This window comes from Ascaphus truei, chromosome 3, assembly GCF_040206685.1.
Source record: "Ascaphus truei isolate aAscTru1 chromosome 3, aAscTru1.hap1, whole genome shotgun sequence".
NCBI classification, from domain to species: domain Eukaryota; kingdom Metazoa; phylum Chordata; class Amphibia; order Anura; family Ascaphidae; genus Ascaphus; species Ascaphus truei.
This window is the reverse complement of record NC_134485.1, coordinates 245,082,887-245,325,306: the sequence shown is the minus strand read 5'-3', so window position 1 is coordinate 245,325,306 and position 242,420 is coordinate 245,082,887. Positions and strand designations below refer to the sequence as shown.

General features: G+C 42.8%; 4 protein-coding genes across 7 annotated transcripts in view; 2 read left to right on the top strand and 2 right to left on the bottom strand.

Moving 5' to 3' along the window:
- Window positions 1-22,240: 22,240 nt before the first annotated feature.
- On the bottom strand, window positions 22,241-183,564 carry VWA3B (von Willebrand factor A domain containing 3B). Of its 3 annotated transcripts, none has more exons than XM_075590547.1 (36): window positions 183,396-183,564; window positions 170,854-170,913; window positions 167,869-168,071; window positions 165,627-165,715; window positions 164,485-164,735; window positions 163,270-163,429; window positions 161,865-162,034; window positions 159,587-159,690; window positions 157,110-157,220; window positions 156,458-156,654; window positions 154,977-155,131; window positions 134,703-134,841; window positions 133,526-133,657; window positions 124,874-124,972; window positions 116,006-116,188; window positions 115,218-115,348; window positions 113,409-113,524; window positions 111,564-111,701; window positions 108,918-108,975; window positions 108,660-108,816; window positions 101,363-101,481; window positions 88,180-88,230; window positions 86,886-87,096; window positions 82,830-82,950; window positions 79,617-79,741; window positions 75,154-75,288; window positions 74,869-74,966; window positions 65,219-65,418; window positions 50,540-50,787; window positions 49,322-49,481; window positions 38,808-38,927; window positions 38,364-38,485; window positions 37,681-37,773; window positions 31,188-31,353; window positions 29,495-29,729; window positions 22,241-24,293 (listed from the first exon to the last, which is right to left on the bottom strand). In XM_075590547.1, exons 3-36 carry the CDS (start codon window positions 168,008-168,010, stop codon window positions 24,089-24,091), a joined length of 4,941 nt encoding a protein of 1,646 aa, XP_075446662.1. In that variant the 5' UTR covers window positions 168,011-168,071; window positions 170,854-170,913; window positions 183,396-183,564; the 3' UTR covers window positions 22,241-24,088. The 3 variants fall into 3 exon arrangements, with proteins under 3 accessions (XP_075446662.1, XP_075446664.1, XP_075446663.1); XM_075590549.1 differs by having other exon boundaries at window positions 163,273-163,429; window positions 183,396-183,563; XM_075590548.1 differs by lacking the exon at window positions 170,854-170,913.
- Window positions 144,492-147,913, bottom strand: LOC142491042 (uncharacterized). Its single transcript, XM_075593378.1, has 3 exons — window positions 147,378-147,913; window positions 145,905-145,982; window positions 144,492-145,539 (listed from the first exon to the last, which is right to left on the bottom strand). The coding sequence occupies exons 1-3, from the start codon at window positions 147,652-147,654 to the stop codon at window positions 144,500-144,502; spliced, it is 1,395 nt and encodes a 464-aa protein (XP_075449493.1). The 5' UTR covers window positions 147,655-147,913; the 3' UTR covers window positions 144,492-144,499.
- On the top strand, window positions 178,268-208,004 carry LOC142490713 (uncharacterized). Its single transcript, XM_075593128.1, has 4 exons — window positions 178,268-178,322; window positions 196,076-196,156; window positions 196,528-197,083; window positions 207,974-208,004. Exons 1-4 carry the CDS (start codon window positions 178,268-178,270, stop codon window positions 208,002-208,004), a joined length of 723 nt encoding a protein of 240 aa, XP_075449243.1.
- Window positions 208,005-233,502: 25,498 nt separating this feature from the next.
- Window positions 233,503-242,420, top strand: part of TMEM131 (transmembrane protein 131) — a 185,572-nt gene continuing 176,654 nt past the window's right edge. The window contains exon 1 of one of the 2 annotated variants that reach the window (XM_075590544.1): window positions 233,503-234,058. In XM_075590544.1, coding sequence (XP_075446659.1) covers window positions 233,893-234,058 — 166 coding nt within the window. In that variant the 5' untranslated portion in view covers window positions 233,503-233,892. The remainder of the gene's footprint in view (window positions 234,059-242,420) is intronic. The other variant, XM_075590546.1, reaches the window with a different exon arrangement.

The window sequence follows — 242,420 nt, the reverse complement described above, 5'->3', positions numbered from 1 at the left end:
AGTTATCCGCATTGAATGTGGAGCTAAGAAATTGAGAAAAATAGAGTACATTAATATATTGATGCATGTTAAAAATGTCTTCCTTAGTATCAATTAACGACAAAAAAATAGTGTTTCATTTTGGGGTAAGATGATGGTAATATGACTTTTTGTTTTTGAGCCAATCGTGAGCAAGCAAAAAAGGTTTTATAATAGCCACCCAGTTTACTTTTTTTTTTATCATTGCCACCAACAATGAAAACAAATTCAAGCGTTTCATAACACTATGACCCTGTTTGTATGCCTTTACACCCATTCAAATGAATCTAAGTGTGTGTTAAAACTTGCACTTAACAGTGGAAATGTAAGAAATGTAATAAGGAATAATTATTGAGAGCACATGTGAACCCATTTAAACTATGAGCAAAGGGATTAAATAAAAACACAACCTGAACACAAAGAGCTATATTTCCTACTCTATAAGACCTTTCAATGGGCCATAGGGTGTTTTTTGGATGCTTAAAGGTGTCTTTCTCTCACTGTCCCACCCCTCGCCCTCACTGTTCCCTCCTCTCCCGCTCCCACTTCCTCCCTCTCTATGCTCACACTCTCTCTCTCTCTCTCAAACCCTCCTATCTCTTCCCTCTCTCTCCCACTCTAACTCCATCCTCTCACCTCACTCTCTCTTTCTCTCATTCACCCTCCCCTCTCCCCTCCCTTTCTCTCTTCTCTCTCACTTCCCCCTTCTCTTTCACTTCCCCCTCTCCCACCCCATATCTGACTCCTCACTCTCCCTCTATCTCTTATTCTCCCTCTCACTCCTGCACTTCAATCACATTACCCCTCTCTATCACTTCCTCTCTCTCCCATGCCCCCTAATTTCCCTCTCTCTTTCACTCCCCCTCTCTCACTCATTCCCCCTCTGCCACTTCTCCCTCACACCCAAATGAGCAGATAAAAGAGGTTAAGTCAAATAGCCAACCACAAATGACATTAATCAATGTTAATTTATCTTTATCTCCCTGTGCAACAAGTTGTTAAAAATAGACTTTAAGCTCCTTGGCCAGTTATGTATTGTGGTCTATTACATACAATGAAGTGTACACTGGTAATGATATGTAAAAATAAAGTATTGTAATTTGATTATATACGGTTGCTTCCTCAGGCAATAAAAAGTCTTCCAGTTTCATGAAATCCTTGGTTTAGAAAAAGATACTGTGGTTCCTTTAGTCTGTTAGGGAGATCTGAACTCACATTTCTACTTAATAAATGTTAATTGGTCTAATGTATTTATTATTCAGCAACGCTGTGCTGTATACTATGGCAGGGATGATTAAATAATAACATATTACACAAAAAAAGGGTTTCTAGCTTTTGCTCCAGAAGCTTTATTCTAAAAGAAAGTACTTTAAAGAAGGAAATTCCCCCCCTCCCCCCCCCCTCCCCCCCCCCCCCCCCACCCCCATTAATTTAATTTTCCTTTTCTTATATTACCTGGAACAATATTCCAAGCTCCACATGTTCCCCTGATAACATTGCAGCTTCCCATTGGCTCTTGAGCATGGCTGAACATGTTGTCCATTTTGTGTCCATGGGACAGTCATTTTTTGTCCTGGACATACAGCCGCAGATATTACGGTGCACTTTGGGCGACATCACAGCTTATGTAATGAGAAATAAGAGATGTTTGGCTTCCACTTTCTCTCGTCACCTTTTCTTTCCACCACAATGTTTACTTCTTGTCACTCTCTGTTCTGCTCAAACAAAAACAAAATCCCACCTACATCTGATAACTTTCTCAAGCCCCTTGCAAGTCCAGTTATGAGCTAATTATATGTGTCACTTCTTAATACCAGATACTTTCTATTCTCAGCTGCAAGTCCTCTCTTACATGGTCCATTCTGAATCACTTCATTCTTTAGCTTTAACTGTAATATTGCAGGATGTCATTTCAGTCAAGGATGTTATCTTACTATATATTTCTGAAAGCATTGTATGTATGTTTTCCTGGTGTGTTCCCTGTCCCTAGCGGCAATCTCATTGGTCCCTTGGCCCGCCCACCGCCGCACACCTCTCATTGGCCTCACACACTCACACCACTGCTTCAGGCCCTCTTGGCCCGCCCCCGCACACCTCTCATTGGCCTCACACACTCACACCACTTCTTCAGGCCCCCTTGCAGCTCACCTTCCCCCCTCCTGGTGGCCGTCACTCTCCCCCATCACCCGGACCACGAGCTCAACTTCCCCCCCCCCGGACAGGCCCCGCACCTTCCCCCTTCCCGGTGGCCGTCACTCTCCCCCGTCACACGGACAGGCCCTGCACCTTCCTGCTGCACGTTTCCCGGCGGCTCGCACTCACAGGTGCAGAGAGGGGGCGCGTGCGCAGCGCTCCCCGGACGGGAGGAGGGAGAACAGAGAAGGGCCAGGCGCGCGACAATCGGAGGAGCGCGGGAGAGAGGAGCGGTGCTGTGAGTCCTGGCAGAGGTGAGGGGGCTTTGTGTGTGCGTGGGGGAGGAGGGGACAGTGTGTGTGGGACACCGTGTGTGTGTGGGGGAGGGACAGTGTGTGTGTGGGGGAGGGGGGGACAGTGTGTGTGTGGGGGAGGGGGGACAGTGTGTGTGTGGGGGAGGGTGGGGACAGTGTGTGTGTGTGTGTGTGTGAGGGGGGGACAGTGTGTGGGGGAGGGGGACAGTGTGTGTGTGTGTGAGGGGGGGAACAGTGTGTGTGTGTGGGGGGGGACAGTGTGTGTGGGGGGGGGGACAGTGTGTGTGTGTGTGGGGGGGGACAGTGTGTGTGTGTGAGGGGGGGACAGTGTGTGTGTGTGTGAGGGGGGAACAGTGTGTGTGTGTGGGGGGGACACAGTGTGTGGGGGGGAGGGGAGAGGGGCGACAGTGTGTGTGGGACACGTGTGTGTGTGTGTGTGGGGGGGGGAGAGACGGTTGTGTGGGGGGAGGGACAGTGTGTGTGTGGGGGGGGGACAGTGTGTGTGTGGGGGAGGAGGGACAGTGTGTGGGGGGGGCAGTGTGTGTGTGGGGGGAGGGGGGGCAGTGTGTGTGTGTGGGGAGGGGGGGGACAGTGTGTGTGTGTGTGTGTGTGTGTGTGTGTGTGTGTGGTGTGGGGGGGGGGGGGGACAGTGTGGTGTGTGTGTGTGTGTGTGTGTGTGTGTGTGTGTGTGTGTGTGTGTGTGTGTGGTGTGTGTGTGTGTGTGTGTGGGGGGGGAGGGACAGTGTGTGTGTGGGGGGGGACAGTGTGTGTGTGGGGGAGGGGGGACAGTGTGTGTGGGGGGGCAGTGTGTGTGTGGGGGAGGGGGGGACAGTGTGTGTATGTATGTGTGTGTGTGTGTGTGTGTGTGTGTGTGTGGGGGGGGGGGGGGGGGCAGTGTGTGTGTGGGGGGGGGGGGCAGTGTGTGTGTGTGTGTGTGTGTGTGTGTGTGTGTGTGTGTGTGTGTGTGTGTGTGTGTGTGTGTGTGTGTGTGTGTGTGTGTGTGTGTGTGTGTGTGTGTGTGTGTGGACAGTGTGTGTGGGGGGGGGACAGTGTGACTCCCGGGCAACGGTGTGTGTGTGTGTGAGGGGGGGAGGGACAGGTTGTGTGAGGGGAGGGACAGTGTGTGTGTGGGGGGGGGGCAGTGTGTGTGTGTGTGTGTGTGAGGGGGGGAGGGACAGGTTGTGTGGGGGGAGGGGCAGTGTGTGTGGGGGGGGGGACAGTGTGTGTGTGGGGGAGGGGGGGCAGTGTGTGTGTGGGGGAGGGGGGGACAGTGTGTGTGTGTGTGTGTGTGTGTGTGTGTGTGTGTGTGTGTGTGTGGACAGTGTGTGTGTGGGGGAGGGGGGGACAGTGTGTGTATGTATGTGTGTGTGTGTGTGTGTGTGTGTGTGTGTGTGTGGGGGGGGGGGGGGGGGGCAGTGTGTGTGTGTGTGTGTGTGTGTGTGTGTGTGTGTGTGTGTGTGTGTGTGTGTGTGTGTGTGTGTGTGTGTGTGTGTGGACAGTGTGTGTGTGGGGGGGACAGTGTGACTCCCGGGCAACGGTGTGTGTGTGTGTGAGGGGGGGAGGGACAGGTTGTGTGAGGGGAGGGACAGTGTGTGTTGTGGGGGGGGGCAGTGTGTGTGTGTGTGTGTGTGAGGGGGGGAGGGACAGGTTGTGTGGGGGGAGGGACAGTGTGTGTGGGGGGGGGGACAGTGTGTGTGTGGGGGAGGGGGGGCAGTGTGTGTGTGGGGGAGGGGGGGACAGTGTGTGTGTGTGTGTGTGTGTGTGTGTGTGTGTGTGTGTGTGTGTGTGTGTGTGTGTGTGTGTGTGTGTGTGTGTGGGAGGGGGGGGCAGTGTGTGTGTGTGTGTGTGTGTGTGTGTGTGTGTGTGTGTGTGTGTGTGTGTGTGTGTGTGTGTGTGTGTGTGTGTGTGTGTGTGTGTGTGTGTGGACAGTGTGTGTGTGTGGGGGGACACAGTGTGTGGGGGGGAGAGGGGGCGACAGTGTGTGTGGGACACCGTGTGTGTGTGTGTGTGTGGGGGGGAGAGACAGGTTGTGTGGGGGGAGGGACAGTGTGTGTGTGGGGGGGGACAGTGTGTGTGTGGGGGAGGAGGGACAGTGTGTGGGGGGGGGCAGTGTGTGTGTGGGGGAGGGGGGCAGTGTGTGTGTGGGGGAGGGGGGGACAGTGTGTGTGTGTGTGTGTGTGTGTGTGTGTGGGGGGGGGGGGGGGGGGGAGACAGTGTGTGTGTGTGTGTGTGTGTGTGTGTGTGTGTGTGTGTGTGTGTGTGTGTGTGTGTGTGTGTGTGTGTGTGTGTGTGTGTGTGGGAGGGACAGTGTGTGTGTGGGGGGGGACAGTGTGTGTGTGGGGGAGGGGGGACAGTGTGTGTGGGGGGGCAGTGTGTGTGTGGGGGAGGGGGGGACAGTGTGTGTATGTATGTGTGTGTGTGTGTGTGTGTGTGTGTGTGTGGGGGGGGGGGGGGGGGGGCAGTGTGTGTGTGTGTGTGTGTGTGTGTGTGTGTGTGTGTGTGTGGACAGTGTGTGTGGGGGGGGGACAGTGTGACTCCCGGGCAACGGTGTGTGTGTGTGTGAGGGGGGGAGGGACAGGTTGTGTGAGGGGAGGGACAGTGTGTGTGTGGGGGGGGGCAGTGTGTGTGTGTGTGTGAGGGGGGGAGGGACAGGTTGTGTGGGGGGAGGGACAGTGTGTGTGGGGGGGGGGACAGTGTGTGTGTGGGGGAGGGGGGGCAGTGTGTGTGTGGGGGAGGGGGGGACAGTGTGTGTATGTGTGTGTGTGTGTGTGTGTGTGTGTGTGTGTGTGTGTGTGTGTGTGTGTGTGTGTGTGTGTGGCAGTGTGTGTGTGTGTGTGTGTGTGTGTGTGTGTGTGTGTGTGTGTGTGTGTGTGTGTGTGTGTGTGTGTGTGTGTGTGTGTGTGTGTGTGTGTGTGTGTGTGTGGACAGTGTGTGTGTGGGGGGGACAGTGTGACTCCCGGGCAACGGTGTGTGTGTGTGTGAGGGGGGGAGGGACAGGTTGTGTGAGGGGAGGGACAGTGTGTGTGGGGGGGGGGGCAGTGTGTGTGTGTGTGTGTGTGAGGGGGGGAGGGACAGGTTGTGTGGGGGGAGGGACAGTGTGTGTGGGGGGGGGGACAGTGTGTGTGTGGGGGAGGGGGGGCAGTGTGTGTGTGGGGGAGGGGGGGACAGTGTGTGTGTGTGTGTGTGTGTGTGTGTGTGTGTGTGTGGGAGGGGGGGGCAGTGTGTGTGTGTGTGTGTGTGTGTGTGTGTGTGTGTGTGTGTGTGTGTGTGTGTGTGTGTGTGTGTGTGTGTGTGTGTGTGGACAGTGTGTGTGTGTGTGGACAGTGTGTGGGGGGGGGGGGGGGGGGGACAGTGTGACTCCCGGGCAACGCCGGCTCTCTCAGCTAGTCAACAATAAAGTGTTGGTTTAGGTCTTTGATATACCAGGGCACCCCATGGGCACAGCAGGGCTTGAATTTAATAGAGCTATTTTGTCATCTCTTAAATACATTTAAAAACAATTACAAACAAAGAGATTGATTGCCCACCAAATTATGTCTTGTTACACTGTCCTCTCTTATGTGTCGTGCTGTTACCGAAGTGTTATTTTCTCTTCCTCTGTTTGATGGGTAGTATTACTGTATAATACCCCCTGTGCCACTATTTTTTACTGGTACACTGCTCCTTTTTGTTTTATGTTCGTGTTGTGTCGTCCTCACTGTCATCTTCTTGTCTGTCAAATTATCCCGTATGTTACTTTCTATTCAGCTACAAGTCTCAGTGTGTCGTGCTACTGTACTGTTACACTTTACTGACAGATCACTTCCCGGTGTTGCTAAACTGTCCCATGTAGTACTGCACATTCACTCTCTCTGTCACAGTGTTCCTTCTGTGTCACTTTCTGTATCACGTTGTATTCCTGTTAATGTGTCCCCTGTGACATGTATTAGTTTTCTATTAAACCTCTGTTATATCTCCTCTGTATCACTTAAGTTTTTCATTGTCCTTGTTATACTACCCTTTTAGTCACTCACTGGCTATTCTTTTTCATACTCAGTATCCCAGTCCATTGTCTTTTGTTTTTTATTTTTTTTTCTCAACTTTTTATTTAACAGGGTTTCATATATAAACATATTTCTATTATTTCAGTGTATATAATGTTATTATATATACAAACATATATTATTATATAAAATAATAATTTTATTTTTTAACTATCATCTCTATTTCCCTAATTTTATTAAGCCTCAACTTTTACTGTAGGCTCTTACCTGTGTTTAGTGAAGGGGTCATCACAAGATTGTTGTACCACATTAGTTTTGCTAGACCATATCCCCTTTCTAAGGATCATTTAGAAACACATTTCTGCCAATCTATAGCCTATGTGTTCATGTCACTGTGCCATGTCAGAAGACACTGGGTATTTGAAAATAAATAGAAGGGGAAAAGACATCAGTCAAAGTTTTGCCTTTTCTATTTCATTCACATGGGAAATGTCCTCAACAGCCTGCTTGCAAACCAGTTCTACACAAAGGCCACAAGCCGTGCAATATATATTTTGCTTAACCACCATGCACCAAGTATCAAGTTATGTAACCCTTTCACTACTAGAAAAGGCTAAAATACCCTGTAGATGAGTAATATTGTCATTTTAATTTTCAGAGCAGTGTTATGTTTGTGCTGTGAATGTTAATATAGTATGGTCAGAGAAAATAATGACAGTATCATGTTACACTACACTATAATATATTATTATACAATCTACCTGGGTCTTCTGGAAAAAGAGCTGCACCGCCTGCAGCTGGTGCAGAATGCTGCCGCCAGGTTGTTAACTCACCAGACCCGTTATTACCACATGACACCTGTTCTCCATTCTCTGCACTGGCTGCCTGTAAAATTGTGAATTTATTTCAAGGTTGGCGAGTTGACATTCAAAGCCCTACATGACCAGGGTCCCAGCTATGTGAAAGAGCTTCTAGTTCCCTACACTCCCATTTGCTCACTTTGATCTGCATATGAAGGACTCCTAACAGTTCCCAGAATATCCTTAACTTCTTCTCAGGTCTGAACTTTTAGCCACTCATCTCCCACTCTGTGGAACAAGTTGCCTCATACAGTTCGAGAGGCCCCCTCTCTGGAAATCTATACAAACAGGATCAAGACCTACCTGTTTACCCAGGCATTTAATGAATGAACTGCAAACTGTCCGGCATTTAATAGCTACAATACAATCCCGGTCTTGGTACACGTTGGCACCAATGACAAAGTTAGAGAAAGATGGAGGGTCCTAAAAAATAATAACAGGGATCTAGGCCAAAGCTTAATGCAAGGACCTCCAAGGTAGTATTTTCTGAAATACTACCAGTGCCATGCGCTACCGCAGGGAGACAGTCAGAGATCAGGGAGGTTAATGCATGGCTAAGAAAGTGGTGCAGGAAGGAGGGGTTTGGGCTTTTTAGAGCACTGGGACTCCTATTCTGAGAGGTGCCATCTATATTCTAGGGACGGATTGCACCTCAATGAAGAGGGATCTTCTGTGCTAGGGGGCAGAATGCTAAAAAGGTTGGAGGAGATTTTAAACTAGGATGGAGGGGGAAGGGGAATGAAACAGATAATGAACTAAATGGAATAGATGAGGATACAAGGTGGTATGGAGGTAGAATGGGGGCAAGTGCAAGTTTGACAAGCAGTGAGACACCCATATTAAATACAGATAATACTAGAAAACTTCTAAAGACTAAACAAAGTGGGCGCAGAAAGGAAGGAGCAGATAAGATAATAGTACAGGCTGAAAAAAAACTGAAATGCATGCTTGCTAATGCAAGAAGCCTGACAGATAAAATGGGGGAGCTTGAATTAATAGCTGCAAGGGAGAAGTATGATATCATAGGCATTACTGAAACATGGTGGGATGAAACTCATGACTGGACGGTTATTCTCTTTTTCGGAAGGATCGGCCAAATAGGAAGGGAGGTGGAGTATGTTTATATGTTAAACCGGATCTAAAACCTATTAGAAGGGATGATGTCTATGAAGGGAATGATGAAAATGTAGAGACTTTGTGGATAGAAATTAGCAGTGGAGGTAAAAGTATAAAGAAAATATTTGTGGGAATATGCTATAAACCACCATATATCTGTGAGATTGAGGAAGCTAAAATACTTTTGCAAATAGAGAAGGCATCAAATCTGGGCCATGTTTGCATAATGGGGGATTTTAATTATCCAGACATAGACTGGGGCAATGAGATTAGCGTTACGACAAAAGGGAACAGGTTTTTGGGGGTGCTTAATGACAATTATATGACCCAAATTATTGAGGAACCAACCAGGAGAGGGGCAGTTCTGGATTTGGTCATATCAAACAATGTAGAAGTAATAACAAATATTCAAGTCCTGGAACATTTGGGTAACAGTGATCATAACATGGTCTCATTTGAAATAAATTATCAAAAAACAAAATACTTGGGTTCAATAAAGACTTTAAACTTTAGAAAGGCAGATTTTAATAAACTGAGGTCTAATCTAGTAGTAATACAATGGGATGATATTTTTGCAGGGAAAAATGTAGAAGATAAATGGGCAGTCTTTAAAACATTGTTAGAAAAGCACATTTATCCGTGTATACCCTTGGGTAATAAGTATAAAAGAAATAAGTCAAAACCAATGTGGCTAAATAAACAGGTAAGGGAGGAAATGGACAAGAAGAGGAAGGCGTTTAGATTCTTTAAGTCAGAAGGGACAGAGACATCGTATCAGAATTAAAAGGAATGTAACAAAAAATCCAAAAAGGGCAATCAAATTAGCAAAAATGGATAATGAAAAAAGGATTGCAATAGAAAGTAAGGTCAACCCTAAAAAATTCTTTAAGTACCTTAATAACAAAAAAATGAGAAAAGAAAATATAGGACCCTTTCAGTGTGAGATGGGTAGGCAGATTATTGGAGATAAGGAAAAAGCTGAGGTATCAAACAAATTCTTTGCCTCTGTGTTTACCAGGGAAGAATCAAGTTCAATAGTAGTGCCGCAGGAGGAAGCCACAACCACCATATTAATGGTTAACTGAGGAAGAAGTTCATAAGCGACTTGAAAAAATTAAAGTTAATAAGGCACCTGGCCCCGATGGCATACATCCAAGAGTTCTCGAAGGAGTTAAGCTTAGTAATAGCAAAACCATTATATTTAATATTCAAGGACTCCATTTCCACAGGCTCAGTACCACAAGATTGGCGTAAAGCAGATGTGGTGCCTATATTTAAAAAGGGAGCTAGATCACAACCGGGAAATTACAGACCTGTAAGCCTGACTTCAATAGTAGGGAAACTACTTGAAGGTTTAATACAGGATAATATTCAGGAATACCTAATGGAAAATAAAATTATTAGTAATAGACAGCATGGATTTATGAATGATAGATCTTGCCAAACTAACTTTATTTGTTTCTTTGAGGAGGTAAGTAGGAATCTAGGGGTAATGCTGTTGATGTGGTCTACTTAGATTTTGCAAAGGCTTTTGATACGGTTTCACACAACAAGAGGTTGGTGTACAAAATAAAGAAAGTTGGACTCAGTAATAATATATGCACCTGGATTGAAAACTGGTTAAAGGACAGACAACAGAGGGTTGTCATAAATGGAACTTTTTCAGGTTGGGCTAAAGTCGTGAGTGGAGTACCTCAGGGATCGGTACTGGGACCCCTGCTTTTTAACTTGTTTATTAATGACCTTGAGGTTGGGATCGAGAGCAAAGTCTCCATCTTTGCTGATGATACTAAATTGTGTAAGGTAATAGAATCAGAGCAGGATGTAATTTCTCTTCAGAAGGACTTGGAGAGACTGGAAACGTGGGCAGGTAAATAGCAGATGAGGTTTAATACAGATAAATGTAAGGTTATGCATTTGGGATACAAGAATAAAAAGGCGACTTACAAATTAAATGGAGATATATTGGGGGAATCCCTGATGGAGAAGGATTTAGGAGTGCTTGTAGACAGCAGGCTTAGCAATAGTGCCCAATGTCATGCAGTAGCTGCAAAGGCAAACAAGATCTTTTCTTGCATCAAACGAGCAATGGATGGAAGGGAAGTAAACATAATTATGCCCCTTTACAAAGCATTAGTAAGACCACACCTTGAATATGGAGTACAATTTTGGGCACCAATCCTAAGAAAAGACATTATGGAACTAGAGAGAGTGATGAGAAGAGCCACCAAATTAATAAAGGGGATGGACATTCTAACTTATGAGGAGAGGCTAGCTAAATTAGATTTATTTACATTAGAAAAGAGGCGTCTAAGAGGGGATATGATAACTATATACAAATATATTCAGGGACAATACAAGGAGCTTTCAAAAGAACTATTCATCCCACGGGCAGTACAAAGGACTCGGGGCCATCCATTAAGGTTGGAGGAAAGATCATTTCACCAGCAACAAAGGAAAGGGTTCTTTACAGTAAGGGCAGTTAAAATGTGGAATTCATTACCCACGGAGACTGTGATGGCAGATACAATAGATTTGTTCAAAAAAAGGTTGGACATCTTTTTAGATGGGAAAGGTATACAGGGATATACCAAATAAGTATACATGGGAAGGATGTTGATCCAGGGATTAATCCGATTGCCAATTCTTGGAGTCAGGAAGGAATTCATTTTTCCCCTTAATGGGTTTTTTTGTTTGCCTTCCTCTGGATCAATAAGTAAGTATAGATATAGGATAAAGTATCTGTTCCTAAATTTAGCATAGGTTGAACTTGATGGACGGAAGTCTTTTTTCAACCTCATCTACTATGTAACTATGTATCCCATCCTGTATTGTATCCTTCCTTGTGTTTGGTCTCTTATCTCTTTTATAACTTTAAATGTTTTCCTCTTTTTCCCTTTTTGTAACTGTGAAGCGCTTTGAGTCCCATTGGGACTATATAAATACAGTTATTATTATTACACAGTTCATATCTAACAGACGGAAAAATGGGAGATGTATTTTACATAAAACAAATTAGTGAAGCAGAACCCTGCAATGCACCAGTGACCTGTTTTTAGTTGTAAAACAAATATATTTGGTTACCGTTTGTCTTAAAATACAATATTTTGGGTTTATGATAGGCCAAGACTCTTCCTGGGTCTGTGCACATCTTTAAAGAGTGCTTAGTGGGAGGGATGGAGGGTGTTATCACTGATGGCTTACTAAAACTGACGTGTTATTTAGAAGGCTGTAAACAATAGCAAAATACTAAGCTGTCAGCTTCAAAGAAAACTATACATTCTTGAATAGTCACTTGAGAGAGGTCAGAAACAAGTCACCGCTTAGTTGGAGGACTTTATTAAAAATGATGGCATCTATTCTGCATAATAACAGGTACATATGTGGCATTGTGTCAATAAGACAAATCAAAGCATACCACACACTACATTGGTAAGAGGTGCTAAGGTCAGATAACTGTTTCTTCTGCAAAAATAGATGTAGGGCTGTCGAATGTTATACGCAGGCGTGCATGTGGAGAGCACGGACGCAGCCGTGAAGATGGCATCTGTCTAAGTATTGGGGAAATTAAGTTAAGAGTGCTTATATATTGTGAAGATTGGATGTGAGGAAGGTGGGGGGTCACCCAGGGACGTGTGTCATATTAGTGAGTGGCTATATAGGGGTTAGCCCTAAGGATTGAATACTTCCTAGCCCTCAATTGGTCATAGAGAGTGCACATAGGTTCTTTCTGGTTGCCTTGTCAATCCTCCCTTTTCCAAGCGTGTGTCAAGTAACAAGGATCATGTCAGGCACAGGAACCATAGCAGCCATTTTGTCTTTTCTAACATTTTGAGTGAATGGAGTATGTAAGCTGCGTGCAAGAATGGTGTTTGTGCAGTCGCTCCTAGCAGAAATCAGCCCCCACTAATTCTCAGGAATAGAATTTTGTTCTGACCCTCAAAATATGAGACAGTTGAGATAGTTGCCACTTCTCTTATCTAGCAGCTGGCATACCCAAGGCTGCAAAATGTTTACTATTCAAGCAAAAAATCACAACCCCCAGACATAGGCAGAAATATATAGAGTAAAGGTCGCTCGCATAAAATAAGTTTTTTTTAGTTTGTATAAGTGTTTTTAGCATTATTTTGTATAAGATTCTATATTTTTCCATTTTCTAAGCCAGCTCCTTCTGAAGGGGCGTATTACTCATTGGTAATGTATAAAATGTATTGTCAGTTATAATTTTGGCAGAGAGCTTTTTTTGAAAGCTGTCTCCCTGTGTACGCTTGTATACAATAAAAACTCATTTGATTATTCTGAACCCTAATATCTTATTGTATTATTTTTACCACTTTCACAATATGGAGTCAGGATTTTAAACGTCTTTTTAAAGCAGGGTTTTTCTAAGCCTTAAAACTGTCAACCTAGCAACTGATTTATGACTGGGTGGGCGTATGTGGTTTTCAATGGAAGAAAAATGGCATATAGGTCTTGCCCTGGAGTTATGAAATCAGAATTCAACAGAGGTGTGTTTGGGATAAATCATGTGAATTTTCATATTTCTACGCCAGTGACCTCTCTGGGGGAAAACCTATGAGATATGGTAATGTACTGTATAGGGATTTCTGTTTGATGTTTTATCCTGATATTTTAAGAAACTGTTCTGCATTAATTATAACTGTATGTTCTTGTAATACTGTGTCTGTAATCTAAGTCAGGGGTGTGCAAACGTTTCCATGTGCGCACCTCTGCCTGCTCTCCTCGGCGCCCTTCCCCCCCCCCCCCTCGACTCCGGCATCATTTCGCCATGGTAACCGTGACACGGCAGCGTCATTGACTCATCGCTGGAAGGGAAGGCGAGTGTATAAAAGAAGCCTCGCGTGGTCCCTAGGCATTTAATTTAAATGCCTGGAGGGAGAACGCGGGACCTCTATAACTGCAGAGCCCCCCTCCCAGAAAATCTAGTGCCCCCCAGTTTGCGCACTACTGATGTAAGTACTATATTTATATATATATATATATCTATATATATAAAACGGAAATAGCCGTGTTAGTCCAGTTGCAATAGTGCCAAATAAATTAGTTCAGTATTAGGTAATACCTTTTTTATTTGGACTAACAATTTAACATAGGACAAGCTTTTGAGAGTTCTCCTCTCTTCCTCAGGTCAGCAATACTGGTTTACAAAGGAATCTATGGCTAAAACAGACGTTTGGAAAGAAGAAAAAACAGAGATTTTGATAAGGTGAGGTGACAAAGGGATGTTTGAAGAAATTGGAAGGGTAACTTCCACTGCAGCAAGGAATTCTGCAATTTGCTTTAAATGGCTGGGATTTCTGGTGTGAAATAAAGGCCACTTGGGTTTAAACCCTTTTGCTACAATGTTTTATTTGGCCCGAATCACCTAAAGAGCTTTGGAAATATGTACAGCACATGCCCCATGTTTACACTGTTTTGGTCGTTGTGGCCAAAAAAACCCAGATAGAAACTATTAGAAAGCTATAATAAGAGAGAGGTTTGTATGCACAGTTTCTAGTACATTGGCAGCTTTCCATCAAAGGTGTTGGAAATTGTAATTGGTATGTGTGGCGGGGAAAGGGTTAACCAGTCTTATAATAAAAGTCAAGCCCACTTGGTAACTCCTGACCCATGTTTTGGGGTCCTAGAGTGTCAGCTCTTGGGCCCGGGCATTGTGTATGCATTACTGTGACTGTGTGTAAAATATGAGAAAACTGCAATTTTTGTGTTTTACCATTTTCCAGAGGTGCTGGGACCGGGAGATTTTCAGGAAGTAGGGTTAAGGGTGGGTTTGCCAGAGTAAGTTGTTACAGATTGTGGCTAGGTATTGGGGTTCTCAAGTTATGAGTTACCCCAGAAATATATCTGGGAATCAAGAGAGATTCTCGGATACATAAGAGCGCAGGGCTCCGGGCAGACCCCATCCTGAAAACATTCTTGCGACTCACCACTAGGACGTCCTGCTTCAGCACAGAGCAGGACAAGGTAAAAATGAGGCACAGAGTTTCCTGGTATAGAGGAAGTTTGTTTAAATTAACATGGGGACAGAAGAGGTTAATGAATTCCCAAACTCTGAATCCAGGGTAGGAGTTCCGGGGGGAAATCATATGTGTTCAATTTATGAATTATGGTAGCTCACACTCAGGATAAAGCAGAGAGTTTATTGGGGTGTAAGGAAATGTTTAATTCATGTTAGAATAAAACTGTGTAAGTTAGGTTTTAAAGTATAGCTAACTTTAGTTAGGAGCATCCTAGAAAGATATTTGGAGTGGGCATTACTGAGGTATGAACCCATAAAGGGGTTATGTTTCTGAGCATTAATGTTGTATCGTCTGTATACCTCACACATTATACTATGGATGAGGTATATAGACGATATTTTTGTTCTGTGGAGGGGCACCAAACAGCTCCTTGATGAGTTTATTGGTGAGCTGAATATTAATCCCATTAACCTCAGACTTACATCTTAGATTAACCACACAAGCATTACGTTCCTCGACCTCACTGTCACCAGGTCTCCCCAGGGAGCTTTGGTTACGTCCTTACATCGTAAATCTACTGCCACCAACAGCCTCCTCAGAGCTGACAGCCACCACCCCAAACACCAAATTAGGGGAATTCCTATAGGTCAGTTTTTACGCCTGAGGAGGAACTGTTCATCTCACGAGGACTTTGAGACACAAGCTGCCGCTATGAAGTTTAGATTTCAAGCCAGGGGGTATAGCAATAGATTCATCAAAAGGGCTTATCAAAGAGCTAGATCCACTGACAGGAACACACTTCTGGCTGATAAGGCTATTCCAGCCAATGAGAAACAGGTTATACGCTTTATTGGCACGTTTAATAACCAATGGCCAGAGATTACAAACATTCTGAACAAATACTGGTATGTTCTTCGTGAGGACACTGACCTGTGAGAAATACTCCACGAAAGAGCCACATTGGTCAGCAGAAGAGTAACCAGTATTCGTGATATGTTGGTTCACAGCCACTACCAGAAACCCACTGTGGGTACATGGCTGGCCAACAGGTCCATTGGCTTTTATAAATGCCATAACTGCAGAGCCTGTTCATCGTGTACACCAACAAAGACGTTCAAGAATTGGAATGACACACACAGTTTCACCATTAAACAATTTATTAACTGTAGAACCATGGGTGTGGTATATCAGATTGTTTGCGTTTGTAACAAGAAGTATATTGGAAAAACTAAACGCCAGCTACGCCATAGAATATTAGAACACCTAGGCGATATTCGTAATCATCGTGATACCCCCATTGCCAATCAAGTCCATAATCACCATCAGGGCCAAACCACGGTTCTACAGTTTATGGGTATTGAAGCTGTTTCCAATCATAGCAGAGGAGGAGTTTGGGACAACGGGATCCTCAAACGAGAATCTCGTTGGATTTACACCTTAGGAACCCTTACACCTAGGGGATTAAATGAGGAATTTGGGTTCTCTCCCTTCATTTGATATCTCCCTCCCCCCCCCCCCCCCCCATGTTTTGGGTGTGAGTGTGTCTTCTGTTCTGGGCTGCTACCGAATATCTTTTTTGGAATTCCTGTCAGCTCTAGTTCACCCATGTTTCCGGTCATCATGCATTTTATTGCCCCCTTGGTGTTGCTTCATTACATTATAGTGGCTAGCATGTGTCCCTTTAAATATTTGCCTTCATGTATTCATGCTGTGTTTACAAATTCCTATACCTACTGGTTTCGTATTCACCCCATAGCCTTGGGTTCATATGACCCACTTTAGTGAGGTGTATGGGGTCTCTCGTCTTCCGCAGTATGGAGTTTCTAAGTGTATACATCGTATGGAGACTTCATATGAGTTTTAAACTATGCAGGTAATTTATTCTGACTCTGCAGAGCCCTCTAGTCATTGCTGAGCCAATAGCCAATCTGCTGTTTGTAACCATCAATTCAATGACAGTGGTATCTATGAGTTAGTCACTTTGCTGATATGTAATCAGTTTACTGTTGTTAATATAGCAGGTATGTTCCTTACCTATAGTGTATACAACTAATATGCACAGCTTCTGGCATTTTTGACAGGCTTCCATCAGGCAGGACAGGGTTAATTCCACTATGCCTGCCAATGACTACCATCAGCTATAAAATGCGCATACTTACACACGTGCACTCACCTTTGAGAAAGCGCGAACCCGCGCAAAACGTGCGTCAGGTGATCACAAGGCGTGACGTCACCATACAGACCAGATGCTACTGATATGCGCTCCAGCGTTCCGGCGATCCAAGCTGCCTGAGTTACACCTCTGCTGTCCTGCTGCCGGAGTCTCCTGTTCTCCCCACTTCTTTGGGCTACACTATGTATCAGTGGATACATTTGATACTGAGCTAAGTACATTGTTTCATAGCTTATGGTGCAGACACTATGCTGCGCAGCCCCAAGAGGGGGTTTCTATGTACTTAAGTGTCTCCATGTTGGCAAATGTTATACTAAGCGATTGCTACATGTAGAGACCTCTGTATGAATGTATATATGTGCAGTGCGGTATATATGTGCAGTGCGGTAGCATGTTGACTGATACTGCTGCACTACAGGTGGACATTAATGACTTTATGTATCTCTATGTTTGCTAGTGCTTCATTATGCAGTTGCTACACATTGAGACCCTGTTCATAACACATATGTGCAGTGAACCAGTACTTGTTGATTTTAACCCTTGCACCATGATTGTACACCACCTATATATACATTTTCCATGAGACTCATATTCAGTGGTCAAGTTGTATGTAAGACTTCAGCTAAAGTTTTGACATAAGTCACTATTTTTGTACATTCTTTTTATACAAAAGTTTATGTTTATGTAGAGTTTATATAGGTTTCTGCTAACGAGGCTATAACTGGATACGGTCTGTGAACCGTGCCTCAGGGCGTTACGAATGCACACTTTGTGCTAGCCCTTTTTACATATATTCCCATGCTAGGTGTCTTTACTCCATTGTAGCATGTCAACCATGGACTAATTTGATTGCATCTGTAGTGTGATGATCACGCTGTTCTCTTTTTGATCTGCATCGTCATATTAGGTTTGGCATACTTATTATTTGAGTCAGCCTGATTCGGCACCTTACGTTAGTGCCTGGGTATTTATGGGTATTTATGTCCTCCAGATTTAGTATCAGCAGCGATAATTATAGAGACTGGTGATTTTTAGGTATAAGTGCATCCTGATTTAGGGACTAGCACTTAGTTCTGCAGGACCTGTATTAGGTATACCCTGGCATCCATGCTGATGTGATTTGATGCTGTGATCTCTTCAGCTATCTTCCATTTTTATACTAATTGGAAGTTTTTGTTTGGTATGTCATTAGGGGGTGGCCTTGGATTTTTGTACCACACCCCTCTATACAATTACTATTTTATTATTAATTAAAAGGATTTTAAACTTATCATTACTCATTGACCTACCCGAGTGCATTCAAGGGGGAATCTTTTGTATGTTTGTTTGCATTAATGTTCACCCCCAATATTAAATGAATGTCCCCTATAATTTTGGTATTTTAAAGTTATAAGAGTAAGGAAATTATCATTATAGATAGGAGATCCTGGGCTTTGAAATGCTTAGCAGAAAACCTCTGAGCTTCAAAGAGATAGAGGTGTGAGAGCATTTGTTTAGAGGGGGGCTTATGGCTAATAGATGAAAGGGACATTTGTTCTAGAGGTGTTAAACCTTTTGTTCACAGGCAGGTGTGAGGTAGACTCAGTGGCATTCATTAAGGAAGCAGGATGGCATATGCTAAGTAGCAAGTGGCCAGGTGGGGGAAGATGACATTTTTGTTGCACATGCTCTGTCACTTTTGTGAAGCCAGGGTTGTCAGGAGTTATCCACCTGGCAAAGCGTGTGAGTGGCCAGGGATAAAATTCCAACGCAGTGAATCGCTGCAGACTGACAGGATGGACTTTTGGGAGTTTTGAAAAGGTCATGCAGTCCGTCAGAAAGTTAGTTCCATCTAAGAGTTCCATCTAAGTTTTTCATGAGTTCCATCAGTTTCATCATCAGTTCCATCTTGTGTGATTCACCTGAGATTCAGTCCCATTTGAGACGTTCCAGCTCTGAGTAAATCGCCTAAATTTCTCAGAGGCTAAGTGACCAGAATCCAACAGCAAGAGGCCACAGGAAGGAAAAGTGGCCGGGAGTTATTTTGCTGAGTGTTTGCAACTAGAAAAGATTAGTTTTGTTATCCCAGTTTCCAAAGTAAGTGTGTCTTTTTCCTGTAATTTGTGTAACATAGTTGTGTACGTTCGTTATGTGAATAAATGCAATTTATTTTTATCTCTCTGCTTTTCTTAATCAATTATCCCGGTAATGAAAAGTCTTAATAAGCTTGGTCTACCATGACAATATGTACATGTGTATATTCAGTGCTTTTTTCTGGGGGTACGCAGGGATACACCGTATCCCCACCTTTTTTATATGGCTACTGTATAAGCCAGAGGTGCGCAAACTGGAGGGCACAAGATTTTTTAGGGGCAGTGTTGATTTGTGGGAGCAGAGTGGCAACAGCAGAGGTGGATGGAGGCCTCCAGAGCAGGGCAGCAGAGGACGACGGCTAGGGAATTGTGACCTGGAAGTCCACACTGACTTCCGGTGTCTGCCGCTGCTACAGTGCGCTCCTCACCTACTGTCTTCCTCTGTTGCCGTCCAACTCCTCTACTGCCCTGCTCCACTCTGGTGGGCCACCGGCATCTTCTCCTGTCACCCGACTATGCTACCGCCCTGCTCCACTCCTGAGGTCTTCCACCGAAGCCAGGTATTAAGGGGGTGAGAGCAGGAAGAGGTGAGAGCAGGAAGAGGTGAGAGCAGGAGGGGGTGAGAGCAGGAGGGGGTGAGAGCAGGAGGGGGTGAGAGCAGGAGGGGGAGAGAGCAGGAGGGGGAAAGAGCAGGAGGGCAGAGAGCAGGAGGGGGAGAGAGCTGGAGGGGGTGAGAGCAGGAGGGGGTGAGAGCAGGAAGAGGTGAGAGCAGGAAAAGGTGAGGAGCGGGGATGAGAGATGAGAGGGGTTATGAGATGATGAAAAAAATGAGGCCATGATGAGGGGATGAGTAGGAAATGTGGGGATGAGAAAATGAGGGGATGAGGAGGAGATGAGATGAGGAGGGTGAGGGGATGAGAGATGATGAGGAGGGTGGGAGATGAGAGATGAGTATGGGGGGATCGGAGATAAGGGGAGTGTGTGAGAGAGAGATGATGAGTGGGTTAGAGATGATGAGGAGGGTGAGAGAGAAGAGGAGGGGCAAGTAAGAGGAGGAGGAAGGGGGTGATACAGGAGGAGGTGGGGCGAGAGAAAAAAATTGCAGTCAGTATTATCTGCGCATGTGTGAGCCCACAAAAAGATTGCTGGAGGACCACTATATCCCCACCTTCTTTCACAGAAAAAAAGCACTGTGTACATTATTTCTGGACTTAGATCTAAATCATTTTTGCCTCTGACAGCTTTGTTGCAGGCAGTGATACTTTATCATGGACCAGCCAAAGATTACTTCGTAGGAGAAATTATAGTTTGTGAAAAACACTTGTTGGTTAATTGAAATGCATCAACAACTCACAGCAAATCTGTACTTCTCCAGGACAATACTGCAACTACAACTTTACTTTGGGTGCATATAATTTAGAAGTAGACCTGACAGACTTAATTGACAAAAAGACAAAAGAAAACTGAATAGGGTATATGACCAAATTTGATACAGTACACTCATACACTGATGCAAAGTGACACAGTGTCAGAGCAATGACATTTGCACCTGATTTTAGAGCACTGCACTAAAGTTTGTGACTCTTGATGCATACCCACTATGTTTTATTTGATGCTCTGTGCTGGGGATTGTTGCAGCTGTTTCCCTACTGTAGCTACTGTACTGTATATGGTTCATGCATTTAAATTGTAGCATTATATATAAACATTTTTCTATTTATTTTTTTAAGTTGGTGTTTTTAAATCTTTTGATTGAATGTTCTAAATTATGATTGGAGCCATTTTAACCTTAATATTACATGATATAATATCAAACATTTTACCATACACTACAATGTAATTACATGTATTACATTATTAGTCACAACATACTACAGTCTTGACTTATCTTGGGTTTGGTCATATCCACCAATGTATCTGGAGTGCCCTCTTGACATAATATCCACATTCCAGCTCATAACCTAAACAGACTCAAATCATACAGGAGCTTTCTAATAATGCATCATGAATCATATTTTTAATGAATTCGCGTTTCATAAAAAAAAACACATTGTTAAATATTTTCGTTATGCTTTTCATTGTGTGCAATTATCGATACCAATAAAAGGAACTGAATATCCAGTAGCTATATCGTAAATGTAAACAAAATGCATAGGTGTGATTAAGTAATAGTGTCGTTTGTCGGTCAAATGATTAAATAGTTATTAGACTGTTTCTCAAAATATCTGTAAATAACATAAAGAGGTATACTACTGAGTATTTTCAATTAGGGATTATGTTTAAAGCAAACAAATTAAACACAAATTAACATTAAACAGAAGGATAAAGAGAAGTTCCCTATATGCCGCACAAGAAAACACCTGTACCTCTATTAAAACTTACTATTTATTAATAAACACTTAAAATATATTTATTGCAGCAGTAGTGTAAACCAAAAAATTAAAAAGTAAATTAAAAACGGAGAGGTTAGCTGTATGCCTAATTCAGACTAACAATGTAGATAGAAACCACTATTATAAGTATGAGTGTCCCACAACTATATAATTATACTAGAAGTGGTAGTGGTTCTGTAACAATTTTAATGTCCTTAGAACACTACTCCTAAATGTTAAGGGATGTAACCTAAAATGATGTATAGATTCAAAATGAGTGTGGTTAAGCCTGGTAGAATGTAGATCAAATATACATACACATTTGTGCCAGGCCGTCAGGTTCAAGATTGAATGAGCCTGTGGGTCTGTTATGATAAGCTTCAGCAGCTGTCGCAAGATCACAAAGTATGTGTCTTGTACTTAGAACCATACACCAGATAGGAGTAGTCAGAGTGTTGTGCTTCCTATTGAAGTCTCCGAAACACTCTGAAAGGAGGTTAGGCAGCAGACCTCTCCGATATAGCCAGCGAACTAGGTGGTAACGCTTAGCTTGCCCTACATATGTTTCACCTGTAGTGGCTTCATCGGGGTGAAACATATGTAGGGCAAGCTAAGCGTTACCACCTAGTTCGCTGGCTATATCGGAGAGGTCTGCTGCCTAACCTCCTTTCAGAGTGTTTCGGAGACTTCAATAGGAAGCACAACACTCTGACTACTCCTTATCTGGTGTATGGTTCTAAGTACAAGACACATACTTTGTGATCTTGCGACAGCTGCTGAAGCTTATCATAACAGACCCACAGGCTCATTCAATCTTGAACCTGACGGCCTGGCACAAATGTGTATGTATATTTGATCTACATTCTACCAGGCTTAACCACACTCATTTTGAATCTATACATTATTTTAGGTACATCCCTTAACATTTAGGAGTAGTGTTCTAAGGACATTAAAATTGTTACAGAACCACTACCACTTCTAGTATAATTATATAGTTGTGGGACACTCATACTTATAATAGTGGTTTCTATCTACATTGTTAGTCTGAATTAGGCATACAGCTAACCTCTCCGTTTTTAATTTACTTTTTAATTTTTTGGTTTACACTACTGCTGCAATAAATATATTTTAAGTGTTTATTAATAAATAGTAAGTTTTAATACAGGTACAGGTGTTTTCTTGTGCGGCATATAGGGAACTTCTCTTTATCCTTCTGTTCAATATTAACCCCTTCCCTGCCAGCACCACCTCCACACTTTATTGCAGTTTTTGTTCCTACACTACACAGGTTATACCATTTAGTTTTCCCTCCTTTCACAATCGGTATAGTGCAAGGTGCACACCCTATGACCCCTCTGGGCCATTCCATCCCCCTCTGTACAAATTAACATTAAACAGAATTAATGTAAAAATAATAAAGTTTAAAACAAGGAGTTTAAATAAGTAAGTAACATACTTCTAAACTGACAAAAGTTGAAAAGGAAAACAAGTAAGAGTTGAAAAGGTACATTTCACACATATAATTTAATGTTACATTATATTATAGCTAAAGCAGTCAAATTCCAGGCATTATTGAAATTCCTGCCTCTGATTGGTTAAAATTCCAGGCATTATCCAATCAGTAATGCCCAGAATTTTAGCTGCTTGCAAAGTGTTGATTTCAATGTGATTATTTCCAGCCAATCAGCTTCCAGAACAGCTGAGACAGGGCAGGGGATTGGTCTAAAAGTAGAAACAACTCTGAGACAGGGTAGGGGATTGGTTAAGAAATATCAGCCACGGGTTGACTCCTCCCTCTTGCTCTGTGAACTGAGCAGATTCAGTTGAATTGGTGGGGTGGGCAGAGAGAGTCTGCAAAGCAAGTGAGTGTCTGTCTGCACTTTGTTTCTGGCTGTAGTTTCTGTGTGTGTGTGTGTGTGGGTGTGTGTCAGCAGCAGCAGCATTTATGAGTGTAGCAGCACTCATGGGTGGGTGTGTGTGCTGTGCTGTTGTGTTGTATGTGTGTGTAGCAGCAGTTTGTTTGTGTAGAGGTGCTGTGTTGTGTGTAGAGGTGTTGTGTGTAGAGGTTCTGTGTTGTGTGTAGAGGTGCTGTGTTGTGAGTGTAGAGGTGCTGTGTTGTGTGTGAAGAGCTCCAGTGTGTGTGGTGTGCTTGTGTGTGTAGAGTTGCTGTGTGTAGAGGTGCTGTGTTGTGTGTGTGTGTGTGGTGTGCTTGTGTGTGTAGAGTTGCTGTGTGTGTAGAGGTGCTGTGTGTGTGTGTGTGTGTGTGTGTTTGTGTGTGTGTGTGTGTGTGTGTGTGTGTGTGTGTGTGTGTGTGTGTGTGTGTGTGTGTAGCAGTGTGTGTGTGTGTGTGTGTGTGTGTGTATAGATCTGCTGTGTTGTGTGTGTGTGTGTGTGTACACAGAGGGGGCGGCAGTATGTGGATATAGATATCTGCAGTGTAAGTGTATATAGAGGTGGATTCATGTATTTACTATTTTATTTTAATAAAAAAATCTATATAACTATACAAAAGTGTCTATTATTTATGAAAAAAGTCTACATTTAGCCTATAATAGTAATAATCCCCTCAGAACAGGCCATTACTGGCCAATAATGCTTTGGCTGGGTTTAAGTCCCTCGGCTTCGCCTCGGGCCTTCAACTCTTCCAGCCAGGACATTATTGGCCAGTAATGCCCTGTTCTTTGGCGATTATTACTTAAATATTGTGGATGCACATGAGGTCTTTGTAACAAGTTCCAAAATTGTACATTTAGCTATGGAAGCTAAGAGAGCCTTTCTGATCATGCGTGCTTTGGGAGTTAGGGAGAAGCACACCACACAAAAGAAAAAGAGGTGCAACTTGGACAACCATTTTCTTTATTCTGCTATATTTTTGTAACATATGAATCTAATAATGAATCAGCTGTTGTTGTGAACACGTACATTCAATGTACTAAAAACACTGCCATTCAAAAATAATAATATTGAAACTGGTAGAAATCACTCATCAACACTTTAGCAGAAGTATTACCAGAATGTTGTATGCTTGTGTGCTCTAATATTTTTATATTCACATAGCGTACAAGTCTAATCACCAATTTGACTCAACTTTTCTGAATCAATTGATGTTATTGTAACAGAGGAGATGTCTGACAATGAATCTTCATTGTCAGAGGTTGCGTCATCTTCATATACTTCTCTGCTTTGTTTCTGCTGGGAGTAGAAATGCACGGCCATGTTAAACTTGTCCTCAGAGAGACCAAAGCAATGATGTGGTTCCACTCTCTGACAGCTGAAAGATACAACCCAGAAACAACATTATTCAGAATATGTCAATCAGGGCAGATGTTACTCACTGAGCCTAAGCGATCGGCATGTGACAGGAACTCATGGTCAGCACAGCCTCAAATTAGAACCTAAAAGATAAAACTGCTGATTTGATCAATTCATCTGAAAATTCAATTGAGCATATGTCACACTTTTCAAAATAATTAGACATGGTGTCATTTGAGTTCTGCTGATGAGATTCAGAATACATCATTTTTTTATAGGAAGGCACTATGATCAACACATCAAGAGACCCCATAAACAGTGAAGGATAAAACAGAATATAAATAGCCTTTTGGTTACAATTCTAAAAGTTGAATGCAACCGATCTTTTGTCAATAATGGTTAACTAGGAAGCTCGCTCCTTAGACATGCCCGGACTCTGATTTTTCACGTTGGTTTGGAAGATTTATCTTGATTGTGATTTTAGAAAAATATTAACAGACCTGAGAAAAACTTGAAAAGTAGTCTCCATTTGCCTCAACTAATGCAGTCCACCTCCCTCTACTAAACGTCAAATTTCTAAATAGTAGTCTTGTTTGTTTCTACATTCTATATACTAAACTTATTACTGTTAGTAGTGATATTATCTCATCACCAAGACTCGCTCAACAAGGCATCAGGTGTGATGCTTTCACCCTTCTGAAAGAACCATGCATCTTTTGATGTATACTGGGGCTTTGAAAAACTAAAACTGAATTTCTAACAAATACACTGTGAGAGAAATGTTTATATATCACTACTGCCATGTATGGCACACCTGTGAGCATGTGACCTAAATATGGGACAAGGGTTAATTGTCCCTCAAAATGGACAATACCTCCCCATATACCATCTGTCACGAACAGCACACAAGTGAGCACGTGACTTAGAAATGCAACCAGGGTTAATACAAACCGGCTACTCTCGCCAACTCACCTTTCTCTTTCTGCAAAGTACTTTCAATGAGTTAATATTAACCCCTTAGTCAATTGCAATCATAACTATCCACTGCCACCACCCAAGAAATATGCAAAAAAATATGTAATTAATATCTGCCAGTGTCTCAGGCAGACATTCATTACATATTTTTGTATATTTCTGGGGTGGTGGCAGTGGATAGATATGAGTGTCTCAGGCCCCTGTTTATATTGGAAAAACTATGCATTTAACACAAAATCTGTTGTAGCAAAATGTTTCCAAAAAGTAAATACTCTCTCCAGAGCGTGCAACAGTTAATTCGGAGAGCAAAGCATCACTTATTATTATATATATATATATATATATATATATATAAATATATATATATATATATATATATATATATATATATATAGTTACATAGTCCAAAGATGTTAGGTAGCTTTCTGCCCCATTTTAGGTCAGAAAGTGCAGGAATAGTTAAAAATGATCCATTCCACAGCTTCCCATTAACTCAGGCAGCTGGATGGAAAATCCAGACCACAGATTACAATGGCTCTAGTTCTCCCTCACCTGCTCTTCTAATCACATGCACAGGTATTTAGAGCAGAGAGGTTTTGCATTTCACTCTCTCTCCTTAGAGCCTAGAGGCTGGGGGTATCGCTGCTCCCCGGAATCCAGTTCGGGGTGGACGGCCCCTCCAAGTATCACAGTACCAGAGGATTTGCCTGGACACTTGGGACCGAGTTCCCACCACGAACAGATAAGACAAAACAAATGTTTATTGCTGTTGCTAAAAGACTGTACTGTATCTAGTGACCCTAAATAAGAGAGCATTGTTTTAAGCTGGGGAACCAGGTTAGTTGGCCAGCAGCTGTTAGAGAGACTGATTCTGATGTATAGTTAGATCCCTGAAAGGGATAGGATTTTGTTTATATGATTTTGGTTTTATTTCTTAAAAATAACAGTGTGGGAAATACTGTAACACTGAAATGAGTGAACTGCTGAAGGTGAAAGTATCTGAGTACCTCTAATCTACACTTGTTAAAGCTGCAGTACCTTACTTGGATGAAAATAAAGCAGGCAGAAGCCTGAGTTAAGCAGCATAATACTTTGCATGATCCTGTTTTGTGTATAAATAACCCTAGAAGACTGTGTCAGGAAGAACCCAGACAGACGTCAGCGCTACAAAAGAGGGGCGTTTGTCACAATATATATATATATATATATATATATATATATATATATATATATATATATATATATATATATATATATATATATATATATATATATATATATATACAGTGCTTAGATTACACAAAAGGGATTACAAGAACACACAATTACAGTAAATGCAGGACAGTTTCTTAAAATAACAGGATAAAACATAAAACAGAAATTCGTATATGTTACGTTACCATATATCGTTGGTATATATATATACTAATATATACTAATATATACTAATATACTATATAGATTTTCTTCCAGAGAGGTCACTTGACAGAAATGAGACTTCACATATTTGGTCCAAAACACAACTCTGTTGTAATCTGATTTTCATAATACCTTGCTAACTCTTATGTACTATTTTTCCCCATTGAAACAATATAATCTCACCTCTGTTGTAAATCAGCTGCGAGATTGACAGTTTTATGATAGTGTAGAACAATTTCTCCCAAACGATGTTTAAGTTTTGCCTCAATATATAAACACACTCATAACTTCCCTTCTCTAATTCCTAGACAAGTGTCACATCAATAGATTCAAGCGGTCATGACGGACTGACTAAGTATGACCTTCGTGCCCCTAAATTTGAGTGACAAATGGATATCTGTCCCTTACTACCTACTAGACCTCACATATCATTGTATGCGACTGTGTGACTAGTACACACATGTAACTCTTAATATGTACAGTAGATGACGTCACATGCAATTCTCATTTTTAATAAAGCCCTCAAACGAAGGCATACCTGGTGTTTCAGAAAAAGGGGGCGAAGGAGAGCACAAAATGAATGTGCCTCCTAAAAGAATTCACTATACTGCACTCCTACATTGTGTAAAATTTAACTTTTAATACATTTCCTTAAAACATATGTTACCAAAACGTCGTGTAATGTGAATTAAAAATAAATTAAATTAACAATACTGAGCATCCGTGTCAATGAATGTATGTTGGAATAATCCCAAGCAACTTATTGTGGTTGAGATTGGAAGACAGAGGATGCTAATAGTCAGGTTATACACCCCTCTGAAGCACCTATGAGACCAAAATAAATGTATATAAATGTAAACACTCAGTGAGTAATTACATAATAAGCATTCAGCAGACCTGCTTGAACATATGAACCACAGGGCACTTAGGATTGATAGTTAATGGTATGTTACCATCCAATAATTATGGTAGTGCAGCTGGTAATGTGGTAATAGAGAAAAATAATTCACAACATAGTGAAGCTAGTACTCACAGCATTATTACCAGTGAGTTACTCAGCAACAAGCTGCAAGTGGACACGTCATATAAAGCAGGAAAGCTAACTCACTGACTGTTGGTAAATAACCAATATTAGGTCTACATAGATAGAGCCAGGAGACTACAGAGCACTACATAAAAACAGCTCCAAGTAGGAGACTGACAACATTGCGCATCCATACCTTGTGTTTCACCAATCTCTGGAATACACCAGTAATTATTCACAAACGTTTAGTTTTCTTTGAGGCTGACAGAATAGTCTGCGTATCATTTATGACCTTCTAAACAACACGTCACTTTTAGTTTGCCATCTGTGATAGGCCATCGCACCTCCCCCCCCTCCCCACCAATTAAGTCCTCTTTAAAGACCAGCACGGGCCCAGGAAAAGTCTTGACCTGTAATAAGCCCAGTATATTGTATTTTTAAACCCAAACTGCTGCCATATTAACCCCTGAAGCACCAGATGGATTAAAATACATAATATCTCATGATATTATCATGACAATTAGTTATTCTCATTTGAAAATGACCAGCAATTGGCTTTACAATTTAAATATGAGATTCTCACATAAGTTTCTCCTTTGACTGGAAAACATGCATTCTACTTGCTCCTGGCTGTTCCATGCTTCTTCCATCATTACCCATTGATCTCACGTCCCACACAATGATATCATTAGATATCACTTCCCTATCAAAGGCCCATGCTGGAGAAGGTGAAAAGGAAAGACCGTGTATGACCCTAATTTACTTCAAACACATACAACAAGGAAAGCCTAAATGGAAGCAAAAAGCGTTTCACATTTCAGTGATCCCCAAAAAGTTTAAAATGTTTCAAAAATGTCTGATTTATCACCAAGTTAAAACAAATTCAATATAGAATTGCCATTAGTTCAGCGTTACTGCTAGTAGTCACTGCACTTTCAGACATGTAAACTGATTTTCTCTGAATCTCACGGATTCTTATCATCAAATATCTTATACACATCAATGGAATGTCACTGAAAGAAGTCCGCATTTCTCCATCTAAATATATTCTGTTTGGTACAGAATCCTGATTTGGGTCCATGGAGGATGATGACCCTGCACTTTTGAGGCAGTGGACAGTTAAGTCCTTTAAATCCTACATCATTTCCAAGTGATCTTCGGCAAGTAAAATTAAAAATGATAATTTTAGACCCATAAAGAAACAAGGCCCATATTTACTTAGCAGTGCTATTCTAGTGCTGGAAGACAATGTATGGCCCATTCAAGTGGATGAGCAGTAAGGTGGCTTCTGGCACCGGGAGAATAAGTCTTATGGAATATAACTGCTTAGAAAATGTAGCCGTAAAATGTTAAAGATCTATTCAATATAGAACTACATATCTTTGACACAATACTACTATAACAAATGCAATTTAATGTTTTGATTTTAATATTCCTTGCATAATAATGGAAGAAAACAGTTATTACCGATGCATGATTAGTTAATTTCCCCTTATGCAAAGCTTTATGTTGTAAGTGTGGTTGTGACATGCACTTGCCATAACAAATTCACCTCATTAATAAGGGTAAAATGTAAAACACTACAAAGGTCATTTTACAAACAGTGACACTGCACATATGAATTGTAGCACTGTGCTACGATGTTGGGAATATTTAAGGGTTTGTTCGATATTTCTCAAAAGAATAAATTAATTCCATCTTCCATCCCTACAACTTTACTAAAAAAAATACAGTTCTAAATAGTCAAGTTCAAAAAAAAGATAATAGTCCTAGTAAAAAATACAGTAAATTAGTCAACCAACCTTTTGCTATTGCAAAACCTAATCTGTAATGTTGTTCCGTTTTGACCAGTTATAACTCCGGGTAGAAATGTGAGTGAAGATGGATGAGCTAGTGTCAGGATGTGGTCGCCAACTTTAAGAACATGAGCCTGGCTGAACTTTCCAAAGATCCAAGCAATGTCTTGTACGATTGTTCTTCCATCTGCCCAGCACACGACAAATAGTTTTCCATTACCAACACGCTTCTGTACTTCAGCTGCAAAAAGAAGACATACTTACAAGTATGTGACAGTCTGAGATAGAACACAGTCTAACCTCTTAAACTGTAGAAACTTTACTTATCACTCGGAAATGATGGAATTCAGTATTTCACATGGAAAGGAATGGGCAAATTCATATAAATTCTGCAAAAAATGGTAAATTCACTCAGGAAAAAATCAGCACACCTCCAAGAAATAAAGACAGAAAAAAGCAAAAAATAGTGAAGTACGTTCTAATGAATCAGAAGAAAAGAAAAATGGTGAGATATGCTACTTCTAAGTGCCTGGTCATCAGGCACGTAAAGTTTTCTTTCCACAGCTTCACCGGAATACAGATGAGCTGGAGCCTTTCTGCTAAGTGTAAAACCAATTTTATAAAAGATGTACAGGTATACACCACAAATGGAGCAGAGGTACTATAGTTACACCCACGAGTCCCTTCCGCAGATAGCAATCCTCGCCGCTTCTGTCGGCGTCTTGCGTCACTACCGGTTTGGTCTACGGGTTCCTGCAACTCAGTCCCACGGCAACCCGACTCGTTTTGAAGGAAACTCATTCTTCCTCAAGGGTATTCATTGAGGAAGAAGGAGTTTCCTTCTAAACTAGTCGGGTTGCCGTGGGACTGAGTTGCAGGAACCCGGAGACCAAACCGGAAGCGACGCAAGACGCCGACAGAAGCGGCGAGGATTGCTATCTGGGGAAAGGACTCGTGGGTGTAACTACAGTACCTCTGCTCCATTTGTGGTGTATACCTGTACATCTTTTATAAAATTGATTTTACACTTAGCAGAAAGGCTCCAGCTCATCTGTATTCCGGTGAAGCTGTGGAAAGAAACCTTTACGTGCCTGATGACCAGGCACTTAGAAGTAAGTGCATATCTCACCATTTTTCTTTTTTTCTGATTCATTAGAACGTACTTCACTATTTTTTGCTTTTTTCTGTCTTTATTTCTTGGAGGTGCGCTGATTTTTTCCTGAGTGAATCTTCAATCAAAAGAACTGGGAACAGCTCTTTTTTCTTCATGCAGCACCACACCAATTGCGTTTTTGTTTAGACACTATTTTGAACTTTAGAGCGCTTCCTTTTTGTATGAAAAAAAAAATGGAAAATGCCTAGTCCCTTCTGGATTGAACTTCGGCAACTTCATGGACCCCTTTAAGAACCAGAAAATATGGTCTTTCGAGGTAATAAGGTCACAATTCATGTTTATGATATGCAGTAGTTCCCTGTAATATTATTGTTATCAAAATGTCACAAAATAAACTCATGTTAGTAAAAAATATATCAAATTATTTTTTTAAAACCACCCTAAAAGGCTGCTAAATCAATACAAATGCCGATGTTTTATCAAAGGGGAAATCACAAAAGCAAATATAAAGTTGTTTAGCTCTGGAGCAGAAATATTTAAAACATTCCATATGTTTCTCCATTAAAAAAAAAAGATAGGACTTACCTAGATGAAATGTTCCAGTCTCATCATTTCTAGCAACAACTGGTTGTCCGACCCATCTCTCTTCACATTTCCTGATATATGCAATGTCTCGCTCAAACTTTTCAGGGCTAGTTGAGTAAACCTGTTCCCGTGGAACCAAAGCTTCAACGTGATCATAATATTGTATCTGATATGGAAATGAAAGCATTTCATTCAGAATACCTTCTGCATTCTAATTGTAAGAAACAAATCTGTAATGGTTTAAATATTTGTACAACATATTGAACATATTGGCAACATCAGGAATGCGGTAGATACCCCAATAGCCAGACATGTTATTGAATTTCACCAAGGTAATCCCAATGTTATGAGTTTCATTGCCATTGAACATATTCAGCGTAATCCACGAGGAGGAGATTGGGACAAAACACTTCTCCAAAGAGAAAGTCGTTGGATATTTTTGTTACAGTCCCAGTCACCCTCTGGACTCAATGAGGGATTTCAATATTCCGCATACCTTCATTAAATTAAACAAATATTAAGGACCACAGATATGTTAAACCTTTCCCCCCCACCCTTCCCCCCCCCTCTTTGTAGGGAGAATTTCACCATATTTAACAAGTGGGGATCCAGGGTATACAGGAGTAATACAACCATGATCCGTATTGACCTTAGGGGCGGATTACCTTAAAGTTCATACATTCCTACATTTTAACATCCTTTATTAGTGATCCGTTATATACCTACTTTATCCCTCTGTGTGACCTCCCACTAAATACAGTCACTCAAATGCCTTATATACAATAGGGATACTATTCAAGAAAGATAGGTCTGTGACAATCTGTCACTTATGTCAGACCTGACACGATAGGGTCAATCCCACAGTCTCCTACCAATAGGAGCTAAGTGCTGCCAATAAAAAGCCCAGTCAGGCATTGAAGAGCAGACTCCTCCCCCTGATGAAGCGCGTGCATCGCGTGAAACATATGTCGGGTTAGTCGGACGTCACCACGGTGACGTCACTGAGGAGCGGCGGGTCCTGCGGCTCATGTGGTTGATGCTAAGACACACGACTTGTATAATCTTTTTCCTTCTCTGCTGTAGGGGGTTCGCCGCAACCCATATTTATACAAACCACTGTTGGTGATGTACAATTGTTCTCTTGAATGTGCAAACGCACGAGTATCTCCTGCATAGCATATGTGTTGCAGGACTCACTGCTACATAACAGCAGGTTCGCACCAGTGGTTACACAGCAGTTACTTTTCTGGATAAAGACGAGCTGGTTACATTGTGGCACTTTGCACTGCCTAGTATATCCCCATATAGGCATTTGCAGGGTATGCTCACTACATTATGTCTATAGAATATACATGTGTGATATTTAAGTTTCAGCAGGCTACTGGCTATTATGCTCCATGTATTGCATGTTTGATATTTAAATGCCTATATATTCCAACAGGATAGCCAAAGTGAAATAGGTGTTGTCCATACAGTTTATTTAATTGTGACAATATATATGCCTATCACATGTGTGGACCCTAACCTACAATATATCACATAGTGCAACTCTAGTTTGCACAGCAACACACTGGTTGTTGCATACATATACCGCAGAGTTTTTGAGACCGCAGGAGGGGGAAGATAATTTTCTGTCTGTAGAAACCTTGCAGTAATTTATCAGAACTTCCATTATTTCCCTATTCCACCGCTCCCACATGGGGATTTTAAACAACATTTTTAAAAACCTTTTTTATTATTGAATGTGATAATTAGATGTATTAAAGAATTTTTTGTTTTTTCGTTGGTTCCATACCCTGACAGGAAACAGTGCTTAGCCTCTTGGTTATTAGGAGCAATGTATTTTACTATAGGGTAAGAGTGCAAACTACTAGGGTGCTTTACTCAATTCTTTTTGAGTTCTCTTGGTTATACAACATAGATTAGTAATACCACTTTGATGGAAAAGTACATTTGAAATCCAAATCACAAACCTGTAATGTTAATTTATTTGTTTGTTTGCTTTTGACAGAGGCAGGGGTAAAATAATACTGGATGTAATTTTGTTACTATTCTATTGCTATCAAATTGGTCAAATCTATGTAAAAAAAACAAAAAAAACAATACATTATATAAAAAAAAAAAACCAATACATTATCAAAGCATAATAGACATCAAAAGAATGACTTGTCTAACGACAAAAATAAAAAAATCTCTGAACACTACATGCTTCTTACATAATTCCTGCTGTACTTCCAATTTTTATGAGCTTGTTCTTTTGAGAGGAGTACTACTTATTACTGTCTAAGACCTTCCTAATAACTTAGAGTGACCGAGTATACCTGTTTGTGAAATGTTTTTGTGATTGCTTGGTCCGCAGATTATACCTGTCATGACATTTAAATCGATGCCTTTTCACTGCAGATAGGCTATGCCATTCCCTGTATGCAGCAAGTACTGTATTCCTGGGTATGTTTGCATCTTGGAACACTTACTCAGGTGCACTTAAACAGATTCACTGTAGTGTACTTTGAAACTCTTTCTGTTCTTACGGTGCCCAATGCGCAACATAACATCTCCATAAATATTAAACAAAAAAAGCTTCTCCTACTTGATTTTAAAATACATATTTCTTCTTGACATGGCCTTTTTTTTTTTTTTTGCAAAACCTTTTAGGCTATGTATTTTTATTCTATCCTTTAATTCGTATGCTGCATCACTCTGTATATTTCTGCTTGTAAATAAGCTTTTGACCACTATTAAAATTGATGTTTCCTCTCAGAGGGATGATTTGAATGTAATGATCAGTGTAATTTATTATTGCAAATGTCAATTAGAAAGAGGGGTTTTAACAGTGCATTGATTTTCTGGTTTTCCAAAGGGGCTGCACCTTTAAGTAATGAAAAAGCACCGCCAATGTGATAATTCTGCATTAGTTAAATCTAAGTGTGCTACAGAGTGTGACCTATTACTGTGAATCCATGCCGACAGATGTGGTCACTATTTTGTGTTTTCTCTAAATGACCTGTAGAACTGTTCAACATCATTGACATGTATTATGTATGTAGCCAGTTTCCCCCACCCTATGGGAAATATGGCGGCTCCTGAGTGTGTGTGGTGCTTTACCTGTGGCTCACAGGAGGCCTGAACCTCCGCTGCTGAGAGCCTGGGGTGTACCTGATCTGTCTGGTGACAGCGCCTCCACCTATGAGGGATCCTAGCTATACTGGATAACCCCGTCACAGGACAATATACCCAGTAACACACACCAGAATATGGTGTAACGGTATTTACTAGGCACAGACTTAAAACACACATATAATATGCAACAACACCTTACAAGACGTATATTGGTATACCCATGCAGTATTCCCACAGTACTTGGGTGGAGGGGCACTAGTGTCTCAGTGTCCAGGCCACAATAGGCACTTCCACCCCAAGTGTGTGTGACAGCGCTGCCCATAATAGTGTTAAAGGTGGTGGCCTTGTAGATTGGGTATACCTGCTGGGTGCTCCAACACCCGGTAGCGCCAACAGAAGACAAGGGGCTGTCCGGTCCCACACTGTCGCCATCAGCAATGAGTCCGCCTCCAAGTGGGGTGGTATCCAGCTAGAGGGTCCCACCTTAACAGTCTCTTTAATGCGTTGGTGGTCTGGTCCTAGACCACAGACCGCATCTGCTGCCCGGCGTCCATGCTGTGTCCCAGACACTAATCAGACAAAAGGGGCAGTGTCCCTGTCTAAGGTCCTGTCCCTGTAGCAGCCACAAGCTTTCAGGGGAGTCGGGGCTTAGCTAGGGCCCCCAAAAAGGGGTATCTGGCCTAGTGTAGGTATACCACAGACACCCTGCACACACACTCTACCCTCTCCTTGTTCCAGCTCCGACTGGCATGGCTCGCCACGCACCAAATATATCAACTGTGTGGAGAGGGAAAATCTGCAGCCCTATTGGCTGTACTGGGTCATGTGGTGTAGCAGCCCCGGGGGCTGCTGTGAATTTTAGTCCCCGGAGAGTCTATTTGTGTAATAGCCGCCACTCTATTCTATTGGACCACGCATGTGCGAAATGTACTGCGCATGCGCGAGCACATACAACATGGCGGAACCCTGCAATGGGAGCCGCCATGGACCTCGGGTGACTTGCCCGCCTCACCGGTGCAACTGCTACCCGCCTTCAGCTCCCACACATCTCCCCCCCCCAGCCTCCATTGCTGTTTGCAGCTGCAGCAGGAGGTACGGGGACAACCGGGGAACCCAACAAGGGGGAAGGGCAGGGGGAAACCCACAGGGAGACCTGGCCACATGTATGTCAATTCTTAGTTTGCTTCACAAGCTTACAGCACACTGTCCTTAAATACATATATACTGTGATCTACTTTTCACTAAAGGCCATGAAAGTTATTAATTCACACTGTACCATATTTTACATGCAGAAGACATTTACTGTGAAACGCATGTTGAATTGTTTCCATGGACTTTCTAATCTGAATATACTACCTCGATAAAACCAGAGTATTTTTCTAATTTTAACAGCGTAAATAAATAGTTCTAAATATCTATGGATTTATGCAAATATATTTTTCCCAGTATGTCACGTCTTCAGTTACACGTGGGTCACTTTATAATAGTTCTGTAAAGTGGCATGCTAACAAATACCACACATCCACAAGCAAAACGATTCTCCTGCCAGTTGTGCCAATTGTGGTCAAGTTCAACCAGGGTTGCCACCTTCTGTTCAATTTTTTTTTAAAGGTTTTTATTTATACAGCTGAACCCCATTATAACACGGTGCTCTGGGTCCCCAGAATGAGACTGCGTTATAACCGGGATAGCGTTAAACAAAAAAATAACCGTCGCAATCAGGGGTTCCACGGCCGCCGGAGGGGGAGAGCTGGGATCACTCTCCCAGCTCTCCTTGAACCCGGCATCGCAGCGGCACCCCACGCAGGACCCGGAGCAGCTTTGCAGGGGATCCGACAAAGGCAAATACAGCCAGTCCTGTAACTTGTTGCACAAACAGACAGCCTGTTACTGGAGCAGCCCGGGACCCACCCCCTGTCCAGAACCACCAGGCGCTGCTGTAACATTGCACACTGCTCACTCACAGCTTGGAAGCGCGCCGCAACTGCTGAAAATAACATTGATCGGGATCATTCTTGCCTTTATAGCAGACAGGGTAGTGCATTTAAGGTACGTTTCGTTCTATTTAATTCTCACAATAAAATGTCGATCCATGGAAAATATCATGTATTTTGGCAAGTGTGGGCCAATGAATTAGCGCTGTGTAGATGTGATGAGAGCTTCTTGCATGACATTGTACACTTAATCACACCTGGTTTGGATTAGGGTTGCGTTGGCAGTTTTTGTAAAGCTGTGCATTTTCCCCTATGACCTTCACTTTGTGCATGTGAACCTCTGTAGATATGCCCTAGTCACTCTTCGCTTTCCCCTCTCCTGCCAGACCCTGGACTTCACCGTGAGAAGTGAGGACATCTCTTGAGATCCCTAATTGCTGATTACATTAAAGCTTGCTTAAAAATGGCAGCCATGGAAAACCATTGCAAGTCAATTGTTTGTTTTTATCCAGTTGGAGAAAAGGAGAGCAGGAATGGGGGGCTTAATCTTTACCACCACCCCCCCCCCCTCCCTATATGCAGCTCCTATACCCCAGCCCCAATATCTCTCATAATGTGGCATGAAAAGTTAATTAACTGCTTCTTTCTTCATACACTTAAAGTAAATGCTGCGACTTTTTACTCCTGTGAAAAGTACTGAAAAAGGAATGTATATTAATTACACAATCAAATACAAAAAAGTGTGTGTGTCACTTATTAAAGTTTGCCCAAAAAAAGTTTGTTTTTTTTTAAACGGGAGCCACGCTCACACCGCGTTATAAGCGTTTCTGCGTTGTAGCGGATTTTGCTATAACGGGGTTGAGCTGTATATTTAACTGTCTTACCTTCTCCGACGGCAGCCTCTCCCCCTGCATGGTCCCGTCAAGATGACTCCACAACATCAAATGGCGTAGTTTTGCCATAACCACGGTCTGTAGCGGCTCCACGTTGCCATGACAATGGGACACCCTGCGGTGCCGCATTATCATGACAATGTGACGCCTGAAGGCGCCGCAACATCACGTGATGTCCCAAAGAAGGTAAGAGCCGAGGCCCCCGCACATGTCCCTGCTTCAAACATCCCAGCCGGCCCTGCAGTAACCCGGAGATTTCAAATCTCAACCCGTAGCCCGGAAATACGGAGCCAAAACCCATAGTCTTCGGGTCAAACCTGGAGTGGTGGCAACCCTGAGTGCAACTCATATTTAACAACCGGGAGGAGCATGTGTACAGTTCTGGGAAGTCAAAAATCCCAGTCCATTTTAAGAATTTAGATTTTGCTGCTGTCTAACTGAATACTGTAAGTAGAGGAGCTTGAAATACAGCCTCCCACTCTCGATATGCAGATGCCCACAACATTATATTAAAGTTGCAAATAAAAATGAACTATCACATCTTACCACCAAATTCAAACCAGGCATAACTTTCAGTACGACACCCGGACAATAACACCCACAATGCAGTGGATGAGGTCCAATTACTGGATCTTCTTCCTGCAGAAACATGCATTTAATCTTCAAATTACAGGTTTGCAGGTACATATCCACTTGCACTACTAAAATAATCCTACATTTCTATGGACTCTCTCACTGTACAGTATGTCTCTCTTTAATCAAATATCCCTGCAAATGTATTCTGTGGAGTTTTTATCTTTGCATTCTGCAAAGCTAATTATTTTAAAGAAGATTCTCTTCAATAGGCTGTGCGTCCATCAATGACAGGGTAAAACTCAGTGCTTGTTATAGGAAAATCATTTGCAGAGACATTTTGAAGATTGAGCAATTGGGACGTGAGTAATCTCTCATGTGAGATCTTCCAGAGGACAACAATCACACGGTGTTCTGAGAAATGTGTGAAACAGCAGGCCACGATGGCACCAATTTTAATAAAATTCAATTTATTTCTGCACACAAACTCTTAAAAGTTATTGTTCCCTGGAGGATTTTTTCAAAGCTTTTGTGATACAGCTTTTTTTTTTTCTCTATGCCTCCGGTCTGTAGTGCTTGATATGAAGAGTGAAATCCTATTATTTTTATTTTGACATTTTTAGCCTACTTCAACTGTTTATGCTGTACTATATTACCGTTATCTCCTTCCCGGAGTCATCTGCATCACTAAATATATCCTCTCTCCAGATCCTTGCCGTCTCACCAGTGGCATTCTGGACAAAATATGTGAAGTCCCCACAATCATGGACAATGGATCCTGGGGTGGATTCATAAATAAAAGAGTTGATACCGAAATAAAACAAAACAAAGCTTCAGAAAGCATTACTAACACTACGAACATGCACAAACAAAGTGAATAGTGGATACATTTGAACTGTTTATATCCTTGACTTAACACTTTCTGTAAATATAGTGTTTACATAATTGAAACAAGGCAAATCTGTAAGAATCAACATGCAGACAATAAAGGATGGGGTGATGGAGCGCAAATGTAAAATGCTTGTTGGATTTTATGGGCAGTGTTATTAGTCGCAGGCTCACAGCTAATACATTACAGCTGCGTGCATACAATACTGTACCTTCTGCATACCATCCACTGTGGGAGCAGCGAGACAACACCTTTTGTCCAGGAACGAGCTGGCATCCATATGCTTTCCTCTTCTTTGATTTGTTTGCAGGGCCTAGGTCTTTATGGAGGTCTGAAAACAATTAAACATATTTTACCATAAAATAAACGGGGTGCTCCTCTTGTACAATTGTTAAGACTTTTTAATTATGAGTAAATTATTTATATTTAATCATATTTGCGATGATTGTCCTAAACACTGTTTTTCAAGCATTCTGCTTCTAACCAGCGTGCTGATACTGTGTAATCATAAGTCTAATTTACTGTTGGTTATAGTACACGGTGGTAAAACATAGAATAGGATTCCTGTAGTGGTTCTACTTGGAATTTTCATGGCTGATCTCTTTCTACAATTGTGCTGTCTGATTACAAGTGAAAGCTGTTTTTAACAAAGCAATAAATCATAATTTTGTATTAATTTCTTTGCAACCAAAAATGTGTATTATAGTACGTTTAGAAATTATTAATTGAACTATTACAGATCTCCTCTATCAAACATGTTCATCATATTTATAAGAGGCAGTAGTTTATCCATTTAGAAACGTCTGAGTAGCATACCCTAAAGAGCAATATGTTTGGTTTTATCGATGTAAAATACTCTTCACCTTGTGCTAGCAGTTCTGCAAATAAACCAGAGAGGAATAGGAAGGGGTAGGGAGAGAAGCTCTTGCGTCATCCTTTAACAGAATGTACAGTATGGGTGCATGAAGCGATAAGTGGTGATACATAAACAATGGAGAAAACAGATCCCTTCTTCCATGCACTGAATACTGGGGTGAGTAGGATAAATTAATTACATTAAAACTTAACCTTTAGTCAAGATTGGTAGATCAAAAACCCATCAGACATGAAGAAGAACGGACATAGACAAAATTAAAAAAAGATGCACAATAGGTCACTAAACCTATGTGTCCGTGTATCTAGGGTTAAAGCAAAACCTATGTCTGTAATATAATAATATTGCACAATGCGTAACAGAGTGTGAATTAAGAGTGGCAGTCAAATAACCCTCTTACTCATCAGGGTTAATGTCCCATTACGGTATCATGGTCAGTGTAAACAGGTCAGCAGATCCGAAGGTGTAACATGTCTATAATGTAGTGATGGAACAATTAAGAGGCATATGTACAGTGTTGCCAGCAGGGCCATCTTAACAACATTAGGGGGCCCCGGGCAAAGCAGTGCACGGGGCCCTGCCTACACTGTCGCTCCCAGCCTCTCTTTTTTGCAAGCTGCGAAAAGGTAGCTTGGATGTGTGTGCAATAGAAGCAGAGCATGTGGAGCTTGGACCAACCCCCCAGGCTTCGTCCCACACAACGGACGTCAGGATGCTGTGATGCAGTGACGCGGCGACGCACCACACGTGCACACGTGGTGCGGAAGCACTGGAGAAGTGCTTCCTGACAGCCCAGACTGGCGGACACAACGAGGAGACAGACAGAGGATCCCTGTATACAGTGCCTATGCTACTGAGACCCCCCCAACTGTGCTGTGTTTGCTTTTAATGCACGAACGTTTGTAAGTGCATTTTTATTCTATGTGTCATGTAACCTATTACACTATGAGGTGTACGCTCTTCTCTCTTTTTGTTTTTATCTAGTATCACATTGGAACGCTTGGGTTGCATCCTTTTTGAAGAGAGAAGCACCCTCTGGACTGGACTTAACATTCTGTGGCTTTCATTGAAGATATGTATACGTTTATGCATGTTGTATGAGGTATTAACAGTTAATGCTGCTATTTTTTGAGCCTACCACAGATGTTTTGAGCGCCCTTATCTGAGGCTTGCCTATTTATATTGGGGATTCGTTAATGTATGGTATTCATCTTTAAGGTGTTTTTTCATCTGCCCCCTAGTTCCTCCAACTCAAGCCTCGGAGATTTGTTTATTTTATAGGACTAATTATTTAACTAGCAGTCAGCTCTATAGTAGACTGAGAGGAGGTTTCATATCTGGCTGATCAAGCCAGTAAAGAAATTAAGGAGAAGCAACAACTCCAACGAAGAAAGTTGAAAGTACAGTCAGCACAGGAAGAAGCTGAGGGAGCTCTTCACCACGAACATAGTAAGTCCCTGTGTCTGCAATTGGAACTCTCTCAGATCAGAGCAGACTCTGAAAGAAAGAAGAGAAGCGTGTTAACACTTCAAAAACATGGCTAAGCTCTCTCTCATCCAAGGAAGATTGGAGAGAGATAGGTACCTGCGAAAATGCTCTGCGATGCTTGTCATACAGGCTGCTTATTGAGGAATGAAAACTCGCCAGCTTTATCACGAAAATAAAGCAGCCTGCTTTCTCCAGTAAATGTGGAGAATGCAACTACAAAGAAAGATGTATGAACATTTGAAACAATCAGTAATTGTGGTCCAGTCACACGAGGAAGTGTCTGCAGAAAAGATACTACAGACAAATGAAAGAAGCTGCTTGTGTGATTCAGTCCAGATATAGGTCCGATGTTACAACCAAGCAAGCTGTGTGTTGCTATTAGCGCATCCACAATACCGTCACACTACTACAACCGGCGGTCCATAAAATCCAGGGCAAAATAACCTAATTCAGAGTGAGACGGACAATACCAATTAATTCCTGTTACCGTACTCACTGGGCCCAAACCAGTTTCCTCACAATGAAAATAGCCACTATAAAGATTCAGTCTATGTCTAGATTAAGACAGAACGGGGTTAGTGATCGAGCCCCTAAAAATGCAACCGTAGTTGTCAACTCGTCTGCAAGGGGAAAAGGCACAAGACTACCGGCTTGCGAACTGCAAAAGGGAGAATGACAAAAAGACTGATGTATTGAACTAACCAGCCACAAATAAACCCTCTACGGATAAGAGTGTCATACTTTTTGTGGGTAAGACTGTGAGGGATAAGGAAGCTGTAGGTCCCACGATCATTGTCACGGTAACTTATGACAAGGTTATAATATACACACCAAAAATATCTCTGGGTTGAATTGAACACGACTTAGATATGATAAATGAAAGTTTATTCCTTAAAGAAGGTGAACACACAAGGTATACAAATAACAGGCAAAATATAGACACTTACTTAGGAATGGAATGGTGAAGTAATCAGGAACCAGGATTAGCAATTCATCAGGCATCAAATAGTTGGTACACTTGAAGTCACGAAAACACGAACAACTGAAGATAGGCTGGAGTAGTTTATATGCAATTTCCAGTCTATACCTTATTATTGAGTGTAGGCCATTGGAGAACAATTACCTGCACCCAATCTCTCCTTGCCACCTCACCTGAGGGGCACCGTAATACCTGCCCACTGGGTGGGTAATATTCTAAACAGGGGGCTTATTTTCTCAGTCCCCCTCCCACAAGCCTGGCGTCTTCAAGTCTAGCTTGGCCAGGACACCCTTTGTCCAAGGTGTAAATTACAACACTTAATCTCAAGTACCCATGTCCTGCATACTGTTATGCTTGCATACACAAGCAGGGTGGGGGAGTCTTTGATCAGGAGTTTTATGATTGGCCATTTGTCTGCCATCTGGATCATTAACATAGCAGATGGGCTCTGAGTTTTCATACCAGACCCAAAATACAATTCATAGTTTAATACTTTCACATATTAAAATAATCCGTTCTGCGGGGCCCCAGTGGGCTGATACTTGCCAATCCCTCATGCCGGAGGTGGTTCTCCATAGTGGCCAAGTTTCAGCTCTCTGCGACCCCCAGAACCGGAGATACACAAATGCAGGTTAAAACACTTTTTTAATACAGGATTCTTCCCTTTAAAAATGAATCTCTGCTTTTCACTCTTTCCCCATTGAAATCAACGGGCTCCGCCGCCATAGGCTTTCAATGGAGCAACTCCGCCGTTGAAGTCAATGGATTCCGCCGCCATAAACTTTCAATGGGGCAACACTGCCATTGACGTCTATGGGACTTCTCCGCCATAGCCTTTCAATGGGGAAACGCCGCCATTGACGGCTATGGGGAAACTCACCAAACTTTACATTTGCTTCACTCTGTCTGGTTGTTCGGAGAGGGCTGGAAATGGTCATGCAGTCGTGCCGGAATGGTGACTACATGTGACCCAAATCCCAACCCTCTGGTCCTCACAGAACCGGAGATATGGACTCACACTTTTTACAGTTTCGGACTTGGCCGTTTTCACGCCACGCGGTTTTCTCCCATTGGAATCAATGGCCGGCGCCGCCATAGGAAATGCATGGGCGAGCGCCGCCATTAGATTCAATGGGACCTCCGCTCCACCATTAGAGTTAATGGCGCGACCCTCTTATTGAGCTCGACCCTTTACGGGGGTCCTGGATTCTTGGACCCGGTGGTGGTCGAGTGTGGGGAGGCCTAGGAGCTAGGGGCAAAAATAATTTTATTCCTAGCTGCCCTAGATCCTAAGGTTCCCAGGCCAATTGTCGGTGAACTTGAACTCAGTGATAAAGCTCTTTTCAAAGACATTGTGTCCGCTCTTGCGGTCTGCGGTTTGGATGGCTGCCAACCTGTTCCTGGAGGTTGGCGCAGAGGAATCCCCATTGAAGTCAATGGCCCCATTGACTTACAATGGGAAACTGCCGCTCCTCCTCTCGGACGCCACCTGCTGGTCTTCACTGGAAACAGGCCCAAAACCGCCAGATCTGCCACTGGAATGCATGGAGCTGCAATGGCGACCTATGGAAGGCTGCAAAATGGAGCCTGAAAAGGCGGGAACCTGGAACAAAGAGCTATAAACACTAAGTTAACCTTAACCCTTTCCCTCCCGCATCAATCCCAGTGTATGTGTTGGTGCAAACACTGGAACAGAAACAATACATTTTTACAGGGGAATATACATTTGGATTCTGAAGCAGGGTAAAACACATTACTGGACCGCAGTCCAGTTAACCCCTTGCTTCCCAAGTGAGAGCAGGGGGTGGCCAAATGGGGTGTAACCCCTTTAATACCGGGCCAAACCCCCTCTCCCATGACAATCATTGATACTGAACCAGATGCAGGTGGTCACCCAGGTAGTCTCAGGGAAGAAAAGATCGCCCAATGAAAAAAAATTGTGGTCAAGTGCTTAAAAGGGGAAAACGATTCCAGGACAGCCCACAACTCTGCAGATTAACTCACACTATTTGTTTGGCTTTAATTATTACTCCTTTTAACCAGTTTACAGTGTCTGCATATGCTTTCTCTAATCCTTCCTATTATGTATTAAAGCACCAATACTACCTTCCCCATTTTGTCTTTCCTATTTTCTTCTCTTTATATGTAAAGCATGGGACGATGTATAATTCTACGTTTACACCTTAGATGGCAATCGCTTGGTGCTCCTGTTATAAATCTGTCAAAATCCTGATTGTGTGCCTAATGAAATGGCTAACTTCTAGCTTTGTGCTGCAGTCTGTGAAATGCTGCAGCTGATATGTAACATTATATTACTAAGTGTAACACATTATTGTTACAGATTTAACAGTAATAGTCAGTCTGCTGTTAGGAACACAACAATAGATCTGTTTGTGATACTTTGTTGCCAAAAGGCAGAGCTCAAAAAGTTGTGTCAGAGCTGTTTCAAAAAAGAGGAAATGGATACAACTTTATAAATGGTTTCTGTAGCAACCAAAGGATGATCTGCACATTCAAAAATCATTTAAAATGACATTAGGAGTTAAAACAAAAATGCAGACAGTATTATCTAATACTACAAAACTGATTTATTAAAAAAATAAACATATAGGATTTTCACGTTTTGCTGCTTTAATAAAAGACAAAACAAAGCATACATTCGATAGGATTTATAGAATGCCCTTTACATTAGCTGTGGTTTGAATAGAAATTGCAAGCCATATTTACCTGGGAAGCTTTTTTGTAAAAATGTATCCTTTTGTTTAACCTTACTGGACCATATTACATGATCTATTCATCATATAGAATAGAAGTAGAAAAATTGGGCTATTTTTTGGAGCATAGCTTTGATGTCTTTATTAGAGATACTATTACTAAAGGTAATAAGGGAAAGTGAGCCCATTTTCAGTTAATACAAAGGCCTGGATTCACCAAGCTCTGGTAGAGAGGTCTAAGGCATTTGGTCACGGACGTTTCACCAGCAAATGGCCACCGGCGTTTCCATAAAACCCCCTACCCTAAGCCCTTATCCTAAAACCTCCTACCCTAAGCCCTTATCCTAAAACCTCCTACCTTAAGGCCTTATCCTAAAAAAAACCTACACTAAGTCCTTCTCCTAAAACACCCTACCCTAAGCCTTATCCTAAAACACCCTACCCTAAGCCCTTATCCTAAAACACCCCACCCTAAGCCCTTATCCTAAAACACCCTACCCTAAGCCCTTATCTTAAAAAACCCTACCCTAAGCCTTTACCCTAACCCCCCTACCCTAAACCCTTAGTCTAAACCCCCTACCCTATACCCTTAGTCTAAATCCTCCTTCCCGAAGCCCTTACCTTAAAACCCCCTACTGTATGCATTTACCCTAAAATCCCCTACTCTATGCACTTACCCTAAAACACCCTACCCCAAACCCTTATCCTAAAACCTTTTAAATGAGCCCCATACCCCAAGTGCTAAACCCTCTTAAAATTAAACCCCCTACCCAATGCGTTAAAATCCCTTACATTAACCTCCTACCCTAAACAGTAATCAAACTTACCTTAGAAGCGGCCAGCAGTGGGGTTTCCAGTGGCGGATCGGCTGCGGGATGAGTAACGGCGAAACGGCCACGACCAAATCTCCCATGTCACCGATAAAGGGTATCTCAGCTCAATGCTGCATTAACTGCCATTCAAGTCAATGGCAGTCAATGTGGCATTGAGCTGCAATAACCCTTATCGTGAGTCTCCCAGTAAAATTCAATGATCAGTTGGTAAAAAATCTGCAACTAGGAAAATGGAGATTATTCTATTTAAGATTTAGGTGCAGTAAGTAGTGCAATTTAGAGATAAAAAGTGGAACAACAGGGTTATGAAACACTGAAACCTAGTGACATGATTACCCTAATAGCAACTTCCATTGAAATATGTCACTGTCTTTAATGTAAAAGTACTACGTCACATCCTTGGGTATATGCCCAGGGGGTTTTAAGAAAAGTGAATGTTATCCAGGGAAAGAGAACTACAATAATGCAGCACGGATTACAAGGTACTGGAAGAAGATAAATAACTATTTACAAGAGTTGGGTTTGGTAGATAAGAATACCAAAGACATTCAAGGTACTGTACAAACAGATTAGATAAGGGAATATTGTTCTTAGAGGAAAATCGATTATTGATCAAGCTGGAGCATGTAGAAACGGGGAAATAGCATCTTTCATGAAAGGATTATTGATGTATTGAAAAAATATCAAAGGTAATTCAAGCTTTCATTTACAGTTTATAAGCAGAGGAAGCATTAGAACTGGAGTATTACACTAAACAAAAAGTCTGGAGTTGGTGAAGCAAACAGCCTTTTTCAGTCTTCAGTTTCTATGTTTTTGTGCCAAGATCATTGAAGATCAATGTGGCAATCTAGTAAAATAAATTGACAGGTGTGCTTTGTTTTTTCCACTGCCAACGAAGAGAATACTTTTCAATTTCCAGGTGTTTACTCTCCTGCTGTCTGCAAATCACTCGACTTATACTTCTACATCAGCCACCCTGAGAATGCACAAACCCCTAAACAACAGGGTCTGTTATCCACTTTCTTATCATCAGACAGTGATTTAGCAGAGTGCAGGGGAGAGTAGTTATTCATTTACTTGTCCTGCCTTAGCATGAGAGAAATCCAAAAAGGGAGTGTCCAACACCTCAATTTTCTATAACATGTGGTTACAAATATAAATGTGGGACATTGGGAAGTTTAAAAATAGGACAATATTTCCAAGACAGCTTGTTCCTATCCGTGACTGAAATCAAAAAGCTAAAGAAAAAGAATTACACAATGAAATCCCAGAGAGAATCCTAAAAAACATTAAATTATTGAAGGCAATGGAAAATGTTTGTCTGTCTTAAGTGTAATTTCTATGGACCAATAGGATATAATGTGCATGCAAACAAGTTTGAATGCTTGTAAGAGTATGTACTATAGTTAATGTCTGAGGGTAATACACAGAATCATCAAGATTTTACGTTTATTATACATTGCAGTCATTGCAAGGCATAAACTGTGCTTTTGCTTAGACTGTTCTATGCTCAATCACATGGACAGTAAATAGAATAGACTGGATGCTGATCTCTTGCACATTTCTTCCTCCGCACAACATTTAGAAACCTCCTACTGCACAAACAGATGTTAACGTGCGACCCCGAGACCCTGCTTTTTATGATTGCCTTGTGTACAGGAGTCAACTTCTGTTGTTGATGAGTTGACTTCAGGCAGGCAAAGTATATTTGCAACTTAACAATGTTACCAGTGACATCAAATGTTCTATTTTAAAACCGTATGCTCTCCTCTTCCATGCCTGGAGCCCATAAAAATAAATAACCATGTTGTTTTATGTCTCTGTGTAGCAATCAGGAGGCAGAAGACCGCATACACAGTGCAGGAAATTGTTGTCATCGTGGTATTAATATAAATAAGTACCAAATCCTTCTTTTCGGAGACATAAAAACATATACTTTTACTTTTCTGCCTAATAAAAAACCCCGGTGCGTGTGCTGAGCAAGCACATTTTAAGTAAAACTTCTTTGTGTTTTGTCACCGAAATTGTATTTGTGATGGTGATGTTTTTAATTCAATGAAAGAGATTTGAGAGTATAATTTATTTATTTTTGTGTCGAAATTTCGATACTATCACTTGAAATACTTGATATAATTGACTTATGATAACTAATGTAAGATACATATATTTTGGATTGTATAGTATCTAAATGCCGTTACTCTCAAAAGTCTTTAATTCAATGTAAATCAAAAAATAAAAACACAGTTTCAGTAACAAAACGCAAAGAAGTTTGGCTTACAATGAGCGTCATTGCAAGCATCACCCCTCCCTGTTTTTTAATAATAATTACAGTTACTATTATATTAATGTATTAATGTGTTATATGTTTAAACACCTTGCATGTTTTCCACTTCTGGGCTTTCTATGATGCATGATAGATTTCTAAGATTGTTGCTATTATTACTTCTATTTTTAATCCTTTTGTTTGTGTTTGTGTACACAGATCATGGTGTGTGTGTTTGTTTTAATGCCTCTGCGCATGCACCGGCGGTGTTATCCGCCTCTGCACATGGAGGAGATGGCTGCCTCTGCGCATGCGCGATCTCTGCGCATGCACTGCGGGTATTGTCCGCCTCGGCGCATGTGCTGTAGGGGTCGGCCGTCGATGTGCATGCGCTGGCGGAGCCAGCCACCTCTGCGCATATGCTGGTGGAGCCAGATGCCTCTGTGCATGCGCTGGAGGTGCCAGCCACCTCTGCACATTCACAAAGAAGATATTTGTTAGTGGCTTCCATGCATGTACATAGAGGAAGGTGCTAGCGGTTTCTGCACATGCATGGGGAGGAAGACGTCACTTCCGTTACACACTTCCGTTTCACACTTCCGTTTCACACTTCCGTTACACACTTCCGTCACCATGAAGCATATTTGGCCAAACAACATTTTTGTAGGTGGCAGCAAAGAAGTTTCAATTTAAAAAAACACAGTAAAAGGAGAAATGAACCTGGGAGATCTTTGGAGACAATCTATCTCATTGCCATGATATCTGTGGGATGTACCAACTGAGAACGTGTCTCTGTCTGAGTTATAAGTAGAGGAAAAAAAGGTAAAAGTTCACACTGTGTTTACTCACAAATAGTTTGAACTAAGTTAAGATATTTGGAAATATACTACTGTAGTATCAGAGAATTCCAATGTTTCTTCAAGGAAGGAAGTCAGTTTAGTCATGCCTGCACATTTGTTCTCACCGTAAATCCTAATTAGGAAGATCCTTCGATGAGCCTACAGTGCTTAGATTATTTGAAATAGATGGAGTATGTGAATCTTGTTAGAAAGAGCTCAAATCCATTAGTTTTATTATGTTGCTAAGGCCATTAAGATTTTTAAATATCCCAGTTGAATTAACAAGGACAGCGTTGATTAAACGATGTGTTCAAACATTAAATGCGCCTATTTTAAGTAGCTTTAAGCAGATGATTGTAACAGTATTGACAGTTGGGATATTAAGCATGAAATGATCTATAAGTGGGTTAAACATAAAAATAAATAAACTAAAATGTAAACAATTACGTTTCCGTTTGGAAAAACATCACAGTTTTAAAATATCTTAACACTGTTCCAAAAGTGTAATTTGTACACAGACAACTGGAAACATACTGTACTCAATTACTGTGCTCAAATTCAAAGTGCTCTGTGATTTAGCACATACAATGTAATTTCAGGGTACATTGTGTCCTAGGTGTGATCAATATAAACTGGAACAAAGAAAAGAAATAGCAAGGTCTATACCAAGGACAGCATTCACTTAGAAAGCAACACATCACCCAGCTACTGTGCATAAAAAGAGTGTGTGCTCACCATCCATCTCATCCAGAATATTGTGAATAGGCGTCAGCATTTTTAGCTGCTGAAGGAGATCAACCTGTTGCTTTTCAAGTTCTTTCCGTTTCTCTTCCAGCCCACAATTATCTTGATGAGACTTTAACAGTGCTAGTTTTTGTAGGTAGCCTTGAACTGTCTGTTTTTTAAAGAATAAAAAAAAAAACAGTGTTCTCGATTGAAATATAATTAAGTTATTTATAGTGAAACAAGAAGCTTAACACACAAATAGGGTAATAAATAACCATAATAATGAGATACAGCTGCAACTGCTAGTTGTAGACGGGGTGCCTTGAGAATTCTGCACTTAAACCCCATCCCAAGCTGCAAGATTCCTGCAGCCAGACTAATGGCCCATCGGATTAACACAGCAGGGTCCCTGCATTTGAATGGGACTCACGCTGTGTGAATCCTACCGGGCTGCGAATCCCATTCAAATGCAGGGACCCCCGCTGTGTTAATCCAATGGGCCATTACAGCCTGCTGTGGACCATCTCACGAGTTACTGCGAGATGGTCACAGATTTTCCTTGGCAAGCAGTCTAAAACTGGCAGTTGCATCTGTAGTTTGCAATAGGTAAAAATACATCACATTCAGTGGGATTCATAGGTTTTGGCGCTTGATTGTTGTTAACTGCCTTTCAAGTAATGGGAGTTAACACCGATCCAGTTCTGATACTCGTTATCAGAGTTAGTGAATCCCCCCATTGATTCTACAACTAATGTAACTAATTTATTAATTGGTTGAGCAGTCTACCATTACCTACAAAATATCTGCCAATGAGAATGGTGTTACCACGTCAGCAAAAGCAGAGTGATGAATGTGAATTCCACCCTCCCAGATCCACCAATACACACTGGTATAGATGTATCAATGTGAAGAAAGGGGGAATGTTTGTTATGATGCGCTATTCCATGTTTTGTTTGTGTCAAATGTAAGAAAAGATTTCCTACATTTGATGCAAATTGTTAGCCAGAAAAATGTACGCCTTCTCAGACCTGGTTTGATACATCTCATTATATTCTAAGCATCCTGTAACTCCTCCTTTTGACACTCCCAAAATCACAAGCTGATAAACACGAAACTTGGAGCAAAGACCTTGATACAGCAACGCAAAGAGACAAGAGATTAAATGAATGCAATTTGCGTCAATTTTCTCCAAATTTGCCCTGATGCAATGAGTTTGGTGACACTGACCTGCTGCTGCTCCTTATATTCCATCTGATACTGAGTGAGCTGCAGTGCTAAGCTCTCCAGTTTCTCACTCATATTGGTGCCAGATAACTTTCTGTCAGCAGCTGAAGATCTGGGGGCAGAGGTTTTGGGAAGCGTTGGCATTGCTGACATGGATGAATGCGGAACTGCTGAGACTGAGCCATCAGGTATGGGTGAGCAAGAGGCTCGTGGAGATACGGTCTCCACCTCATCATAGTAAGGCACTTTCTCTGCAAAACAAAGAAAAAATATGTTGTTAAAACACATTACAGATGTTTGCAAAAATGAACTAAAGGAAAGACAAGTACAGTGTTTTAGTCCACACTATAGGCAGACAGTATGCACCACCACTGTTCCCAATTTTACATAAAAGAAAAGTTGACAACACTACTTATCATGGAACAAAAAGATGATTTATATGTGGTATTAGAATATTAGATATATATTTAACTAATCCTGCATTCAGTAGATGAGCCTGATTTAAGTAAGCCGTGTTTTTCATTAGAGTACACTTCACCATTAAACTTTGCAGCTTAAAGTATGAGACCATAATTCTGATGTCATGACAAAGTACAGTAGTTTTCTTACGTTAAAAACTCCAGTGGTTCATATAGACGATAGTATTTGTTTTAGTTATAGTCCAGAGTCCTAATAGACTTGGCCCTGAAATTGAAAGACCAAGCAATGCCACTCCTGACATACAGTATAGGTCCATATTTATGAAGCACTTCTGCTATAAGATACCTTCAAGCGCTGGAAGACACCATAACAGCCCATTCTATTGAGCCTCCAAAAGTCTATGTACAGTTCTGCGTACATGGTCAGCGCTATACAATATTTATATTATATATCTTATTAGTATAAACTAATAAACACAAATTGATCTGTCCAAGGTCCCATTGATCTGGCCTCCTAACATTGCTTAAAGAATGTTCAAGATCCCCATCCATGCCATGGAGACTCTCACAGCTGCCACCAGTCTAAGTTCTTTCAAAACTAAAGCTGTCTCACATTTTATGTAAGGTGGAGATTGGAAAGCAGAATCACTGAAGTCCAAAGAAGTGCACCAACAGCTCACCAAGTTGAGGGCTAAAAAAACATTTATTAAGACTACATAAAATGAAAATAAGGAAACAAACAAAAACTAATACATGACAAACCTATGCGTTTCAGGCACCTTAGTGCCCACGTTATTACCACTTATTATTAACTTTTTTTGTACTCTCTGTTTAGAGCTGTGAGTAGCCAGATGTCTCACATTTTAATCTGGTCTGTAACTGCTACATATGCCGGTAATATATATTATCTCTAACTATGCATGCTATGTCTTGTATATAATTTATTCCCTGCTCACTTATGTAACTATGTATTTGTAACCATATATGTAACCATACTTGAAAACGAGAGGTAACTCTCAATGTATTACTTCCTGGTAAAACATGTTATAAATAAATAAATACTATGGATCCTCATTGTTTATATGATTTATTAGTGAGACACTCGTTAAACTGTGGCAGTGCCCCTGGTCGGCAGTATTGCTGTTTTAGGAAACCCTCATTGTGTTATGCTCTCAAAGCTACTCAGCACTGGTGAAAAATGAAGCGGCTCAATAAGGACTGCCTGATACAGGAATTTTATATTGGTCATGTCAATTAGTCAAACTCTCTTGTTCTGAAAGCACCAAAGGCTGTAACTCAATTGCTTTGCATCGCCAGGGATGTTCTATTCAGTCAGCACACCCTCACTCCTGCATTTGATCCTATTGTATGCTTTGCCAAACCTTTCTGTTAATGAAACAGGCTTTTGAGAAGATATTTTTATTTTATTCAAAAGATAAAATCTGGCTGTGGAATTGAATGAATGAGATTCATCTGAGACATTAATGAGTACTTTGAAAATGGGAAATGTCTGCTGAAGATAATGTCCTATTACAATCTGTTCAATTTAAATGAAATGAATGATGCAGGAGACAGAAATGACACAGTGAGAATTAAATACATCAAGAGAATCAGAGATGGAAGCTGGAAGAATGAAGTGTAGTAATCATGTGTAAATATCACTCAAGCATATAAAGTGCTTTTAACTATAGATACAGTATGTTTTTATATACTATGGTCTGAATGATTATTTCTGACTACACCGTATAACTCATGATAGGCACATTTCATGAGTCATTACAGATATTGCTCTATCCAACTCATTCAATAATAACTGATACAAGAATTAAAAAGTATCTGCAAGTATGCACATGGACATTTCAAAATCAGGTTACTTATATGTAAAGTCGTATGCTGCTAATATGGATATGAAAATGAGAAGGAACTGTAGCTAAAAAAATATCTATTAAAAAAAAAAAAAAAAAGCTTTTCCCGTAAGATTATATTTTAATCACATAATTAAGTTCTCGTGAATCATATGGTGCCAATTCCACACCTCAATGTTGTAGTACTAAATGTTAACCGTATACATGTCTGAACGAATACAGAAGTTACCCTACAGTATGTTTATTTGATGCAGATGTAAATACATGACATTTAATTTAGAACGCAGCCAATAATTTAATAAAAACACAATCTTTAAATTAAAAACATTTAATTTGTTACGTAATATAAATATGCACACACATATTTTCCATTTATACAGTAGTAGTAGATATCAAGAAACCACAAGTATAAATGAGGGCTGTGAAAGATAGAATAAAGAAAATATAACATTGATTGATTATTAATATTTTCTGTATGTTCAAAATAAAACAATTATTGTAAGTTTAACTTAGCAATATCTATAAAAGGCATATGCACCAAATTACAAACTACTATAGCTAAACTATGCATTATTAAAAGATCTTGTGCAATATTTTATTGTCTATTGTGATCCACACAGGTGCACCAAAAGGTAAAGGGTGAATTAGAAAAAAAAAAAAATATATTAAAAGAATATATATATATATATATATATATATATACACACACACACACACATTTATTTAAAAAATGATTCATATATTAAAAGTAGCACATAATTATATTTCTACATTTTTCTTGAGATCCTATGGGTTTATATTTAGCAATGATTTATATGTTGGATATTTAGTAAGCTATGCACAATTATTATTATGGGATGTTTTATTATTATATTTTTTGTTTACACATATCCAAAAAAAATATATATATATATATATATGTATTTCTTGGGATGTGTATATATATTTTTCATAACAAACATTTTACACCATATACTGTTTCCCTATAAGCAGATAGAACATCAAGTATATGTATATCTCCATAGCTAACAACTGTTTTAGCATACATTACATTATATATAAAATTATACAAAATTAAATTATACACGTACAGAAACAGAAAAAGCAGTGTTCATATTGGTGTCCGTTATAGAAAAGAAAAAGTAGCGCCAACCAACTACCAATTAGTATTAGTCGTTTGTAAGAGACCCCATGTGAAATTATTTGGAAAACGTGTTGAAAATTAGTTCAAATTGATATGTAAGGACAAACATTACTGTAAGGTTCAGGAAAATCTAAGTCACCAGGAGAGATGTGCTCTTAAAGAACTCAATCAAAATGGTGATTTGATTATACGCCAAGCTGATAAGGGCAGGGGCACTGTCCTGCAAAATTGGGAAGACTACCTAGAAGAAGCTTTTTTTCGTCTTCTTGAGGATGGGGTCACTTACAAACGACTAATAGGAGACCCTACTTTAAAATACCAAGTTATTCTTAAAGATCTTCTCACCCAAGCTCTTACATCAGGTATCCTATCGGGTAAAGAATGCCATTATATCTTTAAGACATTCCCACGAGTTCTCATTTTATATCTTATCTCCAAGATACATAAGACCTTACAAGATCCCCCTGGCCATCCCATTGGGTCTGGGATAGAATCTATCACTTCTAATTTATCACAATATGTAGATTTTTTTTCTTGCACCTCTCACTGCTTCATTTCCATCATTTTTACGGGATAGCACTGATGTACTTAATTCATTAGAACAAATCACGTGGGAAGAGCACCTTATTTGGGTTACTCTTGACGTTTCATCACTCTATACTTGTATACATTACTCACAGGGGGTACAAACTATTACACATTTTTTGCACATTGAGAATTCTTTATCGTTGAAGCAACAACAATTTATAGCGGATAGTATTAATTTTACACTTCCCCACAACTATTTTTTGTTTGAAGGGCACTTCTATCTCCAGAACACTGGGATTGCCATGGGGAAACGCTTCGCTCCCAATTATGCGGGATTGTTTATGGGGAAATGGGAACTGGACTACATTTGGAATGATAATGAATTTAACAAACATCTTAAATACTACCGAAGGTACATTGATGATATTCTGATTATTTGGGCAGGGACATTGGATGATCTTGATAGTTTTATGAGGTACCTAAAAGATAACGATAGGAACTTCACATTGAGTGGTGAAAGCAGTAACAAGGAGATAAGATTCTTGGATCTCAATTTAACTATTGAAAACATCATTCCGAAAAAAAATTTTTAAACGGTTGCTGTTAATTCTTACTTAGACCATAAAAGTAATCATTCAGGCCAATGGCTTGACAACATCCCTTACGGTCAGATGTTGCATGTCCGGAGAAACTGTTCCCAAAAAAAAAGACTTGGAAGTACAAACAAAAAGTCTAGCTAAGAGATTCACTGACAAGGGATATGATAAACAACTTGTTAATACATCTATTAAAAGAAGTAGAGACTGTCCCAGAGAGCAGTTGTTGATTCCCAAGAAAAACAAAATCCATGTTAAAAGAGAATACATGTAATAATACACCTATATTCATTACAGGATTTTGTAAGCAAGAAAATAAGATAAGAAAAATCCTTAAAAAAACATTGGAGTATCCTCCAGATGGACCCCATGATACGGGATATAATTACATCAATCCCTAAGATAGCATTTAGGAAGGCCAAAAACATTAAAACTTGTTTGGCTCCTAGTGCTTTGAAAAAGGATTAAAGTAATAAACCGACTAATGGTAATTTTCGTGTCAAACTAGTGGGGAACTACACGTGGCAGATGTGTATTTTCCAAGTACATGAAGCGAGACACAAATGTATGTAATGTAAATACTGGTAAAAATGTATGAGATTGGTCAGTTCATTAATTGTCTCACTACTTTCGCTGTATACATTATTGATTGTCCCTGCAAATTGATGTATATAGGGAAAACCATTAGACCACTGAAGGTCAGGATGTGTGAACATATTAATGGGATTAGGGGCAAAAAGATTCACAACCTGGCACAACATTTTTTAATTTATCATGAAGGTAAGGCTGATGAACTACACTTCAGAGGGATGGAAGTTGTTCTGAGAGATCCTAGGAGAGGAGATAGGGAAAATCTCCTTCTCCAAAGGGAACAATTCCGGATCTATACCCTCGGACGTAAAGCACCTGGGGGTCTCAATGAATTAATTGAATTGGTCCCTTTTCTGAAATGATACATTTCAATTAATTATATTCCAGCGGTCATAAATTCCCTTATAGGATTATTATATTATAAATACATTGGACCAATGATACTCACTTATTTATGTATTAATGCATCTAACTTTGAAATATTAAGACATTCTCCTTTTCGTAGTAGGACACATTTTTTGCTCTATGTGCCATACGAAGAAAGATATTGGGATGCCTGAGTATATGCAGTATGTATTTATTTACTTTTCATGTATTTTGGTGTCTGGTTCTCTTACAATAAGATGTTCACTATATTTACATTAAGACATTCATTTCTAATATTAAGACATTCACTTCTTTACATGCAAGACATTCTTTGATACAAGAATCTATTGGCTCTATGGATCATGTATTTTGGTATCTGGTTTTCTTACATTAAGATGTTCAGTATATTTACATTAAGACATTAATTTCTAATATTAAGACATTCACTTCTTTGCATATAGAACATTCTTTGATACAAGTATCTATTTGCTCTATGGATTAGGTGGGAACGCAATCTACTAAAGACATCCTCTAGATTTATTAACAATAATTGATAGATGTTTTAATATGATATTCATTATTATTCGAATTGATCCTTTTAAAAGGATGCTTGTATATTTACATGCATCCAAATAATACTGTTGGATCCAATTTAAGATCTAAGGAAAGAATGGGACTACTGTCCATTTTTTGGATCCATTGCAGATTTTTAAATCTATTAAAGATATTTTATCAATAATTGATAGTATTTCCAATGCTATTTTTTCTTTCTTTATTGTTTGCTCAGTGTTTGATGCACAATTTGTGTGCTGTTGTCATGTGTTTTTTGTATTATTTTTGAGTATGTTTCCTTTTTTCATTTGTATATATTTTTGCTTAGTATGGTCGAGTTTGTGCAATGTACTGTCATATTGTTTATGGTTTTATGATCAGTTCGTTTAGTCTATTTGTTAGGTAGTGTTGATATTTGGTAAGCTAATTGGAAAGCTTATAGTAAAGTATGCGGTATGATCCCTATTGGTTAAGATCCGATCGAGCCTTAGTACTTAAATTGTGCCTAGGAATCACAAGGCCAAGCCCCTGATGAAGTGTCAATCCGACACAAAACACGTTGTGGTGAGGTCATATGCAGCGACGTTACGCCCGTGACGACGGACATCCGGAAGCTGCCATCAGAGTACACCACGAGGACACCGACTGAAAGTTAGATATGGTTGCAGAATACCATCTTTTGTAGCTGGACTATTTCCTGTAAACATCTGAGGACTTTTTTGGATCGCGGGGTCTCTGGGTACAGAGCCTGACCCTCTGATTGTATGCAGATGATTAGATCAATCTGATCTACCTCTTTTAATGTGAGTGTTATATGTTCTATATTTAACATATAAATTATATTTTGTTACTAATTTCGTTTTTGTTTTCTCTCTTTTTGTGTTTTTAAATGGCAGGGACAGGGATGGGATACAAAAAGTACAAATACTTACACGTAATACCTAGCTCCCAGTGACACTAAGGTCCCTATTAACTTCAATGGAAGTTAATGTATCTTTAATTATGCAGTGCTCTGCATCTCAGCATATTGAGTAAAGTAGTAACAATCTTTAGCTTGGGAATGTCACAATTACAGAACTGACATTGACATTATTTTGACTTTCATTGAAATAAGTAAATAGACACTTTATTGATATATACTGTAGTAGTAAAGGGAAAGGGAGGAGGATGGGGAAGTGGGCTCTCGCTACAGCTTGGTTAACAATAGAAATACATAGTGGCAGAGGTGCATAGGGGGAATGAATAGACGATAGAAAATGAGGGAAAGGAAACACCCTTTAACTTGCACTCAGTGTCTCAATAGATATGATTGTTGAAGTTAATACTTATTATTTTATTATATACATTAAAAGAGGGGGGGGAAATAGCATGAACATCTAATTTTGATCATGTGCATACATTAGAACAACAAACACAAACATATATACAAACATAAACTGGAAGGGGACCTAATGAGCAGCCCGTAGGTAGGTATTCACTCAATGAAATCAAGGCTCACATGGGTATAATACATGGAACCCCCGTTCCAGCACTAATTAAAAAACCTGTATTCAATCAGACAGGTATCCAAGGCTAACAGTCATAGGGGCCTATGCAGAGAGCAGCGCTATTTCGAAATTCGCCATTTTTTGGAGAAAATCGCGCAGAAAACAGCAGAAAATGGCGAGTTCCGAAAAACGCGCCAATTTTTCTTTTCTATTTGTAAAACTCGCCTCGCGGCTGGCGAGAACCTCAATCTCGCCAGTTTTAAAAATATCCTAATGCAGAGAGCCGCGAACGGCATCTAGCGGCTGTTCGCGCCAATAAAATGGCGCGATTGTCTCCTTTTTGCCTCGCCAGAAAAAATTGGCAAGAAGCTGCCGCTCGCGGCCATTGCAATGGGAAAAAAAAGGCGCGAATTTGTTTTTACACGTTTCTGAAGCGCACATCTCGCCAATTTAAACTCGCCACACACATCCATGTTAAACATAGCAGGATGCTTGTATATTTACAAGCAGAATTCGCACTTTTCTGCATATGGAGAATAAAACTCTCCAAAAAAGCTACTTTTTACTAAATTCGCCATTTTTAAAATTCGCTGCTCTCTGCATAGGCCCCATAATGTTGTAGTGGAAATGGGAGGCGGGACTAACAAGGCCAAACGTCATGACGTCACGACGTAGCTTCGACCGGGTGGTGAGTGGTGAGCGTCTCTGAACGCTGAGTTTAGCAGACAGGCTGGCAATATGCTACATAGTGTGATCATTTGAATCACACTACCTGCTAATCTGTAGCTATAGCCAATATACTGCTGGATCTTTTTGATACTATTGATGTATATCTTAACCATGACGATTGGACAGCAAGTATAGCAAGCGGTATTGTGCCACTAATTCATGATCAGCTATTAAGCTGACCAACTAAGACTGCTATAATGTAATATGGTCTTTCAGCTATAAGAAATATTAGTAGCTGACTGCAGCGTTTACACTCGCAGATACTCTCACCCCACCCCGCGCTTCTTTACTATCATTATCATTGTGTGCTCGTGTGTTATTTCACTATTGCTCACCTTGTGCAGTTCATTTAGCTTAGTGTAGGAGGCTATAAATTGATACGGGCTTTGACCCGTGCCTCAGGGCCAACCGAATCACATTTTGTGGGCCGTTCTTCACTGCTGCACTATAGATTAGATTTAAGCTATTATTATGAAACTTTAAATATATACAAATAAGTCTATTTTTCTCGTGGTGAGAAGCAGATGTATTTCTCAAATTGATTACACTTACAGGTTACACTGAGCACTACAACATTATGACTGTTAGCCTTGGATACCTGTCTGATTGAATACAGGTTTTTTAATTAGTGCTGGAACGGGGGTTCCATGTATTATACCCATGTGAGCCTTGATTTCATTGAGTGAATACCTACCTACGGGCTGCTCATTAGATCCCCTTCCAGTTTATGTTTGTATATATGTTTGTGTTTGTTGTTCTAATGTATGCACATGATCAAAATTAGATGTTCATGCTATTTCCCCCCCCTCTTTTAATGTATATAATAAAATAATAAGTATTAACTTCAACAATCATATCTATTGAGACACTGAGTGCAAGTTAAAGGGTGTTTCCTTTCCCTCATTTTCTATTGATATATACTGTTACAGCAGATTCGAATGCATGCAATCAAGCCAATAACTTCCCTGGTCTGTAGACACTAGCAGGAACATTTTCCTTTATGCTTCTTCTGCTGCATGAAATGAGACAAGACTAGAGAGAATGTAATGAATGAATAGCAGAGTATGAATAAAACAATATTTGTTAACTGCACATACACTAGGATAAATAAAGTCACTGTGCTTTGTAGCTTTTCAGAGTCTCAGGAGGTTATTTATTACACAATATAAATATTAATGTTTCAAAAGTGTAAGTAGCAGCTACAGTACCTGTTAGTTCTATTTTTTTATTACTTTGGGCTATTAAAATACTTGTACACAGTGGATCATTCATGAAGACCAAAACGTTGCAGAAATACAATTCGTGTTTGCAGTGCAGAACTTTGCATTGTTTGTGAAACAAAATTGCATCATTGTTCAGTAATTCAAAAGGAACTCATCTGAAATGTTCTCTGTTCTTATGCTGTCACGAAGCCGGTATCGGCTTACTGTATTGCACATCTTTCTAATGACCAATGTAAAAGTTCCTGTAATCGATGTATTTATTGTAAACTAGTAGTCTATACTCCAGTAACCCTTCACAAAAAAAAAAAAAAAAACTGATGTAAACGTATTCCTAGCAAATCGATGTGCTAATGTTTCAGGACTGTAGGACTGTCACGGCAATAGAAATAATGGCAATAGCAGGAAAGAGCACAGTAAGTGTTGACCAATGCAGTTATCTGGAAACAGAACATGATGGCTCGGCAAGGAACTGATAATGATGAAGCCGAGATGTGTTCAGCAAGCTACTGGCAACAGGGCAGGTTAATATAGAGGTAATTGTCAATTCTACAACACCACAACAAAGTCAGTGAAAAAAAAACCTCACATTTTATTTTGTAGCATGGCTAACGGTTCATTCTACGGATGAAGGTCTCTGCCAAGAGTGAAACGTTGACCATGCTACAAAATAAAATGTGATATTTTTTTCCCACTTATGGTGTGCTTTGGCAATTACAGTACCTCTCTATCGATGCATCTGTGTGCACATGCCTCAGCACCTCATATTTACATAGCACTATATTGACTCCTCTGTGTATTTTTGGCGTATAGAGTTACTTTGTTTTTGTAGCATGGAAGGTGAAACCAAGTAAGGTACGGGACAGGGGCTGAAGCAGAGACCTAGTCAGGTAGGTAGAGATAAAAGCAGGCAGCTAACAGGACACGTCATGAGACAGAAACAAGATCAGAGACAGCAACAGCAACCAAGTCAAACCCTTTGTGTTCTGGTAACTGGTCTGTGCTCAGCGCTGCTTAAATATAGTGTTCACTAAGGGTGTGTAAGTAATAGGGATTAGCTGTGTGCTAGCCAAGGCTGTGGTTCAGGCTAAAACTTGGACCAGCCTTAGAGCACCCCTTTACTTTCTTCGTCCAGGTTTTAAATGGATAAACGCTACAGAAGACTTAAAAAGAAGTCAGGGAGCATCAGCATAGACAGAAGGTTCCCAACAATGCTCTTCAGGGCCATAGCCTTTCCAGTCAGAGATATTGTAATTGACCTCTAAACCTCCTGGAATCTAAGATTCTGTCCACCAAACATCCCTGCCAATACTGAACCCTACTAGGAGCTGTAGGGGATTGGGTACATATGGGAAAGGGGATTTTCCTTGTATAATTTCAAAAGACTAAACTGAAAAACAGGAATACTTCTGTAAATTTAAGACAACAAGTCACTTAGTTCACCTGATTCTCAGCAACAAATGGTGCCAAAAGGCTCTGACCGAGTATGGCTGCTAGATGTACTTGTTTCAGTTGTGTGGAAAGCCATACCTTGTCTTTTAATTGATATGTTGGTTCTGTTAGTGGTTTTTAGCTTGTCACTTAAGGCCTGTGGTGACTAGATGTTGTCGGAGCTGCTTTTTCAGTTGCTGAAGTGCTCAAGTCCTAATTTACACAACTGCTGGGATTGAACAGGAAGATGGATGATATCTATAGTTAGCATATAATAGACTGATCTAAATGAATCGGTGTATGGAATTACAGGTGAATCCTGCCATTGGTAGTAGAAAAATCCTGATAATTCAGGAAGCAGCGTAGCTATGGCTCCAGGATCTGATTAGACTTCTGTCTGCCCACTGGATTGTGGGTGGTATTTTTTTTTTTTTTTTTTTAATTACCAGAAAGTAATACATTGAGAGTTACCTCTTGTTTTCAAGTATGTCCTGGGCACAGAGTTATAAAAATACATGGTTACAGTAAAAGAACAGGGTTATACATTCAATTCACAGATAACCAATTCACTGATATTTAATGAACAGATAGAGTTGGAACATTGGATACAAGTGATAAAGGGCTTGTGAATTTCAGATTGAAATAGAGCAGCTTTAACTTCACCAAACATCAGCGAACGGCAGCAAATGACTCACACCCTTTGGCTGTGCCAAAGGCTATCCGCCTTTGGGGCAACGCAGATATACACTGGGGTGGTTGAGATTCAACGCAGCTGTGAATACAAAGTTCTTTTTTTTCTTGGCTCATTAACATTCCAGTGGGTGGGGTTGATGTTCTACAAAGTACAAGCAAATGTTAACCCTTAGCACGGTGGTCCTGTTCAGAGGGGAGAATCTCTTGGGGAACCCCATCAGGCTTTCCGCCTTTGGGGCAATGGAGATGTACACTGGGGAGGTTGAGATTCAATGCAGCTGAGAATATAAAGTTCTTTGTATTATTGGCTCATTAGCATTCCAGTGGGTGGGGTTGACTTCCCCAAAGAACAAGCAAATGTTAACCTTTAGCTATGGAGAGGAGAGCTATGACTGAAGTACCAAAGATTTACAGAATTTTTGCCAGAACGGTGAGGTAAATTGTGCACCTCATATCGGATGGGCAGTCAAATTAAAATGGACCACCTCACTTTCCCTCACCTGAGCTGGACGTAACTGTTTCCCAAAAATTCACCGTACCTACATTGTGCTGTTATCGCTGGTTATTTTCTGCAGATGTCAGAGAGCAAACGATACCTCCAAGTTGCATAGATTCAGCCTCAGGGGAACTAAGAACTTGGACTGGAGCCAACCTAAACCGAGCTAGTTCATTCCTCTGTTACTGGTCTCCTAGAAGAGCAGTGCTCCAGATGTAGTTACGAGGGTCGGAAGTCAGTTTTAATACACAGCTCAGAAGGAGTCTCCTCTCTAGCCAACTCATCCTTTTGAACTTTAGAGAGAACTCTGCAAAAGTGGAAACTCTGACCTGCTGCATTCTTGTTTGTATCAGACACCTAACATCTGGCAGTGAAGGGGAGAATCCGGTGCGACAGCAAGCAGCCCAATGACATCAGATCCCGGGTTTGAACACAGTAGCTTTATTGAACACACACAGGTAAAACAGCAGGCTGCAGCACAGCCTCCTCCACTACGCGTTTCACGCTCTACTGGCGCTTCGTCTATCACCTGGCCACTGAACATGAGCCCTGACCAAGGGATAGCAGTGCCATTTATGGTTTGAGACCTGTTTGTACCATCACACAGAACAGGCATGGATTGAAATAAACTCTCAGAATTGTCAAACCGAAGACTGTCAAGCTCCAAAAGGGGTGACAGGACAAGGCCAGTGCATCCCCTTTGCACAGTCTTATGATTAGGCCCAACTTCATATTATCTGTCATGTACATTGAGGGTTGGGGTGGAAAAAATAGCAGACATTGGTTCATAAATCCTCCATTAAATGTGTGATTCCCGAAAATGTAGCAACTGGAGCGGCTGGGACAGAGATAGTGGAGTTAAAACTGATGGGAAATCCAACAAACCTTGCAGTGTATTCACCTGAACTTGGTGTGCCTGGATGGCGTTTACTAAAGTGCCCGATTGCTCTCTCGGGTAGAATCCATGTGGAGTGCCAGAACCAACTCTTAGGACTGTTAGGGATAGGCAACTAGACTCTGATTGCCACAGCAAAGAAGGGTCTCAATAGTAGAAGAGTGCAGTAAGACAAGTGGTGAGCGATGCAGTTGTCTGGCAACAAAGCAGGGTAGCTCAGCGAGGAACTGAAGCCAGCAGAGAGGTCTGGAAGCTGGAAGCAGGACCTGTCAACCCAAGTAATCAGGTATGGTAGCAACAAGGGCTGAAGTAGAGACGTGATCAGGCAGGCAGATATCAGGGCAGGCAGCAGGTCACAGCAGGGCACAAACAGGATCCTTATTGTTTTGGAAATTGGTCTGTGCTTTGAGCTGCTTAAATTAGTGTTCACGATGGGTGTGTCAGCAACAGGGACGTACACAATGCTTGGAATGCACATATGTTCCCACCAGCACATTCTAATGAAATTGTCCTTAATGAGTGACCAGCAAGGAAGATGCCAGTGACCATGTTTTTCTAAGCGGGGGACATCCTGCAGAGGGCACATATATCAGAATTTCTCTAGGTTCAGGAACTTTTTGGATTCATTCTGGAGAAATGATACTTTATGCATTACATGAATTGTGTGTTAGCAATTACATTTCAGAAACTCATCACAAAGGCTCTTTTATACAGAACACAAGCACCATTGTGTTTTTTTTAATTTTTTAATGACTTTAAACGCTTTGGAGCAGGGTCTTCTTTTGTCTTATGATGTCATATACCTGTCACACTTATCCCCCATTGTTTGTAATTTAGTTACCTTGTATTGTAAGTGCTGCCTAATTTGTTGGTTCGATATAAATAAAAGATTCCATAATAAAGAGTTAAATAATATTGAGTAACAGGAGCCAGAGCTGAAGCAAGCTCAGTACAAGCAGTGGGGGATGAGAGGGGGAAGGCTTTTATGTGATGTAAAGGTTCAATTGATATTGAATGTGCGCTCACTTTGTTTGTCACTAAGTGCACAAATATTAAGTCGAAGATCGGACAAGAGCTCTAACAAGTTCACTGACATCTGCAAAACAAATGGTTAATAAGATTTGAGTGTAATATTCAAGACATACAGTATAGTGCTACTTTTATGGGATGGAGACAGATGACACAGAACCACAAAGAATCACCAGTTCCAAAGAATCAAGGTGAGAAATCAAGATTGTACGCTTTTTGGTCTGCGGTCAGATCTTACAGCTATTTTTAATTATGCCCACTATAATTACAAGGCATAACAGGAAAAATAATACCTTTGCCCTTACATGCACATTTCCCCCAAAAATGAGATCAGTAGCAACAATTCAATAAAAAATGTAAAAAGACAGGAATTTAAATTCCCTCTAACTTTTTGTTATATTCTGTGGAAAACGATCTTTGAAAAAGTAGAATAGATTTAAGTAACATTGCCAATCTCAAACTGACAGTCAGGCGTAGTGTTATGTAAACATTTTAGTTAACATATATTAGATTTTGTTATGAGGCTGTAATATTGCTGCATATATAAAGAAATATGAGCTAGGTGGTCTACTTTACATCTATGCCTACACCTATTTATTGGTGTTTCGAATACAGAAGAGAACCCGTTAAGTATACATTACCTTCCTCTTTGCTCTCTCTGTCACCAGATGAATGTCTGTCCTTGGGTCTCCTGAATATCACACATTGATTTTCTATGTTGGTTTTCTCTTTAATTAGCTTTTCCTCAGACCTGGTGCTTTTTCCTTTCTCTTTTCTCCTCTTCTTTTCTTTCAGTGGAGGTGTGGGCTTCGTGATGGGTTTAACCATTTGGACATTTGGTCTAATTTTCAAATAGAAAACACAGATTACAATTGTTTAAAAATATTATGAAGAAAGCCTTTTTCATAACAAATCTGATTGGAGTTACAAGCCACACTACTGTCATAACAACCTTTTAAATATTAATAATAATAGCATGCTCTTGTGTAGCGCTTTACAGAGACATTTTGCAGGCACAGTTCCTGCCCCATGAAGCTTACAATCTATTTTTTGGTGCCTGAGGCACAGGGAGATAGTGACTTGCCCAAGGTCACAAGGAGCCGACACCAGGAATTGAACCTGGTTCCCCCAAACTCAGTGCCAGTCAGTGTCTTTACTCACTGAGTCACTCCTTCTCCCAAGATGAACTATTGTATTCAAATGGTACAAATAATATACAAGACGTATGGATGCAAAATAATTGATGCTTGCTTAAATATCAATGTTTCGGTCCTAGATCATACCTTGTTTAATGCTCCATGTTAAGTTTGAATCATTTGCATCTTCTCTATTTAAAGCAATGGTCACAGAAATTTTTTTTTATTATTATTTTTTTTTAAAGGAGCAGAATTGTCCCGTATGTATGTATGATATGCACAGAGATAGAGAGAGATGGACTGAAGGGGGTCATCACAGCTGAACTGCATTTATTTTAGCTCCAAGAACCTCCTGCTTCCCAATATACATACAGGGAAGGTGCTGCTGGTTACTTCCTGGTTGTTTAAATGCCCGCAGTATGTGGGTCAACAGGGAGCTTTCTATTGGCCCACATAACGCAGGAGATTTAAATGTCATTTTGGTTTCCCTGGAGAACTCTCGGGTACCAGTCAGTCCCCAGAGCTGAAATTAAAACAGTTCAGCTCCGCGGATCCCCTGCATGTAAAAAAAACGGGGAGCAAAAAAAGCCTGCTCTTTTAACTACAACATTACAATGAATTATTTTTTTGAGGGGAATTTAGTTTTTTTTTCCCCCTTTAAACAGTTACAATGAGCATGGCACTTCCCATGCACCTGTCTTTCTTTTTATTATTGTGTGAATGCCACACCATTGTATTCTAGACCACATTAATAGTAAGTATAAGTACAAGCTGTGCTCTTTTCTGCGAAAAAAGGTGGGGATACTGTAATAGCTTACACAGTAGCCGTCTGCGCATGTGTGAGCTCTTGCCGACGGCTGCTGTGTTAATTGCTTACACAGGAGCGGGTGCGCACTCAGCAATTATCTCTGTTTTGATACCCAATAAAAACTTACGTTGAAAAAAAAAAAGTTGGGATACCCACAGAAAAAAAACCCTAAGTATAAGGCCTTGGCCAGGGTGGCGCTGAGCGGGCGGGCGCGCTCACGCTGACGCGATGAAACACATTGCGGCAATGTGTGTGGCTAGCGTGAGCAAGCGCTTGAGCATGTGCGGCGCTTAGCTGCTTGCCAAGCAAGCAAATTTGAATTTGCTGTTGCTTGCTTGCGCCGCCGCTCATGAGCGCCTGCACGCTCAGTGCCACCCTGGCCGCAGCCTAAGTATCCGTCATCTAAATTTAGCATAGGTTGAACTTGATGGGCATATGTCTTTTTTCAACCTCATCTACTATGTAACTAAGATCTCTTTTTGTCTAATACCATGTTGACAAAGGGACGGTAGTTGTACAAAATGTAGGAACATTTTGACCTAATGATATGAAGAATATCTTCCCGCTTTCAAAGTTAAATCTCCACATTTGTTTATTGTGGGGGGAGCTCACAGGAAGCTAATAGTGGCCCCTGCATTTATAGATCAACAAAAAAAATCTAAATAGTAAGTATGAAAATATTAGAAATAGTTATGGAATACTGTCCCAGAGGGGTTGCATGTTATCCTAGCCAAGATATAAAAAACGTTTTCTTTGCTTTCAATTTTTGCACATTTCTCACACAAAGAGATTTTTGATAGTTGAGACAAATGATTTTTGAGACAAATGATAGTTGCATCAATTACTAATTAATCTGTTAAGACTTCTGCAAGCATTCCTAGAATGCACCCAGGTCTTGATCAAAAATGGGCCTGTTTAGAATTTTTTTCCAAGCATTATTTTTTTATTTTTAATGGCTAAGCCCATTATGAGGAGAGTCACAGATCTCATCACACATTTTATTTACCAAACATAAAACAAGGTTTTAATAGAATTTTCAAATGTTAAAAAAGCAAACATCCTTTCTTACTAAATGACATTCTAAGTTTGCTCAAATTGATTATTTGTCATCTCTTTCTAACAAGCTAAAGAACTTATATTGCTGTTAACTTTATTTTGATTATATGCACTAGGTTAGCAACAGAAATGTATAGAATTACATTTCTATTCATCATACTTTTCAACATAAAATATATGTATATCTAGGATGCTTTCAAAAAAGGTTTACTGTACTTTCATTGACAATAGTTCCACCTATTTATATACATTTATATGTAAACATATAGATATGCTTTAATATATATGGCATTTTTAATGTCAGGGAAGTAAAGATTTCTCCATATAGAAACTATTATAATTTTTTTAATATATATTTTTTTAAAGCCTATAGTCATCACCCTAAATGCTCTTGCTCTGTTGCCTCAGCATATTCCTAAGGAGGTTGTGAGCCAATAAATACTGAACACCGACTCCTGCCAGAGTCATGTAACGTGCACTGTCCTTCCGCTGGGGCCTTTATGTAAAGCGTAGAATCTGAAAGAACATGCGTTATATTTGAACAAAAGTATATTCAATGCAACTGCTTTCTATTCTCTCAGTCAATTTATTAGTAGTGTAGAAGAAACATCAAGGTATGGAGGACAAAAGAACTGATAAGATGCGTCACTGAATGATGTCTGAAGTGCCATCCAAAGTCCCTAAGCACTTGCTATTTAATAGATACTATTCGTGCGTAGACGTGGTTTGATGGTAATTCTAACGTATTTATCATTCACCTTTAATGTGTTTCAGTTTGTGAGAAGGCTGAATTTATGGTCAATAAGAGTTTTGTTTGGAGCACAATGAATGAAACAAGAGATATTCTAGAAATGTACAAATTAAGCCTATTGATACAAAACAGCAGTAGTTAAGTGATCAGTGTGGTGGCTTTGTGATAGATTTATTTTTATTTAGCAAGAAGCTTATTTTTAAAATATTGACACGCGCATATGGGTTTGTTTCCCATTACATATTTATATGCAAACATGAGTGCGAGATTTATTTGGGGGGGGGGAGAGGGTACACCGCACTTACAGAGGCCCCGTATTCTTCCCCAAAGCATTTCAATTAAATGTCAGGGAGTGCGTGTGAGGCCTCTGTAAGGTCCTTTACCTTGTCTCCGGTGGCTTTTGGCGATGTGACACCGCTTGCCATGGCAAAGTGACGTCACTTGACATTGTGACATCAGAACGCCGGAGACAAGGTAAGGAGGGGGGGGGGGGGCGCGAGCCGGTGGGGAGAGCAGGCAGGGGGGCGCAGGGGAAAAAGTTTGCACACCCTTGCATTATGTTAAGAAAACATAGTCTGGTCAAAAAAATCTGACATACAAACGTGTAAAGCTTTTAAAAGGTGCAGTCTCACAAAGCCGACCAGAACACAACCTTTTGTAATGAATTTTATCAGGCTTCCCCCCAAAAAAATTGTGAAATGTAATTACTAGTTGAATTTCTTAGGAGCCTTTCCATAGGGAAGTGTTTGTCAATCACCCTATTCTTATCAGAGACCAATAAAGGTAAGAGGAGGGGGAGAGACAGGGAATCTAGCTGTACAAGCACTTGTACACACAGTGACATGAGACAAAAGGGAGTAGCCTGAGGAAATCAGGTTCCCAAGTCTCCGCTCCCCATGTTACTTGTTACATTAATTATTATTTACTAATACTTTTAGATGTCCAATTTGGGTAAAAGCAAAACATCAATCACCCACGTGTAACACCTCCAACATGTCACTGCCATTAGTACACTTTGGTCCGAGGAGTGATTACCTGTATAAAAGCAGTGAAAGTACAGTAGCTCATCTAAAATGTTAGTTATACATACTGTAACATACTGTGTACTTAATATTGATCCTACATTACTTATTTAAAAAAGAGAAAACACAGCGCACGACTCTCATAGTGTAGTAAAGTAATTATATTGTGACAATATTAAAATGTAAATGATTGCACGTACAACATAAATTAATCATAAAAGCAGGACATGTTTAGGGTACATGTTACCACTCTGGAGATTGATGACTTGCTTCGTGAGGTTCCCTCAACATACGCTCCTTCTGGTCCGGGCAGGAAACTTAACCCCAGTTGCAGCAAGAGTATCCAATCACCGTTACATAGTACCCACAGGGTTACAATGAAGACAGCAATGGAGCAAACCTCTCCTACACCGCTAGACCCACTTCAGCTTGGACCCCTAACGTAATTGGATACTCTTGCTGTAACTGGGGTTAAGTTTCCTGCCCGGACCAGAAGGAGCATATGCTGAGGGATCCTCACGAAGCAAGTCATCAATCTCCAGAGTGGTAACATGTACCCTAAACAGGTCCTGCTTTTATGATTAATTTATGTTGTACGTGCAATCATTTACATTTTAATATAGTCACAATATAATTACTTTACTACACTATGAGAGTCGTGCGCTGTGTTTTCTCTTTTTTGTATGTTCCTTGTGTGATGTTGAGCCATCCACTCGGACAGGCTGCAGACTCTCCACAGATGTTAAAGTGTTTTTGTATCTTATTTTCATCTTAATTTATTTCACATTTAGGAACACAAGATTGTGTTCCCTTAAACCTTTAAAGTGCACTTTTAATTCACAACTTTATTTGGGTTGTAAATTGTCCACAATAATTATTGTATTTATTATTATTATTATTTATATATATATATATATATATATATATATATATATATATATATATATATATATATATATATATATATATATATATATATATATATATATATATATATATATATATATATATATACACACTGTATTAAGCTGCATCCGGTGTGCAGTTGATTGTTTTTTCATATAACTCATCTAACTACTTTCAAATATGTCATTCTTGAAACAGAGCATTAGAGAACATTGATCCAGTAGTCCTTTCAATTGTGTAAGTTGGTACGAAGTTCAGCATCAGAGTAAAACATGCATTCATTTTAATTAAATATATTTCTTTCTATGAGTTAAAAATATTATTGCATAGTCTCCCGTGTTCTCCTGCTCTAACCAGTGACATACACAGACAATATCACTGGCGCACACAGATTGTCACTTACAGAGATCTCACATAGGCGGCAGTTGAGTTTCTTAGCGGCCTCTGAATGGGGAAGTGCTTGTCATTCAAGTGCTTTCATTACCCAGCCGGTCTATTTCAGAAAACCAATCCAGATAAGAGGAGGAGGGGGGGAGAGGACTTTGGCTGTACAAGCGCTTGCTGAACACAGAAACATCACACAAAAGGGATAAGACAGAGGAAATGAAACCCCTCCCAAGTCTTACTTAAAAACCTTTTTTTTTTAAATACTTAAAGGTGTTAGATTTGGGTAAAAAAAAAAAGTATCAATGAACCAGATGAGACGTGATAACACAGTGAAATATAGATCACGTCCTTGTCTGCCTGTACCTGAGGGACAGTATTCTGCCCCTCCCCCAGAGAAGACGTTACTTCTTTAGACCCTCATCCAGTTCAGAATAAAGTGTGGAGCTACTGGGTCGGCCAGAGCATTCCCCAGTATTTCCACATTACATCGTTCAACAGGATATGTCAAAAAGCAGCTCTGTTATGGAAGAAATATATGAGTGGTACTAGCTGCTGCCCACATCCCTGCTTTCTCAGGGCCAGATTTGCTTCGGGATCTTAACCTAAGTTAAGAGCTCTTCATCATAACGCAGTATTACTTACAGAAAATAACATGACGTTAACCAGTATATACTTCCATAAAAAGGCATGGCATTATTTTTACGAGCCGTTTTTGTAAATATGTAAATGAGCTTATTACAGCCTAAATCATTTTCACCTCAGATTCACTAGATAGCGGGTTTGAGATGTTGATGAGATTGTAGTATTATTGACAGTGAGGGAGAGTTTGTGTGTAGGAGTAGCAGTGAAAGGGGAAAAGGGTATTAGTTTTTTGGACATGTTAGGCTTCAGGCAATGGTGGGATATGTAGAAGGTGGAATTGGACGTTTGGCCAAACTGCCGCAGGCGCTCCGCCACCATGACACCTCGCCACTTCACATTTTTCTACGTACGCTCCCGCGTACCTGAAATGTCCTGCCGCTCACATGCGCTATCTTTAAATGTCCCATGCACCTGTTGGAGTGGCAGGCGCGTGGGACATTTTTGGCACACGGGACATTTGTGGCGCATCAGGCACGTGGAAAATTTAGGGACATTTTGCGGAGCGACATGTCAAGTGGCAAGGTGCAGTTAGGTGTCATGACGGCAGAGTGCAGGCAGTGGTTTGGTCACGGCTAAATGTCGTAGACCGCCAAGGAGACGTTTGCAGAGAGACAGTTGGTGACATGGGGCAGGCGAGAGCAGGAGGGATAAGGGGAGGAGAGGTAAATTTGTGTGTCATCTGCATAGGAATGATACTGAAAGCCAAGATATTGTATTAGTTCACCAAAAGAGGAGGTAGTGAGTGAGTAGAGCAGAGGGCCACAAGAGAGAGGGAGTGAAGAGGAGACACCCGAGAAGGAAATACTGAATGAGTGGCTGGATGGGTAGGACATGAACCAGGAGAAGGCTGTGTCATGGAGGCCAATGGAGAGTGTTAAGGAGAACGGGGTGATCAACAGTGTCCAAGGCAGCTATGAATAGGCCACTTTTGTTAGTGCTGTCTCAGTGGAGTGTAGATTATGAAAACCACATTGCAAATAGTAAAGAAGGGAGTTGAAGGAGAAAAGGTGAGCCAGGTGGTTATATACAGGTCATTCAAGTAGCTTGGAGGCACAGGGGAGAAGAGAGAGGGCAGTAACTAGAGAGGGAGGGTGGGTCAAGAGAAGGTCTAAAAATGGTTTCTTTAGAATGGGTGTGATGAGTGCATGTGAAACCCACACATGTACAAATGATAATATCCACAATTTAATGTTTTGCATCTCTTTCTTACTAAAACCCAATAAACATGCGTGTTAAAAAGATGAGACTGTTCAACGAGAGAGAGAGAGAGAGAGAGAGAGAGATTAAACAGTGAGTTAGGGTGGGGGAGAGAGGTAGCAGAGGAGATGTGAGGGAATAGGATCAAGGGGGCAGGTTGTTGGGAGACATGATGAGAAAAGCAGAGACCTCATCCTCAGTCACAGGGTAAAATGAGCTTAGTGGATTGAGGTATGCGAGAGGAGTTAGGAGTTACGTGTGGAGCATGACATGAAGAGATGTCATGTCTTGTTGATGTAATCTTGTCTGTGAAGTAGGTGGGGAGGTCTCGGTTCATGAAGGTAGAAGGAGGAGCAGTTGTAGTTGGGCGGAGAAGGGAGTTAAAAGGTGGCGAATAGGCATTGAGGGTTAGAGGACAGAGTTTGTATGAGTGAAGAAAAATAGGTTTGCTTGACAAGGGAAAGGACAGTGTTATAAGAGGAGAGTGTCAATTTATAGTGGAGGAAGTCTGCTTTAGAGCAGAATTTCTTCCAGTAATGTTCCGCAGTGCGTGAGCACTTTTGCAGAAAGCGGGTGAAAGCTGTGTGCCACGCTTGTGGCTTAGATTGTCGGGGACGGGCGTGTGATGGCAGGAGCCATAGTGTCCAAGGCTGAGAGTATACTGATGTATAGAGCGGATGCTGGGTCAGGGCAGGATGTAGGTGTTGTGGAGGGTGCAAAGGGCTATAGGCTATAGGTTAGGAGGTGATCATCAGTGAGAGGGAAGGGCATGTTAGAAGTGTTAAAGACAGAGCAGAGACGGGAGAAACCCAGGTCAATGGAGGGTACATTGCAGTGAGTAGGAGATGGCGTCCACTGGGAGAGACCATGCCAGTCATCTCTTATTTATTGCGAACAAAAATTCAAATGCGCTATTCACCAAGAAACTCAGTATTAGAACACATAACCCTCCTCCTTAGCTTTATATCCACAGCACTGTGTGTCAGGGTTTTTAAGGTGCCTACAGCACTTGTTCAGTCCCAGTAGAAGAAGGAAAATAGATCATGAAAGTGGAAATAGAAGTGTCAGAAAAAATAAGAGAGGGAAATGGGGAGAAAGTGAAGAGTGGAAATATATATAGGAAATGGGACACTTTGCTATGAATAGTAATTTGCATAATGTTTAATTTTTCTCATTGTATTTTGAAAATGTAAGTTGGCTCTTGCTGAAGGTAAGGTTGGGCAAAACTGTCTTAGGCACCTGAATTGTCATGTATTCTGAAAAGGACGCAGAGATTCATTTGAACCACTTCTGATGGCTGTTTCCGTGAACTGACTAACTTTTCAGAATTAACAGCTATAATAAAATATAGGAAAATAAACACAGCATTCACAACAGCCTCCCCTATTGCTAAGCTAATTGCCATTTGTAGATACAGTATCTTACAAAGAAAGGATTGTTAATACATAACGAGTGTCTACACTACAGCATGCTCGATGTTTTCAGACATTGCACAGGGTTTTTGCCAAAGGGTTAACTAAATGACCCTTTTCCAAGAGATATATAGGTATTTCACTGTGTATTTTTGTCACATTGGATATTGCTCTGAATTTCTTTGTTTTTTGTTTTATACAATTAGCCAAGCCCAGTAGCACTCCTTTTGACACACAATAATATATATATAATTATTTTTTTGTGGTAATTTGGGGGGTTTCTGAAAGCTTACTGGGTATCTGTGTGTTTATTGCACAGGGTTGCCAGCTCTGGTCTACGGAGATGTTAAATTCAGGATTCAGGAACTTGTTATCACTTATTATTCCATTTTTGTTTTTGTCTTGAGCGATCAAAGTATGCAGCCCCCATTCCCTTGAACATTTGCGTGCGCAAAACTATTGCCCACTTCAGTGAATCTAGCGGTTTGTGTTTCATTTTGCAAATGAGGAGCTGGCTGCCCAGTGATCGTTTTATGTCCATTTTACAGCACGCAATTCTGTGAAGAGACAGGAAGGCTCCTAACATGCACATCACAGCAGGATGTCTGCATGTTTATTCTACCAGGAGTTAACAAGCTCATCCAGAATGCTTAGCAACATATAGGGGTTATTTACTACAGTCTCCGGGCTACAAAAACCTGGGTAAAAAAACAGCACCATATCTGTCAAAGAATAGAGAGAATCTCATTGAAAGAAATTAGTTTTTCCTTTGCATTGCTTTTGCTTGATTTATATATAGTAATATCAAGATGCATTTTGATAGGGAATGTATTGGTTAAGTACAGTACAACAGCACAACTTGTGAACTGGTCGTACTAGGTAAAGATTTTGCACTGGGTGTTACAATTTCCATTGTGTTACAGTATGTATTATCCTGAACCAAATGGAAATTCATTAATTGCAGATATACTTACATTGAATAGTCCACCATCTGAGCTTCTCTAATATAGCGACAGGAAAAAGCAAACTGTGATTGGCTGATTTTAATTAGTTCATTCCTTAAAGAATTCTCCTGAATGACAAAAAAGGGAAAACCTTTAACATTTTTTTATGTTTTTTACACACAATTACTGTAACTTTTCACAGTGTAAATGAATACAATCTCTAAGGCACGGTCTATTAAAGGCCTTTGTGATGTGAAGTGCAGCATTTGTGTTGGTAGACAATGAACATGTGCTCCCTTTAGTAGCTCCACTTACTTTCCTATTGTTGTATTTCAGAACGGAGTACAATTTATCTGCTGCACCAGTCCGTGGTGTTGCTATGACAACAGCGGGAACATAGCAACCACTTCCCGTCCTTGCTCCAGTTTTGGCAAATACAAAGTCTCCAACCTGAAAATAGAAAAGTATTAATCAGAAAATGTTTTATGTCTAATCATTTGCATTTTTTTGTATTTCATCACTTTAACTCCAACCATTTCGTTAAAAGCTACAGAAATATAACAATATTTTGATTATTTAGTGATAGTTATAGATTTTTGCAGTTATAGACGATATTGTTACTATGTTTTAAGGACGCGTTGCAGGTTTATACAGTTAAAATCAAACGAATCCACTTTTTAGAACATTTAAAAAATATATGCTATTTAAGAAGTCACTCATCTGAGGAAAAGATTATAAAAAAATAAATAGTTTTACTTTACATACTGTAGTTAGAAGTACTACTCTACTAAAGGACAAGATGGGAGAGTCTATGGCAGTTAACACCGTGCATTACCCCACAACGTATCTTAGTGAATCTCCCCCCTTGTGACTAATTGTTTCATGAGAGAATTGTATACATTGGTTTCAGTAAACACTGTTGATTACATGCAGTGGTCGGTTATCCAACGTAATCCGTTCTGGAAGTAGCGTTGGATAATGAAACCGTTGTAAAGTGAGTCCCATGTTAATCAGTGGCGCTGAGCATTGGATAACGCATTCTGGCGTCGAAAAACAGCCCATAGAGTTGCATTGTAAAGCGTTGGATATGTCATTCGTTGTAAAGTGAAACGTTGGATAGCGAGGACTACCTCTATGCATACATGTGAAGGAAGAGGAGCAACATACAGATGTAATTAATATTGAGGCCTTCTATTTACCAATGGTTTAGTTCCATGGGGATGGACTTTTCTGAAAGCTTCCTTCATAGGGTTTTAGTGGGATACACTTACACAATTCTATGAAGGAACTATGCACCTGTGCTAACTGACACACACACACACACACACTAATAATTTTACCATACAATGCAGGAATCAAACCCATGACCCTTTATATACTAGTAGTGATTCTCTAGCTGCTACAGAAGTTAAGTTTGTTTATAGAGTAAATTAAATCACACCAATCCTATGGTAAGCAGCTAGAGAATTGCTACCAGTGTATGAAGGGTCATGGGTTTGATTCCTGCATGGTATGGTACAATTATTAGTGTAGGGGGAGGTGTGTGTGTGTCCGTTGGCAATAAAGCATTGAATGTTATAATTTAAAAAATAAAATAAACCTTGGAGATGTGCACCGCATACGTGAACGCAGCCTGATGAAGTAGGGAGAGGAGAGAGCTGCAGATGCGGGGGAAGTCGTGGCGTGGCGGCCATTTCCCGATTATAACGTGATCCCGGTTATAACGCAGTCTCATTATGTGGACCCCGAGCACCATATTATAACGAGGTTGTAACGGATCAGGAGGTCCCCATCCCCAACAGGGCTTCCTGCCCTGTTGCCCCGCTCCCTCAACATCTTACCTCCTCCATGCCAAGCCGGCATATCGACTTTTGCTGCCTCCCACCATGAAGATACCCTCTGTGTTTCACGTATCCCTCCTGAAACCCTTTGTCCAAAATGTACACTTTTCAGACCATCCTCGGAGACCTAGTCCCGTCACTATACAAGGACAACAGGAGTACGAAGTCCAGTCCATTCTTGATTCGCATTGGTCCAGGGGCAGACTCCAATTCCTCGTTCATTGGAAAGGATATGGCCCAGAGGAATGCTCATGGGTACCGTGTCATCATATCCACGCTCCAGCCCTTCTCAAACAATTTCGTCGGAAATTTCCTCACAAACCTTGGGAGGATCGTCCGGAGTCCGATCCTCAAGGGGAGATACTATAACGGATCAGGGGACATGCGCCTCTCAGCGGGTCCCCGTCACCTCTGGTCCTACGGCGGCTTCCTGCCCCATTGCCCCACTCCCACAACATCTTACCTCCTCCACGCCAAGCCGTTCCTCCGCGGCCGCATCTGTGTGCACACGATCGGGGCGCGCGCACGGCAGCCTTACAGAGGCGCGCGCACCCTATCCTCTTACTTGCCCTCCCGTGCTGCTGGCTCCTCCCCTCATCGGCTGCAGGCTATTACCAGGTATCACTCCCGTCTCCCTTCCTGCTCACCTGGACCTATCACTGCAACCACTCAGCCAAGCCTCCGCTCCACCCCTTGCTACCATTGGTTCTCCGCCCTTTAATAACCCAGTCTGCCCTCTCCGTCGTCGCTCAGCATAGCTTCTCTGTGGCTCCTGTGTGCAGTGACTTGTGCTTAGCGCTCTGTTTCAGCTCCTTGTTCCTGACCCTGCCTCTGTTTGGATTTCCTTGTATTTTTCTCAGCTCGGCTTGACTACGTGTACCTCTCTACCCCTGGACTCTGCTTTGGACCTCACTACGCTGCTTTCTCCTGCCCCTGACCCTTGGCTCTTGGATATTTACCCATCAACTTCTGGCACCCTGGACTCAGCAGGTATATCGTTAATCCTTTCCTCACCAGGAAGGGCAACGCAACTTACCACACTCCGGGCACGCCCTCACTGCTGTGGGTGCGTGTTATACCCTTACCCACCTCAGTACTGGGGACTGGCCAGGTCTGCGGGCATACAGGCGTTACAGAGGTTCAGTTGTATATTCCATTCTTATGTCTTGGGCTGGCTTACATTCTTGTCGCCTCCTCAGTAATTGCTTTGACTTATCAGATATTTTCTTATACTCTTTTTTGTTAGCGATTGCTCCAGTTTTTTCTGCACACAACTACAATCAATATCCAGGAGTTCTTCAGAATTGTTTGTTAAAGTGTCGCCATGCATTTCAAGCTAGCTGAAGTGATTTTTTTCAATTCTAGTTGAAATTCTCTGCTGTTAGTCTTGAGGTTATTGATGTTGATTGTTTTTGTCTTCTGTTTAATCAGTTATCATATTTCCATCATCGCATTCAGATGTAATTTTCAGCTAATCGTGATCACTCGTGTCAAAATGGTTAAGGACTGTGCAGTCTTCAATCATGTCTTTTGTTAGCTAGGATATAATCAATCTCATTCTTGATTCTATTTCATGTCTATTTTCTATTTGGATTCTTCTTAAAGAATCAATTCATGACGTAGAAGTTTTCCCATTCTGTAAATTCTGTCTCCACGTTCATGCCTCCTCCTGTAACCATACTTAAAAATTGATGCTTTGTCTTTATGCTGGGCACCAACATTTGCATTGAAAACTTCCATAATAATCTTGAGGTGACCATTTTCTTTGTTAAATTGGTTGATTTTATGGTAAAAGTCTTCCTCTTCATTGTCTTTGTGACTTGATATTGTGGCATATACTTGGATTATTTGTATCTTTGTCAACTGAGTGACGATGCAAGCTGCTCTTTCCAATGAGCTTACATATTCTACTATGTTGTTTCACCATCTCTTGTTAACGATGACGCCTACTCCACAGATTCTTCCATTTTCTGTACCTCTGTAATATAATTAATGTCCACTTTTGAGCTCCATGAGGCCTTCATCTTTTCTTCTTGCTTCACTAAGGCCAACAAAATCCCATTTCATCATTTCAAGTCAGACTTCCAGTTCTTGCAGTGCTCCTTCACTGGACAGAGTCCAGCAGTTGTACATAGTGTCTCCCTTCATGCCTTCTTCCTGAACACTGTCAAGCTCAGGGACAAACCAGGCTCCAGCGAATAAGGGCCATTGCTTTTCGGTGTGTTCCATATTTGGGGGTTAAGGCCTTATTTGCTAGGCCAGCATCATTTGCATGTTGGCAGGTACCTTTCTCACTTTACCCGGGTACACTGCTCAAGCTTTCATAGTATGGTTAAACCTTCCAGAACAAGTTATTTTAATTCTATTTGAAGAAAAAACGGTCAACATAATGCTGTTTTGTATTGTATGATTATTCGCAAAGAATGTGAGATTTCAAGACTCCATTTTTCAGAAGCAAAAAGTTTTATAGAATACAGCGGGATAATCATTTTTCCCCATGATTTATTGCCTTGTCAAATTGTGCATTTTGACAATCTCTCAGGTACTATAATAGGACCCTATCAGAGTGTCATATGTCTAAATGTTTTAATATTGCATGGCAATATACTCAGTATAAATGTATTCCCTGGCCGATCCATGTCACAGTTACATTGAATATGTTGTACTCATGCTTAATACTTTATGAATATATTTCCATAGATTTAAGGAGAACAAAAAAAGAAAAAAATATGTAAACTAAATTCTCCATTACTCCAACTAGTAGTAATATTTGGAAGCACTTTCCATTTTAGTGTAAGTTTGGATGAAACTCGCCATAAAGTATATTGGGCAGGTAAAAAAAAAAATCTGTAGCTGTTAAACATTGTGAAAAAGTTTAGTGCCCACAGATCTTCGCCTGGGTTAGAAATTACATTAGTGTGCTGATAATTGTCTAACCTTTAGGAACGGGCAGGGCAGAGCACCTCCGGTTTGTATTATGAATCTGATTGGAATAATCTGAGTGTCTCCTTGGCAGAAATCCACAATGGCACGCTTGTAATGGATACTCCTTACAACTGTCCCTGGAAGAAGGAACAAAGTGGATTACACAGGGGAAGAGGGTCCCTTTTTATTAAACAGTAAACAGAATAAAGACTGATTTTAATTTATTTTAAAAAAAATTAAATCAGCAAAACAAAAGTGGATATGTTCCCCAAGCATAACCATTTTTCCTATTTTAAATTGATTTTCCTTTGGTTTGGTTTCTGTGGTCTTAAAGACAATCCCGGCATGCAGTTTTTATTAATTTCTGATATCCTAATAGCCAGGGGCTTGTTATCTAAGGAATGGAAAATGGCATGAAAACACCAACAACTGTAGCAGGGCAAATGTATAGTGCAGGGTTTTGTGATATCTTATGGCACTGTGCTCTGCTCATATCTCACTAGGGTCAGCATAGGATTTGGAGAGTTGTATAGAATGACTGGAAAAGTTGAAACATTAGTCAATGGACACACAACATGTATCTATTTTTATATCTGTTTTTGTCATTTATCACATCACCAGCAGCCACCGAAGAGAAGGTAAGAGATAGACAGAGGCCTCGCGCGCTCCCCCTGCATTTTATTTACAGGGCCGCTGTAAGCGCCGCATCCCCCACCGAAAATGTTGCACCTCCCAGTTTGCACACCCCTGTACTAGCATGCACTTTGTGTCTAATTAATGGTGATATAAACAGAGTTTGGAATTCTTTTTCATATATATACAGTACTATAACAAAATGCTAAGGGTTGATATAAAAAGCCAGGTCGTCCATATTGTACCCAGTTTGAACCATTGAGCATCCTAGGTATAGAGATATGTACATTGTATAGTTTCTACAATGGTTCCTTACATTGAACAGTGTTATTAATAAAGTCATTTACAAGATGGCTCTTGTTTGTTATTAAAAATTCTGTCTTTCCAATTGAAACATTTTACTGCTTTATCAACCCACAAGGATCATTATACTAGTTTCCATCAATTTCTCAACACAAGCGGCAATTGTTGTAATGTACGGTAATTGCAACGAAGACCAAAATGTTCAGTGTTAACTCCATGTAACAGGTCATTTAATGTCCGTGTGCCTTATGCACCAATGTGGAAGTGAGATTCACCTGGTCTCAATCAGTGAATTGCTGTTGCACTTGAACGCATGATAACTCGAAGGGCTTTACCAATAGCTATTTTGTTTAATGAGTAAGGACAACATTCCGTTCTTTCTGTGTTGTTATGCAGTGTGCCGACGTGTGTGCACTTGTGGTATAACACACATACAAAAAGTAATAAACATTACTCTTGCAAAGTTAATCACATTTGCATAGTTAGATACAGTACACATAAAAAAAAGTTAGTATATGAAAAAAGACCTGTCCATAATCTTTATTTTTTAATTCCAGATTAAATTTATTGTTATAGTAAATATTGTTATATTAACTGCCCGTTCATAATTTGGTTGCATATTTGCATAATTGTGTCTTTTTGTTAGGCGTTATTATGGTCTAGTCTTTTTCCATAGTGACAATGGGCCTCATGCAGAGAGCATCGTTATTTCAAAACTCGCCATTTTTTGTTCAATTTCGCGCAGAAAACGGCAGAAAATGGCGAGTTACGAAAAACGCGCCAATTTTTTTTTCCTATGTCTAAAACTCGCCTCGCGGCTGGCGAGAACCTCCATCTCGCCATTTTTAAAACTCTCCGAATGCAGAGAGGTGCGAACGGCATGTAGCGGCTGTTCGCGCCCAAAAATGGCGCGATTCTCGCATTTTTGCCGCGCCAGGAAAAGATGGCAAGATGGCGCTCGCCGCCTATAGTAAAGGGGAAAAAAAAGGCGCAAACTTGTTTTTACACGTTTCTGAAGCGCGCATCTCGCCAATTTAAACTCGCCACACGCATCCATGTTAAACATAGCAGAATTCGCACTTTTCTGCATATAGAGAATAAAACTCTCCAAAAAAGCTACTTTTTATGAAATTCGCCAATTTAAAAATTCTATGCTCTCTGCATGAGGCCCAATAAATGCTATATAGAAACCACTTCTCTTTTGCCCTTCTCTCTGTTCCCTTCCAATGAAAGGTATTCTTTGTAGACTGAAAGGTTGTTACAGTGGGTTTACAGGAGTTTGTGATGAGTTGATAGAGAAGTTATAGGGAATAAACAAACTAAACATTTAAAAACACTATGTACGGAAGCTCTGTTTATTTGGATGCTATTTTCTATTTTTGAATACTTGCCTGCTTAAAGCAAAATATACATTATAAAATGAATAGTATTTTACTTTATTTTTTTAAATTGGTTTTTCATGTTTTCACATAGCAGACGCCTGGAAATGACAAAGCAGGGTTAAGATGAGGAATGAAAGTTGATCTGGACTTCCTTTTAAGAGCAAAAGGCAAAAACGTATATTTTTTAAAAAGGATAGCACTTCAAAAACTTACTGTAGCAGGATTCCAAGAACTGCAGGCAGCAAACATGATTCCTGCAAATTCTTTGGATGTTTATTAGGGTTACATGCATAGTGAAAATGATGTCTCGGGCCTCAGTGGGCCTTTCAACAGGTGGTGTACATTTTTCTAAAGAGTGCTACCCTTTTTTTCTCTTTTGCCTTTTCATAATTGAGACTGTGCGGCCACACGGAATAAGGGTTCTACCACCTATTCTCCTTTTGCACATTTTTAACCCCATTGTGTCTCCCCGCATTTTGTATTTAAACCTTTTTACGGCCTCAAGACACAGCTACTTCATCATGGATTCTGGAACTCACGGGTCCCCATGACGTACTAGCTGCGTAACAAAAATCACGCTCGATTTGCTAGAGGACATTGCATCCTGCGCTCCTTGGGAGCGGAGAACGCGGTCTATATTGATGAGGAACAGAAGGGGGATGACTCTCCCCTTCCATCATCAGTGACAAAGTGGTCACATGATTTGCGAGTCCCAAAGCGGCCGTGGCACTTTGTTGCCGCGGGCCCCACTGATACTGAAAGGGTTAAAGAGCTACTTAATGGGGAGAATGAAAAGTCGACTCTCAACCTTTCACAAAAATGTGATACGGAAAGAATATGGCATAACAATTAGGACGGGGTTTGGAAAGCCAGTCTTTGCTGTAGGATTACATTTTTAGCATTGTACCTTTATAATAAAAACCGTCAACATCCGATCTTGCAATGACCTTTTGACCTCTCAGAGTGTCCAACATTGTCCTTCTCTGTTTCACATTAGGCCTTTGCTCCTTGACCTCTGCTTTATTGCTCTACAAGTGAAAGAATACAAATTATTAAAATCCAATAAAATAATGAACAAAAAAAAAGCCTATTCATATCAATGCTTGTAGATCATGAAGGCTTATTCAATAAAGTGTGATAGTGTGATAGTGTCAATTGGGCAATACTGCATGGAAACTGCCAAAGACAAAACACTAATCACATATGGGGGTAGAGTGCTCATTTAACCCCTTCACTGCCAGAGGGCCAGCCATTGATTTTAAAGGTGTATTCCCACAAAACAAGTTTTCAGAAGAATAAAAGGAATCAATAAAAATATGTAATATTTTATTTCATTAAAAAAAATTCTGCTAATTGTATATGCCTTTCATCAAGTCCTCTCCCATTAACACCCCTATTTAAAATGTTGTCTAGCTGCTTTCCCAGTGCTCCATTCTTATGACTTGTAATGTTCTCCAGTGCATGGCAGCGGCTTCACCGCACATAGAATAGGGGCCTGAAACGAAACGTGACAGCCATTTACTACCATTGGTGTTATGCTAAAAACAGAAGTGGACCTCATAAAAAAAATGTGATGGGTCACTGTAACAAAACACATAAAGACTTTGTAAGGAGCATCCTATTTACTTAAAATGTAGTATCATGAAATCTATTTTCTTCCGTATGTTAAATTCAGTATGGAAAAGGGGTTTCTTAGCTAACCTGTTCCAAGTAGTTACTGTAATAGGAAAGCGTTCTGTTTCTTCTCTTATGTTCACTGTAGCCATTTAGCACAAAGAAAATATCTTCTATGTTCTAGTTTCATGTACATGAGAGAAATCATGGTATTCATGTAAAAATGTTTCCTGTGACCTTACAAGTAATGTTCTATTTTAACCGACTGGAAGTATATACAGTATCTAAAGGTTATTTTCCAACTACTGTATTGATGTGTCACAATATACCAAAGTACATTTATCAACACAAACTGTGAATGCAGCACAGGTCTCTGCAAAGTGAGAGCTATTTAGCAAAGCAAGTGGACATCATTTATCATAGAATCAGATTCGCTACAGGAACGACCTAAAAATACACCAACAGCAAAGAGGAACGCTGGCTATTTATCAACAGCAGTGTCCTAGATACAAAATGAACCATAATTAGAGTGAAATAAATACTGCTAACATACTAGGTCAATATTAAAATCCATCTAACTCTAGAAAATGACGTCAGCATTACTGTGATTGGTAACCACTAGTGACATCACACTCTAAAACAATGACTCATCAAACACATTCTCAACACTGACAACACTCACTGCAACAGTAGCTATGGTAGAGACACCACTAAAAAAAAGCAGAGGGGTACAGATCTATCTACTGTGTCTATCTAAGCTATCGGTATGTCATTTACTTCTACCTTGTTAAATGTGCAGTTACTTTCAATGTTAGTTCTTTGGGAACCTTACAGCATTCTACCCTTTCATGGACACATGTTGCTAGGAACAGATGGCCAGCAAATCTGTCCAGTTGAATGACCGAGACTCATTACCACTATTACCAAATAAATCTATAGAGCTTTTGCTTTTTTTAATAAATCAAAATTTACAATTCTAAAAGGTAAAGCAATACAAAAATAAAACACTTCACAACTACTAAAAGTTGTCAGTGGAGTGCATACAACCGTAAAAAAAAATTGCACTTTTATGGGATGATGACAATTTATTTTTATTTTACTTTAAAATCACATACTTATTAATATCATAAAAACTGCGCTTGTACAATTATATACAGTATCTAATACAATATTGTAATGTGTGGCTGTTTAATTACATGTGAAAAGCACAACATAAAGTGCAAGTGAAAATTGGTATATTCTAAAAGAAAAACAAAATTAGTTCTAATGAGTGTACTTACAAAAAACAAAACGAGTGATACTTTTGTTTTGTTTTTCCAAGCCTGGTTATACAGATCTTCCCTTTCCTCTGATAACATCAGGACACGAGAAAAAGAGAGAATACTCTGAAGTGAGGAGTGCCCACCTAGAGAAACTCACTGCTGTTATCCAGAACTTTAATAATACAGAAGAGAACCAAAAAATAGCGATCCTCCTGGGATAAGATGAAACCACAGCAGAACTGGCCGCACACTATATCAGCACCTGCCACAAGCTGAGAGACGTCCACTAACCCCTACACCCCTGTACAAAACTGTTACCCATATACCGTGCAATCATTATACCCTACCCCCTAGTATTCGTGTAATTATTGTCCCCCACCCCCTATTATCCATGCTTTGGCAATACTGAAATGTTCTTTCGTCATGCCAATAAAGCTGATTTGATTTGATTTGATTTGATTTGACTAAGGAAGCATAAAAGAGTGAGTAGTGACTGACAGGTGAAGTCTACAGTGTGTGACACTAACTACTTACTATTTGTTTTGCACTTTGGGGATAAAGTTTCTTATGACCGGCTGAGAGTGGGTAAAAACAGGTAATAAAGACAATAGTATTCAATAAGGAAACAGGATAAAGATCCAGCTTATTTCTGATCATTCTTATTGTCTTATGGCAAGAAATATATATACACAAGAGAACACAAGTAAGTTGATGTTATCTTTTGCTCTTTTAAGCAACTTAAAGAATGGAACCTAGGGGGTAAGGGGAACTCCCCCAATACTACTTTGCACCAATTTATGAAATCCTCGCAAACCCCTTTATATTGAATAATATTAATTTCCAGTAGAATTTTATTTCCATCTTTTATTTCCATCTAGGACCAAAATAATCCTGAAAGGTTTCTCACTGCAATACTAACAAAATAAACCTGCCCATCATGTATATTTCACAAGATTTCTGCATGACTGTAGGAAAGGGATTTGTTGCATAGAAACTCTTCTTACAGCCTGACATAAAGTCCCCATTAGGGAATAAAGCTTATGATAGGATTTCTCCAAGACACGTATGTGTGAGGCAACTTTCCTGCTAACTGGATGGCAAGACCAATTTCTCTCAAACTAAAATGTAAAGATGAGAAATACAGATACATGTAGCAACGTGTCTTAAAATTGCTGCTCTAATAACACATTTGTTTATGAAAATGGAAATAGGAGCAGCACATAATGTAGGGCCAGCTCCACAAAGCTCAGTTAAGTCAGGTTTCATAACATCACATTACCAAACAATCCTTTATACAGCATGTGGAGAGATAACTATAAACACACTTGAAGTAGATGAGAAATATACTCATTTGAATCATTGGCATATACTTTCTATAGCAGATTTTAGTGGAAAGTGGATAGACGCTGATAGCTGGAAACCTTTTCTGCATCTCATTATCACTAACGGACGTTTTCTTTAACGCAATGCTCTTTCTGGGAGAAAACACGACTTAATGTTACATTATTAGCCTTTAAAAATATGCAGGAAGGTTAACGTCACGTTAAGACACTTAACAGAGCTTTGTAAATCTGGGCCATTGTATTAATTGCTGGTGAAAGAGTTATAAGAGTTGTTGCCTAGATGTATAATTAAAAAAACGTATAAAAGTCAAACTGCTAAAAAAAAATTGGCTATCAGCACATATGGACAGACACACTATTCTAATGACAGAATAGATTAAACATTTTGTTAATTGGTCATCTGAGATGCCAATTAGATGTGATTTGCAATAATTAATTGGTATAAAATCATGTAACTGGGAAATTGCTTAATGCAGTTTTGCTTGTTTTTTTTTACCTCTGAGCTCAGTTCTCCTGAGTCTTGACTCATAAATGCAGTGTCTTCCATTTCTAACAGATGGAATGCTAATGTGCACGCAGCTAAACTTCTCAGATTATAGGGTACCTTTGCATCTTTTCCGTTTCACATTGTGAACAGAGAGGCAACGTGAGATACAGTAATTATGTGATTAGAATGCACACTCGCTGTAGCATCCACATTATGTTTTCCAAAACATAGAAGAGGAGTATATCAGTGATACTTACCTCTCCCTCTGAACTGTCCCTCGTTGCTTGGAGCTCACTTTTTGTGGTTTGCTGTAGCTCCAAAGCCTGGTGGAAATATGTATTGCCAGCTTCTATTTCATCTTCCAGCAGCATCACATCTTCAGAAGAAATGGGCCAGCCTAGTGTGTCCAATGCTTGTAACAGTGCCTCTTTATTTTCCCAGTATGAGATGGGTTTATCACTCTCAAACCTTCAAACAAAAATAGATACATGGACACATTTTCACATTCCTGATCCTTCCTATCGCTCAATTCTGCCACTGAAGTGGCACCCCTTGTGTAGACCACTGTGATGCAAGAGAATAAAGAAAGAAGCACTCCAAGATGTCTGTGGGCCTTATTATATATTGTGCAAAGCGGCTATTAAGGCTATTTGCAATCAAAAATCTCCATTGAAGACAATAGGATATTTGAACAATATAGATAAGGGAGAGGGAGTGGCTCAGTGAGTGAAGACACTGACTGACACTGAGATTGCTGCAGGGGAACCTGGTTCAATTCCCAGTGTCGGCTCCTTGTGACCTTGGGCAAGTCACTTTATCTCCCTGTGCCTCAGGCACCAAAAACATAGATTGTAAGCTCTACGGGGCAGGGACCTGTGCCTGCAAAATGTCTCTGTAACTGGGAAAATTAGGGTGCTGCGTACAATTAGCAGCGCTATACAAGAACATGCTAAAAAAAAAAATTACACCCTATGTCTTTATATCCCACGGCTATGTTCTAAAAGACTGGGTATATCATACTAATATGTGACCATTTACAATCCTGTATTTTGAAAGTGAAATACATGGTTTGTTCATGTCAAATAACCTGCACGCTTTTGGAAAACCAGCAGAGAGAAGTTTGGCAATGGCCCATGTCCCCTAATCTGGCTTTCATTACTACCCATTTCTAAAAACACTATCACTCCAATCACTGCTGTGACTAAAACCCAATAGGGTTATAGTGCACAGCACCAATATACCATTGTGTTAAACATTTGTATTTCTAGTTACTTGTTTTATAACAATTATATCAGTCATAGCATCACTATCTAGAGAGCATATTAGCATCATGGTATATCATTTAGCCACTAATAGAATATATATATATATATATATATATATATATATATATATATATATATATATATATATATATATATATATATATATAAATATATATATTTTTTTTTCATTATTAATATAATATACCTGCTAAAGAGAATATTTCAATTTAGAATTATATTGGTACTAAAATTACAACCCAAATTTATAACAAAGGCAACAACTTACTTGTCTCTTGCCTCCTGTGATAAAGCCCTCCAAACAATTACATTTAGGCGCCTATTAAAGGGTACAAAAAGTAGATTAAATACACTGTGGTCGATTTAGCATAAGAAGAGTAACACAGATTATACAGTTCAAAGAATATGTAAAATGATTTGCATTGGGAATGCACCACTGCATCCAACCACATCCTCAACTCTCAGCCATGAAATGATCATCTGCATAAAGAGATAGGAGAACCGAATCTTCCATCAGCTAAAGTATGTGATTATTCCAGGGTCACAAAGGAGGGCTCTTAGAAATCACTACCATTTCCTGAAAGAGTTTTTTAAGTGGGGAGCCCAGTCCTACGCTCATGGGAAATGTGAACTAAGCTATAACCATGATTTAATGCCAGCCATGTTAATCACTGCCTGCCACATGCAAACAGCTAGGGGGTGGGGGGTGAAATCTACCATTTTAGGTTCTTGCTGATATAATGCACACATGGGGTAGTCTGTGTATACTAATGTTTTTTACACAATTATTTTATCTATTAATATGTGCCTACACAAATCTCCATATTATACAGTATTAATATACTGACCACTGAAAGGAAACTCCATTATTAGACATCAAACTATTCATTTCATTAATAGGATACTTTCACTCATTTTTCATGCCTTATTTACACAATGGAAATGTATGATTATGTACACAAAAACGCCAACTAGGTGTAAATTTTATTTGCACTTAATCTACTTACACTAATTCATATTAAGCAGGTCAATCAAAATGATTCAGCTCAGCTGAAAGTGGAAAGTTTACTGGAATATGCTAAGAGTTTTAGATATTTATACACTTAATATTCAAATTACTCTGAATTGTACAAATTACTTTGCATACAACTCGTTTTAATTCAAATTATATAGTACATATTGTGTTCTGAAACAATCTGCTTCGCAAAATATGTTATATGAAGATCATAGATCAATGGTTTTCTAATGGTAGTTCTATACAAATGAACTAAATTTACACACACACACACACACACACAAAAACAAAACAAAATATATATATATATATATATATATATATATATATATATATATATATATATAAAAAACATTCCTCAAAACTGATGTGGCTGGTGTCCCTAAGGAATTATTTGAAAATCCTTACATGGGCATTGTACCTTTTCGTATATACGGGCACTTATTACCTTACAACTCAAGAAATAAATATACTGTACATTATTTCGAAAACGTAAGTAAATCACCATGTCCAGTCTAAATATGTTTATGAAAATCTAAAAAAAAAGCAGCAGTTTGATGAGAAGACCATAGTTCAGTTCTATCTCGGACAATTACAGGTTCTGTTTTCTAATATACATATCTTTTCCCTGGCACTTAGCATACTTATCGCCTACTAATTTATAGTAATCATCTCACCACTCCAATAGCCTCCCTTCAGAGTTTATCCGTACCACTATAATATCATCTGTGAAGAATCCTAATGATGGTCCCCAAAAACAGACAAAGCACACAAGTTAAAGCAGAAGTTCAAGTAATATCCTACATGTGTGTTTTTCTTAATAAATCAGTTCTGTACTATGAGAAAATACTTGTAGCATTAAAAAAAAAATTAAAGCCATTTTTATTGTATTCTAATGTAGCAAGCATTTTTGTTTCTATAGAAACCATTTACAAAGTCAAACCCCCTTCCTCTTCAGAAATAGGCTCTAGCTCTTGAGTCCTGAAGTCTCTTTAGCAGTGCACCAATTGTATCTAGTGCCTGCCTGGTCACATGATCTTCCTCACAGAACCTTGCATCCTGGGTACTCTTGTGCAGCCCTAACAGTGAATTAAATAATCTCCGATTCGGTGATGGATTACAGGAGAACGGCTCGATCGGCTTTTTAGCTCATCACTTGTCAGTGTGCAGATTGTATTGATGCACAATTGAATGAAAAAAATTCAACAGCTTGAACTGCAGCTTTAAGATAGCACTAGTTTAAAAGCAAAATAATTCTTATGTGGAAGTGCTCTTGAATTAAGGGAACATGTAGCATACTGCATGGTCCACACAGAAGCATCAGGCAATGCTCCTTCTTTCAGCAGAATAAATTAAAATGTATTTCACATTACTTTACCAACATTTCGGCCCATAAAAACCACCTTCATCAGGGAATATAAAAGCCAGATACCTTAAAAAAAAAAAACATATATAGAACAATCAGGATGTCCAATTCTCAGTGGCAGTTCCGCAGCTCTCAGCAAGGATGATCCACATCCAGGGGTAACTAAATGAACAAAGGGAAAGAGAGCGCGCACCACATAGTGTGACTCCGATTAAAAAATGTATTGGTACAAAACATTAAAAAAACAAGATGGGTACACTCACGAGTAGCAGGTAAATTCATATTGTGAGAATAAATCTCCAGGAAAATCAGAGCGAAGGAGGATCCAATAGCTTCCGCAGCAGGTAGTGTCCACTACTCGCGTCCCTGCAGCAGCAGTTGATGTATGGCTGGAGCAGTCTCAGTGTGGAGTAAACGCCACAATATTCGGGAAACACACGTTTCGTCACAGGTACTGTGACTTCATCAGGGAGATTGATGAAGTCACAGTACCTGTGACGAAACATGCGTTGGGACAGCCCCCTACCTGTGTGTTGCGTTCATGCACAAGTGATTGTGAGTCTAGTGGAGGTTCCTGCAAACCTGCATGTAATACGTCTGACTTCTACTGTTTCCCGAGTATTGTGTTATTAACTCTATGCTGAGACTGCTCCAGCCATACATCAACTGCTGCTGCAGGGACGCGAGTAGTGGAAACTACCTGCTGCGGAAGCTATTGGATCCTCCTTCGCTCTGATTTTCCTGGAGATTTATTCTCACAATATGAATTTACCTGCTACTCGTGAGTGTGCCCATCTTGTATTTTTTTAATGTTTTGTACCAATACATTTTTTAATCGGAGTCACACTATGTGGTGCGCGCTCTCTTTCTCTTTGTTCATTTAGTTACCCCTGGATGTGGTTCATGCTTGCTGAGAGCTGCGGTACTGCCACTGAGAATTGGACATCCTGATTGTTCTATATATGGTTTTTTTCACACGGATCACTACAGGACTGCTTTAAATATTTTTTCTCATTTTTCACTATTTTTCTATTGGTTTTATTCTCTCTGTCACTCATTTAAATGTTTTTTTCTATTTGCATTTCACTATATTCTATGATCACTCATTAATATTGTGTTTTAAACTATTTTCTATTTTCCACATTGTTGTTTCAATTATATTAGTGATCATTTACTAGCGCTACATATACATATACATACACACATATATAATATATATACACATACACACACACACACACACTATTCAATTACAACAAGAGCTTCCCCAATCGCTCCCCACAATGCTTTGCATCCACAGCGGCAAGGCATTGTGGGCTGCAGCAGCGTGACGTCAGTTTCAGCAGCTGGAATTGAGACTCGGCAGTGGGGACGGGACGACGACATGTAATCTGGTTGTTCGGCAGTGGGGACGGGGGGATATTAAACATATGCTATATTAATATTTATTATATTGGTGTGTGTATGTAATTTTATAATGTACAGTATTACTAAGAATGTGTGAATGGTGCAGGCACAGCGCCTGCCCTGCAGAGCTTCCGCTTTAATTGTTAGCGCCTGGGGAACAGGGGGATACAGTGGCTTCTCCACGGACTGCGCCCCCGCTGCCCGCCCGCTCCCCCTGCCCCGTCCCGCTCCCTCGCGGATCATTCCGTCTGCTGGGTAGGAGGCTGAGCGCGTCACGTGGGGGCATGGTGGGTCGTATCATTCCGTCTGCTGGGGATGATCACACATCGCCCAGCAGACGGAGGCGAGCTCACGTGCATGCAGCCACGCGGTGCCGCGAAGCACCATGTGTGCTCGAGCCCTTTGTCAGTTGAGGGAGAGACAGTAAGGAGATAGGAGTAAGGAGTGAGTTAGGAGTAAGTTAGTGACTTAAGAGCAAGTTAGTAATTTATGAGTTATTAATATAGAAATTAGTATGTTAGGATTAAATTAGTAATTTAGGATTACGTTAGTAATTTATGAGTTAGTAATATAGACGTTAGTGAGTTAGAAGTAAGTTAGCAACTTAGGAGTAAATTAGTAATTTATGAGTTAGTAAGTTAGTAATTTAGAAGATAGTGAGTTAGTGAGTATTAAGTAAGGCAGTCGGTGCTGAGATAGGACACAGCAGTCTCCTGTTCAAAGGTGTTCTGGGACCAGAAACCTATTGCCTAGATATTCCTAACGGTGGTACCACCCACGCGAGACCCACCCAGTGGAAAGGCGGAGACATCGTGTCCCACCCTTCGGCATACGTTGATCTCAAGTACAGCACCAGCGCGCCCGGGTGCGGATGCACCCGGCAGGTACCTATCCCAACAAGTGCACCAACATTTAACTGGAGAGCGCTACTCTGTACACTTTGGGTGGGCTGGACACTGGGGACAGGGACATCAAGGTATTTGGTGCCTAGCACCCAAAGTTCTGTTGGGACATTCACTGGGGGTTTGGGTTAGGTGCTCTTTATACTTTATGTGTGTTATGTTGCATATTTATTATTATACGTTACTGTCCAGTAAATCCTGTTACATATACTTTGTGTGCAATTACTGACTGTATTGTCTTGGGAGGGGCTATCCCACTGCGTGAGGATCCTTCCCAGGTGGAGGCACTGTTAGCATATTTATTACACACACCCCAGGCTCCCAGCAGCGGAGGCTCAGACTATTGCCACAGGTATTGCACCACACGCACAGTAGTCAGCTTATCTCCCAAGGGGTGCTGGAACGTGCGCTACTAATGTTTTTAATTTTTAAAATAACATTATTAAACCATGTGCCAAAATAATTTTTCCAAAAAGCAAGGACATAAACCTGAAGGTTTCATGATGTGGTATGTGAATAATATGCAATAGGCAAACCTGATTTAAAAAAACAAAAAAATCTACTTTTAAGTCCTGACTCTAAATGCAAAGCTACATAAGGAATAATGACGCAACTAAATTACAGCTTCATTCACTGGTAAAGGTACAAGAGGAAATAGGAAAATATTACAAAAAGAGCTTTTAATGTCTAAGTTTCAATCCAGAACCAGAGAAAGGTAGGTGTAGAGCAGTAATCGGACCCTTTTAATTGTATTTTACCAGCTGAAGCACGTCCAGATACAGGGACAAAACACAGAAACATAGCATTTGAAAGCAGATAAGGACCATTTAAGCCCACCTAGTGTCACTAGTTTCCAATTCACTAATCTACCAGTCTCAGTTCAATACATTACGTACAGAGTCATGAGGGTGTACTGTAAAACATGGCACATAACATATTGTATTTACCTATCATGCAGAAATCACATGAAGGTGCAGTGACATGCCAGGGTCACACAATGCCAGTCTTGAACCCTAACTTCGAGACTCACAGGTCAGTGCCATACCAGATAACCTTCCCTTCTTTGTCCAAAATGTTTTCACAATGAGCCATCCTCAGGTGCCGCTTCTGCCCATGCGTGGCACCCGGGTGGCTGCTTCGGCGCATGCGGGCAACTGGGCGGCTGCTTCGGTGCATGCGCGGCAACCGTGCAGCTGCTTTGGGCATGTGCGGCACTCGACTGACGCTTCTGCGTATGCACAACCATTACCAGGGTGTGACGCCACTTCTGTTATGCTTTTTCGTTACCATCAACGAAATTTGCCCCATGAAAATTCCCTAGGTGCCACTAAAGAAGTTTCACTTCAAAAATACATGGGGGGAGGGAGAAAAATATATGGGGGGGAGGGAGAAAAATACATGCGGGGGAGGGAGGGAGAAAAATACATGGGGGGGAGGGAGAAAAATACATGGGGTGAGAAAGAGGAAGGGAGATAAATACATGGGGGAGTGTGGGGGAGATAGAGAAATACATGGGGTGTGGGGGAGGGAGCAAAATACATGGGGGTGGGAAAGAAATACATGGGGGGGAGTGTGAAGGAGGGAGAGAAAGACATGGGGAGATTGTGTGGGGGGGTGTGAGGGAGAGAGAAATACATGAGGGAGGGAGGGAGGAGTGAGAGCAAGGTTGTGTGTGAGATGGGGGAGGTGCTCTCAAGGCTGCTGACATGGGGACCCCGGTGGAAACAATTTTTGAACTTTATTTAGGGGGCCCTTTAAAAAAATTACTTATAGTTTTGAATCAGGGGTCTACGGAGCTGAACTATGTTAATTTAATCTCCGAGGACTCCCTGCTCCTGAGATACCGGCACAACCTAAGGAGGTAAGTATCTCCATGTTTAAAGGTCCCTCGTCACACGGGCCAATAGGAAGTTGCAAGGGATGACATCACGGCTTTCTATAGGCACGAAAGACGCAGGACTTTTAAAGACCCATTATGTTAGCCCCAACAAGCTCCGTCGGAGCTGCTAACTCCAGAGATACTGGCACCCCTTACGTAAGTAAATATCTCTAGAAGAAGGGGGTCCCAGGAGCTGAAATTAAGGTGGTTCAGCTCCGAAGACCCTCTGCTTCAATCCCATAAGTTAAAAAAACAAACTGCCACCTGGACCGCTGCTTTAAAGCTGCAGAACAAGCAATATCCTAAGTGTGTTTTTAATAAATCAGTTCTGTACTATGAGAAAATACTTGTAGCATGTTTTTTCTTTTAAAAACAACTCTAAATTATATTTTTAACATATTATAATGTAACAAGCATACAATTTACAAAGTCACACTCCCTTCCTCTTCTGAAACAGGCTCTGGCAAACCCCTTTTTTGAGCCCTGCCCTCTCTCTAGCAGTGCACCTACAGTATTGTATCTAGTGACGGACTAGTCACATTATCTTCCCCACAGAACTTTGCATCTTTGGTCCTCTTCTGCTGCACCAACAGACATTTAGTGAACCCCCGAGCCGAATCTTCACCGATCGATCACAGGAGAACGGATCGATCAGCAACTTAGCTAATTACTTATCATTGTGTGGATTGTATTGATGCACATATTAAAGGGGGAAAATAAAAACAAAACGGCAGCTTGGACTGCTGCTTTAACATTAGCAGCAAATGTATCAATCAAGATTAATAAGCTTCAGATATATGCTCCTGGCGCAATATAATGCAAAGGATATATTTTGCTCCATATTTTAAAGTAAATTCCATCATTATCAAACATATTCCCCCAAATACTAGGGAATGGGGTACATATAATTTAGTAATGCTGGTCACATAGTCTCATTACTGATTCATTAACTGCATCACAAACTAAACATTGTATACAGCCCATACATCATAGTGAATGGGCCCAGGAAGCAGAATTTATATTGTGAAACAATCAGTTAGTTCTCTGGTTGGCAGACTCCTACCTACCAATGTAAACTCTTATGTACACTTTTTCCTATTTGTGCATTTTATATTGTCTCTGCGTAGAGCTACACACATGGCTGGTACTATAAAAATAAAAACACAAAAATGGAAAACAGATAAGGGCTGAAATATGGTTGTCAATGGTGAATAGTCACTTAGGGGCTGATTCAGTATTCTATGGATCATACTGTGCCCGGCTGAAAATGGCCATTTAAGTCAAAAGCAGTTTTTGGCTGATGGCAAAGTCGAAGTGTTGAGCCCCTTAACCATTATCCCTTGTTAAAGTTCATTCACTTGCTCAGTAAATAAGTGTTAGCAGCCAACGGTACAGTATGACTAACTTGTGATTCTGTGATTGACAGCCATAACATGCTTCACGTAGTTTCCATAATGAATGCAAAACTAAATGACTAAACATAATGTATGATCTGACCCATCATCAAATTGTGTACTAATGTGCATTGTATTGCACTGTATAGGAGGAAATGGGTCAGGGAAAAAGGAAGAGTATACAGTACAGAGAGTACTCTCCATTCTGAAAACATTTCTCCAACTTTAGCTGATATTTTTGTAGTTTTCCATATTAAGGACCTTATTCTATTATGCCAAAGCAGCTCTTTTTTCGGTCAAAAATACCCATTGAGGTCTACAGAGAATTTTGTCCATACAGCTGCTTCGGCACATATAGAATTAGTGTTACACCCTAAAGGTTGACATCAAGCTCTCTGTGCCTATGTATTTCTGCTTTGGATATCATTGTGTCTTAGTGACAGCAGCATATAAATATAACAATAATTATTATTGATGTGCTTAACATTAGTTAATGTGTGATAAAATACTGTACATCAGTTTAAAGAGTCGAGCCCTACTACCCATAACTCACAAATGCATACAGTAATCTGGTTTCTCAATTGCAGATGTTAAATGCAATGAATATTATAAATCGATCATTTGTTAAAAGAAAAATTGCTGTTTGAACTTTGATTGTGTTACAGTATGCAAATTAGGCGTTTGTATAATACATGTTTGGATCTGATCTATGGATTTTTTAAAGGTCTAACCATTTACTATCGACCCCCATAATTATACATATGTGGACGATGCATGCAGGGCCACCAACAGAAATCATGGGGCCCGGGACAAACATTTTAAGCAGGGCCCGCCCGTGTCGGCGGTATTGCCCGCCACCCCCATTTCACATCTCACGAGCCCCCTCTCCTTCCCCCCCCCTTCCCATTTATTTCTCGCCCTTCCGTCTCACCCCCTCTCACTCTCCTGCCTCGCATGTATTTCTCTCCCCTGCTTCTCACTCTTACTCCCTCTTTTCCTCACTCTCTCACTCCCTCTCTCCTCTCCCTCTGTCAATTACCCCACGCTCACTCATTCCGCCCCCCCCACACAATTCCCCCCACAAGATATATACCAAAAAACTTCCCACCCCCAATGCAAAACTTCCCACGCCCAAATACTTTTTAAAAAAATCCCCACCCCCAAATATATACAACCTCCCCCCCAAATGCATACAAAAACCCAACCTACCCAACACACACACACACACACATATACATACATACATACATACATACATACATACATACATACATACATATATATATATATATATATATCTCAAATACATATAAAAAAAACACCCCAACCCCCCCAATACATATAAAAAATACCCCATTGCATAAAAAATACCCCAACACCTTTAAAAAAATACCCCAACTCCCCCAATACATATAAAAAATACCCCAACACCCCCAATACATATAAAAAATACCCCAACACCTCCAATACATATATATATATATATATATATATATAACAAATTGGAGTAGCGCCTTAGGAAACCTGATAGGGATAAATCAGCTGTGTAGAACAGATAGAGATAACAAGGCTATTTGACCAAAGAATCCCCAAAAGGGCGAATTTGTGATTAAAACAACTGGAATCTATAGCAAAAATAATAAAACATGAATCATAAAGACAAAATACAAAATAGAAAACAATATAAAAAATAAAATATAAAAACCAGATGTCAACTGAAAGTCCAAGAAATGTACTTAGTCCACTGGAGTTTTGCAGCCCGAATATAAGGATCACCAAATCCCAAGGATATCTGCAGAAAACAAAAAGAAAAAACAGGCGCACTCCTAGTGTGATAAAGAATAAAAAGGTATTTATGGGGTTATAAAATATAAAAAGCGCACTCACAAACAGAGTAAAAAATAAAGCATTTATGAGATATACTCAATCGCCTTGAAGTTGTGGAGGAAATGCGTCAGCCTGTCCCGTTGGTGCAACCTCTGGTTTATCCGTTGGTTCAGCAGGATGTATTGGAGCCACCGGAGCCAGATGATGTAGGAATCAGCGTCACGGTCAGAGACTCCCTCCATATACACCACCTACAGCTCTCACTGCTCACCAGCAGGCAACCGCAATACCGGAACGACGGCAGTCCCAAACAAAGTAGCAACAGCTTCAAGGTACTCTCTCCGTTCATGTAGCAATAGAGTCAGCCACAAACTCGCCTCTCTGGGAAACGCCCTACGCGTTTCGTCACTAAGGACTTCGTCAGGGGGTAAATTCATTGGTCAAAAGGGATGTCCTTTATATCTCCTCAACTGTTATGATTGGCCAGTATGAATGGTGGGTGGGTGTTTCCAATTTCACAGATTTAATCCTGTTTCATTGCTGGACAATATTATAAATGACATTTCTAAAACACTAGAGCCTATTTGTAAACAGTTTAACCATGTTACTAATAACAAATGAAGATGAATAACTAAAGTAATGAACAACATACAAATGGTAAATCTTTGAAGGACAGAGATAAAATATTACAATATTAGATATATCAAAAATAAACTATATATATATATATATGAATAAAGACAGAGATAAAAGAATTACATATATAGAATCATAAATATATTAATTAAGCACAAAAATCTTATTGGAGCAACACACAAACATAATAAGAATAATAAGAAAAATTATAAAAAAAGACATAACCCATGAATAAAGATGGGGGGAAAAGGGAGGGAGAAAAGGAAAAAAAAGGGGGGGGGGTAGGGAAAGGGGGGGAAAGGGAAAGGGAGCGGAAAGGGAAGAGGGGGGGAAAGGAGGGGAATGGGCAACGAATGAGGGGGGGGGGGGGGAAACGGACAGGGAAGGCCAACAAGGAGGGAGGGGGGAAGTAGTGAGGGGGGAGATCAATATGGAAAGGAAGGAATGAAAAATAACAAAGTAAATAATTGTAGGGGATAAAATAACAAGAAATATTATATCAAGAAAAAATACAATATATCATTGGTCACCATCAAAATCATCATTGACTGAAGAAAGCAGAATCAGAGACAGAAAAAACCTCAGGACTGACGGGGGCCACAACTCCCCAATAACTTACACAAGACCTTTATGTCAAAATATGTGTAATCATAGGCATAGACCCAATATGTCTATACTGTTAATTAATTACCAATTCATTTTGATAGTAAAATTAATAATAAATGCACTTTCCACCTGTTATGTCTATATGGGCCAAAGGAGCACCTAATGTATAGTAAAACCAACCAAACTGAGATGAGATAACCATCAATGAGGGGACAGGAAGACCCATTCAAACCAGACCTCAAAGACGTACTTCAAAACATGTTGGTACCATAACACTATACAACAGTACTAACATCAATATGATCATTCAATCCACACGGATGTAGTGTACCTAGCACATACATCCAATATGTCTCACGTGTACATAATTTCTTAAATCTATCGCCTCCCAATATAGTAGAAGGAAATGGATTCAATACCCATAACTGACAAACTACATGGATTTTTGTTATGTTTACTAGTGTAGTGTCGTGATAGACTGTGCATGGTGAACCCACGTATGACATTTCTCCTATGTTCTAGGAACCGTGTGCCTAATGTTCTTGATGTTCTACCAATATATTGGAGACCACATTCACATGATATAAGATATATCACAAATGTACTTAGGCAAGCGATGTAATCATTAACCCTATAATTAACCCTATAAGTTATACCGTTTGAAAATGATGTAAATACATCTTTTTTATTTATGTGTCTACAGGTAATGCAACGATTCCTATCACATGAAAAATTGCCCTTATCCCTCATTTTGGTATTTTTATTTTTGTTTTCATTACAAAGGTTGGAAGTAGAATCCTTCAGCCTACTGGGGTCAATGATGGTCTTTAAAGATCTCGCTTTTTTTAAAACTATGGGTACATGAACAGGCATCAGGGACCCAATAATCGGATCACTTCGAATTATCCCCCAATGCTTCTTAAACACATTTTTTATACTGTGAGCTGAATGGTGGCTCCAATGCATCCTGCTGAGTCAACGGATACACCAGGGGTGGCACCAACGGGACAGGCTGACGCATTTACTCCACAACTTCAAGGCGATTGAGTATATCTCATATTTTTTACTCTGTTTGTGAGTGCGCTTTTTATATTTTATAACCCCATAAATACCTTTTTATACTTTATCACACTAGGAGTGCGCCTGTTTTTTCTTTTTGTTTTCTGTATATATATATATATATATATATATATATATATATATATATATATAAATATATATATAAATCAGACTTACCTTGGGGATGATCTCAGGTCGGGCCATTGCAGGGGTGGGGCGGGGTGGTGGCGGTGCGTGTGGGGGGGCAATGCTGCGTGGGGGGGGGGCGATGCTGCGCGGGGGGGGGCGGTACGGGGGTGTCCAACGGCTGTGGGGGGGTGGCGGGACAGCCGGTCCTGCGAGGCAGGGGGTGGGGGTGCTGCGGGTCCAGCCACGTTGCTGCTCCCGCGTGCTGCGGGGGTGGGGCCGATGCTGGCCCAATGTGTGGGGGGGTTGCGGGTATGGCCCGGTGGCAGTGGAAGTGGGGGTGGCGGTTTTGGCCCGATGCTGTGCGGGGGAGGGGTGGCGGGCTGTCCCGGTAGCAGTACCCCCCGGGCTCGGTGCCCCGATGCTGCCTTCCAATGCTGCTTTAGCGGAACGGCCCGGTGGCTGGGGGGGGGGGGGGGGTGGAGGTGGCAGGGCTGGGGAGGTCCCGGCGTCTGGTCACAGCAGTTGCTGCCGGACCCGCTGCAAACAAACAAACACCTGTCTCCCGATGCTTCGCGCGCCGGGCCTCCCTCTCACGCCGGCGCGCCGGAAGCTTAACCCAACCTACTTCTGGTGCTGCCAACACGGAGACCCAGCGGTTTTAAAAAAAAATAACTGGCGCCCGGCCGCACAGGGGGCCCGGGCGGCGGGGCCCCCCTGACCCACGGGGCCCAGGATGCCAGTACCCTTTGTCCCCCGCTGTTGGCGGCCCTGGATGCATGCAAAGAAATGTAGTTACCATTGAACCCTGGCACTGCCTTACAGTAAAGTTACCTGGCTATTACACCATAGTTATAGCAACATGTACAAACCACTTACAATATTCCTATAGCCCATGGTATGTAGTATTTGGAAACAAATCATAAAAAATCTAACTAGTTTACATAAAGTTAAAAAAAATGCTACAAACTACTAACCAAGATTTAAAAAAAAATGGAATGTGCAAGTAAATATGACCGATATTATACCTAATTTTTGAGGCCAAAAGACACTTTATAAACATTACATAAAACATACAAACTTTTTTGTACTTTAGACATAAAACCAACATACCTTACTTAAAGAGACATATACAACTGGTACAATTTAACTTATATAAGCCTTATAAAATGTGCTGTCAATTAGCTTTACATTTTACTGCAAGTAAATAATATACTTAAGAACTAAAACTCACTTTTCATAAGACTTAATTGCATGTGCCAGCTTCTGTTTATACTGATTGAGGTTCACAGCCTGGGGATTAATTAATGTGATGAGCTTCCTGTCCCCACTAACATGAGCCAAGGGTAGCACCTGAAACAATTAAAGGGCATTTTTAATTGCAATATCATCCTACACTCAAAATTATTTTTAAAACACCCCTTGAGTAAAAGCGATTGAGAAATTATTTGATTGTGAATTCATAGTATTTAAAGGTTTATGATGCCAAACCTAAATAAATCAGATCTTTGAATTAAAAATAAAAAAAATAGCGTTGGCCACTCTACATGTTTAACTACATACTGTAGTAGTAAGATTACAAAGATGTTGCTTTGATCTAGAACAGGTAAAAAGGTGACGTGTCATGAAGACAGAACGTTAAGGGGTGATGGGAACTGAGTAATGCCTCAGCCCGCAGTGACAGTGAGCTGGACTTGATGACCCTTCCAATCTGTTGACGCTATTTACTAGTTGTAATTGGTTTTCAGGCTAGCCCTGGTTTTGAGAACACTGAATTTATGTACCATGAGATCAGATTCTACATAGCAGCATGGTACACTAATCTCTACACAAGCAAAATAAAATGTCCCTTATTTACTATAAATGGCTATTCATCGTTACACAAGGCAAAGCTTTAAACCCTGAATTAATGGTCTATTTTTAGGCACTGCTGAAGAACACATCATCTGGTCTTCGCTGTGTGTCATTTAAGACACTTTTTATTGTATGGAAATGACTTCCCTTTCATATTTCAGATTTAAAAAACAGTATAATTAAAAGTAATATTTGTTTAGAACAGTCAAAGAAATTCACTATCTGAGTTAAAAATAATTTTTGATCTGACCCCATAAGCAATGGCTTCTCAACTTGGAATATCCCAACGTTGGTCTTGTGAGTGAGATGTGCAATTTTCACCTTTATATCACTAATTAAAATTAATGATTAAATAGTGCCAAGACTACCATTACCAGCTTTTTAGTACATTTTCCATAAGTGTTTTAATAGTGTGCCAAGTGAACTAGCCATTTCTCATCTCAATCATTTCAATGGGTTCTATAATAAAGTGGAAAAATAAGTGAGAAAAGTAATAGAAATAAAATACAACATATAATTTTATTTCAAAGTACAGTCACTAAATATCATGTTCCTCTCTGTAGCCATGAAAACATCTATATCATGAGACCATAGACTTGTGTGCTGCCATGCTGCTATTACCTCTTAAACTCACCAACCCCTTTGTCCCCTGTACCCAATGTCAACTAACCCTGCCTATAGATTGTAAGCTCCTTGAGACAGGGCCTCTTCTAAAACATTGCATGCTAATCCTTCCTCTTCTAACACAATTTTAATCCTGTCAGTAAATATTACTTATGCCCATAATCATATCTAGCACTGTCCATGAAATGTCTGCACCTGAATGTAGAACCTTTGTTCATTTAATGCATCCATTTATTATTATAACTCTGACTTTTTTTGTCTGTCTCTTGTGTAACAAAATAATTCTATATAGCCATGCTGTAAAATGGTCTACAGTTTTCTCTCATGCTGGCAGTAAGCCTGGTAAATTACAGGGTTGCCAGCATCAATCATGGAGGTTTGCCCTCACACCCTGGTGAGGTGTCATATGTATTCAAGGGGAGTGGTAACATGCTCTGAGTCCACCGTTAGTGACATCAGAGATGTGCCAGGTTCCTGAGGTATATAAGGCACAGCACTGTTCAACGTTAGTGTGTTCATAGAGGATCAAGTCTAGGTTCAGACTTGAAGGTCAAGGGGTCCACTAGTGCCTCAACTAGTGGCCCAGTTCCAGTTACAGACCCAAGCAGTCTTAAGGCTGACAAGGCCTACTCTGTGTCCAGGGAGAGGGGATCCCACTCCATTGGGAGGACGTACCTTTCAAAGGGACAGCAGCAAGAAGGATGTGTGGCTAAGCTGCGAGCTGCGAGGGGCGGCTGTTCCATAACAAGATCAATAAAGATGTCCTTGATAAAAGATACCCTCATGTGTGAGTCTGGAGTTACTCAGCAGAGGAAGGCACCAAGAAGGAGTTCCTCATCAGAACCATCTCTTTGGGGACGCAGAGATCCTGATGAGGTGGAGGCGCTGCTCTGTATGTAGGTAGGACTCTAGCACACTACCTCAGCTGTCTGTCTGGGTTGATATTCCCCATACACCATCATGCGGGAGACTCAGGAGTCCTGTTGCCAACAGGTGCACCACCAGACACGACCATGTAATGGGGACTGGATAGACCACAGGGGCCAATGTGAGATTGGGTGGGTCAGGCCAGGCCAGAAAATCCGTTACATTTGGAGGCGCTGCTGAGATGCCTGTCAACAGGACTGGCTTTTGCTAGACACACTAGGAAACAGGGAGAGTGTATTCTGCCACTTTGTGCTGTGTTGGGAGGGAAACCGGGGGCGACCTGGGGACTTGAGGAGTGGGAGTCTGGAGAGGGGCTATAGCTGTCCTAGTCACCTTGAGGCAGTGCTAGTTGGTAGGATGCCTAAAGGGATAGCCTGTTAACGTGGTCAGGAATCCTGGAGAGGGTCTGCGCTAGGCTAGCCAACAGTAGGTAGACGCCCCCAGTACTGCATGGAAGCCCCAGAGTACTCTAGCCCATTCCAGACCACTCACCGAAGGGAGCACAGACTGGGAGAGGAAGAGAGACACAGCATACACCGAGAGATTGAGCCTAGCCTGAGGTAGTGCAACACGAGTCAGACCTACATTAGGTACACAAGGTGGTGCACAAGGCAATCTTTATTGTATCGGTATGGCAGCTGCCCCACAGAGAGGAACTCCATGTACAATCAGAACAAACAAGAAATAGCGATGGTGACCGCAAGAATGAAGGATCCGCGCGGCGCGGAAGGTCCAAAATGGCGGACGGAGGCTGATGGAGAGAGCGCACATGGCGTGTGTGCGGGTGAAGAGCAAGCTACGGAAGTGACTTTTGCGAGCCTGCTATGGAGTGGCGCCAAAGCTGTGGCTGCGCCGTTTTGGTCCTGCCTAGGACCTAGGGGTAATACCCATGAGAACAGTGAGGAGGACATTGTAGTGATGTGTGGGGAAAATGATGGATTTGCTTGCCCGTCGCCGTACAAACAACCAGAAGCTACCTCAACTGTTAAAGAGATTGGCAATGCAAACCAAAATGGCGGCTCCTGCTTCCCTGGGAGACCACGTGGGCCATCTGCAGAAAATGCGGCAAATATTAAACTTGCAGAGAGTTGGCCGGGAGTGGCGCCAACAGGAAAACCCCCACCTGATGGGAAGTATGGCGCGAAAGTTGTGGCCGCGCCCTCATGGACTATGACTAACTCAGCCCCAGTGCTGGGTCATCCGATAAATTGATGGGACCTCCCCCTAATCTCAAACAGGGGTAGTGGTTTCCAATTATGCCCAGTGGGAATGAATCTAGCTGAGCGAAGAGCTGGTGAACCGGTGGTGCCACTACAGAAAGTAGTCCCTGTAATCAGTGCTGCCCGCGGAAAAGAGGACGAGGATTTTGCAAACCAAGAGGTTGCAATAAATTGGCCGGGACTGGCGCCAATTAAGGAACCCCGCCCTGTCGGGGGTAGTGGCGCGAAAGCTGTGGCCGTGCCCCCCAGGACTGTGAAAAGTCCAGCCCCTGTGCTGGGGCATCCAATAAACTTGTGGGACCCTCCCCTAATTTCCACTAATGGGAGTGGTTTCCAGCTCTGGTAGATGCGGGTGGCGCTAGATGAAGGAGAGGTTACCAAACCAACCCCTGCACTTCAGTCATGAGGAGCCAGCGAACAAAGCAGACCACTGTTGAAAGTGTCTCCAATCGTGACTATGGCCAGCAAGCCAGAGGAAGAATCGATGATCTCGGCCCAGCCCTATTCGGCCCCAGGAGGCTTCCTGGTTCTCCGGATGGCCGGCACCGAAACAGTGGCATGCTTGTGCATGCAATGCCGACTGCCGGGGGATACCGTGAGTACCACCTCTCGATGCCCGCAATGTGGCATTCAATATCTATGGCCGGTGCCAACCTTCGTGCCGGGCCAGGCAGTAGAGGCAGGGGCGGACATAGCTATACTATCGGCTGAACTCCCAGTTGCACTCTGGAGAGAGCCCGTGGATCCCGGAGCAAGGGGAGTGGCTCAGGCTGTCAAAACTGAGCTGGAAGAAAGAGATAGTAGTAGACGTGGTGATGGGCGAGAGACTCACCGGCGGTCTCCGAGTGCAGTGCCCCTCCCTTAATCGGGGCTGGATTCCTCCGACGAGGAACCCGCAGCTCCTACCATAGTGGTGACACGACAACCGGCAAACCACTGCGATGGGTTTACCAGAAAGACGGCACTCACCTGTGTCGCCAGTGAGCGGAGTCGTGTGTCGCCGGTACAGCGGCAACCGGAAAGGCGGAGTCCCACGGCCGTGGTGACCAGCGGCTCCGATGGCGGCGGCAGATCCACCCCGAAGCAGCGGAGAGGTAAGCGCAGTCCGTGCCTTTATCAGTCTCCGGGGGTGGCGACGGCGGAGGAAGGCCTAGGCCAGGCCCAAACGGTGCCACGAGGAGAAACAGCGCTTCCGGATGTCGTGGTGGAGGAAGAGGTCTTGCTTGGGGACCCAACCCACTTCCGGCGGCCATGGCGGAACCGGCTGGAAGATGGCCGCGTCCTCCGACCGAACAGCATTACCCGATCACCTGGATCGAAGAAGAACTGGCAGGCCCTGCGGAAGCCTGGGAGCAGCGAAACCGAAGAACCGGTGGGCCAGTTCGATGGCGCCGGGCCAGGTAGCGGTGAAGAGCGGGTCGTAGCCCCGCGGATGCCGATAGCCCGTCCCTATCCCCAACCCCCGGCCATAGCTAAAGCCCCGTTCCCAATCACCTTCTCCTATGGGTCACCCTTGAGTCAAGAGTTGTCTGGGGAGTCCTGGGTCACCTCTGATGAATGGACTGGGGAGAGCCTGGACTGTTTCACGTCGGATGATGGGTCGGCGGGCGGGAGGTACACCCGGGAAGTATCGGTGTCGAGTGATTGCCCTAGTGCAGTCAGTGTTAAAATCACGAGTAGGCCCAAGAGGTTATGGTCCCAGTCCAGTATATCCTCCGGGGGGGAGCCTGAAGGGGAATTGGAAGAGAAGGATGTAGCCGAGTCAGCTCCAGAGGAGATTAGGGAGACCCGTTGGTGGGCGCCCACTTTTGAGGGGTACGAGGCCTGGTTAGATCGTACCAGGTTCCTCTTGGACCAAGACGGAGTGGTGGATTATTGGTGGGCCCAGGGGGAATTTACTGTAACGCCAGATCTAAGAGCAGTAACGCCAGATCTAAGAGCAGTAACGCCAAATCTAAGAGCAGTAACGCCAGATCCAAGAGCAGTAACGCCAGATCCAAGAGCAGTAACGCCAGATCCAAGAGCAGTAACGCCAGATCCAAGAGCAGTAACGCCAGATCCAAGAGCAGTAACGCCAGATCCAAGAGCAGTAACGCCAGATCCAAGAGCAGTAACGCCAGATCCAAGGGCAGTAACGCCAGATCCAAGAGCAGTAACGCCAGATCCAAGAGAGCAGTAACGCCAGATCTATTATGTTTTCTTATTGCCCATGTAAATCATTTCCTCCATGTTATAACACCTTATCTATGAAGTAGCAAATTTGCAAAAAAATGTGAGGTAATAGCTTCACAAATTTAGGCTATAATACTGTACCTAATTTTGAATAGCCCAACAATAAAAACATGCCACAGTATATTCAATGCAAACTGCTATACATACTGTAAATTACAGGCTAGATCATTATAAAGCAGTTTTTATAAAGCCACAAAACTTACTGGAGAAATTCACACCAGATTATGTGGCCAGGATGAAAAAAATAAATAAAGGAAGTTTGCAAGATAACAGCGCATAAATTGTTAAATAAGATTGCATGTTTCAGTACAAGGCATTGTAGAGTTTGGGGTATTTTCTGCCCAACCTCATATTTCTGGGGCCACTAACTGCCTTTGTATTCACACGTTGCATTGCAATAGTCACTATAACACTATAACACCCCCACAACAGCCACCCTAACATATACATGCGTTACGGAGAGACAGGGAAGGTAAGAAGGTGTTCACCAGTCATGCAAAGGTACAGCTAAAATCTCAATCAGTACTGAAAATATTGTATATACTGTAAGCTTGGTATAGGGAAATAAGTCTTTATAGCTACATAAAACTGCTCTTTGTAGTCAGAAATAATCTGTTTTCATATTTATTGTAGGAGTCAAAGCGCTTGATTTATTCTTGTGGCCCGTATTAACCTTTTGGCTGCCAAGGGTTAATAAAATTCAAATTCTAGTAGACGGCTGCAGCTTTACACTGCCACACCATGGCCAGCAAACATAAAACAACATCCGGACCGTTACCAGAAGCATTCGTACATGTATAATTACCATGTGTCTGTGCTTTCTTGTCAAAGGCACAGAGTACAATGTTGCCACAAAGAAAGTGTAAACTTTACTGGATTTTCATCCTCATCACATCTCGCAGTAAAATTACTGCAGTGGTTTGATATTTTGCAGAGATATGTCTGCCAAAAAAACATTGCTGGTGGACTTTTTTAAAACGGCTTTAAACATCGGCCCAGGTCCCAGCAACATGGGAACAGCTACTGCATTCTTTTTCTGAGTTACTTGCCAGACCCCAACTAACCCCTAACAAAAGCACTCTCCTTTGTATATATCATAATATAGGTTGTTGTGCTTTCCACAGTGATGCTTTTGGGTCTAAGTATGAAAGGCTAATCAATGTAGCTTTAATGCAGACACTTCAACTCAATGATTTTCTGTGAGTCTCGCTGATTTGGAGTCAGTTTTACTGATCCTAGGCATCAGCTGTTTCATAGACCTTAATTAAGTCTCACTAATACAAATATGTTTTCGCAATAAAATAAACGTTTTTGTGCAGAACCCCCACATCGCACTGATTTGGATCCCTGCAGGTTGACATGTCTAGTAATTATTAATAGACTTTTAAAAGTGCAGAGAAGCAATGGGCCAGATTTAGTGAGCTGTGCTACACCATAAGACACCTTTTGGCCCATTCACCAGAAGATGTCTTTCAAAATAACACACTGCTTTGTAAATATGGGTCTATATGTCTGAGAACTTTTTGTTTTTTGTACATTCAGTGCCAATTGTTAATCATGACCACTTTCACCGAAGCACAGGGCTATCTATGCTTCAAGTGGCAAGTGACCTGAGAATATCTTTTCAGACCTTGTTCAGAGATCGTTTATCACAGAGATAGTTTATATCCTTACCTCATCAAACACTTTAGAAAGGACGTGCTTGTCTAGAATTGGGACATATTTAGCAGTGTGTGGAACAGTCGTGGGAGCCAAGGCGTCCATTATAGTGAGCCTCCTAGAAACCAAACCGTGTGTCTTCAGCCAGCGTGAAGAGGAAATATCTAGACAACTAAAATTATCAGATGGAGACATAGGGGGAAAAAAAGAATACAATTACTTATAAAGGAAAAAGAAAGTATTGGAAAAAAGCTTTTAAATTAATGTACTCACTCTTTAGGTGCTCTCTTGGCCTTTTTTGGTGATGTTGTGTCGTCGACAATGTTTAACTCTGCAAGAAAATCCATAGTATTATGTAAAGATTGTCCACCCTAAAAATGCATGATAGTGTAGTAACACTAAACTGTACCACTAAGGTGGTATGTTTCCTTTACCCACAGAGATATAAACCGGTGTCAGAATATGATGCATTGAATCCTACATTTCAGAATGAATTTTATGTGCTGGGTTTTTCATAATCTGCATATTATTATTTATTCATGAACCTCTTGCTACAGTTAAATAAGGCCTCGGCCATGTTGCCTGCATGCTGGCGGAAGCGTGCTCCCGCGCGCTCCCGCGCGCTCCCGCGCGCTCCCGCGCGCTCCCGCGCGCTCCCGCTCAGCACTGAGCCCCTACAGCAGCAATTAGAGCGGCTTTAGTAGGGGCTCACCTGCGCTTCCGTGCGCTTGCGGAAGCCCAGGTCTTAGGGGAATTTAAAATTCCCCCGCTTGCCGGCGCGACAGGCCGGTCACGTGAGCAGTTCGCCCAATGAGGGCGAACCAGCTCCGTGACATCACTGGCCCGCCCCCGGCCAGTGACGTGCCCGCCCCGGCCCGCCCCCTTACGGCGAGCAGGACAAGCAACCGCAAGGCCAGGGAAAGCACCCGCTTTCCCTGAGCCTCAGCGTGCATCAGCACGCCAGCGGTAAGCATGTCCGAGGCCTAAGAGTTAACTCTGGGTTCCTAAAGCTTTGAATATTATTGAGGTTGTACAAATGTAGAGAAGAAGTGGAGTTTGAATCTGCGGACGGAACCTGGTCCTGGTATCAGCTGCTTGTAATCTTAGATAAATCACTTTATCTCCCTGTGTTCGAGTCTCATTGGGAGAAAAGTGTGATATGAAATAAAGTTGTTATTATGTATATCAGGCCTGCACAACACGCGGCCCGCAGCTTTCTGCTCTCCCCCTGACTCCCGAGTCCACTCTCCCGCGCCCTCCCCCGTGAGCCCACTGTCACCCTCCCCCGCGAGCCCGCTGTCACCCTCCCCCGCGAGCCCGCTCTCCCCCTCGCAGGGTAGCAGCGCGCTCTAGCATTGAGGCACTTCCTTTCCTGACTGCTTCTTGCTAGAGCGTGCTTGCACTCCTGCCTGCTCTGCCGCCGCCTCCTCCTCCACTGCAAGCCGAGGGGAGGGGAGGGGAGAGAGGGTTTGAAGTGCATGGGGGCTTGATGTGAGATGCTGTGGGGTTAATGTGAGGTGCTGGGGCCTGGGGGCTTGATGTGAGGTGCTGGGGGGCTTGATGTGTGGTGCTGGGGGTTGATGTGAGGTGCTGTGGGGTTAATGTGAGGTGCTGGGGGGCTTGATGTGAGGTGCAGGGGGGCTTGATGTGAGGTGCAGGGGGGCTTGATGTGAGGTGCTGGGGGGCTTGATGTGAGGTGCTGGGGGGCTTGATGTGAGGTGCAGGGGGAGTTGATGTGAGGTGCAGGTGGGGAGAGTTATGTGAGGTGCAGGGGGAGAGTGATGTGAGGTGCAGGGGGGGTGGGATGTGTGTGGTGTGCAGGGGGTTATTGTGTGTTTGATGTGGAGGGGGAGTATTATGTGTGTGGGTGAGGTGGATAGATGTGGGTACGAGAGATAGATAGGGAGTATCGCAAATGTTGATAGTGAGGGGTTCTGGGGGAGATATGAGGATGATGATGAAGGGTGCTGGGGGAGATATATGAGGATGAGGTGCTGGGAGATGATGATGATTTTACCCGTGCGGCCAATTTTTTTTTCCTTGGAGCAGTTCGGCCCTTCTCACATTACGAGTTGTGCAGGCCTGATGTATATTAACACCCAGAAGCAGAAGCCTTGCTCTAAATCTACTTCTTAGAGGAAAACAGACTCATATTTGTTTTTCTTCATTTTAAAGCTCTACATAATAAATCATTAATTGTATGAAATTAAAAGGTAGTAGCGCCTCATCTGATCAAAAGACTGAAGCAAATCCATAAGATTGATCCATGTACTGATAACAGATTCCAGATTTTGCACCAACAATAAATGAGGTCTCTGAACGAATGACCCGTTCAGCAATCTCAGACCCTCTTGTCTTGTTACTTGAGTTGTCGAATGTGTGGAACTTGATAAGATGATGCACGTTCGCTCAGGTTATGGTCATAGATACACTAAATCTATCATTCCATTTAACTATTAAAGCAGTTTTTTAAACTTTTCTGCTCATCCGCACAGGGGCGTTTAGTAACTTTTGGGTGGTCCATATCGAAACAAACAGCCCAACATTTATTAAGGGGGAAATAAATGAAAGACGTGATTGGTTTCTTTGACAAATGTGCTGCTATTTTTATACCAGAACTGCACGCATTTTAGTGCCAGGAAGATTTAATAACGACCCTGTTTATCTGCATTTAGTTGGTAGTTTTATTAGAATGCACATCATACATTAAAATGGTGTCTGTTTTCCCGGATGTTGCACTTCCAGCAATCTTGTTATAAGACACCCTGATATTTTACACAAGGACAGATTAGATAGGCCAGGTGGTCCTCATCTGCTTTTAATTTCGATTTGTCTTTTATACTAAAAGGGAAAAAAAAGTCTGCCATTCTCAGTTTCTGCTCCAAAGATAAAACACACGTCTTTAGTGAGTTACTGTACCTTTAAGGACAGTAGCAGTTTTCATGCCATTGCTGAGGAAAAGCGCTTTAGTTTCTGGAAGCATCTGCACTTCTGCTTCACTGTCACAGAGTCTCACTCCACGGCTCAGAGCCCTGAGCAGGCTAGACTTTGTTTGCTCTGTTAGTGTTGCCAAAACAGGACAAATGAATCATTAATTGAGGAAGTGATGTTTACAATAAACAAACAGGCTATAGCTAAAGAGTTTCTCCATCATTCCTTTAGTATTTGTATCATATATATCATATCATATAGGGTGACCTGTGTAATCCGTTCTGTGCAATTATTATTGCATGGCGTCTAAATTCCATGTCCAAATGAATGGTATTTTCATAGAGCAAAGGAAAAGCAGCTATGAGCTCAATCATTCTCAGAATTTTCTTGGCATACAGTATATAAAACTAGGATATGACTTTATCATATATATGCATCAATGAATTGCAGCATGGGGAGGATTTTGGAGTGGGACACCTAGTAAAAAATGAAATGGGCTCTGAATTGGGCCCTGTACAAGTCATTTACCTCAGACATCCAAACATGAGTCTGCAAGCTCCAATTTGAACAGTGCCATATACACTTTTGTCATAATCTGAATTATTTATTGTTACTATAGTCTCTAAACTTCAATAAGTGCTTTATAGTAGTGCCCTTTTAGTGTGATTTTGTTGATGTGTTGCTATTCAGAAAGCTCCGATAATGGTGCAATATCTCACTAAAATGGCTTTTTATAGTACTATAACAATTTTGCTAGAACAAGTAGTGCAATAAGCCAAAAAATACCACAAATCGCATTTTTTTGCCAGAAATGGCTAATCACTAAACTCCGATATGCATATAGTACTATAAAAACTTGCAATCTTTTCTCGCCAGCTAAAGGGTGGCTCTAAAGGAATTGCAATATGCATAAAAGGAGTTACTTTTATTTGTACTGCATATGATTGATACCGGAGGCCCTCAGGGACCCCGCGGGCCTCCTGTATCAACCCTATGCCGTAAAAATAACTGTTACATATGCCTATAATATATATTATCTTTAACTGTGCATGCAATGTCTCATATATAATGTATTATTTATTTATTTATAAAATATTTTACCAGGAAGTAATACATTGAGAGTTACCTCTCGTTTTCAAGTATGTCCTGGGCACAGAGTTAAGACAAATAATACAGTACTTGGTTACAAATACAGTTACATAAATGAACAGGGTATACATTATATACAAGACATTGCGTGCACAGTTAAAGAAAATATATGTTATGGGCGTATGTAACAGTTACAGACCAGATTAAAATGTGAGACAGCCTTAGATTTGAAAGAACTTAAACTGGTGGTGGATGTGAGAGTCTCTGGTAGGTTGTTCCAGTTTTGGGGTGCACGGTAAGAGAAGGAGGAGCGGCCGGATACTTTGTTGAGCCTTGGGACCATGAACAGTCTTTTGGAGTCTGATCTCAGGTGATAGGTGCTGCATGTGGTAGGAGTGAGGAGCTTGTTCAGGTAGCTGGGTAGCCTGACCAGAAAGAATTTAAAGGCAAGACAGGAAAGGTGAACTTTGTGCCTAGACTCTAGTGTTGACCAATCTAGTTCTTTGAGCACTTCGCAGTGATGTGTGTTGTAGTTGCATTGGAGAACAAAACAACAAATTCACTTATGTAACTATGTATTTGTAACCATGTATTATTTTTTCATCATAACTCTATGCTCAGGACATACTTGAGAGGTAACTCTCAATGTATTACTTCCAAGTAAAACATTTTGTGAATAAATAAATAATAAATAAAATAAAATGGTTCTGGTCACCCAGTGGCATCGCTATTCTGACTGGTTACCTGCATGCAGAGCTTTCTTTCTGTGGAGAAATTGTGTGGCACTAATACGCTCCCTGTGCCGGAGGAGCGAAGCAGATGGGACTTCGTGGGGTTTCTGATTTTGCGTCTGCACTGGCCTAAGTTTTGTTGGAAACAAAAGCCATACAGCACATGCGATTTTTAGTTAGCATTTTTTGTTTTGTTTATGTATGCAAGCTTCAAAGTTGGTGTTGGCAGATAAAGTGTACATGAAAAACAAATAGAAACATAAAAGATGATTGCAGAAAAGTCCTGATTGGCATGCCCAGCTCATCCATTCACTCATACTGTATAGTGCAGGGGTGCCCAACTCCAGTCCCCAAAACATGACCTGTGGAGGGGTTTTCAGGATGTCCCTGCCTCAGCACAGTCTTCGCCTGAGTCACTGATTGAGCCACCTGTGCTGAAGCAGGGATATCCTGAAAACCTGACCTGTTGGGGGGTCTTGAGGACTGGAGTTGAGCACCCCTGCATTATACAGCATGAGTGAATTGATGAGCTGGGAACCCCTGCTATATGGTGTCCTTGTACTTCATCTATAGCGGTTTTAACTATTTCCTGTACTGTGTTTGCTTGCACTGCCTACTGAGAGGTTGTTTATAGAGTTCCTAAAACACTTTCTCATACCGTGCATTTCCTAAGCAAGGCCGACGTTCGGTCTAGAATTTTTCACTCTCCTTCTAAACTCTTGAAATACCTTCTGTTTACATGCAAATGTCCAACTACAAGAACGGTCTACATGAATAATATAAAGTACGGGTCAGCATTTTAACTTGTGTTTTGGCTTTGGTTTTGTGGAAAAAAAATAGTTGCTTTGCACGTGCAAAAAACTTGAATGGTTTTGGTTTTTAGTTTTTAACTCATTATGCAAAAGCAGGAAAAATATGGAATACGCAGGAAAATATTTGCAACATTTCTAACTTTCTCGCAAAAGTCCACTGGTTTCATTTGCAAATGTTAATTTAAAAAAGAAGAAAAAAAGAGTTTGAGGGTGAGCCTCTTGGGTTTTGGCTCAAATTTTACTTCATTTTTAATAGATGAAAGAAAGTGTGATAAAGAGGAAACTCAAACCATGCACATTAAATGAGCAGAAGAACTAAACGTCCCAGCCTTATTCTCCCACGTTCCTCAACAAAAAAGAAAAAAAAATAAGTCTTACATTATCCTTTTTCATTCTGACAACACACTTTGTTGTAAAAGATCTTTAGGAAACATATTGATGCAAACTAATATTTACAGGGACACCGCTGAGAACTGCTGTCCGAACTCAGCTATGCTCAAAGTAGCACAACTGGTAACTGCGATATGAGCTATATGTGCTACATACTTTATACAGCTTTCATGATATTTGGTGTTGTGCTATTCCCAGTTAGGCTTTTGTCCTAGTACACACATCTTAATGTGTGCAACAAACTTAGAACTAATTATTTTAACACAACTCATATTATTGATTTCCACTTTAATGCTACGGATTTATTGCAACTGTAATATATCTTCCTAAATGGACTATGTCTTGCAATAAAGTCTGAGAAGAAAGAGAGAATAAAGAAGTTGGCACATAAGTAGTCTTTGTAGAAAAATATCAAAAGATTTACTGATGGTGGATTGACGTTTCGGTCTGCTTACAGGCCTTTTCTACAAAGATCCCTTGAGTGCCAACTTCTTTATTCATTTAAATAAAGTCTGCCATCTACTGTGGAAAACTTGTGGCACTTTCAAATCATTCACAAAACCAATATAGTATGACCTCATTAAGCTCCATAGGAAAACCAGTATGCACTAGTTACATACATATGTGAAATATCTTTGTCCCCGTTGTGATACCAGTCTAACATTAAGCATTCTGTGTGAAGTTTTTGCATCTTTTCCAGATCTGTTTTCCCCTGCTCAATCTCGTTCAATAGCAACTGTATGTCTTCACTCTGCAAAACAAAACAATCAATCGAACTATGAATCACTGCCTCTCACAACCATTGCTCAGAAATATAGCCAGTTGCTTTATTTTTATTTTTTACATACTGTATATTCATTCTTTTTTTAACAAAACATAATCTAAAATGATGAATAAAAAATGATTACGCAGTGTAATGGTTAGAAACAATAATTTGATGGTAAGCTCTTCGGGGCAAGGGCCCCTTTTCCTAAATGTTACTTTTATGTCTTAAGCAGTTATACCATTATGTGTTATTTGTATTATTTATTATTTATATTATTATGTCACGTGTATTACTGCTATGACGCGCTATGTACATTAATGGTACTATATAATTAAAGCTATACATACACACATAAACAAGAACCTACTCCCAAGTAAAGGAAAACTATTACAATTACAAAAAGAAAATGAATAGAAATATCTTTCGATAAATAACATGTGTCATGTGTAAAATAATGATTAACTTGGTCAGATACCACAACACTACATAACTGTCTGTATGATGTTCGATTAAACAAAAATCTGTTATTTTTTAATTATTAGAAAGTATGCACAGTAATATATACCATGTATGGCTCTAAACAATAACTTTCCAGAAAATTAACCGAGTTCTAAAAAAGAAACATAAAAAAAAGTGTCTCACCACAAAAGGCTGTGGGGCTTCAGGATCCTGCAGGTAACTACTGTAACAGTGGAAGCGCCCTCCTGTCTCACTGGAAAGCTGATACAAGAAGCTGTTTGCCTCCGTATCGTCACAGTTGAAGGATATACTGTGTACAGGAACTGGATTTTGAACGTTAACTTGAGCAAGAATTGTATTGGAGGGCTGTTTAAAAAAAAAATCAGAAAGAAGTACAGCTCTTTGTTAAAGTCCAGACATAGAAATATAAACAATAGCAAATACTGCCGCATTCAATTATCCTTGCATAGCTATGACTTCAGTCACCTCTCAGCTTCAGACTACCATTACTCCGCTCTCTCACTTGCACTTTGCCTCTACCCCTAGCTCAACCATAAACCCTTGTCTACTTTCCCATTCTAAACTATCATCTCGTTCATCTGCAGCTTTGAAAACCATCTCCTTCTCAGATCACACCCCTCCACCCAAATAAAATAAATAAATAAAACTCAGCAACTCCCTGTTCTACTCTCTCTTACTCTCCTTACTATTACTCCTACTCAGTGGTGACGTCCCCTAATCCTGGCCCTACCCACATACCAATCCTTTCACGTCATACACCCTACCGCAAAGTCTCCATCTCACCACACACTGCTAATCACTCCAACCTCATCCCAATTTCACCTCTTCCTTCCTTTCCCTTTCCTTGCCCTATGGAACGCACGATCTGTCTGTAACAAACTCACGGCAATACATGATTTGTTCATTTCCAACTCTCTCAACCTTCTAGCCATTACAGAAACCTGGCTCACCCCCTCAGACACCATCTTTGCTGCTGCACTTTCCTATGGTGGTCTTTACCTCAGTCACACCCCCAGACAAGAGAATAGACAGGACAGAGGAGTTGGCATACTACTTTCCGCGTGCTGCGCATTTCATGTCTTAAATCCCCTTCACCTCTCTTCTCATCTTTCGAAATCTACAGTCGGTCTCTTTTCCCCTCTATTCCTTTGTGTTGCCATTATCTATGGTCCCCCTGGACCAACCTCTCAATTTCTTGACAACTTTGCCACCTGATTCGCTCACTTCCTAACTTCTGACACAACTACTGTCATACTGGGAGACTTACATACCTACTTGACAAATCTCCTTTGGTCACTCCCAGTGGAGCACCTCTCCTACACACTGCAATGGCCAATCCTTTGACCAGGGTTTCTCCCGCTTCTGCTCGGTCTCTAATTCCACTAACATGCCATTCCCTCTCTCTGATCATCACCTCCTAACCTTTACCTCACTCAACCCTCTGCACCCTCCTCAACACCTACTTACACACACACACACACACACACACACACACACACACACACACACACACACACAGAAACTGCATGCTCTAGATCCTCTCCTCCATCTCTAACCCTTTCCTGTCCCAACCTCGCAACCTCTATGTAGAATAGTACACAATGACACCACACGTCGCCTCCAACAATCCAAGCCACAACCGTTGCAAACATACTTCACCTGCTACCTTCAAAAAGTGCTCACGTAGCTTGGAACGTTACTGGAGGAAATCCCGCTCTAAAGCAGACTTCCTCCACTACAAATTCATGCTCTCCTCCTATACACTGTCCTCTCCCTTGCCAAGCAAACCTACGTTTCCCACATAAACTCTGTCCTCTAACCCAGAGGTGCGCAAACTGGGGGGCGCGCCCCCAGGGGGCGGGAGATTTTTCTGGGTGGGCACGGGCGGTTACAGAGGCCCCGCGCTCTTCCCCAATGCATTTAAATTAAATGCCGCGGGATCGCGTGAGGCCCCTACAACACTCCACTTACCGGGATTCAGCCGGCTGTGTGTCGCATCGCCATGGCAATGTGGCGTCAAATGATGCCGCGGTGCCATGTGACGTGACATCACACGCGTCAAATGATGCCGTGGGTCACGTGATGTGGTCACATGACCCCGCAGCATCATTTGACGGGGATGTAAGGTAGGCAGGGGGCGCGAGAGCCGGGGCAAGAAAGACAGGGGGCGCAGCAGCAAACGTTTGCGCTGCCCTGCTCTAACCCTCAACACCTTTTCACCACTTCCAACTCCCTTCTTCCCCCAACTACACCTGCACCCCCTTCTACCTTCACGGCCCAAGACCTCACCACCTACATCACAGAGAAGATTGAATAAATCATACATGACATCTCTTCATGTCAAGCTCTAAAGGCAAAACATACCTACCCCTCGCACACCTAAATCTATCTAATTTTCCTCTATAACCAAGGACAAGGTCTTCATGCTCCTCTCGCCCTACTATCTACCTCCTTGTACCTATTCCCTCACATCTGCTCTGCACCCTCTCCGACACACTAAGCCCCCCCCCAACTCACATTTTTAACTTCTCTCACTTCTGGAACATTCCCATCTTCTTTCAAACATGCATTCATCATGCCCATTCTAAAGAAATCCTCTCTTGACCAAGCCTTCCTCTCTAACTACCACCTATTTCTCTTCTCCCCGTTGCCTCCAAGATACTTGGGTGACATGTATACAACCACCTGAATCACTTTCTCTCCTCCAACTCCCTGATTCACTCTGCAATCTGGTTTCCGTCCTCTACATTTGTCACGGGAGACCAATGCTTTTAACACAAAAATACCCGGATCCTTTGATTGAGCAAAACGTGAGATAAAATAAATTGTAATTTATTCACACAATGAACACATCTTAATTTACAAAATAATACGAAAATACACTTAATTAGTTACGATGTTACATCTGGTTACAAGAAAGATCTTAGATGGAATCTCAGGTGAATCTTTTTACAGCATGTTGAATCTAGCTCCTGACTGGCTGCACAGACTTTTAAAACCTCACAATTCTTATCTTAAAGCTGCAGTTCAGTCTTTTTTTTTTTTTTTTTTTTTTTACTTCAATAGCTTCATGTGTGCAATCTCTATTTACCTAAAGAACTGTATAGCTGCAGGTCAATCCGTTCTCCATGTATTGATCGGCGAAATTTTGCGACATTTTTAAAGCTGGGATTTGTTTATAATTTGCCTCCGGCAGTCAGTGGAAGATCATGAATATTCATGAGTCTCCCAGTGACGTGTGCTCGCTCCCGATCTGCCGCTGTGTGGTGCCCCCTTCTGCCCCGATCCCTGTGGCTGTCAGCCTGCGCGAGATGGAGGGGGCTTGTGCCGCCAGTGGGGAGGGGGGAGCGGGAGATGTGTTTCACTTCTGCTCCGATCCCTGTGCCTGCCTCCCTGCCCGCGCGGGAGATGCAGGGGGGTTGCGCTGCCCCCGTGGGGGGTGGGGAGCGGGAGATGTGCCCCCTTCTGCTCCGATCCCTGTGCCTGCCTCCCTGTCCGCGTGGGAGATGCAGGGGGGTTGCGCTCCCCCCGTGGGGGGTGGGGAAGGGAGGGGGGAGCGGGAGATGTGTTTCACTTCTGCTCCGATCCCTGTGCTTGCCTCCCTGCCCGCGCGGGAGATGCAGGGTGGTTGCGCTGCCCCCGTGGGGGAAGGGGTTGTGTCCCGGAGCAGTGGTGGCAGCAAGGTGGTGAGTATGTGTGATTATATGTGTGATTATATGTGTGTGTGTGTGTGTGTGTGTGTGTGTGTGTGTGTGTGTGTGTGTGTGTGTGTGTGTGTGTGTGTGTGTGTGTGTGTGTGTGTGTATGTATATATATGTGTGTGTGTGTGTGTATATATATATGTGTGTGTGTGTGTGTGTGTGTGTGTATATATGTGTGTGTGTGTGTGTATATGTGTGTGTGTGTGTGTGCGTGTGTTTGTATATATGTGTGTGTGTGTGTGTGTGTGTGTGTGTGTGTGTGTGTCTCTGTAAAGTGCTATGTAAAACTAGCAGCGCTATACAAGAACAAGCCATTATTAATTTTAATAACACATTGAATTGTACACATTCACATATACACAAAATTAAATATACATATTGTTTACAGTATTATATATACAGATTTGATTTTAAATGAGTTATTAATATTTAACATTAACTACACACGTGCAATGGAATAAGGTTTAATTAATTAATTCTGAGCTACTCTCCTTTTCTGCTGCTGCACTGTCAGTTCTGGGGGAAGATCATGTGACCAGGCAATGACTGATACATTTGTGCTCATGCTCATGCACGTGCACGGCTGTGGAGGGGGCAGGACTCACAAAGGGGTGTGCCAGAGCCTGTTACATTAAAGGAAGGGGTTGTGCCTTTCTAAAGGATTGCTATAGAAACAAAAATGCTCGTTACATTAGAATACATAAAAAATTGTCTTTCAAAGTTGTTTTTTAAAAAAAATAAAATGCTACAAGTATTTTCTCACAGTACAGAACTGATTTATTAAAAAAACCACACATGCAGGATATTGACTGAACTGCAGCTTTAATACTGTGCAACCAATCGCGGCGTGGGAACAAAACATCCCACCCATTGGCAAGGTTCGCCCATACTTCAGGGAGCCTGGCAGAGGCTTCAAGGTATGCTGCGAGCATGTGCGAACTTCGCCCTTAAGCCGCTTAGCATACCTAGCCAAGCACACTTCCCTGGTGACAGGTTGTCTTCCTGACCCCTGACACCTGGACATCTGTCAGGGACAAACTGTTTACCTCTCCCCCTCCCCACTTAGCACTTTAACCTGTCAAGTCCTTTGTTAACTCTGTACCTGGTCAGACATTCTGGGACCCTCCCCTCAGGGTGCCTTAGAAGTCCAGGGTTAAATTATGCATGACTCACTTGCAGGGATGTCCTGCCATATACCTTTTGATCATGGTACTTGTGAATCAAGTGTTTCCGCTGCTCCGCCTGCTTGAATGTAAATGCCCTTGCTCTTATAATTTTAATACACCACAAAGAGGGGGACTTTCATTCATTACTTTTTATGAAAGTTTAAAATACAGAAATCAAAATCGTTTTAATGATTACCCCCTAGCCCTCCGCATAGCAAAAATCAGAGTGCTCGGACATTTCTATCCAGAGTTAGCTTGCTGCTTATACGCTATGCAGCAAGCTGCCTTGTTTTAAAAACTTTTTTCCTTTCTGTGGTCTGCGGGGAAACACTGATACAATGTTCATAATAGACACATTACTGGTTACAATACTTATACAGTTTCATTCCCGGCATTGCTGTGGTCCCCTTATACCTAGCGGGACACACACAGACTATTATAATACATTTTCAGCACTGCAGCCAATACCGGGCTGCAGAGTTGACACTCTTCATGTTTACTTAAAAACCCCTATAACTCTCTTCACCTTATATCTGGTGATAGAGGTACGTAACCCCTCACTGGGTTCTGGGATTTGGGCATAACCCGGGACCTGTAATGTAACCCAGTTCCCTGCCCGGTCTTACTGCCCTGGTTTGTGCTGAAGAGGGGAGATTTGGCGATGAGCTGCAAACTGCTTTCTAGGGATGATTTTATCCGGTGGTCTGTGCTCTTCATGTCCTCAGGAATCTGGGGAGATTCCTGAGTGCAGGTTTTGCAGTACCCGCAACATTGGCCCCCTTCTACTCAAACACACCCTGACAAAATGTTACTGTAAAATCACCCCTGAAACTCACGCCTTGCACATCTCTGCTGGTTAGCACCCCTGGAACTGTAAAAACCCACACATACCTTTATTACAGATGCAGTTACATGCCACAATTGGGTTGAAGAGCTGACACTCACAATTCCCCACTATGGCTCAGGGGCACCCAGCCGGGCCAAATACCTTTTATTAATGGCCTGGGTACTCCTTCACCGTCACAACACTCCACTGAGACAGCAGTAAAAAAAGTGGCCAATGACCTACTCAAATCTAAAGCTATGGCTCACTTCTCCCTACTAATTCTCCTGGATCTCTCTGCTGCTTTTCACACTTTGATCACCTTCTTCTCCTGAACATTTCCACCCCACTGGCCTCGGTGACACAGCCGTCTCCTGGTTTATGGCCTACCTTTCCAAGCGCTCCTTCAGTGTTCCTTCTTTGATGTCTCCTCATCTTCACTTCCTCTTTCTGTTGGGGTCCCACAAGGCTCTGTCCTTGGCCCTCTGCTCTTCTCCCTTTACACCTCTTCTCTAGGTGAACTAATACAATCTTTTGTCTTTCAGCATCATCTATATGCAGATGACACCCACATTATCTCTCCTCCTCTGACCTCAGTCGTCCCGTACCACCAAGTCTCTCTGTAATCTTGTAATCTCCTTCTGGATGTCTCACTTATTACTCAAAGTTTAACATGTCCAAATCAGAATTAATTGTCTTTGCACCTTCCACTGCCACCGCTACACCCACAATCTCCTTCACTGTCAATAACACCACAATCTCATCAACACCTCAAGCCTGCTGTCTACGGGTCACCTTTGACTCTGATCTCACCTTTATTCCTCGCATTCAGTCCTTCACAAAGTCCTGCTATCTCCACCTTTGATATATTGCCAAGATACGCCCTTTTCTCACTCATGATGTAACTAAAATCATAATTCACTCACTCATCTTGACCCGCCTTGACTACTGCAACTTTCTCTTAGTTGACATTCCCCTTATCTGAATATCCCAACTCCAATCCATCCAAAATTCTGCTGCCAGACTCATCTATCTCACTCAGCACTCCACTTCTGCTGATCCACTTCGCATATTCCTTCACTGCCTTCTCATATCCTCTAGAATAAAATGTAAACCCTAGCTCTGACTTACAAAGTTCTCCGTGATCCTGCCCCCTTACATCTCTGCCCTCACCCCCAAATACATACCCACACGCCCCCTACGTTCTGAATAACGTAATCCGTCTCTCCTATTACCTAATTACCTTATTACCTTCTCTCACTCCCTCCTACAAGACTTCTCCCGTGGTGCCCACTCTCTCTCTCCAATTCCATAGTATGTACCATCAGACTCTGCCCCAGCTTTCAGATATTTAAAGATTGAACACACAAAAATACAGTTATCGCTCAATACCAAAACAAACAATCAAGTATAAGGCTCCAGGTGCGTAGGGAGGAGATAAAGCAAAAACACAAATGGCGAACAGAATCACCCAGGTCCCTATTGGCACGCACTCATGATGCACAAGTATAATTAACAAGGATACATATCCATTAATTTCAACCAAAATTCCCACTACCCCAATGAGGGTATATCAACAATAAGACAGACAGTCTATATAAAAACAGAAAATAACAAAACTTTAATGTTGATAGTCACGCCGAAACAAGTGTAAGTATGTACAGGTGAGTTAAAAAAGGAATAAAAATGATCCCCTGAGGGGAGGTGTATCAGGTGGAAAGTTAGTAGTGAAATCAGTCAGCTTAGTAGCTATATTGTAATAATCTTAGCCTCTCTACAAATCATTCCATATATACAAGGTGGTGCGGTAATTACTAATATAACCCTGCTAAGGTATATACCCTACAAACTGAATACACATGTGGTATATCGTAAGCTGCAGCCGCAGCAGAGGTAAGTATAATAAAGAGTGTGGTGTGTAACAACATACACGCTGTATGTGCAGGCAATAGATAGTGGTGCAGTGATAAACACCTATACGCCTAAGAATGCCTCTGTCAGATAATGCCCCAACACTCAACCCCAAAACTGATAATATCAGAATGCTGCAGCTGCAACACCACAATGTCAGCAGTGTCTGGTATACGACCGTATCTCCAAGCAGAGTGAGGAATTCTCCCGCCACCACTGTCCTGAACACCGAGCGGGAACACCGTCCTGCTCGCAGGCGCCACAACCTGATCCCTGAAAACTCAAGAAAGCCTATTTGCCATACCTCTAACACCCAACTCCCTCCCCGTCTCTGCCACAAGCCGCCTGGCTTGTCTCCTTGTCTCCTTGTGTACTAACCTCTCTATTCTCGTTAGTAGTTCCTGAGGCCTGCTGCTACTCTCCATGCAGAGGCCTGAGTATCCTGAGGCCTGCTGCTAATCTCCATGTGAGTACCCTGAGGCCTGCTGCTACTCTCCACGTAGAGGACTGTGTTCCCGTGTATCCTGAGGCCTGCTGCTACTCTCCATGCAGAGGCCTATTCCAGACTCCTGTGCTGAAGCGTTGTTTAGCCAGCACTGGTTCCTGGTACCTGCTGCATTCTCCCCTAGCAGAGGTTACCAGTCGTTTCCTGAGGCCTGCTGCTATTCTCCACGCAGAGGCCTGCTTTGGACTTCTGTGCTGAAGAGTTGGTTTTTCCCCGACGCTGCCCTGCGGTGTACTTCGGCCAGCCTGCTGTCTCCCCCTGCTGAGACCGGCATCATGGGCCAAGGCCGCTCTTCACGCAGATGCCACTCCCGCGCTCACGCTCCTAAGCTGAAGCGGGGAACTCCTGTCTACCTGTTGCCGAACTCCTGCTTGAATAACGACGATGCTGCCTTCTCCACTCCTGACCCTGCTGTGTACGACTACAAACTGCGCACTCCGGATCAGTCTGCGCGGACTAAGGTCGGTGATTATATAACCCCACCTCAGCCCCGCGGTCCGGTCCCGGTTTGTGGCGAGCACAATCGTAACAATACCACTGTTTGCCTTTGGTTATTCATGAAACTTTCCTTTGTACATTTTCAACTGGACAATTTATTTATCTATTTTTTATGTCTTTCACTGTTGAAACTGCACAGTTACTGCTTTTTAATGTGTTTTTTTTTTAGTAAACCTCTTAAAAATATTTTGGGGGACAGAAAGAACAGCTGAATCTCCTACCAGTAGCTATGTACATTACGATCTAAAGACGGGTAACGTCTTCTTCCTATGTTTCTCTAACAATCCTCTTGTTCTCACTCCATCAAACATTATCTGACCTGTAATATAATACATGTTCTAGCATAAGAGGAAGGTCAATGATCAGTGCACAGTAAATATAGTTGCATTTTACTTCTTGACTCATGTTTGCATGTTCTGCACATACCTGATCAGGTCGTCCATCGGTAAGTAGATAAACTGCTTGAGTCTTGTTGTCAGCCAGCGCAACTTGTAGAGCCCGGAGAGTGTTTGTGGAGTTGCCAACCTTTCAAGAAAAAGATACCATATTTGTTTAATCTAAGTCAATGTCTATTGTGATCAATATTTTCCTCCAAAGAAAGGGACATGCTGTTCATTGGCCCGACGGTAAACTAAATAATAGCATCAGGTTAAGTTCATAGGCCGGAACAAAACAAAAAAAGTTGGTTATTGCTTGGTAATGAGAGCAAAATATTCTTTATTTATATTGTGGCATTAAACGCATATATGTATAGGAAGTCAGACACTTAATTCCCTTACAAATGTCCAAAAACTGGCCAGTGAGAGAAGCTACAATTTCTTCTAAATTTCTAATATTTTTTTTACAGGGTGGGAATGAGGGGGTCCCCCCTCATCGGGAACTGCACTATTTTCCGCTCTAAGGGACCATCCTGCTCCAGAGTTCAAGGTCAAGATACAGAGTTTAAATCTCCCTCCAAAGTGGCTTCCAAATTTCAGGCCAATAGCAAGCCGCAATATCGCTGGCTGCAGTTTCCTATTGGACGGACATTTAAATCCAGGAAGTAATACTGGCAACTTAACCAGTAACTATCTCAGGAACCAGGTGGCCCAGAGCTGAAAATACTGCAATTCTGCTTCGGATGAACCCCAGCTTCAATCCTGTCAAATAAAGAGGTTATAGGGGGAATTGCTGATTTTAAATTGTAATGGGAACTGAGCACAATGTTCATTAAAACATGAACACTATTAAATCCTCCATGCATGTCTGCTTTTAGGGTGCAAATCTATGCTGATAATAGAAACCACACACGCCACAGTTAACCAGTTCATCACCAACCACAGTTGCATTTATATGATGCTTCTGGTAGACATTTCATACATTATTAGAAACTATATTGCTGTCCAGTAAATGACCGGTAATGCAAAGCACTCCTAGCATATACCCACTACTTAGTACCCGAAGTGTATGCCTGGAAGGCCCATTCGACAAGTGGTGGTCCTCTATGCAACAGACTGCCAATCTGGCTTTGACTATGGGTACAAGTACCTCCCCAGCGTAGGAGTGAGAGGTACAGGGGATTGAGGTATCGATTATATATTGGGTTTTTTTAAGTACCAAGAATGTCAATATCTGTGGAGCATTACTGACCACTGCCAATAAAGCACCTTTTGTTTTATAAAAGTTCTTGGTTGTTATATTCATGCCCAGCCTGCACTTACCCAGCACCCCACAAAGGCCTGAGATACAGAGCATTGCCAATGTGTATAGCTAATCTGATGTGACCTCCTTTACAGCTGGGTAAGGAGGGTTACACCATCATTGTGTGGTGATTATGGAATATTTTACTGTTTTTTGTAATATATATATATACACATACATACATACATACATGTTAAGTTTGTAGCCGGCACTTCGGTAGTGATAGTATAAGGGCCTGGTGCTTGTCCCATAAAATTATCTGGAGCATATGTTACCAACAATGAAGATGGTAAGAAAAGAGACAGCACTCAGTAAGTAATCAAATAAAGAGTATATTTTGTAAATGACACACAAACCGACGTTTCGATCCGCACAGGGGCATCTTCCTCAGGGGGGGGGAGGCGGGGTGCAGTGAAACAGTGCCAGTGACTTATATACTAGCACCCAGGTGCAATCAAGCACACCAAACAATTAAACAGTTAAAAAATCAAGAGAGCACGCAAAAGTTCGGGTGTCCTGCACAGGTAATTAGTGGCCATTTTGAAAAAGTTCACCTGGTATCGCTGTATCAGGTGGACACGAGTCCTACTCCATTTTGAACTAGTATGAGCGTCAACAGCTGGCTCTGCAAAGCATCCTTGGTAACCATAGTAACCACAGTGCGCATGCGGGCTGAGACAAAGTGGCTATGCTGTGACAGAAGAAATCTGAACCTGGGTCGCGGGAGTCTTGTCGGACCAGAGATGTGAGGGTAAGGAGTGGCAGAGTGAGGGCGGTAATGGGGGTATAAAAGTCCATTGAAGAAGCAGAGCGTGCCGTAAGCCGACTCTATAAGTGTAGAGTATAGTACCGTAGACTAGTTTTTGGGATGTAGAAATCTGTTGTACTGATAACAAACTTCCTAAAGTGCAGCAGGAATGTTTGCTAACCTGCATTCAGTTCATTTTGTCCCATAATTATTTTTTGTTCAATTAAGTATTTTATCTTCAAATTTGTGGAACGGCCACGAGTGCCAGGCTCGCCCCCAGGCTATGCAAACCTATTCATGGGTTTTTGGGAGCTCAAGAACATCTGGGCAATTTCGCAAAAGATGTTGTGAGAGCATAAACAATAGGTCTGGAGTAGTTGCAAATCAGCGTAAATTTGGCCCCTCTAAATTTGTGACCAAATATAACACATCTGCTAATAAAATCATAAAGATTCTCAATACACATTGGAAAATTCTTCAATATGATCCACATTTAAAAGGATCTTTACCCAATAGAGCACCTGTAGTTTTCAAAAAGGCGACTAATGAAGAAAACCTAATAGTGCAAAGTAAACGGAGATCTAAAGTGAAAACTAAAGTTACAAATATGAATGGGAACCACAGGTGCATGAGATCGAGATGTATAATGTGCAGACAAATGTGTTTAGAAAATACATTCACATCACATTCCAATGGAAGCAACTATGGGGTAAAAGGGCATATTGAATGCCAAACCCCATATGTTGTTTATATGCTGTGTTGTCCCTGTGGGATGCAATACATAGGGAGAACTATACGTTCTCTTAATATCAGATATCTGGAACACAGGAGAAACGTGACTAGGGGTCTCACTACACATAGCGTATCCAGACACTTTAGGCTGCGGACATGGTAACTTCAGCTGTGCGGAGGCGCGCAGACGCTGAGGGAAAGCGGGTGCTTTCCCTGGCCATGGTACGCGCGCCGTCCGTGGGCATGTCTAGGGGTGTGCCGGAGCTGGTTCGCCCTCATTGGGCGAACCGCTCATGTGACCGGCCTGTCGCACCAAGAAATCATTTTTAACTGATTTCTTGCGCTATGCGCGCCCCCTCCCGCTTCCGCGCGCACGTGCCCGCATGCCGCATAGACGCGAACACTGCCTTAAGGCAGTCTGTTCGCTCAGCGTGTTGACGCGTCCGCATGGTCTGTGGCATCATGTCCGAGGCCTTAGTCTTTATCATAATAGAGATCCTGGGCTTCTGACTGTAATGGGACTTGAGCACGTTGACCCCTCTCTCTTGGGGGTTGATAGGTTCAAGACCCTTTGTAGAAGAGAGTTCTATTGAATATATATGATGGGTACCCAAGCCCCAACCGGTTTCAATGAGTGTATTGACACCAGCACTTTGATATAGACATCTTCCACTGCTGGTTTCTCTCCTGAGATAAATGCGAATGCTCAGTTAACTCTCTAAATTCCAAATAGGTCTTCCCTTTTTCTCCCAGCTCATTTTTGGTTCTTGGAATCCCCTTCCTAGCCCATTCCTTCCCAGTCCTATTCCTGCACATTTGTCCTTTCTTTCCTTTTCCTCTACCTTCCCCCCCTCCCTTTCCCTCTCCCCTAAGCCCTCCCTTTCCCTCCCCCTTCTTCCTTCTCCACTTATCTTCACCATTCCATCTGTGAACAAGATCATGTACACATATAAAGTTGTTGAGACTTTATCTCAGCTCCTTTCATCCTGGTTTTTAACACTGGTGAAGGCACTCTTAATATTGCAAAATCTCTCTATGATATTGTTATACACTGATCTGTTTTATTATGTACTGTAATTTGTTCATTTTTTATGTTTGGTTGTATTAACATTTTTGTGGAAGAAATGTGTTATTTTTTCATTCTATTTTGTGTGCTATAACAATAATTAGGAGGTTTTTATTTATATAGTTTGTGTTTACTAGTAATATTTGTTCTAAAATTGATTTCTGTTTGTGCTAATTCTTATTTGGGTGTCAATGCACTAACATCATGGGCATCTATATACGTATTTATACTTCGATGTTTGTTTATATGTTTATTCTAGTTTAAAAGATTTTAGAATCGTTTAGTACTGCTCGGTTAAGAGTGGACAAGTGTCCAATTGAGAACAGCTAATTGTGACGGCTAAAATTGGCGTTTATAAAGTGGATGGATAGTCTGACACCTTATACCCCTGACGAAGTCATGTGTTGTGACGAAACGCGTAGGGACCCGTATGTTGAGACGTTGCCACGAGCGGCTTGTGTATCGAAACACTAGTCTGGTTCAATTGTGATTGTAGTTAAATTGGATACAACTTAGCAATATTGTTGCAATTCATTCATGTTGCCTTACTGACACTCTGGAGGCTTAAAGATTGAAATTGGGACATTTGTTTCTACACTACCCTCGGAGATCTGACGCGAAGTTCCCGATGCTGCAGGAAATGTTCCAGATGAGTATTATCTCACAAGGGATTGACTGACTAAATGCTTTCATTCTTGCTACACTTGTGGGTGTGCTATTTTATAATTCTATTTTTGAGAATAAATACACACAGATTTATGCTATGTGGCACGCGCCTTTCTTCTCTTTTTTCTGATATCTATACACCCACATATACACACACACAGTGGCAGAACTAGGGCAGGGTCGCATGGGGCAGCTGCACATGCGTTGCTGCCCTGATTGACCTCTCAGACAGCACTGCAGTAGGTCACAGCGCGCCCGATCCTGCTTCACTACCGTCCATCAAAGAAGGATTGGGCGCTGTGACCAGCTGCAGCACTGACTGACAGGTGTGTTACTGCAGCAGTGTGCAAACTGGGGGGGCGCGCCCCCAGAGGGGACCCAAGATTTGCTAGGGGAGTGTGGCGGTTACAAAGGCCTCGCGCCCTTCCCCGAGGCATTTAAATTAAATGCTGGGGGAGGCGTAAGGCCTCTGTAACATCCCTTACTCGCTGCCAGCCGGGTCTTCGGCGATGCGTCGCCATGGCAAGACCACGTCAAATGACGCCATGAGGTCCTGTGACGTGGTGCGTCACCATGACAACACATGTCAAATGACACTGCGAAGTCATGTGACGTCAAATCCCGCAACGTAATTTGACGCCGGGTTCAAAGCGAGGGGGTGGCGCAAACGCTGGGGCTCCCAGGCAGGGGGCGCACACCAAAAACTTTGCACACCCCTGTGTTACTGAAGTGCTGGTCAGTGAGTATGGAGGGGAGGGAGCAGAGAACAGGCAGCAAAGTGTGGGTGTGTGCGTGAGGCAGCGAGCTGCAGGACTCTGTCCGCCCCTGCTCTATACATGATGTCATGGGGAGGAGTTTCTGTGCTGCCGTGTTTCAATGTGTGTCAGTGCGCTGTGTGTCTGTCAGTGCGCTGTGTGTCTGTCAGTGCGCTGTGTGTCTGTAAGTGCACCGTGTGTCTGTCAGTGCGCCGTGTGTCTGTCAGTGCGCCGTGTGTCTGTCAGTGCGCCGTGTGTCTGTCAGTGCGCCGTGTGTCTGTCTGTGCGCCGTGTGTCTGTCAGTGCGCCGTGTGTCTGTCAGTGCGCCGTGTGTCTGTCAGTGCGCCGTGTGTCTGTCAGTGCGCCGTGTGTCTGTCAGTGCGCCGTGTGTCTGTCTGTGCGCCGTGTGTCTGTCAGTGCGCCGTGTGTCTGTCAGTGCGCCGTGTGTCTGTCAGTGCGCCGTGTGTCTGTCAGTGCGCCGTGTGTCTGTCAGTGCGCCGTGTGTCTGTCAGTGCGCCGTGTGTCTGTCAGTGCGCCGTGTGTCTGTCAGTGCGCCGTGTGTCTGTCAGTGCGCCGTGTGTCTGTCAGTGCGCCGTGTGTCTGTCAGTGCGCCGTGTGTCTGTCAGTGCGCTGGGTGTCTGTCAGTGCGCTGTGTGTCTGTCAGTGCGCTGTGTGTCTGTCAGTGCGCCGTGTGTCTGTCAGTGCGCCGTGTGTCTGTCTGTGCGCCGTGTGTCTGTCTGTGCGCCGTGTGTCTGTCAGTGCGCCGTGTGTCTGTCAGTGCGCCGTGTGTCTGTCAGTGCGCGTGTGTCTGTCAGTGCGCCGTGTGTCTGTCAGTGCGCCGTCTGTCTGTCAGTGCGCCGTGTGTCTGTCAGTGCGCCGTGTGTCTGTCTGTGCGCCATGTGTCTGTCAGTGCGCCGTGTGTCTGTCAGTGCGCCGGGTGTCTGTCAGTGCGCCGGGTGTCTGTCAGTGCGCCGGGTGTCTGTCAGTGCGCCGGGTGTCTGTCAGTGCGCCGTGTGTCTGTCAGTGCGCCGTGTGTCTGTCAGTGCGCCGTGTGTCTGTCAGTGCGCCGTGTGTCTGTCAGTGCGCCGTGTGTCTGTCAGTGCGCCGTGTGTCTGTCAGTGCGCCGTGTGTCTGTCAGTGCGCCGTGTGTCTGTCAGTGCGCCGTGTGTCTGTCAGTGCGCCGTGTGTCTGTCAGTGCGCCGTGTGTCTGTCAGTGCGCCGTGTGTCTGTCAGTGCGCCGTGTGTCTGTCAGTGCGCCGTGTGTCTGTCAGTGCGCCGTGTGTCTGTCAGTGCGCCGTGTGTCTGTCAGTGCGCCGTGTGTCTGTCTGTGCGCCGTGTGTCTGTCAGTGCGCCGTGTGTCTGTCAGTGCGCCGTGTGTCTGTCTGTGCGCCGTGTGTCTGTCAGTGCGCCGTGTGTCTGTCAGTGCGCCGTGTGTCTGTCAGTGCGCCGTGTGTCTGTCAGTGCGCCGTGTGTCTGTCAGTGCGCCGTGTGTCTGTCAGTGCGCTGTGTGTCTGTGAGTGCGCTGCGTGTCTGTCAGTGCGCCGCGTATCTGTCAGTGCGCCGTGTGTCTCAGTGCGCCGTGTGTCTGTCAGTGCGCCGTGTGTCTGTCAGTGCGCCGTGTGTCTGTCAGTGCGCCGTCTGTCTGTCAGTGCGCCGTGTGTCTGTCAGTGCGCCGTGTGTCTGTCAGTGCGCCGTGTGTCTGTCAGTGCGCCGTGTGTTTGTCAGTGCGCCGTGTGTCTGTGAGTGCGCCGTGTGTCTGTCAGTGCGCGCTGTGTGTCTGTCAGTGCGCTGCGTGTCTGTCAGTGCGCCGTGTGTCTGTCAGTGCGCCGTGTGTCTGTCAGTGCGCCGTGTGTCTCAGTGCGCCGTGTGTCTGTCAGTGCGCCGTGTGTCTGTCAGTGTGCTGTTGGGGGGAGGGGCACAGTTGCCTCGGGCGCAAAATATATATGCTTATGTATGTATGTATGCATGTATGTATGCATATATTTGGACATATACATACTGTATATCTATATCTATATCCAAAGAATGTATGTTACTTCTCTATTTAGTATGTATGATGGTATCTCAACTTCAAATATATTTATAACAGAAGTTCCACTAGTCCAAGGCTTCTCTGAGCTCAGTTTCCTTTTGAAACAATTCTCAAGAGGCTCAGAGTGAATCATAAGATATCAAAGATTCCATGTGATTAATATTCAAAGCAATCTGTTATTCTAACTATATGCAAGGTCACGTATCTGACCGTCTCCAAATAACACCGAGTGTGCAAAGCCTTTCATCTACTATGCTCACAGCAAGATACACATTTGACTCATCAGTGTACCTTCAATATGGGGGTTAAACAGATCACTATGAAATATATCACAGACAAAAAAGCTTCACCATAAGCAAGGCATTTTATTTATGAACTTTAAGGCTCAAAAACGATGGCAACATTTGCGGCAAAAATGCTGCCCCATATCTACTACATTTAAACGCTGCTTTTAGTGTAAATGTGAAAGCACTATCTCAATTACACAGCACCGGTAATCGGTATTACTGATTACCATCCATGCAGTATGGTGCAAGGTTTGTAACACATCATTAGCAAAATGTGCGTTCCCCAGTATTTCTCTTTTTGTGCTTACAGCTTTTTTGTTAAGGTTGCCATTTAACAGAGTTCTTATTTTTATGATGTTGCAATCCTGCAATATCAGCCTCCAAAATCGGGCACTTTTGACCAAAGGCTGAGATTTTCTCTATATAAGCAACGGGATGATGCTTGAGTGATACATACCAATTTTACTATTTCTAATGATGAGGAGGAGAAGGAGAAAAGAACAAAAGAACAAGATGTTGTATATTTTAAGAGGACTTATCCTAAAAACAATTGAAAAAAACACTTTTTTGGTGGAAAAAACCTTCAGCTTCCATTCCTGTGAATGGGTATTAATACAACACTGCAGACATATCAACGTCACACCATGCTGAATAGGTGCCTAAGATAGCATTTCATTTTAAATTTTACTATATTGCCTACACCAAAATAATAGAAATGAAGTTGATGTAAAAGTCATGGAATTTAAAAAGTGAAGGTATAAACAATTATAGGGTCAGTCCCTATCGTTGTTCTACCCTTATTGTTCTGATTCAAACACAAACAATATTTTGAACCTCTGCTACAGTGAGAAAGAGCTTAGCAGCGGTAGAAGGGAGAGAGAGGGCAATCATTCACTTTTTATTCAATGATTACACACACAATGTTCCTGTAACACAGCTCTGCTCATGCAGGAAACACATTTTCGATCTTTCTGTCTGTAATGTTAATTTGATTTAGATTTGGTCTCTTAATGAATGAAAGTGAAGTAAATTTGTGAAATGATCTAATAACTTTGCATTAATAAGTGTGAAATATACAACTGCGTACATTTCCTTAAACGTCACTTTATTACCTGAAGTTCTTTAACCCAAAACCAGGCTTCTTTCAACTTTTCTTCATTAACTTCCGATAATTTTTCTTTCCAAGCCTCTACGCGGGAATCAAATTTGACAAAGTTGAACATTCGTTTGTGTCGAAGTTGTTCCTGTTAGAAACAATTTTGTCTGTTGCCAGTCATTGAAATCGCTTTTTCTTACAAAATAAATGCTTTTCAGGTTTCACCAATGAATTTTATATAAGTGAAACAGTGAGAGAAAATGATCCGAGCGTTCTGCTCCTGCTATCAGATTGGTCGATGTGCTCTCAGGGGTCCAGAACCTCAATGCAAAGTAGTGTTCTTAAAGCAGCAGTCCAAGCTGCCATTTATTTTTTTAATTTTATATAATTTTTCACTTTAATATGTGCATCAATACAATTCACATAATGATAAGCAATTAGCTAAGTTGCCAATCGATCAGTCCTCCTGTGATCGATCGGTGAAGATTTGGCTCGGGGTTTTACTACGTGACTGCAGAGGAGTATTCTGCAGGAAGTGGAATGCATATGCATATTAATATAACAAATGGGGGGAAGATCATGTAACCAGGCAGTCACTAGATACAGTTGGTGTACTGCTAGAGAGGGCAGGGCCCGAAAAGGCCTGTTTCAGAAGTGGAAGGGGATGTGACTTTTTAAATGGTTGCAATAGAAACAAAAAAGGCTTGTTACATTATAATACATTAAAAATGTAATTCAGAGTTGTTTTAAAAAAATGCTTCAAGTATTTTCTCATAGTACAGAACTGATTTATAAAAAGAAAACATATGTAGGATAACGCTTGGTCTGCAGCTCTAAGATAGGCATCAAAAGATCATGGCAGCAGAAGAGCAGTGTATTTGTAGGAGGAGAAACAGTGGGTAGATATCTAGGTATGAATGAATACTTGGTTAAATCACAAAACAAAATTGTAATTTTGTTTTAACCCCAACAGAAAGAATAAATAAATAATAATGTAGCTTAAATATTTTAAGATAAAAGAAGTCTGTTTAGATTGCAAGCTTTTTTCATGGTTGTAAGAAAATAATGTAATATTTATATATTTTAGATTTAAATGTTATAATTATGTTTTTTTTATATAATATATTGCTGTTTGTGAATGAGTAACTATTTATATAATTGTAGCTTAAAAAAAATGATGTAGCTAATCTTACCTGCATAAGTTGACATATTTTCTCCTTCACCAAAAATAGCTTGTTCTTCATGGAGTGTGAAGTGTCAATGAGAATATATACTTGATCTTCAAGGATAGTCCCGAAAAGTTCCCTGCTCCCTTGCTGAAGCCATTTAATTCTATAACAAGATAACATGGTGAAACATAGCAGTTCCAATGAACACAAAAAGTTTATATTAAGGCGCATGCCCGTCACTGGACAAGATGGCTGCTTAGTCGTTGGGCTTCGAGGACGAGCCAGCTGTTCCGTAATTAATTTCCCAAAATAGAAGCAACCACGACTAACTACCCACTGAAATATCAGAGGTTCCCCGTAAAAAAAAAAAAGAAAAAAAAAAAAAGCCTCACTAAGAAGTCTTAAGAGGTTTTCAAGAGAAAGGAACAGACATAGCAGGCTCATCAAGATGGGGCCTTTTTACAAGCTCCTTCAGACACAGAATCTGAATATTAGTCAGTCAATAATAAAAAACAAAAAAAACAAAAAAAACAAAGAGCTTTAGGGCCGTTCTATACAGCATGCGGCCGCTCGTGCCTATGTGAACGCGCGTGCACGTGCCGCATGCTTTTTGTATGTATACTATAGAAGCTGTGAAGGTACAGTGTTTGTGTGTTTATATGGGTGTGTGTGTGTGTGTGTGTGTGTGTGTGTGTGTGTGTGTGTGTGTGTGTGTGTGTGTGTGTGTGTGTGTGTGTGTGTGTGTGTGTGTGTGTGTATAATTTATTATTTATTAAAAAAAACATTGGTAAAAATAAAATATTTATTACATTTGTGCAGACACACAAATACATACACACACACACATATACATATACATACATACACATGCATACATATATAAACACACACACATATACATACATTCAGCGCCGTTAGCGGCGTGAAAAAATGCTTTTCCCATCTTCGCCGCTCTGTCGGCTCCCCTCTCCCTGCCGTGCGCACGCGCGGCCCTTGTGTAGAAGGGCTGACTCACGTCAGCCAACTGAAATTCTGTGCGCGCGCATGGCGTAGCACGCGCCCGGCACTATAGAACATGCCTCAGAAACATTAAGGACTTGTTCCAACTAGAACTTCAAAAAGCCCTCAGAGAAATAAGACTCGAAATTACGTCTCTGGTTGAGAGGACAGACGCTCTTGAAAATAAGCTAGACAAAGATTTAATCATCCAAAATATAACAGATGAAGAAGTTTCCGACTTCTTGGACAAACCAGAAGACATAGAAAATATGGCTTGATGCAACAATCGATGTATTCACAATATACTTGAACTTGTCACAAAACTCGACGTCTATCTTCTGAAATTGTTCTGACCCATCCTGCCAGACCTCCGGGAGGATACATCTTAACTGAATTGCTCACTTAGGGCCTTAAGACCTAGATTACCTAACAGCGAGAACCATTGGGAAGTGATTATTCACTATTTATTTTTATAAACCAAGGAAACTATATAAACCTCAATCAGATCTAAACCTGATCTTATCTTCAAAGAGACTTATCTTCAGGTCTACCATGACCTAGCACCTTTTACCCTTGCTCGCAGACATAACCTCAAAAAAGATTACGAATATTCTATGGGATAACAATATCCTATCCGTTACAAATGGGGGTTCCCATTAACGCTAATCGCTTCCAACAGCGGGAGAACAGGCCTCATTAAAAGATTCTCAAGATTGGGCGTTGATCCTGGAGACAAGATAGGCCTTTGACCCTGCCACCATTACAGCAGGAACCTGCACCAAGAAAGACTAAGGGCCTCATGCAGTAAGCGTTGATAAGGGAATTATCACCATTTTATAGCCAAAATTGGGTTTGAGATTCAGTAAGCGCCGATAAGTGCTTGATTTCGCCAGGTTTCGGAGCCGATTATTTTGTTATGGCCAGTCGGCTGCCGATAAGCCTGTTTTCGCCACTGATCGCCACTTTTTTAAATCGGCTGGATTCAACAAAAAAAATCAGCTTATCGGGGCTGATCGGCACTACGAAATTGAGATGTTATGGCCGATTTCTCCCGCCAACTAAAGTTGGCAGTTTGGACGGGAGAACGATCGCTAAGGCTGCCGGAACGGCACTTAGAAAAAAAAAATCTTCTGTACATCAATGGAGTCAATGGAGCGGGGACGTATAACAGTATAGTACTGTTTACGTTTCATTGCTCACAATACAAACGTCATTTGCATTACAGTGTGGGGGCATTCCCTGCATTGTGTCACAGCTGACGTGTATTATTTGCATAACATTATACTTTTACATGTTTTCAGCATTTGCGGGTCACATTACTCATCATGTGATGATGTGGCAAGGGAAAATACTATACTCAACTCTTAAAGGAGAACCTCACATCATAGCACACATTTTACTGAATTGATCGACAATTGTTTACATGATGTTACACATGTCACACATGTCACACATACACCGTATATTCATGTTCCTTTACATTACACAATGCTTGTAATGTGTCACGCATCTTTAAACGTTCATGTACATCTAAATTCTCATGTTTACATCTAGGTTTGGTCCTCCCTATTTTCATGACGTCACTTATTGGACGCGCAATCACATTGCATGTTTACATTATAACCGTTGCATTACAAGCACTTCAACCTAACTTATACGCACATGTACAGTAATTCATCATTGGGACACCTTGTAAACTCATTCTATAGCAACTATCCTCATTACAGAAATGCATGCATATGCACACGACTATTCATTGTTGGCAACATGTCACAATAACATGGCTAATTACACATGTTACACAAAACTTTTCCCACATCAATCTCAGCCTTTTTGTCTCATTACATGACTGACTCTTGCGTTCACAAGTTTTACATGCATTGCACATGCAACTATTTATTTGCAAGCAATGTTTGTACAAAGCATCACGTCACATCATTGGCAAATATCATCATTCCCTGCAGAATACACACAACAACTGCACACAGCTTGCCACACAAGTACTTTATTATGTTAATGTAAAACCTTGCATTTTACTATGTCACCTGACATCATCACATACCTATTTAAAGGACGCCCATTACCTGCTCATTCACAGCTACTCATTTCAAAATGTTGAGATTGTTTAGGAGACGGAGGAACATTCTTTTCTATGACATGCATGCTGATGAAGAGAATGAGTTAGGGCAAGGGAGGGACACACCGAGGGACAGTGACAGGGACAGTGACGCGGATACGACAGGGACAGGGAGAGGGACAGGCCGAGGGACAGGGAGAGGGACAGGAGATCAGAGGAGAAGACAGAGGAGACAAGTTGTGCCTCGTCCGCGTCTGTACAGGGAGAGAACCCTGTTAGATGGGATGAGTGAGGAGGAGATTGTAAGTCGCTATCGTTTGAGTTCAGCAGCAATCTTATCTCTTTATCAGGAGATAAGGGGAGATTTAGATTTTTTCACAGCCAGAGGTCGTGCAGTCCCTGGGCTTGTTAAAATGCTGTGCTCATTACATTATCTTGCTTCCGCGTCATACCAGACAACTGTGGGCATAGTGAGCGGGGTCTCGCAATCTACATTCTCGCGGGCCTTGACCCAGTTTCTCTATGCACTCAATAGACGCGCTAGGAATTATATTCATTTTCCTACAGAGGCGACAGAGTGGCTGGAAGTCAGGACTGGCTTTTATAATATAGCAGGGATACCATGTGTGCTGGGTGCAATCGATTGCACACATGTTGCTTTGATTGCACCTAGTCAGAGTGAGCATGTGTACCGCAATCGTAAGCACTACCATTCACTCAATGTACAGGTGGTATGTGATGCGACGATGAGGATAATGCATGTGGTACCCAAATTCCCTGGTTCCAGTCACGATTCCTCTATCCTGAGGAACTCTTCAGTCTTCCATGCGTTCGAAGAGGGACATTTTGAACATGGTTGGCTGCTGGGTGAGTACACATTTACATGTTATAACACAAAACACATTTTTATTTAGGAATGTTGGCATTGTACAATTTGATCACTAATGTCAGCTTATGTGTGCTCCATTCATTATAGGTGACTCAGGATACGGAATTAGGCCGTGGCTCTTGACTCCGGTGCTAAACCCTCAAACTGAAGCAGAGGAGAGGTACAATGCAGCCCATATATCTACAAGATCTGTTATAGAGAGGACATTTGGCCTACTCAAGACCAGATTTAGGTGTCTGGACAGAACTGGTGGGGCTCTTCTATACAAGCCTCAAAAAGTGTCTGATATTATCCTTGCCTGTTGCATTTTGCACAATGTTGCACTCAGGCACAATGTACAATCAGACCTAGCTGAGCCTTTGGTAGACGAGCATCCCACCCATGTAGCTGCTGAAAATGAACAAACAGCCAGTGGTGGCCAGACACGCCAGAATCTCATCAATTCATTTTTTTCTTGTAAGTAAAAACATATATGTTCCAAGTTCTACTTTTATACTTACATTATGTTATCTTAACAATAATGTTTTTTTATATAACCTTCTGTTAGGACACAGATGAATATGGGTTGCACACCTTTCTTTTCTCTGCTGTGTGCACAAAGGGATGTGGCACCGGTATGTTATTGTTGCACAGGTTATATAATCCCTCTTCAATTGTACTTTAGTTGTGTGTATGTGAATACAACTGGGGTAACAAAGCACTAATATTTTAGCATTGTGTTGTTCCTTATGCTAACACAATACACATATTATGCCCATACTCATTCATGCTTCTAGTATGCTTACATACAATGTTATTGGTGCAGTGTAACATGTACATCCATATGATGTGTACACCAGGCTCATTTACATTTTGATTGTGATTAAATATACATGGTGTTGCACATTTAACACCAAATACACACTTTGCTGTGTTGTTTACGGTACTGAAGATGGCATGTCAATGTTTGCAATTTATATATTGTTCCTTTGCATTATAGGTATATCTCCAGTATGACTGATCATGGTATGTATATTTGCTGACATCTCTCATAAGATGTGCCTACCTCAATCTTCCTATAATTATTTGAAGTAAAAACACAACATATTGTTTTAAAGACAAATGTAACATACATGTACTTTCTGTATCATGTATATGCATTTAGCTACTCTTGAGCTTTCATGTGCATTGTATTAGAAAATGATTACTCACATTTTATCACATTTTATGTATGTTTCCTTATAAATTCCATTCATGTAATATAGAGCTGTTTGGAGAAAAGGGGATAACTGTACTTATTTGTTTACTTACGGGAGCTCATTCATCACGGATGAAATTGACTGATCATAACACTCCATGCATGAATGCCTGTAATCACAACAATGCGTACTACATCTTATATTTAGCAATGTAGGTGTTTTTTAATGCTAGGAATTAATAGTCAACATTAATTTAAATTTGTGACATGTGTATGTATAAGTCACACGTGTGTGGATGTGTCCTACATGTACCAAGTGTAAAACTGTGAACAGAAAACACTATTTTGTTGCAAATGTTACTGTCATTTAGCATTTCTAATTTACCTATATGACAATGTTGGTAATATTTTTGCAATATAATTCACGTCACTTCATCATTATCATGATGATAATTATCAAGTATTCTCACAATTGTAACGTCAATCACGTGCACATTAGCATAGACACACTTTTTAAGACAACTGTTTGTGTCTGTATCAATTTGTGTAGGATCCATGTATAACACCGACAAATGATAACACCAGCTTTATTATGGTAGCTTATATCATCATATTGACTATACGATGTATTTTTAGAAAGTTTAATAAACACAGTAAACTATAGTTAGTTAGGTTAATGAAATATACACAGAAACGTACTTCATTACATGATGTTGATGTCATATTCAGAACATCATGCATTGTAGGGGACCACAACATCTGGCCAATAACATTAATTGCTACAGTCCCAAACCATTTTATCAACATACCCATGTAACAAGAGATTTTTAACAATAAAGGGCTAGTTGGTTGTAAGTGTCCTTTACATTGGGAGAAGGAGTGGCTCAGTGAGTAAAGACACACACTGGCACTGAGAGTTTGAAGCAGGGGAGTCTGGTTCAATTCCCGGTGTCGGCTCCTTGTGATCTTGGCCAAATCACTTTATCTCCCTGTGCCTCAGGCGGCCAAAAATAAATTGTAAGTTCCACGGGCCAGGGACCTGAGCCTGAAAAATGTGTCTGTAAAGCGCTGTGTACAACTAGCAGCGCTATACATGAACATGCTCATATTATAATTATTATTATTATTATTATTATTATTATTATTGTTACATAGTTTCGACAGTCATACGTTCCATTACACAATAGAATACACAAATGTGTTAGCAGAGTGGGAATGGTTGTTATATATAAAACACACCATGCCATAAAATGATAGTAGTCATTAAAGAACACTCAATAAAAATTCATGAGGCACTATTTTGCAACATCATTATGTTAATTAAGTGCTTATGCAATATAGGCATAAGTGTATCACATTTTTAATTGTTTGTTAATAAGCGCTGCAAGCAATATAAAATTAGTTCCATATGTAGTATAGTAGTCGGTGGCTCCTCCTCACAATCATCTCATATAAAGGTAGACTCTTCTGAAATCATACATTGATCCGATTGTATCTTCCCCGACATCTCTGAAATACAGCAAACACATGATGGTCAAAGATGGCACCTTACTATATATGTATCCGTGACAACGCGTTACACAGCTCTATATGATTGTGTACATACACACGTCACTCACTTATATTTTAGAAGTACAAGTGTACATCAGTATGTAATGTTTCTTTAAATTTGTAGCAGGCATAACTATGTATATGATGTGAACGTTGCCTGTATACTGAAAAATGTGCGCGCACATCTTAGTGTGCGCACGCACTTCAGGCTTGGCTGCACTAACTGTTTGCGCATGCGCAAAACAAAGCGTACGTTGTGCGTTCAATACAGGTTGAAAATATGATTAAACATACAATCTTTATTTCAAATACAATGAATACGAAACTACATTCGTTCTAAACGAGTACATCTGTATTCTTTTTAAACAGACGTGTTTGGACAGAAAGGACGGCCGATAACACAATGCGCAAATGCAATACGTGACGTCATGTTAAACCAGCGTGAAACGCACGCTAACACACCTCCCACTCAATTAACATTCGGCTAACGCCCAGTGTACGCCCCCACTGTATGAAACACTGCAGTTACCGTTACTATAACAAAACATGTCAGCCAATAGGCTTTGAGGCGCGCACGTCGCTTGGGGGCGGGACTTACATCCGTAATCCTTTTTAAGGACGCCTTGGGCCATGACAAGGGTCCCACGTCATACGTGGTGGACCCGCTTTTAAATGTTGTAGATGTAGCATGATAACAAAACAGGTATGTGTTAGAGTTATGGTAAAATGTTGCTAATATGTTTAAAGTGATAGGAAAGTACGTATATTTATTCCGTCAGCAATGTGTACTACTCTTTCAGGTTCTACTATATTGTATTCGGAAACAATTTGTTTGTGATCGCTACATGTTATGCAGTCTGCTATGTTACGCTGTATCCACGCATTGAAAGGGAAAATGGTGGTTAGACAAAAAAAAAATGTAAACGCAGAGTCAACGCATAACGATTGTTATATTTACCATTCTTCTAGAATTAACTCTTCGTCTGCCTGCAACTGGTCACTCCAGAAATGCAAGGCATTTTCATCCACGCTTGACCCAAACGCTGAATCCAGTATGAAACACATCTCCTCCATGAAGCGCTCATAGGAATCGCCACTGCTTTCTTCAAACAATTGGTCGGGAGGTATGTTCATTTCTTCGGTACCCATTCCAATGCATTTTCAGCTGAAAGGCTTGGTACAGAATCATAGTAGTTATGTTCATGTACAATGTGGGTTTCAGGAATGGAGGGTGCAGATATTGCAGCAGCTATCGATTCACACGGAACAGTAGTAGCGGATCCATTGCTATTGGCATTAGGAATAAATATGCCTTTAACCACAATATATGTGCCTTCTTTCACGGTGAAATGTTTTTCTTTGGCAATCTTCCAGAAACCATAGTTGTGTTCTAGCTTATCCTGCACACGTTCAAAAAAGTCATTTGTTGATAAAGTGAATCTTATTGATGAATTAAAATTGCGCGCATGCCGACGGTTTTGGTAATAAGGATATTTTGCTCGAATCAAATCATAGATTTGGCGTGTGCTTGCTTGATGTCCGCAAGTTGATAAAATAGCTTCTGAAATCATGTATTTATAACCTAAATTCGGATTCATAATTGTCACCAATTCATCAGCCATTGCAGAGTAGCACAAAAGATGTGTGCAGGTATCTGTTCTTTGCTCATCAAAATGAAACTGCTCAGTGGCTAACAAATTGCTGTGTTTCCTTTTCAAGGTCAACAAAAGTATAAACTGTAACTCCTTATTTCAAACGCCAATTGGATTTCTAGTTATAATTGCTTGAACATTTGTGGTTAGTGATAGCCGCATGTGGGACAAACATGTATCCTTTTTTTATCTCGTTTTTGAAAACATTTGTACACTTTTCATTCAGTAACATTGAGTTTTCTTGCAAAATAACAAAGAGCACTGTGTGAAAATAGTGCTTAGACAGCCATATCAGTAAATACACACACCTGCAAAATGAAATGTTATTTTCCCACATACATTTCTGTGTGTATTTGAAAGTCTGGTTAAGTCCCTGTCTGCATGAGTTTAAATACGTGTGTATCTATATATATATATAAATATATCTATCTCATAAATATATATATATATATATAAAGTGTATATTGTACTATATGTATATTGTGTGTATGTGTATGTGTATGTGTATATGTATATATATATATATATATTATATATTATATATAAAAAAATATTTTTTTTTTTTTATATATATATATATATATTATATATATATATATATATATATATATATATATATATATATATATATATATATATATATATATATAAAGTAATTTTTTTTTTTTTTTTTAAATATTGCTGGAGTACACACAACATATTGATGGCAGTAAGTAGGCCTTGTATGAAACCTATTTAAATGGTGATAAACATGAGTGAATTAAGTAATAAACATTTGTTTGCGCCCAATAATGTTAGAGGCTCACACTTAGTATAGTTGTCAAACATTAGGCCTGTATTATTAAAATACTGTGTTTTCACAAGGAAGCATGAAGTGTATGTTTTTTGTAAATACATCTATACCAGTTTAGATAGCACTATATATATACACACACACACACACACACACACAGTGTGTGTCTGTGTGTGTGTGTGTGCATATATCAATACATACTACATATATATTAGTATCAATTCAGAGATGTTCTTGAAACAAGAACACATAAATGATTAAAGGACAACATTACAATGGCCAGCAAAGGTAAGTAATATTTAACACAAAATCCTGCTGTACACGTACAAGAAAGATGTTTGCAGTTAAATAGGTGCTTTTATAATTGCATGAAAATAATATGCACATGCAATGATTACATCAATTAACACACCCAAATGCAATGTTTTGCTGCTAAGTCAATGGCAGCTTCTCTAAACTTAGCAACTGGCTCCTGGTGGACCATTACTGAACAGACGATTAAAACATAAATATTTATAACACTATTCATTAATTAGGAGTGTTAACATTTCCAAAACTTCACGTGTACAAGAACATACTTGAAAGTTTGGAAACAACACAGTCTTCAGCATACATACAATAGTAATTAGATAATCTGAAGTCAACAAAACAAGGCCAAAGACATATTTTCTGAATTATAACATTTATTTTTTTTGTTCCTTTTGCGAGCGAGTAACAGGCCTGATTGTTGTCTCTTGAATTTTCCTTTTTCTTTTGCCACCAACTTTAGGCACAACAGAGCCACTTTGACTGGCCTCTGGCACTTCACGGGCAGGGCTTGTGGCCAGTGACTCACCTACAGGGCTTTTGGGCAGTGACTGTTCACCTACGGGGCTTGTGGCCAGTGACTCACCTACAGGGCTTTTGGGCAGTGATTCACCTACAGGGCTTTTGGGCAGTGATTCACCTACAGGGCTTTTGGGCAGCGATTCACCTACAGGGCTTTTGGCCAGTGACTCACCTACAGGGCTTTTGGGTAGTGACTGTTCACGGACAGGGCTTGTGCCCACTGACACATGTGAGCAAGTTGGTAGACACTGCACAAGTGATGGTTGGTCTGTTTCATGTGTGTCTTTTGTTGTTTTTGACCAAAAACTGGTCAGTAGTAACTGCTTGTGTTTTGTTTTTGTGGGCTCCTTTGTAGGTGTCTGCTGCTGAATTTGTACAGATGGCAGCGGTAGGATGTCATCAGGAACCTGCCCAGCAATGTCTGCTACTTGACCGGTAACATTTGGGCCTGGTGAATGAATATCAGATGAATGTGGTGAAAACTGACCTGCATGAACAGATCCTGGCTGGGAGGTGTTGAATTGTGGTACATTAGTCATTCTCCAGTAATTAGCTTGTGTTTGCTGAACAACTAATGCTTCGAATGAGGTGTTGATTTTTTGCAACTGTTTCGGCACTTCAATGAAGACTCTGTGGAGATGTGCCAATTGTGAAACTGTTTCTTCCTGCAGTGCAATCATCCTTTCCAGCACTGTCATGAAGTCAGAATGGCGACGATTTTCTGCTTCCACAATTTTTCCCTCAGAAGCTACAATTGCATCGTATGTCGTATTTGCTGGACGATTTGCCGGTAAAACAGTTTCAATTGGAACGTCTTCATGGTCACTTGCTTCTATTTGTGTGTCTATGGCGGTGGCGTCATCATCATCATCATCATAATCCTCTTCATCATGTTCTACAAATAAATGTACAAATTATTAAATGTCATGTTAATCTCTGCTGTGTTACTATGTAATTGTACTGTGTCATAAGTAACAACTAACATGTTTCCATACGTTTTATAACCTCACATTAAAAACTACCTTGACTTAAGAATAATGTTTGGACTCAGTATGAAATATGAGTGAATGAAAACTTGCTGTAAACTCATAACTCCTACATGATAGTTAACATCACTAACACAATACAAGTTGACTTACACTTCATTTTCACTGACACTAAGTAATCCTATTTAAAGAAGATGTGCAAAACAAATAATGAACATGACAACATAACATATAGAAGAGCACATATTATATGGCCACCAACTGATACACTCACCTTCTAGGTGTGTTGAGCTGGCTGACCCAGGTGAAGACACTTGTTCAGTCTCAGGTGACACATGTCCTTCGGGGGCAACTATATATAACAATAACATAAGTTTTACATTTACATGTGTAAATATTGAACAAACAGTTATTGTATGTTCTGTATTTATGAGTACCTAACAGCATCATTTCCTTAACCCAAAATGTGTGTGTGAAAGTGAACATAAATAGTTGTAATAACAATGTACATGCCTGTGTACTTAGAAGTTTTGAGTTCCCTAACATACAACATACTATGGTTCTGCAGTAATGCGTGAGGATAAATAGATTAAATTTGTACATAAAAATCATATGTTGTGTAGTGATATCAGTATCATAATGTACATAACTATCATGAGATGACCATTCACAATGGTTATCATGAAGGTGGTCATATTGCAAAAAGTGTTGTTTTTGGTAGAGGATATGTGTGGTACATTAATATAAGATGTGGCACACATGAATGTGGCTGTGACTAAACAAGACAACACATGCAGTGTGTGATAATGTGTCGTTGATAGTAGTTCAACTATAGATATGAGTGAACTAATGTGTGACGTACGGTTTGATAAGTAATGAGTTGTTGGGGCATTTAGTAGCTAAAGTGAAGCTTTCAAATGAGTGTGATTAACTTCAGTTGTGCTAGTCAGGTTGTAAGAACGGTATTCCCTTCCCCAAAAAGCCTAATCAGCCACACCTTTCAATTACTTGAAACAGGTGAAAATGGTGTGAACTAAGTTGCCCCTAAAATGAGGCTGTAATTAGTGTGTGTGCTGAACCCCACCCCCTCTGTTGAAGTGTATGCTGTGATGAGATATTAATTGCAGCTGCTTTAACACAATGGTAGATGAGCTAAATAGTCGTGTGCAGTTTTTAAGTTATGAAAACAATGACATAAAATATGATACGTGTGCCTCATTATGCTGTCTGTATATGACTTAAATCAAAAATGGACCTTTTCATTAACAACTATAGATGTGTTAGTGCAAGTGATGTTTGTAGGCCGTTGCATGCAATATATTTGATGCATGCTTAAAATAGGCAGTAATGTCATGTTTGTCGGAGTAAAATAAATAAAATACACAATAATATTCTACATATTTCTGTTCTGTACCTGTAGCTAGTAATAATTTCTCATTAACATGTGTTACACATGTGTACTACCCTGTTGTTCCCCATCTTCGCCCACCATCAATTGCTTCCACTGCAGCAATGCATTTTGGGAATTCACATGTAAATGAGCACGCAATGGCACGTGCTATATTAGTTACTGCTTTTAGTAGGACTACAACATATATGTCTATTTTGAGATATATATATATACAGAATCAGACATATACATATATAGATGCAGGTATGCTTATATTGTGAAGACAGTATAAAAAGCAGTGTAACTATGCAAAATAACTGTAAGCAACGACACGCCTAGTACAGTAATATTTCTCACCTGGTGGAAATTGTGAGGGGTAAATTCCTATATCACGGTCACCAGGTAAGCCTTCCACGACGACGGGAAGTAATTTTGCCCGAAGCAGCTCCTCCAATGGACTTAATATGAGACGTTGTGGTGTGGGCCCACCTCCAGTGCCAGTAGCATGCACGCGTTGGTGTTGTATTTTCTTTTTCAATTTGGACCTAATATCATCAAATCTCTTGTGACAATTCCGCTTGTCCCTCACATGATTCCCACACGCATTGACACCAATGACTATTGTGTCCCACATTTCTTTTCTGCTTGCTGAACTTGTCCGCCCTTGAAAAACATATAAAATATATGAGGTAAATTAATAATAATATAAGCACCAGTTTCCTACACTGCTAGCTGTTCCAAGAGATAGCAAACATGCTGTTTTATGTATAATATGTGAAGCACATGAGCATTCACTACTAAACCTATACATGTAAGCAAGGTTGCATTCATATTGTATGCAGTTATGGCAAATTGACCGCCTGTGTTTAGTTGTCCTTGTAAGGCATGATAAAAAGCTGTGTTTCCAGACTAATTAACATAGAAAGATATTGTGAAGCCATATTTGCATATGAACAAAACTCAGATGACCTAGGATCACATGTATTTGAATAATAAATGTAAATGTACACTTACCTAGTAAATGTCCATATATACTGTCATAGTGCTCCAGAATGCCAGTGACAAGAGCTGTATTTTCCTGGTCATTGAAGCGAGGATTACGTGGCTTCTCCACACGTTTCTTCCGAGCAGGTTTAGGGTCAGAGCTTGGCTGGTGCTGACTGGACTCTCCTTCTTCCAATGGAAGAGCCTCCAAAAGCTGCCCACCAGCAAGCACGCCACCACCATCCACCCCATCAGCAACTGCGCCACCAGCAGCACTCCCAGCACCAGCACTCCCACTCCTAGCACCAGCACTCACACTCCTAGCACCAGCACTCACACTCCTAGCACCAGCACTCCCAGCACCAGCACTCCCACTCCCAGCAACAGCACTCCCACTCCCAGCACCAGCACTCCCACTCCCAGCAACAGCACTCCCACTCCCAGCAACAGCACTCCCACTCCCAGCAACAGCACTCCCACTCCCAGCAACACCACTCGCAGCACCAGCACTCCCACTCCCTGCAACACCACTCTCACTCTCAGCAACATCACTCCCCTGAACAGTACGTTCACTCCGACGCGTACTCCCACGAGTAGCACTCCCACTCCCACCAGCATCACTCTTCCCACGCTTTGCGGGCATACTTCCAGCACTCACAAAAAACAGACAAGAAATGTACAGCCAATCACACGAAACACTTCCACATATAAAACAAGACAAAGATGTAAACAAAACAACAATGGACAAAGCTCACCCAATACACAACAAGTCTCTCAGTCAATATGCAAATGTTCAAACAGCCAGCTCTGTGCGTCTCTCTCTCTCTCACTCCCAACAACACAGAGAATGAATAGCAGTACACGTTGCCTTTAAATATGGCGCGCAATCCAAAACATGCTTGTTTCGCCTGATTCAGCAAGATTTGTGATTGGGCAACCTAACAGCACCCCGCCACGCACGCCGATACACCTGTGTGTGATCGGCTAATCATCGCGAGAGTGGGCGGATTTGTTTTCGGGTTGATTTTGAATGTATTCGGCACTTACTGCATACGGAGAGGAAAAAACGCCAATAACATGACTAATCGGTAAGATTGACGATTTCACATAATCGACGCTTACTGCATGAGGCCCTAACTCCCAAGCCAATTTGATCTACACCTAACCAAAGATGGGTCCCCCCACCAAGCAACACCCGAGGCCACAGGTTGATTTGACTATTTCTCAGTCTATTGAAAGGAATACAAAGATAAGGCCCAGTTGGATCTGACTGAAGTTGACGTGGCTCACCCAGAAAGTGTGTTATCCTAAGTTTAGCATAGTGCTTCAGCTTCCTGACACCTCATGGAAATCTGCTTACAAGATATCAGCAAAGAGCATTTGTACCTCAACATTGCATAACACGATATTAATTATGTTTTTCCTGTTTTGTTTGTAATGATAATTGCCTCTAACAGGCCTATGCACTTAAGCCAAGTTTAACATTCCCACTTCACTGAAGGTTTTAAGTTGGTGATGTATAAACCGGAAAATCCAACGAGACGAGGCGACAGCCAAACGAGCCACTCTGACGCGTTTCGCATGGTACACGTGCTTTGTCAAAGAGTACATATGTATAAATCGGGTTCAAACCTTCGCTACCCCCTCCCCCCTTCCCCCAAGTTCAATACTCATAAGGCACACCGTCATGACGTCCACCCTACACTACACATTATAAAGTCCCTGGTGGGGTATTGGTGGTTAGTACATATTGTAATGTTTATTGGGGGCAGAGGGGGTGAGTGAAGGGCCAAGTACCCACTTCACTCACCCCCTCTGCCTTCAATAAACCTGCTATTGTGCCTTAACCCCTTCATTGCCTTAGCGGCTATCCACTAAGGTAATGAAGCTGCTTTAATGTAATTTTTATTAATAGTGTCTGGGAGCAGGGGGTCTCCTGAGCTGAACAGTTTTGATTTCTGCTTCAGCGACCCCTTGCTTCCCCTAGCAACTGTGTATCCATGTTATAGCTGCCAATTGCCTCAAAGTAGAAGTTGAAAGGACTAACTAGAGGCACATGGCAACATTATTTTTCTATGCTAATTTGTTGCAATGTTGCAGCTTAATCCTAAATATAGTAACTATCTTGTCCCTTGGCTCATTTCAATTTTAAATCATTTCATTTAGTAAATAATAGAGACAGAGATGGTATTCGGTGCCTAAACACCCGTCTCTTTGCCCCGTGTAAGAGTCATGCTCGTCACGTCACAGAAGATGTCACTGTAACCCGACACGCGTTTCACTCCTGACTTCTTCTGATTGTACGCTATACATTATGGGAATAAAGATGCCAGTGTCTGGAGGCGTTCAGGGCATGGGAGTGCCTGAAAAAACAAGCATCTTACAATGACGGTCAGCAGGGGGGACACAAGATCATCACTGTCTATGTGCTTTTTACCAACACTGCTCTTGCAAGTAGATATTTGTTGTTTTTAATGTACTTAGGTTAAATAAAGGGTAATACACCAGAGGAAGCATTTTTTTGTGTGCTTTCCCACCCTTCCTTTAGAACTACACAGGAGCTGTAGGATAATTACTCTCAAGGAATGCGCGCCATACACTCAAATCGCATTTGCCACCCCTCCCTCCTTGGAGATGTGAATTGTCTTACATTCATGGGCATTTACCATCTTAGATGCCCAGCCAGAGGGGGCGAGACTGATAAAATGTTACTCTGCATCGAAGCAGAATGGATATATAAATTAAAGACACGGAGTCCAATGGTCTTAACGAGGGGTTTACATTTACACATTTCTACCCCTTTCTACTGTTTATACGGTTCCATCCCATTCACCCTTCTCCAGGAGTCTCCTATATGTACTATCAATACCCTTGTTATACCTTTAAGGCAAGGGTGCGCAAACTTTTCAGTCTGTGCCCTCCCTGCCTGTGGTTGTTCCTCAAGTGATAGGGTTTAGTCAGTGGGATATAAGCTAGCAAGTGGTCAGGTTCTGTCACCCTCCTCTACCAGTTCACTGGGTTTACTTATAGCCTGTGTGTGCATATCTGGGCTTTTCATCAAGAACTGTGTAATAGCTGCCTGCCTCATTTAAGCAGCCTTCACTCCAGCTACCATATCAGGCATGCACTGATACTAATTAGCAACTTAGTGATACATGTAAACCTGTCACATGGTATGCTTTGTAGAGGTTGTCTTACTTATTTATCTGCTACACTGTGGCTGACCTACTTATGTGACTAATTGTATCCTATCAGTATCTATTCTCTGCACTATTCAATAACCAAGACCTGGCTGCTTGCTTTCTTTAACAAAAGACAGATACCCAATGCTATATCCAATGTGACAAAATACAGTTAAATACTTCAATGTTAGTATACTCATGAATAAGGGTAATTTAGTTTAACCTTTTGGCCAAAGCATTATAAGCCTGCAGCCACGTCACAGCATGACCAATATGCAGGTCCTAACACTACCTGTGAACATTCTCATTTACCTCTGCAGTGGAGGGAGAATGGCCTCAGTGTACTCTTTGTATCCCCCTGAGGAAGGTCCCATTTTGGAGGACCGAAACGTTGGGTTTCTTGTTGTACCACTATTTTCACTAATACACTTTGTGAAGTTTTCTACAATTGAGTGCTGTCTCTTGCTTTACCAGACCTCGGAACGGTAACGTATGTCTATATTATCCATACGGGACAAGCACCTACAACCTATCAGCACCTATGGAGTGCCAACTGGTCTATTTGACTATATATATATATATATATATATATATATATATATATATATATATATATATAAACCATAATACTGAGTTAAGTTATGGTGAGTAAAAAAAGTGACAAAAACCTTCCACAGGAAAGCAAATATGCAAATATAACTGTATGCTCATCTGCATGTCTCAGGCAGGTCTGCAACCCCGCCTTTCCCCATTATCATCCAGCATACAGCACTTCCACTGCAGCAAGGGATTCTGGGAAATGACATGCAAATGAGCACACAGTGTCACTTCTTGCCTCAATAACCATTTTTAACATGGTTCCCTATAGGCTTAAGCTTGCTGCATGGTCACAGCTTTGAGCACAGCCAGGGTTAAGGTGCATACCCAGAAAACCCACCCACAGACAGCTGTTTCGACCACCTATCCCATAGCCTCTCTTGGATTCCCAGTAGAATCAACCCCACACTGATGAGACCCATCAAGTCGAAACAGCTGTCTGTGGGTGGTTTTCTGGGTATGCACCTTAACCCTGGCTGTGCTCAAAGCTGTGACCATGCAGCAAGCTTAAGCCTATAGGGAACCATGTTAAAAATGGTTATTGAGGCAAAAAGTGACACTGTGTGCTCATTTGCATGTCATTTCCCAGAATCCCTTGCTGCAGTGGAAGTGCTGTATGCTGGGTGATAATGGGGAAAGGCAGGGTTGCAGACCTGCCTGAGACATGCAGATGAGCATACGGTGATATTTGCATCTATATATATATATATATATATATATATATACAAAAAGAAGACAGAGAGCGCACGCCCCATAGTGTAATCCTGTACATTTAATGATGGGAAGGGGTTGGTGGGGGGATTAAAAACACTTACAAAGTATAAGTGAATAACAAGCAATTTGTGACAAAATTATCACCACCGCTGCAGGAACCGTCCCGTGACGTGTTGTCAATCCAACTGGAACCTTTGAGCAATGCACCCGACAGCGTCTGTCCTTAGCGTGATCAAATGAAGTCCTCCACGCAGTGTGGCATCTGAGTTGGCCTCAATACAGCTCCTACACGCTCCGGCCGTAAAGCATGTAGGCAACGTGATGACGTAATGTCGTAAAGTACGTCCCTGACGCGTTTCGTCACAATAATGCAACTTTATCAAAGGGATTGTATCATATATATATGATGCGGTGGGTTCTGGTGTTAGAGCTTGCTGGAATTGTGTGTTGCCTGCTTTATACAGCAGTCCTATGTCAACAACCATACCAGGTGTGTACTGATTTGGGCAGCATTACTGAGGCTGCACTATTTATGTATATAGCCATTAAAACTGAGGTTATCCAATTCTCTCATGATACACCGTATCTTACTCCCTCATATCATGTGCATTAATACCACAGTGCTACTCCCTCTGCCAACTCAATTTTAACTAGTTATTATTGATTGGGATTTCTTACAGAGACTCCTATCTCCAATTAACCTGTGCATAGGTGGCTACACCATATTGCTGTGCACAGCCCCATCCATTGAGGTAACACATGTTTGCACCATATATCATAAACATGTCTTCAGCACCTACTAATTAGGGTGTTTGTTGCCACATTAACCCTTGTACTTGATGGTACCACTATGCATGTATATATGCAGAGTATATAGCTTATATACCTTTAAGCTACTTCAGGTATTTTCACTCCCTGTTGGGTATTGATATTGTCCGTGCATGTATCAATACTAGCCTGGTGTCCTGCTATCAAGTATACACTCCAAGCCGGGAGCTTACATCCCTATTAGGGCATTATTATTTTGCTTGACTCATCAGTGCAACACACGCACCTATTTTGAGACTGCTGAGGTTTTTGTCAGCTCCCTGACCTCCCTGTCCCACTATATTATTTTTTAATTACTGTTTATACCTGTGATGCATGCTTTATTAGTTTGTTATTAAAGGTTATGTTTTAATCAGATGTTGTGCAACGAAGTGAATTCTTTGTGAGTGCACATCTATGTGTGCCCTCTATTTTGCTATTATTTATTGCTATTTATATTGATATATTGCTATTTATCTATTATTTATTCACTCCCAATTCACAGTTTTTGCACCCACTAGTCTATCACTAGGACCACTCATCAAATACCTTGGTCTACTAGTGCCGCAATCTAGTTGATCATCATCAATTCCCTTCCTCCATTTTAAGCCCTCTCCCCCTCCCCCCCCCCCCCCCACACACACACGTAGCCATGACTGTGGTTGAGATAGTGCCTTTTAAGTTGGTGTTTGGGCACCAATTTGGGCAGTGTGCCATGGAGGTTACTTGATATTGTATAGTCAATGTATACACTGACACCGAGAATAACCTGACTGCACTATACACTAACACAAAGAAGTAGAAGTAGGAGGGGTGAGATGGGGGTAACAAATGTGGGGGAGAGGGAGTTACACATGGGGTGAAGGGGTGACAGGGGGGAGCAGTGGGTGACAGAGGAGGATACAGGAGCAGTGGGTAATGGTAGGGCAGTGGGTGACAGAGGAAGATACAGGAGCAGTGGGTAATGGTAGGGCAGTGGGTGACAGAGGAGGATACAGGACCAGTGGGTAATGGTAGGGCAGTGGGTGACCGAGGAGGATACAGGAGCAGTGGGTTATGGTAGGGCAGTGGGTGACAGAGGAGGATACAGGAGCAGTGGGTTATGGTAGGGCAGTGGGTGATGCTATATACCAAAGCACTGGATGGCGCTCTAACACTCCCAAGATCGTTTTATGGCCTCCTGCATCGCTCACTTGGGTTTGGAAGAAGACAGTGGGTGATGCTCCCTACCTTCTCCAAGCTTGCTTGTTCTCTGCAGCCGCTGCTGCGTCCTCCTCCTCCTACCATCTTGCTCCATGCGAGCTCTCACTCATGTGCTGGCATTGCGTCTATGAGGCTGCCCAGCGTGGGAGTGAGAAACTCCATCCTGGCCGGCCAGGGCTACAATTAGGCCCCAGATTTTTTAGTCAGGCACTTGGTGTTTTAGAGTGGGCCTTGCCTGTTATGGCCCTTCCTGACTACACCATGTATGCATATATACAAGTCTGCATTTGTTAGGATTACCAGTAATTTACTAAGTTTACCACTTGCAATCTCATGGCGACATGCGGTTTGTTATATTGCAGTGCAGCCCCTTCTAGCGCCTGAGAAGTCAGGCGTAAACAAATGAACATAAACAAAGCTCTTACTCCTGGAAAAATGATGGATACAAAACATAATGATACAAACTAACCTTCTATCCATCTGCTCTAGAGCAGTCTTCATTGTTTCTTCATACCCCCTGCACTTCTCCTTGGTGATATACACGTGCACCACGGAGCCATCTTTCCAGTGTGCATGTACAAATCTATCACAGTACTTAGCATTGATCAGTTTCATCTTCTTTTCCTGCAGTCAAGTTTACAGGGCCTCTTAGTTGTATTTAACGTCAGCAAGACAGAAAACATTTTTCTTCTGCAAATGACATTTACATTCTGTGTAATCGTTATAACATGGGCACTTTAAGGCAGCAATCTGTGCTGCCCCTTTTTGTTTACAGCATGGGAACTGGAGACCAACAGAGATATTTTCAGCTCCGGTGACATCACATCGGTGATGTTACCAGTGTTGCAGGCCACCCAGGGGAAACAAAATGGGGGTTCAAATCTCACGAGTCCCGCAAGCCAACAGGAAGGTGCAATGTCATGGTTTGCTGCTTCATATTGGACAGCCTTTTAAATCTCTGCCAGCTGAAATAATTACCAGTGAAGTAATACTGGTAACTTCACTGGTAATTATCTTAGGAACCAGGTGAAAATAAGACAGTTCCGCTCTGGTTTCTAACCTGTAAAAATAAGTGAGGGTGGTTCAAATAGCGGGATTGCTGCTTTAATCTGTCCAGGTTCAGAGTAAACTGGTTGTAGATCAATCCTCATTGGATGGGCCAAGTAGCTGGGAATGACCTCAATCCCACAGGGGACCAAAGTAAACGAAGGACAGTGCAGTGTTAAAACCAACTAAACTGGGTGATTTATGCCTTTAAAAAAAGTCTGTTTGGTATGTTGACAAGTCATTTTAAATCATTTTTTTAAAATGTTCTGATGTAGAATGTTTGTAAATTGAACTTAAAGGTGGGGTTTTACCACCGTTAGCCTTGTCTTATCTCTCCCCTATCCTTTTCATCTCCCCTAACATTTTCATTCATTTAAAAAAAAAATACCTACACTTCTCTACTTTTCCTTAAGACTGTGTAAAGCACCTAGTTTTATTCCATCACATATATCACTGCCATTAGCTCACTGTGTTCTAGGAATGCCCCTTCAGAATGTATTAGCTGCAACAACGTCTACAACGTCTAAACCAGGGGCGCTCAACTCCACCCCCCTCCCCCTCCTCCACCCCCCACAAAACAGGTAAGGTTTTCAGGATATCCCAGCAGCTTCAGCACGAGTCACTCAATCAGTCAATACTTCAGTCAGTAGAGGCTGCGCCACCTGTGTTGAAGCTGGGATATCCTACGTATTACTAACCTGACCTGTTAGAGGCGGCGGCCCCAGGGACTGGAGTTGAGCAGCCTGGCTCTAAACTATGCCTAGAATTCCACTGAGTATATAACGTCTGTGCAAAGGCCAGGACACACGAATGTAGCATGTGTGCACATGTACATAAAGAATATAAATACTTTAATAGCCAATGCTTAGGAATACTGCCCATTGTTGCGGTTACTGCACTTACAGCATCAGTCTGCACTGACACATCTTCTGGCTTGGTTTTAATATCGACAACACCATCACTATGGCGGAAGGCGCAGTCCGCAAGGGCATCATAAAATTGTAGTTTTTGTGGTTTCAATCCGTATTTCTTTAGCCATTCCTTTGAGCTGACACAATCCTCCAGTTTCACCTCTAGCACGGGACAATTGCTGTTGTTTTCTATATAAAAACATAGATCATGCTAGCCATTTATTGATATATTCTCGATATAGATATATATAGTAATAAAGGAGGGGAAAGGAGTAGGTGGTATGATACCTTTTATTGGACCAACAAGTAGTATATATGTTACAAGCGTTCGAACCTCCCACGGCTACCCACAATTCTTTGCTGATGTATATATAGACAGACACATTACAATGTAACAAACATCTCCCACTGCAAATTGTCTTATAGAACAGAACAAGTTCATGTGATGAACAATTGTTAGCAGTAGTGAATCGCTGATAATGTTTTAGTTTGTAATAGATGAAATATTTTATTAAATATCCCAACATATTTTAAATCTGGATCTTAATTCCAGATGTGGTCTAAATCGGACCTAAAGTCTAGTGGGTGTCATCAAGATTGTATTATTCATGAATAACAGTGAAAACAGAAAAGAAAATAATTACCATCTTCAGGGTGATAACATGCCTTTAAAATATCCTGTATTTGTGTTAGTGTATTCTGGGCTTCGTCCAACTCCTTCCAAATCAAGTACTCATCTTCTCTCACATCAGCTTCTAGAAACAAGAGTATTTTACCAATAATATCATATAAACCGTGTTGCTCTTTAATATCTACAGTAGATGTTAATAGTTATAATCTGGAATAAAAATTATATTTGCAATGCAAAATGTCTTCGGAGGAAGAGTAATAGCTAAAGAAATATGTTTTTAAAAATAGGTTATTTTTAGACATGGCAGTCTATGTATGTTTATTAATAACAAATAGGAGGGAGCAATATAAAAAATTAAGATTTTTAATATTGAATATCAACAAGTGCACCAATTGCATCAGAGTGTATATACACAACTATAAAATACACATCTAAAAATAGCCTCCTGTTTGAAGTACTGTTTATCAAAACTGTGGTTTCTTTTTATGTAAATACTGGCTATTTGTAGATGTGTATTTTGCCATTGTGCATACACTCTGCATTATACATTATGCAATTGGTGCACTTGCTGATAAGCAAAACTAAATATCTTTTGCAGTAATGTAGACTTTTTTTTCCCTTTACTTTTTATTGCTCCCTCATATTTGTTATTGACATTTACATACAGTACTATACCCGAGTAGAGGCTTTTATAACGGTTACACATGTATAACTATATTAAGATACCTAGATACCAACTCCCACCGGCGCCCTGAAGCTGCTCCTATTATATATTTTTGATTATAACCGTCTTTGCAGTCTAATAATAATCTAAACTAGAAAAGCTCTACGTCTTTTTAAGATGTCATGACAATGAAGCAAAAATGGGGTTCATGTGCAGTGTCTTGGGTAGAACAGAGGTCTTGGTAATCAGGGCTCAGTGACAAAGATGTTTGCAGAAAATCATTATTGATCAAATTTTTAGTCCCAACAAGCAACATAAAGAAATAAAAAGATGACATGAATACAGGATTTCTCCAATGTAGAAAGTTACTGGAGTATTCCACAAGAAAACATAGGAATGCCAAAGCCATTGTTATCAAAAATATGTTTGTGCCAGTTAATGAAGACTTTAAATAAAAAGGGGGTTGTGTAGTTTTATTTTTATAAAAGGTGTTTTTTTCTTCTATTATGCTATTATAGTACATAATTTATATCTTTTATATTTTATTACACCCACTTTTAATTTAAATGTATAAATCACAAGGTGTAAAAAAAACTAGATTTTCAATTTCAGCTGACATGGTTGTGTGTGTTCACAAACAGACAATAATACAGTAGTACAGTACACAGAGGATCTAGACGTGTGTTCACAAACAGACAATAATACACAGAGGATCTAGGCGTGTGTTCACAAACAGACAATAACACACAGAGGATCTAGGCGTGTGTTCACAAACAGACAATAATACACAGAGGATCTAGGCGTGTGTTCACAAACAGACAATAATACAGTAGTACACAGAGGATCTAGGCGTGTGTTCACAAACAGACAATAATACAGTAGTACACAGAGGATCTAGGTGTGTGTTCACAAACAGACAATAATACACAGAGGATCTAGGCGTGTGTTCACAAACAGACAATAATACACAGAGGATCTAGGCGTGTGTTCACAAACAGACAATAATACACAGAGGATCTAGGCATGTGTTCACAAACAGACAATAATACACAGAGGATCTAGGCATGTGTTCACAAACAGACAATAATACACAGAGGATCTAGGCGTGTGTTCACAAACAGACAATAATACAGTAGTACACAGAGGATCTAGGCGTGTGTTCACAAACAGACAATAATACACAGAGGATCTAGGCGTGTGTTCACAAACAGACAATAATATACAGAGGATCTAGACGTGTGTTCACAAACAGACAATAATACACAGAGGATTGATGAAGTAATATTGCTGAAATGAAGATACTGTTGATATTACTGAAATGGACTGGGGGGGTCTCTGGAGAAGGATTGAATGCAATGTTCTGTTTCCATTTTGTCTGATTTGTTATGTTTTTAGTGTCCATTTTGTGTGTAAGAATGGGGAGTTGGTGAGTTTTGCTCTTGGCAGATTTACGACTGTGCCTGTAGTTTACGCCCACATTCCTAGTACAGTATAAGGTTGTACTTGGTTCCTTTTACAGAGCTGTTTTAAGCCAGTTCTAACCAGGTTTTAAGGAGCTGTAAAATGATTGGTTTAAGAATTAAGGAGTGGTTAGTATATTCTGCCTGGTAACCTATTTTTAACAAAGGAATCAAAAATGTATGAGAAGGCTGTTTGGACACTCCCTGGCAGAGAGTCTTATAGACTTTTGAATGTGTATGATCATACTATATGTTACAATAAACTACTCATTATCAACGAACCCTGTTTGTGAGTTTGCAAACATTGACAGGTTCTAGTCGTGTGTTCACAAACACAGCTAATCCTGCCACACACGCACACTTTACCTGGGGAAGTTTTCTCCTTCATTGTTTTTTGCATAGAATGATTGTCTCCATCTTGTGTTAATTGCATGCCAAGGTGTTTATTTCTTTCTGAATATGCATGAAATCTGTATGAAAAGATAACGTAATAAAGCCAAATGTTTCATAGCTTATAGTTTTATTACCAGTATTGTCCTTGCAATTAGGCAGAGCTCTTTTAACAAGCCCCAGGGGGGTATCCTTCTAATTTCAGGATGGAGAGCTGCTCCTCCAGCTCAGTAGTTCTCACTGATAGTTAGGTGAACAGGGTAATGCTAATACCAGAACACTACCAATGTACCAATTTGGAAGGTACTGTGTTGTGTCTTGTTTTTGTACCAACTGAAGATAAGCACAATAGTTATCTTCACAGGGGTGTGAGAGCTGAGGAGAATTCTATTGTCCATTATCTCCTGCTTCTATTGACTGGAGATCAGAACCTTTAGTTACAGTAATTAGATCTGCTGGGGGATTGGTGGCATTACTACTCATAAAACAACGTAAAGTGTTAAGTGTGTTTATACTGGCAAATGCAAATAAGTACAACAGCTGTTTTCAATTGCAGTAAGCTGCACATGTTAACCCTTTCAGTGCTGTAGAGGTTGCGGTGCCAGTGCGTTCACGTGACTCTGGCGGCCATTTTGGAGGAAACGGAAGAAGAGGAATTCTCCTCCTGCATTTCTTTACTGGTTAGATCCCATCTTGCGCTCCATGGAAACACAGGATGAGATGACTACATGACTTAGGCCCGTTCTATACTGTATGCGGCCGTGTATAGAGCCGGGAGCTACAGGTACTGTGTGTGTGTGTGTGTGTGTGTGTGTGTGTGTGTGTGTGTGTGTGTGTGTGTGTGTGTGTGTGTGTGTGTGTGTGTGTGTGTGTGTGTGTGTGTGTGTGTGTGTGTGTGTGTGTGTGTGTGTGTGTGCGTGTGTGTGTATGGGTTGTGTGAGTGAAGAAAGTCCTAAATAAGATTTTTTATAAAGGAAAATTGTTTTTTTAATAAATATTTTTTATTTTATTTGTGCACGCATTGACACTCACACGCAATCGCACACACACACACATCTATACAAACACACATCCACACATACATACATACATTTGAGCGCCGATAGGAGCGCAAAATCATCCTTCCCACGTCTTCCCCGCTGTCTGTCGGCTCCCCGCTCCCTGCCGTGCGCACGCGGCCCTTGTATAGAAGGGCTGGCTGACCTGAGCCATCTATAACTGCCGTGCGCAAGCCCGGCGTAGCAGGCCCCGGCACTATAGAACCAGCCTTAGTCACTCTTTTAGTGACAGGAGGGCTCTCTCTCTATCTGTGTCTCTCTCTCTGTGTCTCTCTCTGTGTCTCTCTCTGTGTCTCTCTCTGTCTCTCTCTGTGTCTCTCTCTGTGTCTCTCTGTGTCTCTCTCTGTGTCTCTCTCTGTGTCTCTCTCTGTCTCTCTCTGTGTCTCTCTCTGTGTCTCTCTCTGTGTCTCTCTCTGTGTCTCTCTCTGTGTCTCTCTGTGTCTCTCTCTGTGTCTCTCTCTGTGTCTCTCTCTGTGTCTCTCTCTGTCTCTCTCTGTGTCTCTCTCTGTGTCTCTCTCTGTGTCTCTCTGTGTCTCTCTCTGTGTCTCTCTCTGTGTCTCTCTCTGTGTCTCTCTCTGTCTCTCTCTGTGTCTATCTCTGTGTCTATCTCTGTGTCTATCTCTCTCTGTGTCTCTCTCTGTGTCTATCTCTTGATCCATAAATGAGAATAAGGTTTACCTGGAGTATGGATTCAAAATGTTTAACCCTTTCACTGACAGAGGGGACTGTATCGTGAGTAACAGTAAAATAGATAATTACCACTAAATATGTCAGAAACGAATAATTATCTAGTGTGACTAATCTAGATAGAAGTAGCGTATTTTATTATCCTTTTATATTTTTTTCCATTGGAAATGTGATATATATATATATATAAAATGTATGGCTAATTGTTTTCTTGATGTTGTCTAAGGCTGCGCTTGTAGTGCCGGCAACAGCGACGCGACGTCACGTCAAAACAAATGTATTGACGCCATCACGTGCACTTATAGTAGGCGTGACGCGACGGCGCAGCGGCTTGGTCGCGATCGCTGGAAGTCACTTCAATTTGATTTATCCAGCGATCGCAGCGTGACATCAGCATCGCCGTCGTGTCGCTGTCACCGGCACTATCAGCGCAGACTAAGACATATTCACTTCATGGCTCTTTAACAAACAACAAACTAGTTTTAAGATATATATTTTTTAATACACACCTGCCAGCTGTTTGATGACTTAACTCTTTCAGAAATGCCCGAGTTTCCTCTCTCTGGGCGTGATAGGACACTGTATGAATGGGACGCGGGCTTTTAGAGAGGCGCTTTAGCATAAGCTGCTTCCTGTCTTCAGGAATGTCTCCCGCAGCAAAATAGGAGACAGCTTCAACCTGCGATGAACCCAAATGTTACTTTCAAATTAAGAGCAGGAATCTAGCTATTTTTTTTTTCAGATGCATAAAAAAGAAACAATTCTAGATGGAAAAAAAAAATGTAACTTCAATGATGTCACAGACAGGTAGCCCTGACTGAGGGGGAGGGAGAATTTGACAATAGACAGAAGCTCTACACCCCCTTACCTTAGTTGTTCCCATGGCGGGTTCTTAAAAAAAGTGTTTAAAAGACGGGGCAGGCAGGTTAATTTTAATTTAATATCTTGCCAGATGAGTGTCTATGAAGAGTTAGGCCCACATTTGGCCTGAATAGCTATTGAAGGAAGACATGCCTGCTGGGCGAGAGTACAGGTAGTCCTCGCTATCCAACGTTTCACTTTACAACGAATGGCATATCCAACGCTTTACAATGCAACCCTACGTGCTGTTTTTCGACGCCGGAATAAGTTATCCAACGCTCACCGCCACTAATTAACATGGGACTCACTTTACAACGGTGTCACTATCCAACGCTACTTCCAGAGCGGATTTCGTTGGATAACCGAGGACGGCCTGTACAGAAGCATATGGTGCCACATAGGGTGATTAGCGCCACCAATGGGGATTAACGGGCCTCTGTTGTGTGCTGATGGCCTTTTCCTAACGTTTAGGGGGATGTTTATTATGTTGTTAATTGTTAAGAATAAACCAATAAAGCCATAGCTAGCAGCTCTTTTGCTGGATGTTTTCTTGGGTTATGCATTATTTAGGTGGTTTGATGTGTTGAGGACATCACTAATACAGTTGAATGATTCCATAAGCGAGTCCAACAGACAAGCAAATTGTCTCAAGTAACACATTTTAGTTTACATTCTTTGCGATCATGTAACAGGTCAATTCACACTTATGTGGTAGCAGATAACACTTTGTATTAATAATATCAGTTATGTGATGGGAGGCACCAATTTAATGGCTACAGAATCCATGTGTGTTCGTTATTATGTTACTTTGTGTCTCCACAGGGGAAATTAAGTTTCCGCTACTAATGATTGTAGTATCAAACCCTCAGAGAGAACTACAGTGCACTTACAAGAGTTTATATTGCAGACTGGAGAATGCATTGCATTGTTATGAACAATTGTATGTAGCCCTACATCTTCAACATAAACATGTCCCTCCTTATTGATAGTAGGGTTTTCCTTATGCAATAAAATATTTTTTTAGTTAAAATCTGTATATGTTGGTAAACTTACAACCTTGTCACCCAAGGCTTTTGACACGGCCTCAGCTGCACTATCTGAATTGACCGCTGGAGGGTGCTGCAGGTTCCAAACCCATTCCACAGCAGCTTCTATAGAGTGCTGGGTGACATGGACAACTTCCTGCTGCCATTTCACTGGCTCTTGCGAAGCCCTATAACAGAGCAATCATAACACATTAGGAGAGACTAGAACATATTTTAGGGCTGTTTACAATTTAGGCACAAAGAGAAAGTAAAAACTTGCTCTCATTTCTGAAAAGTCCACCTACCTGAGAGTATAAAAAAATGTGTACTTAGTACACAAAAATATATGCATTTTTCACTGCTAGTGTGTTATCAACAACTAGTGTGTGAGACTAAGGCTGCGCTTATACAGACGGCGACGCGAACAGTGACGTCACTCCCAATTGGTGCAAAGGGGAGACCGTCGCCGAAAAAAATCAAATATCAGTGACTACCAGATTTCTGGTAGCACTGTCGCTCCATCGCTTTGTCGCCGTCGCGTGCACTATAAGCGCTTGCGACAGCGACAATGCTTTTGTTTTGCCGCTTTTGTTTTGACACTATAAGTGCAGCCTTAGATACCCGATTGCAGTCAGATGCTCAATCTCTAATTGCTCTCCAAGGTTTCCACCTTAGCCAGAAGTTTTTAGGGCAATCATGAGACTTCTGTAACTACCAAATTTAATTATTTTGAACAAAAAGAAGCACAGAACAGAACTGGATTTAATTTACTCTGTGTATAAATAAGTAAGTCACATTTTCAAGAATAGCTGTGCTGGTCTGCATCACTACGTCTGCTCTGTCAATGTGCAATGTGGGGGGATATAGTCTATTGCCAACAGCATTCAAATGTACCCAAAGCCCTTTAACTAGTGTCCTTATGTATAGACATCTCCTACCATAGCTGAAACCGTGACAGCCAACACGACTTCCTAAGGTGCTCTTTATAACATGCTGTGTAAACCGTTTTAGCTGACGGCAAACACTGCAAACTCTGTTATACCAGTTAACTCGCTAAATGTATATAACAACGAGAGTGCAGACAAGACCTGCAGTCCTCACAGCAGAGGGGCCACCTTCTGTAGCGATCTGTGCAAAGCATAGAGTACAATCACATCGGTACATTTCAATAACTAACCAGAAAAAAACTAATATAGGAGAAATGTAACCCTTGCTGCGGGGATAAATAAATGTGTGCACTTACCAAATGATGTTAAATTTAGAGATGTGTGCCACCTGCTCCCTGAGAACGAGGCAGAGTGCATCTCGGCACAAGTCGTACTGCACTTTGGACACGGCGCCAAGGTCTAGAACAAGGACAACGGACTGTTCTTGGATAACACCGAACACCTGTCGACTTCCACTCGTGAGCCACTCCAATCTCTGCTTGTAAAGCTCGATGACATCTGTCACGCACTCTTCCTTCTGCTGGACTTGCTCTTTCTTGGCTGTCAACTTGTCAGTGAAAAATGAAGTAGTACGACAATGAAATATTGTGATGGCTGAGGCATCCATGCAAGTTACATTTTTCATTTTGTGTCCAACTTTGTATAACATGAACTGGACAGCAAAAAATGTGGACAAACCTTTCAATTAACCCCTGTAGGATTATGTACTTGCAAGTGTCACACACTGTCTTGAGTAAGTCATTAGATCCCTCTATTAGTAAAGGTGTTACATTAACCAACAAACTATTCCAATTTTGCTGGATCCTACTCAGAACTGTTTGCAGATATATCATATGGCCTTAATATTATGTGATGAATGTGTTGACCCTGATGATGGTCAATACATGGTGGTTGAACATGCGATTGCTTTTCAGCAGATCTCTAGTTGATAATTGCTGGTTGATCGAGTGCCACTAAAAAGTGCTATATTTTGTTACAACCGTAATTTAAAAAAAAAAAGCTCTATATTTCATGTTTCTATAATATACAGCTCAACCTCGTTACAACGCGAATCCGCTTAGACCGCGATGCAAGTGTGGCTCCCATTTTTCGTATTTATAAATACTTTACAACACGATTATTGGTATCTTAAATACTTTATTGTACAATACATACAATTGTACATTATTTCTAATGCGATCCGCTTATAACGCAATGTGATTCTTTGGATCCCAAGCACAGCGTTATAAGGGGGTTGAGCTGTAGTATGAAAGCAAAAATATATGGAAAATAAGTGAAATATTATTATTTAAAAAAAAAAAAAGGTTTTTATGGTGTACATATCATGCCTTTTGTACAGATCTTTGTCATGGTGCTGTGGCCTCTAGAGAGCATCTTATAAGGGTTTTCTGTAAGTACTGTATTGATATGCAGACTTACTAGTATATTTCATACTTACATTGTATATTTTACCATCGCTGTTATACTGACGAAATAGACCATGACCATACCGTGAGGATACAGGTCTTCCTAAGTTGTTCACATAACCTATGGAAAGAGAAAAGTATTACAAGTCATATTACTGTCGCGAAACGTCACCAAAATATTGAAGCAAATAGCCGGTGAAGAAACAGATGTCACACATTGCTGAATCTCTGCCAAATAAATAATTGACGGCTTGTTTAAATACACATGGATGAAATTAAAAGCAGTGACTCCCTTCTTGTCCCTCAGTTGTCAAGTCTAGCTTACTGTGTCTCTATAAAGAGTGGATCTGCAGCAAAGCCAATGACTAAACTCAATTGCAAGACTTAAGACAGCTTGAATCAGCCTCTTTACCCTCGTTAAAACGAACATGCTGCAGAGAACAGGGAAACTGAGTATAACTCGATATCCAGACCAAAAAGCTCCTGCCTCTTAGGAATTGAACTGCAAAAATACCAGAGTATTCCTATCAGATGGCAGCTGTAAACGTTGCTGGATTGATCCTATCTGCTCAAGGGCAGGAGGATGAATAACGTCTATGACCTCTACTTTTGCCGATTGGCTGCCCTATTTGCAGGTACTGGGATCAGTCTGGGACAGTTGACCAATAAAGAATACTACTGTGTATACTTATCTTAAAAGTTATTTTAATTACATGGTATTCCAGGGGCTGGGTGGATTCAATATTCTGTGTGTGCTCCATTACATCACTTTTTTATATACTTAGTAGAGCACATTCCAACATAGGAAAACATCCCAACCTGCAGCAATCTGACCTCGGCTCTAACCAAGATGCATGCTGACATGTTTCATTCTGCTTAGCAAGAGACATCTGCAGTACAGGTGGTAGGATTGAGCAGTGGCAGGGAGCTGGCAGTCTTTCATTGTGATATTTTGCCAAGCTTCCTCTCCAATACACAGATAAGAGTACAGCTGTTGGTATAGTAGTGCCAACTATTCTACCCAATCTCCAAAATAGTTTGACAGATGGCATTACTGTTCTGATAAAAAAAACACGTTGGCAGTGGTATGCCATACAACACCATCCAGTGCCAGAAGACACCTTTAAAGCCGTCATATAACATAGCACTTCTTTGCAAAACTATTTAAAATGGCAAAGCTACAGTGAAAGTAATAATGAGTACTATTGTGCATTTTCCACCATCAAAAACATTAAGGCCTCTGAACAATTGCAGAGTCAATTCCACAGTGAAAGGCCTCTAATGCCACATGCTTCAATCCAAATGCCAACAGAAAAAACAGCACAGTGGGAATGTATTCGCGGTGAGAGAGCCTAGTTTCACGCAGGACAGTGCAGAGAGACAAAATAGTTTCCTGAAAGATGTAGTGAGTTAAGGTTTGATGCCCATCCTCCGAATCAGGGCTCCCTAAGTTCAGCCCTCGAGAGCAACCAACGGGTAAAGTTTCCAGGGTCACACATACCTAAGCAGTTGCCATAGTGAAAATTAGAGCTAGATCAGTTAGTGAACTACAGTATGTGCTAGTTAAATGTTGACCATGGCCAGTCACTTGAGAAAGAGCTTTGTACAGCTCGAAACGTTGTGTGTGCCTAGAATAAATTTATTTTCTACAAATCCGTAGTGCCCTGGATCCTCCACTTTGTTCATATACTTTGAAATTACACCAGACAGGTTTTTTCCCTGAACCACAGAGCACCGGTACCTCTAATCGCAAGTATATTGCTTATATAATACATGTTTAGGTGTGCAGACATAACTCTTTATTGATTACACTAGTTAAATGTTGACATTCTGGCCTGTTGATCTAGAGCAGGGGTCTCAAACTCAGTCCTCAAGGGCCACCAACAGGCAAGGTTTTTTTAACCATCCCTGCTTCAGCACAGATGGCTCAATCATTGGCTTAGTCTTTGACCAGCATCTGTGCTGAAGCATGGATAGCCTAAAAAGCTAGCCTTTTGGTGGCCTTTGAGAACTGAGTTTGAGACCCCTGATCTAGAGGATTAAACTTGGTAAACTCTGCTCTAAATATGTATGGCCATTTTTACTAAGCCGTGCTTGCCCGAAAGTCATTTCCTGGGGCCAAAGGACACAAAAAAAATGGTTCAAGTTAAACATTTTAGTTTGTGTCCAGCTTTGCATGTAATACAGTATGAATGGGACCAAATATGTGGGGAAATCTTAATAGATATGGGCCTACGTGCTACATGGTTAAGGAGCTACGAATGTGGGAAGTACCTTCCTTCTGCTGGAATCCCAGCTGGGCCAAGATCTGCAGCAGGGTCAACTTCTTTCTTTGGAGCCCATGACATCGAAGCCATTTCGCTGATGAGACTAGTGCCCGCGCATCCACCTCACACAGCTTTCTTCTAGTACTCATCTCTTTCTTGTTGGAAGTAAGGTGTGATGCAGTATGTATTCGGTACCTTGTCGTGTAACATCTAAAGATGGGTAAATGCAGTGGAGTATGACATTCTGGATCAACAAAACATTTTCTTTTTTTTTAAATGAAGTATACCACGCTATTCCATGAGTGGTACAAAGAATACTGGACGGCTTGCACATCGGCCCTGTTAATACTAGTATTTGGCTTTGGAGATAATACATAAAGCAGACATGAGATAGTAGTTTGCTATAATATTAAACGTTACCAAACACTGCCCTTAAGGAAGCATTTAAAAACACCTGTATTACCCCCTAGGTGGCTTCCTATTGGCCCGTGTGATGCGTGACATTTAAAAAAACATTACATGCCAGCATCACCTTTAGAGGTCTGTATATTGGAAAGCAGGGGGTCCTCAGAGATTATATTAACACGGTTCAGTTCCCCTTGTGAGGAGGCGGGGGAAGATAACAAAGGCGGAAATGCTACTTTGCAGCTCTAGTGCAATTATTTTGCCCTGTGAGACACATTATACATTTTTCTGTGTTCTAGGTAAGAATCTATATTTGTACATTGTAATGCAAATGAAGCCCTCCCTCTATGTTGCATTGACATTATTAAATCTTCCATATATTTGGTTACAATGTGCATCATTTGGCCATTACCAGTAGCAGAAATGGTTTGCTAGTACGAGATGGTCCTCGTCATCTGTTGTTTTGTTTTCCGACAAATGGATTATCCACCGGCTCCCGACGCGCTCTGTGGGATACATTATCCGACGTTCGCCGCCACTCATTAACATGGGATGCGCAATCCAACGGTTTCACTATCCGCCGCGGCTTGCGGAACGGATTCCGTCGGATGACCGCGGAATGCCTGCACCTGTTATTTAATGCCACTTGCTTCATGGCAGGATAGCTGTTCGATGTACTGTATGCTATTAAGTGTAGTGTCTATGTATACATGCAATACTTACACAGAATGGTTGCAAAGATAGGAATTTACATTTTGTGTTTATGAATTCAAGGGACTTGTCTCTAATTCTGCTAGTAATTTTGGGAGTGTCAATAAAAGGAAATACAGAACATACATATTATAATGGGATGTATGAAGCTGTTTTTCTGTGCATCTTTTTTTCGAGCTTTTTACCGTTAGGTCTCAGGTGATTAAAACCTCTTCGGATAACAATATACTGTAGATGAAAACGTACATCTGATGCAACTGTCAGCGGTGCGTCAAAACTGATATACAGGACCCCATTATCTTCTGATATACATGCCCTCATCGTGTCTGTAAATTCAGCTGTGTGCATTGTCAGTGGTAGGTGATATAATATTATTATATATTTCTGTAAGGAGAAGCTAAGGGTGGTAAATGCACTCTAGCGCCGGTTCCTTTTATCGTATATAATTGAAGTAATCGGTATATAATCCACAGCAATGGTTAGGGGATAAAGCAATCTTGTAACAGAAATTCAGTACTATGGAATCTTTTAAATGGGCCTACAGTATACTCCCTGAAGGGACTGAGCAAGGGGGTAAAAACCCACTACCCAGAGCCTCATTGGGATGGTCCCAGGAAACTCTATTTAACCACAAAGAATAATGTCATGTTGAATGAAGATAATTACTCACATCTCTGGAGTGTCCCCATCTTATGCTTGTGCTGAAGTGTGCTGCCACTGGTAGAACATCAGGATCAGTATCAGAGAGGGTGTAGCGCACAGCAAAGAGAGTGGGTCAAAAAAAGGAATTTCCAAAAATATTTTCCTTTATTGGTCCATTTAGAAGAAAACGAAGGTGTCGGACACCTTCGTTTTCTTCTAAATGGACCAATAAAGGAATATATTTTTTTTATTCCATTTTTTGACCCACTCTCTTTGCTGTGCGCTATATATTTCTGTAAGAGATGTGTGCAGAGGTACATTTAATGGAGACCGATGAAGGTGAAATGAAATCCTGGCTTTATTGAGTCCGTTCCTTTAACAAGGCAAAATATACAAAAATATACAAAAGCAACAAACACCTATCCCTTTGTAAGGGCTAACTTACTTCCCCCAGTCCCTCTCTACAAGACTGGGAGTATAAGCCTCTTTCCAGCCTAGTCTCAGCAGTACCTTAAAGCAGGTGGCCCTTCAGGTGAGTGGTGTCCAGGTGTCTTAGTGTGCCTGAGGGTCTTTCTTTCCTTAACATCAGTCCAATGGATAATGGTAAATCGCATATGGGCCCGATCAACAAACTTCGAAGAATACTTGTCATGGTGGATCTCAATAAGAAATTGCTATGTTCTACATAATACAGGTATACCAATACTGAGGAAGGAAATGTAGTGTTCAGATTTTGTATCTCCTAGACCAGTGGTAGGCAGCATGATATACCCCAACGGACTGAAGCCCTCAAAGGGGCGGCACATTACATCACATTATAGAACGGCGTTTCTCCCTGCCCCTCCAGTCAGGTTCTTAATTAATGCTGGCATGCTAATGAAAACGGCCCCACTCCTCTCCTTACACAGGGAACAGTGATTAGTAGTTGAGGGAGTAGGAAGAAGCTACGATCCACACCAGCAACATTTCCATTCCCTCTGCACTGGGGAGAGTGGGCTGCAGTGGTGGCCAGGGGTTGGGGGCCGCAGGTGAGGCCTCCGAGAGTGGTTGCCTGTTGCCCACCAAAGATCTAGACTAATGTGGAGTCTGTAACATACTGTATTGTGGATATTTGTAAATTACTTTTAATTCGCCGGCCTGAAGAACAAATTGCAAAAATGTTGCAACTGCCAATAACATTACGTGTGTTTTTGCATTTAGAAGAAGTTGTGCATTGAATATTTGTGTTACTTACTTTCACTCCATTTTCCAGGTATTTCTAGTCATTTGCGACTGCAGAGTTTTATCATCTCTTCTAAAAATAAAACAAATGTATATATTATTTTTTTTTAGAAAGCACTAACAATCTCTTGGTGTGGACCTTCATCACTAAGCATCAGAGGGAAAATCTTCTCTGCCTGAAACTAGGCAGTGCACTTCACTTAACTTCAATGAATAGCCTATATGCAAGGATTGACTTAACAGGTTTGTAATTCAGGCGCCTCATAGAATAACTATTACCTCTATAGGGAAAATATGACAGCGGATTTTTGATTATTTCTCTGCATTCTCTCTTTTGTTTCTGGCTATCTCTTCCTGCTCACCTACCTATAGTTTTACCATGTGCCTTGGCAGGGCCGTCCATAGGATATGTGCGGCCCTTAGGCAAGCAGTACCAAGGCCGCCACCTCCCTCGCCCCTCCCCCCCCCCAAAAAATAATTTCCCCCCTAGGTGAGAAGCAGGCGGTCCGCGTAGCTGTACCACGTTCAATTCAGTTCCCGTGGCCCCCTGTTTCCTGAGATACCGGTACCACGGATGTATGTATCTCCTGCTCAGATTTAAATGTCCCAATGGGCCAATTGGGAGCCGTTGCTTTCTATTGGCCCATGTGACCTGACATTTAACCCTGAGCAGGAAATACAGGCACCCGCTATGGATTTATGTATCTCGGGAAGCAGGGGGCCACGGAGCTGAAATTAACACAGTTCAGCTATCCTGATCCCCTGTTTACCACCTAGGGGAACCACATTTTTTTTTTGGAGGGGGGGCCATTTGCCCTTTTAGCTACCACTTTTCCTCTTCATTTTGCCATCCCCTGAGATGTGCCACCCTTAGGCTGTGCCTTACCTGCTTACTGCCTAGGGACGGGCCTGACCCTTGCATATCTCTACAGCAGGGCTCCCCAGTTCTCCAAACGAGCCACGTCAAAAAGCAGGGCCACAAGTAGGACGGTTGACAACTTTCCCAGATCCCAAGACTAGAGTCTCCATGACACCCTAGTTGTTGACTGGGAGATGTGTCTGCACCCCCCCTGTTGGTGGACCTGTGAGTCCCCCTCTTCTCAGACGCACACACCCCCTCTCTTCTCTCAATCTACACCACCCCTCTCTCTCTAACATTCCCTCCCTCTCTCTTCCCACACCCTCTCTCTCACCCTCTCCACAAATCTCTCTCCTTCTCCCCCTCTCCCCCTCCCCCGTCTCACTTTGTCTCCTCCCCCCGGGCCTTATCTGTACTGCAGAGCTCATCCAGAGGGGGGAAAAACCCAAGTGGGTTAGGCCAACTTCCGTCGGGGGCCTAACTTGCGGTTCAGCCAACAGCGGTGGCCCCCTGTCTGCCATCGTGCTGCACACAGATGTCTCTGCGCTCCCCTCATTGCGGCCCTGGCCACACGATTATTATAATTAGGGAGTCCGGTGTTGCATTTCCAGTTAAAACTGGTAAAAAAAGAAATTAAGCATAATTTCATATTGAATTAGACCTCTTGTAGCAGTTGAGCCACAGATAGGATACAAAGGCAACACAATGGATTAATCTCTTCTTTCCCACTCTCTGACCTTAACCTCACCACATTTTCTCTCACACCCAATGTACAACGTCTCCTTGCTAAACTTGAAACCCGTGCTCCATTGACATTCAGTCCTTATTTTCCAGCCTAAAATCAAAGTTTTGTTTAATACCACCCACCTCTGACCCAAACAGTCTTCTCAAAACATACATGACATAATATATATTTTCTTTAACTGTGCATGCAATGTCTTGTATATAATGTATACCCTGTTCATTTATGTAACTGTATTTGTAACCATGTATTATTTGTCTTAACTCTGTGCCCAGGACATACTTGAAAATGAGAGGTAACTCTCAATGTATTACTTCCTGGTAAAATATTTTATAAATAAAAATAAATAAATAAATGACTGTTCTTGCCTCCTCATTTGACCAGTACACTACTCCTGTACACCGACACCAATGGCACTCCAACCCACACCTCTGGCTAAATACACAGACACACTTTCTGTGCACTTGTTCTGCTGAAAGCCACTGGAGGAAGTCACACTCTGGCTGATTTCCTTCACTACAAATGTATTCTTTCCTGCTTTAATTATGCTCTTTTTCTTGCTAAACAGGGTTACTTTACCATTCTTATACAGAACTAAATCCAACCCATGCCACCTCTTCTCTGTCATTGAAACCCTTCTGCGACCTCCACCATGCACCACTCCTTCCATTACACCTCTAAACTTTGCCAAGTATTTCAAGTGCATGGTGGAAGCTTTCCACAAATAACTCCCCTCTGTCCCTTCCACACCCCTCCTTGATCTGCCTTTGTTTCCTTCTCTCCAGTAACAGAGGAATAAGTATCTCTTCTGCGGCTCTCCTCAACCTCCAATACATGCAGCCTTATCCCCATTCTTTCTTATTTCCTGAAACCTTTTGCTTATACCATTTTCCTGGAGCCAGGGTCACGAATGATGTATGAATAATTTCAGTAAGCTTAACTCATGGCTTCCCTCTTCCAAAGCACACCAAGTCCTTTTGTCTTTCTTAGTTTTATTGAGGGAAAATCACAGGAAGAAAGGTGCTTGTAGATGTAGTGTGGGTAGAGAGTGCTTCTCTCTCTGAAGTGCAGTGTATCAGGCAGTGTTAAAACAGAAAGGCCTTGCTGGGGCAAATAGCAGGCAGGTACTCACTCAGAGTCCAGGGTGAAAAGGAAGTGAGGGGCAAGGGTCACACTAGAAGGGAAGTGAGACTATACTAACTGTCAGCAAGGACAGGGGGGTAGGAATAGTCCACTCTCAGCTAGGAGAATAGGAGATTGCAGGCAACAAACACTGGCTATGACTGTGTAAACAACATGTAACAATAATGTTGCCTTTTCACATGCAGCTAGCTGCTGGGACAGGGAAAATAACAGGCAGCTAAACTAAGGAGATATGAATCCCATGAGCTGCAAAGGGAGACAGAGAAATGTGGAATCTAGTTCCAGGACAACCATGTTCCCCATCCTCACTAACATCTTTAACTAATCTCTGTACTCTGGTACTTTTTCATCTCTTTTTAAACAAACTATTGTTAGACCTATTCTTAATAATAACACCCTAATCACTACCGCCACTTGTAACTATTGCCCACTCTCTTGCCTTTTGATTCTAAACATCTGGAACATATTGACTCTTTACATATACTTCACGTTCTTAACTCCCATGACCTATTGACTCTCTCCAATCAGGCTTCGACACAGCATACTCTACAGAAACCGCTTTCGCCAAAGTAGCTAATTGTAACAATGCACGTCTCAAGAAGGAAGCAGACCAGAGGGACAGAGTCCTGATAGAGTAGGGCATCATAGGCTGATGGTAAGGGCTGGCAGCAGAGTTGCTTAGTCAATGTGGATGCAGAGGTCGAGGCAGGCTGAAGACAAGGATAGTCGAGGTACGTGCAGAGGTACGTGCAGTGGTCGGGCGGGCTGAAGACAAGGATAGTTGTGGTACGTGAGTTGGGTCTGGTAACGTGGAAGACAATAGGTATGTCACGAGTGCTCACCACAAACAAGGTGGGACCGCGAGGCTGGAAGTGGGGATATTGATAGCCACTGACCAACAACTGAGCAGGCACGTCCGGAGTGCAGAGTGGTAGTCATGTCGCCGGGTCAGGGTATGAGAGGCCAAAGGGGTCTAGGTACTTGTCGTGGTCAAGGAGAGGAGAAGGTCGGATAGTCATTGATGAGGTGCCAGAATCATGGGGTAGAGAGAGAAGAGTAGTCGAATCCATAGCCGTGGTCCAGGCGAAGCCTGCAGGGAATGAGCATAATCAGTATGCTATATAGTGATAGGCAGGAGTGGAGCCGTAGCAGCTGTGGAATAAGTGATCCCGTTAACCCCTTGAGTGGCTGTCACAGTGCGGCGATTGCACATATTCCGTGTGCGCTGTGCGCTGCCCCTGTCATCACAGAGGCGGGACATAGAAGCGGTGCCCGTGGTGTCAGTCTTCCTAATGGGGCAGCGCCTGCGTGCAGGCTATGGCTGACGTGCGTCACCTTTGACGTCACGGGGGCGGAGCCAGGGAATGGCCCCTATGGTGTCTGCCCTTCCAGCAGCACGGTGCCTGGGTGCAAGTCGTGGCAGGCGCGCACCATTGGTGACGCCGCGAGATGTGTGACGGAGGCGGGGCCTTGCGCCGATACTCAAGGTATAAACGCGTTGCATGAACTGAGCATGAACTGGAACTTTGCTCAGCAACTTTCTACTCAGAGTGCTGTCCTTTTAAAGGAAGTTGCCAGAGACGAAGATGGACGATTTGGCCACAGAGGCCGAGCAAGAGCAAAATCCAGAACCGGAACCTGAAACCCCGGAAAGGATTTTGCCAAACCTCATATTAATGACTTCTATATTGCCAAATCTCAAGGAAACTACTCCATTTGGATTCTTCTTGACCTCTCCTCAGTTTTTGATACTGTTGACCACCTTCTTCTTCCACACATTCTTCCCTCTCTTGGCATCTGTGACACTGCCCTCCCCTGGTTTCCCTCCTACTTCTATCACTGTTGCTTTTGTGTCTCTTATACAAACTCCACCTCAATCTCTATGGAACGCTCTGTAGTTGTACCTCAAGACTTAGTTTAAGGCCATTAACTCTTCCTCTATATAACCTTTTGATTCATTTGGATTCACCTATCATCTCTATGTCAATGATACGCAACTATATTTATCTACATCTGACCTTACACCCGCAGTTCAGTAAAACATTACAGTGCCTATCAGAAATCTGGGCATGGATATCCCTTGGTCACCTCAAGCTTAATATGGCTAAGACAGAACTTTTCATATTCCCTCCCAAACCAGTTCCCATTGTTCCTTTTTCCATAATTTTATGTAGCACTCTTTCCCCTTAATAAAGGGTCTACCGGTACTGCCGATACCTGTTGGCTCACAGAAGGCCAGAGCCTCCGACACTGGGAGCCTGGGGTGATCAGATGTCCACCTCGGTACAGCGCCTCCACCTGAAAGGGATCCTGACGCAGCAGGATAAGCCCCTCCCAGTAATACAAACTCACGTCTGTATATATAATAACAACCTTTACTACGAACCATAAACAGTACCCTGTACCACACAGTATAACAACCCCAACTCTGTACCTGCAGGCGAAGGAGACTTGGACCATCCAGGGGAGGCGGTGAGAGCTGTGGTGAACCCACTACACACATATATTGTGACAAACGCTTGTTTTATATTTGCACATTGTAAGTGCGCATTTTTATACCTATTTTTATATAAAGTTTATTATAAACCTGATCGCGCTATGTAGTGCTCTTCCCATCTCTTACATACACTACCATCGTACTGACGAGGCGAGCCTGGAGGGAGATCCATACAACACCTATACATAATGGATAGCAGCCCTATCTGCTAACCGCATTCTTAACTCTGACATCTTGTGAGTAGGCTAACCATCAGAGCCAAGACTACACCCTATTATTTACCTCATTTGTAATACATCTGCACTTAAATTTTGCACTGTTTCCTTTTTTTCCCACATATGCTCCTCCTGGATGGTTTGAGATCTATCACACTTCTTGGAACCCGTGAAACAGGTCCCACCAGAGGGTTTGAGCAGGGTTATTTACTATTTGACTTTATTTTAAGTTTATTATTTAGCACATATTGTTAATTGCACTTGTGATTAGTTGCACTTATTACCATTTGTTCACATTTTGAGTTGTTTACGCCTTGTTTCACTATTATTCACGAGATCCAGAACAGGCCAGGCTTACAGCAAGGCAGAGCAGAAAGAGTGATGTGCACTCTCCGGTCAAGTGCTAAAGAGAGTAGGGCGCAATTGCATACCGGGGATAGTCAGGGGAGCGTGGACCTCCGCTCCCGCACAGTACGCCTGGGCGCCCTAAGCCGGGGGCGTAAGATGGGTGCATAGCTTTAGCTGTCCTAGTCCCTTGAGGCAGATAGTGTGAGGCAACTGGGGGGGTCAGCCTGCTAACGTGTCCAGGGACCATGGCCCATGGTCCGCACTATGAGTGGCCAAAAGAGGGACGCCCGTACCTAGGGAGATTCCCGGTACACTAGCTAGCACCCACGTAAAATGCCCCACAGAGCACTAGCCAGAATAGTCATCGAGTTCAGTGCACAAGAAGGAGTTCTGCCTAGCCTGGGGTATGCCACCTCATATTAGTGGGTACCAGATTGGGCATGCAGTGAGAAGCAGAAAGTGTCAGTGGGTACAGTCAGTGTCTAGGTTCGAGTTACACCTTAGACACTGAGAGTAGTGTACCATTACATGTGGTGGGCGCATCGAAGATGGCGGCCGTCTCTACATGTGCTCCGAGGAGCAAAGAAGAACCTAAAATGGCGACAAATGCGCCATCCACGGCCCAGCAGATAGCAGCCAACATAAAATGGTGTTTCCCGCCACTCCTGGAGCGAGCACGTGAGTCGTGCAAAAAGACTGTACGAGGGATGTGGCGGGAAATGTGCAGGGGTTTGGCGCCAAACCCAGATCCCCTGCAAGAGGAGCGGAGCGGCGCGAAAGCTGAAAGCCCACCCACCTGTGCTGTGACTGGTCAACAAACCAGGTCGTATCACACTGAAAGAAGGAAGGCCCACCTCTGGATTCCACCAGAGGGAGGGGGCACAAGGAGAGCCAATCAGGAGCATCCTCCCCAGCAAAGGGAGGGACAGGTAGCGAGAGCGAAGAGCTTCACTTCTGTCTGGCATTCGAAAAGCAAGGAGCTGAAACACTGAACTGTTCCACCCCTGAGCTAACCATGTCTGAGAGGAGCACCACGATCTATCAGCTAGCAGGAGGCTTACTGGTAGTGGAGGTGGCGGAGCATGAATACCTCCGGTGTTTGTGCGTACCTCCTGGTATCCCGCAGTCCCAAGCACCAAGGCACGATGCCCTCAATGCGGCACGTTTTACCTGTGGCCTAACGAGCCATGGCCTCTGATCGAGACCCCACGGGGTGCCTCTCCGGGAACATTAACGAAGGTGGCGGAAAGTAAAGACAAGACTGCCCTGGTTCCCCGTTGCAACCAAGCAGGAAGAACCAAGGCCCAGCCCGCTACAGAACCGAGCGAGCTGTCGACGGAGAAGAGCGTGACCGCAGTGGAGGTACCGGAGCGAGACTGTTTCGTACCCATACCCACTGGTTGTATCGCAGAAGAACCCAGTGACTCCCTTGCGGAGGATCCGATCCTGATATCCTCGGAGGAAGAGGTTGGCGTACCATCGGTGGCGATGCGCCTACCGGCGAACCAACCCAGCGGTAACAGAGAGAAGCAGACGAGTCCGGACACCTTCCGACGGCGAGCGCTGGTGAGGCCGGAGGCCCGTAGAAGTCCCACGGCCGTGGTGACTCCCAGTGCGGTGGAGATGGCGTCCGAGACGACCCCGGAGGATCCCAAAATCACCAAACAGCAGCGGAGCGGTAAGGAGACTCCACCACCCCCTTACTCCCGCCAGGCAAAGGCAGCAACCGAGGAGGACGAGAAGGAGAGGCTTGCGGCCTACTTGTCCGCCCATGCCGGTCCTCGACGCACTTCCGGTGCGTGACCACAGAGCGGATGGAGATTCCGCAGGCACCAGTGATGTCACTTCCGGGCCCGACGGAAAGAGATGCCCGGGAGCGCTGTTCTCCTCACGGAGAGTAGCCATGGCTACTGCAATGGCCACCTTGAAGAGCCGAGGCCCATCAAGAGAGACGCGAAGTATGGCGGAGAAAGCACCCAAGAAAGCGTCCCTCGCATTATTACTCGCTTGCTAGACAATGACTTGAATGTTGCCCCTGCCCCAACCCCTAGCTCCATCGCCCCGGCCACTGCCCCTGCCCCGTCACGAGTGTTGCCACCGGGACCTAGCGGGGATAAACTGAGCAAATATCCCAAATACTCCAGGGATTTGCGGGACATATGACAGTGTGATACCTGTGTCTAACCCTGTGCCGTTTTCTCCTACAGCTAGAGGGAGAGCCCGTGGGTCTCACACTCCAGCAGAGGCTGGGTCGGTCAGTACGGTGGTTCACAAGATGAACCCTACCAGGTATTTCAATGCCAGAGGGAGGAGAGATTGCTCGCGCTCTACAGAGGCGGGGACGTCCGGTGTCTCGTCACAGGCAGAGTCAGAGGTAGAGCACACTAGTCATTCCACAGAATACGAGCACTGTGATAAGTGGTGGGCGCCCCTGTTCACTGGGTACCATGAAGTTATGGACCGTACGTGGTTCTTGCTCATTAAAAACAACATAGTTGATCATTGGTGGGCGGCAGGTGCCTTTACTCCCCAGGAGGTAGAGGACGAGATAGACCACCGGTACCGGGAGATAGAACAGAAACTCATTCAGCCCAAAGGCCCCAGTATATTGTACGACGAGATTGCTCCTGTAGAACCAGAGTTTTGGGTACTGCCAAGCAGGGCGGGTCCCCGTAAGCTTACTAAGTTGAGCCGAGCCGACAGAGCCATAGTGGCTAGGTGTAGGCAGTCACATGGATATGAATACCCTTATGTGCCTGAGCCCATCATGAGGGAAATAGAGGAGAGCAGAGACAGTTGGCTCCGAGAAGCCGTGCAGGATTACCTTCGGAACAAGTTTGGTAAAGCCGGTTATCACAACGAGGACCGTATAAGTGAGTTGGTCAGGATATGGAGTATAGGACGTTGTATATACATGCACAGCGTAATCTATCGACTGGAGCATGGGTCGGTCTTTGTGACCGTTACGGATCACAATGGCAGGAAAATTCGGAAACCGGATCCGAGCCATTATTACTAGGGTTCTCCATGTTGGGAGTAACTGTGTGTTATATTGCTACCTCATTAAGCCTATGTTATGTCTATTCAACTGCATGAGATGCGTGCTTGTTTCCCAGGTTGTTAGCCGCAGGATGGTGCTGCTAGAGCTAGGTCCAAGTGGGGACCATTGGATTCCACCAGAGGGAGAGTGTAGCCCCCTGTAAACAGCACAGGCTATACATATCTTTCGCCTACTGAGTTAAGTCCTTTTAAGGGCAGGCACCAGTAGTAATCATGGGTTTTCCCCCCTTTCAAGCCCTGCCCTGAGTAATATATGCAGGCCCCTAACTCTGCTGCAGGAATGAGACAGAGGGGAGGTCCTGCTGACATCATGAGGGGTGGGGCTGAGACTATTTAGCAGCCCATTCCTGTAAGTGACAGTTCGTCTACTTCTGAAAGTCTGTCCTGGGAGTTGGAGGAGAGGAGTAGGTCGAGCTCTCTCTCCTGGGAGGGGGTGATGGGGAGGATCTACCCCCGCCCAGAGAGGACCCTCGGAGGTGGGCACTGGGGTATTGAGGCCCCTCACAGACCATCCTGTGGAGTACCTCTTGGAGGAAAGGAGAGGAGAATGGCGGTACACCCTGGGATCGGTGGGTGTGCTGCTACTGCTATTGCTATTGTTGTTGCAGCTGTATGCTACAAGGCTGCTGTGTGTCATCTAGATACAATAAAGAGAGACATTGCTGATTTTACTAAAGACTGTAGTGTGATTCTGGAGCATCCACCCTGGGACCAGGGTCCTTTTCTTCTACACGGGTCCTACCCCATACCCTGGGAAGGTATAGAGGATGGAGGCGCTGCACCACCACTAAGAGAATGAGGCAACTACCGCAGAAGCCTGGTCCTGTCTCCCCAACAACATCGTGGGAAGCTCAGGCCCTCCTGTTACCGGCAGGTATGCACCACTCGAGCACATGTAACCAGCCCTCACACACCCTAGATATAGCATCTGTGTCTGGGGGGGGGAGGGGAACAAGGGTTACACATGCATAACTGATGTAAATAACGCATTTGTAACAGGCTCTATAGTCTCCCCATGCACCCCTGAAGAAGTCTGAATACCCGGATGAAACGCGTAGGGTTAATTTCAATTGCGCAGTGACCCGTGAGCTGTGTGGAGCCGTGTGGAGCCTCTTGCCGCTTTCTGCGAACCAGCTGTTCTCCCGATGTAAAGATCTCAACGCTGACGCTGACTCTGTATCCTGCTACCCCCCCTTACCATTGGAGGAAAGCTGAGGAAGTCTTGTGACGTCAGACGCTGTTTTGATGCAGAGGAGACTGTCCCTACCTAGAGGATTCGTGTGAGCTGTGTTTGCTGTATTGCGGGCGTCGTTCCTAACCCTGAGTTGGTTAAACTGCTTTTAATGATCGTGGAGCATGTGAGTGTACTGGAGCTCACTGCTCAAAGGATTTTTTGTTAATTAAACTGTATTGTACCATGATCTTTTCTCTTTTCTTTTAATACATGTTGATTCCTGTGAACTTCAATTTACCCACGAGAGGAGTTCTTGCGCTCTGTGTACTCCTCCTGTTGTCTATAGTCTCCCCGCTTGCGCACAGCTTCAGTACAGGTAGGGAGCCGGTATTGCTGTTCAGGAAGTGCTGACATGCGCATGCGCGAGCTGCCGTTTGCCTATTGAGCGATATGTACTTACTCGCGAGTGTACCTAAAGTGAGTGTCCTTAAACCGGGGTGTGCCTGTACATGTAAATCCACTACTATATATCCAGTCTCTCAAGCATGATGCCTAGGGCTACTGTCAACTTTTCCCTTTCCTTCTCCGAACATATAAAAGCTCTTACTAAATATTGCCGCTTTTTCCTTTGCAACATTGATCTCCTGTATTGATAACTGTACAAGTCAAATATTTATTTCAGCAACCCATTGAGTGCTATTTTGTCTACCTAGGCTCTCATTGAGCCTAGGTAGTTCCACTGACACTCAATAAGTTAATTTGACCATTTAACTGTTATATACATATATATGTATATACATATAGACACACACACACACACACACACACACACACACACACACGTCATGGTATTTATTTACTTTTGGCTTTGGATGTTAGTGTATATTGTGTTTATGTTGGCCCTCAGATCTATAGGCCACCTTTGGCTAGTACCATAGAGAGCGGATTAGGGACGGGGGGGGGGGAGAGAGCAGGGTAGGTTATGTAGGAAGTTATTCAAAGTAGGAATAAGGGTGTGTGGTTAACCCCTTGTATCTTATAGCGATCTTATCACCACTCTGTCACTGATGCCGGAACGGAAAGGAAGGAGTCCCCATTCCACTAGGTGTCAGATTGTGTTCAAACGCGATGTCCCCTAAAAAAACGAGAATGGTTCTTATGACGTAGCAACTACATCATGGGGACCGGTCCCTGGAGTTCCAGACCCCCCTGCGTTCAAACAGCACCCAAAGAGTGAGCAATTGCACTTTGCTCCTGCTAATTTCATACCAGTTGCTTGAGCAGCTGAGTGTAAGGGCCACATGAAACTGAATGCCCTTAGCAGGCTGCCAGTAGAAGAGTCCTGATCTGTAGCTTCACACTCAGGCTTCATTGCATCTATTCAAGATAATGCAAAAAATGACAATGGGAGCTAAAAACCAGGAGGAGGAGCTCCGCAAGTTAATATGCTGGACCCCTTGAAAACTTTCCCACCTTCATTGAGAACTGTACTGTCCGTCTCTTAAAATGGAAATTAAAATCTCCCATGAATTTACTACTTGCATGCCGTCATTGTTAACCAATGTACATTTACACTGTGGGTTTTTTTTTTGTTTTTTTACAGCATTTTAATAATAATAATAATAATACACTAATGAATCCAGATATAAAAAAGCACCACAACAGTAATTCTGTTACTGAGTAAATGTAATGATAATATATCCGTTTAACAGATTTTTTAATACTTTAGATAAAAATAATCCTAATCATTGGAGACAGTGCAATTTTAATGGTTACTTTTGTTAAAAGTCAAACATTGTTTTTTATATTATGACCCGCAGGTCATTCAAAAGGTGCAGTTCTGCTTCAACATAAAGCTGCACATTTTAAAATTTGTCTTTCATATTTTTTATTTTCTTCCTGAACAAATACTTCCCTGTGAAATATTTCATTTTGAAAAAAAAAATATATATATATATTGAATTGAAATATTTTCATATTGGCGTCTTAAAAATGGATACTTTGTCTTTAGTGAATTTTCGAACTTTACCCTGATCCCTGCAATTTTACAGTCTCACTGCATTCTAGATATCAAACAATCACTTAAAACTACAGATTAGAAAATTACAGATTAAGAAAAGCAATAATTTGCTCACCCATCGGTTAGCGGAGGTTAATGATATATTTATGAGGTCGTAATGAATATCCTATGGTCTAGGCAGGGCGTGTCACTATCCATGTCAATATCTGGTACAGATTATTGCCATATATACAATTCTTGCAGTTCAAATTTTTTTTTACCTACCATCTGGTTTAGTAAAAACAATGCCTATTAAATCCCAGGATCATGCATTTAAATGGAAGATAACATTCGAACTGGAAGAAAATCCCCCCAGTAACGAGGTACCAATCCATGTACTAATTTCCAGACTAGTCTGCATTGTATCCATAACAGATGTGGGTGCATGTTTCTGTTGCAGCGCCTGGCAGCTTCCCCTTGTTTAACACATACGCATTGCTGCAGCCCCTACGACTCACCTCCTCCAGTGCACCGGCACTTGTTACAGTTGCTGGTTCTGACAGACTGACTCAGATAGTAGTTTGTGTACCGGGTTAGTTCGGAATCCAAAATCCAGCTGCAGCTTCTGGTTCCCTTGTCCTTTTCTAGCCCGGATTGTTGTCTATGGAAACCGAGCGGTTGCTAAGTTCTGGCGAACCAGCGCCCTTGTTGAGATCGGGGGTGTGAATAAAGGTGGCGCCGTGCAGTGCAGTGGAGACTCCTGATTGGTTGCCAGTGGGAGGGGCGGTGCTTGTGCTCTGGGGCAGCGTTCTGTTGTGGAATGCGGTGGGTAGGTGGGTGAGAGGGCATGAAATATTATTAGTTATCCTGGTGGACTATTAGGGACATTCAAGGCTTTCAAGAGGGGCATTTGTCCCCTGTGTTATTGTGAGTGTCTGATGCTTTAAAGCTGCAATCCCTCTAAAACTGAAAAGGAAGTCCTGACTTAATCAGATCTTGATGTTTTGCTGAGTTTTCATCTGTATGTTCTTTTACTGGCAGCAGTAATTATTATGGTAATCTCTGTTGTCTTAATGAGTGGGAATGTCAGTGGCCATTTTAAACTCCCAAAGAAGGCATCTCCAGAATTCTGCTACAGCATTTAATAAGGGTGGGATTGCTAAAATCTTGAGCATAAGAAGAAATGTGGTATGGTAAAAGGAAAGGAGACCTTTTTTCATGGGTGGTGAGTAGAATGGATTGCTGCTTTAAAGCAGCAGTTAGTGCTTTAAAGCAGCAGTTTGTTTGGGGTTGGGCTGAGAAGGGTTATTGTGTATTATACCTTGGGAGTCCAGCAGAACTCAATCATGCTGTTAAATTATCCCCTATATCTTCTGGACAGCGAACAATATTGCCGCCAGGTCAGCACTGCCCGATGACATTATGGATTTCTATTGGTCAACAGAAAAAGGAGAAGCCAGTTAAGCTCCACTGGACCCCTTGGATCTTTTAACCCTTTGGTTGACCCAATACGTGGCCACTACGTCATGGGGTCTGGCACTCCATGATGTAAAAGCTACGTTATGCCCTAAGGCTTGGTCCCCACTGGCTACGGCGGGCGCTGCGGGGACAAGAGCTGCCTCTCAATGAGGCCACAGCATGGCGAGTTTTTCTTCCAGACCCGAAAATTGAGATGGACATGGGAGATGGGGTGCTAGGCCACGCCCCCCGGCGGTTCAGCCAATGAGGGCGAACCTGCCGGGTGATGTCATGGCTGCGCCCCCGTCACCCCCCCCCCCCCCATGTCTTTCCCCCTACAGCTCACTGCAGACCGGGGAATTCGGCTGCACGCGCCGCCAGCCTCGCAGGCTCTCGTGCAGCGCAGGCAGCGGGGCCATAGCCTTAGAGTGCTCGTTTTCGAGGAGAGATTGCGTCCTGTACTCCTAAGGGCATCCGCTATCACGTGACTTCTCTGTGTAGTGGTCACATGATCGCTGTTTGCCGGACGGGCTGTCGCACTCTGGGTACCGCAAAGGATTAAAGTAAGAAAAACAAAAGTGAGGAGAGGTTTGCTGATGTAAACCCAATCAGAGCCAGAGCTGGTACCTGCCTCCAGTACTTACTGATCATGTGATGTGTCCACATACGTTTATAGTGCACTAAAGGGGTTAAGATGGAGATGCTTGTATGTAAAGTGGGGATCATTATGAAAACATGGAACGCTTCCTCACAGTGATTACAAGTACTGTTTTATTTACACAACCTCAGGACCACCATTTTATTCTTTTTAAAGAACATGAGATTTATGTTTAAAAAGACTATCAGGTTACATGTGTAACCAGGTCTCCTCTGGTCCCTCGATTCGTCTGCCCTCTTGCCCCCGGTACCTGCGGACGACACTGAAGGAGGCGGGGCGTGTAGCCAAGAGGCGGCGCAGCCGCGATCAGCGGGAGGTGCGCGCGTAGCAGGGAATCCCCGGAGCTCCAGGGAGATTGCGGCGGGCGACCCATTCGCCAGAGATTCTTGGGGACTCCCGTAGCGGGGCACCGCCATGTTGGACATGTGTGCGCATGCGCAGTGAGATCGCACATGCACAGAGGATCTCCTAGCGATGGCCAGATTAGGGAAGGTACTCTGTGGGACTACAAGCCTCATATTGCCCTGGGCTGGCTTAATCAGGTGGGCAATGTTAGCCAATAGGGCAGCAGCAAGTTCCTGAAGAGAGTGGATACATTTTGCGCGCTTGGGGACACGCAGACCGTCATGATCCGGAGGAGGAGGGTGAAGGTACTGTCCAGGGAGCAGTGCTCACCTGGAGTAGGCCAGGTTCCCCCCAGGTCCAAGGTAGCTTCCCTGAGTCACTGTAGTTGGTGTATTCTATGTATGCTGCAGGGGAAGGCCTTAGATAGGGACCCTTTCCCAGCTGTGTGTCAGTAGAGGCCTCAGCTGCAGCACCTTATCTCTGAAGGTGAAATGCGGCCTGCTGCCAGTGAGCAATGCAAGGACACATCAATAGAGACTATCTTAAAGGGGTACACTCCAGCTGGAAGCCACTCCGCAGTGGAGCCGGTGGATTGTGGTGTAGGACCACGTCGCGGATCCATGGAGTCTCCCACTAATTTGACCTGGTCTGGACTGAGACCAGGGAGGTATTATCCACGTGCACCAACGGGCCCCAACACACAAAAGGAAGCGCGCTATCGCACACATACTCTTTGGGGTAGGGACTGGCTTGTGGACACTACAGGGTTAAGTGCCCAGGCACTCCAGAATTTTGGGGGTTCAACCCGGGAGGTGTTATTGGTTTGGGAAGGCCTTGCAGGGCCGTGTTATGTTGGATGCTATATTTTCATCTGTGTTTAGTAAACACTGTAATAATATACCTGTGTGTAATTATTGTATATATTGGTTCCGGTGAGGGGCTCCTCCCACTACGCTGGGATCCCTCGCCGGTGGAGGCGCTGCACCGAGACGATAAGTATACCCCAGGCTTCCCGTGGCGGAGGCTTAGGTCCTCTGGGAACCAATAGGTAGCGGCAGCACCAGTAGCCTTCTTGTTTAGGGGGAAACAGGGCAACACATGGTTACATTTATATAGCATAAATATTGTAAAAATGTTTCTAATATGTAGCAAAAAATATTTATGTAACAATCTTTAGAATTGGGGGGGGGGGATTAGTTCATATACGGTACCAGTACCAGTACTTTTGTAAGCCAGATGATCCACTACTTCAAATGAACCTGATAAAGGGCTCTATGCAGTAAGCATCGAAAAAGTCCTCTCGCCAAGTGTTCCTTATCGGCATGATTCTGCCGATTTTCCCTCGCCGTATGCAATAAGTGCCGAATCCCTTCCGAATCAAGCCGAAAACATTTGTTCCCACTCTACCGATGATTTGCCGATCACACACAGGTGTATCGGCGTGCATGGCGGGGTGGTGTTAGGTTCGCCAATGAAACTTCTTGCTGAATCTGCCGAAGCAAGCATGTTTTTGATTGAGCGGCCATTTAAAGTCAGCGTGTATTTTTATTAATTCTCTGTGTTGTTGGGAGAGAGAGAGAGAGAGAGACACACAGAGCTGGCCGATTTACATATTTCATATTGACTGAGAGAGTAGTTGTGTATTGTGAGAGGTTTGTCCTGTGTTGTTTTGTTAACATCTTTGTCTTGTTTTCACTTTGTAAGTGTTCAGTGCGATTGTCTTTAAATTTCTTTTCTGTTCTTTGTGAGTGCTATAGGTATGGCCGAAAGGCGTGGGAAGAGTGATGCTAGTGTGAGTGGTACTGGTAGTCGTGTGAGTACGCGTCAGAGTGAACGTAGGATTCAGGGGAGTGCTGTTGCTGCAAGTGCGACTGGTGTTGCTGGGAGTGCGAGTGCTGCTGGTGGTTCTGTTGCTGGTGCTGCTGTGGTGTCTGTTGCTGGTGCTGATGGGGTGTCTGTTGCTGGTGCTGGTGGGGTGTCTGTTGCTGGTGCTGGTGGGGTGTCTGCTGCTGGTGCTGCTGGTGTGTCTGGTGGTGGGGTGGTTGGTGGTGGCCCGCTTTTGGTGTCTCTTCCATTGGAAGAAGGAGAGTCCAGTCAGCAGCAGCCAAGCTCTGTGGCTGCACGTGGTCGGAGGAAACGTGTGGAGCGGCCACGTAATCTTCGTTTCAATGAAGAGGAAAACAGAGTTCTTGTCACAGGGATTTTGGAGCACCATGACTCTCTGTATGGGCATTTACTAGGTAAGTCTATCTTTGCATTGATTGTTCAAAGACATGTTATCCTAGGTCATGTGAGATGTCTTAATATCAAACTATTATTCTCTAATATCTATCAATTAAAGTTAATTGTTACACACATAATCCTTCATGCTTTATAACGACCATAACAATCAGTCTAAAAAGTTTGCCAAAGTTCATACAATATTCATGCAAGCTTCCTTAGATTTGTATGTTTCCACGTAAATGCTCATGTGCTACACATATTCAACCTAAACCAGCATGTTTGGTATCTCTTGGAACAGGTAGCAGTTTAGGAAACTGCTCGTTTTTCTAATAATAATTAATGTCATATATTTTGTACTAGCTGATATACCCGGCGTTGCCCGGGCATGGAAGGGCAGGGGGCATGGAGTGGAAGGGCGGGGGGAGGGGCGTGGAAGGGCGGGGGGGGCAAGGGGCGGGGAGGGCAAAGGGCAGGGGGCAAAGGGCAGGGAGGGGTGGGGGCAAAGGGCAAGGAGGGGCGGGGGCAAAGGGCAGGGAGGGGTGGGGGGGGGAAAAGGGCAAGGAGGGGCGGGGGGGCAAAGGGCAGGGAAGGGCGGGGGGCAAAGGGCAGGGAGGGGGGAGGGCAAAGGGCAGGGAGGGGTGGGGGGGCAAAGGGCAGGGGGGGGGGGCAAAGGGCAGGGAGGGGCGGGGGGGCAAAGGGCAGGGAGGGCAAGAGGGCAGGGAGGGCAAGAGGGCAGGGAGGGAGGCAAAGGGTAGGGGGGGGCCAAAGGGCAGAGAGGGGTGGGGGGGCTAAGGACAGGGAGGGGCAAGAGGGCAGGGAGGGGCAAGAGGGCAGGGAGGGGCAAGAGGGCAGGGAGGGGCAAGAGGGCAGGGAGGGGCAAAAGGGCAGGGAGGGGCGGGGGGGAAAAGGGCAGGGAGGGGCGGGGGGGGGGAAAAGGGCAGGGAGGGGCGGGGGGGAAAAGGGCAGGGAAGGGCAGGGGGGCAAAGGGCAGAGAGGGGCGGGGGGGCTAAGGACAGGGAGGGGGGAGGGCAAAGGGCAGGGAGGGGCGGGGGGGCAAAGGGCAGGGAGGGGCGGGGGGGCAAAGGGCAGGGAGGGCACGAGGGCAGGGAGGGAGGCAAAGGGCAGGGGGGGCCAAAGGGCAGAGAGGGGCGGGGGGGCTAAGGACAGGGAGGGGCAAGAGGGCAGGGAGGGGCAAGAGGGCAGGGAGGGGCAAGAGGGCAGGGAGGGGCAAAAGGGCAGGGAGGGGCAAAAGGGCAGGGAGGGGCAAAAGGGCAGGGAGGGGCAAAAGGAAAGGGAGGGGCGGGGGTGGCAAAGGGCAGGGTGGGGCGGGGGTGGCAAATGGCAGGGAGGGGCGGGGGTGGCAAAGGGCAGGGAGGGGCGGGGGTGGCAAAGGGCAGGGAGGGGCGGGGGTGGCAAAGGGCAGGGAGGGGCGGGGGTGGCAAAGGGCAGGGAGGGGCAAGGGTGGCAAAGGGCAGGGAGGGGCAAGGGTGGCAAAGGGCAGGGAGGGGCGGGGTGGCAAAGGGCAGGGAGGGGCAAGGGTGCCAAAGGGCAGGGAGGGGCAAGGGTGCCAAGGGCAGGGAGGGGCGGGGGGGCCAAGGGCAGGGAGGGGCGGGGGCGAAGGGCAGGGATTGTGGGGGCAAAGGGCAGAAGGGTGGGGGCGAAGGGCGGAAGGGTGGGGGCGAAGGGCAGGGAGGGTGGGGGCGAAGGGCAGGGAGGGTGGAAACGAAGGGCAGGGAGGGTGGGGGCGAAGGGCAGGGAGGGTGGGGGCGAAGGGCAGGGAGCGTGGGGGCAAAGGGCAGGGAGGGTGGGGGCGAAGGGCAGGGAGGGTGGGGACGAAGGGCAGGGAGGGTGGGGGCAAAGGGCAGGGAGGGTGGGGGCGAAGGGCAGGGAGAGTGGGGGCGAAGGGCAGGGAGGGTGGGGGCGAAGGGCAGGGATGGTGGGGGCGAAGGGCAGGGGGTGTGTGAATGAAGGGCAGGGCCGGAGGGGGCAAAGGGCAGGGCCGGAGGGGGCGAAGGGCAGGGCCGGAGGGGGAAAAGGGCAGGGCCGGAGGGGGGGGTGAAGGGCAGGGCCGGGGGGGGGGTGAAGGGCCTGGCCGGGGGGGGTGAAGGGCCGGGCCAGGGGGGTTAAGGGCTGGCCGGGGGGGGGTTAAGGGCCGGGTGAAGGGCCGGGTCGGGTGAAGGGCCAGGCCAGGGGGGGGTGAAGCGCCGGGCCGGGGGAGTGAAGCGCCGGGCCGGGGGGGTGAAGCGCCAGGCCGGGTTAAGCGCCGGGCCGAGGGGGGGTGAAAGAACCCTTCCCCTGCGGTTACTTACCTCGAACCGGGCCGCGCTCCTCCTCCTCGGGTTCCTCGGCGGTCTCCGTTCCCCCCGGCGATGCGGAGTTTCCCACACACACACACACTGTGTCACACACACACACACACACACACACACACACACACACACACACACACACACACACACACACACCCAGTGTCACACACACACAGTGTCACACACACACACAGTGACACACACACAGTGACACGCACACACACACACACGTACGTCACCTCTCCTTCCGGCCGCCGCCATCTTAGTTACTCCACGAGGGAGGAAGGGGGTCCTTCCGGCCGCCGCCATCTTAGGCGCCGCGTGGCAGCTGCAGGCTGCCTGGCCACTGCCTGTCCCCGTGCTGGGGAGGGAGGTGAGTGGAGCGGGAGGGAGGTGAGTGGAGCGGGAGGGAGGTGGAGGGAGGTGAGTGGAGCAGGAGGGAGGTGGAGGGAGGTGAGTGGAGCGGGAGGGAGTGGAGCGGGAGGGAGGTGAGTGGAGCGGGAGGGAGGTGAGTGGAGCAGGAGGGAGTGGAGCGGGAGGGAGGTGAGTGGAGCGGGAGGGAGGTGAGTGGAGCGGGAGGGAGGTGGAGGGAGGTGAGTGGAGCAGGAGGGAGTGGAGCGGGAGGGAGGTGAGTGGAGCAAGAGGGAGTGGAGCGGGAGGGAGGTGAGTGGAGGGAGGTGAGTGGAGCGGGAGGGAGGTGAGTGGAGCGGGAGGGAGTGGAGCGGGAGGGAGGTGAGTGGAGGGAGGTGAGTGGAGCGGGAGGGAGGTGAGTGGAGGGAGGTGAGTGGAGCGGGAGGGAGGCGAGTGGAGCGGAGAGTGGAGCGGAGGCGGGGAGGTGAGTGGAGCACCAGGGAGGGGGGGAGGTGAGTGTGATGGGGGGGGAGAGGACAGAGAGAGAGGTGTGTGTGTGTTGTGTGTCCTTTGGCCCGTCACTCCGCCTCAGGCCAATGAGAAGTGTGCGGGGGCGGGCGGGCCAAGGGACCAATGAGATTTCCCCTAGGGACAGAGGCCATGCAGACAGGCATACAGTGCTTTCACAAATATAGTATTATATATATATATATATATATATATATATATATATATATATATATATATATATATATATATATATATATACTAGCTGATATACCCGGCGTTGCCCGGGCGTGGAAGGGCAGGGGGCATGGAGTGGAAGGGCGGGGGGGAGGCAAGGGGCGGGGAGGGCAAAGGGCAGGGGGGCAAAGGGCAGGGAGGGGTGGGGGGGGGCAAAGGGCAGGGAGGGGTGGGGGGGGCAAAGGGCAGGGAGGGGTGGGGGGGGCAAAGGGCAGGGAGGGGCGGGGGGGGGCAAAGGGCAGGGAAGGGCGGGGGGCAAAGGGCAGGGAAGGGCGGGGGGGCAAAGGGCAGGGAAGGGCAGAGGGGCAAAGGGCAGGGAGGGGCGGGGGGAGGGCAAAGGGCAGGGAGGGGTGGGGGGGCAAAGGGCAGGGAGGGGCAAAGGGCAGGGAGGGGCGGGGGGGGCAAAGGGCAGGGAGGGCAAGAGGGCAGGGAGGGCAAGAGGGCAGGGAGGGAGGCAAAGGGCAGGGGGGGGCAAAGGGAAGAGAGGGGCGGGGGGGCTAAGGACAGGGAGAGGCAAGAGGGCAGGGAGGGGCAAGAGGGCAGGGAGGAGCAAGAGGGCAGGGAGGGGCAAAAGGGCAGGGAGGGGCAAAAGGGCAGGGAGGGGCAAAAGGAAAGTGAGGGGCAAAAGGGCAGGGAGGGGCAAAAGGAAAGGGAGGGGCAAATGGAAAGGGAGGGGCGGGGGTGGCAAAGGGCAGGGAGGGGCGGGGGTGGCAAAGGGCAGGGAGGGGCGGGGGTGGCTAAGGGCAGGGAGGGGCGGGGTGGCAAAGGGCAGGGAGGGGCAAGGGTGGCAAAGGGCAGGGAGGGGCAAGGGTGGCAAAGGGCAGGGAGGGGCGGGGTGGCAAAGGGCAGGGAGGGGCAAGGGTGCCAAAGGGCAGGGAGGGGCAAGGGTGCCAAGGGCAGGGAGGGGCGGGGGGCCAAGGGCAGGGAGGGGCGGGGCGAAGGGCAGGGAGGGTGGGGGCGAAGGGCGGAAGGGTGGGGGCGAAGGGTGGAAGGGTGGGGGCGAAGGGCGGAAGGGTGGGGGCAAAGGGCAGGGAGGGTGGGGGTGAAGGGCACGGAGGGTGGGGGCGAAGGGCAGGGAGGGTGGGGACGAAGGGCAGGGAGGGTGGGGACGAAGGGCAGGGAGGGTGGGGACGATGGGCAGGGAGGGTGGGGGCGAAGGGCAGGGATGGTGGAGGCGAAGGGCAGGGACGGTGGGGGCAAAGGGCAGGGAGGGTGGGGACGAAGGGCAGGGAGGGTGGGGGTGAAGGGCAGGGAGGGTGGGGGCAAAGGGCAGGGAGGGTGGGGGCGAAGGGCAGGGAGGGTGGGGGCGAAGGGCAGGGAGAGTGGGGGCGAAGGGCAGAGAGGGTGGGGGCGAAGGGCAGGTAAGGTGGGGGCGAAGGGCAGGGCCGGAGGGGGCGAAGGGCAGGGCCGGAGGGGGCGAAGGGCAGGGCCGGAGGGGGCGAAGGGCAGGGCTGGAGGGGGCAAAGGGCAGGGCCGGAGGGGGGGGGTGAAGGGCAGAGCCGGGGGGGGTGAAGGGCAGGGCCAGGGGGGGGTGAAGGGCAGGGCCGGGGGGGGGGGGTGAAGGGCCTGGCCGGGGGGTGGTGAAGGGCCGGGCCGGGGGGTGAAGGGCTGGCCGGGGGGGGGGTTAAGAGCCGGGTCGGGGGGGGTGAAGGGCCGGGCCGGGTGAAGTGCCGGGTCGGGTGAAGGGCCGGGTCGGGTGAAGGGCCGGGTGAAGGGCCAGGCCAGGGGGGGGTGAAGCGCCGGGCCGGGTGAAGCGCCGGGCCGGGGGGGTGAAAGATCCCTTCCCCTGCGGTTACTTACCTCGCACTGGGCCGCGCTCCTCCTCCTCGGGTTCCTCGGCGGTCTCCGTTCCCCCCGGCGATGCGGAGCTGAGACGCTCAGGTGAGGAGGTGGTGTGGGGAGCGGCCCGTACAGCTCCCGACTGAGAGAGCCGGAGCAGCGCGCGCTGGGATGGTGAGCTGGGGGCGCGGCCTCTAGGCCTGAAGGTGTGAGCGGCGAGAGTGTTCTCTGGGGGGGGGGGAGCACCGGGGGAGAGGGAGCACCGGGGGAGAGGGTGAGCACCGGGAGAGAGGGTGATGTTGAGGTCCCGCGGAGTGGTGATAGGGGGGGTTCCGTTGTTGCGGGCCAGCTGCGGGGGGGGGGGGTCAAGGCCGGGCAGCCGTTAAGGAGGGTGGAGTGTGTGTGTGTGTGTTGAGGAGGGTGGAGTGTGTGAGTGTGTTGAGGAGGGTGGTGTGTGTGTGTGTGTGTGTGTGTGTGTGTGTGTGTGTGTGTGTGTGTGTGTGTGTGTGTGTGTGTGTGTGTGTGTGTGTGTGTGTGTGTGTGTGTGTGTGTGTGTGTGTGTGTGTGTGTGTGTGTGTGTGTGAGGAGGGTGGAGGGTGGAGTGTGTGAGTGTGTGTGTTTGGCCCGTCACTCCACCTCAGGCCAATGAGAGGTGTGCGGGGGCGGGCGGCCCAAGGGACCAATGAGATTTCCCCTAGGGACACCGGACATCCAGACATACAGTGCTTTCACTAATATAGTATAAGATATATGTGTGTGTGTGTTTGGAAACATGTATTGGCTCAGCTATCGTGGATGACATCATTATGAGTAAACATACACAACTTGACCTGCATGAAGGGATTATGTGTAATGATCTTCCAAATAACACACACTGCAACCTTCTACCTTACAAGGCATTCAACATCTTTGCCCTATAGTTCAAAGCTGAATGTATGTGTGAATCTTTGTACAAACAATGGGTTAACATGCATAACCACAAAGCATACCCGCACTCATTCTTTGTCACAGTAATGTATAACTTCGTTATACTGTGTCTGTGCACACAAATGCATAATTCACTTTTTCATGTATGTGTCGATACATATATACATACATACATATAATATATATATATATATATATATATATATATATATATATAGATATATAGTGTTCGACAAACCTATACATTTGCTCGCCCCGGGCGAGTGGATTTAACCCCCGGGCGAGTAAATATTGGCCCAAGCAGCACACGTTTGGTACTAGGTGGCGAGTAGATTTTTTTGTGTGGCGAGTAGATTTTTTGGTGATTTGTCAACCACTGTGTGTATATATATATATATATATATATATATATATATATATATATATATATATATATATATATTAGTGATAATCTATGTTACACCTATAAACAGGCCATTACTGCCTAATCAAGTCTTGCATGGAATATTGTGCATTCAAAGGCGAACATAAATAATTTGCACAAACACATTTCGTTATGTTTGACTAAAGCTCTTTTTTCGCTTCATGAAGTATAATGTGAACATAAATAGGAACATGTTCCATATGGTATTTAATTGTGTTCATATGTAGCTCACTTCATATTTTTATTTCGCTCATGTACCGGTGTGTGAAACCAGCTGCAATTCATATGTAATCACAGCATAGAGGTGAACAGAGGGGGTGGGGTCGGGCACAGAGCCAGATCACAGGGTCATGGTAGGGTCAAGTCTTGTGGGACGGCTTCCAGGTTGTCGAACCAAATAAAAGGTCAGGGTGGTGTCACATCTTGGGGGAGGGACTACAGTTGTTACAAGCTGACAAGGTGAACAGAAGTTCATCACATTCATTTGAAATGGTAATTATCTGAATAATTTCACCCACCAGGCCACTATATATGAAAACGTACGTTAGTCATTCGTTCAGTCATATCTTATTTTTTACCTTATAGATACTCCAACTTATCACACCAGTACCATCTGTGAGCGACACACTGCATGTGTTGATGAGTGTCAGCCACATTGAGCGCTACACATGCTTCCCTTAAATGTTCAGACAGATCACTAAAAAAATTCATTCACATTTCCACAATTAGGTACTGAATTATAAGCAGAGTCAACTTTGCTGTCATGGTAGTGATGTACATTATTATTGTCAGATTACTACCCAACATATGCAGTGTATGTTTGTAAGGAATCCACACCTCAGTTTACTGCTTACCTTGCCTCACAGACCTGTGCAGTCCTGGAACACTCCCTCTGGTATCTACTGCAGCTGTGCAAGCTATCACTGCAACCTAGCCTTGTACTCACTCATTGAACAAGTGCCTTCACACCCTCCTCCGGGGATTGGCCCGCTGGCCTTTAAGTACTGCATCCCCACAATCCTTCTCTGCCGAGCATAGTCCTTTCTGGATGTCACCGAGTGTTCTGCCACAAGCCCCTGGCTTGTTATCTCGTTACTACTCTGTTATGTCCTAGTTCCTGTCTCCTGTGCTGAAGCGGAGTACTCTCCTTGTTTGACTTCAGCTCCCTGTTTCCTGAGACCGGCTGCTAGTCTCACGCAGCGGTCTGTTCCTGTCTCCTGTGCTGAAGTGGAGGTTTCCCCAGTGTTGTCTTCAGCTCCCTGGTTCCTGGGGCCTGCTGCTCATTCTCTATTGCAGAGGCCGTGTCCTGGTTCCTGCGCTGAAGCGGAGGATTCTCCAGCCCGCTCAGGACTCTTGCGCTGAAGCACTGATCTACCACTGCTGCCAGGCGGTGTGCCCACTCCGGTCTACCTAACACTTCCTGAGACCAGTACCATGGGCCATGGTCGCCGCACGCGCAGAGTCCACTCCCGCGCTCCTAAGCTGAAGCGGGGAACTCCTGACTACCTGTTGCCGAACTCCTGCTTGAACAATGTTTACCCTGATGTCTCCAGTCCTGACCCTGGCTTGTCCACTGACGATGCTGCCTTCTCCAGTCCTGACTCTGCTACGTACGACTACGAACTGCACAATCCGGATCAGCTTGCGCGGTCTAAGGTCGGTGCTTTTACAACCCCACCTCAGCCACGCGGTCCGACCCAGGTTTGTGGCGAGCACAACCATGACAATGTACAACAGAACACTTAATTTTACAATGCATTCATGCATGAACATTGTATGTTGTATGGTGTTTAAAATAAATGTGCCGATTAGGTTCACATGAACATTTGTTAAGATGGATAATATTCAGATTGGCCGAAACATATCATTGTCATTTCGTTATGTGATGCTGATATTTAGCCATAACTACTCCCACTACAGATACTTCATGTTAATTATGTACACATGACAATTAAATTCTGATGTTATCCTTCTATATAGTTGCTCCTGCAGCTCCTGGGTCACCTGACACTGAACATGTCTCATCACCTGGCTCATCAAGGTCATCATCAAGAATGGAAGGTGAGTGTATGAGGTGCAGCACATATAATGTGTACATTTGAAGAATTTCATTTGCCATGCAAAATAAATGCCTTTCACATGTAATGAACTTCACATCAGTTATTGTCACAGAAGATGTAGTGTTTCCTGACAACATGTATTGTGTGTGTTTTAAACTATCAGCTAGGAGTTGTTAGGTTACAACAACCTTTAATTCATTCTTCTTTCACACTGAGTCGAAACATCATTGTTACTTCAAGCATCATCTTTTAATTGGACACAAATTATAAATTATGGAAACATGTTATGTGTTACACTGAGAACAACTATCATTATAGTGAAAACAAAGTGAAAGTTCCATGGCAGTTCATAATGTCTTTCTTTATTTGTAGAACCAGATGTTGCCGCTCAAGGACAAATTCACTCAAGTGACCATGAAGATGTTGACACTCCTGGATTAACCCAGCATTCAAGTCCTCCTGCTCGTGACACCTACTCAGCTATTGCAGCTTCTGAAGAACGAATCTTGGGTGAAGAAAATCGTCGCCATTCAGAAATGATGTCAGTGCTTGAAAGGATGCTGTCACTGCATGAAAGGATGCATGAAAGGTCAATATCAGAACTGTCACAAATTCAAAAAGTCATCATCCAAGTTCCTAAAGAAATCCAAAATGTAAACAGGACATTACAAGCACTAGTTCTCAATGTAAGCCAATCAAATCAGTTGCGGAGTACAGCAAGAGAACAACAATTCCACTTTACCCCATCAGAGGATGGATCTTTACATGCTGCTACTTTTTCTCCTGAGTCATCAGTTCTTCATTCCCCAGTTCTGGATGATACCGGTACAGTAGGTGCAAGTTCTGTGCAGGTCCCTGTCAACATCCAACCGCTTACATCTGTTCAAAATATAGAACCGACACCTACAAATGAGGCACGCAAAAGAAAGTTAGGGCAACAATTACTAATAACCAGTTTTTGGAAAAAGATTAAAACACCAAAACAAGAAAGTGCTCCACCATCAGTCTTGCAATGTTTATCAACTGTTTCACAACTGCCACAACCCACACCCAGTGCCCCTGAAGTGCCACAGCCCACACCCAGTGCCCCTGAAGTGCCACAGCCCACACTTCGTGCCCCTGAAGTGCCACAGCCCACACTTAGTGCCACAGCCCACACCCAGTGCCCCTGAAGTGCAACAGCCCCAACCCAGTGCCCCTGAAGTGCAACAGCCCACACTTAGTGCCCCTGAAGTGCCACAGCCCACACTTAGTGCCACAGCCCACACCCAGTGCCCCTGAAGTGCAACAGCCCCACCCAGTGCCCCTGAAGTGCAACAGCCCACACTTAGTGCCCCTGAAGTGCAACAGCCCACACCCAGTGCCCCTGAAGTGCAACAGCCCACGCCCAGTGCCACAGAACTGCCACAGGCCAGTACAAGTCGTACAGTTAGGGCCAGAGTACTTGGCAGAGGGAAAAGGCAAACACAACAGCCAACAAGCAGGCCTCTGACTCGCTCTCAAAAGGATAAACAAAAATAAATAATCACATTCACTAAATTTGTTGGTGTCCTGGTGTTGTTTAATGCAGACTATTTCATGCATAGTGTATGTATGATCATGTACAGATGCTTGATAACATTCAAGTATGTCCTTGTACACATGAATGTTTAGAAATGCTCACTGACTGAATCAAGGCATATTTGATAACATATGAGTATGTATTAATCATCAGTTGATTCATGGTATAACATTATTACACACTTGCCATGTTAATGGAAGATGACATTCACTTAGCTCTTGTTCAAGATGAGATGTATGTGGGTTATTTTTGTAATGTAGATAGTCATTTCATGCTAATATTAGTGTCATACAACTTTAAGTAAGTACCCATAGAACACCATAAATTGTTATGTTATGTTTTCTGGTGTCTTAACTCTGTAAGACATTACTTACCTTAATCTTCTTTCATAGTTCATAATGTTGGCATGTGATCATGTATGATTTTTGGTTACAATAACAGATCTGTCAATGTATATGAATATATCTGTAGTCTCTCTGTATCTCTATCTATATATGTATACACACACACACACACTGTGTGTGTGTGTGTGTCTGTGTATATTTATATATATTAACTGATATATATATATATATATATATATATATATATATATATATATATATATATATATATATATATATAACATAGAAAAAGAAGAACAAAAAGCACTCCGTAATAATAGTCACTGGTGTGGGTGCAGATCCTATAATGAAGAATAAGCAATACGATACCGTTTGAAAACGAAATCAGCAGGCAGCACTCCAGAATTGAACAAACAAGTGTATTGAAAAAATAAACACAAAACCAATGTTTCGGTCCATGAATGGGACTTTTGTCAAGGTGGTGCAGTTACAGGACAGAAGTGAACACATATATATACCCCAAGAATACTCACAGATAACAGGTGCTGCAAATCAAGTTGATTGTACAGCGTGATGTCAGATGCAGTGCTGACCTTGGTTATATATATTTATATTATATATTTATCTCTGCCACTGTTGTCAGCAAACAGGCCTTGTGTTAATGAGATATAAATGTTTGGCCACTTGCTAAAATTATGGTATCAGTATGATTGAGCCCCTAATTCACTCAGCTGTATTTAACTTTGAATATGATTACAACAAGGCCTACTTACACACATCAATGCCTTTAGTTTAGCACTCTATATATAATATATATAATCTGAATGAACAGTACAGGCCTTCATGGCTGCAAAGAGGCCTTGTTTGCTGTTAAATACAACTTCTACACAGCTGACTCAATTAGGCCCTCAAACATACTCACCCAGTAATGTTATAAACTGTAATGAAGTGTTAAGACAATTAAAACAAGGCCTGTTTGCACACAAGGCCTTCAATGTAGCAAGATATATATATATATATATATATATATATATATATATATATATATATAGAGAGAGAGAGAGAGAGATAGAGATATATCTATATCTATCTATCTATCTATCTATCTATCTATCTATCTATATATATATATATATATATCAATGTGATAGGGTAAATAAAAGCCACCAGTTATATGCCTGGAAAACCTATGTCTAATCTGCAGTGCAGCACTGACTAGGTTAACTTCAGCTGGGAACCTCCGGACAATTAGTTGGTTCCCAGCTGCCTAATCAAGGTGTGTTAAAACCCAGGCTGTAGACACATGGAGCCTGGCTTTTGATGAGAGAGGAGTAAGAAGTAAAGAGATTCCTGAAAACAAGGTCTGAGTAGCAAAGTAGTTGTATTGTGAACTGTCTGTCCCCTGCATAGAAAAGGGTAGCTGCCTTATATATAAACTGTCTGCTAAAGAGAACTGTTTTGTTTGGTTTGCTGAAGAAAAAGCCATTTTCGTTTTTGCCGATGGAAAGCTATTTTTGTTTTGCGTGCTGTATATCTTTTAAGGCTAAATAAAACAGCCTTGTCAAGAAACCCACGTGTGTAGTTGCATGTACCCTGCAACATATGGTGTCAAGAATTGGGAAGGTTTTTCAAAAGGCTCCTGCAGTTAAAGGGCCACACACACACACACACAAGAATGGAAGAAATGTTGAAAGAGTTTCTGTGCGAGCAAACCAGACAGCAGGCACAGTTAATGCAGGAGCAGGCCCGGCTGCAAGCGGAGAGAGATGAAAGACTACAAGCAGCACAGGATGAGCGGATTGCCAAGCTGCTGACCCAATTCCAAGGGTCTGCCAGTGCAGAACTAGCAAGCAGACCCCCGATACTCCTGAGGAAAATGGCTCAGAACGAGGATCCAGAGGCTTTTTTACTGACTTTTGAAAGAGTTGCCGAAGCTCAGGGCTGGGCTACAGATCGCTGGGCAACTGCTTTGGCCCCGCTCCTCATAGGAGAAGCCCAGGCCTCATATCAGGGTCTCCCAGCAGATCAGGCAATGGACTACCGACAAGTAAAAGCCGCCATACTGGATCGCTTAGGTCTGACCCCAGACACCTACCGGCAGCAGTTCCGGAACATGAAGTACACCGCTAAGATGAGACCCCGGGTCGTCGTTCAGCGATTATTGGACTTATGTATGCGCTGGATACAACCCGAGGAGTGCACTAAGGAGGCAATTCTTGAGCAGGTGGTTTTGGAACAATTTCTACAAATAATACCCCCTTCCGCACGCTCGTGGGTAAAACGCCACGCTGCTGAAACCCTAGCTTTGGCGGTCCGACTCGTGGAGAACTTCCTTGGGGCTGAGCAGCAGGCGAGTGTCCTGGACCCGACTCCACCGGCACTTGCGGACGCCCAAAGAGGGAGGTCGGATCAATGGGGAACCTATGGCCCGTCACAGAACCACCAAGTCCAACGGAAGGAGCAGTCGTTCAAGCAAGGACGGAGTCCAAATGCTGGTCCCCGTAGAGACCCTCATCTCCTTCCGGATGTCGGCTCATCGCAAAGTGAGAGGAACTTCAGAGGACGTCGCCCACAGGACCCACCAGATGCCTGGTCTCCAGTAACCGGTCCAGCGGAGCGCTATCCACAGCCCCCTCCTGCAAGGGAACCCTCTCCATGTTCCGCCTGCGGAGAACAAGGCCACCGGTATGTGGACTGTCCACTGATGGATTGTTCATTCAGCAGAACCGTCGCCTCAGCTTTTACTGAGGAAAATTACAAGCCCTGGCTACTTCCAGCCCTGATTGGGGGAAAAACCGTCCAGGCCCTTGTAGATTCGGGCTCTGGGAAAACTCTGGTCCTCCAGGAACTGTTACCGCCCAACATGTGTTCTTTTGACTCCCCATGGAGCATAGAATGTATACATGGCGATGTAAAACGCTATCCGACGGCCAAAATCCGGCTACAGGTAAAAGGTCAGGAGGCTTACCTCGAAGTAGGAGTCGCTGCCCCCGTTGTGCTCGGTCGGGACTGGCCTTTCTTTTCGGACCTAATGGCCCCAGTCTTTCACAAGGAGCCTCCTTCTAGGGCTCAGGAGAACCCTGGCAAACTGTTCCCCTTCTCGGCAGACCTTTTTCCCAGTAGACACCGGGTTCAAAAGACTCGGAAGCAAAGACGCTCTGACAAACAGGACTGGTTGCAGAAATCTGGGTCTCAATGTGACCATTCTAGTAGTCAGAGGTCACAAGTGATGGCTGGGGAGGGCCAAAGGGAGGGGGATATGGGCCCTGGAGATTTACCAGACCTGTACCTCCCTGACTTTCGCCAGAAGCAAAGGGAAGACCTAGTCCTTGCTAGGCAGTATGACAAGGTGGTGAAAATTGATGAACAGATTTTAGATGCAAAGGGGGTGATAGTATTCCCCCATTTTGAGCTATCAAAGGATATCCTATATAGGGTGAATAGGCAGACACAAACAGGGGAGGTCACCAGACAGATATTGGTTCCCAAGGCGTTTGTTAAATCTGTGTTCACTCTAGCCCATACTGTCCCTTGGGGTGGTCACCTGGGCAGGGATAAAACATTGGACCGTATTTCATCCCGATTCTATTGGCCAGGGATGCATAGTGATATTGCTAAGCTATGTGCAGCATGTCCGGAGTGCCAGCTAACTAGTCCAAAAGGACAAAAACCAGCCCCTTTGGTTCCTCTACCCTTGGTGTCAGTTCCCTTTGAGAGGATTGGGGTAGACTTGGTAGGACCTCTAGAACCTTCTGCGAAAGGACACAGGTTTATCCTTGTAATAGTGGACTATGCAACAAGGTATCCTGAGGCGTTCCCCCTGAGAACAGCAACGGCGAAGCAAGTAGCCAACAAGTTGTTGGAACTGTTCTCACGGGTTGGACTTCCCCAGGTTATGTTGACAGACCATGGTACAAATTTCATGGCTAAACTGATGCAAGATGTCTTAAAGTTACTAGAGGTCAAGTCTGTTCGGACATCGGTCTATCAACAACAGACTGACGGATTGGTGGAAAGATTTAACCGAACTCTAAAAGGGATGCTGAGGAAATTTGTAGATTCAGAGAAGAGAGCCTGGGATGAACTTCTCCCTTTTCTGCTGTTTGCAGTGCGGGAAGTTTCCCAGGCCTCCACGGGATTCTCTCCATTTGAATTGCTCTATGGCCGCCAACCCCGGTGTATCCTAGACCTCCTTAAGTAGTCCAGGGAGGAACAGCAGTCCCCTTCTAAGAATACCCTGCAATATGTACTAGACCTTAGGAAGCGCCTAGATGTGGTCGGCCATTTCGCCAGGGAGAATCTTAGATCAGCCCAGGACAGTCAGGAGAGACATTACAATCAGAATGCTCGCATGAGAGTGTTTCACCCAGGAAACCAGGTGATGTTATTGTTACCCAGTTGCGAGAGTAAACTCCTGGCCAAATGGCAGGGCCCATTCGAAGTACTCCGCCATATGGGTGATGTGGATTACGAGATCGCTCAACCAGGGTCCAGGAAGGGTAAACAAATTTACCATGTGAACTTGCTGAAACCCTGGAAGATGCAGCGGTCTCTATTCATCCACCCGGTGGAGGAGGAAACGGACTTGGGTCCTCAGCCTCCACGGGAGAACATCGTGACTGACGATAAAATCCCAATGGGTAAACAGTTGTCCTCTGAACAAAAAGGGGACTTGTTAGCAATAATTACACAATTCCAGGATGTTTTTTCTGACTTACCAGGACAAACTAACTTAATTTCCCATGCAATCGAGACAGCACCTGGGGTAAAAGTACGTTCCCGTCCTTATAGGTTGCCTGAAAGTCGTAGGGCCCTGGTAGAGAAGGAGGTACAAGAAATGTTACACTTAGGAGTGATTGAGGAATCATGCAGTGAGTGGTGTAGTCCACTAATTATGGTCCCTAAACCCGATGGGAAGGTAAGATTTTGTGTGGACCTCCGAAAGGTCAATGCGGTATCCAAGTTTGACGCATATCCGATGCCAAGGGTGGACGAATTAATTGACGCCCTTGGTAACGCGGAATATATATCCACGTTGGACTTGACAAAAGGATACTGGCAAATACCCTTAGAGGAAAAGTCCAAATGCAAAACAGCCTTTGCCACTCCCATGGGTTTATACCAGTTTGTGACAATGCCATTTGGACTGCATGGAGCCCCAGCCACATTTCAGAGACTCATGGATAAGGTACTGAGGCCCCATAGGACTTATGCCGCAGTCTTCCTAGATGACATTGTCATTTACAGTAAACACTGGCGGGCCCATCTAAATAGGCTGAAAGCGGTCCTCAAATCTCTAAGAGAGGCAGGGCTCACAGCTAACCCTAAGAAATGTGCCTTGGGTAAAGCGGAAACCAAATATTTAGGGTATGCAGTGGGAGGTGGAAAAGTAAGGCCACTAGCCGACAAGGTAGCTGCCCTGAAAGAAGTTCCGACCCCCCAAATAAAAACGCAGGTACGCTCTCTACTGGGATTAGCAGGGTACTACCGGCGGTTCATCCCCAACTATTTGGAAGTGGCAGCCCCTTTAACGGACCTCACAAAAAAGTGTGCCCCTACACAAGTGGTGTGGTCAAGGGATTGTCAGAGAGCCTTTGAGGACATAAAAAGGTATTTATCAGAGGGTCCCATGGGTGACGGATCATGCTCCACTGAAGTGGTTAAATAGCATGAAGGATTCCAATGCTAGATTGACTAGGTGGTATATGGCCCTCCAACCCTTCTCATTTGAGATTCAGCATAGGCCGGAAAAGAGAACGCAAATGCTGACTTATTTTCTAGAGAAGGGGTGGATGGTCGGGCTTCAGCCGTGCGTAGCCCCAGCCACACACTAACAGGGGAGGAATGTGACAGGGTAAATAAAAGCCTAATCAGGGTGTGTTTAAACCCAGGCTGTAGACACATGGAGCCTGGCTGTTGATGAGAGAGGAGTAAGAAGTAAAGAGATTCCTGAAAACAAGGTCTGAGTAGCAAAGTAGTTGTATTGTGAATTGTCTGCCCCCTGCATAGAAAAGGGTAGCTGCCTTATATATAAACTGTCTGCTAAAAAGAACTGTTTTGTTTGGTTTGCTGAAGAAAAAGCCATTTTCGTTTTTGCTGATGGAAAGCTATTTTTGTTTTGTGTGCTGTATATCTTTTAAGGCTAAATAAAACAGCCTTGTCAAGAAACCCACGTGTGTAGTTGCATGTACCCTTCAACAATCAACATATATATTTATCTAATTATATATATATATATATATATATATATATAGATATCTATATCTATGTATATATCAAGAGAGACAAACAGAGACAGTCAAAGAGAGAGAGAAACAGAGAGAAACAGAGAGAGAGAAAAACAGAAAAAGAGACAAAGAGAGAGATGTGTGTGTATGGTTAAATCTAGCTAACTGTAAGCAGAAATCTGTTCATCATAGCACTGTAGATTATTTCACACACATTGTTATTCTAATTAAAAGAGTCATATTGTTTTGCACATGTTCATTGCCTAAGCCAAAAGTAAAGTTTCGATTCCTGTGAAAAGAGTATCTTACACAAAGAATTTCAGCCAATTATTGTAACAAATTTCTTGTGGGAGAAAACCTAGGTGTATAACTGCTAGGTTGTATTATAACCTTGGAACAAACCGCGAAGATAACATGTAACTATTCACACATTCAGCAGACATCCGTATGCGTTCAACTTAGACACTGTACACTTGAAGAGAGAAGAAATGGCAGAAGCTTCCACATTGCACAGCCATCCACGTAAATCATACAAATTTATGATTTATGAAGCAATCGAATCAACGCCAGAGAAAAGGGCAACCGTGGGCAAAATCTATGACTTGATCCAAAAGAAATATCCATACTACCAAGAACCTGACAAACAACGAAATTTTAAAACTTCTGTACGATTCACTTTATCCGCAAATGAATGTTTTGAGCATATCCATGATCGGCTTGATCAACGATATGGATGCTGGCATGTTGCGCCATCATTTAAACTTACCATGGAACATGGAACATATCTTCTGTTAAATAGCATATTTTTGCCTAATACCAGTTACACTGAAGCCGCACCGACTGTCGCGTCTGCTGATATACCTGCACCCTCCATTCATCAAGACCAGATGCAAGATGGACATAACTACTATGATATGTATCCAAACTTATATGGGCAATACCAATGTGGATGTGAAAACAACCAACAACTGTACGTACCTCCGGACGTCTTGTTTGAAGAAGCCACTGCAGATCCATATCATATTACAAAGCATTGGTAAGACCACACCTTGAATATGGAGTACAATTTTGGGCACCAATCCTAAGAAAAGCCATTATGGAACTAGAGAGAGTGCAGAGAAGAGCCACCAAATTAATAAAGGGGATGGACATTCTAACTTATGAGGAGAGGCTAGCTATATTGGGTTTATTTACATTAGAAAAGAGGCGTCTAAGAGGGGATATGATAACTATATACAAATATATTCAGGGACAATACAAGGAGCTTTCAAAAGAACTATTCATCCCACGGGCAGTACAAAGGACTCGGGGCCATCCCTTAAGGTTGGAGGAAAGGAAATTTCACCAGCAACAAAGGAAATGGTTCTTTACAGTAAGGGCAGTTAAAATGTGGAATTCATTACCCATGGAGACTGTGATGGCAAATACAATAGATTTGTTCAAAAAAAGGTTGGACATCTTTTTAGATGGGAAAGGTATACAGGGATATACCAAATAAGTATGATGTTGATCCAGGGATTAATCCGATTGCCAATTCTTGGAGTCAGGAAGGAATTAATTTTTCCCCTTAATGGGGTTTTTTGTTTGCCTTCCTCTGGATCAATAAGTAAGTATAGATATAGAATAAAGTATCTGTTGTCTGAATTTAGCATAGGTTGAACTTGATGGACGTACGTCTTTTTTCAACCTCATCTACTATGTAACTATGTAACTATGTAACATATGGAGATGTGTGTGATGTACGGGATGCTCCTCCTCCAAGGCCTGACGTATGTCGGTTTCTAAATTATTGCGGAGTGCCAGATTGTGCAAAATGCAACATGCAATTATAATATCTGACACTTTAGCAGGCTTATATTGAAGTGCCCCACCAGTTCTATCTAAACACCTAAATCGTGTCTTGAGAAGCCCAAATGTTCTCTCTATGACGGATCGTGTAGATATATGTGCCACGTTATACCTCTCCTCTGCTTCACATTGAGGGTTTGCCACCGGGGTCAACAGCCACGGCCTAATTCCGTATCCTGAGTCACCTATAATCCATCGTACACAAATATGATACAATTTGTGTTAACATTATTACATTCAACAGTTCATAGAAAAACATGATTTGTTTGTTAACACATCATAATATGTACTCACCCACCAGCCAACCAGGTCCAAAATAGCCTTCTTCGAAAGCATGGAAGACTGATGAGTTTCTCAGGATAGAGGAATCGTGACTGGAACCAGGGAATTTGGCTACCACATGCATAATCTTCATCGTGGCATCGCATACCACCTGTACATTCAGGGAATGGTAGTGCTTACGGTTGCGGTAAGCATGCTCACTCTGACTAGGCGGGATCAAAGCAACATGGGTGCAATCTATCCCGGCTATGGTATAAAAGCCATTCCTCACTTCCAGCCACTCTGTGTGCTCTGTAGGAAAATGAATATTATTCCTAGCGCATCTATTCAGTGCACATAGAAACTGGGTAAAGGCCCGCGAGAATGTAGATTGCGAGACCCCGCCCACTATGCCCACAGTTGTCTGGAATGACGAGGAAGCAAGATAATGTAATGAGCACAGCATTTTAACAAGCCCAGGGACTGCACGACCTCTAGCTGTCACAAAATCTAAATCTCCCCGTATCTCTTCATAAAGAGCTAAGATTGCTGCAGAACTCAAACGATCGCGACTTATAATCTCCTCCTCACTCATCCCATCTAACATGGTTCTCTCCCTATACAAACGAGGATGAGGCACAACTTCCCTCCTCTCTCTTCTCCTCTCCTCTCTCCTTGCCCTCTCCCTCGACCTCGACCTCTCCCTCTCCGCGTCCCTGTCCCTGTCTCTGTCCCTGTCCCTGTCTCTGTCCCTGTCTCTGTCCCTTCCTTGGCCTGTGACATCCTCTCCATCAGCAAGCCTCTCCTCCAATAGAATCTTCCTCCGTCTCATAAACATTCGCATCATTTTCAGGTCTGCAGCTGTCAATGCGCAGGTAATTGGCCTCCTTTAAATACCTATGTGATGAAGTCAGGTGACTTGATGAAGTGCAAGGTGTTACATTAACATATCCAAGTAGTTAACTCCAAACGGGTATCCAGAACGAATTAAACAGATTATTTATGTGTGTTCACCAGGCAATCATGATATTTGACAATGATGTATCGTTAAGCTTTGTACAAGAATTTATTCGCAAGTATTTATGGAATGTGTAATGCAGGTACCACTTCTGAACGCAACACTCAGTCATCTCATTAGGATACAACCATGACATTGACGTTGAAAAAGTACGTTGCAATATGTCTAATTTGGCATGTTATTGTCACATGTTCACATGAACTAATTGTAATGTGCATATGTATAATTTAATGCCATCAGGATACTTGCTATTGATTATGTTTCAATCGTGTAAAAATGAGTAACTATTATAGATGTGTGTATAACTTATGGTAGCCACAGATGCAGGTGATGCAGGGCACAGCAAGGCAAAGGTACAGGATACACTGGAACAGCAGCAGTAAAATAAAAGTCCTTTATTTTCACTTCATGGTGCAGACAGGGATGGGTGCAAAAAGCCTCCTTCTCTTACGCGTTTCACGCCTATAAGGCGCTTCGTCAGAGAGTGTAGGTAGGTGTGCCTTGTTCCCCTTCTTATAGTGGTCTGAATTAACCATAATTGAAAAATCCCCGTTTGCAGCAAAACCAGAAGTGACGCGGTGATCACCTAAACCGGAAGTGACGTCGCGCAATGCGCGGGGCTATATGTTGGATAATATAGCTCATTTAACATATAAACACGATCATTTCACTGTGTATGGCAGCAGGAGAACTGTTCTAGAGCTAAACTCTTTCTCTGCCTCTCAGTCAATGAGTATGCTGCGATCGTCATTCCAAACCGGAAGTGACGTATCGCATTGAGGCAGGAAATGATCTGTGTGTATACACAATGTGGGTTGTCATAGCAACCCAATACGGCAAACTTATCAATGGGGAATATAGAGAACTAATCAATCAAGGGGGAAAAAGGCACAGATATCTTGCTAAATAGTCAACTAACTGGAGTAAAGCAAGATATATTTAAAAACAACTAAAAGAATACATATACAAATCGGAGGACGTAGTGACATCACAGTTTCAGATTAAACATGGAGAAATACTAAGTTAATCTATATAGATGTATAGTAGGAGCAGAATATTCCAAAAATACAAATACAAATAAAAATAAAAATAATAATGAAATGTACTTGACAACCATATGTGCAGAGCTTATGGGTTATGAACATCCTGTTTAAAGAGAGATTTCCTAATCACACTCATTAAATAAAAAATACAACAAATACAAAAAATACACCATAGTCATTAATCTATACTCAATTATGATAGGAAATGTTTTAATTCCCAGTCTGTATTTATACCCCCGGGTGATAATGACCCGAGGGTATAAATCCAGAACATTTCTCTTTTGTTAAGTGTCCCTTCTCTGTTGCCTCCCCTTGTATGTTTGGGGACATACTCCAATGCATTAAATGTAAATGTTTCTATGGAGCCATATGGGCAGTCACAGAAATGTTTAGCTACAGGCAAATTTGGATCATTCTTTTTGATTGATCTAAGATGTTCTGAGATCCTGATTTTTAGCGGACGTATTGTCCTACCGATATATATTTTTCCGCAAACACAGTTTAATTTATATATCACATAATTTGTGTTGCATGTCATAAAATGGGTGATTTTGTATTTTTGACCTGTATGTTTGTTTACAATTTCTGACAGTGGAGTAGCATACTTGCAATATGAACAATTCCCACACTTATGGAACCCCTTAGGAAGTGTTTTATTTTTTAAATCTGAGATAAAAAGACTTGGTGATAGGTGATACCCTATTGTTGTGGCTTTTTTGTAAACAAATTTTGGGGTATTTAATACAATTGTGTTAAGATCTTTGTCTAGTTGTAATATTTTCCAATGTTTCTCCACAATTTTTTTGATAAGTTTAGACTGGTTATTATATGTAGTGATGAAAAGTGGTGTTTCGGAGACTTGTTGCTTTGGATGCCTATATTTTAAGTTGGGATTGACTACAGAGGTGGTTAGTAGTTCTTCTCTTTCTGTATTCAAGGCCTTTTCAAAGGCTGATTGTATATCTGGCTCAGAGTACCCTCTGTCTCTAAATCTCTCACTTAGTTTTTTTGATTCCTTCAGAAATGATTCTTTAGTGGAGCATACCCTCCTTAGTCTAAGGTATTGTCCGATTGGGATGCCCCGTAATAATGGCTTCGGATGACTACTATTGGCCCTGAGAAGGGAGTTGCGGGCGTTTTGCAGGTTTGTTTGAATTTTGAGGTCAGTATCTACATATAGGTTAATATCCAAATAATTGATATGATTAATATGTATACATGAGGTAAACTTAATGTTAAATGTATTATCGTTAAGATAAGTAATAAAGTCTCTCAAGGTAGAGCAGTCTCCCCTCCATATCAGAATGAGGTCGTCAATGTACCGACGATAGAATACTATGTTATTACGGAACGGATTTGTGACACCGAAAATGTGTGTATTTTCCCAAAATCCCATAAATAAATTCGCGTAAGAAGGTGCAAACGAAGTCCCCATTGCCGTGCCCTGTTTTTGAAGATAAAAGTGGTGATCAAATAAAAAATAGTTGTGTTGTAGAAGAAAAATAATACAATCTAACAAAAATGTGATTTGTGGAGTGTGTAAATTAGAAGTGTTAAGAAAATGTGTGACTGCTTGGATGCCCAAGTCGTGAGTGATAATAGTGTATAAGGATGTCACGTCTAGTGTTACCCAGAAATAATTGTGACACCAAGTGATATTGTTTAACATAGTGAGTAGATGTGAAGAGTCTCTGAGATAGGAGGGGAGTGCTCTCACCAGAGGTTGTAGATAAACATCCACATACCTTGACACACCATCTCCCAAAGATCCAATGCTGGAGATGATAGGTCTCCCTGGTGGATTGACCAGGGATTTGTGGATCTTCGGGAGATGGTGAAATACAGGTATAGTGGGAAAACGGTTAATTAGATACTGACATTCCTGATTGGATAGTACCCGCAATTCTCTGCCCAGATCAATCAAGATATTAAGTTCAGAAAGGTATATTGTAGTTGGGTCCTTCTCCAGTCTAAGATAGCAAACCTTATCATTCAATTGCCTCATGGCTTCATTAAGATATTGTTCTTTTGACATCACCACGATGGCTCCGCCTGTATCGGCGTTTTTTATGATTATTGTTTCATTTGATTTTAATTGGTAAAGTGTGTTCCTTTCTTCTTTGTTAAGGTTGTCTGGTCTTATGCTGGAGAATGTATAACCCTTTGCAAGTATTTGTAAGTCTCTTTCAACCAACTTTTCAAATGCTTCCAAAAAGGGTTCTTTGTTGTAAGTGGGACAGAAAAGCGACTTATTCTTAAGACCCGAATTTTTGCTATGTGTTAGGAATGTACTAATATCCTCATCTTCCTCTTCTTCATGTTCATTCAAAAGATCAGTAAGATCTTAAATGGTGGTGTATTCTCTAAAGCTTAATAGATCTTGCTTCATTGTGTCCATCAGAGGCTCTCTGATGGTAGAAGCCCCTGGTGGAGACAAGGTTGCAGAGGATTCATTCTTATTCTTGAACCATTTTTTCAATGACAGTTTTCTAATAAATCTCTGTACATCAATAACAGTTGAAAAAAGATCAAAATTGTCATTTAAAGCAAAGTTCAGACCCTTATTTAACAGTGTAATTTCCTCCTTTTTCAAAGGTATACCAGATATATTGATAACATTGTTGTTTTCTGTGGTTAAGTGTCCATCTTTCTCTTTTTTTCTTTCTGACTCCTTTCTTTTGGCCGAGCGCCTTGTTCTTTTAAACCGTTTTTTGGGGCCTTCGATTGATAGGAGGATGATTCATATCTCCGTGAGTATGAGGTTGACAATCTATTATCCTGTTCCCCCTGGTCACGGGAATAGCTCTCTGTGTCTGGACCTCTGGAAAAGGACACTGATGATGGACGGATCTCAATATCTGATGTGTCTGACATGCTAGACAATTCTGATCTATTCTTTAAGATGGATTTATTGGGTGTAGATTTAGTTGGATTTTCTCTCTCTCTTTGTGTGTTCCTTTTTTGATTTTTGTTTTTGTTAGCATTCCTATGTTGTATAGGCTTTTGCCACATGTATATTTGATTATGAACATAGTCCATCTTATCTCTCTCATATTTCTTTTGTTTTTGTGTCATCAATTCCTGCTCCATTGATTTAATGTGTTTACTCAGTTTTTCATCACAAAAAACAAAGTCATCCATATCAGTTAAGTTATTTAAGTTTGATTGTAGGTCTGTAACTGTCTTTGATGTAATTTTTTTCTCTTCCATTTTATGTTCGATGATTAAATCAATTAGTCGGAAGGAGCATTCATCAAGGAGTCTGATCCATTTGGTTTCAAATTCCCTTGATGGAAACCCAAAGGAAGGTGTTTTGGTAATTCTCAGACCCCTTGGTAATCGCTTCATCATTCTATAGTTTTCTAAAGTTGTTATGTCCCACCACAAACGTATGTCTGTTGATAGGACTTTTTCAAATTTGTTGAAAAACATGGGCAAATCAATGTCCTCATCATCAATTGGCAGGGTTGAACCCTCAAAAACCTGAGCTGCTTGTTTGCTTCTTTTAGTATTGTCAGTGCAGTTATATGCATATGATGTGGATTTGTTCTGACTGGTGTCTGAGTCCTCAGATAAACACTCCATCCTGTCTGTATATCACCATATGTATTAAAACATATATGGACAATCAGTCTCTCAAACTGCTGCAGGAATCCTGTGGTCCCGGTTTGTATTATTAAGACCTTCTTGGGTCATGAGCTACTATGATGTATTGAAGATAGGGTAGGTGAACAGAGTTCAATTATAGTGCTCTAATGACCGTGATGGTGATTCATCTATGATGCAATAAATGCTTGATTGAAGATGGCTAGGTGCAGGTATAAAGGTGAGTAATGGGGTATATATGGGTGAGCATGAGTGTCTGTGCCCAAATATAATGTCCTGGTAAGTGTGGGTGATGGAGATATATAAGCCCCACCCCCGCACTACCAATGTGGACAGGGTCTGACAACTGCCTGATAACACCAATAAAATACCCCAAAGTACAATTAAGGTACCAACTCACGTGACCATGCCCTTGTAGCCTTCCAGGGTGCGTGCTTCTGCAGGTAGGAAAGGATATGGTAGCCACAGATGCAGGTGATGCAGAGCACAGCAAGGCAAAGGTACAGGATACACTGGAACAGCAGCAGTAAAATAAAAGTCCTTTATTTTCACTTCATGGTGCAGACAGGGATGGGTGCAAAAAGCCTCCTTCTCTTACGCGTTTCACGCCTATAAGGCGCTTCGTCAGAGAGTGTAGGTAGGTGTGCCTTGTTCCCCTTCTTATAGTGGTCTGAATTAACCATAATTGAAAAATCCCCGTTTGCAGCAAAACCGGAAGTGACGCGGTGATCCCCTAAACCGGAAGTGATGTCGCGCAATGCGCGGGGCTATATGTTGGATAATATAGCTCATTTAACATATAAACACGATCATTTCACTGTGTATGGCAGCAGGAGAACTGTTCTAGAGCTAAACTCTTTCTCTGCCTCTCAGTCAATGAGTATGCTGCGATCGTCATTCCAAACCGGAAGTGACGTATCGCATTGAGGCAGGAAATGATCTGTGTGTATACACAATGTAGGTTGTCATAGCAACCCAATACGGCAAACTTATCAATGGGGAATATAGAGAACTAATCAATCAAGGGGGAAAAAGGCACAGATATCTTGCTAAATAGTCAACTAACTGGAGTAAAGCAAGATATATTTAAAAACAACTAAAAGAATACATATACAAATCGGAGGACGTAGTGACATCACAGTTTCAGATTAAACATGGAGAAATACTAAGTTAATCTATATAGATGTATAGTAGGAGCAGAATATTCCAAAAATACAAATACAAATAAAAATAAAAATAATAATGAAATGTGAGTATAACTTAGCATGAAATGATTATAATGCACCGTGTACAATGTAAACATGCAATGTTATTGAGTGTCCAATTGCGGACGTCATCAAAAGAGGGAGGTCACAAAGTACATGTAAACATGAAAACAAACAGCTACATTTACATTTGATCATGCGTTACACATTCAAAGCATTCTCTAATGTATACCAACATTACTATACGCTGGATCTGTTAGATGTGTGAAATCTGTTACATCATATAATAAATTGAAGCACACTTAAGTAACATGTTTCATATTATGTGACCTGTTCCTTTAAGAGTTTACTATTGGAGTTTCCCTTGACACATCATAACATTAAGACTAATGTGACACGCAAATCATCATAACATTGAAAAGTACAATGTTGTGCCAATAATAAACGTAAGCGGTGACACGATGAAGTGATTGACATCGACACTGTAATGCCAAGCACATTTTTATTATGAGCAATAGAACGTAAACACTCCTATAAAGTTATAAGTCCCCGCTCCATTAACTCCATTGATGTAGAGATGAGCTATTTTTTCTAAGTGCCGTCCCGGCTACGTTGCCGATCCTTCTCCCCTCCAACTTGCCAACTTTAGTTGGCGGGACCAATTGCCGATGAAATCTCCATTTTTGAGTGCCGATCAGCACCGATAAGCTGATCGGGGCTACTAGAATACAGCCGATTTCAAAAAGTGCCGATAAGTGCCGATAAGTGGGTTATCGGCAGCCACATGCAGATAAATTTTTATCGGGAAGAAAAAATGCCGATTTTGAGCACTTATCGGCGCTTACTGAATCTCAAATCCAATTTTGGCGGGAAAATACCGATAAAAGCCTTATCGGCGCTTACTGCATGAGGCCCATATTGTCCTCAGGAATTCTTCTTTTTGGTGTTTATATTATTGTAAAGTTACGATTTAATTAAGAATGAAACCAAACTGGACTCTTTGGGGTGTTTTCCATTCTTGCTTTGTTGAACCTTTTGTCTCTTAGCTTTCAGTATACTACAGAAAATTATTTGTGCTGGTTTATAGCATTTTTCTGTTTAATCAAGATCCCCAAGTGTAATGTGAAAAACAGCTTGAAAGCGCGGAAAAGAAACAGAAATATTGTCTGATTACATCAAAATGTGGATGCATCTTCAGAACAAATATCTAATGTTCCAGAGTGTAATCCAGTTGTGGATAATGCATTGGACAAAAAGGCTTGCAAGCCGATCCAGGTCACTAAGACATATTGAAACAGTTCTGAGAGATTTGACCTCAGGCGTTTAAGGTTTGTTGCTCTGCGTTTTCTATTAACAAAAGGACATTGAAGCAGCCCAGTGACTCACAGGCTTTGTCTTAGGTGACTAATAAATGTGTGAATTATTGCAGCAAATGTTGTGTTCATGTACTTGCCAACTATAAAACCACTTATATTTTAAAGCCCTATGTATAAAATTAGCTGAGATATATACAGTACTGAGCACACTTTGTGCATGTATATATGTATGTGCATACTACATATATTAACACCAATGTTTTTGTCATTTAAAAATTATGGTTATAATCAGTGGTCGACAAATCACCAAAAAATCTACTCGCCACACAAAAAAATCTACTCGCCACCTAGTACCAAACGTGTGCTGCTTGGGCCAATAGGAGCTCGCCACGATGTTAAATCCACTCGCCCGGGGCGAGCAAATGTATAGGTTTGTCGAACACTGGTTATAATAATAAAGGTTATAGTAAAAATCTGAAATGTTGATCCCTATAGACAAGCAAAAAAGTCATCATCTGAGAGCAATGTATTAAGGCTACCAGGATCCTACCCAATGTGATGTCGCCCTAACATCATGTTCACTAAAATGTGTAAACTGAAACAGTGTAAATTATATAACATAGGAGCTATCTGATGATATCCAAAGTGAGGCAGAAGGTTAGAGGGCTGTAGCACAGTTGCAACATTTTAATACAAACTCATGAGTTGTCGACAGCAAATGAAAGTTGAGATCTTAATTGACAGATATGTCATAGTTCTCATAGTTCTCATTAGCATAGGCTTAAAGCAGAAAGACGCCTTACATTACATCTTGTTTTGTTCTAAGATTGAAACAGGGTCTCCAGTGCTGAACTACATTAATTTCAACTCCGGGAACCCCCTGGTTCCAGAGATACCTCAGTAGGGGGTGCCGGTATCTCTGCAGCCAGGGAACTTATATGTTCTATGTCACGTGGGCCAATAGGGAGCTGTGACATCATCCATTGGGGCTTCCTATTGGTCCGAGTAACCTGGACATTTAAACTTCACAGAGATACCGGCACCCCTACGGAGGTAAGCCTCTTTGGAAGAAGGGGGTCCCCGAAGCTGAAATTAACGCAGTTCAGCTCCAGAGACTCCCTGCTTCAATCCTAGAACTAAAAACTAGTTAGCATCATGACATGTCACTCCGCTACAACATCAGATGGGTAGAAATTGAAAATCACTTTATAGACCCTTAGCATCCCTAAAAAGATCAGAACTTGTGAAAACACAACTCTTCCCCCGACTTTGCCTTCCCTAAAATGATGGAATGTGTTAAATTTGAAACGAGTGTTGACAATTTCTACATCCAATATGATAGCCCCCCTTTCACACCCCTCTATTCAATCCAGGATGTGTCGTGGGTAGCCATACATGGTGGGCTGATAGGGGTTCCTGGAGAGTAAGAGAGATTTTAGCAGACTCCGGTATTAAATCTTTTTTTAACTCTTAAAAGAACAAATTCCCAATACTGAATTCTTTCGTTATCTCCGACTCCGACACTTCATCTCATCACACGTCACGAAAGGCTCATCACGGAGCAACACACATTTTCAACAGGTCTGCAGGACCACACCACAAGGGCTTATTTAATGTTTAGATCCAAGTTTTATACTGTACCACCACTGCAGGATAAACTGGCTGCAATTCCATCTGTGGTGTGAGCACCAAGGTGTAAGCTTTTTGGAACCACCTATTCCTACAATTCTGGAGTTTTTGAAGAAGGTCTATAACAAGGGCTCAGCACTAGCTCACTGAAGGTTCAGGTATCCACATTATCGGCACTACTAGGGAGACACTTGGCCGCCATAGATCTCATAAATACATTCTTCCAAGCTTTGGGAAAAATCAAGCCACAATACAGGGATCCAGCTCCTGCTGGGGTTTTACCATTGGTATTACGGGCTCTAACAGATGTCGCTTTGAATCGCTTTCTCAAGCTTCAGACATGGATCTAACAGATAGTCCTGTTCATAGCAGTAACGTCAGCGTGCAGGATTGGGGAATTACATGTTTTGTCAATCAAAGAACATTTCATTATTTTTCATCAAGACGAGGTGGTTTCAAAATTTCATCACAACCAAGAGGTAAAACTACCTTTATTTCGCCCCAAACCGGCAAACAACGAACGGATTCTACACACGTTAGATGTAGTGATGTGCCTAAATCTCAACCTTTCCAGAAAAGAAGGATTTAGGAAGTCAGATAGAATGTTCATTCTTCCAAAGGGAACAAGGAAAGGACAAGCAACCTCAAATTCTACTTTAAGTTAATGGATTGTAACGGCTATCAGGAAAGCCTATACTATTCAAAAGATACCAGAGCTGGTAAAAGCCCATTTGACAACAGCCAAGGTCTCATCATGGGCAGCGAAGGCGCAGGCTTCCCCACAGAATTATGCAGGGTGGCAGTCTTTTGGAGAGTCCATCCATGGCAGTGCTCACAATTCCCGCCCAAAGTTTAGATATAAGTGTAGCCCTCTTTCCCCCTGGCTAAAGAGACTACCGGTTCTGCCGTTACCTGTTGGCTCACAGAAGGCCAGCGCCTCCACCTGTACACGGCGTAGTGGGAGGAACCCCTCACAGGAACTAATCACAATAGTAAACACACACACAGTGTATAATAACAACCTTTACTAAACATATATCACAGTACCCTGTACCACACAGTGAACATATATATATATATATATATATATATATATATATATATATATATATATATATATAAAAATATATATTTGGGTATGCACCTTAACCCTGGCTGTGCTCAAAGCTGTGACCATGCAGCAAGCTTAAGCCTATAGGGAACCATGTTAAAAATGGTTATTGAGGCAAAAAGTGACACTGTGTGCTCATTTGCATGTCATTTCCCAGAATCCCTTGCTGCAGTGGAAGTGCTGTATGCTGGGTGATAATGGGGAAAGGCGGGGTTGCAGACCTGCCTAAGACATGCAGATGAGCATACAGCTATATTTGCATATTTGCTTTCCTGTGGAGGGTTTTTGTCACTTTTTTTACTCACCATAACTTAACTCAGTATTATGGTTTAGCCTATCCCATAGCCTCTCTTGCATTCCCAGTAAAATCAACCCCACACTGATGAGACCCATCAAGGTCGAAACAGCTGTCTGTGGGTGGTTTTCTGGGTATGCACCTTAACCCTGGCTGTGCTCAAAGCTGTGACCATGCAGCAAGCTTAAGCCTATAGGGAACCATGTTAAAAATGGTTATTGAGGCAAAAAGTGACACTGTGTGCTCATTTGCATGTCATTTCCCAGAATCCCTTGCTGCAGTGGAAGTGCTGTATGCTGGGTGATAATGGGGAAAGACGGGGTTGCAGACCTGTCTAAGACATGCAGATGAGCATACAGCTATATTTGCATATATATATATATATATATATATATATATATATATATATATATATATATATATGACACGGCATACGGTATACCAATGGAGTGTCCCCCAAAGTACATAGGGTGCTAGGCACCAATACTCTGATGTCCTTCTCCCAATGTCAGACCCACCCAAAAGTGTTGGAGATAGCGTTATCCCATGAAGTGTTGGTGCACTTAGTTGGGTACCTGCCGAGTACTCCAATATTCGGTGCAGCTGACTTAGCGATGGGGATCCGCTGATCCAGATGGCGTCCGCCTCTGCGTTGGGTGGTCTCCGGTAGGAGTGTCTCACCTTTAAGAGTCTCTGTACTTGGTGGTGATCTGGTCCCAGACCACAGGCCGCAATCACTGCGCGGCATCTTCACTGATGCCTATCACTATCAGGCTGGGGAATGTCCCTATCTGGGGCCTTTCCCTGAAGCAGCCACAACCTAAACGTGAGTGGGGCCTATCTGGGACCTAAGGGGGGTTCTCTGGCCTAGTCTGAGTGCCACTGACACTCAGACCCTACTTTCACCTTCCCCTCCCGCTTCCGCGCGCACACGCCCACACGCCCACACGCCGCACGGACGCAAACACTGCCTTAAGACAGTCTGTTCGCTCAGTGTGCGGATGCGTCCGCACGTTCTGCTGTACTATGGCCCCAGTCTAAGACTGAAAGCATCTTTACACAATGAACGCGCCTGAGATGAGAAGTGGCCCAGAAAGGAATATTTTTTATGAAAGTAATTGTGGCGCTCTAAGCAATACACCTTGCTATTTCCAAGGTACTGTACATAAACCAACAATACTACTGTAGGGGCCATCACCCTAAAAAGAGGTATGTTTTCTCTGAGCATGATTACTAACAGAATGCTTTCTTTGCTCGAGTAATGTTAGGCTGGCAGAAGAGGTGAGTTTGATGCTAAATGATGCCCACATTATTCATTTTTTCACTTGTTTATTCCCCAGACTCAGGTTTTTTTGCATCTCATTATGACACGTGTATCTGCTAACTCCTTTTGAAGGTGCAATCACTCCTAGGACCAGAGTGAACTAATATCAATGACCTGTTTAACCCTGTGGGTGCCCTTGAGACATAGCTATTAAGTCATGGGGTCTTGAAATCCGGGGCCTCCTGATGTAGTAGCTATGTCATAAAAATCCCCGCCTGTTTTTGTAAGGGAGATCTATAATGATGTATAACTGAAGGTGGGAGACTCCTTCTGCTCCATTATCAGTGGCGGAGCGGTCTTTCCAGTGCTGGAGGGACCGTGGAACTCTGGTGCTGCTGCTCCTCCGGAACGCAAAGGGTTAATAAGCTACATCTCAGTAATTGATGCATTTTTGTTTCCCAAATTGGGACACCTATAATTATTTTTTTAATACGTTTTCAAAGTTAGACTTGGGAGGGGTTTGGTTATCTCTGGCTGCTGATCAGCAAGCGCTTGTACAGCCAGAGTCTCCTTAACTTTATTGGTTCTCTGATGAGGACAGGATGGGATAATGGTAAAGAAACCACTTGGTTGACACAAACGTCCCCATTCAGAGGCCCCTAAGAATTGCCAACTTGTACCCAATTTCAAAAACATTTTGAGCAGCTGTATCTTGACTATGCGCATTGTTAGATGTTTTTAGGGAAGACAATTAGACTGCTAAATTATTTAGAACAGTGTGTTCTGCAAGGGATTGCACCTTAACCCACTCCTTCTAAACAAGCTAGCGCAGGCCAGGCAAAATACGTGAAAATAACTTTGACGCATAGAAGTACATGTTTAAAATGCCTCTCAAAGCATCAATTTTATTTCCAAACGTGATATTGCATCCCTTCATCCTTTCCACCCATTGAATCCCATACCTGAAATGGTTAACAGGAGGCCGCCCCCGGAGACCTGCTGCCCCTAGGCGGTAAGCAAGGGGCGGCAAGAGGGAGAGAGTAGCAGCACAGCTGCTTTCCATTTGATTTCTTTTTCTTAATATATGTAGGATTGAAGCAGGGGGTCTCTGTGCTGAACCATGTTAATAGCTCCTGGGACCCTCTACTTCCTGAGATTACATACTTGCATCCCTAGGGGGGGCTGGTATCTCCTGCTCAGGTTTAAAGCCCCATGTCACATGAGCCAATAGGAAGCCACATATGACCACAAGGCTTCCTATTGGCCCATGTGATGGGACATCTAAACTTGAACATGAGGAACCAGCACCCCCTGGGGATGTAAGTATGTCAGACAGCAGGAGGTCCCCGGAGCTGAAATGAATGGGGTTCAGCTCCAGAGACCCCCTGCTTCTTGGAGGGAATATACATTTATTTATTTTTCTTGTTTTGGTTTTGGGGCAGGGGGGAGTCCTTAATAATGCTGGCCTAAGGCCGGCACATACCCTAGGGACGGGCCTGCGAACAGACCTTCAAACCTTTTACACACAAAAAATGGTACCATTGTAATTACTTTACCGGCTTCTAAGCAATTCATATGGAAGTCCATTAACCTATGCACGTTACCACTAGAAATGGGTGATATTTTAGACAGAACTCGAATCAGCCGTTAATTCCCCAGTACTTGTCATCCGGGACCAGTCTCAAAAGGCAGATTCTCTCCACCCCCCACCCCCCCCCCAATACTTAAAATCCATCCGACGGATTCAGAACCCGAACCTGCAAATGGAATCTGAAACAGTCAACGGAGTTATTATGGAAGGAGGAGGAGTATATAAATATCAATGTAAAAACATTCCGTGGATTCACGTTTAGGTTGAACCCAAAAATGTGTCGTGCCTGCTAAATAGGTACAGTTGGATGGTATGGGTTAGGGGTCAGCTTTAAAGATGTAGCTCTATTTTAATTATCTAGAGCCATATTTATAACTCGGCCCTGACCTCTCCAATGTGTCTGTTGCATTCTTTCCTCTGTTGTGAGCTCCTATCCAGGCGTCTCTGTACTATATTTGTCATTTTCAGAGTTAGGCTTTCAGGTCTACATGTACAATGCTATCAAACATCTTCAAATATGTAACACATTTTGAAAATTAAAACACAAAGGGAGCCCAGAGCTACTTCCAATATTACAAAAATACACAGTGACATACATATATTATATATATATATATATATATATATTATATATATATATATATATATATATATATATATATATTGTAGTAATTTTTGGAGTTTATATGAGCTTACTGGGTATCTGTGTGTTTGTTAACATTTTGAAAATGGCTTTTTTTTACATCACAAAATGTGATTGTAAATGTGATTCGGAAAAAGTGAATTAAAAAAATATAAAAGATGGAAATAACGACTTTCCGCTAAATATCTAATTGTTCTGCTATAAGCTACACACTTTTTAAGGGCAGTGTTTTGCATAAGATGTTGCCGACATGACAGGTGTGACTGATAGAGATAAATTAACCGTCAAGATTTTTTTAACTTAAAAGTGAGCTTTCTTGTTTGGTTTTGCTTGAACTCGTCTTAACTGGAATTCAACAGGAAGGACCAACATATGCAAATAATTGAAGATCAACGCATGCCTGCAGGCAACCTCTACCACTCATCGTTATAGCACATACTGTCACTTTTACAAAACTAATGTTCTGTTTGCCTTGTTTACAGATTTATTTTGGGTGAGCTTGTGTAATGGTTTTCACATGGGCAAACACAAAGGTGTCATTGATCACAGTCCCCAGCCTGCAAAAATACTGCAACATAGTTATGAGAAAAATACCGATGATTTCTCATTTTGTGTAATGTTTTGCACCCGTACTCTGATTCAGAATATATTTGACATGGTTGATCCTGTTTCCCTTATTCATTGATAAGCCAGTAATGAGATTGACAATGGCCTTTTTTTCTGCTTTAAACATGTTTTTTCTCAAAAAATCATTTGGGGGGATTACAATGAGTCTACACTTTTCTAGGACAAATAGTTGACTAGAACGCAAACTGCTGTCCCCAGTGACGAGAGTCCGATGGACCAAAGTTGATAATACAAACTCTTCGGGGCAGGGACTCCTTTTGTAATTTCACTTTTCCATTTGAAGCACTTATTACCATTATGCATTGTGTTTTACACCCTTGTTGTATCGTTGCGTCTATCATAGCTGTGAAGCACTACGTACATGGATGGCAGTATACAACAAAAGATTTATACCAACACTTTAACTTCAGATGGAAAGTTCAGAAGTGGGTTCTTCTCAAATCCTACACAGTGCCAAGAAAGTTTGTACAGCAATGTGACCAATGACTTTAGTAATAACCTCCCTCTTGTATTCCCTTTTGCTGTACAGTGCATGTGATGGTGGGGCTTGCACATCTCTAGTTTGCACACTATAAATATGCCCACCATCTAGTAACACTGTCAACTGATATGTTTGCTTTGTGTTCCTGTCTTGAGTTTCTCCTTGTAAGGATCCGGGAGTCACGCCGCCCTCGGCGTGCTCCCCACTCACCTGCAGCTCCGCCGGGTCCTCCCGCGGCACGCAGGCAGCCTCTCTCCAGAACGCCGATCGCAGCTCCACGTGGGCGCGCGCGCCCACGCCAATGCTCTTCTTCTACTGTTGGGCCGACGGGTATGCCCGGTCACGCGCCCGCAAGCACAGCTACACGTAGGCGCGGCCACACGGAGCCACACCAACCCCTTAAAGGCACAGCACCTCAAACTATTGCTGCAATCAAATGCAGTCTTACTACTGGGCTTTATGGCTCCTCCCCTGGGAGTCATGCTGGACCTATCCCTGCCGTAGCCTGGCCCTTCCACACACCCCCACCTTGCTGCGCTGCCATTGGACCCTCTCTCCTATATATACCTTACACTCTCACTGACTCGTTGGCTGAGCATAGAACCAGTTGTTCTCATCACTCTCTGCCTCCCTAGTCCTGTCTTGTCCTGTTTTGTTTTGCAGTCTTCCTCATGTACCGAATCGGCTTCCGCTACGACTACCCGCACCTCTGGCATCCCAAACTCGGCATATGGCAACACGACTCTCTGCACCTCTGGCATCCCGAACCCGGCAAACGGTAAACGATTACGTCCTTCTCTCTAACCCCGGACTTGGCAAACAGCACCCTCTACCATCCGTACCTCTCCTGCCCCGATCCGGACTCCCAGACCACTCTACTCTCAAGACGTGCCCTCGTGGCTGTGGGTGGCGTTATATCCCATCCCACCTCAGCACCGCGGTCCCGTCTCGTTTGTGGTGAGCACGTCCTGACATTATGCTCAGCCCTACAAACATGGACCCCGCTGAGGTGGAGCGTACATTAAATGCTCATACAAATCTCTTCACCAAGCTAGAGACTTATCTGGAACAAGCTGATAGGCGAAAGAATACGTTACAGCAGAGCCTTCATTCCCTTACCGTTCAAGTCCGAGCTCTCAGTCGGGTACCCTCACCCGTGGCTTCCACAGCCTCCGCAATCGCCTTTCCAGCACCTCCGTTTGCTTTGGAACCTCGTATTCCGGCTCCCAAACACTATGCTGGGGATCCCCAAGGATGTAGGGGCTTCCTTAACCAATGCCACATCCAATTTCGACTCTCGCCCTCTCGTTTTGTCTCTTCTGTCTCCAGGGTCGGCTATATCGTGGCTCTTCTCATCGACGAGGCGCTGGCATGGGCTTCTCCCATCTGGGAACAACAAGGTCCTCTCACACAGGACATCGATCTCTTCGTCGAGGAGTTCCGAAGAGTCTTCGACCGCCTTCAGGGAGCAACTATCTTTTCTAAATTGGATTTAAGAGGTGCCTACAATTTAGTAAGGATACGTGAGGGGGACGAGTGGAAGACTGCTTTTAACACCCATGACGGCCACTATGAATACCTGGTCATGCCATTCGGTCTGTGCAATGCACCAGCAGTTTTCCAGGATTTCGTCAATGAGATTTTTCGGGACATTCTTAACAAATTTCTTATCGTCTACCTAGATGACATCCTAATCTTTTCTAAATCCCCTCAAGAACACATCAAACACGTTCAACAGGTGCTGTTACGCCTCCGGGAGAACCATCTCTTTGCGAAATTGGAGAAATGTCAGTTCCATCTCAAGTCTGTGGCATTTTTGGGATAGGTTATCTCTGACTCCGGATTCAATATGGATCCAGAAAAACTTAAGGCTATTTTGGACTGGCCCCGTCTGACCACTCTCAAAGCCGTGCAACGCTTTCTAGGTTTTGCAAACTATTATCGACGCTTCATTCGCAATTTTTCTTCTACGGTATCTCCCATAACTGCTATCACGAAGAAGGGTGCAGATCCTTCATCATGGTCTGAGACCACCATAAGGGCATTTAACTTCTGAAGAAGGCTTTTGTGTCTGCCCCTATCCTCACCCACCCAGACCCTAAACTTCCATTTACCTTGTAGGTAGATGCCTCTGACATCGGGGCTGGGGCTGTCTTATCCCAAAGGATCTCTCCCTTAGCCAGACTACACCCATGTGCCTTCTTCTCGAAGAAATTCTCGTCCGCAGAACGGAATTACGATGTTGGGAACCGGGAGCTTTTGGCTATCAAGTTGGCATTAGAAGAGTGGAGACACTTCTTATAAGGTACGGAGACACCTATAACCATACTCACATACCATAAGAACCTTCTCTACTTAGAAGGGGCACGTCGTTTGAGCTCTCGACAAGCCCGTTGGGCACTATTTTTTTCACGATTCAATTTTCTCATCTCCTTTATTCCTGGCTCCAAAAATCTAAAGGCGGACGCTCTGTCTCGACAGTTCCTTGCAGAGGACAAGTCTGAAGAACAGCTAGAGATGATTATTCCCTCTAGATGTATTCTGTCCGCTAACTCCTTTGATATTATGGACCAGATTCAATCCGAGAAATCACAAGCTCCGATGGGGCTCAAGGTTCCGGAGGGAAGACTCTACACGGCACCCCAACACCGCAAAAGGGTTCTCGAGTGGTGCCATTCCTCTAAATTGGCAGGACATCCAGGGATACGGAAAACCAATGACCTTGTTCAACGTACCTTCTGGTGGCCAGAGAGGGCTAAGGATGTGGAGGAGTTTGTTAAAGCGTGTGGCACTTGCGCTCGCAACAAAGTACCCCGGGTCAGACCAGCAGGCCTTCTTCTTTCCTTACCCATTCCAGACCGTCAATGGAACCATATTTCTATGGACTTCATTGTAGAGCTCCCAGACTCCAAAAGGAAGAATACGATTCATGTGGTAATCGATCGTTTTTCCAAACAGACTCACCTTGTCCCCTTGAGGGGTCTTCCAAATTCCTCCAGGCTTGCGGATGTTTTCATCCAGGAGATTTTTCGTCTTCACGGAGTGCCTTCAACCATCGTCTCTGATCGTGGATCCCAATTTGTGTCAAGATTTTGGCGAGCCTTTTCACGAAAATTGGGTATTTCACTTCAATTCTCCTCGGGATACCACCCCCAGACCAATGGGTAGACGGAGAGGGCCAACCAAAACCTGGAACAATACCTTCGGTGTTTTATAACGGATACACAGGATGATTGGGTGGATCTGCTTCCTTGGGCTGAGTTTGCTCTTAACTCCCTTCGCAATGACTCCACTCAAGAATCTCCCTTCTTCATAAATTGTGGCTTTCATCCTTCCCGTCTACCCTTCTCCCCTCTTTCCTCAGGAGTACCAGCGGTGGACAAGCGCATCTCTCAGCTGAAAGACTTATGGACGAGGATTCAGGAGAACTTAAGGGTGGTCACAGGGAGACAGAAACTCCAGGCAGACCGCCTTCGACGCCCGGTCCCGGAATTCGTCCCAGGAGACAGGGTTTGGCTTTCTTCCAGGAATATCCGACTAAAGGTTCCTACCATGAAGCTAGCACCCAAGTTCCTCGGTCCCTTTCCTGGGGTCAGGAGGATTAATCCTGTAGCTTATCGCCTGCGCCTTCCACCCTCGATGAAGATTCCTTCAGTCTTTCATGTATCTTTACTTAAACCAGCATTCCAGAGTCCTCGCTTTTCTAAGACCACGTCTCCTCCACTTCCTCTTCTGATCCAAGGTCAACAGGCCACTCTACTCTCAAGACGTGCCCTCGTGGCTGTGGGTGGCGTTATAGCCTATCCCACCTCAGCACCGCGGTCCCGTCTCGTTTGTGGTGAGCACGTCCTGACACTCCTTTTGTACTGTATGTGTAATGTATTTCCTATAGGAATTCCGCAAAATATTGTAAATGTATGGTATTTGGGTACATGGCCCGCCCAGGTGCCCCTCTGTCTGGCAGGAGCTCGACCTGCCATGCTAATGTTTGAGGGTGGTGTGCAGCCCTGGCTGATTGAATTCAGGCCAAGTGCAGAGATGTCCTTTGTCCCAAATCAGTGTCCCTGGCTCCTTCCTAATTGACCCTGGTGTATACCTGCCCTGTACCAGCCATCATTCTGTGTTCTTTTCTGATCCTGATTCTGTGGGAGACTTTGTGTGAGTCTCCTGTGTATCCTGTGTGGAGTGTCCTGAGCCCATTGTGCTCTGTCTGCATCCTGCTGTAAGTAAGCTGAGCATGGCTCTCCTTGTCGATAAGGTTGCCTGCTTCCCGGACACAGTGAGCATTTTTTTGGTCAGAGAAAACGTGTTCAGCCCTACAGACAAGGAAACCTGTGTGAGACCCGCTCACTCCGGCAGCAGCTCTCCTATCTTGTGTGCGGCTAGCTGACTCTATAACAGACTCCAGAATCAGCTGGTTCCCACTACCCAAGGCTTTACTTTCTGCAGCCAGAGAACACAGACGCTCTTCCCACTTTCCCACAAAGTCATCGCTTGTTCTGGCCCTTTTCAGCCTGTGAGCTGATTTATTTCTTGTTTGTTCCCCGGCTTTGGGAAGTCCCGCTATCAATGAACTTTGACTTACTTGACCCTAATGGCAAACTCCATTCCAGTGGCTGGAGGCAAAAGGACTTTGGTGGAAATATTGCAATGGGCAACCTCTTTACCCTGGGACACCACCCATAGTTTCCCCGGGGACCCAAGGCCACAAACAGGTGGTGACAGCCAGTACTGCTGACTCGGGCCCAGACAGTCAAGGTGACCTCTCCCTCCCACCCCTCTGGAAAAGCTAGAGTTCACTGCCCACAGCAGCGCAGGCAAGAAGGGCCCTCACCCACCCTAGGCCCCCTTTGCTGGGCCCTCCCCTATGCTCGCCGGTGCCCACCTGGAAGAGAGGATTCCCCAGGCTCTCATTCTTTGTAGGCCCATATGACGTCCCTAGGTAAGGACACTATGCATCCTGATCCATTACCTCCCTGCCCAGGCCCAGTACCCCCTTATACGCCCTCCCCAGGACCAGTACCCCCTTATACACCCTCCCCAGGCACAGTACCCTCCTCCCCAGGCACAGAACCCCCTTACCTCCTCCCCAGGATCTCCTTATACCCTCCTCCCATACTCATTACCTCATTATATTCCCCCCCCCCTCCCAAACCATTACCTCCTTATAATCCCCCACCGTTGACCCATTACATTTTTATATCGCCAGCCCCCAGGTCCATTACCATCTTATAGCCCCTGGGTCCCATTACCTCCTTATAATCCCCCCTCCGCCCAGGTCTTGCATCCCCCCCGCCTCCTGCTCATACCCGCCACCCCAGACTGCCGGGTGGGAGGGTGGTGGCCCTGCTTTTCATGTTTGTCCTGGGCCCAATGATTTCTGTTGGCGGCCCTGCGGGTACCTGTAGCAGAGGGAATAAAATACACAAGCCCTATGGCTGGCAGACCTATGTTTCAATTCAGCTGGGAAGGTCTTGTTGTCAGGTCCCAGCTGCCTCATTAAGTTGCTTTAAAAACTCAGGCTGCTCACACGTGCTGGGCTGTCTGACCCAGTGAGACACACTGAAATGCTGGAGGAAAACTACTTGCTATAAGGTCTGTCTTTCCTACAATACCTGTTGATTATATTGATACTCTGGACTTTAAATAGCCCTTGTTGGGAAAAGGGAAAAGCCCTGCTCAGGACTGATCTTTCTATTTTGTTTTTGCTGAAAGGAAGCTGTATTATTTTTGTATGCCATATTTTTGAGGCTAAATAAACAAGCCAATTCAGAAACCCACGTGTTGTTGCATTGACCCTGCAACAGTACCCTTCCTGATTCCCTACAGTAAGTGTGTGTGTGTGTTTCACTGTTGGCATTTACTAAATAAACCTGTTTTATTAAACTCTTGTGTTTTTTCTGCCGATCCAAACGAACGTGGTAGTCTGATCGTGACAGTGCATTTTTGCAGTCTGCTGAAAAATACAAATACACACCCTTCTGCCACTGAACAAATCAATGTAATCGTCCGAAACAACAGATAATGTGTTTTGTTTCCGAAACTTTGTGTAGGTATTAGCTTTTCAAATCCAGAACAGTACTTTGTATACTGCTCATTCCTGCTGTTTCTACTCATGCAACAGTAGCCGCTGAAATATTTAGCATCATGCATCCTGGCAACACTAAGTACAAAACATTGCTGCAAAGACAATACAAGGTTTTATGCAAGTGTAATTATTGATTCCTCAGATCTGTAACTAGATCACGTTTTCCTTGCAATTCTTTTCAACATCACTGAATGTTGACAAGTGCGCCTGCTGTGGCAAGTGAGTCACAAGTACATAAAGTGTGTACAGTAACTATGCAGAGGATGCTCTGAACCACATTATCAGGAATGTCAAGCAAATGTGTCTGCAACGCATAAGTAACCTGTTCCAATGCAATGAAAAAAACAGCATTGCGCTCAAATCTTAAATCAGTAGGCTCTCTTATAGGTGGAAAATCCCTGCTACAATGTGGCACAAATAATGTAATAAAAGTATGTCCATTTGACAATCTCCGCCTTTTATTGTAGTCAGATGTTTGTAGTTTATTGAAACTGGATGAAACACGAGTCCGTAAATCCCTAACTGGCATTTCCATCTCTCTTCATATACAAAGGACACTTCTTCCCTGTTGTGTTTTTTTTTTTTTATAATGCATTTAGACATCAGAGAACGCTTCCATAACCCTGATCTGCTCCTGCCCACTACTAGGGTACATTGTAAATCCATTTGTGACAGTGACAGGCGAAGAACAATAGTGGTAAGACCGAGAGAGAAGTTTAGTTCGCTTGCTAATGTCCTCTGGAGGAATGATGAGTATGCACAGCAATAACAAAGGGTTTATGTGTAGTGTGTCAATGGCAAAAAAAAACATTGACACTGTCTGATTTCCAGAAATGGTAAGCCTTTAAAACTAAAGCTCTCTATACCGCATCATGGAATATCTGTGCTCTAAAAATAGTTGCAGATTAATTTCCTTACATAAATGTCTTTTTTTTTAATTTTTAATGGAAGGGGAACTCTAAGTATATGTTAACATTGTAAATAAAAAATGAGTTGGTGCTCAAACTATAGCTCGATGCTTCGCAGACTCGGCTGGCAGCAAGAAATTGTCTCCATGTCTTCAGAGTAAACCCAAGTGTAACGATGAACAGCGCCCCACACAAGAGACTTTTATGAACTTGCATGCAATGGCCTTGGAAATAATGAGAAAACATATCGTATTGTCCAGAAAAACAACTTGTCTGTTTGCAGATTTCCAGGATTATAATAGTTTTATCTCTGACGAGGTTGATTGTTTCTACAATTGTGAGCATTTAAAAGCTCTGCAAATAAACAATGGTGTTTAATGTAAGTCTAATCTATGTATTTCCATTTATTGGGGGGGGGGGGGGAGAGCACAACTTCAAAATTACTGTTAAACCAGTGAATATACAAAAGGTTGAAGATGATTGTTTTGCACAGTCACACCTTCTAGCAGCTTTTAAGAAGGGAGCAAAAGATATTGGACCCAGCACACTTTTGCAGTCTTATTTCTAAGACTTCCATTTATTTATTTCTTTTTACAAAGTTAACAGTACATAGCAAAAAATCAACATGTGTAGCATGCAAGTCATGTTCTTTTCAGGTGCAATGTCTTATTCACTGAAGTCAGGGCTATATCATTAAAAGAAGGCGTTAGGAGCCTGCCCAGTTTGATTAGCTATGTTATTTGCTGAATTTCTGCAACCACACAATCCTGCCCTCTTCTGTGTTACTGTGTAAAATATCACATGAAGAAGATAGAGGGAAGAGCACAGATTTCATCATTCAGAGTGTAATAAATGACACAACACAAAAACAGTCCAGATTCTTAATAGGTTAATCATTATAGGTAAAAAAAAAATTGCTCTTGAGGCTAAATATTATACATGGTATTGCCTTTATGTTTTTTTGTTTTTTTAGTAGACATCCTTTGCCCCATTCCTTTCCAGAGGAGCCATACTTTTGGAATATTTTGTGGTCACTCCGGAAGGGAAGATCTGAATCAGTGTTTTTTTTTTTTTTTTAATTTAGTTGACCTTTGGGTCTCCCAGAACTGGATCAGCTCTGTATGAACATATGGACCTCACTAGTTAAGGAATATGCCATACCCTCCAACTGTACCAACTTAGCAGGTACACTGATCTAGCCCGGGTCCACTCTGGGCTTCCCTATGGCCGGCCCCCTTACCTCCTGGCGCGGGTGCGCTAGAAAGCAGAGGCAGGAGGCAGGTACCGGTTGCTCAGGGGAGACAGGCGAGTCGCCCGAGGTCTGTGGCGGCTCCCGTTGCAGGGTGCCGCCATGTTGGTGCGTGGTGACGTTTTGTGCATGCGCAAGAGAGCCAGAGCGCCAGCCATTACCCAGATAGGGCTCAGCGGGGACTACAGCCCCCAGAAGGCAATGGGGCTGTTAGTCAGGTGTAGCCGAGCAGCCAATCACGAGACCGGATTCCCCTGCAGGGGAATATTCATACATTGCACACGCAAGGAGCACGCCAGTCGGAGCTGGGATGAGGAAGGGGTAGAGTGTGTAGGTGCAGGGCGTCCGTGACTCCTGCATAAGGCCAGAGACACCCTTATGCCCCAGCTAGGCCCCGACTCCCCTCAGCTTGTGGTCGCTGCAGGGACAGGTCCAGTAGTTGCGGACACTGCCCCTGTAGCACCAGTGTGAGGGACACAGCCAGGACGCGGTGGCGAACTGGCGATCCGGTGGTCTGGGACCAGATCACTCTACAGATCAGAGACTATCTTCAATGGTGATACCATCCACACGGGAGGTCAACCCAACTGGAGGCGGATGTAGTCGCTGACAACAACCATTGCTGGATCAGTGGATCCTATCCTTCCATTGTGGCGCTACCGGATGCTCGAGTACCCGGCAGGTATCAACAAGTGCACCAACTTTACACATGGTAGTTTTGGACAGCGCTGTCTCACACATTTGGGTGGGTTGCTGCTTGTGGACACCAGGGTGATTGGGTGCCCAAAGGCCCTCAGTACTTTGGGGGATAATCCATCAGGTGTGGATATTGAGTTGGAGGACACTGTGAGGGTACGGCTGTGCGAGGCCTAGTTGGTGGGGATGGTATATTGTTGTTATTCTTATGCATACAGAAAACTGTTATTTTATTCAGTGTGTGTATTATTGTATTGGGTTCTGTGACAGGGTTATTCAACATAGTAGGATCCCGTGCAGGTGGAGGCGCTGTCACCAGATGGATCATACACACCCCAGGCTCCCAGCAGTGGAGGCCCTGCCCTCCTGTGAGCCACAGGTAACGCATCACAGATACCATAGCCGCCCTATCTACCAGGGGGTGGGGGAAAGTGCGTTACAATTGGAGGCGCTGCTGAGATCTCAGACCTAGGGTGCCTGACTCAGCAGTCAAATTTAAGTAAATCCAATTCACCATCATGCTTGTGCCCTCAAGACAGGAGGTCCATGCCTGGGCCTTCAAGTTCCAAGAACCACCTAGCCAAGTAGTCACAGTGGGAAATGTCCCGCTCTCATGTCCCAAACAGAGATCAGGGATCACCTAAAACGACTCCCCGGTCTTAGCAAAGCGCGGATTAGAGGGCGAGAGTTTGATGCCACATTTCAGTGGGGCACCATATTACTAACGACGGGTCATACAGTAAACTGTTATTTTATTCAGTGTGTGTTTTATTGTATTGGGTCCTGTCACTGGGTTATCCAACTTAGTAGGATCCCGTGAAGGTGGAGGCGCTGTCACCAGATGGATCATACACACCCCAGGCTCCCAGGTAACCGCAGGTAACACACCACACACACCTTAGCCGCCCTATTTCCCAGGGGGTTGGGGAAAGTGTGCTACACTGTTTTGGGGTCCTGTAAGACCAGCTGTATCTATTAAACAACGTGAGTGTTTATAGTAAGCGGCAGATTAGAGGGCCTCCATAGGGAAGTAACGCCATTCAGCATGAGTAGAGACACTATAGTGGGACATGCTATGTACAAAATGTTAGAGGGTCTGATATGCTGGTCCTGGAGCTTTTCAAGATCAAGCAGCTACGAACACAGGCATTGCTGGAGAAGCAATAAATAGAGGATGTATTGATGACACTCAATGTTCCCCCTAAATGTCCTGAACTGATTGGCTCCCCAGAACCAGACTGGATGGCACACAGATACCCAACAAGCTCTGAGAAACCCCAAACATTAACACATATATATATACGGTTATATATATATATATATATATATATATATATATATATATATATATATATATACTGTATTAAGTGTCAAAAGGAGTGCTAGTGGGCGTGGCTAAATGTATACAGCAAAAAACAAACAAAGATGCCCATAGCTACTTCCAATGTGACAAAAATACAGTGAAATACCTATATATTCTCTTGAAAAGGGGTCATTTAGTTCAACCCTTTGACCAAAGCGTCTTAAGTCTGCTGCCAGACTGGATGGCCATGTTCTGCGAGATGCTTCAGGTATGTTAAAGCTACAGATCAAGCAATATCCTACATGTATGTGTTTTTTTTTTTAAAATAAATCCGTTCTGTACTATGAGAAAATACTTGTAGCATTTTTTAAAACAACTCTGAATGACATTTTTAATGTATTTTAATGTAACAAGCCTTTTTATGTTTCTATAGCAACCATTTACAAAGTCACCGATACTGAGTCAATACTCCTCTGCAGCCATTTAATGATCCCCGAGCCAAATCTTCGCCGATCGATCACAGGAGAACGGATCGATCGGAAACATAGCTTATTACTTATTATTGTGGGGATTGTATTGATGCACATATTAAAGGGGGAAAAAATAAAACGCCAGCTTGGACTGCTGCTTTAAAAAAAGAACAACAAAAAAACAATTTCTGTAGGCAATCACTACCCTAAAGCATTAGCTGCCATTGGGGGCTGAAACACATTGCACTTCAGGTTACTCTGGCAGCCCAAAGCTTGGTTTAATGACAGTCTGACAGCTCAGCATCCTGTCAGGTGATCCCAGGTAAGGTGTGTGAGCTATTGTTATTAGTGCTCCTCCTCCTCCTCACTGACACCCTGATGTGCACATGCAGCTGGAACCCCTGGCTCCAAATGACACGTGACCTGCTGCTTTGCACACAATGCATTTCCTTCCATGCCTGAGCTTCCCTACGAAGCGCTCCCTCAACTGGTCGCTAGGTGCCACTGTGCTGTAGTGAGGCTGGAGGAGGCGCTCTGTCTCTCCGGAAGCGGAAGGGTGTGTAGATTCTCGCTGGTGTTGGAAAAGAAAACAGTGAGTGAGAGGGACGCTCTGGCCTAGAAGGCTCTACTGCTCTGGTGGAGTTCTGTCTAGGTGAGAGCAGCTCGAGGAGTGCAGAGAGAGGAGACAGACTGCAGCAAGCTGTCCGCAGGCAGCAAGGAGAGAGAGCGGCACAGAGCAGCCTGACACGGCAAGGGGAGAGAGAACGAGACAGGCAGTGACTGCAGCCTGTGAAACAAGAGGAAGGTAGAGACTGCAGCACCATTGCCACACTGAGACTCCGTGTCAGGAAGAAGAGACAGGCGGATAGTAGTCTGCGGTAAAGAGAGCAACCCCCAGCTTTCCTGCACATGGTGTCCACATCCTGAGATCAGCCCCAGCATCCACCTCCAGCATGGCCCGGACAAGGCCCTCCAGTCCCCTATGCTGCTGCTGCTGCTGCCCATCGGGAAACAAGCGCACCCAGCAGGAGAGGAGCAGCCGCATCCCCTGCACGGGGCTGTACAGCCTGCTGCTCATCACCCTGCTTACCCTGCAGAGCGCCCGCGCACACACAGAGGGTGAGCACAGCCTGTGTATCCCCCCCATACACACATACACACACACGCACACCATGTGTGTCCCCCCCCCACACACACACACCATGTGTGTCCCCCCCCACACACACACCATGTGCTGCCCCCCCTCCCCACACCATGTGCCCCCCCTCCCCACACACAAACCCATGTGTGCCCCCATACACACACACGCACACCATGTGCGTCCCCCCCCCCACACACACACCATGTGTCCTCCCACACACACCATGTGCCCCCCCCCAAACACAAACCCATGTGTGCCCCCCCCCCACACAAACCATGTGCCCCCATACTCACTTCACCCACACGCATCACAACACTATGCCATCGGTTACTGTGGCACACATGAATGCGAGTACATCTAAAAGCTGCAGCACATGTATGCTGATGACCACACACGCCACATGTATACTCCATGTGTACCTGGGATGCACCCATATTCACAAGTATTCACATACATGCCCCTCCAACTCATTGACCTGCACTTCTTGTGACACATGGTGTAGTTGGGCTGGGATCACAATTATCATTATGGTTATTTTTAGTATTTCTTATTGCTAGTATAAAATAAAAAGTGACTCGTGCTCATCTGCATGCCATTGTATATCCACTGTATTACATGTGACAGCAGAGGTAAAACTGGTATTGGGGACATGTGGAAGGGTTTTGTCACTTCTATCCAACAATAACCTTGTCTTTTATGAATTAAAGGGCGGACAAAAATATAAAAAAGCTTAGGAGCGGGGGGGGGGGGGGTGCATTGGCTGTATCGGCTCAGTTGTTACGCATACAGAGATACAGTTGTTCTGATATTATTCCTGTGTCTTTTTCCTAGTTCTTATAATTTAATATTAAATGCAGACAGCACCACAATTTACAATTCTTGTGAATTAATGTTTTTAAACCAGGTAAAAACTGTTAATATTTGAAGAAAAGAGCTATTATGTTTTGTACAGTATTGTCGTCATATATAAATATTACACCAATATATATTTATATTCATCTGTAGAAAGAGAAATTTTGGTGTACACACACTATATATGTTACTGGGATCTGACTAATATCTGCTTTGTCATTGTGTATATCTATATACTGTATGATGCTGGGATCTGTGCAAACTTGCAATAGCAATATGACACACGGAGACCCATACTTAATAGCATTCAGAACTGTGAGTACAGATAGGATAATACTTAACCTTTACTAATATCACCAAACTAAAATGTCCAGAGAGATCTCAGAAATAGAAATGCTTATTGGAAAATTGCCATCGGATAAAAACAGAGAAACATATAATTGAAGAAATTGTTACTGCCATCTGACATATTAGCTATCATGTTAAACACACAAAAAATGTCTCTAAAGACAATATAGGCAACAGTGCCCACATAACCATGATGACGTAACGGTGGATCTAAGGAAACAATATCCAGCCCCAGTATAGGTGAACATCTAAAAAAATAATAATAAAGGGGAAAGAAATGCCCCACTGTGCAAAAATTGAAAAAGTAAAAATGACATATCCTAAGTGAAACTAAACAGGATGGTACTAAATAATGGCTGCCCTGGAAAGTGCAGTGACTGTGAACGATGTGAAATAAAGTGCATCCAAATCCCTCTCCCTCCTCTCACCTACTGCCACAACCTTTGAAAAGATGAACATTAAACCCTCAATGGGTAATGTTTAAAGTAGCGAATACAGTGTGTTAATAAACAGTATAGTCCACAGATGTATGTACATTTGTTCCTCTTAAATACACTGAGGAAAGGCGTCAATACTGGTAACCTGTAGAGTAAATGCCGATTGTAGCTAGCAAATGTTATGGACAAATGGAGTTTGTCCATCCACTTCTACAGCTGCTGACTGCATTTTAGTGTGACTATTTGAACCTGCTATATGTTTGGGGTGTCTAAATCTCCTATGTACAGTAATATCCACAGGACAACTTGCAATAGCTGCTGTATTTTAGCCCTGCAATGTATTTAAAGAGTTAATCCCAGCGGGCACATTTAGGACTGAATCAGGGGGTCTCTAGAGCTGGATCCCTATTCATTTCAGCTTCGGGGATCCCCTGTTTCTGGAGATACTTCCCCCCCCCCCCCGTAGTAGGTGCAGGTAGCTGCTCCGGCTCACTAGCAGGGATCAAGTAATGGCTGCTTTTAAAGCTCCTACAGCCAATAGGAAGCCGTGATATCATCTGGTGTGATTGGCTATTGGCACATGACACGGGAGATTTCAAAAGCAGAGAACTATCTGCACCCCCTTCGGAGGGTAGTATCTCTGGAAACCGGGGGCTCCTGGTGCTGAAATTAAAGGAGTCCAGCTCCACAGACCCCGTGGTTTAAACCTGTTAAAAAATAACAATTTGTCTGCTTTAATGTGAATTTTAAGAAATCAGATTGTGTGTACCAAAGTTCTGCACTGATTGACTGATCCCTGGATGAAGTCATAGCATAGTTCATCTATCTGTAAATATATTGGTGGAAGAGGCGCAATACTACAATATCCAGAAGCCCCTGTAGAAAAACGATATCATATGACAGGCAGCAGCCTTAAACTAAGGCGCCACACCCCTGCTACAGTAGTATTGTTTTTTAGTATTAACATGCTTATTCGTTTTACTGTCCGTATCGGTGCACATCCTTGCTGTTATAATCATATTCACAGCACACCAGGAAGGGAGCTGAATCACTATTATTAATGTTGCAAACATCACCTCTCTTGCTATTCATATTGCTCCTATTTATCTCCCTCCTCCTATTTAGTGCGCAATTTGTTTTAGCTTGTTGATTAATAACTCCTTAAGTGCTAGTGATCCTGTATCTTGTTGTTGCTGCAGATGTTGTATTGGGAAAAGTTCTGTTTTGGCCGTGTGTGTGTGTGTGTGTTAGATTAAGTTATTTTGCCTCCATGTATCTACATTTGATCCAATAGCCTCAAACCTGGTCATGGGGGGATGGAGTTTTTGATTCCTTTTATTTTCTAGGATTCTAGTTTGGGACCACACCTTATGTGATGCTGTTAGGTTACCTTTAAAGTTTGGATCAAGCTGGGTCCACATGTGGATGCAGCATGTTGATTCTTTCTCTGTCCTGCACTTGACCCAGTGTTGTCTTATACTGGTAAACCTGTATTTATACTGACAACAATGGCCATGTTTACCTTCCCGCTGTGTGTGTGCTACCACTTTCAGTGCTGCCCTAGATGATTAAATGTGAAACTAGCCATTAGGAAGTTAATTACTACTAGAACTAAGAAAATCTTAATTCTTCCTGTATGAAATGCTGATATTAAGTGTCTGTGTGTACAATACAAGTCTTCTAGTTTTGTTCTTAGTACAAGTGATTTCTCCTTTCCCATCTTAAATATGAAATGGTCCCGTTGTACAGCATTAAGTTTGGCCTTGACTACAAAATGTCTTTGTTTGATCTGGGTCGTGTTTATCTCTGTTGTGCTTCTCCGGTCTAAATGTGCTAAGTTTGTAATACTGTGAACTGTGAAGCACCATAGGAAAGGTAGAGAATGTGTTTCATAACAGTGCTTTCACTTCATTGAAAATTCAATATAATGTATATTGATACTTTTGTGCATTCCTCTTATGATACTTGGGGGAATATTCACCTAGCTCCCACACTGGGTATCAATCACACTGCGATCCCTCGTTAACTGAATCCCAGCATCCGTTATTACCCAGTAGGATCATTGTGGAAGTTGGTAGAATAGCTTCCTTCCCTGCGGCCCAAACCTGGCATGCAAACTGTATTCAATATCTATTTGCCGCCTGAGGGATAATGCGTTTACTTACCCCTCTGTCAGCAAAGGGGTGAAATCTGTTGCCTGGATGTGTGTAGCACCTGTCTCCCACCCCTGTTCCTCGTGTCCTCCTCTGCCTGATCCTCTTCACCCTGACACAGGAGGATTCGTGGTGTAACAGGCTGTCCCGTTCATCACAACCTCGCATCTCGCATCGCTGCTAGATATAACAACTTTAGTTGGGGGATTTTTATGGAGATGTTGTACTAGACTTTTTTAAATTATGCTATTAAGCTTCTGATTTGAGGGTTTTTTTTTGTTAAAATATATAAAGTTTTACATTTGTGTTGCTTTGCTACTCAACAGCCAGTTGGCAACATGCAGCAGTCTTGTGTTTTTACGGATTTTATTTAGGTTTGTCTTTCCATGGTGGCTTTTCTCAGATTAATGTTTCCTGGAATGCTAGTTTTTTTTATTTTGTATTTCTTTACATGTTTTTCCTGCCTTTATTCTTTTTGTGAAAGTGTTTGCAGCGGTAGTAATTTCTGAAAGTGAAACCTGCCATATCTCAGTGCAGCAGAATGTTGACTTATGTCCAGAATCGATGTCTGAGCATTCATTTGGGGATTTGTGTGTGTGGTTTTTAAGGCTTTCTTCTGCCAGATCGGCATCAGGCTGTGGTGCAGTTGTCAGTGAAGAAAATATTTTCATAATCTGAAATGACAAGTAAAAGTACTTTTCCTAAAGCAGAGCATTATTTCCAAACTGGCTTTTTTTTTTGCATACTAACCTAAATCCCTACCCCTCTAAGATGTCCTGAAGCATTATTTTTCAACAAACATGAATTCGATTCGATCAAGTAATTCCATTAACTTTACATTTATTTTGTTACATCAATGGAAATGGAAACAAAAAACAATTTGGATGATTACATCCTTTCTTCTTGCAATGCTGTTATGATGCCATCACTAGCTAAAGTAGCAGTCTATAGATATCAGACCAGCGTATCTGTTGAAAATAAAACCATGTAATAGCAAAATGTGCTGTTAAACTGGGGCGATTAGCAGCAGAATTATCAAAGAAAATAAATCCTACTAAAATGAATGAATGCGTTGGTCTTTCTGGTGCTAATCTTGCAGAATAGAGAGCTCCCCCACTTCATCCCCCTAATTGCCACTTGCGGTAAAACAGCCAGTGTATGCCACCATGGGGATCCCTAAGATGAGTATTAAAGTGAAGGCTGAGGAGCTCTACAGAAGCAGCAGGTCATTAAGCAGAAGTCCATAATCTGCCCAGTGTGATCTCAAACATGTCACTTCACACCTATACCTTTACTGGAAAATGAGATGATTGCCTTGTTAGGGCTGCCACCTCAAATATTGTTAGCACTTTATTTATTTATTTTTTAATAACATAGATAAGTTGGAAGTGGTGATAAGGATTTCTATATGTTGCATATTTTACGTTCCCTTGATTCCACAATAAAATATGTCATCGGAAAGGATAAACATGGTGTGAGTAAAGAGATAATATAAACAAATGTCACTTAAACATTATTAAGCATGACGCTTACAAAAACTGGTTTTGGTGTGCTTGACACTTGTATGTCCTAAACAGTTCTCGGAGACTCGCAAATAGCAATTAGGTGAGCTGTTCTTATGGATGGGCTGTTTCAAATGGAAGTGTACTGTATATCGACTGCAATCATGGAAAGCCTGGAAAAACGTCTATTGGTGGGAGCCCTTTAATAACAGCCTTTCATACGAGATTGGATAAAGCAATGGGTTACATGTGTATCTCTATACACACGTACTTGCTTTTAGAGGAAGGCAAAATCTCATTCAATTAACAGTTGAGTTGTAAAAATGTCAGTCATTATATGGCAGGTAAGGAAATTATTTCTGTAATACATATTTGAAACCAGAGACAGAACATAAAACACAGACAGAGCTCAGTACACATCCAGTGAAACTCATACACGGTACAGTGCCTAAATATATATGTATAAATATCTATTAAATAAAATGGTCTTTTAGTTTAACATTTTAGCCAAATTGTTGTAAGCCCCTGAGCCACTGCACGGCAGACCACATTCTCAAGGGTCCCTAACACTAATATAAATTCTTAATAACCTGTGCAATACCAGGAAGAATGATTTATAATAAATCTGTCAATATTAGTTGCAAAGTTCTAAGTCTGATTGAAGCTTTTATTAACCTGTACATTACCAGGAAAAGCACTCTGTAATAGATTTGTCACAATCATACTGCAAGCAAGTAAGTTCCCCTGAGAGTGGGAGATGCTATGGAGTGAGCTTTTAACCATTTAAATGTGGGAGGGGGTAAGCTTCAATTAGGTAGGAGGTTGCCACCCTCCAATCAGCTAAGACTAGATGAACAAGAATTGCAAAACATACTGGACACCTAACAAGCTCCTATTGAACCCCCAAAATAACCACAACATATATAAGCATATGAGTGTCACAGAGGAGTGCTACTGAGCATGGCAATATATATTTAAAACCAGAGACAGAACATAAAACACAGACAGAGCTCAGTACACATCCAGTGAAACTCATACACGGTAAGCCTGGAAAAACATCTATTGGTGGGAGCCCTTAATAACAGCCTTTCATACGAGATTGGATAAAGCAATGGGTTACATGTGTATCTCTATACACACGTACTTGCTTTTAGAGGAAGGAAAAATCTCATTCAATTAACAGTTGAGTTGTAAAAATGTCAGTTATTTATTTATTTATAAAATATTTTACCAGGAAGTAATACATTGAGAGTTACCTCTCGTTTTCAAGTATGTCCTGGGCACAGAGTAAAACAAATAATACATGGTTACAAGTACAGTTACATAAATGAACAGGGTATACATTATATATAAAGACATTGCATGCACAGTTAAAGAATATATATATTATGAGCGTAAGAAACGGTTACAGACCAGGTTAAAATGTGAGACAGCCTTAGATTTGAAAGAACTTAAACTGGTGGTGGATGTGAGAGTCTCTGGTAGGTTGTTCCAGTTTTGGGGTGCACGGTAGGAGAAGGAGGAACGTCCGGATACTTTGTTGAGCCGTGGGACCATGAACAGTCTTTTGGAGTCTGATCTCAGGTGATAGGTGCTGCAAGTGGTGGGGTGAGGAGCTTGTTCAGGTAGCTGGGTAGCTTGCCCATGAAGAATTTAAAGGCAAGACAGGAAAGGTGAACTTTATATGGCAGGTAAGGAAATTATTTCTGTGATACATATTTGATGCAGTGACCTCTCTTCCCCCTTATTCTTCACTGTAATTGAACCGATGGGAATATCGTTGAGACAATTAAAAAGCGGGGGCATAACATCCCATCGTTTGCTAATCAGATTTGGTAAAGTTATTTGTGATGTTGCAGAAGAGCAGATTTAGGTTAGCAGGAGTAATTGATCATATTCCCATGACTTAAACTTTGTAATATACTTAAAATGCACCCTGTTGTCTATGTATTCCATCACAGGTGATATAATTTCCTTGTTCTATAATAAGGGGAATCTGCTTTACTGCAATGTCTTACTCCTAAAAAGTCAGTTGCTGAATTGTCATTAGATGTCTCTTTGCTGTGCATTATAATGTGACTTCTTTTGTTAAATAAATGGCTGATTGTTACCATTGGTTTGTGTCCTCGCCATGGTCGGTTTGTACTTGAATGGCACGAATGCGTGATGAAACACTTCTGTTATGTTATTAAGGTTGTGGGGTTAATTGGGCTGTGTGGTTCAAGAGCTTTCTGGATTGTGGTGAAGATGTGCATGTAGGTGTTAAGTGACAGGGTAATTCTGACTTTCCCTTGGGCTTCATGCCTTCATCATGATCTAGGGAAGTAGTTGCAAATGAACCAGAGCCAAGCAGAGTTTTCTCCAGCCTCCCCCATCTCTATCTATTTATATTTCATAAATGATTCAGGGCCAAATATCTCATTATTATTCCTTGCCACTCCACCAAGAAGAGCAATGCCAAAAATGGACCAGGAAAAGACCTTTTATTAAACCATATTCAATATTTCAATCTCATGTTTAACGATTTTATTTAAGTAGTACATGAGTAAGAATTGCCATTTGTTTATAATATTGTGGCATGCCTTCTTATATAATGTGCATTTAGTGATTTAGCTCAAGCAATTGGCCCCATCATTTCATTATGAAATCAAGCCAAAGGAAAACAGTATGAACATTCAGGGTTGTTTTTGTAACATAAATGAAATGAGTGAAGCTTTCATTTTTTACTTTGTTGCAAGAAATATGTAACTCTGTTTTAATTAACTGTAGTGCCAGAGAGGGATACTACTGCTCTTCAGTCTTTTTCCCCCTTCCTTTTTCCTTCTGTATATTCTATTTTCAGTTCAGGAAATAAATAGCATATTAAAGAGGTAGTGGTACATATCGGGTCAGAAATAACTTTGAGCTGATTCTATGAATTCCTTAAGCGGGTTTACTGCCCTGAAGTGTAATTTGCTTCCCCCGGAAAGATTGAACCACCTAGAAATAATTTTACTATATTTTTATCCCATGAAAAATTAATACTATTTGTTTGTTCGTGTTTGCTGT

Excerpts from the sequence above, each read along its gene's own strand:
- LOC142491042 (XM_075593378.1), bottom strand. The coding sequence starts at position 147,654 with ATGTGGGACACAATAGTCATTGGTGTCAATGCGTGTGGGAATCATGTG. Across the intron at positions 145,983-147,377 it reads CCCCTCACAATTTCCACCAG|TTGCCCCCGAAGGACATGTG; the intron begins GTGAGAAATATT and ends TGTTATATATAG. Across the intron at positions 145,540-145,904 it reads CAGCTCAACACACCTAGAAG|AACATGATGAAGAGGATTAT; the intron begins GTGAGTGTATCA and ends ATTTATTTGTAG.
- VWA3B (XM_075590547.1), bottom strand. The coding sequence starts at position 168,010 with ATGAGTACTAGAAGAAAGCTGTGTGAGGTGGATGCGCGGGCACTAGTC. Across the intron at positions 159,691-161,864 it reads AGTCATCAAACAGCTGGCAG|ATTTCATGCATATTCAGAAA; the intron begins GTGTGTATTAAA and ends CTTTTCATACAG. Across the intron at positions 49,482-50,539 it reads AATATAAGGAGCAGCAGCAG|ACAGTTCAAGGCTACCTACA; the intron begins GTCAGTGTCACC and ends TTTAAAAAACAG.
- LOC142490713 (XM_075593128.1), top strand. The coding sequence starts at position 178,268 with ATGGCGTCCGAGACGACCCCGGAGGATCCCAAAATCACCAAACAGCAG. Across the intron at positions 196,157-196,527 it reads GTCATCATCAAGAATGGAAG|AACCAGATGTTGCCGCTCAA; the intron begins GTGAGTGTATGA and ends CTTTATTTGTAG. Across the intron at positions 197,084-207,973 it reads AATGAGGCACGCAAAAGAAA|CAAAACCAGAAGTGACGCGG; the intron begins GTTAGGGCAACA and ends CCCCGTTTGCAG.